Consider the following 248,882-nt stretch of genomic DNA (forward strand, 5'->3'; position numbering starts at 1 on the left):
TTTCTACATTATTACCTCAGATTGTAACATCAACTAGTTTCAGCTTGTTAACTATCAATATTCATTGCTCTGCATATTTAGTTTAGCTAACATGGATAAATTCCTAGTTCTGTCATGATGGGTATTTCAAAGCCATACATCATTATCAATTGTTGCTAAAAAACAAGCAAACAAACAAAAAGAAAACATTCCCAATCTTACAGTTGTCTATTAAACATGTTTCAATTGAAGTAGATTGTAGAGTGCCACAGTAAATGCTTTATGAATGAGGCCCGGGATATATTGTGAATGGGTGTCTAAAGTCATGGATGGAGACTGTACTCTGCACCTGTCCTTAAAGGGTTAAAGCCAAAGAGAAAGTGAGAGCAAATCTGTCACTGTACAGTAGCTCTATATCAAACAGACACACAGGGAAAGATAGGGCAAAAGAAAGCAAGACTACATGTAGCCAAGCACAGATATCTTTCCTCAGAAACCCACACAGTCTTCAATCCGATGGTGTGCTCTGAATATACAGTGCTGCCAGCAGATTTCTAAAAAGGAATTAATACATATTGTGCCAGATGTAGAAACAGAGATACAAGGCCAGCATTGCTGTATAAATATGACATGCCGATAATATAGAAAATGAGGAGCTCTTCACATAGGACCAGTGAGGTGAGGAGAAGCAGACAGCTTTAAGTAGTGAATAAACTATGATACCCATGACGAATGTTGATTCAATGTCCCCTATTCCATTAGAGGTCTTCAGAATGCCTCAAATGGCATGAATCCCCATTAGAAGTGACTGCTACCAAGATTATAAGAGAATTCAGGTTAAAGGAAGGTGTTTTGTAGGTTTGCTAAAACTTTGTTTTATGTTTTTGGCATGTTTGTGTGTGTGTGTGTGTGTGTGTGTGTGTGTGTGTGTGTGTGTGTGTGTGTGTGTGTGTGTGTGTGTGTGTGTGAGAGAGAGAGGGGGTTGTGCTGTCTCTCTAATTAGATTAACTCACATATCTCAACCTGCCCCTAATACCATTACAGCAAGTGAAGATTTAATATACTCAGGAAAGCCATTACTTGAGTTTAAGGATGTTGCAGAAAGCAGCCTGACACATTTAAGTTAATACCCAGTTAAGGAAAAATATATCCTGAAGTGTTATAGTTAATACTTAAGGTGTTTTATGCAACCAGCCCCTGGTACTTAACCTGTCCTCCTCCCACACATTTGTACATGAGTTGATACCTCGATATTTAGTCCAATTCACCTGTTTACACTTGTCGCAGTAATGATGATATTTTAGTGTAACTTATTTAAAGAATAGTTTTCTCAGCTGTTGTTAAAGAAGCCAGAAACAGTGTAGATTACTACCATGCATATCATAAAAACATGCATGAAAACTGTTTTTTTAATAATCAAAACAGATTAAAAAAAACAAAACAACAATAATAATACTCATAGCATTGAAGGCATTGAACAATCCTCCCAGTAGAAACGTTTATTAAGGTGGCATTATTGAGTTTGTAGGACTGGATGAAATATTTACATTCCACGGCAGAAATGAAGAAAAAGGTAATTTAGGGTATGAATATGAAAAATCATTAAAGTCCAGTTTTTTTTTGTTTTTTTTTAAATTTAGTACAAGTCAAAATAAATGCTGATATAACTTTTTTTTCTGTTGATCTTGAATTATAGTAGCAATACTATTGCATTGATTACAAGGGAGTCCATTAATACAATCATTTTTTTTAATTTTTATTGTAGAGTCTACTATAATAATGCACACATTGTAATAATAAAACCCATATCTAATGCAGTGTTCTGTATGCTATTTTGTTCCACTCTACTCTAAATATTTCAACACTGTTCAGAAACTACATCCCTATGTAACCCTTCCAATCTTATGTTTTTGTTTCCCAAAGTGATATAAAGTTGGGAGGGAATCCATTGTATGACTGATATGCGAATCGTAATAATCAGTGTGTGATTAAAAACAACACAGCGATATTATCAGGTGATTGTCGACCCCATTGAAAAAAAGTTATATTCTGTCCTGAAACAAAGAAATTGAATACCGGCATGGAAATAATATTTACATTGCCTATGATGTGCGCTTGCTACTGTATGCGTCACCACTTAGAAAAAGCCAGATTTTCGTATCTGTGTAGATCCACCAAACTCCATTATAATGGGCATTATAACCATTATCATAAAACAGAGAGTGCTCTCTAGACTGTAGCTACATAGGCGCTGGGGGAACATACCGCAGCCCACTGACTAACACAAGACAAGTGTTCAGAGTCTGCACACAGCAGAAACCGTGTGGCTGGCAGAGCGCGCTGGAGCAGCCGGGACTGTACGCAAGTGAAGCTAACGGCACCTGGCTTTATATTGCTACCAGTATTTTATAACACTATATAGTCATCGACAGATAGAAGGAGGGCTGGCTGGAGCAAACAGAAGGGACGATTAAAGTGAGACGCCAGCAAACAGAGGAGCTCTTAGGTCTGAACCGAAGGATGTACTGCTTGTGTCTGCTCGTCAGTTAGATACAGTGGACTCCCCCTGGATATAAGCAACTCTGCCATTCCGTGTCGTCCCACCAGGCTGGAAGGCTATTTGATCGCTGGATCATTAAAGCTCGCAAGACGAAACCAGGGCAGAAGTAAAAGCCCACAATTCTGAATACAGTAAGTATACCAACAGTTTTTTTTTGTTTGTTTTTTAAATCTCCATATTTTAATGTTGCTGTGTACCAGTAGCTTAAAGCCAGACACAACTACACCAGATCATGCAGAACCTATGGCATGTAAAATCTGTTTAGACTACATTTGAGATATATGTAGCCAATATAATTATTTGTAATTATTAATACCATTTTTGATCTACTGTACCGGTCGTGCTAATAAAGCTAAGTTTCAGACATTCACAGTGAGCCCTTATGATCTTGATGTTGCGTTTTAGTAAAGGTATAGGAGGAACTTGGAAAACACGTATGTGTTTAGTTAATTATGTTTAAAATAAGATAATATAAATATTAATAAAGATATGTTCAATTAATTTCCTACTGGTTAGTTAAATTATTATTATTATTATTATTATTATTATTATTATTATTATTATTATTATTATTATTATTATTATTATAAATAGACGGAGGTTATTATAGCAAATGTCCAGTGTTCATGGTAATTATTATATCAACAATTGGCGAAACTTACAGTATTAACTTTCTGAGTGGACCGGGTTTGCTAACAGGTTGCTTTAAAACCAGTTGATCATTGTCTTCCAAAACGTTTGTAAAACAATAGAATCATAGGACATTTTTTAAGGACACGGGTTCATTTTAGAAGTTCTGTGAAAATATGCACGTTAAGAACCGGAGCTGGTGCGTGGGAACGATACCTGTAACCTGGGGCGAGGAGATTAAATGGGTTAAAGCCAGGAGTATAGCAGTAGACCTGCATTTGGCGTCTGCATTTTGGAATCTCCTGGTCGTTCTGATCTCCAGCCTATTTAACAACATTACACGTTTGGTAATTTTAGTTTTTAGAAAGTGTTTTCGTTGTTATGGTATGTTTTGCTATAAAGTGCAGTTTCTTTATGGTTTCCACCAGCTCAGTACCAGTATGTTGGTTCATGTTATGTTATGTTAACGGTGATTATATACATTTATCATAAAGACACTTGTTCAAGCCCTATGCATAGATACTCTCTCTGTGTGGGAAAGACTCGTTATGTATTATTAATGACAATATCTATCAGACATATACAGTACTTGTTGCAGTTCTGTGAAACAATTCATTACAAAGTAATAGTTTTCTTATAACTGGGTGTTATGATTAGTCATAAACATTCAAAACAGTGTTTAATACATTTCAGAATGTAAATATTTAATGTGTATTCTTGTAAAAGAAACAGAATAGCCCTGCACTCAGTCTATATACTGTTGAACAGAGTTTGCCTTTACTGTAGTATAGGCATATATATGGGAAATATATACACAAACCTGAGGTTTAAATTGTAGTTATGGTGCCATGTTTTATATAGCAGGTTTTAAAAAGTAAAAAAATAACAAAAACACTGTGAGATAGATGCTTTTATACATTTTATCCAGTATTTGTATTTAATAATTTCACACACACACGCACACACACACGCACACGCACACGCACACGCACACACGCACACACACACATATATATGTCTGGCGAGTCTAGTTTTGCCTGGGCCAATCTGGTTTCGCCAAAGGCTTCTGGGCGAATCCCGAAGTTACCACTTTTTTTCGTCACTCGCCCGCAAATCTAGATTGGCCCAGAACTTGAAAAAGACGACTGGGTGAAACATTTTTTTTCAACAGTTTTGACTGAATTTCGGGGCTAGCCCTGGCGAGTCTAGTTTCAAAATCGATGCTGGGAGAATCTGGTTCACCCACGCCATTAATTTAGGCAAGTCTAGTTTTGTCCAAAGCTTCAACATCAATGCTGGCCAAATCTAGTTTTGCCGATGCCAATTATTTTGGCGACTCTAGTTTTGCATTTCTACACTCTCCCCTGCCAACTTCCAAGCGCGTTCCAGTGTACCTGCCTTGCCTCCACTTCAGACAACAATGTAGCGACTGTGTGCTGGGTTTCCAGCTGCGGTGCAGAAAAGGTAGGACACCAGGGCTGGTTTTAATAGCGGTTAATAACTCTTTTTATTAGCTCTTTCCCAAAAAGTAGAGAGAGAGAGAGAGAGAGAGAGAGAGAGAGAGAGAGAGAGAGAGAGAGAGAGAGAGAGAGAGAAAAATAATATGTTAATTGTTTGTGTTCAAATCTTCTTTTGTTTCATCTTCATTAAGATTGCAACAGGGTCAATAATGGCCCTGTTATATTTCACATATTTATTTGTCACTTGTATGTTTTATGTTTATAATTGTACACTTTGATTTGATTAGTGCATGTTTTTTTATATATTGTCGACAAGCACTTTGTAATTGATTCATCACTTTCTAGTAGCTTCTTCACTCAGTCCCTTTGTAATGCCTTATTGGGTACTGACTAATTGAGTTATTGATAGTTTTACCCACCTGTGTGTGGCGAGTTTGCCTGCGCGTAGGGAGGAGCGATACTTTTTTACTTTTAACTTTTTGAGAGAGAGAGCTAAAAAAAAAAACACGCTATTAAAACCAGGTGTTATGGTCCATCAAATTAACATTACGAAGGTCACTCTTGAAATCAGGACTTAAAGGATGTGTTGCAGTAAGAATACCTCTGTTAAGAAAGGGGAACAAGACTAAAAGGCTAAGTATGCACAAGAACACAGAAACTGGACTACGGAACAATGGTCAAAGGTGCTTTGGATTGTTGATGGATGGAGAGCAACATCTGTGCCTTCTGCCAGTTCTGTTGTCAATTCAATGCTTGTCTTCTTCCTATTCCTTAAGGATATTATCTTCAAGTATTGCTTATCCTTGTTAGACAGCTTTTTGGGTCTTCAAGTCCTGGATTTGTAGATTACAGATGACGTTTCTCTGTACTTGTTGATTATGCTTTGGATACCACACCTTGAAAATCAAGTGATGCGAGCTATTTAACTCAATGTTTTTCCTTCTTTATGCAAGTCAAGGTTGTTCTAATAGTAGAAAACACTAGTGGAGACTTTGAGTAAATTGTTGATGCTCATAATGCTTCAGAGTAGAAAAATGCAATATGTCTAAGACTTTTGCACAGCAGTGTATATATATATATATATATATATATATATATATATATATTGTGAGCGAGCTTGCCACTCACTCGGGTTCGTGCCCCTTTAAGAACTGCGACCCAGGACAGAGAAATGGAGGTTTAAAGCGCGGCTGCGCTATTTTTATTAAACAGAAACAAAATAAACACAAAACAAAAACCTAACTCCGTTTTTGGAACGCTTACTATACACACTGGAACCTGACTCACTCGCAGGACGGCTAAGCCGTTTACCTGCCCCAAACCTTCACAGGTTTAAACTGTACCTCTTTCTCCTGACTGCTCAGAAGCAGAGCACCTCTCCTGCTTCCTTCTACTCAGCAGCCCGGAGCATTCTGGCTTCACTCCTTAAATACCCTGCACCTGGTCCTAATTTAATAACAACCACCAGGTGCAGGGGATAATTAAACAATAAAACAATTAACCAATTTAAATTAACAATAAACAAATACAATTAAACTAAAACCAGTGTGCATTTTCACCTGTTTTCTGCGCAGGGAGGTTTTAACCCCCTCCCTGCTGTCTCACAATATATATATATATATATATATATATATATAGAGAGAGAGAGAGAGAGAGAGAGAGAGAGAGAGAGAGAGAGAGAGAGAGAGAGAGAGAGAGAGAGAGAGAGAGAGAGAGAGAGAGAGAGAGTCTGTATAAGGCTCCATTGTATCCAACTGAATCTATATAATACAGTATATACTATACACCTGCTTTTTTTTAGTGAATCTGTTAATCTGGACTTATAACACGGTTATTACATTTCTGAATCCAGGGCTGAGTGTAAATTAAATAAAATGGGGAAAAAAAACAACTTACCGTTAGCTGTGTTGACAGTGATTTATTTCTGCCCATTTCCATTTGGAAGCTGTACATCAACTGTTACAATGTATCAGGCTAATAGGAAACCAGGGGGTCACGTCTTTATCAAATAAGGAACAAGGAACAAGAAAAACTGTATGTAATTAACAACTGGCACATTGATGGAAGGTGCATTGTGTGGTGACGTGGACTCACATTCCCCCCCCCCCCCCCCCCAACTTGTATAATCTGCCAATAACTACCCATGCTTTAAACTATAAATAATCTTTATTAATTGAACTTAACATTTTTCCAGCTATTGACTGTGTTTTGGAATAATGGTCTACTTATTAAATGTGTACCTTATTGTGTCAATTGAAGATGCACACATGGGTAAATGCTGTCTGACTGTCCGTATGTGAAGTGGTTGATGGTGCCCTTTCGAAGTGTTCCCCTGGGACCTGGTCTTTCAGCAGATCTGAAACAGCTTCCTGTTGACAGCCTTCAAAAGAGCCCTTTAACTGGGTCCACTCAATTAGAATTGGCTTTACATTTAATACATTATCGGTGTATTGTCGTACCTTCAAAACATGACTTTTATAAACGCACTGCATTCATCTCAAACTGTGTGCTCTTTGTAGGGGCTGTCTACGTGGAAATGGTAAATATGCATTGTCTTTGCAATATCTTCTGGGTTAAATACCCTATTTTCTTAATGAATGAGTTTGTTTTATGAATAGTGAACACCGCAACAAAAATATGAAACAATAGCATGCAGAAAACATATGTGCCGTCTTTCAAAAAGCCTTGTTTATTATCTAACAAAGCTGAAGAATTAATTTGGTTTGAACATGGCCTCTTGGGTATTATAGAACAAATTACTTCTCGACACATAATCACTTCATATTGCTGATATTAACGTTTCACTTTAGTTGTATGACCTACGGTGATGATAATCTTATTGAAGGACATTTCATTTGAAGTGGAAATTTGATTGATTGAAAAAAGCTGACTTTAAGATGAATAAACTTTTATTGTGCCTTCAATAGCAACACATTGAATGCATTTTCAAAGTTAAACTAATCTCTTATTAAATAATGTTCCAAACATGTATGTACTTTTTAATTTATTTAGCCAATTGATAGATAATTATATACATAGATCTTTTTAAAAAACTTTTTTGATTTTTTTTAATGATTTACTTTTTGTTCTTAATTCTGTGTAAGGATAGACGTGACTTAATTTTCAAAGAATAATAGGTGGCAGGCAGTAACATATATTGTTTTTAATTCCTATAAGATCCCATATTGATTCCCATAAGATCCCCAAGATGGAACTGCAGCATTAAACACATCCTGTCATTTGTTGTTTATTATGACATCCTCTATACAGTTTTATGGAGTAGAGAACATATTAGTGTACACACACACACACACACACACACACTTATAATGACGCATGTCAGAGTATATTTACTTATGCTTTATCTTACATTTTTTTTGTAATTTATAATATGGATAAAAGATATAGAGATGTGTGAAAAGGCAACACTTCAACTGTTTGGTCATTACTTCACTGGTCTACATAAATATGTTAATTAAAAACATTATACAGCACATTACACTCTATACTGCAGTACCACAGCTACATGGAAAATGAGTTACAGAATAGCGTCTCAACCAACTGTATATATTGTTTTTAGTATGTGTGTGTTTAATAAAAGAAGAAATATGAGGGCCACAGAGGCTGTTTTGATTTGGAATTAAATAAATATGGCTGACACAGCACTGCTTAGGAAAGGTTTCTGTTTTTATATGCTGCAGTTCAATAATAATATTTATATTTTTTCATTTCAATCTAAAAAAAAAAAATAGATCCTTCTGCCATTTTCTGTTAAGTGTCACATTCAGTGGTAATAATTGCATTTAATAGAAGTCATTATTTCCCATTGTTCACATGTGCTTATTGTCAGAAAGCCCTACTTATTTCCTCACATTATGTACATGACTTAACTGCACAGAATTATTCTAAAATTAACTTGCTCTTCAAAAAAATGCAGTTGGCTTGCTTTTTTTAATTGAATTAAAGGAGTCTTGTTGATAATGCTGTATGAACTGTACTGTATATTTGAATGTGGAATGCTTTTGCACACAGCAGTGTCACATTGTTTTGCACAGCTCCCTCAGATTTCTGTTTGTTAAAGACTCTAAACCACTGTATACACCAGCTACGCTCTTGTCAAAACATTTGTTCTTATGTAGTGTAGCCCCCCAACCAATTTTCATCCAAAGTGTATTCAGACATATTTACAATATTGCAATTTTAGTAAACCTCATTCACACCCTCTTCAACTTTGATTAAATCCCATTCTTAGTCTGGGGGGCTCTGGATAGACCAGGAGAGCAACCACCAAGAAAAGGTGTTAAAACCAATCCTCGCCCAGGACAACTGGAAGCTGCTAGAGACTGGAATATGCTGGCAGATGTTGGTCAACGGCTTATTTTTCCACCTGAGATTGCCACCACTAACCTTCGACCAGATATTGTCTTGTGGTCTGGATCAGCACGCCTTGTTCACCTGATAGAGTTAACAGTGCCATGGGAGGACGCTGTAGATGAGGCGTATGAGAGGAAGAAACTGCGGTATGCTCAACTAGCCACTGAAGCGGAACAGCGAGGATGGAGAGTTCGGGTTTACCCAGTGGAAGTGGGTTGTCGAGGATTTGTGGCACACTCTACAACCCGGTTTCTCAGAGACGTCGGATTCAGTGGCCAAGAGTTGCGTCGCACAGTGAAGAACTTATCTGAAGCAGCAGAGAGGAGCAGCAACTGGCTGTGGTTGAGACGGAAAGATTCTGGCTGGGGACAGGTAAGTAAGCTGGGCTGAGTTGAGTGGGGGACGGAGGGGGGTGATGCTGGGACGCCAGAATCACCGTCGAGCCCTCTTGAGGTGTCGTGGGCTAGTCGACGAAACACTGAGGATGGAAGGTGCCCACTTGAAAACCCCAGAGATGTACCCTACTTAGCTCAATCCAGACGGTTGTCATGCTGATGCGCTGGGGAGGCCGCACTTTGGTTGATCCCCGGAGCCAGCATCGCAGCCGTTGTGTGTGCTGATGCACCAGGGAGGCAAAATAAGCTGATCCCTGGAGCCAGCATTACACTTCAGCCATTAACACCAGACAGAAGGATATCTACATCATCATATGGAAGGAAACGTAAATGGATGGAGACGCATATGGATCACATTAGTTTACTGTAAAGCTACGTCTTAGTTGGTGCTTATCTTGGCGAGAGCCGAGTTCAAATCAGCATGAAGTTTTAACATCTACTCTCGTGTAATGGAAATCATGAAGATCTGGATACGTCCAGTGACTGCTGTGAATAGTGCAGCTGGCAACAAGGGAAAGACCTTGTGACAGCCTGGAGAGACAGCTGACAGGAGGAAAGAGACCCCATTGGGGCTGGTAAGGGTTAGCTACCCTTGTCGGCAGTATCCAGCTCTGTGTTTACAGGATGCTGGAGACACCCGCCCAAGGCTTCTAAGAAATTAAAGAGAAAAATACCCCTAGAGTCTGCGAGAGCGGGGGCGGAAGATGACTCAACGTTGGACAACACGGTTAACGACTTAGGAACGGAAACGGATATGAGTATGGAGAGTACTTCACAAAAGACTAGTTCAAGATCTGCAGTTAACAAAGACATAGAACTCCAGGTTTGTGTCTGCGGCTGGAGCAAGGCGACAACGGTCAGGGGTTTGAAGATTCATCAAGGGAGAATGAAATGCTTGAGGGAGAAGGGACAAGGGCCTCGCATTGATCAGTACTTCTTACGAAGTCAGTCAAGTCAGTCGAATGAAATCCAGCGACAGGAAGCAAACCACAGTTCGCAGGATATCAGCACCCCTGTCATAGATGTGAGGAGGACTTGCATGGACACAGTTAGTGATGAACCTAATGATCCTTGTGAACCCGGTCAGACAAACCAGCATAAGAGAGAAAAGAACCTCAACGGGCACAAGCCTGGAGTTAAATGGCCAAGAGCTTGTGAGAAAACTGCATGGGACACAGTAAACACAGATCTCTGCGTTGCATTGGAAAGATTAAGTGGAACAGTTGAAAAGAAGCTGGATAAATTTGGGGACATCATCTACGCATATGGAAGTGAGAGGTTTGGAGTTGAAAAAAGGAAGGAAAAAGTACAAACTATTCCTGGAAAGTCTAGACGGCAGCAGGAGATTGAACGCTTAGTTAGAGAAAGGAGACAGCTGAGGAACCAATGGAGAAGAGCAGAACAAAGTCAGAAGGAGGGACTCAATCTCTTACAAAGGGTCATAAAAGATAAGCTTGCAACATTGCGCAGAGCTGAGCGCCTACGGAAACGTTACAAAAAGAAGGAGCGTGCGAGAACTAACTTTTATAAAGACCCATTCAAATTTGTAAAGAAGTTATTCACCAGTGAGAAGAATGGCACACTAAAAGCATCTAAGGTTGAGCTGGAGAGATATTTGGAGGAAACACATACAGATTCAAAAAGGCAGGAGCCTATGTCAATTCCGTCAGACATCCCACCTATCAATCCACCAGAATACCAAATGGAGGACTGTGCACCTAAGTGGAAAGAAATAGAGCAAGCTGTGAAAAAAGCAAGGGCTTCATCATCTCCAGGGCCTAATGGAGTTCCGTACAGAGTGTACAAGAGTGCTTCAGGAGTTCTACGAATTCTGTGGAAATTGATGAAAGTGGCATGGGAAAAACAGGTTGTACCAAGAGCATGGCGCCGAGCAGGTGGAGTCTTTATACCTAAAGAAAAAGATTCTACAAGCATCAGTCAGTTTCGTCCCATTTCCCTATTAAACGTAGAAGGCAAGATTTTCTTCAGCATTATTGCTCAGAGATTGTCAGCTTACCTATTAAAGAACTGCTTCATTGACACTTCAATACAAAAAGCGGGCATTCCAGGTTTCCCAGGTTGCTTAGAACACATCAATGTGATCTGGCAACAAATTCAATCAGCTAAAAAGGAGAGGAAGGAGCTCCATGTGACATTCCTGGATTTGGCTAATGCATATGGTTCAGTGCCACATGAACTACTTTGGGCAGCATTTGATTTTTTCAGTGTACCGATGACAATAACAAATTTAGTGAAAGCCTATTTTGGAGATTTGCAATTCAGTTTTTCAACTTCAGAATTCAGCACTACATGGCAATGCCTAGAGGTTGGAATAATGGCAGGATGCACCATTTCTCCACTGGCTTTTACCATGGCAATGGAAGTAATCATTAGGGCATCAAAATGGGTAGTAGGAGGAGAGCGCTTGGCTTCTGGAATGCGACTACCACCAATTCGAGCATACATGGATGACATGACAACCATGACTACAACAGTAGCCTGCACTAATCGATTATTGGGCAAATTAACCAATAACATTGAATGGGCACGAATGCAATTCAAGCCCACTAAATCAAGGAGCATCTCTGTAATTAAAGGCAAAGTAGTAGATAAAACATTCTTCATTAATGGTGAGGCAATACCAACAGTGTCTGAGAAGCCAGTGAAGAGTCTTGGGAGATGGTACGACGGGGATCTAAAGGACACAGTTCGTGTGGGAGAAGTTAGACAACAAGCAGTGGAAGGGTTGAAGAGCATAGACAGCTGCGCTCTACCAGGTAAACTAAAACTCTGGTGCTTTCAGTTTGGTCTACTGCCGAGGTTGCTGTGGCCACTGACTGTGTACGAGGTTTCTTTGACGACAGTAGAGAAGCTGGAAGCTTTAATCAGTTCATACATCAGGAAATGGTTGGGAGTTCCACGCTGCCTCAGCAGAGTGGGACTTTATGGTAAAGGAATACTGCAGCTACCAGTCTCTGCTCTAACCGAGGAGTTTAAGTGCGCCAAGGTCAGACTGGAAATGACATTAGTAGAGTCACGCGATAAATGCGTAAGGGAGGCAGCACCTGTGTTGAAAACTGGAAGAAAGTGGGCGGCAAAGAAAGCTGTGGAAGATGCAAAGGCTGCCCTTCGAATTGGTGATATCATGGGGCAAGTTCAGCATGGAAGAGGGGGTCTTGGTTTCAGTTCAACTCCTCCTACATGGCACAAGGCGGCCCCAGCTCAAAGAAGGAAGCTGGTAGTCAACGAGGTGCAAAAGCAGGAGGAGAGGATGAGGTGTATAAAGGCCATTTCCCAGGCCAAACAGGGAGAATGGATGAGATGGGAGAGTGTGGAACAACGCAAGATTGGCTGGCAAGACCTATGGTCAATGGAACAGAGCAGGATCAGTTTCCTCATCAGGTCAACATATGATGTTCTCCCATCACCACAGAACCTAAACCTCTGGGTAGGAGAGGATCCCTCATGTCCTTTGTGTTCATCACCTGCAACATTAAGGCACATTTTGACAGGATGTAAGGTGGCTCTTAGCCAAGGACGGTTTACTTGGCGCCATGACCAGGTGCTGCGATGTTTGGCCTTAGCATTGGAAGACAAGCGTAACATGACCAATAAGTTGCCACCTGTTCCATCAAAACATTACACACAAAAGACAACATTCCTCCGCCCAGGAGAGCAACCACCAAGAAAAGGTGTTAAAACCAATCCTCGCCCAGGACAACTGGAAGCTGCTAGAGACTGGAATATGCTGGCAGATGTTGGTCAACGGCTTATTTTTCCACCTGAGATTGCCACCACTAACCTTCGACCAGATATTGTCTTGTGGTCTGGATCAGCACGCCTTGTTCACCTGATAGAGTTAACAGTGCCATGGGAGGACGCTGTAGATGAGGCGTATGAGAGGAAGAAACTGCGGTATGCTCAACTAGCCACTGAAGCGGAACAGCGAGGATGGAGAGTTCGGGTTTACCCAGTGGAAGTGGGTTGTCGAGGATTTGTGGCACACTCTACAACCCGGTTTCTCAGAGACGTCGGATTCAGTGGCCAAGAGTTGCGTCGCACAGTGAAGAACTTATCTGAAGCAGCAGAGAGGAGCAGCAACTGGCTGTGGTTGAGACGGAAAGATTCTGGCTGGGGACAGGTAAGTAAGCTGGGCTGAGTTGAGTGGGGGACGGAGGGGGGTGATGCTGGGACGCCAGAATCACCGTCGAGCCCTCTTGAGGTGTCGTGGGCTAGTCGACGAAACACTGAGGATGGAAGGTGCCCACTTGAAAACCCCAGAGATGTACCCTACTTAGCTCAATCCAGACGGTTGTCATGCTGATGCGCTGGGGAGGCCGCACTTTGGTTGATCCCCGGAGCCAGCATCGCAGCCGTTGTGTGTGCTGATGCACCAGGGAGGCAAAATAAGCTGATCCCTGGAGCCAGCATTACACTTCAGCCATTAACACCAGACAGAAGGATATCTACATCATCATATGGAAGGAAACGTAAATGGATGGAGACGCATATGGATCACATTAGTTTACTGTAAAGCTACGTCTTAGTTGGTGCTTATCTTGGCGAGAGCCGAGTTCAAATCAGCATGAAGTTTTAACATCTACTCTCGTGTAATGGAAATCATTATGATGTAATTACACATTGCTGATTTGTCCAGAGCCAATGCTCCAAAAACAACGAGCTTCCTGGAACATCTTCACATATGTCTAATAAAAATGTCAGTGTAATCCTCCAGCGTGATGATTGACATATTATTCTCTATATAACAGATTCAATGTTCCCAGGGCATTTAATACCTGACAAATCAACGACCTGCTCCTTGAAATAAAAACAGTAGACACATTTTAAAAAACATCTTGTTGGGTTATGATATTGCATTTTTGTTTTACAAATGACAAATTACTAATTACTTGTGTTAATGGAGTAATACACCAACATTAACGTTGTATACTTTTTGCAGGGATTTATACAGCAAACATATTTAGACCTTCTTAAGTACAGTAGAACTGAACCAGAGATATGTACATTTCCCAATTCAACTAGTACTTCTTATAAAAACGTGATGGCTATTACAGGAAACATAGCAAAAAGGGTCAAAAGCCAAGTACAGTACTGTAGTCAGAGGGAATGGCTTACAATTACCACTGCCACACATGTTCTTTGTCTTTAAATGACTTTTCTTCTGATGGCAGTGAATGGGGTGGGAACCTAAACAGTCATACTTCTATAGACACGTTCTCTTTTCTCTATTTGTGTGTCAGTGAATTGGGGAGTTGGGGTGTTATTGTTTGCTGTGGTACTCTTAAGAGTCATGTCCAATGTTCCCCCGACCCACTTGAGAGTGAAATTATACATTATACCTTTCCACCAGGTATATCGGCTCAGCCATCTCAGGGCAGTTATAATGGTTGGAGTGGCCCGTTCCCTGGTTACCGTGAAGACCAATCTAGGTTACAATACATGGGTAGTAAACCGATATGTTTACAGGCACAACACAGTATTCTACTGTAGTATCACTCGATTCCTCCACTGCATCAGGTACTGTATCTGTCTCATTGAGTCTACGTTGTGGTGTACATTTATAATACAAAGGAATGGACGTGTCACATCCCATATGTACAGATGTGTGTATTATCTTCTGTACCTAAGCACAGCGTGTTGATTTAGATACAAGTAGAATTAACAGTTAATACCACTGGCTCGTGAAGTTCAAATAATCTATTTTTAACTTATAGTATTTTTGTTCTATATTTCCTGCACTGAGACTAGTCACTAAATTTGAAAAGCAGCTCTGTGTTCTGAAAGCTTTTACAACAAAGATGGAAAGCTTTGTTGTGTGTCAAACTCGCAGAACCGTGAATGTGTTCTGATTTAGGAAGCTGTGCTCTTAACTCTACCTTCTGTTTCAGTTACCCTATTAGTAGTATTCTTTGAATTGAAACGAGGGATTTGAAGCCTAAAGTAGAAAACTGGCCTTATTTCCTTTGAAGTGACTGGGACATTTGGACACCATGGAATAATCACTGAGAATTCAATTCACAAACCATTGTCCTGTTTTAAGTGTCAAAGTCCCACAAACATAAGACTTTTAAAAACTGTTTTATTTCAAAGCTGCCTTTAAAAATCAAAGTAAGGATTTCTCCCACAAGAATGTGACCCAAAGTAGTTGACTCTCGCTAATCTGGACCAGTTGGAACTGGACCCTGTTCAGATTAGTGATCAGAAATCAACCTGTGACAGAAGATAAGCCCTGCTGCTGTAAATAGTGTGGGGGGGAATGTAAGGTTGGCAGGGATGGGGTTAAATCTGTCCTTGCCAGCAATCACAGGTATGGCCATTCCTCAGTTAGGTAATTGATGCTAATTGGGGAGTGGCCACATGTATATAGGGAAGGAGAAATCCTTTGCCTTGGAGTCTCATTCCTGACGACTCAGTGTCTTGTGAAGCTGCAGGTCAAGCACATATGCACACTTTTATTAACAAAAACAACAAAATACTAGAACAAATAAAGACAAGAAGGCACAGGAACCCAAACAGGTTTAAACAAAGCAATAAGGAATACTAACACTGAGGTCAGGCTGGGCAGTCGCTTTCACGAACTAACACAGTTTTTACACGCAGGTTTTCTCCTTCCCTATATACATGTGACCATTTTCCAATTTGCATAAATGACCTAATTGGGAATGGCCACACCTGTGATTTTTTGGCCGAGGCAGATTTAACCCCATCCCTGCCAACCTTACACTCCCCCACACACACTATTTACAGCAGCATGTCGATTTTGGTGTGAACTATATCATGACCGATATTCCTGAGTATAATCTTAATTTGTGTGATTTATTATAAATTAATACATCACGTGTAGGGTGCAGGGTGCCTCTTTTATTGCCATTTCGCACAATTTTGTATCGCCAAAGTAGCTCATCTGCGCTTTACAGCCCTCTCACCCAAACCTTACATACAATACAATTGTATCAACTGTGTTTTACTAAAGAGTACCTTCTCCAATCTTTGTTTTATGTTTTTTAAACTTCATTAATAAGTAATAGCCCTATAAGGTAAAGCACCCAAGACAGCTGTAAATGTTTTGCACACTCATCACACAATTATGATGTTAAAGTTTGGTTTCTACACCTGCTACCAGCATGTAACTCGTTATGATAGCACGGTTCGGATTATACTTATAGGTCAGACTACAGGAGGATTGATGTTTAAGGTGTTCCCTGTGTCTTTGTGGAGATGCCCGATGTCTTAAAATATCTTTAAGTCTTTTGTCAAAGTACAGTAGCTACCATTGCTCTTCAGAAATAGTTATTTAGAAACACTGCCTTTAATAATCTGGTCATGACACCACTAGCATGGCATCTGAAGTCATGACACAGCCTATTAACTAGTAACTTGTTTATCGATTTTTTTCTTTGTAGTTTTTTGAAAAAACAAAATTGTGATGAAAGGTGTTTAAATAAAAATGAATACCCCTACTTGGCATTTAAGGGTTAAATAGATAATGCAGGGGTTTTAAAAAGTTTTTGGATGCTTTAGCAAAGCTGAATTGTCTGAAATACGTCAAAAAACGTCAAATCTTAATACATAGTAAACAGGCCTTTTCTCATGGGTGGTGTTTGCAAGGATCCCTTTTTAATCCTCAACATTGTCTACAGCCAAACCTTAACCACTAACTTCAATAGAGCGTAAATGATACATTAATGCAATATAGCCACATTGGGGAAATGGTACGTTTTAACGATCTCCCTTGCATATATAACTAATCTGATTAGCGCTCCTTTTTAAAAGTATAAAACCTGTTGGGACTAATATCATCTTGTATTTTGTGTGCTACTACTATTAATTACAGTGCAATTACATACATAGTAATTGACAATCTTCCCCATACTATTTTTTAAATGAATTCTTATTCTAATTGTTTTTGTTTGTTTCCATTATTTATTACAGATAACTCTTACCTCTTGTAGAGCAGGTGGGGCTGGCAGAGTTGAAAGGTCATATTGTTGCATGATTTGAATAGAAGGAGGAAGGCTATTCAGTTTGTAACGTAGCCTCTCTGTTCTGGCTCGTTTGACCAATTCAACCTGTGGCTGTGCAAAAGAGCCACAAAACCCACATTTTCACATTTATTTGGCAGGGATATAAATTAACCCCATCCTTGCCAACCACCACCAACACATAAACCCAACACTTTATTTACAGACAGGGCTCTGCCCTGCCATAAGTTCTAATACTTAGGGTTCTCCAGACATGCTCAAAGCCAGATACCCAGAATGACTGCAACACCCTAACATATTAAGGGTATACATAAAGTAATTCAAAAGTAAGCTACTTACCCTGTAACTAAGATGTTGTCAACAGTGCATACATACGAAGGGTCTTTGCTGGCGAAGAAGTAGGTCAGAGAGGGGTTCCTTTGTGAAGTGTTTTTCAGTTATGGCACGCTGAAGCACTTTCTCACCATTTAAGAGTTTTTGACATGGGCCAATTGGCATGGGAGTAAACCTAATTGAAAATGACAAATGCTGTGAGGCTCGCCCTTCGGGATCTGCTTGAAATCTGCTTGAAATAGAGAAAAGAAGAAAAAAATGCATCAAACTTGGATAAAACAGGAACCCTGGGAATTCAACAAGACAAATTACAACTCAAATTCTAAAAAAATAATAATAACAATAATCAAAACAGGGTGAGAGTAAGAAGATTCCTGTATTGTGAATGGCTAATAACATAAACTATAAATGCCACACATGGTTGAACAAAAAAGGACCCTGCTGCATACAGTAGCAGTTAGAGCCATTCTGTGCATCTAAATGAGCTCACACTGTTTTTAAATGTGTGTCTCATTTCAGTCTTTGCCAAATACAAAAGGGATGCTGGAGAACATATGCAAGAATTGACATGCCTAAATGTAAATGTCCCTTTAGTCCTCTTTCAGAAAAAAAGATTAGAAAGTAAAAAATCATCTGCCAAATAGAAAATTATAATTAAGAATAAATGGAGCCTTGATTGATGACACGCTTTTCACAGCAGACTACAGGGACAGCAGCACATTTTCAGACAGATAATAATTCTGCAGCATGCTAGCCAAGACTAGCTGTACTAAAACATGGAGACATATGCTAAGAGGGTCTCAGCTAAGCTTGAGAGTTTAATACATTTCTGCAAAAAAAGACAGCATTAAAATCCTTTGAAATAATTAATGCTGCCTTACAATGAAGGAGCACAAGAGGATTTAGAGATCTGCTCCACACTGTGTGCACTGGAGACAGAATAGAAACCGCTGTGTTGTAAATGCACAATTCCCATTACGCGATCTGAACTTTTTTAATCAGACCATCAGATCTGCACTGCTCCGACAACTTTTATTTAGAAAGGCACCAGGGACTGTACAGCCAGGCTATGTTGATATCTTTAGCCTCAGCATGCTCACAATTTAATTGCTCATGTTGTACAGTACATTATTAAGCAACTTTTCTTGTCAAAAAAGTTTACTGGAGCGTAGAATGATTTGGAAACTCTGTGGTGTGTTTTGCACTTAAAATAATTTATTAGAATTGCATAAATGTTAAGCATGCCAGTAACATACAGGTACTGGACAAAAAAATGGAAACACCAATGTAAAATAACTTAATAGGGCATTGGGCCAATATGGTATCCCACTCTGTGGAGTTCTCAGCGGACCGTTTTTGATGAAACTGGCTGCGCGCGCCCCAGATTGAAATTTGCAGTTAATTGATCTGCAGTTGCTCGCCTGTTTTATCTTGCACTTTGAATTAATGCACGGATATCACGGTCCTGGAGAATGCGCTTCCGCCCACTGTTGCCCTTTGCTGATGATATCTTTCCCTTTGAGTTCCATGCTGACATCACTTAAGACACCGTTGCTCGTGAAACATCAGCATGTTGAGCTGTCTTGGTCACTGAAGCTCCTGCCAAACGCGCCCCAACAATCACCCCTTTTTCAAAGTCACTGAAAGAGCAGCCATGCTAGCCATAATTATAGGGAACCAGGCCTGTCCAGCATTTTTATACATGACCCTAAGCATACTGGGATGTTATTTGCTTAATTAACGCATGAGCCACACCTATGTGGACTCCTTTGCTTTCAATATACTTGGTGTCCCTCATTTACCCAGGTGTTTCCATTTTTTTTGTCCACTACCTGTACATCCTCAGCATGGCGATGCAAAATCAGAGCTATCCGTAGCATGTAGAAATAAACCACTATGACCTACATCTACAGTATGCATATGCAAAAATGTAAGTGCTGTATGACATACATTCTGGCAGACATACATACAGATAGGTTTCTCCATATATCCCCAGACTCGGATTCTCTCAATGACGTGCTAAAGAATGTCTTAATCAAGTTCCATCCTAATTGGATAAGTGGTTATCTATATGTAAAGCTAAAACGCAGGAACATTAATCTACGTACAGGTGTATGAATAAATACATCTGTGTCACTGGGTGTATAAATTCTATTTAAAACTCAGTGTAGATAGAATAATGATATAGTCTACTTTTATACATCCTCTTCAGACCTCCACGTCCAATGGAATGCATGGCACATTGTATTTTGCTGAAGGTGTTTAATTTTCTTGTCAGACATTGGAACATTTTCTAAATTCAGTATATCTAGAGTGTCATTTTTCCGTTTGTCCCTTCAAGGAAACTTTGGACACGTTAAATAATTAAAGTGCAGCACTGTATTACATTGTATTTCTATAAATCTTAGAATCCTCTTCACTGTTAATACAGTTTCAATGCTATCATTGATCTACAGGCTGTATAATTAAAGGTTTTCAAACTGAGACATTGTATTGATGTCAACTGCTTTTATTAAATTAAACAAATCCCAAATGTGTAGAATGTCAGTAATTCCCTGTCAATAATGCGTGTGTGTCGTTCCTGTGGATATGTGGCTAGAGATACACTGTACCAGTGTGAAATATTCACAGAAATTAAACATTGGACTGTTGGATGTGATTTTTGGTTGTGCACTGTTTAATCAAGTGGTTAGCTTGGTGAGGTTCTGATAGTTGATGATGGTTGCTCAGCTAGACTAGACCATGGTTAATCACGGTCATTTATTTTTCATATTTCCCCTCAATTATGTACAAGTGACCATGGTTATTCTTATTAACTTATAGTAACAGCAAGGACCACATTGCAGCATTTACTGTATAACATGCAGTACAAACAATTTGAATCCCAAATGTTATACTAATAATTAAACACCACCAGCTGTTAGACATTGAACACCTTACAGCTCATTCAGTTAATAATACTGTTGACTGCCGTGCAAAAAAAGGGGTTGGTTCTCCTGCTGTGATATTTTTTACTTTGCTCTCTTTAAATCCTTTTTAAAGCATTTTACAAGCACAAAACATCAAATTATTTATGTACTGTAACAGAAAACACAATGATAAAATGTACATTGGCACTGGAGGTAAGAAACCTGTTATAATTGGATAGTTTATGGCTGTGTGTGTTGTCATGGCAGATCTGTCAGTTTACAATTGTGTGTGTCTATATATATATATATATATATATATATATATATATATATATATATATATATATATATATATATATATAAGAAAGATGATTTCTAATGTGTGCTTTATACATTTGTGTATGTTTACTGTATAGGCGTTTTACTTACCGTCACTTATTTTTGGTAGGTTGCACATTTTATATTGCACACAATATTTATGCTCTGCAATATCTTTTTGACAAAATCTCTTGTTATTGGTGCATTAAGAGAGAACAGGTTAAAGCAACGTTTCTCAAATGCATCCATCAGAGTGTTTTTTTTTTGCAGCCACAGCATACCCCCAGTAACCCCTCAGTCTCTCTTAATCAGTCTTTCAATCATGTTTTTGCTGTTGTCAAGTTTCAGCCTTGCATTCTGATTCCTCTTACCTTCTGCTGGCAAACCCTAATGCTTGTAAAAGCCATACTGATTCTGATTGTGCGATTACTTGAGCCGTCTTTCAGTTCAGCACTGCACCTTTGGCTTACATCCCCATCTTCTGCAAGCTTTGCACAGTGCCTGCTCGTGCCTGGCTGTGCTGATTGGATAATCATTGCAAACATCTTGCTGTTGATACAAGGCATGGATAAGATGTTTTAGTCTATTTAATTGATCTTACAATGGGAGAATCTTAATACCACTATCATCTAAAGCATCAAAATATGAACCTTCCTGTTTAATAAAAAAAAAAAAAGATATTGTTACAGACAGAAATCAACCAAGGACATTTACATGCACGGTGGGATTTGATTTTCATAACCTCTGGCCCTTTAAAAGTGATGGTATTTAGATCCGCTGCCATTAGATCAGCTGAATAAACCCCATTGAGTTTGCAAAGTTAAGTTTTTGCTCAAAAGAGCCAGCATCCCACGTTTCAGTCAAACATACCTTCGTCAAGGCTTTTGATGCCACTTATTCCTATTTGATATTTAAATCTATTAATGTGTTTGTGATGTAATTTACTACATATTTAATGTTGTAACAATCTACTATTCTATTTAAACCTTCAGGCATCATGGTGTTGAGTCTTTATCCATTTATTTTCTTTTATTCTTCTGTATTGTAAATTATCTAATTTGATTGTAAAACTACAAATTGTAGGTCATTCATGTTATGTTCATTTTTTGTAATGTGTTGAACTATTGGTTCATTTACTTTTTTATTTCTTGTGTTTGATAGGTCATTATGTATTATTTTATAAAATGCAGAACCTGTCTCTTCTACATATTTTATTTTGTTACATTTTGTGCAAAATATACCATAAATAAGGTTGCTCGATTTTGCATGGCGCGTTTCGTATGACTGAATTGCGATTTCTCTTTTATCTTTACAAATATATCTGCATACTTTACTTGTGCCCTTACAGCTGATTTGAAGTTTGTTATTACAAGTTATTACTTAACTGCTGATATCATTGAAAAGGTCGACCTCAGTTTTTGGTAATCAGCGTTGACGGACAAGAATCTAAAGCAGCTGTTGATTATTGTCACCTCCGGTAGTAAAATGATCCTTCGAATGCAGCTGATGGGGAAGCTGTTTCTGTACATCGAACCCATCCGTCATCACTCAGGGCTAACAACACTAACTAGAAAAAAATGGGAAAATTGCAGAAGAGTGGGTGATGATGCATGCACATATAAATCTGTACATAAATGTAGCAGAGATTTGTTTTCAAAAGTAATGGGTCTATATTACTATAAAACCAGCCTGGTAGGAAAGCGATGTCAGAGTCTCAATTAATGTATAAGCTTGTATCTGCCTGTTGCAAGATGTGAGGAAGTATCTGGTCTAATTTATTCTGTCCTTTGTGACATTGCACAGCTGAAGAGGGATGCAATTTAATCTGGAGTATCCAATGAATATTTTTTCATATTTTCTTACATTGCATTGTTATCCTGTAATATGCACACATTAAATGAGGCGAGATGGTGCCTGTGGCTATCTTAAAATGCATGAGAGCTTTGTTTTAAAGAGTCCGCAGGGCTGTGATTTGATTGGTAAAATCAAACCAGCGTCACAGTTTCCATTGTGTACTGTATAGTTGTTTACCGAGCATTATCACTAATAGATGCCCTTTAAAAAGTTCTGTTCGGTCAGGGAAACTGTAGGCTAAAAAACGATTTGATGGAACACAGTTTGGTTTTTTAATCAAGTTTCCACGGTGCATATGCAGCCTGACAAGATTCCACAAATACAACCTTAAAGTCAGCTGTGTTTGAGCTGATTTATCTGAAGCTGTAGCGGACCCCTGTGAACTTGCAGCCACAGTTAACATTCAGGTGGCAACACTTCTACTCTAGTCGTGAATCAAAGGATTGCATTCTACCAGAACGTGTATTATTGTTTTCCAACACCAAGTAACATTCAACATGTTGTGGTAGACCTGCCTGTTAACAAACTGAGTAATCCAGCTTTGCTCTGTAGCTGTGAGGATTTATGCACAGCACAGGGGAGAGAGAGAGATGGCAAAACACGGAATGAATTATCTATAGGTGTAGAGGTGCAAAGTTTCTCTACTAAATTTAAACTTATAAGAAATTATAGGAAGTCATGATAGGACCTGCGTTGTGCCCTGTGTATGCCGGGTTAGGATCCGGCTCACCGCGACCCTGTAAAGGAGTAAGCGGTTAATGATAATGGATGGATGGATGGATGATAGGACCTGTATAAAACCCTGCAAATGCATTAACATTTTAAATGAGAATTGTAATTGTCCTGTGGGCATCCAGGTTGTTTCTCACACATTTTAGCAGCACCTACATTATATTTTCAGAAACAATAGCTAATCTGAACAATAGTTCAGATTAGCTGGGTGAGGTTTGGAAAGCAGCTTGAAGAATTGATTTTTTGTACTGACAGTTGCTGAGGGATGATAAGATAGAACATGCATTTTGACCCTGAACAGGCCAGCACGTTCTGATGCTTTACTGTCATTTTAAATACTGTTTTATTCAAAGAATGTTTTAACATTCCAGTAAAAGTCCCTCGTTTAGGGGTGTACAAAATGTGTTACTCGCTCCTACACTCGTTACTGACAGTTTGCGACCTTTGTATACTGGTAAAAATGAGAGGAAACTAGTCTGCCAATTGGCTTTTAAAACACGCAAGGAGGAAGTCAGTTGCCATTGATTGGTACTCAATTGTAAACATGGGAGGACAACTTTTCTTTTTTTGAAATCAACACATTAATAAATGGATTTATTGAATACTGTACCTAAATACTCCTTAAAGACAATTCCGAGTACAAGTAACGCGTTTTTGTACACCCCTACTCTGCATACACAACTGCAATGCAATTTACTTTAGTATTGCAAATCTTTTATACATTTACATTTTTTAGTGGATTTCTTAATACTGAAGAGAGAATGATTTTTTTTTTTTTTTGTTTTCCTAATTCAATTGAGCTCTGTTTGGTTTAGCTTGGTATTGTTGAAAGCACATTTTCACCTATCTGTGTCTTGTATTATTAACTATTTTGACTGTTAACTGTTAAATTAAACATTTCTGCCCCTAACCCCTAGAAGATGAAAATATCACTTTCTCTTCTGGTGACCGTTCTCTTGGGTAAATAAATTATTAAGTGGCACCACAGAAAATGTTCCCTTTGTGACAGAATGCCGCATGACACCAATACCGTAGTAAATAATTCTGTTCTGTGAAAAAATGATTGAAACATTCTAAACATTCCAGTAACATCCGGTAATTTGCATCAAATATACAATTCTATCTATATTTGCACAGGCAAAGTAGGCTAACACAACATGAAGCTTGTGGAATGACCTGTGCTTACGCAGGAAGAAGCTGGGTTAAGGATCTCACTGACAGTTGTTTAAAATAGAAACTTCTGCAGATGTAACATGGTTAACTATTGTCTACTGTTTTTAGGTTAGGCTACTGCTGTGTACTTCTCTTAGGTCTGGAGACTGCTCTGTTTTTTAAATGTGTTAAAGGTCCCACTGACCCGTATTTGACAAAATAATCACTCAGAATACGAGGCTGCAGTATCTTAGAACTGTCAAGATGGCAAATCTTTATTCCCTCTCTCTCTCTCTCTCTCTCTCTCTCTCTCTCTCTCTCTCTCTCTAACTCTCTCTCACACACACACACACCTCTAGCACACACACCTGTCAACATCGATAAATAGACTCTTTGGCAAAATGAACTGCAGGCGTACCTCAAAAGTAAGCAGTAAAATAATGGTTAATATCTAAGCGTACCAGTTGCCGTCAATAACTTTTTCAGTATTCTTACTTTTGGGTGAGTTTGTCTCGTTGATTATACTTTCCTTTAGAATTTTCCTATTTTGGAGTTTAGTTTTTTGACATTTCATATAGAAGTACATCTGTAATATTTGTGATGCACAATATACTCTATGTGTATAGGGTTAATTTTGCAGATTACTCAAAGAAGGTCACACAGGTGAATAGATCCCATTGTAAGCGTGCTCTTTATAGTACTACAGAGTAATGCGTTGAGTAAAAGCTTGTGTTTACTGGAGCTCCTCACACAGGCAGACTCTTTAAACATGTCAGTAAATACAAGTGAGATTACATGCGCCCAGCACATTGATTGGCAGCTGCTGTGACATATCGAATCCGGTTCTTCTATTGCTGTGATGGAAAGGCCACTGTCAGTCACTGTTCCACTGATGCGGTTAGATGGAAACTGTAGGGTGTGTTTTCTTTTCATTGGGTTTCTTTATCATAATGAAAGCATGCTTCCCTCTTAAACTTCACTGCAGTATAACATGCTCAAAGTGTCTAATTTGTCTACAAGTACACTAGATGCATCCTATTATACTTGTAGCTGTTATATGAAAAGTGATTTATTAGGTCCTGGTTTAAAAGAAGAAAAGAAAATATGAGCTGCTTACGCCTCAGATCAGTCATTCATCGACAGAGTGTTGCGTTATGCAGGATGTCTTTGTGTTGTCCCTGTATAACAACAGTGGGCTCTGTATATAACCTGAGATACAGATTTGGAGACCTAATGCAATCAATGGCAGAGATTCCACTAATAAAAGATCTCTAATACTGTAGTATAGGCCAGTTTATAAGTATGGCAACACATGGGGAAAAATAAAGAAGGTATACGCTTGATATTTGCATGGGAAAATATTACTGTGCAAGTTTACCAGGATATACTTGTATGCGTGTTATGTAAAGGAAGCTGAGTTCAAAACTCAGCCACTCACAGAATAATGCTGCAGAATAATCACATCAACAGTATTGACCAATTGATTAAAAACAAAAACATGGATATCTATTACGGATACATTTTTAACATGAAGATAAAATGCCCCTATCTTCAAACATTTTAAACAGCCGTGATTAAAGGGAAGGATACTAAGCAAGCACAGTACAAACAGCAGTTACTCTAATCCATATGCTGCACATAATGAGAAGCTCTTTATTTAACAGGTTGCTGCAGTCTCATTTCTTCCATACACACCTTAGCTTAGAACACTCCAAACTCAACAGTTCAGTTTGGGCACGAACAAATGAAACGTGGGTATCGTAATGGAAAGTGGGTATTGATCTTGTAAAAATCTAATTGTAAAGTATGAGGGAGTTCTCCTTTAAATAGAAACAGAAAGGTTAGCATATCAATGAGTGATGTCAATAACAGATTTGTTTTTAAAATGACCGTGTACGCTATCCCAGCGCTGCAGTTGCTGACTTGAAATCAAGAGAGAATCTTTTCTAATGTTCACTTAAAAAAAAGATATTGACTTTCTGGTACCCAATTTCAGCAATTCCCCAGCCCCTGTGATTTATAATCGCATTGTGTTATACAAGCACAGAGTGCATTGTCCTCTGTGTGGTATTGTCAGGAAGAGCTTGTCTACTGGGCCATATGGAATAATTACACTGGCAGCAGTCAAGGGAAGGGGGCACTCGTGGTAACTGCAATACACAGACAGCAGAAAGCGAAAGAGAGAGAGAGAGGAACACTACATTGATACCCAGAGGATTTACTCACAGGAGCCCTGAGTGGCATATCAACTGGATCACTACCAGACAGATCCACCCCCTTTTCCCAGCCAGGGTTTTGTCAGCGTGTGCAGCCACCTAATGCACAGGAAGAAGATAACGTCTCTTATTGCTACCAGTTATAAAGGCTGCTATGTTGCAGCAGCTTTCTATCAACATTTGGGATAATTGCAATTGCATGCAAGCCCTGAAATACAGGCAGGTGAGTCTTTTCTACCATTATACAGTATACAGTATATAGCACTATACTGGCACCTACAGGTGTTAGGGTTATAACATGAGCATCTTCTCAGTAACATGATTATAGTTGAATTTAAGCAAGAGTAATACACTGTCATTTTTACTATTCAGTTAATTGTTTAATCCAGACATCTACTTAGATAGATAGCAACTGGGTGAATGCTGTTTGTGAATTAATACTTTATATAATACTATATTTAGAGTTGACATAGAGAGTCAACTCTAAATATAAGAATAAACAGGTGGAAAGCAATCTAAACATATCCATATCTTAGTGCTACAATGGCTGTCTTCCCAGCACTTTTCAGTATGCTTGAACTTTTTAAAAGCTTATGGTGAATTATTTAGTTTGCTGCAAGCTTGCTGCAAATTTACTGCAGATTTGCGGAAATGTTTCATTTGTGTAAGGATTAGTATTATACTTTTGTTGTATTTGAAAGCTTCCTGCTTAAACATTCTTAACCTACTGTACATTTTTGGTGAACATGTAAAATAACTACATGTGTTGTTTTTTGATTTCTGAAGCTAGATTTATTGTTTTATGATTTCTGAAGGTACTTTATGTTGAACTCTCACAGATTGAACAAAAAAATAATTTTTGCTGGTTTTGTTTTGGAGTTACATTTTTGACACTAATTAACATTTTATTAGAAGTACCTCTGTCATGTGTGTTATTCACAATATTAGACTTAACAGTATGTACTTATGGTGGGCAATTTGGTTGTACCACATGAGAGAACTGTATAATGTATTATTATGTTAACAATTTTACCAGTCAGGGTTTTACTATCTCATTGGAAGAAAATGATATGGAGCCTCTTATAGGTTTTTTATGAGTTGGTGTGACAAGGATGGTGACGTCAGACCAGAAACAGAAACCAAAACAAGGAATGGCGGGGCAAAACTGAGACGCTATGGCGCTCAGTGCGTTTATTAAATAAAAATAAAAGATTTTAAACAAAACAAAACACTATTACAAAGCAAAAGGCACGAGGGCCAAAACAAACAAACAGACAGAACAAACAAGTACATATCGTGCAGGTTGCAGAGCCAGCATGTTTAGCAATTGTTTTCTATTCACTTTAGTTTAACTTTCCTTCACCAACCGACTCGTTCCGCCTCTCGAACACACTCAGTCTTTTATATTGGTGACCGAGGGACTAACTAGCTATCAATTATTACATTATCCCTCAGTCACATTCTGCACAGGTTTACAAAGTCTGTGTGACTGTCAGCCAGTTAAACAATCAGTAGCTGACAGTCACGCTTTCTCACGAGGTATTTAAAATAAATAATACATAATACAAATAACACACTTTTTTGCCGTCATATATCGTCATGACGATATAATAATAATAATAATAATAATAATAATAATAATAATAATAATAATAATAATAATAATAACAGCACATATAGGGGCTGGACAGTTGGCAATTCTTTTTTTTCTTTCATTTTTTTCTTTCTTTTAATATTTACATTAAGGGGGAACCTTATGGAAAAATAAGATGTATTTGGGTGTTGAGTGGTTTTTAATAATGCACGATATAAACAACAGCAACAAAAATGCCCCAATTATAAAAAATGTAAAGTTGGCCTATTCATTAACCAAATTATTGATTCATTGATTTCAACCTGGAAATGATCAATCATAGAGAATGAAAGAGCCCGGCATTAGCATTTCTTCTTGTACAGCAGCTCTTATCATTCGCATTGAGCCTCCCTTAAGGAGTTGTAGCTCCCACCAATCTGGCCTGAGATCACCAACAGCACTGCAAGTTAGTACTATAGGAACGTGAAAAGCTTTCCACTAAAATGTTCTTCATTTACTGTACATCTTTTCAATGTGCAATTAAGTGACACACAGTAATTGATCTTAATGTCCGATTTTTTTTTTTTTTTTTTTGGCAATGGCAATGGCAATCAAAAGCAATTTACACTTTTGGATATAAAACAAATATGTAACGTGTGTATTGTAAAAAAATAAATAAAATAAAAATAATAATAATACATGTTACATAACATTAAGCCAACTCCTGAGGCTATGATAATTGCATGAAATAATTACACCCCTAAAGAGTTAAAAAAACCTCTCAGCTGTGTGTCAAGCTTCGCAGTGTCCCTACTGCAAGTGTGTGATTTGCTCATGACAAAATACCTAGAGGCTTAATTAAAGAAGCCAGTGTGACAAAAACAAATAGAAATTAATTTTAAAAGTGATCTTTAAATTCATTTTCAATCCCAAAAAACTCCAGATATTATCTTATGTTGAGAAGCTGTGTTTGTAATCATTGCATTTCAATACAGCAGAAAGGTGCCTGATTTGCAGGGTAGCAATTTCCCACCATCTGTGGTCGACTGGAAAGTAAACGTTCACTCTTCCATCTCTGTTCCCAAAGCTGACTTTGCTTACTTCTTTATTTGCAAGGTTGATTCCCAGTATTTGGAAGCATTCAAGGTTTGTATGTGTACCAGATATTGTAGCTGCGTTGTTACCAGAACCAATGTGCAATGGTGAGAAGATGCTTTTGGACCGGAAGTATGTGGTTTACCGGATCTAACCTGTCAAGGCTGCCTCGGGTCCCATGGAGCCTGGTGAAAAGGAGATCAACTGCCTTTCCAATGTCGTGGGCTGTTCTCAGCAATTAATAATACATATTAGAAATGTAGCTGTAACCATCTATTCAGGCAATCAATAGCATGCCGTAATGCTGGATGTTTTGCAGTTACTTTCTGTTAGAGGTGATTTCTTTTCGTCTGTCTCTCCACTATATAAACATCTTCACGTGTGCTGTCATGTTTTCAAGGGACTAGGACTTCTTCCTTACATAGCTATGACCTGGGTTATTAAATCCCTCCCAGCCCAGCCCAGCCCAGCCCAGCCCAGCCTGATTCAGTGCCTCTGATTAACTGTATTTGAGTCTGCAGCTGGAGGGAGCAAAAGGAACTGAAATCCTCTGAGGATTAACCTTGAAGTCATCAGGGTTGCTGTAATAAAATTCACCAGCGCTGCATCTTCTCTGCTGATTATATACTACGGTGATCCTTTACTTTTGGACAGTTTATCTGACCTTCTCCTGACGCCTGGGGTATATGTGTATGTTTCTGTCATTAAACACAGAAGAAATGGGCAAGCACAGACAGGCAGTGGTGCTGTGGTAATTCTATTAAATAGAGTCTGTATGAAGTAAAGGCGATGTGTTGGAAAAGTGTGCTGCAGAATTTCTCTGGATGTGTTCTTGAAAGGATCGACCTGCCAAAGACTGAAAGTTTTCTGTTAGGTAATGTCTTTAGGTTCTCTGAAATTAAAATGGTATTGTATTGAATTGTAACTCTTGATTAAGACGGTATTGCAATTCTTGATACCAGTACATGCGGGAAGTCTTTTATTAACAGGAAGTATACATTGAATATGTAAAACCATTTCCTTGAACTTTAACGTGTAACAAGAATAAAAAAAAAGTTGTTTAAAAATTAGGGAAGATGTTATTCTATTGGCTGGCCATGTTCAGTTTTTCATCATAATAGACAGGATTGTAACAATCTGGCACATTGACCACTCACTCCAGCTGCTGCCAGGCAAGATGCGCTGATTGTGTCTATATATCTGTCACGCTCGATAAATGCCTTTATCATACGTATACATCATATGCATTTCATATTTATTTTTTATGAAATACATATGATTATTACAACACTTGTTTGACTTGAGTTTCTAAAGATGGTAACCCAGAGAAAGTTCACAAATACACTTAAACTTAACACGGCCTGTATTTTCATTGTCTACTACAGTGTCTGTTTTTTTTTATCATTTGTTTGGGCACCCTCATGAACCCAGCATGGGAGGTGAACACTGTGGGAAAGTGCACTCATAATGTTTATATGCAGTAAATGCATCTACAATCTAGAATTTGAAGAATCAGGCAGCAGTGAAGAATATTTAATTGAGCAGTGTAATGTTGTTGTGCATAACCAAAAAAAAAAAAATGAGATATTGCAAGATTTCTCATTTTTCACACAATATGCATCTTCAACTTGTAGAGGACCATACAATACACATTTTAAAAGCTTCAAGCCATTTCTGACTCCAGAAAGTCTGCAACTAAATAGAGTCTCAGACACATATCAGACACCACTGAACAGCAGCAGAGCCCTTTTGAGGAAGCGCCATGGCTAGCTGCTGGGGTTTTTTCATCCTTTTATAAGAGGTTCATGGAGTTGCAGGTATAATACTGTATTGTACAGCGTGTTAGAAAGTGTCATGTTGACTTGGGAAGGATTTGGCCTGTTCTTTGTCTGCTGGTACAGTGCGTTTGGTTTATTGTTTATTTACAAAGAGCAAAGCTGCAAAGTCACCTCAACAGCCGTCCCAGGAGATACCCAGTCCTATGTGGAGGGGATCCCGGCACGCTTATGTAACCGAGGGCTGCCAGCTTACATATGCTCAGCCATAATTTTGCTCCCCCTGGGCCTGGGAGGAAGAAGGGCAAGCAGTCCCTCAGGTGGTAATGGCAACAAAACAACCGCCCTCAGCCCCTCCCCGAGGATTATTGAGATCAGGCAAAGAGATGCGACAGTAAGCACGAGACACTATTCACTGTACTCTGATGTCACAATCCTTTCTTATTTGTTTGTTTTTTCTGCTTATCAAAAAGGAGTATTATAGGACAAGGTACTTGCAGGACAGTGATTTTACATCAAGACACACGCCCCCCAAAATGTTTAGGCCACGAGTTGGGTAGATAGGAATGTAACTTTTCTTATTTCTTATATATATATATATATATATATATATATATATATATATATATATATATATATATATATATATGACAGAGTGCACTGTTTTGACTGACTCCGACTTGCACCCTGTGTATCATTGACATTGAAATTAGAGAACTTCCCATCAACCCTTGGGATAGAGATAGCAAAATAGCACACGTTTTCTATTTGGCATGCTTTTATTTTATAACCCAGCGTGTTGCCCTTATTACCTCCTCCTCCCAAAAAGTAAACTAACAAACAAACATATCAGTAAAGCCATCATGATTTTACAACATGCAAAGCAAATTCCAATGTGGCCCTTGGTAAAACTGAGTTTGACATTCCTTCTGTAGGACCATCACATCCTGGCGAGAGCAAACAGCAGTCAAGGTATCAGAAGGCACCTTAACCCAAGAGCTGTTCTATGCCATTGAAAGGAATACCCTTCGACAGCTGTGTGATTTATCTCGGCTTAATGAGGACACTGCCTGCAGGCATCCCTGGGGCCACACTTTCAGTCCCAGGCCCTTTAGATCTGAAGCTTAGTTCTTAGACTTGGTCGTTTAGTGCTATGTGTTTGTGCTTACATGGGGCTTGACCTTCTGTGGATCACACACATCAACTGCCTTTTTTGTCACATCAAGCAATTTGAATTTTTGGTTTAATAAAGTTCCCACCAATGCGTACAGAGAAAAACGGTCAGATATATTGATATACACACACACATATAATGTATGTACTGTAGATAATGTATAATTACACTATTCACAAAAAAAATAAATGCCTGTAGTATCGGTATATCATTTTATTACCTTATAACTGCACCTGATAATGTCTACATTCTGTCAAAATATTGATATTTAAGTGTATCTTCATGGAAAGCAGAACTGGAAAAACAGTTTACACATTGTATAAAGTATTTGAGGAATGAGAGCGCTTGTTGGTAATCTTTATTAATTGATTTATTATGGCAACAGGAAATCTAGCTGCACTGATAACATTGACTACCTGTCAGGGTCAGGATTTGATATGTTCTTAATTACAATAGGCCTTTTTTTCCCCTTACTTGTTACACAGGCTTCTTTACAGACCCAAGTCACATCTCGCCTGCAGTATATTATATTTCTCTTCCAGGTACAGAATAGCTTGTAAAGTGCCAGGTTAGGAGCCTGGTAACCATCCAAATTAGCTCTGACTTCTGATTGGCAAGCCCTGATGAAACCCAATATGTAATGTTCACAAAGCTATTTTGGCAAACTATTAATACCATACAAGATTTAATGCCAGAATGTGTATGATGGCTTATCGCTATTCACAGGAATCCCTCTTTTGCTGCTTGGGGGTGTCCTGTAGGATTCTGAACATTTTTTTGTAACACTTGTACAGCTATGTACAGTTTTCTAGCATTTCTATAACATTTCATTGCACAAACATTAATTCAAAAGTGATTTGTAATTCTGTGTTATTATCTATAACTGTAAATAGCATAATTAATAACATATTTATAGATTTATATGACCACTTTTAACAAATCCCTAAACTAAAGTTTTATAAAAAATAAAAAAATTCCAAACATACAATCCCGTACCACACTGGTAGCATAGATCCCAATGGGAAATGAAAACAGTAAACTGTGTTAATTGACTTAAATCAGGAACAGCTTCCTGTCATAGATGAACTTTGGTTGAGATTTGAAGGTTTTCTTTAAATACAGCTTTCTTTTATAGCTTTTGCACAGAACCAGCCGCCTTGTTTTTCACAGGCCTTCAATAAAAACATTGACTTGTATAATGATACACAGCCTATAGTATACAGTAAATCATTTAGGAGGTGATCCCGCCGTTGCCCCCCAAAATTGCTAGGTATATCAATAGGTATTAAATGTCATCTTTTTTTCAGACCTCCAGTAAACCAGGAATGAATGTGTTTAATTATGGGCTCTGCCTTCTTACGCATGGTTTTGCAGTATCCACTTATATAAAAACGATTCGAATAGCAGCGGAAAAATAAAAAGAATGCAGAACTTTAATTAGAATTAATGGTGTGGAAAATATAGATGAAGAGGGCTGTGTTTAAAAGGGGGGCCACCCGATTTATAAAACAGTAATTTAAATTGTGAATGAAAAATTAATTTTAATATAAGATAATGTAGTTTGAACTTGCCTCTCAAGGTAGGAAAAAAAAAAAGTCACCCACAAAAAAAGATCTCCAAAAGAGATGTGGTCAGCTGCACATAATTCCTGGATATTAATGACATTTTAAACTGAACAGATGCTTTTTGTTTATGAAGATTATTTTTTTTTGTTCAGTCAGGAAACTCATGTGATTGATTATTTATTAAAACACAGACAAGACAACACTACTATGTTACATATTTTACACTACATTCTTTGGTCTTTGGCCTACCTTTTTGTGGTACCCCTGCCCATAAATTAGCTCACAGAGAAGTGGAGACAAAGCCAGGAAGCAGGTAGAGGCTGGGGAGAAGGAGGTGAACTCTGACACACAGCGGGGACGCAATGGATTGAGGGAAGATAAAAATCCTTTCGAAGGACAAAAAGATACTAGCTATTCAATTGACGATTTGATCTGGTAGCGCCTACAATATGCTTGCTGTTTACATGATTTGGTGATCTAAGGCTAAAGTGAGTTCCCTGCCAGAACCATCGCTTATCATTTTCATGTGAGTATTTATATAATTCAACCTATGTAACACAATAAAAAATGTATTTTGAGATAAGGCAGGGAGGGGGTTAAAATCCTCCCTGCCAGAAACGTATTTGTTTAATTGTGTGTTTATTGTTTAATTACATTTGTTAATTGTTTTATTAGTATCTATATATATTTATTGAAAAGCATGAGGTTTTACTTGCCTCACTGTTTACAGAAGTATCCAAACATAATACAAACAGTGGTATGTATGATGCATGTGATGTTGTTTTGATTATTGAAATCACGACCACATTCATTTAGAGTCTGAAGCTTGAGTGCCACAGCGCCTACACTACTGTCCATCTCCAATGTATCTGCTGCGTGAAGAGCTAGTGCAGTGTGGAGCCAGTCTACTGAATTTCCCATTGACACCTGGTTCCATGGAGAACATACAGTATCTCAAATACAGAAAGAGTCTGATTATATGACAGGCAAGTAAAAGTGCATGAAGTGCTGTGTGACGTCTGCCATGGCCCTCTGCTGACCTTTCTAGAACGTCTGACAGTGGAAATAGGTCCATCATACAGCACAACACAATTGTTTCCATTTCATTTTTTTCTATTTCTTTTTTTTTTGTTAATAATATTTTACTTTTTCCCCCTCACCTCTAATGAATTCCGCTCCCCCCCGTAATAAAAAAGGACAAAAATCTTTTGCTCTGTAATTTACAGAAATAAATATATTAATGGTGATGCCTTCATACAGTTACAGATTGTTCGTGTTGGAAGTCTGGATTTAACACCAGAAAATCTTTTCTAAGTAGTTACAGCAGTGTTACTCCTTACTGATCTTTTTAAATTATCCTTAAAGAATGCAATAGAAATAATAATTGAGGTCATGTAAGTTACTGAAGTGGAGCAATGAAGACAGCCAGTCTGCTTTCATTTCCCTGTTTGCGAGCTTGTGTTCTGTTACCAGCTTTAACTGAAACAAAGACACACACAAATAAAGATGCTTTCAATAACAGTCAAATATTTATATAAAACTATTTATAGGAGTGAAAAAGTAAATGCGGAAATGCAAATGCAGAGGGCATCAATTATGAGCTTAAAAATGTCCAAAACACAGGCGTGAACAGGTGTGTCATTTTATGGGGGTATTTTTTCATTGTTGTCATGATGGCTTTTGGCATTGGGTTAAAAAAAAAAAGCAGCACAAGTTTCAATGTAATGTAATTCAATACAGAATTTATATTTCTGTGAATTAGTCTCTTAATGTATGTTAAAAGGAAGTCACTAAGGAAGGTCATTCTCAGCTACTGTATATCTACTGGTCAAAATCCCATCTGAGATATCTAAACTGGACGCCGCAGGCCTATGTTCCGGTGCCTATCATATTCGTCATAGAGCGGTTGATTTTAATTAAAGCTTGTGTTGAGGTCAAATACAGAAGCACCACCACTTTAACTGATACCCCAGTCAAAGCAGATATTGATCGGATAAAAGCTAATCCGCTTCATTGGGCACCAGCCGCTTTCAACAAGAGGATGTGAAACCAGCAGTGGCTGCTCTGGCGGTCGTTTGTAATCGTTATTAAGTGAGTTCCTGTCCATTTTCATTGATACTTGGCCTTGTTTCCTGCTAATATTGTATATTACAGTGAGTGGTTAGAGCAGAGGTTACTGACTCCCAGCCCTTAAAATGTAAGTCCTGTGTGGTGTGGTGTTACATGCATCATGTGGACTTCCATCTTTCCAATACATCGTACCTGCCACACACTTCTGTAATCAATATAGGTCTCACCTCTTAAGACACTTTTCCTGTGCAGTGTCTTCGTGAGTCAAAGCACATTACTGACTGCAAACAAAGTTAGTCAATAGGCAAAGCAACTGGTTGAAAGACTTTTTTACTGTTTTATGTCCAGGTGAAACGAGCAATGAAGTAGCAGACCTGCTGAAAGCAGGGCTAACCTAGTGTACAGTAGTGCCAAGAATCATGTTTAAAATGAGTTATCAAGCAGAATGAACCTCAGGTCAAAATATTATTATTATTATTATTATTATTATTATTATTATTATTATTATTATTATTAGTATTATTATTATTATTATTTAATAATAATAATAACAACACTTAAAAGTTGCTATTTAAAATAGATATGACTATACATTTATTGTTCTTTGTATAAAAGACAGAGATCATGAATAAGATGCTATGTTTTAATTACATGGAGGCCTTTTTTAAATACAGACAATATCAGAGTGCAGTTTAAGGACATCTGGTAATGTTTTGCTGGGTTAGGCATACAATACTAATGGCTTCATTTCTGGTAATGTATTTTTCTTAGCATGTGTAGTTATATAATTTAATAGCTTTTGAATAGTAGCTTTGAGCTGTTGATGGTTTGCATTAGATGAATCATTTGGGGCTTTGACCTATAATAAGATAGATCTCACATATTGTGGCACCAAAATCATTCAGACATTTACTGCAAGTTCAATATCCAGAAGTTTGTATATTATAAAAAGGTTCAAGTGTTTTTTTTTTTTTTTTGGATGCAATCAAACCTACCTATAACATACTGTCTATAAACACGAATATTAAAATTGAAAGCGGTATTGTGTATGCTTCATTCTGAATATGCAAGGTCTTTGCAGAACCGTTTTCTGGGCATTCCATCCCAGTGGATTCTTGGGTCTGTGGGGGCTTGTCTGGCAGTCTGCCTGGGAACATGTTCTAGGATCTCACTTTGCTCTTTCAAGATTGTGCATGTGGAGTTCACGATGGTGCAATGTTAAGTCCATGTTTTACTTGACGTGGTAGTTTTTGATTCTCTCACAACGTGGTTTCATTCCTTCTTCTTTTAAGTTTAGCCAGCTTTGGAATAATAGAAGAAGAAGCTGTGCTGCCAATCTCCCAGCACCCCTAAATCTAAAGCTGCGAGTTTGTTTATGTGTATTGACTTTGCTACAATGCACCACACCAGAATCATGTATCTTCTAAATTATTCTATTACCAATCCAAACCCCAGTCGTTGCTGTCTATTTATTTTGTGCAATAAAATTGGCTTAAGAGTGCTGTCAAGATGAAATCTGGATAAGAGGAGTAAGTATTGGTTTGTACAGTAGCTTTGGGAATTGAGCTACACAGGTATGGGCTATATCCTTTTTGGATAGCCAGCACAGGTTTAGCGACTGCTGGATTCATTTATCTGTACATTTTACTGTACAGCTATGGACAAAAGTGCTGCATCACCCTATAGAATTAACAAATTCTGCTTCATAAAGTCGAACGAAACCTGCTGAATAATGTTGTGTTAACATATTGAATTACATACTGCTTTTTTCCAAATACTTAACAAAAAACTGACCAAAATTTAAAAAATTGGACATTTTGACATCGAACATGAAATACTGTACTACTGTCATGGCTTCCAGTAGACTTTTGCGATACCATTTTGTAATTTCTTTGATTACAAGATGTTAAATAAAAGACCTAAATTATGTTCATATGGTTTATATCTTATTTTTATTATGTCTCAATTGTAAAATTCTAGGTGATGCAAAACTTTTGGGCATAGCTGTAGATAATCATCTTAAAAACAGTGCTGGCTTTAGTTTTTTTTTTTTATTATTTATTTTTTTAAAAATTTAGTTGTGGCCAATTATTTTTACCCCGGTTTTCACCCCAATTTAGCATGCCCAATTATTATCTGTATCACCGGCTCACCGCTCGCAACCCCCCCGCCGACTCAGGAAACGAAGGCTGAAACACGCGTCCTCCGAAACGTGCTCCTTCCAAGCCGTCATTTTTCGCACTGCAGATCCACAGCAATGCTACCAGACCTATAGTGCCAGAGGACAACACAGATCTGGCGGCTCCGCTGCAGAGCCACAGGCGCCCTATCGGCCACAGGGGTCGCTGATGCGCGGTGAGCCGTGGATTCCCCTGCCGACCTAAGCCCTCCCTACCTGGGCAGCGCTCAGCCAATTGTGCGCCGCCCCCTAGGAACTCTCGGTCACGGTCAGCTGTGACATAGCCTGGATTCGAACCAGCGATCTCCAGGCTATAGGGCACATCCTGCGAGGAGCGCCTTTACTGGATGCGCCACTCGGGAGCCCCCTGGCTTTAGTTTTAATTAACATCAGTTGCTATATACATTTGTGTTCCTGAAAATGTGTAGTAGTCAGGCAAAGAGACAAATGACTAACCATTGACGTAATCTAGCAACAATTCAAAGAGAACCAAAGTTAATTAAGGAAATGTAATTTTCATTTTTTACATTTATCTTACTATATCAGGATGTTAGCAGTTATTCTGAGCGGTTTTCTGTTCTGTTGCTCCATAATTAGTTATTATAATTTTTCTCTAAATCTGCCTTCACCTGGCTTTGAACTGCTTTGAGCGTGTCTAGAAAATTCATGTACCAGGACTAAACAGCGTTCCTCATTACATTTAAATCATGAATCCTCAGCTCTACAGAGAGGATGTTTTGGCAGAGTGGAAAGGTCACATTGACAATGTTAAAAACGACTTTTGACACCCAGCGTGGAATGTTCTTTTTTCTAGATTTTTAATGCTATCATACCGTCATTGTACTGTACTTTTTTAGATTTTGGAGATACATGTCCACTTGTCAAAGTGAGTTAAATTTCAGGGACAAATTGTTATAATCCAATAATTTGGATTATAACAACTTTAACACAGCACATTAACATATCCTTCACAAATAATTGTATTTTACCATCCTTGGAGATAGACAAAAAGCAAGGCTGATAAGTAAGTAGAACACTCCAGTTACATCTGTTGTAAACCGAGATGGCCACAATTAGGCAAATAAAATCTGGATGGTTTCTGTAAAACCATTCAAAAACCTTACAAAGTGTGTAAACCCCTTTTTAAAGCAATGCACATTCAATTATTAGTACAGTTCTTGTCACACGGAGTAGCATAGCCCCTCCTTAAATTCCCATAGAATGACACCCATTGGAGAAGCACTTTGAACCTTTGTTGTAAACCCATGTCATGGTAAAAAAGACAAGATTCAGGGTTAAATGGGTCTCCTTCAGGAATAATAGCTCTACAATCATACTATACTATCTCTAACTTTGTTGTAAACATGGGAAAGGCTATAAAAGCAGCAGAAAAAAAATTAATTCAGAGAGAAAAAAATAATGTTATTACCTTTCAATTTTAAGTCTGTATACAATATTTTAGTTGTTGCTTCCTAATTCTTTCAGTCTATGTAAATACATGCTTTTGTGCCAGATCATACCAAGCTTGAAAAATCCGATTATTGCTGAGCTAAGGTGTAAGCCTGTTGGTCTAGCCTGGAGAGGTGAATAAAACGAGCTGGCATTATACCCAGGAGTCCGACTCACCATCTCAGCCCAAGATTGCTGGCGTCTCTTTTATTTAGATTCACATGTCGCCTGTATGTCGTTATAGTTTGGAAACGGCTGGGACTCAATAGAGGACAGGAGAGAGCTCAGGGCTACAGTTTGTGTGTGGCTAAGCTGAAACTATTGTCAGTAAATCATTTGAAAGTATTTCTGAAACTGAAAAGTTCTCAGTGCTGGGAGTTCATGTAAACGGTTGGTTGTTGTCAAAAAACTAGGGGTGTGCATGAACCCGAGATCTAAACCCCAAATGATCATGTCTTACCTGTGCAGAGGATACAGATTAGAACCTCTCTATGTTTTGTCTGAGGTTTAGGTTGGTTGTCTGGCAGGAAGAGAGCATATGGTTTAGTTTTTAGTTCTTCATTATTTAATTCATCAATCATTTTAAACACTCATTCAGAATTCTAAGGGAAAACTATAAGAAATTAAGGCAAATGTTTCGGCAAGTAACTGTACACTGAATACACTACTTGACTACCTGACATTTATAGTTTAACCTTCATTATTTAACTAACTTGTGCATAGGTTTCTATCACATTATATACCGAGCATCAAAAGAAACGTATCACTATTCGTATCACTAGGGCAGCAGTGTGGAGTAGTGGTTAGGGCTCTGGACTCTTGACCGGAGGGTCGTGGGTTCAATCCCCGGTGGGGACACTGCTGCTGTACCCTTGAGCAAGGTACTTTACCTAGATTGCTCCAGTAAAAACCCAACTGTATAAATGGGTAATTGTATGTAAAAATAATGTGATCTCTTGTAACAATTGTAAGTCGCCCTGGATAAGGGCGTCTGCTAAGAAATAAATAATAATAATAATAATTCTAACATTTTTTTTTTTTTAAATAATGTTTATAAATGTTGGACATTGACGAAATGTTTTTGGTTTCTTTTTAATCACTTGATCATTCATCCTTGACCATGACATGCTTGAGTGACTATGACTGAAGCATATGTACTTAATCACCTAATTAGTGAGACAGTTGATTGGGCACTTGATATGGATTGATTTCAGCTGTTGAATTGCAAGCTTGAATAAAAGCAATAAAGAAAATCACAGAAAAAAACCCAATATGCCACGTCTGTCAAGAGAGCAGCGCCTTCGTGCAATCGGCATGTTGGAGGCTGGACTACGCCATCTTCGGTGCTCACAGCCAGCAATTTCAAACCTGGCGAGACGGTATAACCAGACACATCTGTCAATGACAGGCCATGAACTGGGAGACCAAGAGTCACGACACCTGTTCAAGATCGACAGATCATTTTGCAGCATCTTCGTGATGTCATTTGTTAATCAGCACAATAAAAAGTCACTGCACCTGCTCTAAAATAGAGTTTGTCATTTTTCGATCACATCTAGTGAATTTTATCCAAATATAAGTCATACATTTCTCTTGATGCTCAAATATAAGTGATAAGTTTATTTTGCTGCTCAGTATATATTCTCTATTTTAACTTTAATATCACACAGGACTCTTCTACCACTAGCTCTATTAATGTAGAAATATACAGACAACAATGTTAGAAGTGATTACTCTCAACTGTAAAATAATATACTATAAATCGCTGGTCTTTGACTAAAATGCACGTCCCCAAGCGTGATATTTGGAAATTACTCAGTGTATAAAAGAGATACAGGGTACTTTAGCTAATTGCCCAGATTGCCCTGGCAACTGAAGGCAGTCCTTTCTGATTAATGTATTTTACATTCATCAACATATAATCATGAATAAGGACTTCAAATCAGAAGCTGCTTGTGGTCTATCTGGACAATGCTGATTAACTGTGGTATTACTGTTAATCTCTCGTTCTAAATGTCACAGTATGCCTGCACTTCTAGTCTAGTCAATCAAACATTAAAAAAAAAAACAAGACAAAAACAAAACAAAGACCCTACCTAGAAGCACTGATATCGGGAGCTGAATCATAAGTATAGTATCTTATTTGCTTTCTTTGGTGAATGTGGTAAGGAATGTCTACCTGACTTTAACAGCCCATTCTGTCAGTATTTCTCCTCAGCAAGTACTGTTTTCTGTGCCGCCATGTGATGAGAAGCTCATCATGCATAAATACCAGCATGAAAACCACCATCAAAGACTTTATAAAGACTGCTTTTGTTTTAAAAGAAAAACAGAACTCTGAAACGCTTTAAAGAGCTGTTTAAATCTCAATATTCATGTAAAACTACATACTTGCTATCAAAGAAAGTATGTTTAACCTTACAACAAAACGTAAAAAATACATTTAAAAAAAACCCCAAGGTACTTACCTGTTTGTGGAACCATAGCTGTTGGAGCTGGGAGACATCCTAGTGTACAGCTTATAAAGATGTGATGTGCACCGTAGAAACTCAATGGGGAGGTTTCAACCCTAGAAAATAAAAAGGAAAAAATACCGTTTTAACTTTGGTACAAGAGTAAACGAGAAATTGTCAGTAATGTGTGTCATACAAAGTCATTGCAATACAAACTATCGTTTGATTATTCTAAAGATGCATTTATTATTTTAGAATATTCCAGAGGAAGGAGCTTAGCTAGGTAGCCTGCTATATTTACCTAGTAGTTAGTTTGAGAGAGACTCTTGGACACGATAGTCCAAGAGTAGGATGTCCAGCTCAATTACCACAATTTAAGATTTATATTGTCTTGTTGCTGTTTAGCCTATTGAAAGTAATTTGTTTCGGTAAATAGTTTTTTTGTATTCATCTAGCGCCTTACCAATAAACTACTGTTCTTCACTGTAACATACTGTCTGCTGCTCATGCTTGCCTTGGCTGCCTCGGAGGCATGACAGTAGGCAAGTGGCTAAAATTACAATAAGTAAAACCGTTGGGGGTGGGGGGGGGGGAGCAAGAGACACAAAGATTTAACAGGTCAGCGGTAGTAATGCCTGGATAGTGAACTTTGTCTTTGCCTCCTTTTCTGTATCTCTTCGTTATCAACAAAAATACATGATTGGCTTCGCTTCATGCCTCCAACCCAACTACAGCTGTATGTTAATGCAACACAAGATACGCCCTGTCGTGTGTTATCCCTTACTTTGCGGTGTTGCTGTGCATGTGAGCGCAATACATGAAAACTCCCCAGTAAAGAATACATTTTAGACACTCCAAAACTATATATGACGGAGAGTTTAGACAATTTTTTTAACTTGGAGATATTCTCCATGCATGCATTTTCTTCCTGCATCTGCAGCTGAGTTTTTTTGGGGTTTATAATGGGATCTATAAACTATAAACTATGCTGCTGCTTCCATTCCGTAATTATGTAACCTTTCCACGAACCACCTGAAGGGAGCCGGCAGACCACAGATTGAGAACCACTGGTCTAACTCATTGTCTTTATCCTCGGTAGTCATTATCCCGCTCTCTGTCAGAGCTCTTTCATGGGTATAGATAGCTTTTTGTATCTTGGTTGAAATCCTATTCAATTCCAGAAGCATTTTCAATTTTACACCACATTCTTTGCGACATTGTTCAGAGAGTTAAGCCTTCCACTTGACTTGTGCAATCAAGGTGCAGTGTATACAATTAGCCTCTGAAACTGCAGCAGAGAAAGTCATGGAAGACATTTAAGCAACCCGATACCTTTTGCAATGACTCAACAATATTTTACTGTTAAGGTGAATGAGGTGAGTTGTGAGCTGTGTTGTTCCCAGCCTGCAAAGCTGGTAGTTAGGAAGCTTAATAAATGTGCCAATAAATTAAGCACATCATACAATTTATTGGCCAGTCTTACAGCAGCCCGTGAGGAGACAGTCCGGTGTGTGCTATCGACTGTAGAGTGCACCATTCAGTATTTCTGGTTAAAATGGCTTGTCACTGTGCCTGGTAGTAAATAAAAGAACGTGCCTCTTGATGGGTTTGAGCAGACTGTCCTGTTATATTTCTGCACTCCCTATTCCATATTTGACTGAGTGCCTGCAAGCTTTTTCTGGATGCTGTTTGTGCTTCTGTCCTCAGTCTAGAACAAACAGTGACACTTTCCCAAATAGTATGTGGCTCTTAGAATATACTGTATAAGATTTTATTAGAATATATAAGATGTGGTTTATCTGACACTACTCGTCAATTACTGTAGTAGATTGAACTGCTTACAGTATTACGGTATAAAATAGTAGATATAACTGTATATAGTACTTGTTCTTTGTTTAGTGTGTGGCTCAGCAAATTATGAAATACATATTGTAAATCCCCATATAAATTAATAGAAAAATAATAATTGAAAATTTGACTTAAAAAAGCATGGTTTTTGATTTTCATACATTTAAACAAAGCAATGGTTCTGGCAGGGAACTCACTTTAACCTTGATCACGTAAATATCAAGCATATGTTAGACGCTTCCAATACCAGACTAAATCGTCAATTGAATAGCTGGTTTGTTATTCGTCCCTTGGTAAACGATATGTCCAGTGATCGGCAAGGAAAAGATTTCTATTTTACCTCAATCCACCAGGTCCCTGCTGCGCGCCAGAGTTTACCTCCTCCTCCCCAGCTACCACCTGATTTTTTGGCTTCGTCTAACCAGGGAGAGTGGCTGTCCTACCCCTCTGCCCATGACTTCCCTACGATCAGCCTCTCCACTTATCTGCAAGCTAATTTATAGGCAGGGGTACCTCGAAAGGCCAAAGAATCTACTGTAAAAGCATGTACATTGTAATAGTGTTGTCTAGCCTGTTTTAATAAATAATCTATCCAATGAGTTTTCTGACTGAAGTAATTAACTGCATCTCCTGCTTGGAAATGTATTGACCCACCAGTATTTAAACTAGAAGACTGTCGAAGGCAGGAGAGGCCAATCAGCAACATTTGAAATAAAGTACAGTTTTTATACCTCTGCTGCATCACAAAACAGTTTACTCAATGTATTTGTAATGTGCACTTGTCCCCATTGACATACTGTTAGGGACTAAAAGACATGTTTCTCTTGTAGACAGCCGAGGTACCCAGATGTCTTAATTTGATATCCCTGATCTGGCTGCTATTAGGGATGGGTTATTATAAAACGGTTCAGTACCAACAGCCAATCAGCTTCCAGCTCTCGCTTGACTTCTATCAGAAGGTAGATGTCTGCTGCTAGATCACAGCATCGGCTGTGAATCAGACTTAAAATCTATCTGTGCAAGGGTCATCTTTTTCATTTTGACTTGCCGTAATGAAAGCTCTGTTGCTTTTAGACTGCAAATACTAAACAAAGACACAATTGGGATGCATAACTCCAGTCGCGGTCAACTACCGCACGGTGGAGCCTTCCTCGACGGGCACAACCGCTTAAATGTAATCCCAGGTGACTCCTCCCAGTCCAGACTTTTTAAATGCAAGCATCTGTTGGCATGTATTATGTGTGGCTTCTGGAGAAGAAACAACTGGAGATTCAAAAATGGTTATACAGCAACATGATTGAAAAACATCCCCTTTCAAGGGAATCTTAGCTGGCACTTCAAAAACAGAAACAGGTATGTTTCTTGGGGATGAGTTAGAGTACTCAAATACTCAATATCCAAGTAGTTAATATACTCAATTACTTGAAAAGCAATTGTGCTGATGACAACAAGGACATACTACATTTCTTTTGGGTGGGATGCAATTCCACACGGTTCAGAATGTCAGTCGTTTTCCCATGCTGCCCCTCTGAATGCATCAAGGAGAACCCACAAAAAAATTCACAACACTAAAGTGTATAGGTGTGTGTTTGGAACGGTGTATTTCAGTATAGCCTTACAAGATTTGGGCAAAAAGTGAAATCACTAGATATATTTTTCAACAGATAAACACATACATCAGAAGATGTTTTCTTTAACTTCCCCGTGGGCCTGACTTGCTTCTCAGTGGGGGTTCAGTGGTATTTTCTCTGCAACATTTTTTTTCAGGCAATGAAAGCTATTGATCTCCTTCCCCTCGCTCTTCTCTGGTGTTGCTTTCTGAAACGGGTGCGTATTGCTAACACACAGTGACCTTTCAGAGGAGACATGCAGCTTTTATTTAGCCCACAGAATAAATGCCATAAAAGACGACGCTGCTAAATTAATCAAAACCAGTTGCATGTCACAGCAGCATTTAATGGAACAAGAATTAATGTTCCTTTTTTTATAAACACTGACACTGATAAAAGTCTGATCACTGCATCAGCATTGATCCGCACCCCATGGCTTTATTATACTTATTGCTTACATAATTAAGCCCTTATTTTTAGATCGATACTCCTAAACACAATTATATATTCTGAGATAAAACTAAGGGCCGGACCCAATCAAACCCTGATCGCTCTTGTGAAAGAGTGTTTATGCGATAATATCGCTAGTTTCCACATCGCATTTTCTTTATCCCGAAACCAAAACCAGCCATTTCCAATCCGCGAAAGGGGCGGAGACAGATATCGCTTGTTTGGGAAGCAAAAGTAGGAAGGCGCAAAACAGCAGCTGTCGACCAATCACTGCTTACTTTTCCGGACCTTCCAAAAGAGGAAACAGGAAGAACGCTACCGAAAACAAACGAAGGTAAGAGTCTGATTGTGAAATAATTAACACACGCGCAAAACAAAAAAATACTACTACTAACATCATTATGTTAGTAGTATTATTTTTCTTACAGGCATTTAACAGTGTGTGTGTTTTATTTGTGTGTGTTTTTCTACACAGTTGTTTTCGCTGTGTGTTATTTTTGTGTGTATTTCCTATGCAGTTGTTTTCGCTGTGTGTTATTTTTGTGTGTATTTCCTATGCAGTTGTTTTCGCTGTGTGTTATTTTTGTGTGTATTCCCTATGCAGTTGTTTTCGCTGTGTGTTTTGTTTGTGTGTATTTCCTATGCAGTTGTTTTCGCTGTGTGTTATTTTTGTGTGTATTTCCTATGCAGTTGTTTTCTGGAGTTTTGTTTGTTAATGAGTTTGTATTCAAAAGTTGTTTACAAGATTGTTTATGTTTTGTGCAGTTGAACAGGTTTTTTTGTAGATGTTTATTATTGTATAGGTTATACCTACGTGTACAAGACGCTAATGAGAACAAAACCAACACATGAATACATATTGTTCTACAATCAGAATCAAGTGCCGATATTGTAAAGCTAGCATAACCTACAATATGACCTTGGTTCATATGTTGTGGATGTTATTAGTAGTCGCAGTAGTGTGGCTAAAGCATTTATCCAGCAAGGCACCTCACATACAACACTTGAGAATGAATCTGTAGTACACCAGGCTGTAACAATACAAGCAACCAGGTCTGGGGTCCATTCCTATGTTCCATTTCCAATTCGGTTCTATAAGCAAATCCAAATCTAATACAACCTGTTCCACACAGTTACAATTCCAGTACAGCACAGGGTTAGTTTACTTATAAGTAAGAATTTGAATAAAAAAATAAAACTGGAATTGACCCCAACCCTGCAAGCAGCTGTGTTTTACTGTAAATGGCTGCATTTCCAGAAAGTCACTGAAACTATTTAATTATACAAACATATAGCATATAGGATGGTACACACCCTATATGCAAAGTGCTGTTTTTGTACCTTATTCAGCTGATGCTAATGTAGAATACACCTCTTTTTTCCCCAAGTGCAAAAGAAAACTCGGGTCTGGTTCAGCAGAGAGGATGAAGACATCATCATGGGAGAGGTAGTGGAGAGATGGGACAAGCTCTTCAGTGTTCTGAGCCTTCCTCTCGCTCGAGGTGCCAAGGCCTGTATATGGCAAGACAGCAACACGGGTCTCGGCATCCTCGAGTGGTGTAGAGATGGCGAGGACATCCTCAAAAAATTGACTTACATCAAACAGAGCTTAAGAACCAAAGTGGCTGCCCAGCGGACGTCCACCGCACACTGGCGGGGGAGTTAACACCACACCAGAACTCATCCCCCTGGAACAACATTTGCTGTCCCTGATGGGCCACGAAAGTGTGGGGGGGTGTCGATGCTCCTGATGTTGGCTTTGGTAAGTATATAGAAGTGATTAGCAAATGTACTCATCACAGCATGAGGATTTGATTTCAGTCTACACATGCATAAATACAACCTATATTCTGAGGAGTAACTATTAATGAGTATGCTGATTGAAACGCGCATGCGCATCAAAGCTGTGAATTACAACATTAATAAATACTAGCCTGCCCTCTTACCTGTCTTTTAAAGGAGAAATGAAACTAACATGTTTGAAAAATATATATATTTTCAACACAAATGTAGTTGCACTCACAACATTAAACTGTCTGTTCTGTCACATAGGGCCAGAGCCACCTCTGGAGGAAAGTTCTGGCACCCTGCCACAGACAGAGGAGCGTGACACTGTGGACTCAGACACCGTCAGCAACGAGGGCAGCCACGCACACCAGCAAGCGACCACAGTGCCGTCCACAGCCAGGGTCCACCTCCAGAAGATGACCTGGCCCCCATCCTGGCAAGCATCCTGGACAGACAGGAGCATCCCTCCTTCAAATAAATTAAAAAAAAAATGTTATTATAGCAGAAAATTATATTGCAGTTTAATAAACGTTCTTTTGGTTCACATTAGCGTTTTTTTTTAATGCATTATCATATTTAAAACACACCTAATTTTTTTTTTGATAGCGAATTTCAATGCAAGGCTTAGAACATCTTGGAATGTGGGAATATACAGTATCATGTAATAATTATTCTGGCACAGATGGTGCATAACAGCAGTGTGGAGTAGTGGTTAGGGCTCTGGACTCCTGACTGGAGGGTCGTGGGTTCAATCCCAGGTGGAGGACACTGCTGCTGTACCCTTGAACAAGGTACTTTACCTAGATTGCTCCAGTAAAAACCCAACTGTATAAATGGGTAATTGTATGTAAAAATAATGTGATATCTTGTAACAATTGTAAGTTGCCCTGGATAAGGGCGTCTGCTCAGAAATTAATAATAATAATAATAATAATAATAATAATAATAATAATAATAATAAATTATATGCCTACCTACATAAAATGTTGCTGGATGATTTGCTGGCGTTTTCTTTGTCCCTGGGAATAGGTTCTCACATCCTCCTCACCCTCAGACCCATTACCACCTGCTCCCTCATCACCGGGATCATGCCGTTCCTCAGCAACTGGCTGTTCTGGTTGCTGGGGAATGTTGGCCTCTTGTGGCAGCATTACATCATGGGATAGTGCAATATTGTGAAGTACACAACATGCAATGATGATGCGAGCACACTTTGAAGGCTTGTATTGTATGGCTCCACCTGATCTATTCAGGCAACGGAAATGCATTTTAAGGAGCCTGAATGTCCTCTCTACAACACTGCAGCTTCAGCACAGGGTCTCATTGTAGCACCCCTCCTCCTCAGTCTGTGGATTTTTCACATGTGTTAAAAGCCAGGGGTGGAGAGGATAGCCACTGTTACCTGAAGAAAGAACTGAGAAAATATATATAAATCAGCTATAAACACACATGCACTTACCAATGAGATGACCTGTGCTGAGGCGTCCCTCACTGCCAAATGCTTCGAACGGACTTTGCTGCAGAATGTAGGAGTCATGGCACGATCCCGGGAAACGTGACACGACGCTGGTGATTTTGCAATCTGATGTTGTTGTCATTTGCACGTCGAGGGAGTGGAAACGCTTTCGGTTCAGATACGCATATGCATGTTCCCCAGGGGACTTGATTGCTATATGAGTGCAATCAAGTGCCCCTATTATACTAGGGAATCCTTCTACACTATAGAATTGTTGTTTTACTTGGTGATGGCTTTCAACAGGTGGAAACTGAATCGGTCAGAAGCAGCCACCAGCGCATCTGTCACAGATGTTATGACGTTGCTGATGGTGCTCTGGAACGCTCCCATTATATCCCCTATTGTGGTTTGAAAGGAGCCGGTGGCATAGAATGCCAAAGCGGCACAGACCTTTGTCTCCACAGATAGGGGGGTGGTTGCGTGCATACCGAGACATTAGATGAGGCTGAAGCACATCACACAAGTATTCTATAGTGTTACGATCGAACCGAAAAACGATCAACCAGGAGGTGATGAGGAAGTTGTGTTCGGTCCTGATGGGGTCTGAAGGTGTAGGGAGTGGGACGCTGGTGCTGATGGCGTCGTCTTCTTTTTCTTCTTTCTAAAAGTATCAAAATTGCCTCGATGTCAGCCATTGTTAGGGAAGAAGGTTGGTGTGTAGCCTTTATATAATTCTGCTGATTATCACAATTGAATTGGTGTAGGTGTTTAACCGCTACATTAATTCATTACCAGTAAATGTGTTAATGACATACATCTTTCAATCTGCAGCAGAGATAGAGCGAGTTGAGCCATGGCTTGAATGGCTTTTTCTGATTAAAATATTCATACATTCTTGTGGCAAAGTGCCCCGCCCCTGTGTGCATTTGTGTGTTCTGTGTATGTATGTTGCGTGCGTATGTTAATGTTGGTGTATAGATTGGTACACGGGATATAAACGGGTCTGTGTTTCACGTGTGTTTAAAGTGTATAATTATATTTAGGCACGAGGATGGCACATCACTTCACGTGCAGATAAAATGTGTATAATGTGTGGCACGGGGTTGCACGTAATGAATTCACGTGCTGGGATTCAAGTGAGTAATTAATTAGTAATTGAATCCCAGCACAACAGTATATATAGATGCACAGTTTCACTCAGTCGGGGTTGGTGTTCGGTGAGTGGAGAACGGGATTGGAGACGGAGGTAATAATAATAAGAAGAAGAAGAATAATAGTTAAAGTGTTTTCACTCACCGTGTTTGTTCGTCTGTGTGTTGTGCACTGTCTAGTCCGTTTTGTTTGTCCTTTTATTTTGGCATATAGTGCCGTGTCCAGTGTTTTTGTCTGTTCCAACCTTTTATTTTCTGTGCTGTTTTATTAAATGCTGAGCGAAACCATTCGCTCAGCTCCACCAAACTCCAAGTCTCTGTCTGTTTGTGTTCCTGTTTCTGGTCTGACGCCACCCACTCTGGCCGTCTTTGTGACACGTGGTGTCCTGCGTGGGATCGACAGCGCCTCCAGGACTCAGGCCAGAGCAGGAACCGCAGTTTGGATTAAAAAAAAAAAAAAAATGGCAGAAGACGCCATCAAAATGCGGGACTGGATGCTGGAAAATGCTGGGCTGGAGGCCCAGTCTATCCCAGTAGTCGTCCAGTTCCTGGAGTTTATGGACAGAGAGCGATGGGAGGCATATGCGAGGGAACAGACCGTAAGCACCTGGGAGGAAGGTGTGGGGTTGGTCCTCAGCTACCTGGAGGCAGTTATAAGTGGAACAGCAGCCCAGGTAGCAGGTCCACCAGCAGAGGAAGAATGCCTGCTGTCCCCGTCTCCACCAGCAGAGGAAGAATGCCTGCTGGTTTTGCCTCCACAGCCCAAGCGGGAGGAGCCTGAGCGTCCACAGCCCAAGCGGGAGGAGCCCGAACGTCCTACGCCTGAGTGGGAGGAGCCCGAACGTCCTACGCCTGAGTGGGAGGAGCCCGAACGTCCTACGCCTGAGTGGGAGGAGCCCGAACGTCCTACGCCTGAGTGGGAGGAGCCCGAACGTCCTACGCCTGAGTGGGAGGAGCCCGAACGTCCTACGCCTGAGTGGGAGGAGCCCGAACGTCCACAGCCCAACAGGGAGGAGTCGGTGCGTCCACAGCCCAACAGGGAGGAGTCGGTGCGTCCACAGCCCAACAGGGAGGAGTCGGTGCGTCCACAGCCCAACAGGGAGGAGTCGGTGCGTCCACAGCCCAACAGGGAGGAGTCGGGGCGTCCACAGCCCAAAAGGGAGGAGTCGGTGCGTCCACAGCCCGAAGAGAGGGAAGTCGGGGCTTCCACAGCCCTAGGACCCAAGCTGCCAGCAGAGGGTGAATACCTGCTGGTCCCACCTCCACCAGCAGAGGGTGAATGCCTGCTGGTTCCACCTCCACCGCAGTGGGAGGACTGCTGGCCCCTCCCACCTCCACCAGCAGAGGGTGAATACCTGCTGGTTCCACCACCGCCAGGAGCAGAGGAGCTGGAGCTGCCTCTGCCTCCACCACCGCCAGGAGCAGAGGAGCTGGAGCTACCTCTGCCTCCACCACCGCCAGGAGCAGAGGAGCTGGAGCTGCCTCTGCCTCCGCCACCGCCCGGAGCAGAGGAGCAGGAGCTGCCTCTGCTGCCCGTACCTCCGCAGGGAGTACGGTGGCCGGAGCCCCAGAAAGGGGAGCTGCCGGCCACGAAGAAGGGGGAGGAGGTCTGGAGACCACCAACCCCAGCAGCAGTTTCGCTGCCGGAGATCGTGGGGGAGGTCAGGAGACCTGCTCCCACTGCAGCTTCTTCGCTGCCGGCAGTACTGTGGTCGGAGCCCCACCAAAGGGAGCTACCGGCTACAAAGAAGGGGGACGAGGTCTGGAGACCACTTACCCCAGCAGCAGTTTCGCTGCAGGAGTTCTTGTGGCCGGAGCCCCACAGGAGGGAGCTGCCGGCTACGAAGAAGGGGGAGGTCGGGGGACCACCTGCCCCCGCAGCTTTTTCGCTGCAGGACGGGACCAACAGGCTGTCAGCCGTGCCACTACCGGCAGGGGTGCTGACAGCATTGCCAGCCAAGGGCCCACTGAAGCCTCCCTTCCCAGCCCGAGACTTTGTCCTGGACTGCTGGATTTTTAAGGGGGGAGGTGGCCGTTGAGGCCATGTGTGCTGCGCACAAGGGGGGGTATATGTGGCAAAGTGCCCCGCCCCTGTGTGCATTTGTGTGTTCTGTGTATGTATGTTGCGTGCGTATGTTAATGTTGGTGTATAGATTGGTACACGGGATATAAACGGGTCTGTGTTTCACGTGTGTTTAAAGTGTATAATTATATTTAGGCACGAGGATGGCACATCACTTCACGTGCAGATAAAATGTGTATAATGTGTGGCACGGGGTTGCACGTAATGAATTCACGTGCTGGGATTCAAGTGAGTAATTAATTAGTAATTGAATCCCAGCACAACAGTATATATAGATGCACAGTTTCACTCAGTCGGGGTTGGTGTTCGGTGAGTGGAGAACGGGATTGGAGACGGAGGTAATAATAATAATAAGAAGAAGAATAATAGTTAAAGTGTTTTCACTCACCGTGTTTGTTCGTCTGTGTGTTGTGCACTGTCTAGTCCGTTTTGTTTGTCCTTTTATTTTGGCATATAGTGCCGTGTCCAGTGTTTTTGTCTGTTCCAACCTTTTATTTTCTGTTCTGTTTATTAAATGCCGAACGCGATCACGCGTTCAGCCTCACCAAAACCCCATCTCTCTGTCGTTTGTGTTCCTGTTTCTGGTCTGACGCCACCCACTCCGGCCGTCTTTGTGACAATTCTTTATTAGTATTCCAGTTTGTTTTCATTTGCTTTACTCGAGTTTGATGAGGTTTATTGTAATGGAGCACTGTGCCTTTAAGAAATGAAAAATTGTAATGAAAGTAGGTGATGTCACAGCCTGTGAGGGAGCAGTACTACTAGCCTACATGCCCGTGGACTTAAATACAGTTTATTGTGGACACCACAAAGACAAGAAATAAAAGAAAATATATCTGAAATGCTTTACCATAACTGAAAGAGACATTGCTCCACGCAAAGCTATCCGTGAGAAGAAAAGAGTTTATTGTTTGTACGTATTAAAGAAATAATACGTATTGCTTTATTAAACATTTAACTCGAACTGTGATAAAAAAAATAAATAGTAAAGAACAAAACGGTCTTGTGCGTGTTTTGTTTAAGTGTGCAACAAACACAACATATATTATGATAATAAGCATAATACATATAATACTATTTCATACTGTAAATTATTCATTTTATACTATTCAGTGTTGTGTGCAAGTGTTCGATATGAGGTCAGTGCAGCGTCTTGAGGCATGTACTGGGTTTTCTTTGCAAATATTAGGATGTTTAGGGTTATTCTTTTTTTACTATTTGCTTAATACGCGATAGCTTTCGACATTTTCGAAGTTGACTATAAAATCCGCTCCTGCGAAAGTCTTGCAATGTGATTTATAGCTGGAATGGAGTAGGTTTGATCGGGCGATAGCAAACCACTCCCCCTTCTCAACCCACTTGTAGTCAACAAGCGACAGCTGCTTTTAGAAGGGCGAAAAGGGCTTGTTTTGGTCCCGCGAGATTTCGCTTGGAATTTTTCTTGTGTTTTATTACCGCGAAAGCTTTCCCGTCCTCGTTCGCCAAGTGCTAACTTTGAGTTGGTCCAGTCCTAAGTCAAAGAGATGCATTTTGGCGGATGTCTTCAGTGTTACTGTCCTAACTGCTAAGAATAAAGCAGCATTGTCAGCACAATATGAACAGCACCTTCGGAATTGAGTATAGAGAAAGTCCATTTGTAATTCAAAGGAAGGCCATTTAGAGTAAGGCTATGGGATTCTTTCTACATTTAAGGTTGTATTTAGAAACCAAACCAAACCAAATAGAAAGTGAGGTTAATCTGTACTTTTACCCGTGTTGTTTCAATTTAAAATGTGTATTGTGCCTCCTTAGCAGCATGAACCAGAAATGTCCTTTTCAGTGACATTGGCATGTCTTTGTTTTAGGAGGATAAAGTTGCAAGGGCATGTCATTTTATTTCTGCTCACTGGGCAGCAGTGTGGAGTAGTGGTTAGGGCTCTGGACTCTTGACCGGAGGGTTGTGGGTTCAATGCTGTACCCTTGAGCAAGGTACTTTACCTAGATTGCTCCAGAAAAAAAACAACTGTATAAATGGGTAAATTTATGTAAATATAATGTGATATCTTGTAACAATTGTAAGTCACCCTGGATTAGGGTGTCTGCTAATAAATAAATAATAATAATTCCAGTTTGAGGCACTGGATTCGTTTAAATAAATCTTTATTGGATAGACCAGTTATTTTAAATGTATTACTTTAGTAAGAATGATCAAATTTGGAGCATAACCTGAAAGTGGTCAATAGTGGAGCCTCTGGAGACTTAATTTAGTAAACTTGAAATATCTGCGATAAGTCCCTGTAAGTAATAGTTTTTTATATATTTTTGCTATTGGTTGTTGAGGTTAGGGTTAAGGTCAGGGTCAGGGTTGGGGTTAGAGTTAGTTTAGGTTAAGTTAGGTTAGGGTTAGATTGAGGGCTAAGCTGAGGGTGAGGGTGAGGGTTAAGAGCAACCCTGGTTTCAGATCTTGTTATGTGTGGCTTTCTAGATACTATATAGATTGGGATATTGAGATAAAGAAAATGTATCATTTTAATGTTGTACAATTTTATATAATTGTCCTGAAGTCCATAGGCAGAGACAATTGATGGCAAGAATGGGAGGTAAGATTCCCCATTGAAATAGGACAACATTTTTTTTTTTTTTTTTTTTAAGTGTCGTTATTTATACTGACATAAAACGGGTGTTTGAGAATAAGTCTTTTTATTTGTGAAAACCTAATTCATTAGAAACAGTTTGCGAATCAAGCCCATTACACTGAAACTATTACACTGAGTGAATACAAAACCCAGAGCCTGACAAAGTGATTGGAAGTGTTGAGGATTTAAATCTACCAGAATATGATACTGCAGCATTATACAACTCAGGGACTGCAAAAGCAGTGGATGATATCAAGTGGATTATTTTACAACAGGAATTATTGTGATTTGAAGTTCCTACTCTGTGGATTGGGAAATATAATCCACTCATGAATAATGGCAACCTACTAGCCATCTTGAGGTTCTAAATTGATTATTTTTCTTAATCCACTCAGTATGATCATCTAGCTCATCCGAGAAACAGAAGAGAAAAATTCTCGGCATGATATCCAACAAGTGAATAGGAAAATAAGATCTATTGAGACCTTATTTACCCAGCAAATAGGAAAAACACATGTCCAGTCTGATTTGCTAGAGCACAGTGATAACCTTAATGAGAAGATTGCATTATACTGTAGAAAGCACAGGGGGAATGTCAAAGTCAGTAATTTGTCATAATACAAACTTGTGACACTCACATCATGCGACATAAGATGCCTTAATCTGTGGATGTCTAGTTGGCTGTACCCCAGGAGTTTATGTTTTCAATCTTGGAGCCAGAAATGTTAATACTCTTGGCTCTATCTTGTCTATTTGGTTTGTTTTCAAAGCTAAGAAATATATAGACTGTGAGCTGAGATTGTATATTACACGATGTTTGCCTCTGATTGGTAAACTAAAGGTTATCATTAATAACAGCGCTGGCTTTCCAAATATGCATTCAGTGATCCAAAGTATTAATCAAAATGAATGGGGCTATTGAGACAAGATAATACAGAGGAAAGTCATTCTGTTTTATTGCTGATCAAAAAAGTGTGCTGCTCTCTCAAAGCCACATCACTGCTTGTGATTCATGTCTCTTGACATATGCTCCTGTCACTCAGTACGGTTACATGAGACCAAGTTTTCAGAAAACGAATGTATTTGGGAAAACTGAAAATGATACTTCTGTGTTTACATGACTTGGAAAAGATAATCCAATGACACTTCCAATAAATTCAACTGTGTACATGGATTACATTTTTTGGAAAACGCAGAGCATTTGCACTTACACAGTAGTTAGATTTAGCAAAGTTGCAAATTCTCATAATAACCCTCCTTGATTTATAAAGAAATTTAAAAGGACGACCCAGCACTATAATATCTTATCACTTACCCAAGCTTGGCTTGTTCCTCTGTTGAATGGAAAAGTATTAGCCTAAAAAAAGAACAGGATTGGTTTAGTTCCAATATGAAATAAAAGCTGAGCTAGCTTGACCTGTATCGACTTGTTATTTAATCAATGATGGTTGATTTAATCATTGATTTAGAGGTGACCCTTCTGAGTGTAGTTGTATTATATGATCACTGCTGCATTTATTAACTATAGCAGCTTTTTTTGCAAAAGTTATGCTTCAGCCTTGTGAAGGAATCACTTTGAAATACAGTACATTTTAATACTACCCTTCCATTGTACATAAAAGTATTGTATTTCCAAGAAGAAAGTTTGCACTGGCATTCCTAGAGAACAGTAATTTAACTAAATGATAAAGAGAACAGTAATTTAACTAAATGATAAAAAAAGAGTTTGACCTTTCTAAACATTTGAACCCCTCAGACACATAATTAAGAACCAGAAAATATCAATAAAAATGTCCTCAACAAGAATTACAGAAGACTAAATTAAATTGCTACACCTTGGTAAATGTGGTAGGCATTAATTTAGCATATAACAAGGAGATGACAGAGTGATTATACAATTAGCATAATACAACGCAGAATGGATTTGCATCATGAATTATCAAGTATTAAGTATATAATAAATAAATAGAAATGCCTGGGTTAGGGTCAGGGGAATGCTTTTTAAAATGTGTTTCATGCAAGGGTGGTACAGTATGTTCATGTCTTGGTGAATTTCTTTTGGAAAAGAAAGGAACGCTGGTAAACTCCTCTGATAGATACTTAAGAAAAGCCTGCTTTGCGTTATGTCATGTGTGTCAATAATAATCGTGTAGCCTTTTTAAAGTGTTACCGGACAGGCTGTAGGGTTTAAAACACAACACATTACTTCTCTTAGCTTCCCTCTTTGTTGTACGTATTCCTGCAATATCTTTTTCAACATAATTGCGGTTATTTTGGTATTTTCATTAACAAAGCCGCATTGGTTTTGCTTTGGGTCTTCCTGTCAAAATGTCTTCCGAATTCACAAAAATGGAGCGCTGAATCCAACCCGTTCAATCAGAGTCATTTCATTGGTTCCTGACTCCTTTCCCAAAGTTCATCATTTTGATTGGTTCATCTGTCCTACCTGCTCTCTCCGGCACAGGTTCAGAGGGGAGGGAACAGGTTTGTGGATATTTTTCCCCAACAGTAAACAAAATAATATTATTCCTCACCACTGTTTTCTTGCAGCACTACTAAAGCTGGGCAGGGCTGTGCTAAATAGAAGCTGTAGAGCAGCACTGATTGATGTAAAGGTTGATTAAGACAGGAGATGCTGGAGGGGGCTGCTGTGGCCGCACAAAATCATGCTGGTGGCCGCATTTGAGAAATGCTGCTCTACAGTATTGTGAAGCCAGATTTTCTGAGAGTGAATTATATAATATGTAATAATTATATATATATATATATATATATATATATATATATATACACACACATATATATATATATATATATATATATATATATATATATATATATATATATAATCAGGAGGATCATATAAACACATTACACACTTCCGTAATGCGTGCAAAGCTTTATATTAAAAAAATAAATCAAACACATGCACATAATTATGTAGGGATCAGGTGAGGAGTAACAAACCAAATGGTAGAATGGAAATGCCTTTGAGTACATCTTTAATAACTTCTGAAGCTATAGCAGTAAAATAAAACAGTAATACTATAGCAGTAGAGAAGCCCTTTGCCTCTGATGGAACTGAATGAGAAGATATCACGGCTGAGAGGAGGACTTTCTGATCCCTGGTTAACAGCACTAACTATTTATCCCCTGCTCTCCCACCACCTTCTCTACTCATTTATCTGTTGGTTGCAATTTAATAAATGCAAATAAATAAAAAAATAAAAAGAAATAAGCGTCTGCCTGGAATCTGCAATTTTTCATTTTAATTGGGTCCAGATCATTACATGCGGTTGCTTCCCTCACTGCCGTTAACCTTCTGGCTATCATTCACCAGTGTATTAACCAGAGGAGCTTTCCTTTCATGGGAGCTCATTCTGTTAATGGATACCATAGATGGCAAGCTGTTAAACCTATTTTACTAATGAGGAGTAGGAGGCTGTGTGGTCCAGTGGTTAAAGCCAAGGACGTAACCAGGAGGTCCCCGGTTCAAATCCCACCTCAGCCACTGACTCATTGTGTGACCCTGAGCAAGTCACTTAACCTCCTTGTGCTCCGTCTTTTGGGTGAGATGTAATTGTAAGTGACTCTGCAGTTGATGCGTAGTTCACACACCCTAGTCTCTGTAAGTCGCCTTGGATAAAGGCGTCTGCTAAATAAACAAATAATAATAATGAATTAAGTATTTTTTGTACTTTTGTTCAATCAAGGCAAGTGTTTGTAGTTCCTCTGATTATTTTAGAAAATGTTTCCGTTTATTGTTATGCTTTTCTAACTCTTCATTTACCTTGTATGTAAAAGCATCAACCACCTTCATTTGTTTACTATTGAGTTTTGGTCAAATTGGAAGATCGTTTTAATTCCCAAATGCAGTCGTTCAGCATTACTGCACACATCCAGACAAAGGCATCCTTAAAAAAAAACCACATGGCCCGAGTCCAATGTGCTTGTCTCACTGGGATCCTGTCAAAGATTTCTTTTTTTTGTTCTAACTTATTACACAGCATGAAGTCCAATTAGCAGTATCCTGTTGAGATGGCACATATTAACACAGCAGTGAGTTAATTATCCGAACCTCAATTATACAAGCTGTTTGGTTATCTGAACTCACCATTCTCAAAATCACACAGCTTCTATCGATATTGTGCCCACTGGTGCCCAAAACAAGACCATCATACTACAGACACCAACAGTATACACTATCTGGCACATTGTGTAAAGTATGACTCACATAAGTGTGAGGTTTTGATATTTTTCCAAATGATTTCCTTCAACTTATTTTACATGCAAGTTGGCAGGTATAAATTAAATCAATAAGGAACCTGTTAATAATCTGTAAATTGCACAGCAAAACATGATGTCTTACCTTCATTTGCAATCTAAACAATATTCAGTGCCAATCAATGGCTATGAAACAGCGTCTCCTGACAATGTGATTTAATATCTATCTAAAAGGCTGTCATGACCCAGCTTATTAAAGCCAATCCTATTTCTTACCTTTCTTTCATCAGTTTGATATTAAATCAATTTTTCAAAGTACATATGATTAACCAGACAGTTTGATTTTATGAATGATTTGGTTCAAATATGTGCACATTATATAAACAGTTTTCTCTGATTACAGTGCGCCTGGATTCACATTGGAGCAGTAATAATACTCTTATTGTTAGAGTGCAAGATTGCAATTTGCTGTCCCTTAAGCTTATCTGTGATCCGCAAATATGTTTTAATTATTACCCCATTCTAAACTGAACCTTTGTCATCTGTAGGGGAAATTAATTATGTTATGTGTGTTTGTGGAGGGGTAAAGGAAAAAAAAGAATTAATGATAACTCAATACATGCAGACTGTCATAGAGAATTCGAGAGCCCTAGTGTTCTTCATCATTTTCTGGCAGCCTGAACTGAAATCAATATGAGAGACCAATGCCATAATATCACTGTTCAATTTGCTGGCTGTCCTCAGTTTGATCAATATAGAGCCAAGGGGTCTTGGCGAGCTATATCTATATATATATATATATATATATATATTTTTTTTAAATATTGATCCCAATGACCATGCAGACAAGCTCCAGTCTAATCATTTTTTTAGAGACCGGGCTGTCAAGTTAGGCCAGTCCTGTGCTATTAAACACATTAGTCAGTATATAAGGAAATGTCAGCTTGCCTTATCTTACAAGAGCCACAATGAGATGCTCATTGCAAAACATATTTCATGTTAAGTGGATCGTTGTTTGTTGATCGTTGACTGCAGTTGAGGCTTATAAAGCAGTGGAATGGTGCTTCCTGGAGAGTTGAAAAAGTAACAGACAGGGGACAGAAATTCTCAGTGGAGGTCACAGTTTTTGTCCACTACAATATGAACAACCCAACTAAACTGAAAAAAATATGACCTTGAACAAAACCAATACAGTATAACACCCTTAAATCTTCACAAGTCCTTGGGTGTGCTTTGGTTTGCAATCAGGTATAAAAACCTGTTGTTGACTATTGTGCACAGTTGAAAAGTGTAAGTTACAGAGAAACGATGTAACCTGGAGAATAAAACACATTTGACCGCAGTATTTGGAAAAGTGTTATCAACCTCACTATTTGCACTATAATGTGAAATAAATAATAAGTTATGAAATTCCTGTGCAGAGAAAATAGAACAGGTCTAAAAGCAAGGGATAACAGGCCATTCTTCATCGACGCAGGTTCATCTCAGTCATATTGTTCTATCTAGCTTTATCACCCAGCAAGCTAAATTGATAGCCAGTGCATTACAATCTGTCACCCCCATCAGAAGGGGAGCCAATTCAAAGCCTTAATATACACCTTTAGTATACCATTCTTGTGCTTGATAACTCATGACTTGTTCCTCTGTGCTGGAGACAGCCTTTCTGAATGCAAGACGAGCAGTAGAACTAACAATTCACCTGCCACCGAAAGGTCAGACCCTGCTTTTCATTGTGTTGCTGCAACTCTTAAACTCCAGCAGCAATCAGCAGGGTTTGACCCTGGTGTGTTTTGCATGTCATGTTACCTACTCCTATTTTCTCTGATTGGCATCTGCATTGTTGAACCATAACAGCTAGGCCAAGAGACTTTTTTTGTGTTTTTTTTTAAAAAATAATTTTAGTCATTACTTTCAGGAGCATAGTGATTGTAGTGAGGAGAAAAAATAAACTACAGTAGCTTGTGTTGTGGTACATCACAGCCCTCTTCCTCTTGTCTTGTTGGTATATTTAATAGAAATTGGTTGACAATATGTTGCTGGAAATATACCTTACCTGCAAGAGGCATATGTTACTGGTAGGGGAGTGGTGGACCAATGAAACACAGAGACCGGAGTGTAGAGGTGTTAAACAGGGTTTGTATTGAGGGTGAAAACACACACACACGCACACTACTTACAATATAAACAAATGGTCTTCAGCCTGTACGACTGCAGGCTTGGTGAGAGTGCACCCCTGCGCTAGTGTCTCAACCTGTCGGGAGGCCAGATTTTACTCCTTATATCACCCTTCACCCGGCCACAGTATACATGTAAACTTTCACAAACATAACAATATTGTAGTTGGTATGTGCTAGAGTGGACAGAAACAATGATTTGAAGAGATTTTTATTATTTTTTGGGGGAACATAATTTGTCTAAATTGGGGATAAAATGGGGGTAAAATAATTTGACTAAATAAAAAAAAATTAAAAAAAAACATTAATTAATTTTCTATTTCAATGCCATTTTGATGTTTGTTTTTTTAAGATGATTTTGGAACATTGCCAATTGTATTTTTCAATGACATGGTGAAAATGTCACACTAGAGTTATAGATTGGTTGTAATGTCTATGCAATGGCCACTGGAAAGGCTATTTTACTCTCGACAAAAAATGCAAGAACAACTGTTGCTGGAAGCACAGCCTTTGAAAATGATGATATAATCACAACTGAGGCTATTAGAAAAAAAAAAGATAAAATGCTTACAAATGTCATGGACTATTAAATTTTAACAAACCAATCAGCTGTCTGGAAGCTACCCCTTTATACTGATCTGACAATCCCTGGTTTTTGCACATTTCTGTTCATTTGGGAGGTTCAGGTTAAAGGTTAAAAAGGGCAGGAGTCACAAGGGTCAATTTTCAGGTGAATACATATTTTTTAAACAACTGAATTGAGGCGGGAGCTCGATACTCAAGTGAGAAATATAGAGCGTACACTGGTCTGCCAGAACGGCGTTCCCACTGCGCTCTGCACTCCATGACCCCTCTGGGTCAATGGATAGGGCCATTGTCTTCTTGCTGATGCTCATCCCTGTGAATAAGGAAATGATGCATGTCCAGGGTTAACTGCCACATAACCTTGCTTTCTGGATCTCAATCGACGTCACGCTTTTTCAGTGTCGTGATACACACTTTGTTAAAGCTTTATACAACTACATACTGTACATACATGCACTTAATTATGACCTATTTTTAATAATGTTATGTTCTTTATTTTCTGTATTTCTGCACTATTTTTAAACTGTTTTCTTTAGGCCTGCCTTTGTTATGCTTTTATCAAAACATGCAATAAGAGTTAACTTACTGTAGACATGCCACCATTTGATAATATGGCCATAATTCTTTCTGAACTCTTCCTGCTGAGTTAATAATGTTAGATTGATGCATTATCTTTTATTTTCTAACAGTGGAGTTGTGGTGAAACATTACTAAGGGATGCATTTAAAGATTTGCTAGTATGAGGGCACTGAAGGTTGTTATGGTCTGAATGACGAATTTTGCTGACTTCCATTGGGCTTGTAGTATGTTAATATTTGTATATACAATACAAAATGACAGTTGATGGTAAAGCCTATTATTGTTGTTGTCACTGTGTCCCAAAAATATAAAAAAAATGTAGGCTGTGCCACGATTCTTTTTATCTTGCCATAATATATTACTTGCTGCTGCTTAATGATTAGTTCTTTGCTGCACATAGGTCTAGGTAGAAACAGAAATTCCCCAGCAACTTGCCACCATGTAGAGAAGCTTTCATGCCAACAAAATGTCTGTCTTCAGGGCATGACAATAAAGACATTATATCCCCCAGCACATATCATATTGAATGTACTTCCTTTCTTATATCAAACGCTGCTTGGCTAAAACAAATCTGTCTCCAAAACAAAGGGATTTATAATGTCCCAGAGCGTGTATTAAATTACATTTATTTCTATGTCTTCGAAAAAGTTAAGGCTCATTTGCTGTCTATAACAGGGAAAATATGTAAAAAGATAGCAAACTGAAACACTAAACCTTCAAGATGTAACTATATATACTCTGGCCTGTCAAAAAGTTTAAAAACCTGTGCTGGTTTGAGGGTTTTGGAGGGGTGGGGAGTGTGTTGCCTGTTTCCAGAATCTAGATTACTTGGTTAAATATCTTTACATCCCAGAACAGATTTGGAAAAGTGCACTCTTCAATTACATGAAATTATCAAACAAGTGTTGAGAGATCAAAAAAACATGTTCATATTCAATCTTGCTGCTGTTGCATTCATTCAAAGTGAATCGCATTGTTCCAAATTACACAACGTTGCTAAGCAGTTGCAGAGCTACCTCTGGAAAGTAATTACCTGAATTCAGCTGCTAAATATAGGTTTAAACATACAGCTATGGCCAACGGTTTTGCATCACCCTATAGAGTAAGAACATAAGAACATAAGAAAGTTTACAAACAAGAGGAGGCCATTCAGCCCATCTTGCTTGTTTGGTTGTTAGCAGTTTATTGATCCCAGAATCTCATCAGGCAGCTTCTTGAAGGATCCCAGGGTGTCGGCTTCAACAACATTACTGGGGAGTTGGTTCCAGACCCTCACAATTCTCTGTGTAAAAAAGTGCCTCCTATTTTCTTTTCTGAATGCCCCTTTATCTAATCTCCATTTGTGATCCCTGGTCCTTGTTTCTTTTTTCAGGTCGAAAAAGTCCCCTGGGTCAACATTGTCAATATCTTTTAAAATTTTGAATGCTTGAATCAGATCACCATGTAGTCTTCTTTGTTCAAGACTGAACATTCTTTCTAGAGCAGCCATAATCTTTTTTGTAATGAGGTGACCAGAACTGAACACAATATTTTAGATGAAGTCTTGCATTGTAAAGTTTTAACATTATTTCCCTTTAAATTCAACACTTTTCACAATATATCCGAGCATAAATCCGAATGAACTAATTTTGCTTCATAAAGCCAAATGAAAACTGCTGAATAATGTTTTGTTAACATATTGAATTACATACCACTTTGTAGTTTTCCATATACTTAATGAAAATCTTTTTTTTTTTTTTAAATGTGACATTTCAAAATCTAACATGAAATACTTTCTTTAATAACATGATGTTAAATAAAATATTAAAATTATGTTCATAGTTTTTTTTTAATTATATCTCAATCCTAAAATTCTAGGTGATGCAAAACTTTTGCTCACAGCTGTATTCTCTGTTCCTTACATACTTGTTATAAAAACAGAATACTCTGACAATTCACAAAGGGCTGTGGTTATTTTACACACAAGGAGTAGCCAGGGGTTATTTGTCTATTCTCATTCAAGTATCATCTCTTCCTTCATGGTGTATCATCTATATATCTGTTTACTGCCAATGCAGTACGACTGGGTACTCGGGTAGGATATTTTATATGAATACAAGTAGCTTTCAAGTTAAGGTGGGAGAAAGCAGTAACTATAGAATTAGTGGTGGCTCGTGGCCAAAAAAAGGTGCTAGGGGTCCCCTTAAGCCCCCAGCAGCAGTATAATCTTATTCTTGTATTCTGACTGACAACACTTTTCATATTATTATTATTATTATTATTATTATTATTAGTTTATTTGGCAGACATCTTCATCCAAGGCTTACGGGTGTTACAGGGTAGTACAGGGTTATAATGCAAGCTTAATATTTAAATACAGTGTATTTTACAGTAAATGCAAATACAATATGAAATAGGATGCATCAAGTTAGGATTATGACAGGTTATAACTATAATGATATATTAGTAGTGCAATAGTGCAAGAATAGTGCATAGTAGGAGGGGTGGTTCAAGAGATCTACATGTGCAGTCTAAACAGGTGTAACCCCAATTTGGCTGTTAAATGCATTTTCTCCACTAGCCAACAGAGAAAAGAAAACAGTAGCTCATCATAGTTTATTCAAATAAACGTAACTGTTTCACACTGCCAGAGTATGTTTAAAAATGCACAGTATATATAGCATTTAGACTTCAAGATTCAAAAAAAAGAAAATAAAAAAAACATTTGCTAAGCTAAATTACCAGCAAAATAATTCTATATCATACAGGCAAAAAGAAAGTGAAAGAGTTTACCTGCGCTGGGGAAAATAAACACATACTGCTGGGGAAAGGCTAACATAATATAAATATGACTTCCAACAAACACTAACAGAAAAGAAAAACAACACCAACAACTAGATTTCTTCCCAGAGAAAGATAGTGGTATAATAATATGACATTTTGAAAATATATCTCACTTTACTGATGCTACCTGTGTCACAATGCAATGGGCATGTGGGTGTGCAGTGGCTTCTGGGAATAGTAGTTTATCTGGTACACGCTGAAAGGTGTTTCCAATCAACTGAAATGCAGAAGAAAACTCCTGTCATCCACTCATGTCAACAACTTGATGGCTTCATATTTAACTTTCTGTCAATTTTTTTTTTAACTGTTCCTACCATTGTAATGGATTTCTTTTTTTTTCTGGTCACTTTTTAAAATCTCCTTCAGAAAATTGAATGGGAAACCGAATGATGCAATTTTCATTATTCAACAATTCACTCATAATTGAGCACACTCAGTAGCAGTGCTTCAACAATGGGTGGGAGAGTTTGAGTTGCTCCTCCAATTAAAACCAGGGATCAGACCACGTTATCTGCCATTGCTAGTACTGTACTGTGCAGATAGGAGTTTATAATGGTGTCTTGTCTCTGCTGAGGCAAAAAAACTCTCTGGGTTCCTCCAATTAAAACCCGTGCTCAGATCACGTGGTCTGCTACTGCTAGTACTGTGGTTAAAAGCAGATAGGAGTTTATAACGGAGACTTGCCTCCTCTGAGAAAAAAAATAAACCTCTCTGGGCTCCAGTGCTTTCTACCACCTTAGCTTGAAAGCTACTTGTGTATATATCTATCTATCTATCTATCTATCTATCTATCTATCTATCTATCTATATATATATATGTGTGTATATATATATATATATATATATATATATATATATATAGATAGATAGATAGATAGATAGATAGATAGATAGATAGATAGATAGATAGATAGATAGATGAAATTTCCTACCCAAGTAACCAGTCGTACTGCATTGGCAGTAAACAGATATACAGATGATACACCATGAAGGTGTGAGTACTCTAGGTATTCCACGAATGAGAACAGATGAATAAGGGTTTAGGTTAAAATGTTATTTTTTCTTAAATTCTTTTTATTTGGTTTTAAACTACCCTTTAACAACTGGTGGGACACCATATCCCTGTACATATATGACACAAAAATTGTATTTCGTTAAAATGCAGCAGGCTGTTTTGGTTTGTTTATTTACCATTTTCACATTTTATGAACTCCAACACATCCCTTTCAAATCTGGAGTGAAAATTGTTTCCTCTTAATCATAATACTCACTAGGAAAGCTTGGCACATCGCCATTGATATTATTGGGCATGTACTGCATATACTCCTGCCTATTCAAGGGAAGTGAATCAAGCTTAGGTTGTAAAGGATTGAGCATTATTTGAAAAGATCTAATTCAGTTCCAATTTCATGCTGCTGTTTTAGAGTAGTTTAAAGCATGTATGTATAAAGGATTTTTCTACTTCATCTGTTGGCCTTGACAGTAACTGGGCTGTCAGTTGTTGTTGAAAGCTATTATTTTTCTCTGTGCTGGTTGCACACCTTTGTGAATAAAACCCTTTTCTGTTACGATATGATTGCCTCCCTCTGTGTCGTTCAAGCCCTGCGCCTCAGCATTTATTTTTTTGGTTCAGTTTTAAAAATGTAAAATACAGCTGTTATATACAGTATACGCTGGAAACACAATTTAATTAATCTTTAAGTATATATTCATGCATATATTAACAGCCTTTTCTGATATTTGACAGATGCTGTTTTTAAACTGCCATCCAATCAGGCACGTTTTTGAGACATTTTCCTCCAGATGTTATCCATGTCTGTTTCATTGTTATAGCTTAGATAGTAGCTTTGGGTGCAACTTAGATGTTGAATTCCATCACTCAACACACAAACTTAGTTCTCCTTGCAGCCTTTGAAGATTCCTTGCTCATTCTTGCCATAATGCATTCTCTTACGTTGGCTGGCTTTCAGTAAAGCATAATCACCATGTGACAACATTGTGACGCATGTCAGCTTTCACAGACGAATGTTGACAAAAATGCGTTCAGTTTTCAAATGGCATGTTGTGAGTTTCAAGGACAGTAAATGTATTCAGAGCAGCTCACCAGAAAACGCCACTTTCTTCAGCTGACACGTCAAATCTTTGAACATCAGAGTTTGAAAGGATCTCTGCGCTTTCTCTAATTAAAACACTGTTTTCCATTAGACTCCTGTTTCCAAGTGATGGGATCTGACACCCTATCAACTTTTGTCATTTCACTGACATTTACATTCCTACATATGTAGTAAAGTTGACGTGAGGTTGGGAGTTGTAATTGTACAACTGAAGACTAGCCAATATTAAAATAAAGTTACTATGAATGTCTGTCTATCCATTATAATTGTATCATGTGAAATTATCACATGATACAATGCAAATGTCTGGTGTTATTCTGGTGCCATACTTTATTAATTATTTCAGATTACTAAAGTCATGATATTAACTATTTTTTTACCATTTAAAATGTTACTGGTTGTGACAATAAAAATAAAAAAATAATAATAAATTACATATATATATATATATATATATATATATATATATATATATATATATATATATATATATATATATATATATTGGACTGAAATATTAAATCAGCTCTGCCATGAACCTTGCTGCCCTGGAGAATAGCCTACCTCTGAAGTCCTTTATTATAAAATCCCTTTGTATTTTCCCACCTGTATTTAAACCCAACATCAATAGAGCACGGCAGCTCCTGAACCTTTGTTCTCGTGCAGTCTTTTGAATGCAAGGAATAATTGTAGGGCTGGTTTTACCTGTAGGAAAGGGACAGACTGAGAAAGGGTGTAATTTATGGAGGCTGTATAAACTGACAAGTATGAATGGCTTTTGATTCCAGCTGCTTGCACCTGCCAGCACTCAGTTGAAGTACCTCGTCATACATATAAATGAGGTAGAAAGGGGCCCTGATTTGCATGCAAAACAGCTTTCTTCATACTGCCGGAAAACGAAATCAGAACAACTAAAAAGTTTTGTATTAAAGGTTTTACATTAATTTAGTCGTGGCCCTTAGGTATTCCTGATCATGATTAACAATGTGCAGTAATCATCACTGAAGCATGAGAAAATGATATGCATTATATAATCAAAACCATGAACCATCATCTGCCAACTCATAAAATAATCATTTCTTAATCATGCATCTGCTGGGGAAAATATCTGGGGAGCACCATTTACAACTGTTTTAGACTTTCTTCCATTTTGGTGATACTTCTGGTCATTTTTTTGCCTCCAGTTTTTGCATTTCCAGCTGTGTTTTTTTAAATATTAGATTTTTACTTCTAGCACTCGAAATTAGTATGTTAACCTTCTGGCCTGGAGGTTGCAGTTAAGGAAAACACATATTCCTCCATACCCCAATTAGGACTAATGTAACATTAGGTAAGGCAGTCCAAGTTTAGTGTTAATTGGGGTCTGTGAAACGCCCCCATTGCATTAAATATCTGATTAGAGAGTATTGATGCATAATATAACTGCTCTGAAAACCATTCTAATGAATCTTGATCTCTTTCAAAGCAAGCATAAAGAATACAGAAACAGAGCAGATGAAGGCTAATGGTTGGATATCTTTATGGCTCAAAATATAATGCCAGCATATTCCTGTCCTTTAAAAAAGGATTTTCCACATCCAGCTACAAAAACAAAAACACAGAAACTCTCCATCATGTCTGATGAATTTGTCCAACAGGCTTTGTGTTATTTATATCATTTGTATTGGCTGCCCTGGGATAACACGTGGATGATTCCACAGATCTGAGTGATTACCTTAAGCACTCAGTACACTGAGAAGAATGTCTTGTTTTCCTCAATCATCAGGCAAGCTAGTGAGTGGTGCAGGCCTTGAAAGACAATACAGACCCAAATCGAGAATAATTCTTTTTCATTTCTATTTTGTTTTCAATTTTTTTACTATGTGCTACCGAATAGTCTGGTTCCTACTAAATTGGCCATCCTACAAAATATATCTGGGGTGTGCTAATTCTATTTGACATTTTACTGACTTTTTAAGGGTGTACAACCAACAACCACTGGTGCAAAGCTGTGTATAGTACAGTACAGTAAGCCAAGGGACCACGTTTTCTACAGCCTTTCCTTGGTGGCTCAATGCATACATAACTGAGCTCAATTGGAGTAACAACCTTTAAGCCAAAAAACTGTGCCATCATCATGCATCATTAAAGCCAGTAGAAACACTGGTAACATTGTTAAACAAGATTATACCGTAGGCACCGGAGACGGGTGGGCCAATGGGCAGCTGCAAAGTACTTTTAACAACGAGGGCGAGAATAATAATAATAATAATAATAATAATAATAATAATAATAATAATAATAATAATTGTGACACAGATATAAGTCAAATAAATCCACAAATTAAGATGACACCGGAACTGTGTTGATAGACAATAATCCTAACGTTTCGCTAGCTGTGTTGTTGCAAACTTGAAATAAACAGTAGACTATAAATATATAATCTGCTTCAATATAGACCTTGGCCCGCCCACTTTTAGAAAGGCTCAGGCACTGCTGGATTATGCACCTAGGACAGACCTAGCATTTTAGGATTGAGACATAAAAAAAAATGTGGCGATATCAAAGGTAAGCCATCTCTGTGCACTTGTATTAACACATTGCCAGAGCAGAAACAAAAAAAATACCTCTATTCTGTTGTGCTTAGTAACTACCATTAATTATTGAACTAATGAAAAAGCATGTGTAAACCAATTCCTAAAACAACATCAGGTGAATTAAAAACTGTGACACAATGATGATTATATTCATTGTAAATTATCACATTATATGCAGAAAAATGTATTTAACAATTAAGCCTAGCTGATTTCCAGAAATTACTATCAAAATTATTCCCCATCTAGCAACTGATGCAGAGACTGCAATGAATACTAAATATGTAAGTTCTGCTCAATCAAGCAAGACTGATTTATTTGGTCCTTTAGACAGAGCATCTGCCTTAGGATCACAAGGTCTACAGTTTGAATCCATTTACTGCCACTTTATATAGAACACCAGGAGCTGATACACAATTTCATCTCTCTTGGCTCTTAGTTAGGAACTCTAATCATTAGACTGCTTTCTGTTTTCTATGCGCTTTTGTGAATGCACAATATTAGAGGACGTTTCACCTTGAAGAATCTCTCTAAAGTATCCAATAAAAAAGATGTCTCTTTATATTTGGCATGTTAAATTATTGTGCACATTGTAATGAAATGTGAAATGATGTACATGAAACAAAGACACTAGATAATAGTATGAGATATGAGTTTAGCTAAATACATGAACACAAGTGCTCTTTTATTCTATTACAGCAGTACTTCTAACCTCAAAATCCATACTAAATAGCAAACCGTGCTGCTATTAGAGTGATAAGAGTCCATAGGTGAGAATTGGACACGACAGTAAATCCATTGCCCACGCTCTTTTAGGCACTGGATAGTTTTTCTTTTCTTCTTGAGGGTGTGGGGTAATTAGCCCCACCTCTTTACACACGTGGCTCACTGCATACAGTTCTGTGATCTGTCTCTGCCACGGATCTCTTAGGTAAATGACGTGCAGACCCATTTTTCAAATGTCAAATTATAAGTAAGTAACATTCCCTTAGGAATGATAGAAAAGGACATTTACTGTTTAAGATGCTGTGCTGGGGATTTCAAAAAAATAATTGAGCAGGGAGTAACACTATGATTTACAGTCGGGGTGAATGAACTTGGAAATGTTTTGGATCCCTGAGTCAGGTTTAAAAAATGTTAAAGTTGGGATTCAATTTACCCCGTTGGAAGCTTTCTCTTTCGCCAGTGGCAAGGGGAACTGATCTTGTTTATTTTACAGAACTGTTGCCTATATAAAGTGACTTGTAAGCCCCATTAGCAGTACGGTTGATAGTCCTGTTTGAGTTACAGAAAGAAATAAAAAAAGGTCAGATAATGGCAGTTGATTCTGCTTTGGGCGCTCGACTTGTGACTTTCATTTTAAAACTTAACCAAACAGAGGATTTTAACTTTCTTTTACTGTATGTGCTGTAGAAAATGGGGGAAAAAAACACACTGCTGTACTGCAGAATGGTCTCCTTCAAACCTACAGTAGCCCAGCCTGTCTCTGTTGTGCACATGTTGATGCCTAAAGCCATTCTGCTCAAGCACTAATCTAAAGTTTACAATTGAGTATCTAAAGAATAATAGTGTCTTTGAGGAGAAAACAATAAGCCAGAACTAAAAAGTTTATAAGACACTTGCTGTACGGCCCTGCACTCTTAAACCATAAATAACATTAACTTCAGCATATTTTCTGCTGCTCATAACAGCATGGTGACACATACTGATTAATGGAGCAGCGTGCTGAGTATTTTATGAAGGCTTAAACATTTGTTTTAAAATTTTAGCATAGGTTAGGGGAGTTGAATATATATATATCATTTTTTTATGATTATTATTTCCTGTACCTTTCTTCATCCTGACAGCACTCTCTCTAGCTCTCTCAACTTACAATTGTATCCCTGTGATTGCTGCCGCAGTCCATTCAGGTGTGTTCAATCTCGGCATGATGGGGATAATTACCTCCTCTCGCCTGGGTAATTGCCTTTTGATTGAGGTCATCAGGACAATCAAGGCAGTGAGGGGTGAAAATCACCAGCAGAGCACAGAGATGAACAAGGAAGAAGAAGAAAAAAAAATCTGAGAGTACATGAGGCAGTTGAGGCTTGTGTATTATGATGTGATGCAATGCTTACAACAGTGAGGACTGGAAACTTTGTTTTCACAGTTTATTTAACCCTGTTGATAAGGGCAAACTAAAGCTGATTCACGATATAAAGCCGCTGGAAGAATTAAGGTTTGTCTACACCAGTGGTCAGCCCCAGTCCTGGAGGCCAATCAGGTTTAACTGGAATAATTCAATTATTAAAGGCTATGGATGTTTAGTTGGTTCATTTACACAATTTGGAACATGGTTGGAACTAATACCTGGTCTGGAAGGTTAACATGATTGCCCATCACTGGTTTATACATAAGCAACGTTGATGAGATACGTGCAAGTTGTACAGACAGGTTGCTGTAGCCACACAGTCCTCATATTCCACCACTTGTTGCAATCAGGAACGGGGAACATGTTGCTTGAGCTCATCGCTAGTCAGTAAAACCTTGGTGTACTTTCAAATCCACCACAACTTTCACAGCTACACAAGCTGGTTGTTAGCAACAAGTTTCCCATACAAATCACATACAGTAGGTGTGAATCTAGCTTTAATAATCAGCCTGTGGCCATTGCTTGCACCACGAGTTGGGAAAGGAGTTAAAAGCGACATAAGGTATCAATGATCTGGTATTGGGGTCGGCCATGGTTACATGGGAACCTAATTTCTTTGTTTGGGAATCCAGTCTGAGATAGCAAAGCAGAGGTTTGTTTCAAGATCAGAAGTGTGACTTCACAGTCAATTTAATTCAAGCACCAAATCTAATCAATTGTCCCATATTGGAAAATTAGTATCATTCTCCAAATGGAACTGAGTAATGAAAGGAATGATAATACACTTCCTTTCAGATCTAAACATACTAAAATCAATCAGAGGCACAGAATGACACAACCCTTTTCATCATGTCTCTAATCAGAGGGTGAGGAGTAGGCAGAATTAAAAATGGCAGCACTCATTTCATATTTTGACACCAGCCATCTACAGTTAAGTGCTGGCAATTTCCATTTTACTGAGAGATGCTGTTCTGGCAGAAAGCTAATCGAAAAGATGCAGCCAGAGGGATTGAATAAGACATATCAGTGAGATTGTAAAAAAAGGGGGATTTCTAAATGATTTGAAAGTAGAGACAGCCAGGACCTCACAATTTTCTTATGTACTGACATATTGGGCCCTATTCATAAAACTATTTGCCGACTGCTGTAATAAAACTAATTTTGTTTAAAACTAATGAAAGTCGTCCATATTGCTATTCATAAAATGATCTGACAATATGGGTGACTGTCGCAAAGCACTTTATGAATGAGTATACAGTCATTCAAGAACGAAAATCTGCCTCTTTTTGATGACATCATCAATATTATTAATGTTCCCTGGGTGGTGTCGGTAGCTGTTGCAAAAAGAAAAACGGATCCACCGACAGTACTACCAAAACCCGAGTCTGCAGCTGCCAGTCACGGGCAGTTTGCAAAACCTGATTCCGATGCTCCCATCATGACTGTCAAAAATTCAGGACATTTTTGAAATAAATGCTTTGTATTTTCGTTTTTGTCTGGCAGCGCTGGTAAATACATTTCCATACGCACACATAAGATTTCCATTCTTAACTGCAGGACCAAAATAAATAAAATAAACAAAATGCACTATAGGAGGACGTTGGAATAATACTGTAATTCTAGTAAATAACAATAATAATAATAATAATAATAATAATAATAATAATAATAATAATAATAATAATACTTCATCCTGCCACGGAGACTTCAGCCATCGGTCAGGGTATTGTGCACAATATTTATTAAGTGTTTTCCTCTTGCGCCCATTTTCAAATCAAACTAGTAACTGTCACTGTATACCTATAGCAAAAGCCTACGTACACCTTAACCTGCCAATTTCAAAGTAGGTACTTTGAATGACAGGCGCTGTAGCTGGCAAATGAAAGTGCACAGTTGGTGTAGGTCTTGATGATTGACAGTCATTTATGCAAATGAGAGCATTGTAGTGCTGCTTCAGTCAATGATATCTGTCAGAACAGGGAAATGACAGTGGCAGTGAAACTACAGTACTAACGGACCACTGAGATGATTGACAGTGACCCCTAGCCATTCAGAGCGGAAAGGAGATGGGACAGACAGTAAGTATAAAAACTACACAAACTAGAGATGATTTCTAAATTATTCTTTTTGGTAAGAAAATAAAAAATAGCGAGTGGTTTTACCAGCGTTTATCCTATATAAATTTATTTCAGTCGAAATAAAAGTAAGCCTAGTTATATTGTATATCTACTTCACACCCCAGTTGTCAGTTTTGCACTGTCTATGTTTGAATGTACCTATGAATGTATATGCGTGCATTGATACTGTCTTGTAATCCATCCTTAAATACAAAAATAATAAATAGTTACAATTATTGTATTCTATACCAGTGTACAGCAGGGGTTGCACTGCTTACCCCCCCCCCTCCCCCCACTATCTGGTGAAATGACTGTAAAGATCAAATGAAGCTGAAAATGTCCAGCTGAGGTCCAATATATCCCATTGCTTGAGGCTTCTTCATTGCTACTTTCATGAGCAATATATCGGTCAACGCGAGTGAATGATTGAACCCAAGTGTGCTGTCAGCGTGCTTGAGTAGAAAGAACTCTAAGAAAATCTAATGGTGATGATCCCTAAAGCTGTGCTCCTTGACCTTGTGCATGGCTCTACAGTAAAGTATGACTTTTGGAAAAGCTTGGCAAAAGTACCACTCAGAATGGTAATTTATTTGCTACTTATTACACTAAAGCTGTTACACAGTAAAATTTGTTCTCTCTTCTTGCAGAAATAAATGGGGTCACAATGTCCACTTGTAGGAACAAAGTGGAAATCGGACCCACTGTATAGCAGACGCATTCTTATAGACATTCCTAATAGAGAGGGCTTCCCTTTGAAGTTGCTACTTTTTTAAAAATGGTGACTCATCTTGACAGAGGTGAACTGAACTGCACTGTTATGTTTGACAGAACAAAGACTTTGCACTTGAGCTTTTATGGTAATTCAGGAGTTAACACTGTGTTTCCTCTTTGAAGGTTGACTTTAATATATAGATGAAGGATCAATGGTTTCATGCTAGCAATGAATGCAAGACATTCCCAAAGGCCCCAATTACACCAGGCCCAGTTTAAGACGTGTTCCTACGTTTCTTATCCCTTGAGTGATCAATGTTTTATACATTCGCTGACTAAATCTGGCACAGTACTGATGTGTTTTATGCACGATCAGGCTTTCTGGCTGTAAACTTAAGAATAATCCTGGTGTTAACTAGCATTACTTGATGTCTGTGTGGTACAGTGGTTAAAGGAAAGGGCTTGTTACCAGGAGGTCCCCAGTTCAAATCCCACCTCAGCCACTGACTCATTGTGTAACCCTGAGCAAGTCACTTAACCTCCTTGTGCTCCGTCTTTTGGGTGAGACGTTGTTGTGACTCTGTAGCTGATGCATAGTTCACACACCCTAGACTCTGTAAGCCACCTTGGATAAAGGCATCTGCTAAATAAACAAATAATAATGTCCTATTAATATCAAACTAGGATTAATCATAAAAGCGAATACTCAAAGTTTAAACATGAGGAAGCTGTGTCTTCAGTCAAACAGATTAGCTATGGCCAAAGGTTTTGCATCACCTAGAATTTTAAGATTGAGACATCATTTAAAAAAAAACAAAAAAACTATATGAACCTAATTTAGATCTTTTTTTTAACATCATGTATGGTAATCAAAAAAACTACAAAATGATACCGCAAAAGTCTACCGGAAGTCATAATAATAGTACAATATTTCATGTTAGATTTCAAAATGTCACATTTTTCAGTTTATCATTAAGTAAATGGAAAACTACAAATCGGTATATAATTCAATATGTTAACGTAACATTGTTCAGCAGGTTTCATTCTGACTATGAAGCAACATTATTTAATTCTATAGGGTGATGCAAAACCTTTGGCCGTAGCTGTAGAATACAGTTCATGGAGCAGGAATATAGTTATTTAATGACTTTCTCTGATCACTGGGATACATTGTTTCAATGTTCATATTTAAAAACCTAAATCTTAGAGTGGTATCGTACCTACAATTTCCAACCAAATGTACAAATTCTACCCATTAACGTGGTGAGCTATGGATAGTCAATTTGCTTATTAACAGCTCTGACATTGAATGCAGCTGAACACCATCAATAATAGCAGAACATTCTTATAATCAACAACTCCCTCTGCATAATAATTCGAATAACCCCAAACAGAGACCTCAGCATCAACCACAGTGCAACTACAGCCCTGCCTCCTGTTAAAACAGCTGGCTGGGGGCAAACAGCATCCAAGTGTCTCATTATTTAAATTAATAAATTACAATAAACCAGGATGCATGGGCTACTGTGTGTCCTGCCATCTCATATTAATATTGTTGTTACAGTGAGGTTCCACTAGAATCCTAAAATGGGACTGTTTCTTTTCATGTTGCAGTATGGCGTATTCTGTCCCACGGTTTGTTTCAATTCACTATTTGATATTACTGTTCATTTTAAAAGTTTATTTTGTGTGTAATGCACATCAACCCTGTGTTTCAACACAGAAATCAAGCTTGAAAAGAGGGACCTGTGTAAGCATAGTATTGGTTTTCTGCTGTTAAGGTCGAACGAGTGATAAGCGGAATTGAGTGTAATCCTAGATTTGTCACATTTTTCAATGTATCCCTTTGAGCACTTGGATTAATACATTCAGAGTGTGCAACAGAGAATTGTCGTTAACAGCTTGGGAAGACTTGGTTAGGCAAATTGAACTGCTAAAATGAAGTATTGCAAAGGGGAATATCACATCTCAAATATACAAGTATGCCACATGTAAGTGCAAATTCCTGAAGAATTTGAGTTAGTCTAGCAGATCTTGTACGATAATCTATGTTTTGCTGTGGTTGGTATGGTGATTAAAACTGTTAATGTTAGGAACTTTTTAAAATTACAGTTGATGTGAGGTGTGGAAATAGCACAGGTTACTGATGATATTAGAATCTAGCTGTCCATCTGTATGTATGCGTGTCCCCTTATAACAGTTTCCATAGTAAAAACACAGTGAAAGAATAGGTAAAGCACAGGTAAGCATTGGAAAGCACAGAGCGTTATGGTAAAGCATTAAAAAACATGGAAAACTAGGGTCAACTATGGTAAATGCATAGTGTAACAATGGGAAACGCAAGGTAAATAGCGTGCAAAACTAGCATGGTAAACATTTAGAAGGGATCTAGCTCTATCTAGATAGAGCTAGATCTCTATGTAGAAACTTGCAAGGGACATTCTTTAGTAGATGTCCTGCCAGTCTCTCTATCCATTTGTCACACATTTTCAATTGTGATGAAATTTGATTAGGACATTGTTGACCACAAGCTATTCAGAATATCAGAAGTTGGGACAATGAAGTCATCTGCATGTCTGCATGTCAAACTTATCTGTGGAATCTGCAGCTTACAGCTTTAACCTGCTTGCCACTAACCCAAGGGTTTCAATTTAATTATGGCACTGCTATCCTTGTAGTGGCTTTAGGACAGTACCATGTGCACGATGCATACAGCAACTCTGATAAAGAGAACGGGTGGTTTTAGGAATGGTATGCAGCATTATCATGACATAAATGCAATAAGGACAGAGGTGCCGTAACTAAAATGTAATCCTTGGGTAAATCACGCTGTGTGCCAAATTCCCTTCTGCTACTACAGCGCTTGCACCTGTAAAGGGTTCAAAATGACATATTCAGGTTTTATGAAAGCTGAGGAAGAAAAGCTGCAATGAAATAAAAGGATTGCCAGCTGGTGCTTTTGTTATACTGATAACAGTTTACGTCTACAGAGAGTATATCTTCAACACAGGTTTGCACAGCCTTCTTGAATATAGTATGAAACATACTGTACTGAATGAGACACTAATCCTTGGAGACTGCAGTGTTTTCATTTTCCCAAAGCAGATAGTACTAGACAGCAAGGAGATTAATGGGTATGGATTTTATTAATCAGAATGTTTAAGAGAAACTTTAACACAGAAACCTATACTTGAGGATAAAAATACACTTTTTGTTTTATCAGAATAACTTTATGAAGCTTGGATATTGTTATAAAAATATAAGTTTGGTGCTGGAGGCTGGGGGCGATTTGGTTATCTTTCTTACTAAGGCAAGACATTTCAAATGGATTTTCACTGGCTTTTAGACCCGTGTCGAGGGTGCAATTGATCCATTTTAATAGCGGGGAAGGGTTTTAATTTGAAGCTACAGAGCTTGGGAATTTGACTGTATAATACATATTGTCCACGTAGAGGATTAAAGCAGGCTTTAGATTGCTTTGGATTTAGTAACATGTGCTGACCTTTTTGTAATTTAAAGATGTCCAGCTGTGTACAGCAGTGAGTTTAAATGCCTTATGACTTTTAAATGATGCATTTAAAAACAGGAGAGAATAGAAAAGCCCATTTTGCTGTTTTTAAATGTTTTTTTTTTTTTAATGTTGAGTTCTAACTGTTATGTCACGTTATATTTCTATTATTGCTGTGTTAGTTAAAAAGGTATTTCCTCATAAAGTAATAGCTTTATAAAACACCTTCGAGTGGCATTTAATTTGACATTACCATTTTATGTTGGTTGCAATCAATTGAAATGTTCCTGGGTTCTGTTAATCAAATATTTAGTTATGATTTATGATTTTTGTTTTTCTCAAAACCTGCTTTTATACGGCTTTGAGCTTTTTTGAGCTTGTCTATAAAAAATCCAGCCTTTCTCCTTCCATTCAAATCATGTGACAATGTGACCTTTCAACTCTGCCAGCTTGCCTAATGTACAGCTATGGCCAAAAGTTTTGCATCACCTACAATTTTAGGACTGAGACATAATTGTAAAAAAAAAAAATATATAAACATAATTTTGATATTTTAATTAACATCATGTAATCAAAGAAACTACAAAATAAAATTGCAAAAGTCTACCGGCAGCCACAATAGTAGTACGGTATTTAATGTTAGATTTTGAAATGTTCACTATTTCAATTTTTCATTAAGCGTATGGAAAAATACAAAGTGGTATGTAATTCAATATGTTAACGTAACATTATTCAGTAGGTTTCCGTTGCGTTAGTTAATTCTATAGGGTGATCCAAGAGAGTAGGAGGGCTTGGAAAAGTTGAAGATCACATGATCTAAATGGGATGAAGAAGGCTGGTCACTCCAGGCACTTGGGATTCTCCAGACAAGCTCCAAGCAGCTAAAGGCCAGATAAGCCTTTAGGTTTAGAGAAAAAAAACGATAATGACTCAATATGGGAGCAACAAAATGACTGATAACAATGAAGCTACTAACTCCTTAATACATTTTAAGCTCTTACCTTTAAAGGGAGCCTGTGTGTACTTTGTGCTACCAAATTGGAAACTAGCACGTTCTGCTTTTCTCATGAAGAAGCATTCACAGAAGGGTTCACTGTAGAAAGCAGATGTTTTAAACAGCCATATTGGAATCATATTGCACCACTGAAACTGAACAGGATTGCAGGGCACTGTAGTGTCAAGTTGTTTAATTCAGGACTGGCAGGTTGGTGTAAAAAGTCTTGGCAAATATACTTTAGTGGCAGATGGTGAGGTGTAAATGCCAAAGCAGGGTAGTCAAGCTTTTTTTTTTTTAAACCTGGTTGCTTGTGATCACTAAAAACACTGTAGTGGAACAGAGTAAATCCTTGTAAAAATGTCTGATAAAACCTCCAGTTACCTAGTAAGCTAACCGAGGTTCAGAAAAGCTAAAAAAAAAAAAAAAAAAAAGGCTTGCACACAGTGAATCCTAATCTGGCCTGAGTCAAGTGTGGTGATGAATGATGAATGATTTTTTTTTTTTTTAAATGATGTAATAGGTCCTTGTGTGAAGAAATGCCAAGGTCAAGAACATAAGAAGCAAGGTCATTAATTGAGTTCAAAAAGAACAACAACAATAACAACTGTAGCGACCAATTTTAGTGCAGGACTTACACAGCTCAATTCACTGAAATGTAATATTCAGTTGATACAAGTATTGCTGAACCTATTTTGTTCCCTGCTGGAGCCTGTCTAAGGCCTGTATATGTACTGGCTGTTTGTAAGTTACAGTTTGGAAACAGTTAAAAGGAAAAGTAATAGGACAACTTGGATATCAGTATTTCCACAGCTTACTTCAGTGGATTTGGAATTGTGTTCCACACGGCTTAGAAATACTTTATTTTTCTAGAATTAGTAATTAAAAGAGTGTCCCGTAATGCATGGAAATAAATTGTGATTAAATAAATTATGCAGTGTGTATTACTAACAAGATAACACTGAACACTGCTCAGTAACTCTAACCATGCAAGAGAATTGGATTCTTCAACAGCACCTCTGGCGATTCAATAATTAAAATTGGACCTAACCAGGCATTTTCAGGACCATTTTAGGGACAACATACATTACAAAGATGCATGTTCTTTTAGAGATATGGTTTTTCATACCCTTGGCTAAGTACCAAATTTAATGATCTAAATAACAGCTGTGCTGGGAAATTCTGCTGTTTAGACCAGGAACATCTGAACCAACATATAAGATGAAGCTTTGTGTTTATATAAGGAAGCTTCTTTTCACACTCACTTCCAGTGTGTACTTATCACTGGGAAATGTTAAAGCAGATTATGAAATTTTCTATAAAAATTCACTGGTTTATTCATTCAGATGAAAAAGTACATTACACAACTTTCTATTAAAATGCACTAGTATATTCATTCAAATGAAAACTTGGAGAAGAACGCTGTGTTGTTTTTTTTTTTGTACAAGGTACAAACAGTAAGAAAAATCCATAGATGATTAGAATTTTGTATATTTCTAGAGGACATTTTATTCAGTTGTGATGAAACTCACTCAGTGTCTTCTATAGTAAAAGGTATTGATAGTATCAAGAGTAAATAGAGGCTGTTTAAATGACCATCTGACTGTCTGTGCTTCTACAGAGTAGCATGTAGCTTGGTACAGACCCGATACTTTCCATAAGATTCTACATCTGCTCATGAGCAAAATGTAATCCATTCAAACCGTCTCTATACTGTTTTCCAATGGTAGCAGATGTTAACGTGTGGCCATGGTGTCACACTAATGCAGTGTGGCTCCCAATAGCTCCCAATAGCTCCCAATAGCCGGCTTCCAGTATCTATCCAAACAGTTGGCAAATATGCATCGTCTAATCATAAGGTTGTTTTTTTTTGCATGCTTTATTGCAGAGCTGTTGAGATAAACTTAAAATCAAAGCACAGAATCCTGATCTTAAAAGGTGTTCCTTTGCGGGGCGTGCGATGAGTAAGTGTTCTGCTCTATTCAGTAATATTCTTATTTCATTTTTTTCTAGGGGGTACAATGTGCTCCCAATGTGTCTTAGTGTCTTCAGTATTACTAAGACAACTTATTAACTTTAATCTAGAAAGTAAAGCAAATGTCTTTGTTTGGGGTCCCATTTGACTTGTAACATTACCAAATGTAATACTGCTAAGGCAAATGCGGCAGTCATACTGTACTGTACATGGTGTACATTTCATATTTAAAATGCATTGCTGTACATAATATCCAATGAAGATTTAAAGTGTGTCAACACCTTTGCTCTTGAACTATATATGAAATTAGAGGTAGTTTCTAACAAATTGTGATCCTCAAGTGTAATGTATAAAATCTAAATTGACATAAACTTTTGAGTGTAATAGATAAAAGTTTGGCTTCCTTCATCAGTGAATTATTTGCCTGTCATGGACTAAAAAAGTTTCAACAACACGTTGAAGTAATGGATCCAAATTCATATTAATTTCAATATGCCGTAATACGTTATGTTTTCTAGTTATTTTCTAATTGATTTTCTAGTTATAGAGATCTTTAAAAAAGTCGTAGTGAGATTTTATGATTGTGTGTTCCATGACATACTGTGCACCTGTCCGTTCATCTGTGTAGGCACTAGCTGAAAGAGCACAGTCTTCTTTTAGACAGCCTGGGAATCTGCAGCACCAAATCTGAATTCAATTTTGGATAAACCTGACTGAAATCGCCAGGCATGTACGTTAGCATATAATACACATATGTAGTGTAGTGTTAAATTGTTGTTCATTTTTAAAACAATTACTCCTGAGGAAATTAGACCTCCCACTGCTCTGTGCCTACCCTACCTGTTTCCATTTATGAAATCAATTATTAAGCCGTGTTGAAAATAGGTTATAGCAAACTGAGGAAATAGTCCCTGTAGGCCTCTTTAATTATGCAACAGTAATACCCGTAATTAGAAGTATTACATTACAGCTATTCACTTTTAACAGTTATAAGGACTTGTAGTGCAGTAGCTTACCACAGAGTACATTTGCAGTACATTGTGTCCTGTTACCCCCTTTTCTGTGGCTACTGGTGAAGGTGAAGTTGAACATTTGCTAGACGACGTGAGTCTGTGTCGAAGAAATCAGTGGTACTGTACTGTTTCATTAAGAAATATATGATATTAACGTTGGGGGTTTGCTGTATGTACAGTATAGTGGTTACTTTATGCCAGAAGTCCCAAATGGTGTTGATTTCTATTAGGCTGGGGGGCATGTGACAAACACAGGTTTTTGCAGGGCATAGTTTAGTGTTTGACTTTTTTTCGTCTTTCAGGCTACAATTCTCAGGTTTTTTTTTCATGAATTATGTATTTTTTCACTCTCATTCTCCCTTGATACTTACTTCCCAGTGTTTCTGCAGATTTGCACAAAGTTGAAGGATGCAGACAGTAATACTAGTATTCCTCATGTGTACTTGCTTTTGCTCTAGTGGACACAGCAAAACAAAACAAAACAAAAAGTTTTTTTTGTTTGTTTTTAGAAGGATTCATTTCAGTATTGGTTGGTATATAGTATTATTATATCATTTCCTGCATCATAGTTCTGTATTCAAATGAAATGACAAAGAAATAAAAGAACAGAAGCCAACACAGTGAGAACCTTGTTTGTTCTGGTCCTTAGTGAATACAGCCACTACTGAACAGTTTTACCAGCTCATATGCTTTTACTGAAGGCCATTAAGACTGAAAATGCTGAATATGAACAGAAATAATTTACCGCCACAGGAGAACTTTGTACCTGTGTATTGTAATCCAAGCAACTGCCCATGCAATGACAAATTATTGAGGTGTTTTTAGTTTTGTTTTGTTACTATTAATAATATTCTGAGCACTGCTGAACACTAAAGCTTCAGAATGCTGGTTCTCTTGTCACATGAAACAATTATTTTCAAATGATTTTGAATTGCTTCCAAAATTAGACTGGAGGTAACCCACTGACTTCACCTCACTGTTTCCTTTCACTTACTGGTGGCTAGTGAAGTAGCCAGGAAAAAAAAGAAAATCCATTATGATGACAACTTATGAACCAACCTGCAATTATGATAGTTAACTTCTCTGCTCAGGGGCCTGCATAGATGTCTCTTTCTTCCACCTGCACTTAATCATCAATAACATGAAATTGCCCCTCCGCCCTTTGAAACCCATTCTATAAGCAATTTAGGATACAACCTATTCAGCTCACCTCTGTTGCAGTGCATTCATACTGTAGCATTCACTTAAAACCTGCAAGTGCCACTCCTTGCCTCATTTCATGTGTGTATGTGCTCATTGTCAACCTCTGATCATGCTGAGAGTGACTGTATTTAAAGGTACTGTATGTCTGTCACACAAACACACACACACACACACACACACACACACACACACACACACACACACACACACACACACACACACACACACACACACATAGACACACATTTTCTTATGGGGAACCAGACTAATAATGATGTGGTGTCATGGTGTTTTTAAACTCTGTGAGAAAGAACACCACCTGAACCACTACCCCATACTAAAATATATATATATATATATATATATATATATATATATATATATATATATATATATATATATATATATATATATATTACATATATTTTTGTAAACATATTATTCATATACAACTCATAGTCTTTGGGAATGATAAAATGTATGGAAAAATATATGTATTATGTATGTAACATTATATAAAATATATTTAACATATTACAAAATTGGCCCGTTTTCATCATGTGGAAAATATATTTACAATGTATTTGCTTAAACATATTTTAAATATATTTAAAATATAATTTCAGGTAACAATATATCAATTATATTGTCCATGTATTTTTTAGAAATGTATTATTCAATATATTTACTAAACATTTATTATATAATGTATTCACAATATATTACATAATGTAAAGTGCCTGGACACACACCATATTTTGCATGTGTTCCACCAAACAGATATGAAGCAAATAAATAAGAAAGGAATGGAATTCCGCAATTTCACTTAAAAATAACTACTATCTTTAAACATAATGGAATATATCAACATTCTGTAAAAATTCAGTGTATATAAAACACTCAAGTACAAAAATGAAAAGCTTTCAACATATGCTAAAAGGCTGTTTGCATTACAACAGGTGTTTGGGCTGCTTCTCCTTAGACCTGCTAAAATTGTTCTTCTGAAACTATGAGACGTTACAAAAAACTGCTGCTTCCAATTAAAAATTCATTAATAGCTATGGAATTGTTGCTGAAAATAGAGCTATGAAAGTAAAAAAAAATAACCACTAATAAACTGGAAATACATTTTTACAATTTCATTCTTTTTTTCATATTGGTGGGCATACGGTTTAAATATAAGGTGACTTAAAATATGAACAGCCTATTGTGTCCTTGATTGTTATTGACCTCTCTTTTTTTCTTCTAAATACTAGGCTTAGCCAAGTTATTTTTTATGAGGTATCTGCAGAAAGATTGATTAACCACCATATTTGTTCCGTCGAGAATAAACTTATTTACCAAATTAAAATCACAGTGTCTGTGTTTTTATCTGCTGTACATGGATAAACTTATGAAGCCTTCTTGTTTTGAATTTAATGCTGCCTGACCGTCGCAGTCTCCCATTATATGCAATATATAAATATATTGTTTGAAAACACTGCATACACTTTTAAATATATTAATGTGAATATATTTATTTACAACATATTTTACAATGTATTTTGAGTATAATTTAGAAAAATAAAATGTATAAATGTGAATATGTTGATTTACAAAATACATTTATAGTATAGTATAAATATAGTTAAGCAACATGTCATGTTTAAGAAAATATATTATAAATACATTTCAGGTTTAAAAAATCTATAATTCCATATTTTAAATATATATTTATTTTACGTATGGGACATTACTCTCAGCCAATTAAAACGTTAACTGTAAAGGTTGCTTACCTGCCAATGAAGAACTGGGGTAGGGTCTCAATGGCGTTGCTCAGAGTTCAGGTGAAGAGGTTTTGAGGTCCACTTAATGCATTAAACATGAAAATTGGATTCAATGAGTTCGAATTCAGACAAGTTGTACTCCGTATCCTGAGAACCATACTTGCTGTATATTATTGCAGCATGCCTACACAGTTATGGTAAAAGCACAGCAAAGTTAATCAAAGCACAGGCAAGATATTACACTATTATAACTACGACTGTAAATGCATATTATTATGCATACAGTGTCAGACTTATCAAGTAGTTGCTGGGACATATCAGACCAGAAACAATATCTTCCAAATCTACAAACTATGAGTCATTTTGTGTAGTTTTTTTTTTTCTCTGTTTTTGATCAGAACACAGAACAGCACAACACAGAACTGAGTTAGAAAAGCCTGAGGCTTGTAGTTTCCATCGGTGGTCTTTAGATAGCTAAACAACATAACATTACCCACATTGTTCATTTGAAATTGCCTACACTTTCCGAATACTGACCGTTCAATATTTTGGGGTCCCAAATATTGGTCTCATATTTTGTATGTTTTTGTGGTTTTGTGTAAAGCAATTTAATGCATTTCACAGCCGAATTTCGTTTTTATCAAACCTGGTCTCAGGACCGAGGATGTTAAACCGCTGCAGCTCAGGGTATATTTTAATGATCTAAACAGGTGCAGATCTAAATACTGCTGCCCTTTTCCCACAGGGGTGATTTATTCATCCACAAATGAATGTCGATTGAACTGTATACTTTTACTGTGATGATATTTCATTCCCCTTAAAAAAAAACATTACTGGGGACACTAATAAACCCTTATAAAAGTTTACCACGATAAATCTGCATAGTCATTTTGCATTTTTCATATGATTTCTCCATGTTTATACTATACATTTTCCATAGTTTTAGAAAACGACAGTGGTTGGTATGATGAGAGTAGCATTGGAAATCTGAAGCCTGATTTATGGATCCCCCCTTGGAGTCCTAACTTGGCTTAAGCTCTTTTTCTGTCCCCCAGAGGCTTGCCTCTGATCCGAACCAACTATTAATCTCTTTCCTTCTGGGAGAGATTACACTTGAGCTGATTTTTATTTTAATTAAGCAAGCAATCTAACGGTGCTAATCAGTTTTTATGAACTCGGTTATGCACATTTGAATTATTACTGTTCCTGTTGCTTGCAACAATGCTACAAGTTGTTCATGCTGTTTATTGAGAATGATGACTGAAATCTGCATGATGTGTAGCAAACACTCCACTGAAAAATACCACAAGCACTTCTTCTTGTTCAACTTCAGGAATGCCCACTTCTTAGCATCTCAAATTAAAAGGTTTTCAAGGTTATCAGAGCATGTAAGTGAACCAAAGTGGCTGTCACCTCTCCATTCATTTCAATTTGGGTGCTTCAGAGGCACTGAAACTAGAATGTCAAAGCCATCTCCAGCTCTGCGTTCATAATGATCGATGGCCATCGGCTGGGCACCCAGACAGTATTCACCATTACATAGGCTTGCATTATCCTTTTATGCATATAATTTTGGAAGTGTGTATGAGGGCACCTGAAACACATATAATAATGCTCCATTCATGTACAGTCAGAGTCATGCTATTACTGGTAGTTCTGGAATTGATCTATGTAGTGCCAGTGAACATTAGAATCTCTGAATCTAGCTTCCATTGTTTGTCTCTCAAACAAGACTGTCAATGTAAAGATTCAAGTTGAACCTCTATAGTTCAAGTTGATTATTTGCTGGTGTTGTTTGGCTCAGTCTCGGAAAAACAAAATCTGTCGATTACCTTTATAAAATATAATAAAACTGTGGCTGTGATAAATCAGTCCTCCTTGCATTTCATTTTCACCCGTTTCCCTTTTATAACATCAATTAACAGCTTTAAAAATAGAGGTCACATTACTTGGAGGTTTTATTCAGTACTAAAATTACTGGTAGTAGTACTTTGTGATATTTATGGGCCATGGATAAAGGACAAGTGGTAAAAAAATGCAGTACACATAGTAGAAAATCAATAAGACATCGGTGGAATTAATGAACTTGTGGCTGCTAATTAACTTTATTCTAAAGCTGAGATTCCCTCTTTCTAGCCATTAAAGTTTAATGTAAAGGGCAGCTATAAAAGTTTGCAGAGTGGAACAGTGCTGTATTGTAAAGCTCATTGCTCACATCCATCTCATTTCCTTGCATGTATTCGTTTTGTATGAAGATATTCGTTTGGTGTAGCTCTTGGAGCATGAACTGTTGTCACAGTGTCGTGCCACTTGATTAGAACCCACCTCTCTTGAAGTAATGGTGTTTTCCTCCCACACCTCCATTGTGAAATGGAGTGGACCAACACATCTTATTGGAGATATGCAGTATATGCAGTATAGGCAAAGGTGTTTAATAAAACAAGAGAAAAAACAACAACAAACAGAAAACCACAGGCCTAGTTATTAATGATGTGATTAGTTAAAACAAGACTGGTGAAACTCAATTGGTTAATGGTTTACATTAAGTCTTACTGAAACTGCATGTTATCAAATATGTTTGCAACAAATCTGATTCTGAGAAAACCTCCTGGTCCTTCTGAAGTCTGATTGTTTGTTTGTTTGTTTGTTTGTTTTACAACGGATGATAGGTCTAGCATTGCTCTTTCCTACAGCAATTCCCCATGATGTTGAGTGTGTGTTAATTTCAAACTGCTCCATTAACTCCATCAATTAGACTGACACTGATTGCAAAACAGTTTACCAGTGGGTTAACTTAATATTATTTCAAACTTATAAGAACAACACACCTTATAGAAAAGAATAATGTGGTTAATGACATCAGTCACACACATTTGTTTGGCAATGCTACAAAATAATATGCTTAACCATCAATTATTATTTATTTCTTAGCAGATGCCCTTATCCAGGATGACTTACAGTTGTTACAAATGATCACAGTACAAAGTATCACAATACAAAATATCACATCATAGAATATCACATTACAGAATATCGCATTACAGATAACAGCAGTTATAAAGTAAAGTAAAAATCAGCAGAAAATAAGATCAAATTCAAATAAGAGCAAAATGAAGAACAGGATAATAATTAGATTTAAGAGTGAGTTCGACTAAGAGCAGTTAAACTTATAGTAAAAATATTTGCTTATACGAGTAAAGTCCTTTAAGAGCAGTATAGTCAAGAGTTGTGAGGTTTGCAGATGCTGTCTGAACAAGTGTGTCTTGAGTAAGCACCGGAAGGTGGTCAGGAAGTGAGCAGTCCTGATATCCGTGGGTAGGTCGTTCCACCACTGAGGGGCAAGGGTGGAGAAGGAGCAGGCACTGGAAGCGGGCCAGCCAGTGCAGGGAGCGGAGCAGTGGTGTAGCGTGGGAGAAGCTAGGAAGGGAAAAGACTGGCAGCAGAGTTTTGGATGAGCTGGAGTGGACAGATAGCAGAGGCAGGGAGGCCGGCCAAGAGGGAGTTGCAGTAATCAAGGCAGGACAATACCAGAGCCTGAACTAGGAACTGTGTGGAGTAGTCGGTGAGGAAGAGACAAATTCTACGTATGTTGCTGAGGGAGAAACAACAGGAGCGTGCCAGAGTAGCGATGTGCTGAGAGTAGGAGAGGGAGGGGTCGAGGGTGACACAGAGGTTCTTGGTGGATGAGGAGGGAGAGGGTGGTGGATTCAAGAGGAATAGAGATAGAAAGATCAGCGGTGGGGGAGGAAGAGGTGGTGAAGAAAAGGTCTGATTTGGAGAGGTTGAGTTTAAGATGATGCGAGTGAATCCAGGATCCAAGAGGAAATGGCCGAGAGGCAGGTAGAGATACGGGAGGAAATGTCAGAGTTAGAGGGGGGAAAGGAGAGGAAGCTCTGGGCATCTTCAGCATAGAAATGATACGAGAAGCCATGGGAGGAGATGAGGGAAACCAGGGAGCGCTTGTAGATAGAAAACAGGAGGGGTCCCAGGACTGAGCCTTGGGGGACACCTGTTGAAAGAGGGCAACAGGCAGAGGGTGAGCAACGCCAGGACACCTGGTACGTGCGATCGGAGAGGTAGGAGGAGAACCAGGCAAGAGCAGTGAGTAGAGAGTTAGTGATGGAGAGAAGAGCAGTTTCAGTGGAGTGTGCCGGGCGAAAACAAAATTGGAGGGGGTCGAGCAGAGAATGTATTGACAGGAAAGCAGACAGCTGGCGATGTACTGCTCGGTCAAGGGTTTTAGAGAGGAAAAGGAGAAGGGAAACAGGACGGTAGTTCTGGAGGGATGAGGGCTCAATGGAGGATTTTTTTATTTTGGGGTGATGCAGGCCTGTTTGAAAGCAGAAGGGAAAGCCAGAGAGGTGTTGGGAAGAGAGGAAATGAAAGGGAGTAGAGCAGGGGCAGCAGCCTGGAAGAGGTGAGTGGGGAGGGGGTCCACATCACACGTGGTGGGTTTATGGCTCTGGAGCAGGACAGGGCAGGGGCGAACAGGAGGAGAAGGATGGTAGATTTGGGGTAGGTGGGGAATACTGTAAATGGATAATATAAGTATATAATGACGTTTTTGTAAAACATAGACCCTTACAAATTCAGTTACAACTATGAAATATGATTGGGAAATCAAGCTGTCATTCATAGGAAATTTCAGAAAGACAAAAGGGAGCTGCTGAGTGATGTTCAGGTTAAGATAAAGTTGGGCAATTTCAAAACTAATATGACAATCAATAGACACTGATTTAATGTCATGTGTTATTTCATCTCATCTCTAGTGTCTTTTTGTAGAGGCCAGTTTTAAAGCATAAGGAAACTCAAGCAGACCCAAGGGATGCATTTATTTAAGAGTCCAAGAGTATGTATCATGTTAAAATGTAATTGTGTCCTTCAAAATGATATGGAAGGTCACTATTTTTTTAAGCTTTGGTGAACTGATTTGCTTGTATTATTTCATTGTACAATTTGTTCAGAGAAATAATAAGACCAGGCTAATAATAGAGTGGATGTAGACCATTCATGATTTGGATTTAATTAACCCATAACCAACCAGGTGTGTATTGTATCCAAATAATAATAATACATTTACTCAGATAATTGCAAGAATTCAATAGTTCTAGCTAACTTAAATGAAGTTGACTGATGAGGGGAGATGCAGACTGGGGGATGCTTAAAGAAATCCAGTGAACTCAGAGCAACCCTCCTCCATGAATAAAGTTTTAGTTTGAAGATGTCTGAGGGAAGGGCAGTCTTTGTTGTCGCAGGCAAGGGACTCTGAAAAGCAAGCTGAAAAGCAAATAAAACAGTTTTCAGGATTGAGAAAACATCATTTATTACGTCCCTTGTGTGAAAATGGAATAAAAATTGTCTTGTTTTATACTGTAACTTTAATGGGGGAATTCCTTTAAAACAATCTATTGAATTCATACAACTTTGGTGTTGATCTAAATACTGTGACTGTTAAAATCGTTGAGTACAGCAGGGCCCTCTTTGGTGGTATACATGCACAAATACATTGAAGAGACTTGCAGACACTGTTTTTAGTTAGGTATGACACATCAGTTGAATAAACCCTCTGTTTATTAATCCACTTTTTATTTACAGTATAGCTTTTTTTTTACCCCCCAAAAAACCCTGTAGATCAGAAGTGAACCTAATTGCTTCTAGAGTTCCTTGCAGAATACAATTAGCAATGTAAAATTACACTGCTCCATCTGCCGTGCATCTAAGAGCTAATGAATGCAAGTGAGGTGTCGCTTTTTTCTTCACACAACATAAATTATGCTTAGTGAGGGCCTCTTTATTTCTTCATGCCGGTATCAGGAGAATCCTTCCTAAAGGTCTTGCGGATTTGGGGTTCAGATGCTGCTCTAATTCTCTAAAATATCCCTCTCATATACTGTGTACTCTCTTACTCTCAGTTATGTATTGAATGTTCAGTATTCAAAATGATAATACATCATTGTTAAAAAGTGCTGTTTTCCAGTTTTAGCATCACCTAGAATTTTAGGATATGAACATAATTTAGATATTTTATTTAACGTTAATCAAAGAAACTACAAAATGACATCACCAAAGTCTACCGGAAGCCATAATAGTAGTACAGTATTTCATGTTAGATTTCGAAATGTCACATTTTTCAATTTGTCAGTTTTTCGTTAAGTATATGGAAAACTACAAAGCGGTATGTAATTCAATATGTTAACTCAACATTATTCAGCAGGTTTAATTCGACTTTATGAAGCAAAATGTGTGTGATGCAACACTTTTGGCCATAGCTGTAAAAAAGAAGCTTTCTACTGGTAAAGGGATGATTCTAACAAGGGGCTGCCTACATTATTATTAATAATTATTATTATATTATTATTATTTGTTTATTTAGCAGAAGCCTTTATCTAAGGCGACTTACAGAGACTAAGGTGTGTGAACTATGCATCAGCTGCAGAGTTACTTACAATTACGTCTCACCCGAAAGACGGCGCACAAGGAGGTTAAGTGACTTGCTCAGGGTCACACAATGAGTGAGTGGCTGAAGTGGGATTTGAACTGGGGATCTCTTAGGTACAAGCCCTTTTCTTTAACCACTGGACCACACAGCCTCCTGAACAGAGAGAGAGAGAGAGTGGTGCTGTAGGTTTTCTTGAAATTGCACTCAACTGTCAACAGCTTACAGCACTTCCAAACAGTGTCCCGTTATACCTGTCATTTATTCCTGTAACACATTAAACATTCACTCAGAACATGTGAAAAGTGTGACGGAGGCCGTCCAAATTGTATATCTGTCCAAGATGAGCAGGGTAATCCTGAGTAGCTGTCACCTGTTACACTTCTTTAGGTAACAGGCTTTCATCAAACACTATTGTGTGCCCGTCATTGATTTTTTGTAATCTGATTTTATTATTTTTAATAATGTGTGACAAGCATTGAGGTTGTTTGTCTTTGTTTAATTCTTTTTTTTAATTTGATTCAGTGGTTCTGTTTTACTTGTGGTTTGGCTGTTTGTATTTTTTTTTAATGTTTTCAAAAGAACTAGAGTATTAAAACTTATGATAAAAATATTATGGTTATAATAATAAATGGCAAGATATATAAAATGAAATAACTGTTATGCCCCCTGTTTCTTTCAAAACGACAAACAGTAAATTGAAGTGCATGACAGGTAATGTTCATGGATTTTATTGTATCATTATTTGTAATATATATATATATATTTTGTTAGCTACAAACACTTTTAAAATAAATACCTAATAAGCAATTTCTAATTAAGGTTAATTGAGAGAATTCTACAGTTGTTGTCCATATAACTCAGTAGATAAACGTTTCGTTTCAGTGTATTTTGTATTTTTGTCAGTGAAGCAACAGTATCATGCTGTGCTGCTACACTATGTAGTTGTCTTCCGGGGGGATTTTGGTGTCATGCAGGTATGGCATCCCCTGGTTTTGCTGCTTCACTGTCTTCTATGGCCCCTGGTAATGGCATAATTTACTATTTAACTATAAAACCACTTCTCAGCATTCTTATCTCTTTTGGTGTATTGCATTAGCAGATTCAGACAGTTTGACCTTTTTAAACATTTTATTATTAATCAGTTTCCAGGGGTTATGTGACAGGGTACACCCCGCCCCTGTGCATATTATATTTTGTATTATTTTGTATTTGTATTATTATTTAAATGCAGGACGAGCGAAGTGCCATCCGCCATTGTGTGTTATTGTTTTCTGTTTTAGTACCTCTCGTGAGAATGCGTGACTGTCGGCTAGTAATTATCGAATTAGCTGACAGTCACGCAGATTTATTAAACTCGTGCAAACTATGGCCGAGGGGTAATAAAATAATTTATAGGCAGTTAATCCCTCGACCATAATATGAAAGAGCTGCTGCTTTGGCTGCATGGAGAGTGTTCAGGAGTGGAGTACGGGAGTAAGAGAGAGAGGAGGTCAAATAAGAATCAGAATAAAACAATTGCTACTCGTCCTGGAACTACCATCATGATACTGGTTGTAGTTATTATTTGTTTGTTTTGGCCCTCGTGCCTTTTGCTTTGTGTGGTTTTGTTTTGTTTAAATCTTTTATTTAATGAAAGAAAACAAGCGCATTTGCGTCTCCCCCGTAATACTTGCCTGTGTTGTGGTTTCGTTTCCTGGCCTAACGTCACAACCCAAGCTATCCCGTCACAGGCTATTAGTCCAAATAAAGCTAACAAATAGCTTGTGTTTTTTTTTTCTTAAAATGTACAGTGGTACCATTTGTTTTTTTGTGTTTTTTTTTGTAAATCCAAGCTTCAATATCCAGTTTCAGGTAGCATGAATATGATGAATATACATCTGGAACATATTGTTTTGGGGATTGGTTGCCATTACTTATTTTCGCTGTTGTAAACTCCAATAGCGAATCTCATAAAGTACCAGAAACATTTGAATTTCTATTTCAGAACGAAATTCACAAACATGTAGACATGGTTCATATTTGATTTATATTAGGCTCATTCATGTACTGTAGTTAACTTGCTAAAGGCCAGCATGTGGGTAGTGCAAATTATTTTCTATTGCACGTGACTATATAAAAACACTGAAAAGTTCATATTACATATAAAATAAGCAGTGACTGACAAAAACTTTCCAATTTATGCATATGCCAATTGCTAATGTGTCGCTTTTATTTGCAACCCCACCTCCTTTCCAAACAAACAAATGGATAGGCATAAGTCAAATGCACTTGTTAACTTTATTTGGCTAAAGCACTTCATATTAGCATTCAGCCTCCGCAAGAAGGTGTGTCATTCTCTCCCCTAAGTAAAGCACTTTGAGATATTCGATGGATGAAAAAGCATTTTTAAAAATGAAAACTAGTGAAACATAACCTTCTGTGTTATCATTATACGATTCTGGAACAAAAGAGTTCAATATTCATGGCAGGGAATGTTGTGCAGAGATATCCGCAGCAACAAGGGACAGCAGAATATCACTGAGGTGAGGAAAAGGCAGCTTTCATTAATAATTAATAGAGGGTGATTCCCCACGGAGCCCTGGACATGCTGCAGACAGTTCCCAACCACCAAGGTCATTAGTTATGTTCTAATTCAGGGAAGGCTATTCTTCCAGTTTGATTAATTGTAAATTAGCTTGGGCCCATAATTATTTCTAATTATATAATGTTGTGGTTGTAGATTGTATAATCTACAACCACAACATCCACCGCCACCACACAGCTGAATTATTAAACAGCTTATTGTTGAAACAGAGATTTAAAATTCCAACATGTTAAATTCAATACAGAGAAAAGCAACTCTGAGGGATGAACAATGCGGACTGGGCCTGAGGGTGGTGCGGGACACCTACACATACTGTACATTATTCACTTATACGTTCTGAAAAATCCATTCAGCTGCAGGCTTTTAGGATTGTTTTACTTTTTTTTAAAAAAAAATCGTATACATCTTTATTAACTTTAGTTAATATTGGGGTAAAAACAGACCCCTATTGAGAGTATACTATTCAATTAAAAAAAAAAGAAAATTACAATTTGAAAAACAAGCTGCAATGATTCTCTCTCTCTCTCTCTCTCTCTCTCTCTCTCTCTCTCTCTCTCTCTATCTATCTCTCTCTCTCTCTCTCTTCATATTGTCTTTATATTAAATGTTAAAACAATATTTTGCACATCCTTACATCCCTTGCAATATATTGTCCATTCGCACACAGTGTGTCACGGAGGGTTAAGCCTTGATTTGAAGGCTGGAACAGGTTTGGGAAGAGATTTTCAGAGCCTGGGGGCAAAGCTGCAGTCACCTTGAGTCACATTCTGGCAAAAGCCAGTCTCTTAGAATTGATCATGTTTTATATTGCTAAAAGTAAGAGTTTGTGGAGGGCAGAATCAATTTGCTATGTAAACATTACTGGAAGCTTCTCCCATTTTGCATTAGCACCTCTGCAGCATTCGTCTTGTTTTAATTTCCTCAGGACCACTAGGCAGTCCTCTGAAATGCCTGTCAGATTATTGCCAGATGCTTTTGCTGACTGGGGCTTGTGCTGTGTGTCTCAATAGGCTCAGCTTTAATGAAGAAGCATCAAATCTGCTAACCATCTCACTAAAGGGGACACAAGACCCTGAAAACTAAGCATGGGGTCGCCATGGAAACCGCTTCTCCTCTTGTCAGTCATTGGAGGCCTTTCAGGTAAGACATTTTTTCTTTTTCTTTTTTTTCTTAAGTTTAGATGTTTTTAACTTGAGTTTTATACTTCATTGTGAAGCTAACAAAATTACATTACCTGCTTTTTGAGAAGCCACCAAGGGCCAGATTTTTTTTAGAAATTCAGCATGGTCAAATGGTCATTAAATCTCTGCATGAGGCATTCTGACCAGTGGTGTAGTCCTAAATCTTAAGGCACAAAAAAAATTGATTTTCTTTAACAAGAATTATTATACAAATTCACATTTGTATACTGAACTTCTGGTAACACATATTATAGGTCATGCATTTATCTAATTTCTACAAGCGTTTCCACATTGTCTTTCTCCATCTTTTCAGAGTGCTTTACTTTACGTGTCTGTGTGTCAGTGTGTCAGTGTGTCAAAGATGCTGTCTAAGCTGTCGATGGAAAATAGTTCTGGAACTGTGTTCCAGCGGTTCCGGCTTGACTGTGCCACTGATTCTGACCCTGCTGACTGTGGGGTTTGAGAACTTCTGTCAAGCACTGTTGAATAAAAAGTAATACGTACATAATACGTGAAGAAAGCATGGCACGATAAGTTAATATCAATTAAAATACCCATAATAACCAGTCTGAAAATACTGAAACCAAAACTACACACCAATTCCATTAATTAACATTGCTGTTGATGTCCCACCCTAAATAGTTAATGTATGAATGCCTTCATTTTTGGTTAATGATTTTGGTTTTAAAATGGTTGCTGTTGCTCACAGTATTTATTACTGACTGTACCTCTTTAGCACACTTACTGTATAATAACTTACTGTTACAGGTCATGCACTTAAATTAAATACCAGTTACTGCTGAATGCAAAACTGCATTTCAACTTGTATTTAAATGAAGCAATAATTCTAGTAAAGGTAAGTGTGTATTTAATATAATATATAGCAACGATATAATAACTAATTATGTAGGCCTTATCACTATCTTGCCCCTGGAGGACAGCAACTTTGAATTGTGATACACTAACTACTAGGATTTAGTAGAATGCTGCACATTAAAGATGTTTTGGTCTCCTTCCTGGGTTTTCAAAATATATGTCTGTCCTGAACGTGATTGCTTACGGCTATTTGAGTTGGTCATGTAAGTTTTATAAGTTTAGAGAAAAAGTATGATTCAATATGCGCTGCTTCTTACCTGTTTACAAATTGCAGTTCATATAGTCTGAAGCATTACATTGCATCATATAAAATTAGGTTACAGAATAATACAATATTAGTCTTGTGCTGTATTAAAGTGATAGTGTACAGCTATGGCCAAAAGTTTTGCATCATCCTATAAAATTAACAAATTTTGCTTCATAAGTCGAATGAAAGCTGCTGAATAATGTTACGTTAACATCTTGAATTACATACTGCTTTGTAGTTCTCCATATACTTAACGACATGTGCCATTTCAATATCTAATATGAAATACTTTACTACTATTGTGGCTGCCGGTAGACTTTTGTGGTATCATTTTGTCGTTTCTTTGATTCCATGATGCTAAATAAATTATGTTCATATAGTTTTTAATTATGTCTCAATCCTAAAATTCTAGGTGATGCAGAACTTTTGGCCATTGCTGTATAGTCACTAAACATACACTAGCCATGACTGGAAGCAAGTTGGATCGTGAACACCTGAAACACATGAGTGGGCCATCCCATTTACATGGGATGTGACAGCGTAATTAGTCATCACATAGCTATCCATCATTATGCAAAGGACCTGACATTTCATGTGTTTGACTGCAGAGTATACAGTATATGGCCTAAAGTTATCTAATAGTTTTTTGGCCACAAAACAGGCAAAAGCAAAGATATATCAGTGTTTAAAAGGAGCATGGGACTGGGGTGCCCAACTTGTCAGAATGCATTGGCCATTGTGCCATCTAAGAAATGACAGATACCATAAATGGTATGGTGATACATTCCTTCAATTTAAAATAAAATGGCAAGCATTTAATTCAGTAACTGCACGCTGTGTAAAACAAGGAAGATAGGTCAACCTTTCACTTGACCTATCTGCAGCGAGGATGGGAAGATGTGGCATCTACTTCAGAAAGCATTATTATCAGTGTAATATTCCATCAGCTTTTTATTAGCGCAGTGAGACTTTCCAAGTCACCTGTGATTTGCTGGTGTTGCACACATTTCTATTTCAGTCTGCCTGTATGAGTTGAGGTCACTGTGCATCGAAGATTGAGGTGAGGGTTCAAGGAGAGAACAAAAAGGTTTAAATTGATTTGACTGACTTATCTAAATGTAGTATACCTGAAACGTATGGCTTGATATTTATTTTTTGGTCACTGGTCACAGTTGGATTGACCATAACATACAGAGAGGTAATTTGTGGGTCAAAGGGGGAAACCAAGGCAGGGTTTGAAAGGGAGGTATGAATGTATCGGAATGTTTGGGAGTGGTTTAAAAAAAGGGTTAAAAGAGATAATCATTTAAAAAGGGTGGGATGGTGGGTGCATAACTAGGCTGAGTTTCTGTACCCTATACTGGAAATCAAGGCACACACATACGTGTCTTAAAGGAAATGGCAAATGCCTTGGATGACATACTGTGTGGAATGTGTCATTCCATACTGTGCGTGGAATAACATTGATTGCAGGAAGTGAGCAAGCTGTATTATTATTATTATTATTATTTATTTCTTAGCAGACGCCCTTATCCAGGGCGACTTACAATTATTACAAGATTTCACATTATACATTATTTCACATTATTTTTACATACAATTACCCATTTAAACAGTTGAGTTTTTACTGGAGCAATCTAGGTAAAGTACCTTGCTCAAGGGTACAACAGCAGTGTCCCTCACTGGGGATTGAACCCACGACCCTCTGGTCAGGAGTCCAGAGCCTTAACCACTACTCCACACTGCTGCTCCGCACTATTCACCAGAACTCACTGGGAGTGACAAAGTGTTTGGGGAACACCAATCTTTCCTATGATTAGGGTTTAGAATGCTGTTATGTAACATTTTATGTTCCGCTATTTGTATAATTTTCCTCTTAGGGCAAGTGTTTAGATGTCCTGATGGGACTGTCGAACACTGAGGCAGAGTTAATGGATTTGTGCCCTATAGCATTATTTTTTATTGCCTGGTCCTCTTATACAACACTGTCTGTCTGTAAAGCGGATTACTATGACACCGTTGTGAATGGCACCATTAAAAAAGTAATGTTGGATGGTGGTGTGTTATAGCAACACTATGTCTGATATTGCTATCTTTATTGAGCTCTTCATTTGATTTGTTAGTAAGCAACTAAATGAGGAGTTGCCTTCTCTCGGATACCCACAGACACAATGCAGGAGGTCATAAGGATGGCTCTCCTGTGGGTTGTTATCAGGCACTCATTTTCAACTCCATGCTCCATGTGCAATTAATTAGAGGGAGATTTCATTTCCATCTCCCTGCAGGGGGGGGGGGGGGCGGGGGGGGGTCACAACTTTATTTTTGTCTTCTTCTTTTGTCATCGTCTGAATAAATAACAGAAGAAGAGGCTGAAAATTGGCTGTTACCATGTGAGACTCCTGCCGTGTTTTAAAATTAAACTGTCAAACGGGCTGGGAGAGATAGTTCACTGCCCTGAGAGGATTCTACCAAGCAGCGGGTTTGCAATATGTTCAAAGTTAGATTGTGTGCCAAAAACATCTCTCTATCTACAAAAAAAAGGGGAGGTTACAAAAGGTAGCAATTTCCACTTTTTAATGGGAGTTCAGATTTTTTTAAAAAATTTTATGGAACTGCAACTTGGATAATGATCCCCTTTGGGAAGACTGAACCAAAATGAGTGTTATCACATCTATACGGGTTGCTAAGGATACATTTTAGGTCAGCTGTAACTGAGACAATGGCCAGTGATCAACAGACAGAGACGAAGAAAGAAAGAAAAAACTAAACAAAACATATGATCCCTGAAAATACTTCAATATGTGTAACTTTTAACTTATTAAAACTATTGTCCTATACATGCAGAATCTGTTGTAGTATGTAGGGTATGCAGTTACTTGAATATATCATCCTAAACTTTATCTAATTTGTGTTACCTTTTTTTTTAATCAATTCACCAACATTAACCAAATATTCACTTCCTTGCATCCTTACCAAACGCGTGCAGACTCTGGCCGAGGGGTTAACTAGTTGTTAATTATCTTATTACCCCTCGGCTACCCCTCAGCCATGCATCCTCACAGGCTTTTTAAATATAATAATAAAAGACGCGACGCTTTTATCCGCGCCGCAAACAAAAATACAAATAATAATAAATAGGGGCGGGACACTCCGCCACACTACCCTATTAAATCACCATTGAGCCCAGGAACATGTAAATATATGAATTCTACGGCTGAGACAATTAATTCAATTCTCATGACACTTCACAGTAAATTCTGCTGTTAAAAAGAAAGAATTACAAATATGCATACTTCCACTGGCTTAAAACGACACACTTCAAAAGCTCTGCTCTCTGACTGACTCAACCTTGCCCACAATGGGAATCAGTCCCGAAGGCCAGTGCCATGCCATTCTTTACATTGCAAATGCCTTGTATTCATAATTTATTCATTTTACAAATGTAAAAAAAAAAATGATTCTAGATTTATTATTTTAATCTAATGTCTAAATGGTATAGAGCATAGCTTACGGCAAGATCTTTGCATACACATGTCAAATGACTCACCTATGTGAAAAAGCTCTGGCTATTATGAATTCATAATATAGCCAAGATAACTGTACTGAGTTCTTCTTGTAAAGAAGATCAACAGACAAAATGCTTCCGAAGGTATCACGGACTGATGGATGACTGCTATCCTTGTCTGCACGCAGAGATGTGCTGTATATGAATATATAAATATAAAAGCTATCTTCTCCTCAATAAGGAACTTGCCACGTTTCAAATGAATGACTGTAGTAAAAGGCGTTGGCTTTATTTTTGTTGTTAAGATCTACTGTCACTCTTTATTTTGGACTAGTGAATCTCATTATTGCAGAGAAAATTCATTAGAACCTTTCCCAGCCCAGAAAATGAAGACAATGTATGGATCTGTCTTTATCCTGTATGCTGTTGTAGTGCCTTGGATGCCCTTGATACCCAATGTCAAGGCAACAGTATCTCAAAGTCTTATACTGTGGACTGCGCTTCAATTTAAACAAAAAGGCAAACAATAGAAAGAATAATATTTATTGAAGCTTAGACAACAGATACTACGTTATACATATTTTCATTACATCTTTGGGTTTTGGCCTTGCCCTTTGATGTAACCCTGCCCATAATAAGGACAGCAGCGTGGCGTAGTGGTTAGGGCTCTGGACTCTTGACTGGAGGGTTGTGGGTTCAATCCCTGGTGGGGGACACTGCTGCTGTACCCTTGAGCAAGGCACTTTACTTAAATTGCTCCAGGAAAAACCCAGCTGTATAAATGGGTAATTGTATGTAAAAATAATGTGATATCTTGTAACAATTGTAAGTCGCCCTGGATAAGGGCATCTGCTAAGAAATAAATAATAATAATAATAATAATAATTTAGTTTGCTGATAGTGGAGAGGCTGACTGTAGGGAAACCATGGGCAGGGGGGCAGGATAGCTGCCCCCCCTCCCCTTAGACGAAGCCAAAAACAGCTGGAGGCTGGGGAGGAGGAGGTGAACTCTGATACACAGCAGGGACGAATGGATTGAGGTAAGATATGAAGCCCTTTCTAGCAGATCATTGGACATGTTGCTAATTGAATGACGAATGAGATACTAGCTATTATTATTTATTTATTTATTTATTTATTTATTTATTTATTTATTAGCAGACGCCCTTATCCAGGGCGACTTACAGTCATAAACAAAAAATACATTTCAAGAATCACAGTACAAGTATTAATACAATTAAGAGCAAGAAAAAATACAATTACTAGCTGACCAACGAATGTCTGGTCATGGAGGCGCCTAATATGCTTGATGTTTATGATTGTAATCTAGTTTAAAAGTGAGTTCACTGCCTAAACCACTGCTTTGCTGAATTGTCATCATTACATAGATGATGTTATGAGGCTGTCACTCATTTGTAAATAAATAAATCTATGAATAAATACATAATCTAAGGGAAATGACAGGGATATTTAAAAAACCATCATCCCTGATTGTTGGACTTTTAAAGATCGATTCCTCCTTAGGCAGATGTTTCTAAAGGTTAGCTTATTGGATTCTGGGCATGTCATAACAGGCATGCTTAGAAGTCATTTACTGATACAATCACAGTGTGACAAGGAAAAACCAGTGCAATCAGATTTATAATTACATTTTTGTTTTAGCAAAATAACATTTTAGTCCTGGGAATATTTGTATGACTAGCAGTCTTCATAATAATAATACATTTGTTAAGTATTTTACCGGGATGTGCTTTATATTTGTATTTATTGTCAACATAATGCTGTTGTGGCTGTATTAGAATTGTTTCTGGGTACTGTAGAGCGGAACAACAGGTACCACAGTACTAATATGTTCCTATTTTTACATTCCAATAGAATCACAGTGTAATGAACCATTGGCAATTCATAGCATTACCATGGTACCATTTTGTTACCAATGAGCTACTGTGTCAGAACCACGGTGGAATAGTCCTTTCAGATTCATTGTGCTGTGAATGTTAGTAATGCTGCTAATGGTTTTTGCTTGGGTTCCTTCAGGGCAGTGCACTGGTATTATAATTAAATCCCAATGGCATTTTTCAAACTGTCTGTTGGGGCATACATGTAAGTCCAGTAAGTGCTTCTAGCTACTCTGCTAATGTAGCCCTAGCAATGCTGGTGCTTGTGAGCTAAGACGTTGCCACTTTGTGTTTCAGACACAGTCATCAACAGTCATGTGCCTTCGATGTCGCCATTTCTCTTCTTTTGTAAAGATTTTCTCTGAAAATGTTTGTTACTGTACCGAGTAGGTCTGTCTTACAGAACAGCAGTAACACTGCAAAACACTCGTATTCACAGCTGTCAGCTGACAGGATCCAATACTGCAAATACACAAATAGGACCTCGTTAAAAAGCCCCCACGTCTCCTTTTCCGATTGGTTCCACGCAAGCAGGGCTGTCTCCTCCAGTGCCTGAGTCAAAAGATTTAAAGGGCCGGGTCGCCGGCAGGATTTTTAACATGGGGCGGAACTTAAAGAGTTAATAAACTGTCAAACTAAGTTAACACAGCACTCCTACACACGTTAAAAATGCAGCAGCAGCTCTAGATTAATTATGAATACATGTACAGGAGCAATGCACTAAATCATTAAACAGAATGGTGAAGCAACTCACCAGAATGGGAAACACCAAAATGCTTGGCAACTTGTGCTGATTCAGGTTTTTTTTCAAGAGCTCAAACAATTTCCAACTTTTTGAAGTAAGAGAAACAGGGGCACATTTTGCCATTTGTTTACATGCCATTTTGTAGTGATGAGGTGCACTCGTGGAAATCAGAATGTAAAATGAGGTCATGGTAAACGACAGCAGTTCTGGAAAGATTGAATAAACCAATCAGTGTGCCTCAAGAGACTCTCGTGATGACAAGTTACATTTGAAAAGATTGAATAAACCATTTGAATTTAAGTTTGATGATGATGAGTTATCAGGTTACAAAACACATATCTAAGGGTTATTTTCCTGAGGAAAGAAATACATGAATAAACCCTCTAGTTATCTTTTTGGTTAAGCCAGTGATTCTCAACATGTGATTAACTATGTAGTAAATGACATCATAAACACATTAATAGATTTGAATAGAAATAAATTAGTGTAGTTACCATGGCATAAAAAGCCTATAAGTACCTCCACTTTTTGTTTGCAAACACACTGTCTGTAGGTGATGTTATCGTGATCAATGAAGTCAACAAGATCTTGTAGGTCGAAGAGGGCTATAGTGGAAAATTATTGACCCGAGGGTAGACTATTGTTACCGACAGGGGGGCATTGCACCCTGGAGGTAACAATAGCCTTCCGGAGGGGCATTTAATTTTCCACTATTAGCTGAGTCTGCGGTACATATTTAATATGAGTCAGTCAAAATAGTAAGAGAACCAAGATTGAATTGGTTTATTATGCGTTTGCCACGTATGAAAAAAAAACTTAAATATTTTTGGCACAAATATCTTAGTGCTGTACATATAATGAAGTAATATACTACTACTAGTGCAACAGGTCGCCGACATTTCTGATTCACCAAATATACTAAGTAAATAACTAAATAACATAAATAAATAAGAGAATATGTTTTTGAGGTTCATACCGTAAGTTTTTTCTTTCTTTTGTAGAATGTTTCGTAATTCAATTTCTGAAACAGAATCGTCGTTCAGCAGTTTTTTCATTTAGCCATTTTTTATCTTGTTGTTTAGGAGAGGAGGTGGAGGGCGTGGACTGACAGTGATGTGAACCAATCACATGACATGGTGGTATAAGGATGTGAGGGCAAAAGTTAAATCTATTTTTCCTCCTATGATGAGGTTTTAACCATGTATGACCATTGTGTCCTACACATTCTTATTTTTAGACATGCTCATGCTGTGCCTATGGAACCAAAACACACTCTAGTGTGCAGTTTTTTCCCTTAGCTTATGTGTCACTAAAAGACCTAATCTAGTACTTAAACCTAGTTTGCCCACTGCTGAGATTAAAGCCATAACTCTGTAATGAGGTGACTGAATGAAGGAACAAGAAACTGCAAGCCCTCTGCTCTACAGACAGCTACTCTAGCGACTGCCCTGTAATAGCTGGTGTGCAGTCATTTTGTAGTAGACCACTCAGTGGAATCAGTTTTTTTTTCAGTTATTGTATGCCCTTTATTTAACTAGAAACTCGCTTGAGAAGGTGTAAATAAACACAGATCTTGTACCCATCATCCAGATAAAATCCCATACCCAAACTCTGTACTCTCCAAACTATTGACATTTTACATATCATATATTGAATTAGTACATGGATGAGTGGAGAATATTTTGCTAACATATCAACCTGTTTGAGTCTTGGTAAAATATCTTGTAAAATAGTCTTGGTAAAAGTTCCATCCATCATAATCACATAATTGTGTGCTAGTAGATTAGTAAATGGTACCTGTAATGTAACTACATGCGGGTAATATGTCTTTCGAAGTGTATTCAAAGATATGTACCTTTTTTCTACTGGTACTAAACAAAGAAAACAAAACAGAAAAGAGAAGAAGGATGGAATCTCAGAACGACAATAAGAACATTTGAAATGAGGCTGATAAAACAAAACTAGATCATAATCCACTGCTAATATCTTCAGTCTAACTTGGGACTTGAATTGATAGTAGGCCAATGTTCCTAATTTCGAAATTCTCTTGTATGTACAGATGGGATCAGTTAAAAAAAAGTGACATTTTCGAGCTCATACCTAAGGAATAGAAAAGGAAAAATGGGTATTGAAGTAAGTCTTGCTGATTTCTTATCAGATAATAAAAGTAAAAAAAAAATAACAGAGGTAGAACAAATCACACTAGATGCAATATGATGTTGTTATTGTAAAACAGATATGTCAATATTATGCATTCTTCAACCTAGCTTTATTATTTTCAGACACAATATGAAAAGATTTAAAGTTTTCATTTCCAAAACACAATGTCTGTACGTCTGAATGGCTATTCCCTGTCTGTATCAAACTGTAATGCATTGTGAAAGTAGATGTGGTTTATATACAGTACTCTAGATAAAGTGCCATTATCAAACAGGGATAGACATTTGGACAGGTCTATTTTACGCATCTAGACAGTGGCCGATGTAAATTTCACAATTTCATACCATGATATTACAGACTACAATACAAATACAGAAGAAAGATTTCTGCGATAAAACTTGTTTTGAGCAGAAGCTGTAACTGTATGTGCCTGCAGCAATTGGTCTATAGTTTATAAATGCCTTCAAGAACACAAAAAGCACACTGCTTTATTTTAATTTTATTTACGACAACACACTGGATTTACAAAGGTCAGTGCTATGCATATAAACGTACTGGATTTGCAATAACACTCTTGGAGCCCCAAAACACAAAGCAAGAAGTTCCCACTCACCCTATATTGCATGCTGGCCCAGGTTCTGCCAACCAGCGCCACTGGCGTGAATGGGGTTGCATGGACCGGCACACATTACTGTATATAAATAGAAGATAAATAGAAGTGCTTAGCAGATAAACAAGTCACAAAAAGATTTGTTTTACTGCTGAATGGCTTCAATTACAAATGATTGAATCTCTCATGGAATAAATAGGTTATTTCTCCCCTCTTTTATAAGTGTTTTTTTTTTTTTTTTTTTTTCCTTCATGAACACTAATTCGGTTTAATTGAAATGAATTTAAGCTCCTGCCGTGCTAATGTTCGGCACCACATGACATTCGCTTTCCATTGTCTTGTTGCCAGACTTTTAAAGGTTATCAGTAGATTGTTAGAGCATAGCATTCACGGTATTTGGCACAAAAAAAAACAAAAAAAAAACATAAATACATTTGATTTGCATAGTTTTCAGTACATAAAAATGCAAGGCATGTGGCATATGTATTCTTCAAGTCTTTAAGATGCCAAAGCTAGAGGTAGTACTTTCAAGGTAACTTAAATAGTATAATATATATAAAGTAATTGATGGTTGCTCTTTAAAGATTTTCAGATTCAGACTATTGTCTGGATTATTAAACAAATTCTAATGGACTACATTCATTTGAGGTTTTCACAGATTTTAGACATAGACCTTGATTTTTAAACCTGCATTAAACAGCTGAATGAATGAACTTGAGCTCTGTGTCTGTTTAGCGATGCTGTGTAATTTGGATCAGTGTGATTCGCCCAGTCATTCTGCAGTCGGATTTGAATGAATACAAGAGAGAGTAGGTTCCAAATTGAGATCCGGTCAAAAAAAAATAAAAAATAAAAAACCCTCATCAGTGTTGAATACGAAGACGTTTTACAGCGCTAGATCTCTGAAGTGTTTCATTGTGTAACCCATTTTCTTTCCTAGCAGTTTCTTCTTTTCTAACTGTTCAAGTCCTGTTTAAGTCGAGGCCTGACAAATCCAGATAGCTGCAGGCTCATCAAGTCAGTTTGACAATTGAGCCTCCTGTTCAAGGAACTCTGCATTACCCAAATACCCTGGTCGTTTTTCAATCAGCTGTGTAAAATTGAAAGTAATCCAATTCTGTCAAGGAGTCAAGACCAGTATGTCAAAGCTCTAGCTTTACTCTTTGAAAAGAAAGATCTTTCTCTGTTAGACTTAAAAATACAATATTACTTGTGTCTGTGGTAAGAGTCCTAAATCCTACACGGCATTAACAAGCAAGAATACATTTGTTAGGGAGATTTTGTGTTTGAAACGTGCAAGGGGATGTCTCAAGCCATTGTGGTATAGTTTGGAGTCCGGTAGGTAAAAAGAGTGTTTAGTTAGAACAAGTTCTGGAACAAAATATCTTGAAATTATATATAAAAGGTAAACTAAATGGTGAGTCCTCCATAAAAAGAGTATGAAGATAGTTCTGTACTGCAGGGTGATATATAGAGCAGGAAATGTAAACAACAAAATATGAAAGTAATTAACTGACAAGATGAATCTAAAAATAAAGTTTAGTACACAGTTTACCTAATGGTTTGGCTGAGAGAACATGCTCAATTTGGTGACATTAAATTGGCATTGTCAAACTTAAACTGTATTATTCAATCTGCAATAATTTAAATTAAATGTATAAATGATTTCAGGCCATTTGCGGACTTGATATATTGCAATAACAAAGTCTCATTATTTTTTTTTTTTTTTTGTAAAGTAACATTTTCCACAATGTAATATTCTGAAGTTCCATGTACATGTTTCATTAACATACTAAAGAATACAATCTACTTGTGTAAAAATGTTCTCTAAACATTTATAGTACTTGCTGGTATTGTAGCTGAGTGCTGGTATCACGGATGGCTACTGCTGCTTTCTTCCCCTCCACTTGTGCAGCTGTGTTCTCAATCTGGGTGAAGTGACTCTCGCCATCCTAACTCTCGATGCGTGGCTTCCATTGGTACGGATGGGGAATATTAAATATATATTTGTAAACCTTACCATTTTGTGTTTTGCTTTTGGGAGGCTGTTACATATTCTGGCATAGTTCAATACATTATGGGTTATTGGTACTTACATTCACAAACCTGTAACTAACAAGTTCATTAAAGAATTCATGAAATACATTGTGATGTTCATGAAACCATTCTAGGCTGTCAAAGGCTTATTTAACAACAGGTTTTTTTTTTTTTTTAAATAATAAAACTTTATGTCTTTAAGTAATTTGTAAGTTAATGTTTCATGAAAAGGACATTACAATTACCTTTATTATTACGTTTTGGATCAGTACAGACTGTTAGAGAGCAAGTGGTATCTGTCTTGTCCAGAGTCCTGTTACGATGTGCACCAAATGGAAAAGTGGCATCATTAGCTCTCCCCATAGCTCCTGTTGGACTGACAACCTGAGCATGCAGGACTAATATGATGCCATTCTTCCATTATCTCAAAAACGTTGTTGTTCTATAATACTGAAGGCATCCTTCACAAGAAAGCATTTATTTTCTCTGTAAATCTGTCTGATCTGAGAGCGGCACTAAAGTCAGTTTAACTTCTGTCTCAGTCAGGCAAAGTAAATGCTGGCATTTAACCTTCCAGTTTAGTAGTTTAAAGTGGTAAATGTGCAGTGAGTTTGTATTTGTATCTGCTTTACGTTCCATTTTGTGTGTGCTCTGGCCAATGAGTTACCATGGCAATATGCTTTACTGTCCAGTAAACTTAATATCGTTGTGGTCATTAAAGACACTGTACATCCCTTCTTGTCCCTCAAGTCCCTCCCCTGTTTTAGAAAATGTACACCTTCATATACTTGATGATAAATGAGTAATAATGTAAAAATATGATACAAAGGATTTGAGAATGTCAAGTAATGAAAAGATAATCATTCTTATTTAAAAGCAAGTCATTTATAAGGGAGTTCCGCTTTAGTCTAAATTTAGAAATATAAAATCTTGAACCAATCATTAATAAGACACAGCGGTGTCGCTGATTCTTTTACAAGCAACATTAAAAGAGGTAAAACTGAGAAACGAACCTGTTTTAGTTTATTGCAACCCTTTTATTTTATTTTCGTTCTTTAGAAAAGTCATACCCGGTATCTGTAAAAAATAATAAACATAGTTCTTTGTGAATTGGAAATCTTATAATTAGCATCAGGTTCTCTGATGTAAGCGCTGCCATGCATAAGAAACTTGGGAATTAGCCGTGTGAATACAAAATACGTACGGAATCAAATTAAATAAATGTTGACGTTTCTAAATCAACATTATCTGTATACAGATCATAGATAATTGAAAAAACTAAATAGATCTTTGTTTACTCAATTGCAGGCTGTCCTGCATTCTTTCTTTGTTAATGCCTCTTACTAAAACATTGTGACAATGAATAAATAACCCCTTTAATCCACATTTTGCACTACCAGAAGTGTAGATTGGAGAGGATATACAATTGACAATTCTTTAATTAATTATCATTTTAAAAAAAAAATTTTAGGATGAATCTGTTATGATAATGGTCCTCTCTAATTATAATGCTCTAGTAGGGACCCATAGTTTAGAATTTTGTGACAGGTGTTTCTAATGCAAGTAAAATGGCAATCCAGTGGTTAAAGAAAAGGGCTTGTAACCAGGAGGTCCTCGGTTCAAATCCCACCTCAGCCACTGACTCATTGTGCGACCCTGAGCAAGACACTTAATCTTCTTGTGCTCTGTCTTTCGGGTGAGACATAATTGTAAGTGACTCTGCAGCTGGTGCATTGTTCACAAACCCTAGTCTCTGTAAGTCGCCTTGGATAAAGGCATCTGCTAAATAAACAAATAATAATAGTGTACATAAACATGTTGATTATCATGCAGGTATAGGTATTTTTCTCTGCAATAGTGATCATGCTAATAATTTACACACATAAAAGAATGCCAACCCTTTGTGGCTGTTGATGCCATTTAGTTGTTTCCTTTTAGGCTTATTCCTAATATGTTTAGTATGTTTGGAGGAATACTGTGGCAGCACATGTAAAGTAATCCGAGCATTTAGAATTTCAATTGGAAGTAGTCCCTCTCTTTCAGACACATATTCTGGATATACTACTTGTATACGACTCTGGATGGCGTCTATCTGTAATTAAGGAACTGAAATGGATACGTTTCAGACAGGATCCATCTCAAATCACCTAACCTCAAAACATCTACAAAATAGCAATGAAAAACAGAACACAAGCCATATCCTGTTTATTGCAAAACAGTAGATGTAATACGGATATAAATAGGCAAACAGAATCTTGTTATGGAGGCATTACTCCATTAGAAAATGATTACATCACAGTGCTGTGTGTTCCAGTGTTCTTCAGAGACACAGTAAGGCACTTTCAGGAGTGACACGTTTGGATAATTAACAATTGTATATCACTTTTTTTTGTTGGCCAAAGGTTAATATTGGCATCTAGGAGCTGCACCCATTTTATCTACTGGTTGCTAAGCAACATGGCTCATCAGTAGCTAGATTGGCCATTTTGGGAGGCACTAGGGAGCAAGGAAACACTGGCAAAGCAATAACTTTTGTTTGTGAGAGTGCATAAAGGACAATTGAGAAGAGTTAATGACCCATTTAAAAATGTGCAGAAGTAGCATGAGTTAGAAAATCACCAACAGACAGTTAAATAGATCATAGAAGCTGCGTAATTGAGCATCAAGTGACACTGAACATCTGTAATATTGACTCCTGACCATTAGGGTCTACTTAATGCGCAATTTATTACACATCTAAAATTTGTTTCAAACTGTCACAGGATTTGTTCGATGCATGTTGTTAAATATGTCCGTACATGTTTGATCTGTGCCTTCTAGGCTGGTTCACTCAAGGGAGGAGAGGCAGCTTTGATCTTACTTTATGTAAAAAACTGATCAATAAATCCCAATAAAAGCCATTGATGAAACATTTTGTTGAAATTAATTTTGTAGTAGTTTGATGTTGGTATCGTCTTGCGTTCAGCCCAAAGTATGCACCCAGAATCATATACTATTAATCATTTACCATTCTTTTTTAGATGAGATGAGAGAGTGTGCTTGTATGAGAAATAAGTGCACATTTATACTTCAGTGCAGTGTGTGTATTTACAGACTTTTTTTATAATTTATGTGTTTAACAACTGACCAGTTTGAATATTTGAACACCAGCAGTGCTTGAATACCAACAGGCTTACAGTGCAATCAAGTTAATGAGCTACTGCTTACATTTCCCCATGAAACATGACTCATTTGGTTTAGGCAGTTTTTTAAGACCTCCAAGACGAGAATAATATATTTTGATGATTTGAATTTGCAAGTTCATTATCAAATATGGAGCAATTCTCTTATTCATATTTAAAAGGGAGTAATTTTATTCAAGCTGTGCAACAACGTTGGCTTGCAGTGCCATGTTTTGCTGATATGTTTCCTGTGGTACACCATATTGAAAGCAAAACACAGTTTGTAAAGCATAGTGAAAACAAGGCTAGTCATTGTAAATCCATAGTGTTTGCAAATGTACAGTAATATTGAAAACTCTTTTAAGGGAATGCATAAGTCAACATGCATTGATCGGGAAACATGTGTTTGTGCTTGTTTTGTTGGATTCAAAATAGACTCACATGGGAACTAAAAGTACTGTGGCAGCATAAGCCGCATGGTAAAGAAGTCGACACATTGGCGAACCATAAGGTGTTCCTCTGACAAGCAAAGACTGTCAATTTCCCAGAGCTATCAGAAGTACTGTTGTGAATTGTTCCAAAACCTACAAAACTTCTTTAGAAATGACCAGACACACTGTTAGTGGCTATATTCTTTAAAATACAATAGCTGCCTCTACTTCCCTTAAAGACGTTCAGAAGCTGGTGTGGCACGTGTCTGGTCATGCTGAAGTATTTGACAACTGCTGACTTCCTTAAGCTTCACTGCACACATTTTAACAGAGAGTAAAAATGACAGGTTGTCACTCAGAATTCAGTGGGAGCCAAGCTGAATACAGACACACTGATCCAGCTGCTATGCAAGCCTTTTCCCAATCGACCTGATGTACACCCACCTAGTTAATCTGCTGATTTCCAGACAGCAGAGCAGAAGTCAGATTATTGTAGTGTGTTAATTAGTCTGTGATAAACTAAGAAAGAAAAAGGATGAATTTGCAACCACCCTGAGGGTTTTGACTGCTGCTACTGTGTGCACCTAATAAATTATATGTACAGCTGTGGCCAAAAGTTTTGCATCACCTAGAATGTTAGGATTGAGACACAATTTTAAAAAATAACAATATATGAACATAATTGTGATCTTTTATTTAACATCCTGTAATCAAAGAAACTACAAAATGATATTGCAAAAGTCTAACGGAAGCCATCATAGTAGTATAGTATTTAATGTTAGATTTTTGTTCAGTATATGGGAAAATGCAAAGCTGTATGTAATTCATTCAACTTTATGAAGCAAAATGTGTTAATTCTATAGGGTGATGCAAAACTTTTGGCCACAGCGATTCCAGTGAACATTTCTAAAAAAAAAAAAAAAAAAAGAAAGATCAATTATACTCCATATAAACAGAGACAAACAAATGTTTCGTAATAGCTTTAATACACTTGCCTTCTTGGTAACCTCATTTCTTGATACTTTTCATTTTATAAAGAAAAACTGTGAATATTCGTATTTTATTCATTATCGTGTGAAATAGTGGGCATATTATGGCACAAACTGATTTTATTGTGCCACACAATAGTGATCAGAATGAATATGTGATTTGTATGGTAGTGCATGATAGTGTATTTAAATGAGGCACCCTGCTCTGAATAATGAGATGAGCTTCATTCACACCGGGCGATAATCATAGTGTGCACCTTAAAGTCAGCGATAATTAGTTTGCTTGGAAACCAGGACTTAACCACTGATAGGTGCACTATTTAAACCTTTTCACTGGGCTGAAATCTATCTGGCAACATGGAGGCATTACTTGCATTAAAGTTTTCATATAGAGCAGTGAAAATTACCTGAAAATAATATAAGGTTATATTAATTGTGAATAAACGTGAATTAATGTTATAATTTCATAGATTTTATTTTATAGTTCATTACATTGGTGCAAACAATAGATTGGTTTAATAAAACACTGGACCAGACAAGGTATTATAATTTAAAACAACATCCTCCACTAGAATTAATAGCTCCTCTACCCTTTCACAATAAGCCACTGACCAAAAGACTGTTGGGGCTTTTTATATCACGGTAAGTCTTGGATATTATCCACACATGAAATTATCGTCACAATACATGTAGTGTGCACACTATGGTATTAGCCAAATAGAGTGCACATAAATGAATGCGTTCTCTGTGAGTAAACGGGACAGTAAATTTAGATTTATGGTGCACGTTAGGCTCACTACGTTACAGATACTTTTAGTGCCCTTTCCTAAATGAGGCCCTTTGTTGTTCACACTGTTCATTGTAGCAGATTCCTTGTAACCAGCAGGGTGTTTTTTGTGGAAGAAGTTCTTGCATCTTTTTATTTTTTTAAGTAGATACAGCACTGTCTAATAATTAATATAATACTAATGCATAGTCTAGGTGATGACAAGAGTTCTTTGCTGGCACTTCTATACAACACTGAATAGCAAAAAAAGACATATTTCATCAAATAAAGGGAGACGTTATTGAAACTCATCCTCAATCTCCAGAGAGGAGAAATAGGGAGTAGATGACAACTTCAGAGTAAATAGCTTGTTTCTCTGTGCCTGACCTGGGATCAGTGTTGTTCAACCGCATGCACTCATCAAACAAGCAACTGCACATTGAAGAAATGATATTCCCTCTGTCCCCTGGGGGACCTGCAGTTTGGGTCTGCCCATGAAGGAGCTGCTAGATTGAGAGGACAGAACAGAATTAAACTTTAAAGTGTTACTGAACAGGCTGTAGAGTTGACATTTGAACACATTACTTATCATTGCTGCCTGCAACAGCAGTAGACTCTTAGTACAGAACCATTGCGTTTTCATTGAAAAACACTTGAGAAGGGTGAATTGGAAAGACATTTGAGGAAAGGCACATACTAATGGGATTCTCAATTTTAACACATTTTGAACTTTAACAGGATGGGTTGTATTCAGCTGCAGCCAAAGGTTTTGCATCACCCTATAAAATTAACTAATTTTGCTTCAATCAAATCAGTCAATCAAACTTAGATTTATATTGCATCCTCTGTACATTTGCATGTCTCAGTACGCTTTACATCATCATGAAACAAAAGCCCTATCAAATAACAAGGTTTTAATCTTCGATTTGAACATGGATCTAAAGTTGAATCAAACCCGCTGAATAATGTTAAAATTACATACGGCTTTGTAGTTTTCCATATACTTAATGACAAACTGACAAATAAAAAAATGTGTCATTTCTAATATGAAATACTGTACTACTATTATGGCTTCTGGTGGACTTTTGCGATACCATTTTGTAGTTTCTTTGATTAGAAGATGTTATATAAAAGATCTAAACAATGTTCATATATATATATATATATATATATATATATATATATATATAGTGCTACCCTGTTATAACGTGACCTGTTATAGTGTGGACTTGGTTATAACACGGTGAGGTCGTGGCTGCCATTTCCCCCAAAATGCAATTTGACTCGCAAACGTTGGGTGAACGTTCCAGATACTTTATCCTGGTGATGTCATCGTGAATTATGCTAGGATAAAATGTAATAGAAACTCAAAAAAAAAAAAGAAAGAAAGAAAACCTACAACACTGTGATTTTGTTTTATTGTTGTTTTTACATTACCGGATTTAAATGCATTTAAGTTGAAACTGGGGCATATAGTACTAATAAAGCTCATATAAATGGTCTCCTCAAAAGGCAACCTCAGGTCTTGACAGTGGTTTCAATAGCTGGAGTATCAGGCGAAGCAGTATTGTATGAGTTACAGCTGAACATTAATATGTTTTTTAAATCTCTCCTTGTGTAATGTTTGACCTTCTAATGGTGGAAAACCTACCCCTGATACACTCTTTATCTGTGGGAATTAAAAACTCATAAGTTATCTGAAAGCTGATAAGACCCCATGCCACGCTTCTGCTCACCTCATTAATAAAGAAAGCCCTTTGAATTCCCTTATTAGTTGTGAAAACGATTCTGGCCACAGGCAAACACAAGATAACATATTTTCTTTAGGGACCCCAAGCCCTGCCTGCATGTGAATTTCCTTTACTGCAGAACTTAAATACCTGTATTATGCTGAGGGGCTTTAAAAAAAAATACTTTTAATATAACTGTATTTGTTTATCCATTGTATTTAACAATTCAATTGAAACTGCAATATCACACAACTTCAAAGCTGGATAATCTTTCTTTAATATCTTTTCCTGAATATTTTTTTCTAGAAGTATAAAAAACAGCTTTCAAAGAGGAATAAAATCTGAAAGAAACTACACCCTCGCTACATTGCGCTGAAGTCACTAGCCAAAGCATTGTCCACATGACTTTCTTAAACGTTGTACTAAAAATGTTTTTTTTCAAACTTATTTACTCCAAATCTCCCTTTGCACAATATTTAGTGTGTAAGGGAAGGACAAAAACACCAAAGACGGGTCTAAAGAAAATAAGAGACTACTTAAGACTACTTACAATTTCCTAAATGAAACATCTATGGATTTTGTTGTATTTTGTAGGAAAAAAGAGCAGCCCTGTGGCAAAGTGGTTAGTAGATACACAACTATGTGTAACATGCAGCCTAAAACAAGGGTTTCAATCCCAAAATAATATTGCATTAAAACAGAGTAGGAAACAGTACAACACAATACAAAGAAAAATAACACAGTCCAAGTCCAGTGAGTGAAAACGCTGTTTTCGTTCTCTCTCTGTCACAAGCCCTCAGCATATACTGTAGCATACTTATATTGGACTGACACCTGTATACTGTGCACAACAATTTAACTACTCACTCATGCAACTGCATCTTCTCCTTCAAATCTCACTCTTCGTATATCTCACAAATGTTTAACAAACAAAAAAAAGTATAGCTGAACCACAATAAAAAATAACATAATAAAATACCAGCCCTGAACAATCCCACAGGGACAGCTTGCACTCAGAGGAAAATTAAAGAAAATACAACACTTTAGATTGAACCCAAACTAAACCTGTTTTTAATATTATTTTTTTCCTCTTTCAAAACCAGATTCTTTTAAAGGGTTAAGCTCATCTTAACCGAGTTTAGAAAGCAGGGCTGAGTTACCAGTGCAGTTAATTTGTTTTTGCTGAGTCAATTTCTTTGTATTGATTTTGGATCTGGGCAATCTATTGCCAGAAGCTGCAGTTATTTGCAGTTGACAGCATTTGCTTTGTTTGTTTATTCCAGTGGGCAGGTCGTGTCTTGTTTTCTTCTTTTTCTGCCTTCAAACTCAGAACCTGGATAAGACTGGTAGTTCAAGGGTTGTTGTTGTTTTCTTTCCTGAGATGATATGGTCTGATTTTCTTTTTCTTTGACCTAAGGGGCTGTCAAGCCCTTTGGCTTGATATAAACATCATCAGCTCCATGACCCTAATGGTCAGACTGTCTTTTCTAACCTACATCCCTGTGGAACAGGGCCCTCAAGCCCTGAGGATATCGGGCACTGATAAGTCTTCTAATGAAAGAAGATACATTGACTGGAATTGTTCCCTCCGAGGAGCAGTGGCTCCACATCAGCAGTTTCCCTGCTTTAATCGGCATTTTTATCCAACATCAACCAGTGGACTTACTTACTGCCCAAGTTGGAAAACTGTGCGTGTGAAGTAATCAAAGAAGCCGTGCACCTGTACTGTATACATGTTGTTTCTGTTGTTGCCAACTATGCAAAATCTTACCAGGATACAGAAACGGCGTGGAAAAAGGTCATTCCTGTGTATTTGTTTTGCTTTGTTTTAGGAAGTTGCAGTGGTCTGATTGTAGTAGGTCACAGAGTGAGATTTTGGCTAGCAGGATTTGGGATGTGAGTTAGTCGTTTTCCATAAGAAATTATTAATTTTAGGCTTGAAGAATGTATGTTTTATAATTATTATTACTATACTTGTTAGTAGTCGTTGTCTTAGTGAATCTATTAACAAAACACACACAAAACATTATATAACAAAAAATCACAACTCTACATACCATCTCAAGGTGTGGTGACATTTATAACCCACTCAAGCTTCACTCTTGAGGGTTCATCTGGTCACCCCTCCTTGGAAATGATAGCCTTATTATATTGACTTGGGTCTAAATTATTCATTAATAATTATGTTTTGTGTGTGTATGTGTGTGCGTGTGTGTTGTCTGACCCTTTGTTGGCCCAGTGTATTGCCGTAAGGTTGAGAAAGATCACTGTGAAACAGTCTTTGTTACAAGCCAATTATTTGACAGTAATTTACTTCACATCTGTGCATGTCCTGACGCTAAATCCGCCAATTATTTCAAGGAACACATTTCCATTAATGTCAGGCTAATTTAAGGAGGGTGTTTAGAAAATAAAATATTGATTGTCCCAATACTAAGATAATATAAATTCCAGAGACAAATGTTCTTTTAAAGGTACAGTAGTTTATTACTTTACCCTTATGCCATTGTGTAGTTTATTTAAACCACACAATGCTCTACAGATTTGCCCCTTTATTTATGTCTAGGGGTATATTAGCATGAAAAGCCCAGGTTTATCTTTCAGGCCATTATCATATTCAGAAGAGAAGTACACCATAGGCCTGCAATGCATTCACTCGACTTCAGTAGCATAAGTGTCTGGTACTGGGGGGTTAAAACATAAAAAGATTAATGCAAATTGAGCAGGGAACCTGGTCTCTAAGGGTGCTTATGTCTATTACACCTCAGTGTCACACACAGTGTGATTTCTACATTTCTATTATAGTAAGATGTAGGGTTATATAAACATATATTTCTAAATATTTTTTTTATCATTGTGCTTGCAGCCAGTCATTAGCTAAGACAGTTAAGATAAATATCATCGTGGGTAGAGGGTAAAAGATTATCATTAGACCTTATGTTTGATATCAATTCATTTAAACAGGGGCATGTCGGTCATGCCCTTGAGTATTATTCTAATGGCCAGAAATGAGAAATTCACCCAAAATGATAAACTGGTCAGATAATAACTGCAGAAGCTGCTCTATCACACAAGATCATATACTGTATGCTAGCTCAAAATTGTACCACAGAAATCCAATAACTTTTCAGATAATTTTGATTTAATTTTCTTGATTTTGTGGCAAAAAAAGGCTTTTTTATTCATGGATCCTGTTATTCGTGTATAAGTGAAATTTTCATAATAAAACAAAAATGTCGGATATCATTTAAAAGTCACCAGGCAAGTTTCCCAAATCCACAGTAACATTGTCCTGTCTATGTCTTGTTCAACCTACAATGGGAGTTTATCTCCAAACCTTTTACAATCAAGTGTCTTTGACAAGAAATGAACAAGAACCTAAAAACTGGGACATTAGCCGGCCAGTGTGTCACATTCTGACTTACAGCTCATACTTTTTTTTATGTATTCCTAGATTGAGTTTTGTGTAACTTTGTCACCATCGTCTTTTATGATTCAAGAGACTTTAAGGACGAAGCGGAAGCTGTTTCAGATTAAAATCCTAATAGTGTTCAAGATGTTCCTGACTGTACATTTCTCACTTATTGGATTTTAATTGTACAGCTTTCACGGCAGGGGTTCACAATGCTGGTCCCCAATGTCCAGAGCCCTGCTGCTAATGTTTCCACCTGTACCCTAAATTACTTAATTGAACCAGTTTAGCAGCCTCCTAGGTCTTAATCAGTTAATCATTTAATTATGCCTTTAAAACCTGGAGGACCTTGAGAAACACATTTTTGCACTGGTATTCTCTGGTATATGATCTATGTTATCAGAAGACAGAGAAAACCCCAATAGTTGTCATATTTGACACCTTGGGCTCTGTTCAGCAGAGAATGCAAGGACAAAGTCACATTTTCTGAAACATTTTAGGGGTATGAAATTGGCAATAAAAAAGTAGCTGCCAGCTAGGAGCTGGTAAATTCATGTTCTGAGCCATTCCTTTCTAGTTTTATACTGTTATAAAAAATATCTATGCCTGTCAGAAAATGTAGATTGCACTGGTTGCTAAATAATAAAATAACTTACAAAACACCCAACTGTGATAAAGACAACTGGTGTTTTCTGGTATTTTATGCAGTGTTCACAATGAACAAACGCTCATGGTTATCATACTGGTATGTGGAGAGAATGATAGTGTCAGAGCTCTAATTAAAATTGAATGTGAGGTTAAGTTTAAAAATAAAACTGCTTAACATTTTACAAATGTGCATTTTTTGCAGTACACATGTTAGTCACCCGTGTTAAACGTCTATTTGTGCAAGTGCTGGTTAAGTAGAAAATAATACGACTTACCAAAAGCAATTTAATTTAAAATATTATGAATGCAAATTTAAAACTTAGTTTTCTTGCTTATTTTCGTGCTTATCATTGAAATATTTAAAATGTATTGGTTTACTAGACAAAATGCCGAGAGCCCTTTTGCAGTGAATAAGATTATTTAAAAAAAAAACTACAGGGGAAGGGATATTAGAATTACATGTGTTCTCAGGAAAGTGTTTTCATTCTCCAGGACTAAAGTGGCTTGGAATCTATATCTGAGTTGCAGCTCATTATATTTTACTCTGTGCTCCATATAGAAGGTTCTCTAAAGCTTTATGCTGCAGTCAGATCCATAATTCAAAATCCTTGTCAGCTGTATCAGCTAATGAACACCATCTCCAGTGGCACTCAAGAAGTGAATTGTAATTGTGGCACCATTAGTTTTCTTTGGTGGCTTGGACACATCTAAACCCAATAAGTGTTGAAAGTATTGGGGATAAGCTTTAACTTCAGAAGTCTCCAGCAGAGTGTTAGGAAATCAATTGTGGACTCTTCTGTGCATTACTGTAAATCCACAGTTGTTTCTGTAGCCTTCTACATATATTTCCACATATACCGCAAAGCACTGTTCCTTTAACAAATTTTCCATATGAAGGCAACAAAGACATTGACCCATCCACTGATCCAAAGGACTCAGAGATCTGCTTGAAGAGTACATCTGGGACTTCACACACTTTTTGTTGGCCTGCTTAGTCAGATCTCAATCCAAACAAGGCCCTGCAGTAAGCAGTACAAACATGACCTACGCTTCGAGGAAGCTGAACTACATGACTCGGGTCTGCAATATTTATGTGTTAGGGCATTAGAATTAAGATCTACTGCTATTGAAATTGACGCTATAGACTTGATATTTATTCCTGGCCTGAACTGCAAGGAAACATGATTTCAGTTCAGTTTGATTCAGCTGCCCTTTACTGAACCCACCTGGAGGTTTGATTAACCAGTTTTCAAAATGTTGCTGCACCTTATTGACATTTTTGTTATGTGATCATAAAGCTGTTAGTGACAGTTTCTTTTTGTGCCAATTATACTCAAGCCTTTTTTATAGTGGAAAGGAGTTTCACTTGACATATATTCTTTCCAAAGCTCTTCCAGCTAATTTTAGAAGGGTACATTTCAAAATGTTTTCACGGTTGGCTAAATGCAGTTGGATGTTCTGTTTCAAAAGTTTGGGGTTGTGTCTCAGGTAAATGATTATTTTTCTATACTTACTGGAAATTTTGAGGTTGGCTGTAATGGATACCCTTTTAGTTAGAAGCATTACTTTTCCTTTTATTTTATTATACTAGAACAGCTTGCGAATGTCTGAATGAAAACACATATGCAGAATTTGCTGGTCTGATCCAAAACAAGAGTTATGCAGTTTTATATTGCAAGCTGCTAGATCATGCTGTGTTTCTTTAGGTTCTGTAAATGAGTCATAGTTTAGAATGAAAGTTTAAGTTCTACATTCCACCCACTAACATGAACACACGTCCACATGCATACTGTACTGTTCGAGAATCTTTTGAATCTAGTATCTGTAGTGGGTCTGTAAAGAAGAACACGAAGCCTTGGCCTATTTCTTTGTGGACTTGTGTCCGCATTGCAAAGAGCATCACTGGGCATTGGATTGCAATGGAAACTGTTCCAGTGACACTAACATGGGACGTTTGGAGCATATCCTGTTCCTCTATGCTCTGTAGATAAGTGGAGGTCTGCAGTTCAAGAGATAGTATCATCAAGAGAAATTGGCTGTTCAAATGAAGATATTTTGAGGGCATGTCTGGGCTGTGATTGGGAAGCACATTGCATGGACATTTTAAATAAGTAAAAAAACTGTAGCCGCTTCTTTAAAATGCAAAAAACTTTCAAATTGTGCCCTGAAGGGCATATAAAACACTAGAATAAAAACCAAGTAGAATTTTAAATTAACCTGCCTTCTTAAATAGGAATTTTCTGAAATGATTTTGCTATTTCGGCTATATTTTATTTTATTTTATTATATTATAATAAGTGCATCTTTTTTGTGATCCCAAAAGGAACATGTACTGCTTATCATTATTATTATTTGTTTATTTAGCAGACGCCTTTATCCAAGGCGACTTACAGAGACTAGGGTGTGTGAACTATGCATCAGCTGCAAAGTCACTTACAATTACATCTCACCCAAAAGACAGAGCACAGGGTGGTTAAGTGACTTGCTCAGGGTCACACAATGAGTAAGTGGCTGAGGTGAGATTTGAACCAGGGACCTCCTGGTTACAAGCCCTTTTCCTTAACCACTGGACCACACAGCCATTATTGTTTTAGGAGACATTTGAGACATATCCGATTCTCTGAGAAGTAAAACAGACAAATGAGCAGCACATTATCTTGCTTTTTTATAGCATACAGTATAGAACTTGCTTTTTTTATAGTTATTTTTATAACTACAGCATGACCCTTTTTTACTTTGCCGCAATAGCACAGAAAGTTATTGAATTAGTCCAGCAAAGAATTGGGTGAACTGAGTAAACCTACAGTACAACATTTGATTCATTGCGAGCAACTAGACGTGACACTTATGAAGACATACTGTTTTGCACTGCTCACTTGGCAGGGTTATACGACTTTCCAGACATTTAGGTCACACACTGCCTTGTGCTTTTAATCCCGCACGCAATGTCCTTAAAACGTTGTATGCATTGAGGAGCAGTGCAAAATAAATGTGGTTGTTTCACCATTTTGCTAGGTTTTTGCTTTATTTTAATAGCATAATTTGTTATACCTTAAGCAATTGCAATATTTTATTGTTGAAACTGGCATACATGCTTTCTTTTCATGCTACTACAAATACAAGTGTTGCTGACAAAAAGGTCAACTTATTTGTACACATGCTAGCCCCAAAGTAGAAAAAAATGAACTGCAGTAGCTAGGACATGTTCTTTCAGAAGCCAGACAAAATAAGTGCATGAGCAGGAAATATATTCTAAATTGATTTTGCTCAAGTTTCAACAAAATGCCACCAAATGAATCCTAAAAAAAATATGGAACGCTCATCACACGTTTGGAGTAAAGCCAGTAAGATCCATTAGTCTTAGAAAACCATTATTTCACAAAAATGAATACAATCAGTTAGGAAAATCAGTTTTGTGCAAGCCATACTTCAAAGTGATTAAAGTACTCCACTGTAATGTGTATTGCAGTTAACACTAGAATAGTAAACGTTACAGCATAATATAATGGACTTGCAGTAATTCCGGTTGCCATTGCTAATAAAAAACAGTTTTCAATTGGCGTATGTGGTTAAATAAAGTAGTGATGATACAGGTCTTTCAACAGCATTCAAGCGTACTGTAGTTAAACACAGTGGACTAAATACGTCCGAATACTTTAACCACTTGGACATATTTACAGCGCTGCAGTTTTCTACAGTACATTTCAATATCTATTCTATAATACTGCAGTAAACTCTATTAACTACTGGATGGTAAGAAGTAAAGAATACTGTGACCGCATTTCAGCACTTACAGGACAGAACTACAGGTTATTTCATATCAATTTACTTTAGAAACTGCAGTATTTTGTACAGGCTGAAAAACTAAGTAACCACTTTCTGCTCAAAAACAAACTGAAATGAATTACTGTGTCACTTACATTTTTTCTGAGCTTGGCCGAATAAATGTTCGGGCCACATTTTTTAGAGGCATCCTAATAGTATTTGTAATCTTATTTGCAATCTGATTTTTGTTTAAACAGCTGACTTGTGGATCAATTGTGTTTATTTTAATAAAAACAAACCAACCCAAAATCCTCAAGAAGAAAAGCCAGAAGCAACTCAATTTGCATACGAATTGAAACAAAAAAAAATTGAGCTAATGTAATAGCCTGCAAGACATTTTAATAAATTTCATTTATCAGTTGACTTACTTCAATGAGCATTGTAAACACAAGATTAGTAACAAGAAAAAATTCAGATTAGAATTCACATCAGAAAAATAGGGCAGAGGGTTCCTAATTACTATAGGGTACCATAGTGTATCTTCTGTATGTAAATGGAGCATTCCTCTGCTTCAAAATACTTTGTAGAGGTTACAGTGTACATACAATATACACATTGTACTGTAAAAGGGAGAGAAAAAAATATCAATGTTATCATATGAGATTACTGTACATACTACATAGGAACCCTAAATGAAGCATGGACATGCAATGAAGTCAACGGTGCTGGAAGCTTTCTGAAAGTGGGTGTGGGGTGTGGGGTGTGGGGTGTGGGGTGTGGGGTGTGGGGTGTGGGGCAAGATCCACAGGTGAGGGGGCTGAGGGGTAGCAACGCTTTTCAGGAATATTTTTATTTTTATTTTTAGCAAATATAAAATGCACTTTTATTTCGCCCAAACATCTCAACTGTAAAATAAATAACCAGGTTACAAAATTTAATGGGAAAGCGTGAAGTCCATGTGAATTGAGTAACCATTTCCAATGTTTGCATTTTTGTATCAGTGTTTTATCGGTTAAAATCGAAATGTATGTATGTATTTTTGTGATCACACGACCCCCCTCTAATAGCCTTGCAACCCTCTTTTGGGTCGGGACCCCCAGTTTGAGAAACGCTGGTCTAGGACATTGACATGGAAACATCATAACTTTATAAATGTATCTTCATAATTGTGACTGCCACTGTATTGGGTTGACCTTCTGAGGATCAGATCACTCCTGTTTATATACTTTCCCTGTGACGTTTAAGTTAAAGTTAAAAGTACAACACAAATAGAAATAAGCAGTGTTGGGGAAGTTACCAAATATAAAACAGATATTTGTTTATGTTAATTAGACAGATATTAATCAAATTCAAAGACCAAACTTAAACTGTAAGCTGATATGTATAGATAGATTTGTGATTTTCAGTTCAGTGATTTATGGGACTTAAATGACAGTGTTTTTTTCGGGATGTTGACTTTGTATTCTCCAAGAGTATCTGTGGGTGTGTTATGTTTCTGAAGGCCATGTAACACCCTTTACACATTACTGGTTCCAAAACCAATACACAGAAAAAAAACAGAACTGGGTCCCAGCTACTATACATGAAAACGTCGCTAAGAATTATTCATTTGGCATGCCCTGTGCTACAGTAAATAGAATTTTGTGAGATGCATACAGTAACCTTACACTTCACCTCAAGGTCAATAGCCTTTCTATAGAAGTTCAGCAATCTTGTTTTATGTGCCCTGTGTTTTGTGTATACAGGAAGATGGAATGTGATGCATAAAATCATTGTTTTTAAGGTCAATGATGTTGTGAACAAGGAGTTGAACATGCATGTTTTAAAAAAACAAACACAGATAAGCTCATTTACATCTGTGTATGAATGATGCCAATTATATAGGGTGCATTTAATGAACAGAATCTCAGCCATTTAAAAAATATCACGTAGAAATGTCAACACTCAAAAGGTCCTTCTTTTATACTACAGTTTTTTATACCAAGGTTTTGACATCACAATTAACCCTAGTTCACTGTTATGATTTAAATAGTACTTCTGCTATTATTGACTCTACTGTGCCTGGTAGCTGGGTTAAGAAAAATGTAAACCTGTCTGATTAGACAATGGCCAACCAGTATCTATCCTCTAAGTATCGACGGATACCCTTTACTGTATATGGTGAGCATGAAGTGACACTGTAAAATGCACCAGTTTTCAGTCGGCAAGTATAGGTGATCTTGTTATTAAGTCAGGGCTTGGTGATTTATAACTTTGTGTATCTATAAAGATATAATATTTAATAAACAGTCTCTTGCATAATCAGACTCACTCAGTAATCTGCTCCTGTAGAGCCTCATTAATCTTACACTGTGGCTAATCACATCCTATACTAGTATTTGCGAGTGTATTTCACCAGGCCAACATTATTCAAATCCATTTTTCACATTAACAACCATCTGTGTGAGCTTAGATTCAATCCAGCTGCCATATATTCTATGAGCCTGTCATTTTCCAGCACAGGTATCCAAATCAGGCAGTGTCAGCCAACCAAACATAAAGTGCTGTTCATACAGTGACCTTTAAGTATTTTGAAGGGAGACAGTAAAGTTTTTTGTGTGTGTTTTTTGTGTTTTTCTTGGTCCAACATGTCTTGAATTCTAATATAAACGTAAAGCTCATAACTTGAAACGAACTGCTGTAGCATGTCTCCTAAAGGTTTAGATGCGATACGCTAATCTGAAAACAAGAGAAACAAATGAGAGCAATCTCGGATGATTTTTTATTTCAGTGAGATGTACCTTTTGAAGTCTCAGTGGCCATCTGTCCCCTTTGCAATGTGGCAAATTAACAGCAAGTTTACAAGGAATGTTGCTTTGATGGATTGTTATGAATTTAGTGGCAAGATGAAAAGCATAGAAAAACATAGAATAGCATGATATTTATGTTTTTACAATAAAGGCTGGTAAAGCACCACAAGAGGGCAGAGTGGCTTCTAAGTTTCTTATGGTATGTTTTAGATACAAGATATATATATATATATATATATATATATATATATATATATATATATATATATATATATATAATGTACCATCTGCATAAGGTTTGTGATGTCATTACATGGCGATACATGGTCTAGAATTTAAGGTGGGGTTCTGATTTTCAATTTTAACCATTAAACACAGATAAAACACCCAGAAGCCAGAATACACCCTGACCAAACAAACAACTCTTACAAACTTATCCGCACTGGTACTGTATACCCCTAACCGAGCATCTGTGGTCACTAAGGTGACATGACCATATCAGGTTACCCACAATCCTGAACATAGTTTAGTTCCACAACTTCTCAGTCCTCTGGCACCAATGCCACCCTAAGTGTTGAGTTAATTCCCAGAAGTCCCTGTTTATACCACCGTAAATTGCTATCTCTGACTGTATAGACTTGTCTGCCATGCTTAATCTGAGTTGCTGTAAAATGCAGATGAAAGAAATGCTACTTGGCAGGTAATTGTCCCAATAAACCCAAATCCGTAACCAACTGCTGTCGTGAATGAATAAAGTAAGTCTTTAAAGCACTTACTGATCTTAAAATATTCTAAAGAATGCTAGTCTGTCATATGAAATATATATTGTATATACACAGGCCCATAACAATACAAACAAGCACCTACTTTGCACTGTAGAGTTGTTGTTAGGTTTTTTTTTTGTTTTTTTTTTACTATGAGCAGTAAGTAGTACCCTGCAAGTTTAGAATATCTCCCTGAATGTAGTTATTCTTTATGTTATTTAGCTCTGCTGTTCACTTACAAACAAACTCAAAGACGTCCAGTGGGTTTTGTGATTCACAAACCTTTTAGTTTTTACCCTCCCCAGTGGCACTAATTGCTGAGTTTGTTATTTCCCCAATGTGATACTTGCTAATCCAAACAATGCCATGTACTGATGGATTATGCTTCTCTGTTGGTTTACTTCCAACTAAAGGTTGTTGAAAGTGGAGAAAATAAAATGATTTCCCCTACCCTTTGTATTATACCACCAGTAGGTATTAAGGTTAATATACTGGATTCAGCCAGTGTACTCTGAGTAGTTAGAAGTTATTTTGATGACGTCACTCATATGCAGTCTATCAAGCCCCATACACATTCTGAGATACTTATAAGACTATATTTAAAAAAGGGAGGTAAGGAGATCTGATATTATTCCCTGAAGTATCTTATACACACTGTACAACTTTAAAATGACGATACCTCCCACTAAAACACTGAAAAAGTTAAAGCAGACATTCAAACCTTCTTTTTGATCACGCCATTTTGCTGCATAAAAAAATGAGGCTTGAATGCTGTTATTGTCTAGGAATCTCCAAACCTGGTACTGAAGAGCCCCAACCCTGCAGGTTTTCTAGGTGTCTTTACATCATCAATGGCTAAAGATCTGGAACATCTGCTAATCTTGACTAATTAAGCCATTAATTGGTGCAATTAAGTAACAGAGCTCGGTTGAAATGAAAACCAGAACACCCAGTAGCTCTTCAGGACCAGGGCTGGAGACCCCAGGTCTATGGAATGTGCATTGTGGCTCAGTGCTTCAGAACAGGCAAATGTAGTTATTCTTGATTTAATTACATTTGAAATGCTGTATTTCTGGATCACAGCGAGCAACCCCTAGAAATTAATAGGTGCAGCTTATACTTCCAGACATTAGTACATATTTAAAAGGAAGAGAAAGATGTGTTTGTGCAGTTTAGGAATTTGATACTGTTTGTGACTGCGGCAGGGCAAATGCAAGGTTGACAGGGATGGGGTTAATTTTGTCCCTGCCAGCAATCTCAGGTGTGGCCATTCCCCAATTAGGTAATTGAGTGCTGATTGCGGAGTGGTATAAAGGAAGAGCAAAATCCTTAGGTGAGTTAGGTGTGCATGTGCGTGTGCGTGTGCGTGTGCGTGTGCGTGTGCGTGTGCGTGCGCGTGCGCGTGTGCGTGTGCGTGTGCGTGTGCGTGTGCGTACCTACCTGTAGCAGATATTTACTTCATTTAGTTATCTAGGGAATTAATCCCAACTACAAAATTTGTTTTAACTTGTATTCCAATTATTGCCCCCAAATAGAAATAATTGCAATAGGAATGTACACAATGGACTCTATAGAGTAATATCCATTGGGTTCAGATCCGTCAATCCTGGTGAAAATGTAACATCGATAGAATATTAGACTAGATTATTAATTAGTACAGTGCGTAGTAACAGATCAAAAACAAACGCAGACACTGGTTTAAAAGTATAACTACATCAATTTATTTATAGCACAGACAACACAACATAGAGAATTGCTAAATACCAGTGGTCAAGCTAGCTTAATGTGAGAAGAATGGAGATTTAACAGTCAGTATTGTATATCAGACCTGAATTCTTACCACACTTTTACATAACATTTAATTCAGAATATGAAATAACTTGGATTAATATATATTTCAACAAATGTTATTTAGATAAGGAATCATATGCTTAATCTATGTGCCAATTGAAGTAATATGAAAAGTAGAGTTATATTTAAGTCACGCTACAAGGTTCCCAGTGTTGCAGGCAGCAGGGTTGCAGCTGGGTGTCTTGTGGTGACGTCAGCAGCGGGAAGTCCAAACAGAATCGTAATCTTGCAAGCAGGAACATGATACTTTAGCTGATGCACAGTCATTGGGAGATACAAGACCACGAGTACCCAATTCTTATGGCATTTGGAAGGTGCACTCAATTAATTGAGTGGAGAAACTGCAGTTTCTAGAACAAAGTACTTGATCTCGCTCACATTTCTTTCAAGTAGGCAGACAGGCATGTTGCTTGGAAGATTGTATCAGATGGTTTCCATAACAACGGGTACTTCACTCAGGCTATGATGTAGACTAATTCTTCATAGGATGCTGGCAGTGAGTATCTTTGATGAAGGGAGAGCACGTTCCTTGAAGTGATCGCGTCTTGGATGGATGGGAGAGAAAGTCCTGGATGAGTGAGAGAGCACCTCTTGGATGGGAGTGAACATGGAATAGAGCACGTAGAAAATAGGACAAACACAAGCTTAAACGCATTTAGGATAACCAATCAGAGAAGCTCTTGGCAACCTCTTAGGATTGGTTAATTCGATAAAGAGGATGAACATACCTCCATCGGACTCTGTGTTAGGAATATTTCAAATACCGTGCCATAAAACTACAACTCAATTAGCATTCTTACAAGCATTGAGGATAGCATGGTTTAAACCAATAATCTCATAGTAAGGTAACTCTTTCTGAGTAATCTTGGAATTAACTACGGGTTTTAGTTTCATCTTCACCATGAAATATGCGTTTGGTACATACTAAACATTTGAGTGTTTGTAGTAAAATAACTTGTATGACTTGTAATACTCCCAGTGTTATGGTTTTACATACAAGAACATTTCATACCTATGTACATTTATATCGTATTAGATTTAATACAAAATAACAACAAATATATTTTTTAGACATATCTTATCTCTGTCCATTGACTATTACCAAAGTGTGCTGTCTGTTTTATCCATTAGATGTTGCTGTTGCCCATTAACCCTTGAAATGCCAGTCCTTTCAAATTCCTGGTTCAAGGAAGTCTCTTTCCAGTGTAATAAATTAATCAAGTCCCTTTGAAGCTTGGATAGGGTGACATTTTCTTGTGTTCTGGCAGATAAGAGGTTAGATCTGTTTCTTTCTTTACATAAACAAATGCAAGTTAAGTGTTTTAATGGGGAGGGAAGATAAAACACAGAATGGCTTTCTCTTCTTTGATAAATAAACATGCGCAACATCGCTCCACTGCAGATTTCTGTCTCTGGGTCTCTTTCCTGCCGGTAACATCTTGGACCGTGACGCTATCCTGTCACAGTGACATTGATGTATTGTAGTGGATCTCGTACAGAGAGCACAGTGAAAAATTATATATTGGTGCTGGAACGAAATTGTGTCTGTGATGCACCAGCAGTGGTATGTACTGTCCCAGAAAACCTGGTTTTAGACGCCATCATAGGCATCAGTAATCATCTCCATACTCCATGTCTTTGGTCGATGCTGATATCCTTCCCTGTTTTTAACCACTCACTAACATCTTTGTGCTTTGCAATTATTTTGGTGGGGGGGGGGGGGGGGGCAGTTATATTTAATTATCTCAATATTAATCCCCTACACAGCAGGCATTACTAGAAAGATAATTGACTGTGGCAACAGGGGAGGGTTCATAATCAAAAACAGCATCAATTATCTAATGCCTGTTCAGAGTGCATTGTTGCTGATATGATATTAATTGATTGCTGTGCTTGGTTGCCTTGGTTTAAAAAATGAAGGGTTACATTGAGAGTTTTGCATTGCTAAGCGTAGTCAGGATAGTGGTTAATATCTACATAATCTGATGTAGTTGACTAGTTTAGGATTTAGAATGTTCATGCTTGTTAGGGACCTGTTCACCTCTTCTAAAAACTCCTGACTGAAAATGTTGTGGGTTCTACTCAGAATCTAGCTTGCCTACTTCAGGCAAGATTTCAGGCTTGTGACTGCTTACGCTGGTGAAGGCTGTCTTCTTTGGAACGCAGCTCGATTGAATTGAATCAAACTTTGCTTGGGCACTTGCTACAATAAGCTACTGAACACACACAACAAGAGTATTCAGGGTCACTTGTTTTTGTACTGTTTCATTCAATTGAATTAAATCAAACTTTGCATCAGTGAGTTATTGAACATACAGTACTATTCATGTAGATCACACAACAGGAGAACAACATTCAGAGAAACTTCTTTTTGGAATGTCTTACTGTACTTCCCTGAAATTCACATTTTCATGCACACATGCTACAATGAGTTATTGAAAATATGATTCTTGAACACAGCACAACAGGAGAAGTGTGCAGGGTTGTTTTTCTATCACTTGTTTATATAATGGTGTATGGTTCATTGATTGCACAATCCATATGCATTGTGTTTAATCTGCTACATGGAAAACCAAGAAAGGGAGATCTTGCATCCATTCACATACTGTAAACTGAATGTAATTAATTTAATAAAAAGAGGAATTGATGTCCCTTTGAAAAGGATGAATTAAGCTTTTCTGTTGATGGTTTTATTCTTCTTTCAATGGTGCGTGTCCCTCTGTTGCTATACTGATTGATTAGCACCAGCGGATTAGTTTAAATGATTGATTGGTTGCAGATGGAAATCTATGGGGCTTTAACCTGACACATCAGAACATTGTCCTCATTAAATGCTTCTACTGACAACTTGAGAGTCGGGTTTGCCAAAAGCAACTGGCTCCTGTTGTGAGCTCACAGGAGAGTGAAGTTGTTTGTGGGGCTGATAAAAAGAAAACTAGTTGAAAATAAAACCTGTACCTTTCTCTCTCACTCTGTTTTACTCTCTTTCTCTCCTCCACGTTATCCTATACCGCCCACGCCAATTAAACTATTACATTCACCTGCGGCTGTGCATAGGCAGCCACAAAACACACATTTCTTAGTGTGCCCTGCCCACCTCCTCTCCCTACTCTGCCAATACATGTAACATTTTTTATTCAAATAGTTAAGAAACCCTTTGCTATGTTGAGAAGAGGGAATGTCATCTTATTATTATGAGTTTCTATTGTGAAAAACAAATGTTATTTAATAATCAGTCAATACATTGTGTGCCGAAAAAGGCTCTAATGACTTTTAGTTTGGGGGTTTAAAGGCAAAAAAATCATCGAAATGGTATTTGATTGCGATGTAAAAGGAACAATTGAAAGCATAAGGCGTTGTAATGTTCGAAGAAGTATGTGTGGCTTGCAGGGTTTGACGTGGTAGATGATGATTTACAGCAAATAAAGTCCTGGCAAAATCTGAAACCAGAGCAGTCCTTGGGGTGACCTTTACCAGGATTAGTGCAGGATTGGAGTCGTCCTAAAGTACAAACACAGGCAAAATTATTCCTTTGCCCTCCGAGACTCATGGAACATTTACTCAGTGACTTGAGCAAATTTCACAGCTGCTGCAAACAAGGACCATGCCTCTCCTAGTGGAAGAGCCTAATGAGTCCTCCTCTTGTGTAAGTGTTAACCCTTCCATGGGCAAAGCAGAAATCTTCATTGCAGACAATACACAGCTAATATAGTCTCTTTGAAGGTTTAACAGATGTTATTTGACTTTTTTACATTTTCCTTTAACAAAAAAAACCCTTCAATATCTAGTGTCATTAGAAGTGGAGAGTTATTATTATTTGTTTATTTAGCAGACGCCTTTATCCAAGGCAACTTACAGAGACTAGGGTGTGTGAACTCTGCATCAGCTGCAGAGTCACTTACAATTACGTCTCACCCGAAAGACGGAGCACAAGGAGGTTAAGTGACTTGCTCAGGGTCACACAATAAGTCAGTTGCTGAGGTGGGATTTGAACCGGGGACCTCCTGGTTACAAGCCCTTTTCTTTAACCACTGGACCACACAGTCTCCTATATGTTCAATCCATTTTTATATCTACACCATTTTTTAATGGGTTCTACTCTGTGTGTAAAGTATGCATTGAATGCAACAACAACATGGTTATTCTTGAACTGCTTCACCAAAACAAGAAGCCCATTCTACAGCACTGCTATGTTAATCTGATATGTGCAAACCAGCTTGGCTCTTGTTGTTCAGCGGTTAATGTGCTCGCTCAGAGAGTTTATGAGAATAATGGTGATTAGTAATCGGAATATGTCAATATGTAAGACATATGTAAGATAGTCCTTGAAGGCTTGGATAGTTTTGTAAAGCACAATTCTAGCAGATTGTAACATACAGGACACCAGTAATTATTATGATAATTATTATTATTTTACTTTTTTAGCTGGTTTTCCTCTCCTGATATTTGTTGAATTAGCTGTATTGAAAAATAATGTAAAATGTGCAGCTGATGCATGCTGTATCCCTAAGAGTTTTATGGTTATTCAAATTAATAGGTTGATTTGCATATTTTTCTAGGAACAGGAAAACTACAAAGTGTAAGAAAAGGGTTTAGAATCCTAAACTAAGTGGTACATATTTAATGTGTTGCAGTGCTACCAAAACACTTGGAAATAAATGACACTTCTTTTGTGACATTTTCCTTAACATGCAAGGGCTAGCAACAAATACACACGTGAAGGTCACATTTGCAAGTATTATCAGGCAGCTTTTAATTAGGGATCTTGTAAATGTCAATGAACCTTATCAACTGACCCACTGCTAGATTGTAAAATGATAAATAAATAAATAAATAAATACATGCAATGCAACCTAAAGACTGGTCCAAATTTAATAGAGGTTAGTCTATGTTTTCTAAGCCAGCCTATAAATAATGATGTTTAGAAAACCAAGGCATATAATATGGATGCCATATTCACAACTTTTTCTTGGGGTTCATTGTTAAAAATTGTAACAGGCAAAGTAAGGTACCACTCATAATTGCAAATACCATAATATATCAAGGGACATTTGAAGCTGTGTTGGTGTTCAAGTACATAAATACAAAGCTGCACCAGTTCTTCATGGTCATGACTGGTTTCTGATAATAGAGCTACCTGTACCACTGTAGAGCAATGAAAAGGTAATATAGCCTCGGTGTATATACGTACATTATGAGTAGTGTTCTGCATTTCCAGTTTATTTTCCGAATTTTACCGAAAAAATTCATGGTTTATCTATTTTCTAGGAAATACACAATATTTTGATTAAAATGCTGTTTTATTTTGACTCTGACATTGTAATAAGCAGCCCTACACCGTATCCTTGGGTACAGCAGGTACGTTTAGACGTCAGAGGAACAAATAACTTTCAAAGGTGGTTCTCTGTCACTTCACAAACACATTATCACCTAATTATGTTGGCCAATCAAAGTCTGATTGTTGTGGCAATTGCAGAGCATAGTGACTACTAGTTTGTTCAAAAACTAAATTCGAAATACACGAAAATATTATATTTTTAGTGGATGAGGAAAGGGGAGAAAACGTAAATCAGTTTATGAATATTCAAAAGAAATGGAATGTTTCAAAGTATACAAAAAACAAACATAACAGAAGTGGATCAAGGCAGAGGATGCATAGCGCTGCAAATACTGCTGCATTGAGGTACATGTTCGCGCTGACAATGAAAGAACATACTGAAAAATACGCGACACATTAAACTAAAACAAGGACATGAACTGAGAGACAAGCAATCCATTTATGCGGCTTTTACACACACTTTAATAAAAGAGAGCGCAGAATGACTGTGTTAATGAGTTTGTCAGAGCGCTGTGCTTTGCTGGACAGCCACTGTTTATTGCAGGTATGTATTGGTGACGTCGTGCAACAGTACTGTCTGTCCATCAGCTAAAACACTGCCTAACGCTGACAATCTTAATCATAAATATTTGACAGAAAATAGCGATGCTTTACTTGGTAAACTTAAGGAATGCATTGATGGAAATGTCCAGTGTGATTTTTGACGCATCTCCCAATGGCTTGCACCGAAATATACATATATACTGTGTGTATATATATATATATATATATATATATATATATATATATATATATATATTAAAGATAAAAACTGAAAACGCGAAACACTACTTATGAGTCATGCGCAGTACATGACAGCTTTGAGTGTAATTTAAATTCTGACACAGCTATCATTATAGCAGTGTAGCCAACACTGTTGTTGCTAATATGCCCCTTGCTTATAACGAATATGATGGTAATAATTGATCATTCATGTTCTGCAATCTTAGTCCTTTTTATTATTATTTACTGGACCAATTTAGTGTGATGTTGGTCTATTTGTCCTTCCGCAGACCATTGTTCCTGTGACTGTGATGGTTTAAAGAAATGGCTTTAAATTGAACTCAACAATCTTTCTTTTTTCTTTCTTGATTCATCCCTGTACAGAATTTTGTGAAGCCGTTGCTGGGCGGCCTGTCTCGTATGCTGCTTTTTTAAGAATTAAGCCGGACAGTTCATCTGCTTTTCTCAATTCAAAGAGCAGACCTCGCTACTCCAGTCACCGGTCTTCAGCATCGAATGGGTGGCAGGCACTCTCCAATCAACATTTGTCTTCAAAGAATGCATTCTATCTTTCTGATGCTTTGCGACAGGATGGTAAGATATTTTCTTTTAAGTTGTTTTTTTAAAGTTTGCAAAGTCTTCTTTCTGTTTACTCTGTGAAGCAAATAAACACAGAAACAGATTTTTTTTTTTATTCCAACGCTGCCGATGGAATATACTGTAACGCAGGCAATCCACACACAGGCATAGGGCAGGCGCGAACCCGGGACCGCTCGCGTTAAAGCACAGCGCCAATACCGCTGTACAAAAGAGCCGGTGTTAAGACGACTTCAGTGTCCCTAGGATTCATGTGTCCCCGGTGGATGTGCGCATGCGCTTGCAACAAACCTTGCGATCTGCCAACGGGAGCGTGTGATTCCTCGCTCACAATGCAAAGCGCGTAACCATTGTAATCCACTACGTAACACCGGCTTCTTTGTAAGGAGCGTATATAGGGCTTATGTCTTTGTGTGTGGTTACGTCACCCACCAGCCCCGCTGCTGCCTTTCCCCGTGCATGCTACACTCTCCTCTACCAACCTCAAGTCCGCCCCGGACTTGTTCACCAAGCTACAGTCCGATGAGTGCATGCCGGGGTACCTGCGCCCACTCTAACACCAATGCAGCAATCTCGGTCAACGCAGGCAGGTGCATCACACAGGGGTAAGCCATACGCTCCATACAAAGGAGCCGGCTCTTTTGTACAGCAGTATCGACGCTATGTTTTAATGCGAGAGGTCCCATGTTCACGCCTGCCCTCCGCCTGTGTGTGGATTGCCTCGCCTTGTGTGATGCGCTTGCTTGCGTTCACCGAGATCGCTATAAACTTAACAAAAGGCCTGCATGCGCATACTGTATATTTCTAAAGAAACGATAATTCTGTATTCCTGATTGATTGCCTTGCTATAGCAATATAATAAACAATCCAAACTCTCTCCAAACACAAAATATGTATTAATTATATCAATTTAGAAGCTTGTTAACATGCGAAATCAAGCTGTGCAGCAGAATTGCTATGTGTATTCGTTACGCATTGAATATAAATATAATGCGTAATTCAATATGTTTTCAATGCGTAAAACACCCAGTATGCAACTTATCTAGAGCGCTGGCATCTAGTATTATAGCCTTATAACTTTTCCTGTAAATGTCTGTCAATCTCATTTCACAGGGAGTTTTATTAAAATCTAGATTACATTCCATTACACATTTTTTAAATAGACACACTAGTGCAATATTCTCAGCAGCAGTGTGGAATAGTGGTTAGGGCTCTGGGCTCCGGAGGGTCGTGGGTTCAATCCCCAATGGGGGACACTGCTGCTGTACCCTTGAGCAAGGTAATTTACCTAAATTGCTCCAGTAAAAACCCAACTGTATAAATGGGTAATTGTATGTAAAAAATAATGTGATATCTGTATAATGTGATATCTTGTAACAATTGTAAGTCGCCCTGGATAAGGGCGTCTGCTAAGAAATAAATAATAACAATAATAATTCTCACTGGTGCTAATTCTTCTGCAAACTAATTGAAATGTGTCTCCCAGTATCAAGCTGCCATGTTTTCTTATGAAGGATTGGGATGTGTCATCTGCCTGTGAGTTGAGAAGACCCATGTTAAAACACAGCTCCTGTTCACCTGGGTTTAAAAACACAAGGGCATTAATGCACCCTTCCAAACAAACAGGGTTCCCTTTATACTGTAAATACGTTAGCTTACGATGGAAATACACCAGTGCTTGCCAAAGCTTATCCAATGCCAGTTCCTGTGAAAGGAGCTGAAATGTGAAACCTTTTTAAGTCATTTTTCAATTTAACGTGGATTACATTGCCCCACAACTATAAACTATGATAACACCCTGGGGATACCAGTCAGAGCTCTAACAGAGCTACTTTCCTCCCTCCATTATCCACAGTTGTATTCCCTAGTTGCTATTGTTTGGCAGATGACCACAGGAAATAAAATGCTCTGAAGCATACTTAAGTTTCTTAGATCACACACTGCAAGTCATCTTTAGTCTTGCCTTTCTAATAAAATCCACAGTACTGAATGCAGCATAAAGTAGTTATTAATCTCATAAATCGTTGCATTATGGGTTGCATAACTTGTCTTTTTACTTGAGATTAATTAAATGCAAAAGTTTCTGCCTGCATAAGCTTTGGATAAAGAGGATTACCTCTAGCTCATTGGTGTCCTTGTCATTCTGCTTGACTGATACTTATTTGGTCTGTTTAGTTTTTCTTAAAGATTGTCATGTGCCTTATCTTGATATCTAGAGTGTTTATAGTTAACAAACACACTGTATGTATTCATGGTGGCTATAGCATGTTTCCTGACCACAGAAAATGCCTACATGTGCCCTAGAGCAAACCTTAGTAGAGTTGAGTAGGATTTCTGAACCAGTCTGAGTTGTTTGAATAGGCAGTCTACTGATATACCAATTAGAGGTCTTCACAGGTCCAAATTAATCAACCCGACCCGACCACGAACCGACAATTATTTACCCGACCCAATGTAAATTTCTTATTATTAGACCCGGATCTGACCCGGACCGAAAATACTGTGAAACGCTTTTCCTTTCCCCAGCTTAGTATATGCCCTGACTAGATGCAGTATTATAGCAGTGTTTTTTTCCAGTCAACCTGGAATTCTGGCTGAACTACAGACAGTGTTTATTCCATCATGAACCTACACAGAGGACTGTAAAATTAAATATCATATGTTTGTGTAAAAGATACAAAGATAAATACATTATCTGAAAATTAAATGAACTGAAGTACAATCTCGTAAATGCGAGATTACAAACTCAACACACGAGCAAATGGAATTCAGATGTAAAATTGGTGTTTTGCAAAACCTGTTTTCCTTCTTTGTCCGCAATAACAACATATGATTCCCACGCCACTTTTCTGTGCGCTTTTGTCCATGGAATTGGCTTTTTCTTAATTTTTTCTTTCACGTCCTTCATAAAAAAATCCGACTTTTAAGAATGAACTAAAAGAAACATGTCACGTGTCAGCTGCTGCGCTCTGCAAGCCATGTCATGTGCTACTGGGGGAAGCCAATCCACGCAACAGGAATTATAAACAATTATTTTTAGTAGCAAAGAGTGCTTCTTTAATAGTAATCGTTGTTTGTGTATTACTGAGTAAATGAAATCGGGCAGACCCGTGGAGACCTTTAATACTGAGGCCAGTAGGGCTGCAGGGTCATCTCTCATAAATTCATAAATTGAAGCTGTAAATGCTAATCTTTAGTCTTGGAGCAACAGGCAGTACATTTTTAACACTGACATCTTGACCAATATAAGTTCAGATGTTCTGCCTATTGCAACTACTGCAGCATGTTAATATTTTAATACCCTAGAAACCAGGGGGGATCCAAGTACAAGAAAACCTTCTAGTCTGAATTCATGTAAAGTGATCTGATCTGAGTTCCAGAGGAGGTTGAGAGCCCCAGAGAAGGAATAAATCAGAAAGTCTCTTGAAGAAAAATCTTGATTCTATCGAGCCAAGTCAGCTTCTTAATCCTTCATTATCCTTCATGCTGAATGTACCGGTGCGGGAGTGATCCACTCTGAGAGAATGGCTATTCAAGACCGCTCCAACGATTTTATGCTGAGTTATACCACTTTCACAGCCATTCACTTAGGCCAGGGGTGTCCAATCACAGTCCTGAAGGACTATTCCACTCCAGGTATAACAGGTAAAATAATGTAACTACAGTACTTCAGGGTCTGGTTGGAGGTTTAATAGGTTCAATTTTAAAACAGGGCTGCAACAAAGACCAGGAGTGGAAGGGCATTATTTATAAGAGAATAAATAATGCTAACAATTTTTTTTGTTTGTTTTATCATGACGTTTTCCCATCTGAATACAGAAGCATGTTGTAAGTGTGCTGTTTGCCAATACAATTCCCAATATGTTTAGTTGATTTTTTTCTTGCAGCACTTTATACCCACAGCAACAATGCTGCTGTAAAGTTGAGCTTCTTGAAAGCTGTGCAACCTTTATATTCTGCCAAGTACAAAGTCAGCAGCTGTAAGTTTTGAAACTGCTTCTTTTGTAACGAGTAAGAAGCAGGTGAGATGCATTGCTAAGCAGCTCATTGCTCCAGATAGTAACTTTATCTAAGAATGCATTATTTACTCAGTATTGTAATTGCCAGCTGTAATAGTTGCAGTTTATACAAAAAAATGACAGGGATTCAAGTAAGGATCAGTATCCACTGGCTTTTGTTAAACTTTATTACAAATCACTGCCCTGGTTTAGCTTAAGCATGGATCAAGTCCTCACTCTGTAGCTCTAGTTAGACATTACCTACGGTTAACCCCCCACAGAGTATACTGTTTATCCAAACCAATTTGCCCTCAAGCCAAGTGAAGGATATTTTTCAGCCTTACAACAATGCACCACTGCAGGTATTACCTTTTTACATCATCTGCCTCATTGGTAACATAATCCTCCCAACCCCATAGCCTTAGCCTGCAGAATATATATGGTAGCAAACGTGTTCATGGAAGTCGGTTGAACTGTAATTCACATAGTCTTCATGTGTTACGTAACTAGATATGAAATGATGTTAACTCCCAGTGTTATCAAAAATATTCAACATTATAACATTTCCAGTTTTTGCTTTTTAGGTAAAAAAAAGAGGGTTGAGTAGTGCAGTCAGTGCACTATAAACTCTGTTAATAGCATTTCAAACAGTATAAAAAGAAGCAATGGCCTCTCCGCACAGTGCAGAGCAGCATTTCACAATCTGTAATAAAGACATACATCACAAATTAGAGATTAACTTGCAGTTGCCACAGGGAGGCAAGTGCTGATTCTGTGCATTCAGTGGATCTAGTGAATAGCAGTATTGTCACTTGATAAATGATTAAAATTACATTATTAAGCTATAACTTCATAAACTATAAACCAGCACTGCATACTCTTAATGTGAGCCGAGCTGCTGAATTTACTGAAATAATGTAATGCTGACAGCCGTAAAGAATATTTTCCCAATTTTAAAAACATCTTTTACTCTTCAAAAGCTACGGGCTTAAGTTTAAAGACACAAATAGCACGGTCTTGTAACTTTTGCTCCCCACTATAGCGTTATAAAGGGTGAGCACTATATATATATATATATAGCTTCTACTGGTGCTGCCCTCTGGAGGACAGTTTGAAATCTGCAGTACATGTTAAAATGGGGTTGTTTGGGTATGATGGTTATGTTGATTTACTGTTGCTTACCCCCTTACATTTATTTTATACTTTACTCTAAGATAGACCTTTGTGTCTATTAGGCTAAAATGGCACGGAGCTTTCTTTTAAAAGGGTGCTTTAAAATTGTTCTTACTTGTGGGGGGGAAAGTGACGATGTTACCAGTGCTAATATCAAATAAGAAAATGGTTTTGAAAGCTATTGGTAGATAATAAATGGACAGGTTTACTTTCTTGCCCCATCCCTATGGAGTACTCTAGCGAGGATGTAAATAGTGTATCTACACTCAGCTGACAGTTTGGACCCGAGGCTGCACTCGGTACTGTAAGTTACAAGAAAGCACCATACATTTAAAATAAAATGACCGGTACATTAAAGCGATGTTAACATGCTGAGTGCTAAAGAGTCAGTGATAATAACTATCGTATTCGATTATTTTTTTCTTCCTGGGTTGGAAAATAATGTTAACAATTTAACAAAGGTAACAACAACATCACAAAATGTGAATCTTGGCGAGCAGAGTATAGTAGCTTACCCTTCGTTTCACAGGAGCAGACAGAGTCATGTGACATATACCAGTGCGCTGACTGGATAGGATTGCTTGAGTTGTCAGGGGTGTTACACGGGGCAATCCTCGCGGGATTTGGTCGCAAGCAATATAGTTGCTATGCTACTAGTAAATTGCCTTGACAGTTGGCGTTAGAGTTGCTGACCCGCTTTTGAGATCAATTATTATTAATAATAAAGAATAATCGCGGAATTATTTTCATTCTCCCGTGATACTAGTAAAATTCCAGACTTTGTCAAGACTTTCATAACAGAGACATGGAAATCAGTTTGGCATTTTTCAATACTTTTTCCAGACTTCCAGACTAGCGCACGAGTTTTAAGAGGAAAAAAAAAATACTTCATAGCTAGGAAATGCCACAAACTACAAAAATGTTACCGTGGTTTGTCATCAAATGAAACCGCTCAATTAGACTTTTATTGATGCTCTGGTTCCTTTTCAAGCTTGGAAAACTTAACATGTCATGACATCTTGGAATCAATTGCTTTTTCCATTAGTGTTTATAAACAACAATGCTCTATCCATTTAAATGGAAAAGCTAAGCTGGAAACGCAGAGACTGATTACAACGTGGTAAACTGTTTCACAATCAAAAGAATACGTGTTGTACCTTTTAAATCTTAAAAAAAAAGATTAATTAAATATACCACACTGCAGTGCATTATTCACGGGGCAATGCCAGAGGTGAATGAAGTGCAGGTTTTATGAAGGAGTCATTTGGCCTAAGGGGCTCGTGCTGCCCCGATGGAGGTGAGGTGAGGCTTGGGCTGGAGCCTCCAGTGTTGAAGGAGGATGGAACACAACCCCCCCACCCCCAAGATGGGAGGCGGGGGCTTACACAGGGAAACTGATTAGTAGTTGGAAAGGGTAGTTTATGAACTTCACTAAGGCTATAACAAAACGTTTGACTGCAAAACATGAACTATAAAGTGATTAGAGGAACAGGGAAAGTAGTACCACAACTAATAAAGGATAGTAAAAACGCAGTGCTACTGCACCTTTAATTGCATTGCCCCTACTCCACATGACATATGAATTCTGACTGCCTGCTTTATGTCCCCAAGGACAGACAGACTGTGCTTTAGCTAAACCTCCCTGACTCAGGCTGGAAAGCACGCTGGCTTTTGCATCCCGGTCCTGTGATTTCAATTATCAGATTGCAGGGTGGGTGAATGCATGCTGGCCTCTGCCTAACACATAGATATTGCCAGCTGAGCCTGTGCCTGGCAAGCAGCCACCGTAACAAAAAGCCTGTCTCCAAACCCTTTGTACCTAGATAAGTTACAGCCTCCTGTGTATCTCAGCATTCCCAACAGACACTTGATGCATGTGACAGCAGCTTGCACAGACTCGTGACAGTCTTCATATGTATTAAAGTCACATGGGCACACTGGACAGGAGTATTGCAGTTAGGGTAGAACTGAAAGGCTGTTGTCTGAATCTCAGTTCTATTTTTTTTTTTTTTTAAATTCCTGTTGCTACATAGGTACGGACAGTTGAACTGCTGACGGGAAAGGATTTGGGAACTAGAAAGAGAAACCGTATTATTCATATTCTGTTTTGCTCCAAACTTCTGATGTATGTGTGATACTAGAAAGGATTTTATTTCCATGTGGACCAGTATTTTGCTAACAAGAAACTGCTGAGATTAAAAGAGTTACCACAGCTCGAGGTAGTGAGGCCTGTATGTGCCATTTCACTTGCCCTTTCTTATTGACAATGTACATATATGTTAAATTGCATTGTTGCCTTGGAGGGATTTTTAAATTCAAAGGATTGTTATTGCAACATTTTCAGTCCGATGACATTTAATGAAAAATAAGAAAGCTTATCAAGACAATGCTGAGATCCACTAATGTGTCTGCACAGTTTCTTCAAGGTAAAACACTGCTATTATATTGTTATCTCAATGGTATTTTTCAAACTTCTCAGTGTGGGACATCGTAGTCATACTTCACACCTGAAAATAAATAACATTAACAGATAGAAATGAGTCTTTGCGGGGGTTAAGGGAGAAATCTACCATAACTCTAGAAAGACATTAAGAAATAATCATCAGTATTATTCTATGCTTGCATTTAATATTGATGTCTAAGGTCAAAGTATAAATGCCCAACTCTCCGTACATTTGGGTCTGCATTAGCTCCCTTCCACTGAACTCAACAGGGAAAAAAGGCAGCGAGAAAAAAGTGCTTCAGGTGCAATACATATTTGATCAAATGATACAGTGTAAAGACCTCTGAGCCTTGTTAAATTTTAATGCTGTCATAATAGGTATATATTCCATTCAAACTTCACGGAAGGCTTTTTGTGAGTGCATGAGGAAAGTCAAATATGACTACTGAGCAAAGATGATTTTTCAGGTAGAATAGAGTTCTTTAGATACATTGCTTTCTGGCACTCCATGAATTGTGTGCTCCAATGACATGATTCCTGTGCTAATGTAATAACTGGCAGTGAACGACCTGTCCTTTCCCTACAGCAGAAAGTGATGCCTGTGCCAGGATTGCACATGTCCCAGTGCAGTCTTAATGGTACATTAGCTGTGCATGCATCAACACATCAATTAGGGCAATACATTTTGCACAGCCAGGAAACAGCACATTTTTGTAGACGATACAGAATATGCTACAGAATATACACAACCTGGCATAGCTACGTGTGCATTGCAGGTTGTGGCATATGGTCTGCAACCTCTCCGTTTTAAAAGTTAGGGATGCAAAACTAACCAATGAGAAAGAAAAACTAAGAAATTGAACTTTTCTATTCATCCTACTTGGAAATCAGTACTTGTTTCTCAAAACTCAGCCTTACTACTTGAGCTGCTTAGTGAATGCACAAAAGACATTAGGTAGTGCGCTGATATGATTGAACTTTTTCCCTTTGAGACAGGAAGAAATCCACACCATAACTTCAAAATAAACTGACTGAGACTATGGGACACCCACACACGGATACAAAATAAAAATGCAGCCCTACGATTAACTCAGAAATACCCAAACAGCATTGGATGAGACTGAACTCTCATCTCTGGAAGTTAGGAAAAAGCAGCAAATTAACTGTAGTAATAATGACCCTGGCTGAGGAGGGCCTTCTGTATTTTAAATGCAAAAATCAATCTAAGAAATTACAGACGTGATCACAATAAACAAAGGTCCTTTATCTGCTCTATTTCAATCCTGTTTATCTGAACTGGTATCTTCCAGTCGTGTTCTCTGTAAGTTTACATTTCCTAACATTGAATCTCATTTGCCATGAATGCTTTTGAACTACCTAGAACTATCACTGGAGCTAGTTTTACATTAACTAGCCTTAAAAATATGACTGGTGTATGTGATACAGGAATTGGCATACAGTACTGTACATTTAGGCATACTGGTACTCAATAACTTTATATATTTTTTCCCTCTGGAGCGATGCAGTTTACTTTCTTCCATCTACAGAAAACAGGGAGTCATTCATTACAATGCTAATTGGGTTGATGCACAGCTGATTTTGCAGTGAAATCGGCCAACATGCCTTCCGGGCTCGAACGTGTGTGGAGTGGAACAAATAATATTGTTGTTGTGAAGAGTGATGGATGAATTTGAAATACAGATACGCTTGTGCTGAATGACAGGCAGATGGGGGTGTGTGAACTGCATCTCGCAATTTCATCATTTTTATTAGAAGAATTAAACAGAACGAAAAAGCAGAATATTGTATTTAATAGAATAAACAACAGATGTTGTGATCAGGGACTGTTAGCCTAGCTTATGAAAGTCGATGACTAATTTGACCTTTTACAATATTCAAATGATGGATAGGAAATGGAGCGAGGAGTTCCTATTGGCTGATTGGTCAGCAACCTATGAATGATTAGAGGGAGAGAGAGAGAGATTTTGACGCCAAACCATGCATTAAGCCTGAGGTTATTTTGGTATGTGAATTCTTAATGCTTAAAATGTTGTTGTTGTTTTGTTTTTTTTGTCTAGAAACTCAGGAGTTTGGGCCTGCATTTCTTCAGGAACCTGACAACACCATCTTTGCTCTTGGTTCTGAAGAGAAGAAGGTTACTTTAAACTGTGAAGCCCGAGGAAACCCACCCCCGATGTACAGGTAAGAGGTGCACACAGTAAGAAAGACAGCAGGCCTTCACCTTCATTATCCCTCTGGAATATTAACAAAAAATAGCTGCACATTGTGTTTCTCCACTTAGATGAAGTCTGTTGTGTGAATCTGCCCTCAAAACATGTATCAAAGCAAAAAAGTATAGCTGTGATTTTGTGACCAAAGGTTTGTTTATGTATGTATGTATGTAAGTATATTGTGGCGGTTCTATTTGTCAGTAGTCTAACATGGTTATTTACCAACTTCATCTACTGTTTATTATTATGAATTTTTAAATTGTTTTTTTTGAGTTTCCACATATTATTATTAACTGTTAAATGAGTGGGATCAATGTTATGGAAAGGTGTCACAGTGATATAAAAAAAAAATAATAATAACAGAAAGCGCTTACGGCGATCAGTAATATTGAAATGACTATTTTTATATTTTAATATACTCTGGATTGAAAACTTTAGCTGATCATATTACATTATTGAAATAATTTGGTCCTTGACCTGAAGAAAACAGAAGATTTTGGTCAGGTTAAGCAGTGTATTTTATTTTATTTTTTTTACACTCTATTTTACACTCCCAGTACCTAGAAAGAAGCTAGCATAGTAAATCAGGTCTCTCTTAAAACTCTTAATTAAAAAATATGCATACATTTTTTTTTTTAATGAAATGTACATTATCTTTTTCTTTTAATATATAGATGGCTTTTCAATGGAACGGAAATAGACATCACCATTGATTACCGATACAGTCTCATCGACGGCAACTTGATTATCATGAATCCCAATGAAGTGAGGGATTCTGGGAAATACCAGTGCTTGGTCACGAACAGCTTTGGTACCATCATCAGCAGGGATGCCATGCTGCAGTTTGCTTGTGAGTATCTTAGTGCCGCCTTCAATTTCTGTACTTCCTTGAGGAATTGGACACACTTTACAATTTTAACAACAAGGAATTTCTTAAATACTGTCTTTAACTTAGGAGTACAATTATTAAATGTATTGGTTCAGCTTTGAGAATGAAATGATAGTGTGCATTCATATAGTTTGTAACACAGTTTATGCAAGGACATCTGCTATCGTTATGTTTGCCTATGTTATTATTTTCTCAAAATGGCTTGATATGTGAGTGATAAGTGGGTTATAGTAACAATAGCAGACAATATTTCAAAGTCGGTGTATGCTGTTATAGCAGTTAAGCACAACAACGACTAAACATTTTGGGCTGGATTCTCAGAGCTATTTATTCCAAATGATCATTAGCACCATTTTTTGTCTGAAAGAAAAAAAAAAAAACACTGTTTACATTTCTAAATAATAAACAGCATTAGGCTACTCACATGTACCTTAAATGAAATGGCTGAGTTTTTTATGGATGCATTTTTGCTATCTGAAAAAACAAACAAAAAAAAAACACGCTAACGCCGATTTGAAGTAATTAGCTCTGAGAATCTGGCCGTTTGTGTTTATGGAATAGGAATGCATTTTTGGTTTTATCGTTTGACTGCACAAATCCTTGTTTTTTGTCAAAGTGATTTTTATTCAAGGTTTTTAAATACCACCGTCTGTTCACGTTTTTATGACATTCCAATTAGTGTGAGGTAAAATTCCCAGAAAGACACAGAGGCTTTATCTGAATAGAATTTATCCTGATTCAGGGAGCACAAACTTTGCTGCACAAACAGTATCAGAAAATAGAAAGGGATGTAGAAGATGCTTAATACAGAAGTGAGACTATTTAAAATCACCTTTACCTTAGGCTCGGGATTGGGGCTCATAACTCCAGCCACGGTCAGCTAAAGCCTTCATCGAGACCTAGATTTACCCTGAACTGGTTCTGAAAATGTTCATAAAGGATCACAAACAGAATGAGAGAGATAAACAAATACATTGTGACCCTTAATTTATCTGGATTGTGCCAGATATCTGAATGGAGCAATATTATTACTGAACTGTCTTTTGGTTTGTTGTTGTTGAAAGATGCTAAGCTCCAGTCGAACTGGCAAGCTGTGATTGGCTGATTTGGCAGTTGCAGGTACAGGACTTGTTTCTTTCGTCGGTGCCAAGTATTGATTGGCTGGTTTTGGTGGATAATAACATGCATTTGGACCAGTTGTAACTTTGTTTAGTATTTGCTGTACAATAGATGTGAACTGAGCTTGCATTGTGGAAAGTCAAAATGAAAAAGACTTGCACAGATTGATTTTAAATTTGATTCACAGTTGATGCTGTGATGTAGCAGCAGGCATCTACAGTCTGATAGAAGACCACTAGAGCTGAAAACTGATTGGCTTATGGTGCAGAAGCATTTTCTAATGACTGAATATGCCGCCTGCTCCTAAACCCCAAAGCTGAGAAAATCTCAGAGATGACTCATTCTTCTTTCATTTTGTTTCTGACTTGGTTCAGAAACATCATCAGAAGCTAAAGTACCGTGTACAGTACTGTAGAAAGGCCAGGGGCAGAAGACTAGTGGCAACGGCAGTGTTAGTTTTACTTACTGTTTCCTTCGGAGCAATATCTGTAGAAGTCTTATTACCAGCCCTAGAGGGAGTATGAGCAGTACTAAGTCCAGGTTCAATTCAGGATTTAGGCTGTTTCCAGTCTTTATTTTATTTTTGTTGTATTTGAGGTAACAAGGGTTTTGTCAATATACAATACTAAAATGCAGTTTTAGTTTTTAGTTTTGAGCGTCACTGTACTAAGCCATAATATTGTGACTTTTTGTATGCTTGGCTTTTTCTTACTACAATTGTTACAAAATTCTAGTTAGGCTAGATTTTGTGGCATCCATCCAACCTGAACCCAATCAACACCTCACTCCCCTTTTATTAATCCCTGGCATTTGGGCAGTTGCGATATAGTGTTGGTGGATGTCTGTATGTCCGAATGTTTGTACGCGTGTTACACTTTAAAGTTTGACATCAGTATCTAGCTTGTGATGAAACTTGGTAAGGACAAGCTACTAAAAATGATACAGTCATCTACAGTTGAAAACTAGCTATTTGACTGACCTAGTGTTCTCCATTTCTCAATTCAACCAGTTCTTCTGTTCTGTCCTCAGTAAAACAGGTTGGATATTGCTTATGAATTTAAAAGTTTCACTACAAAAGACTACTGAAGTGCCTGGCTTTAAAAGGCATCCTGATAACATTGCCTATGGAAGTCTGCCTAGGATGTCAGTCACTTGGCTAGACTTTGATGGCTTACGGTTTATCACTCAACATGATGTGTGAGCTTTGGAGCACAAAATCACTGCCGGCTATCCTGCCTATCTGTGTGGAAATTGTGCATGGGTTTAAATAAATATTCAGCAATAGAAACAACAGGAGAGCAATGTGAAAATGTTTTTTTATGAGCCTAGAGACTTCCCTGTAGCTCCAGCTACTCCTGCTGACTGGTATAGTGTTTTGTTGGCACCATGCCATATATCTGGTGTGCATATTACAAACGAGTATTGATTCTGTATTCAGTATTAGAATTCGTTGAAAAAGCTGCAGAGAAAGTCAAAAGCTGTAGAGATAACAGTAATACTGACCTGTTCTTATCACATTGCATTGATGCATTAAAACCTAATAGTGTTGTTCCACAAGGAATTAGTGTTACAGTACATACACTGTAGACGCCAACAACCTAGATTCAGACCAGTGACTTATAGGTGAAAGGCTTTATAACCTATTGCCTTTACAAAAAGAAAATACTATTGGGATTACATTAGAATACCAGTGTATTGTAACGTGCATGGGGGAAGGCAGCAGCAGGGCTGGTAGGTGACGTAATCACACTCTGGGATATAAGCCCGATATACGCTCCTTGCAAGGGAGCCGGCTCTTTTGTACAGCGGTATCGGCACTATGCTTTAGTGCAAGAGGTCCCGGGTTCGCGCTCGCCCTCCGCCTGTGTGTGGATTGCCTCGCCCTGTGTGATGCGCCTGCCTGCGTTAACCGAGATTGCTACAGTATTAAACTAAAAACATAGCAGACCACAGCATTAACTCTGGCAGTCAATTGTAAACAAAACTATTCTGTTTGATTATAGAACCGTTGCCTCTGTAGAGCCACTTCACAGGTGTTGAAGGACATTGTGTAAAAAGAAGCCAGTTTTTCATATAGTAACTCAACCGAATTCAGAGGATAGGCGTGACAGCTCAGTCACTTATACAGTATTAGTCACTGCAAAGACAAGTATTCCATAGAGAATTAAAATGCTGGTGGTATACTGTGTGCAATAAATCTTAAATTAAAAGGTGTTATAAATCTAGCCTAGAAAAAAAAGAGCTTAAACATGTAATCATTGAAGAGATTTGGCTTTATTCATCAATAAGGTTCATCAGTAAACAGCACTGACTCTTCAGATTCCAAATGATGAACGGACCTCTTGGCCAGGCTCATCACAGAGGGTCTCTAACCTGGACTGAATTCTGATGATTATGCAGGACAATGGAGCTTTCCTCTTCACAACAATCCCTGCCTCCTCTGGATTAATGGTTAAGAGCATTGCCATCTCTGTACACATCATTGGTGTCATGAAAGCATGATGCATTGCAGGCAGGACTGTGCTACATAACCTTGGCCATTCTCTGGATCTCAACCCAATTGAATATGAAGGGTGTGAGTGCAAAATGTGAGGAATATTAGTTAATACAAACTTTTTTTTTTAAATACAGTAAAAGCAGCAGGCTACCGCACAGCTTATCTCTGCTAAATGTGCTAAATTAATTTCTAGTATGACAGACAAGTGTCTTGGACTACTTTATACCACTGAGAGCGTCTAAAAGAGTTGAATAAAATGGGTTGAATACAATTTTTGGCAGAACAGCTTGTGTAAGTGTCCCCATGATTCCCTTTGGTAACCCAGAGCAGCTGTGCAACCAGTAAAACATCCTAATGCAAAAAAGTGACTGATATTCCTAACTTCAATATGGAACGTGTTGTACAATTGCTACTTGCTAATTGCTATAAGTTATAAGTCTTATAGCAATATCACCATAGAGAGAGGCAAGAAAAGGTAATACAACATATTTGGTAGGCATTGAAAATAGCTGCTAGGTTGGCAGGGGCTTTTGTATCCAAGAATCCAAGTTACTCTTATTTCTCAAAGAACATTCTCTGGAGAAGGGGGCTTTACTGGACATTTCCACCACCAACTTCCATGAAGGCATTAAAAGCGATAATCATTAAAGAATGGCAATTAAAATACTTGTGGGCCAACACCCCAGCTTTTTAGTTATTTGTCTACTTTGAATTATTACTATTATTTATTTGCTATGCTGTACATACAACTTAATGGATAACTGACTTTTTTTTTTAACTTCAGGCTATAAACATGACTTGTCTCCTGGCAGTTGCTTGATAATGTAGCAGCAGATGTTCAAAGAATAAAAAAGGATACTTTGGAGAAGTACGTTAATTGGAATCTGTGTTCATTTATTTATAAGGCCCCAATGATGAGCAAACAGCTCAAAGGCAGCCCCAATGGAAACAGCTTTCTATTTCCCAAAGCTCCTTAAAAACAGCCTTGTTGTCTTTATATCCTGTATAGTAAAACTCCACACAAAAGTTAACTTCTTCTCCGTTATTGACACATCAATAAATTGCCTGCCTTTTACAAGCACAGCCTGTCTCCGCTATTTACAACTCCATTCCAAAAAACTCCTCACCCACCTTCTTAAAGCAATTTTGGGATTGGGATTGTCACACATATTGTGTTTTTTTTTCTTTTCCTGCCACAACAAAAAAAAAGAAAAGAAAATCTATTTTCTCATTTAGACTACAGGAGAAAGTATTGATTAGCTATAATTCATACGTCTCCTTTGAATTGACGAGTGGCTGGGCTAGGATGCTGACATAGGGAACAAAAAGGCGACGATGACAGAGCCTGATAAATCAATATGTGCCTCGGTGACAGCGTGTTTACCGGACATTCCATCACAGCACACATCTGACAGCTCGTTAAGGGGATATCACCTTCCCTGGGACGAGTTTAATGAGGCGGGTTTTCATTCTGATGACAGGCATGTCTGACGAAAATGTGACCTGGCCTGGTCTATATTTCCTAATAAAAATGTTAAAGATAAAAATGGTTATCCTGGGGCCTGCGCCAGATGGGTCCATCCTATGAGAAGCACATTCATTTCTTCCCATTATACAGTCTGTTTAAAGACTAGCTGACCTCTTTAAAGGAGTTGGAACTGCTGGAGTGAAATTCAGCAGGTTGGAGTTCACCCTGGTCAAAGCACTTGCTGAAGTGGAGAATTATGCTGTATTATAAACCCAGGGACACACACACACACACATACATACAGATAAGCAGCCTGAGTCTGTCTATCTATTATCTATCTCTCTATCCTATCTATCTATCTATCTATCTATCTATCTATCTATCTATCTATCTATCTATCTATCTATCTGTCTGTCTATATCCACAGTTCACAATTTGTCTATGCTGACATCAGTTTGTATATCTAATGTATCAACTTCCTATCCACATTGCAAAATACTAATCATTGTCATTCTCATGTGCTTATTTTATAGATGACAAAAGGCACCTTTTAAAGACTGTGTTGAAAGATTACTTGGCGTATGCAATAAACATTTCTAGAGTGTTGTTATAGAAACCAGCAACACTCAAGTTTCATGAATGTCAAACTTGATCAAGCTCATCAGAATAGACTTCCAACAAGGAATGCAAATTTACCATTGCTTCAGCTTCAACCAGACTCCTTTGAACATTTCTTAAATTAAGAGAAAAGTTATTCAGAGCTAAAAAGAATTTTTGTAAGGCTATATGTATTCTGATTCCTGTGGTGTAAGTGAATGCAGTGCTGTCAGATTGATCAAATGAGTCTGGGCAACACACAAAAAACTGCTGTGGTTTGACGTTTACTCATTTCAGTGCAATTGCACTTTGAGGATTCAGTTAAAAATGAAACAACCCCTATTAACTTGAAAAGTGGCAATCAGTGGCATTTGGATTTCTTCTGAAAATAACTCTGCAGTGCAGATCTTCAGTCTGTCTAGAGCAGCTAGCGTTACTCCTGTTTGGTTTTTTTAATGACATTGAAAGGAATACAGTACCCACTGAATTTGCAGAATCACCTTCTTTATGTCTTTATTAACTCACAATATGTGTTGTTATTTATAATTTATAATTTATCCCAGATTTGTACCTTTGGGGCCGTCTATGAGCAAGCCTGAGCATGCATAGAAATGATCACTAGGGGTGTGCCCAGTAATTTCTTCCCCCCCCCCCCCCCCCTGAAACGGTGAGTTTGTCAGATTTTTCCTTTGCGAATATCACAATTTGGACAAACATGGTAGAAAAAAAGCACAGTGAATGTGTAGTATAAGCTACACAACTGCAAAATAACCATTGTAAATTTGTATTCAGGACTAGTAAGAAGCTCTTATATAGTATGTTATTCAGTAATCTTAAATGCACCTCTGTAGACTCTACATAGCTCTTACAAGCAGGTATTATCTCAACACTGCCCCCTGGTGATGTAAGAAATGGTATCCATTAGTGGCAGAATGGTGCATGTGGACATGCTACGGTTAAGCTCGTTAGCGAAAAAATAAAATGACATCAGAGTTTTATCTTGTCACTAGGATGTGATGACAAAAACAGAAAATGATCTGCAAAGTGAATCCTAAAAAGACTAGCATGTTATTATTTTTTAGTATGTTATTTATAACCTGTTACAGCTTCAGTTAGTTGCAAGCACATATCTGTTGACTGAGATAGCGGGAAGATGAATGTGAGTCTTTGTTAACTGTGTCATCGTGTTTTTGTGACCTTTGTTATTTGTCTGGTTGGTTTTGTTGCCTTTTTTATTGTTTTTTTCTTTCCAAAACAACATGTCTCAGGAAAAGGAAAGTCTATCGATGAAAGGACAGATAAACATACATGTGTTACTCGAGTTTTTTTTTCTTATAATTATTAAAATGAGAAACAAAGATCCTTGCAGAGTTTACTTCACTTTTCATAACTTAAAAAAATGTTCAACAGAGTAGTGCTTACAACAATACCACCCAGTACATTCCGTTTTCGAGTTCTTTAGCATTAAAAACATTTTATAGTTTTCATTTTATATTTGAATTAGGTGGTACAGTGTGTTGCTGTGCCAAACACAGACAGCAAGGCGGGTCTTGGGTAAAAAAAAAACCTTTACAATATAATGCAAGTTAATCACAAGTGTTCAAGAAAGTAAGCTGAAATGCATGTGTAAATGAATGTGTTTTCTGTAATGCTGAGTAAAGGTCTATTTAATCAGACATAACTACAAATAGGTTTTTCATTTACACTGACTTATGTCTTAAAAAAAAACACTGATCAGGAAAACATTAACTTGTCCGTTGCACCTACAATTAATGATGTATGGCAATGATTAACTGTACATGGTCATAAAAACAAATCTGTTTGAAGCCAAAGAAAAAGCCCTGTTATCAGCAGTTAATGCTGTCCGTAGCATCCAGTTGTCCTCCTCGTTGTTCTTGTTGTTCTCCACAAAGCACTTCATTTACAATAAACCGTAAATCACATCTGATTACCCAGCAGGCTGTTCACTAGGGCGTTCTCCCAGGCTTCAGTTTTAGGAGCTCATTAAAGAGTGGTGAGCTTCTCACAGCAGAATTTAATGAGAAGTTGCTCAGATGTGCTGTATATCAGTTTTATTAATACATATGGAGTGTTTGTGAATGCAGTGCTCAGGAAAGACGAGGGACTCATACACTTGCTATAGTCAGGGATGGTGCAGGATGAACATTATTCCCTACTGAAGGACTCCCTCGCTACTTTTTCATTATCCTGGGCCATTTCGCATGTTATTTTCTGCTATCAAAGTTATGTTAGTAAGCTACTTAAATAGTTTAGTGTGTCAAGGAATCAAACCACTCCGACTTGTGGTTATGGTACACAGTCAGAGCAAGAAGCTGAGTTCATCACAAATTTGACTTATCATGTACTTGCATGGGGGGAGGGTCTTTAAATACCCATTGAAATGTACAATTCCTTTGTGAACCTTGTGGAATAAGGTTAATAATCCCGTTCCATGAGCACAACATTTCACAGATATCGAAAGGTAGAAATAGTGTAGACTTTTATACTGTGCAAAGGGTGCTTTTAACATTCATAATCTTAACCTCCGTTACTAAAGTGTGCTTATATGTGAAAAAAAAAACATTCAACAAATAGTCCTGAAATGCATCATTTGAGCAAACATACATGCAATTGTACATGCAATTTTTAGTACTGTAGATACAACATTTATACAGCCGATATTAAATTGTATAGTGATATTAAAAATGTTTGATGATATAAGTTACTTACAACTCCTCACTGTAGGGCAAATTGGAACATACTTACTGTTAAATAATTCAGCCGTTAAATGAGGACAATCCGAAAATATTACTGTGTCTAGCTAAGTATTAGCTTGCCTTCTGAAGTCACCAGTGCATTCTTAAAACGCTCTATAAACATTTTACAAGAGTCTAGGTCAAGGGTGGTCAAAGTTGGCTGTTCCACTCCTGGTCTTTGTTCGAAAACCCTTTCTAAATTTTTTAATTGAACCAATGAAACCTCCATCCAGACCCTGCAGTAGTTAATTATATCATTTTACCTGTTAAACCTGGAGTGGAATGGCCCTCCAGGACCGTGATTGGACCCCCGTGGTCTAATAATATAATTCTTTGTAAAAACATTCCAGTACAGTGTGGTATTACTCCTGTCTGTTGTTGCAGATCTCGGGAACTTCAGTGGGCGGACGAGAGGAGCGGTGTCAGTGCGTGAGGGACAGGGGGTGGTCCTGATGTGCTCTCCGCCACCTCATGCTCCAGGTACAGCTTTTTATTTTTCAAATGACATCCATGTCAGCACGATCAGGCTGTACCACCTACACAGCCACGAAACCTCACTTTACCAAGAATAGGAGAAAAAAGAATCATCAAATGTCATTCAGCTTTATAGACCCAAACATCTGTCTTTTGCTCTGCGCCAGCAGATTTCCCCAGTGGTTTCCAGAGCCATTGAGCACCCACTGAGTCGCCTCCCATGATGTCGATCATGCTTGTGTTTATTAGCATATGACATGTAACAGTGCACCTAATAGTGTCATTGCAATTACTTTTTGTCTGTTGAAGTCGTATGCAATTTAAAGCCACAGATTTTAAAATACTAAAAGAATCCACGTTTGAAATATAACTGCATGGCAATAACTGGCTTGATGTATCTGCATGTAGAGTCAATAAAACTTCACTTAGCAATATCAATAAAGTTAGCTGTTTTATGACTATGTTACACTCTGTGGATAACAGCAATTGTTTTGCATATTTTTCATTATCTTTTGGATCAGGGTTTTAATATTGCATTGTTTGGACTCTAAATTAGCCTTTTGAAATATTAAAAATTAAACATGTATCGCCTTTCATATTCTAAAATTAAGAAGAAGAATGGAAAGATTGTTTTATGCTTACCATTACCTTGCAGGATTATTATTATTATTTTTTTTATTATTTTTTCTATCGCTCAAAGGTGCCGTGGGCTTTTCAGTTTTATTATATTTAATTTGGAACTTGTCACAGCCTAAATTAATTAAGGATTTATTTTAAAGAACTTTTCAGGTAGAAGAATTGTTATGCAATTTAAAAGATTTAAGCTTGTCCTCTGAAAAGTATATCTTACTAAAAAGATTTTTAAAAGATTATTGCTATTTTTATTCTCCCCTGTCCTGAATGGCAAACCACACACTCCTGCCATCTAAACTGTAGGTCTCTTCCCTTTAAATGCATATAAGGTTCAGTGGATTTATCCTTTTTTTAATAAAAACATTTAGCTTGATCTGCTTTTCAGTTGTAGTTTCCTGCTGTAAACGCATGTTACGCAGGCTAGATCAGTCAGATAATTATAGAAGTACGAGCCAGCGACATCTAGTGAACAGGTACTGGGATCACATTTCTTTCTGTATTACAACACACCGCTGTGCACTATTACTGTTATATTGAAACTTATACGGGATAGGAGCAAGGGCTGCGTGGAGGAAGAACCTCAGGAGAGAGAGAGAGAGAAGTGCTTTTGTGACTCAGGGATGAGTACAGGGATTCACCTTACCTCGCAGAGATCCGCCCTCGCGGAGGTAATACCGAACCTATCGGCATCCAAGGCTGGGAAGCAGCCGATACCTAGAGGTGAGAAAATGGAAAAATGAAAGAGAGTTAGGGTAGATTTGGCCTGGTCTCCCATCTGGCTCACGGAGAACCTTCCTGACGGAGGATGAGGCCAGCCTGGCTGGGCTTCTAAGGTTGGGAAGTGAGCTTCACCTACCCCCAGAGGGAGACCATTGCAGTGGTGGAGCAGCATAGTGGAGGTGGAGAGTGGTGGAAAGCAAACAATGCAAGGCACAGAACAAGGGCATGACTTGGGATTTAAATAGGGAGATTGACCGATATTATTGGCAGGACAGAATGCCAATACTATGGGGGGGGGGGGGCTAACTCCTGCCACCCGAACCACACGCATGGTTACAAATGTCTAATACATGCACTAGAACTAAAGAGCAGCAACTCAGCACCTTAACACAGACTTAACATAAAGAAGCAAAAAGAACATTATTTAACATCATAATATTTATTCACATTGTGAACCAGGATATTTCTCACAGGGCTGAGTTGCAACACAGCTTCACAGAAAACAGCAAGTGGAAGCATAGGACAGTTAAAGCCTCAGCTGTTATTGTATATTGTAGTGACTCCGGCTGCTTCAAAAGGCCTTTTCAAATGGCCTCGGCTGGGCAATGCCTTCAAGAGCACCGTCTTGGAGTGGAAGGGTTTTGTGTAGTAGTTCTCTCCATGGAGGGGACACTTTCCTCCTTGATGTCAACACACCGGTCTGTATGGTCATGGTCGTGCAGTAGCCTTAAGCTGTGGTGCAGACTCCTTTTGAGCTCCACGCAGCCTCCCCGGGCACGGCCTCAAGACAATCAGAACCTCCCGATCAACTCAGCGCCGGGCGAGCCTACCTGCTTAATTAGTTGCTTAGCAACATATCGCATGTTTACGAGTCCCTGCTGCTGCCATAAAGGCACACATGTACTCAAGAAGCAGGAACAGGCTACTCTCTGTCACATATCCTCCCCCTCAGAATGGCACCACTGGTCCATTTGATACCTCCGGGTCGTTCCTGTTCAGTTTGGGGTTGGGTCCGCGGTTGTCTTCGGTGCCATCTCAAAGGGCCTGAGAAACAGAGACGGTTCTTCTGACTGCGCATCCTGGCAGCCAACTGCTCTGTGGCTATCCTGCCTTGACTCAGCAGGACCAGTGACATCCCACTTCAACCACGTGTCAGGATGTGAGTGATGCTGGTAATAATCCAATGTCCGCAACAACAGGTGTATTTACAAAAGTCCTGGATTTTTAATTAAACAAAACAATCCCCTCTACCAGCAATGGTATTGGGGAATTAACAGTGGGCTTGAGGTCTTAAAAACAATAAACAATAAATCCAGTTCCAGTGCAGTGCCTGTGCTCCGTGGTGCTGTATCAGGTTGAGGTGGGGTGGTAGTGCAGGTGCTCCGGGTGGTAGTGCTGGCTCTGTAGCTTCAGCTCCTGTGGTGTCTGTCTGCACAAAATACAAAAAACAACAACAACACTCCAGCGTCTTTACTGCTTCAGTGTAAGGGGCCATAGTCACGTAGCTGTGTCCCCTTTCTAGTGCTAACTCCTCCCTGTGATCAGTACGGTGCTACACTCTATCCAATCGCCACGTGCAACACAGCTGATCACAATAGAGCTGTTCAGCAGTCTTACAGCTAAGCCCTTTTACCAAGATGGCTGACTTCCAGTTCCACCCTACCATCAAGTCGGCCCATCCCTGTGACGGCGTACCACCAACCTTATTTTGTGCCCTTCCTGATCGGGATGTAGATTTACAGTTCAGATTCATTGTCTCCCGTTCACACAGTGTGTTGTCAGTTCAAGGGGACAGAAATGGCTCATAAACTGAAGGAGACCACCAATGGAATGAAATGAATGATTTAGAGCCACCAATGGAATGAAATGAATGATTTATTGAATTGACAGATAAACATGCCTGTAAATGATCACATTGTTATTTGAATTTGGCCCATGGCCTTGCCCACTGGAGCTCAGCAGCTGCCCCTATACTGGCAAAACTATGATAAATGAAATATATGAATTAGATTAAAATGGGCAGGACAAGTGGCACTTGAGGCCATCTTCCCTCTTTACAAGGCATGCTGCAAGGTGGAGGCAGGGGAGGAGGGGGAGCAAACAAATGCACGAACGACAAGGGCCATAGATGAAGTTGGTATATATATGATGACGTAGTTGATTAAGGGGCGGACCTTCTTTTCAGAAATACAACCAAGTTTCCAATTACACGGTTGGCTTAATACAATTATAACTACTATTGCTGTATTGAGTGTGGCAATTCATTTGTTTTAATTGTGTGACTAGAGAAGTCTTCAGTTTGTCATACCATTCGAAGTTGACGGCTCAGTGACTGGTCATAAATTTGAATGTATGCACTGTAATATTAAGAACTTCATTATTAATACATTTTTGGAAACATAGTAATGAATATTCCTATAATCTAATACCTACCTCTATTACTTTACGGTGAGCATGGAACTACCTCTGTAAATGCTCTGAGAGCTTTCTACAACTAAAGGACCACCTACTGTCAGCCATATTGCCTTGTCACTTCCAAGCATAGAAACAAGCTACTGCACAGCTGTTAGCCAAATAGTTCATATGTTTCTAATACATTTTTACACTTGCAATGAATCACTTTCTGAGTGAAACAGATGGATAGATATTTACTGCATCGTACATGGCAACACCCTGGTGTATGCGTATATACTGGATCTGATCATGGAGCCATGCACTGGATTTTTTTCAAAGCTGGGGAAAGGTCCTTTAACAAGAACAAGGGTTTATACTATTGTACAGTGCGCCCCCTTTATAGCACTGTAGATGGGAGCCATTGTGATGAGGCTGTGCTATTTGCATTATGTCTTCTAATAAGAGTAACGGTGGAATGGCATATGGGGCAAATGGGAGCCACGACCATGCTGCATTGTAACCGGTTCAGCAGTATAAAGGGCCACCTTAAAAAGGGGGAGGACTGTAATAAGTACAGAATGCCTGAATTGATGCTGTGTCAATATGGGTGGGGTTATAACAAGAAGGGAGACTGACTGAATAGTACTATGTATGTACAGTGTATATATATATATATATATATATATATATATATATATATATATATATGCAGCATTTATTGTATAGAGTTGCAGTGGCTATAATTCACTACTCACTTTTTATCTTCAGTTCATGCTTTATTCATGAGCCTCTTTTAAAGACCTAAAGGGATATACCAATATTTCATTTCTTAGCTGTTTAATATCCTATTATGTGTGTTCTCCATCATTATCCAGTGTTGTTTCTGCTTAGATCATAATTTAACATAACTAGCTTAGGCACTGTGTCTTTTTTCAATGACTGGATCTGCCTCTGAAAAGACTGCTAAAAGCTTAGTTGATGAAGTGAGGTGGAGGTGCAGTTGTGAACTCTGTAAACTGATATTTTATTTTACAATGGAATAACCAACCAGCGTGGTAATAACTGGGAAGCTACCATTGTTTCCTACTTATAAATAGAAACTGCTGCTGGACTAAGTGTGTAATTACAATAAGGAAATGGCTGGTGCATAGCAATTACCACATAAGAACAAGAGCCATGGATTTACCTACTTAAACATTGTGAACACAATTTGCAATTTATTATTTCATTTGTTTGATGGACTTCCTGCCTTTTTCATTCAAAAAAGGCATCATATCTGAAAGAATATCTTTGATTGTAAAACATAAACTGCAGCCACCATCTATATGACACTTCCACAAACAATGCAGAGTACATGCACGTGTCAATTCTCAGTTGGCAATTCCAGTAAAGCCGCTGGTTCTTTTTATATATAAAGGTACTGACAGAATGTGCTGTATCGAATGGTAAGCTGTATTTCATTGTGCTGGAAGAGTCAGGCACAGGAGACGGTTCAGCAGTTCATTGCTGAAAACTGCAATTAACACCAAGATCACACTTCTTCTGAGACACCAGCTATAAATTAAAACTTACACCAATTTAATTATCACATGTACATACTTGAACAGTTAACTTTTATAAACTCACATTTAATCTAATATAGTTGGAAACTTGAAATGCACTAAAATATTCGTGTTTTGTTTTTGTCCTATTATATGGCTTTAGATTTCACTGCAACCCTGTAAAGGAGTAAGCGGTTAATGATAATGGATGGATGGATATATGGCTTTAGATTATTATGAAAGGTTTTTAATTTAGAAGTATGCAAAACAAAACAAAAATGAGAGGAATCTTCAGCAGCCATGTGCAATGTGTAAGTTGTTTTTAGATTAAAATGGAACATTTCAATAAGAAGAAATACGTCCTATGATAGACTCAGAAATTGCTTTTTAATTTAAGAAGAAATGGAACCATCCACAAGGATGAAGGTCATAGGACATAAATAGATGACTGTGACAGGGTCTTCCTCGTGTCACGCGTGTGGGTAGCCGCTGTTCAAGCATACAGAGAGACAGAGGTGGTGGTGTTGAAAACGCCGGCACAGGCGCGCAGGTTTTATTCACAAACAAACAAACACAAAACGAAAGTAAAATAAAGATGGTCATGTGACGTTACCAGCGATGGTAACGCACAGAGGACCAGTACATCAAGCTGTACAAAAAGTGCAAAATAAAACACAATACCACAAACTATAAATCAAAAGGTGCCGTGAAAACGGCAGGCCTTGCAGCAGCCCTGAACCATCTCCCGCGGATGTTTTTAACCTGACGGACACTCGATCAAGACCCGCCCACCTGCTGATTGAGGTCCAGCCCAGCCAATCACCTGCTGCCCTTCCCCTCAACCAAGCCTAGCAGGCAGCAAGTCTTAATCGAGCGTCCGTCTGTAAACAATAATTCAATTAAACAAATCAGCTCCCAAAATGACACAAAATAAACCCATTCCACATACAAATTATATAACCAACACTAAATACACACGTGCAGGGCACTCGCCCTGCTACAATGACTTATAATAAAATAGGAGGGAAAGCACATGTTGTTGCCTTACTGTTTGACGTGTCTGTCAACAGGAGTGAAAATAATAGATCAAGGACAAACACAAAGTGGCCATTATGACATCGCTGAAGATGACACTTAGGCAGAAGCCCACCAGCACTCACATTCCCAACAACAGTGGAGTAGCATTCCACTATTGCTACAAGCTATTCAGTGACTGATGTATTGGTATTGTCTCCTATAGCTATATGGGCCACATAAGGGATTTCACTACCTCTCACGTTGCCCTTACTCCTTGCTGCTAATTAAATATATTAAGGAGAATTCCTTCAGAAAATGTCGTTCAGAGTGTTAGGAATAAACAGATGCAACTTTGTGGTTAACTAACAAGGATAATAATAGAATCAATGTATTAAGGCACTTCTCAGGGGACAATAAAGGGACAACACACAGAAAAAAAACCCTCTACGGTAATAAATATATTCTGACAGTTAATTACATACATTCACAAACAACCACAACAAAGGCATTTTTTTTCTTTATAAGATAAATATTCGTAATTTACCCGAGACGCAAAAAGCGCTCAGCATTGACAAAGATGGCTAGAAGCTCTCAGAAATGGTAGCCCCTGTAATGTATCTTCACCTGACAGTTCAATATGGAAATACTCAGAACTGTAATTATACTGTTTCATCCACTAACCTCATTTTAATGTGTTTGCAAAATAAAATAATTCTTTACTGTTTTAAACATTGTTTCATATGGTTGTGCCAAGTCTTATTTCTGCTTGAAACTGTCCAGTTAGCCCAGTTTATCACAGTCTTACTGCACATCATCTCCCAGGTCCTGTTTTCATAACCTCATTGTGTTTGCATGGTGACCACATGAACTCATTTCTTTATCACACTATATAGGGTTAGTTTTGCTTGAACAAGCAAAAAATGTCAACTTTTTTGTTCATACCACTGTAAGCCCTTGTTTTGTGATCTTGTCACTACTAATGCCAGTACCTAGTTAACAGACACGTAGAAGCTCATGTATCTTTGTTTTTTCTTGTGTAGGGTTTGGTGGGATTAGGTTATGTGAAATTGTTAGATATTCTACATTCTAAAGCTTTATGTAGGTAGTGGCCAATCAATATGAATATTTTACTGTTAAAAAGAAATGGTAAAGATCTATTAATCCATGTCTTCTTTGAAATCAGTTGCATGAGATGTTGCATGAGATGCAGTCACAGAGGGAGAAGCAATACATTTTTACATTGCAGATAACTTGCACCATAGACACTTCCTTTAGTTTGTTTAGGGTGGACACATTATGTTCACAGTTTTTAGAATGCTATTCAGTGTACCAATATATAGACAACTCAAGAAATGTAATTTTGTTATGTGGCAAGTGTACATGGGCATAAGCTACCCAGGATTTGTGTCTGAACTGTGTATGAATTGTCCAGACGAAATGCACCAAATGTGGTTATGGGAGTAACATACCTGCCAACATTTGGAAACTAGGGGGATCATACGCATAAAAACACACATACACTTGTATCATATAAGTAATAGACTCCACCCCCCATTTTCATTTGCTTATTTAATATATATCTCAGAACCTGCAACACTACGCTAACTACACTTGCATAGTTATTATTATTATTATTATTATTATTATTATTATTATTATTATTATTATTATTATTATTATTTCTTAGCAGTTAATAGACAATCAAGCTAAATTAAAACATGACAACGAAGGCATGCGTGAATGAGTAACAAATTATAATTAGCATTCAATAAAGTTACGTTCTATACAGTAACATAGTGGTTCTCAATCCTGGTCCTTGGGGACCCCTGTGTCTTCTGGTTTTTATTCCAACTGAGCTCTCAGTTACTTAACTAAACCCTTAACTGAACTAATAATTAGCTTAATTAGGCCTTTTTAATTGTTTTCTGCTATTAAACAGTTGGAGATTTCAGCTCAACTATAAAATGTTATAAGTAACTTGAAATCTGCAACTTTTTAGGAGAGCAAACGGACAGAATAGCTGTGAAGAATTTCAAAGGATAAATATCAGGATTTTCTTCCTATGCATCGGGACTTGGGACATTGCTAGGAAATCGGCACTGTCCCGGCCATATAGGGACTGTTGGCATGTATGGAGTAACCTGATACGTCCACTGTCTAACATTGATGGTTCTAATCATGGGTTGTCAATGGTGAATGGCCATAGTCACTCTAACCCGGTTTACTGTGTATGGACTTTACTGTCCATTCCATAAAGTGCAGCTTGGTATGGGCATCACATATCATAGTTATCTTAACTACTCTATTAATCTGTTTGGATTCACTTTGTGTATCATTTTTGTTTCAGTCATCACATCCAGGTGACTTTGTAAAATGTAGACATCTGCCACGAGCGGATGTACCACAGTCGTTCGGTGAGTTATGTCTTACTCATATATCTTAAATGCATATGGCAGAGTGCTAACTGAAACTGAAATACAAAAATAATAGTGAATCTAAACAGAGCAATACATTAGTTAACATAACTCTGATATGTCACACCCATAAGGTTGCCAGCCATGTAAAATGAGACCAGTTCAGAGAACAAATGGTGACTGATATTGTCCCAGCAGTTTTGAGAAATTATTTCCTTTCATTTTTAATTTCAACCCTTTGACATTTATCTTCACCCCACATCTTTTAATTAAGTGCTAATGGGAAGTGCCTGCCTCCGTCCAATCCCTGAAGAACAGGGCTGTTGTCCACAGTGATGTTTTCCACTGTACTCTTTCCAGGATTCATTAAGCATTCAGTCTTTGAAGAGTATCTGATGTATCATATTGCTGCCAGCTTTCTTAATTTCCTACCTAATGAAAAGCTGGCGCACCACCAGACTGATGACTATCCGATGCTGTACGGAGTCATTATCTTCACCTGAGATTCTATAGTCATACATTCTGATATGTATAATACTGTCATCTGGCTCCAAGCACGTTGACAACTGCTAAACAGACAAAATGAATGGTAGTCATTTATTTTTTATTTTTTTTGGTTTGAATCAACCAGGCTTGATATTACACTCCAGTTCTAGTTTAGGTCATAAAAGGACAAGCAATTGTCTAATTTGCCATGGGGGGAGGTAAGCTACAGTAAGTTCAAGCAGCTTTTGTAATACGATATGGGCAATTCCCAACACATTTTGATGAATATTTTTATTTTTGGATGAGATGGCTGGAAAACAATTGTCATTCAGCATTACTGAGATTAATCTACTGTACCAAGTTTACAGACTATTCAATATTGCCAGTATTGTCAAAGTCCAAAATACAGTTTTTAATAAAGCTTAAAAAAAGTTTTCTGTTTGATAACAACGTAATACAGTATTTGTGCATAATACTAAGGTTTGTGGACCTTGACTGAAAACTGTGATTCTCCTAATGGACTAACTCTTATAAAATGATGCAAAACATGCAGTAATTTACTAAAACTACACTCACAGCTGTATAACTGTTAACAGTTTGAAATTCATAATGGCTATCGAGAGTTAAAATATGAAACTTTGTCAGTGCTGCTCAATATTTTCAAAGTTTAAAATGTTCTGTTAAAGCAACAGCACCATATGTGAAACTTTAAGACTTAATGGACTTCTCTATCCTCTGAGAAACTCCTTCAGAGCTCATTACTGCTGGTGCACAAAGTCCAGCATGCGATATAAAACTTGATTTTCTTTTTTTTTTTTTATTCTTTGTGTTCACGTGATAATATCTTTTTGTCTTTGTTGTGTGTGTGTGTGTGTGTGTGTGTGTGTGTGTGCTTTACCTCCAGAGATCACACACAGCTGGGTTTTTAACGAATTCCCCTTATTTGTGGCCGAGGACAGCCGTCGATTCATCTCCCAGGTAACAGGGAACCTATACATCTCCAAAGTGCAGCCCTCAGATGTCGGCAGCTACATCTGTCTGGTGAAGAACACTGTGACCAGCGCCAGGGTGCTGAGCCCTCCGACACCACTGACATTGAAAACAGACGGTAAGCCAACATCAGCTACTGGCAGTTCCTGCTCTTATATAATAAGTACTGGTGGAATACATGTATAGAAATGGCCTGTACCATGCTGCTGCCACGTAAATACATCATTGCAAAGTACTTCAATTACGTTACATGACCTTTATTCTAAAGTGCTACCAAAAAATAAATGCGAATCTGATAGTAAGTGTTCCTTCTTAACCACTGCACACCTGGAAGGCTAAAAATGATACATTTCTTGGTGTTATCCTACCCACAGTGATGATAAAGCTACATTTTCTGTGTTGAGCGTCATAGCCGGCATGAAACTTCACTGGTCTGATTATGAGTAAGGCCCTGTGTAAATCGCGATTTCACGGGCTGCACGAAAATCGTGAAATTAGCCCAATACCGCGATTTTTACAATATTCTTAAGAAATAAAAATACATTATTTCATAATTATTATTTGTATTTCATACAAAAAAAAACACATTAACGAAACTGTACAGCTCTGCAGTGTGCCTGTGTGTACTATTCGCCATGCACATAGTGCTGTGCAGTGATTATGTCATGTGACTATATGCAATCTATATGAAATTAAAATACTACACATTGTAAACAAGAAAATGGATGACTCTAAAAAGGCAAAAAATGTGTCTGCAGATCACATAAAGCAGTTTCCAGTAGGAGTTTTACGCAGCGATGACGGTAAGGTCTTCTGTAGATCACTACCGAGAATCAGCTGTTGACAGGCATTTAGATTCAAGTATTCACTGAACGAGAAAGACAGATATCCAGAGCAGTAGTGCGACTGCTTTACTGGCAAAGAAACGGTGACTTCCATGTTCCAAAAGTCCACTGAAAACGATGAAGGAAGAAACAGATTACATTTTGACCTGACAGAGGCGTTTGTTTGCGTAAATATCCCTCTTGAAAAATTGGACAACCAAAAGTTACATACATTTTCAGACAGACTGGCTCTTAACCATGCCACTCTGAACAAAACAGGCATTATCCTGCTACAACATTAATCTCACCCCTTGTTCTACAAATTTGATATACTGAAATCTCAAGTTATACTCAATACTATTCTTCAAAATCAGTTTAATTCAACAGACATGATGGTAATTATTCCCTAATTTAAACAAATCTGATTTACTACAGTTCCCATTGATATGTCAGGCAACTTGCTTTGAGTCACTGAGTGCGTCAAGTAGCTGAGACACAGCGAACAAAAAAAAAAAAAAGCCAACATTGTGCTCAGTTCCACTCCCTCTGAGCAGCTCAGAATGCTACAGAGCAATTTCTACAGAGCAGGGACCCAAGTTAGCGGACAACCATATGTGCTTTCTGAAAATAGCTACTTAATGGACCCACTGTGAAGCATTGACAGATTATACATCTGTGGCAGTCTGGCTCGCAGTGGTGATGTGGATGACGTCACGGACCAGGAAGTAACTCAAACCAAAACAGTGGATGGGCGGTTGAAACTGAGTGCTGGTGCACTCAGCGTATTTAATAAACAAAACAAAAACAAAAGATTTAACAAAACACCAAACAAAAGGGCACGAGGGCCGAACGAATAAACAAACAAGTAAGTTTCGTGCTGGATACTCCAGCACGTTTTAGCAATTGTTTTCTTCCTCTCTCTCTCTCCCGTTCTCCACTCTCGAACACTCCACACCCCGAGTGCATAGTGCTGCTGGTTTATATACTCTGGCCGAGGGATTTAACTAGTTGGTAATTATCTTATTATCCCCCGGCCAGAGTCTGCACGCGTTTGGTAAGGATGCATGACTGTCAGCTAGTTAAATAATCAGTAGCTGATCAGCCATGCATCCTCACGAGGTTTTTAAATATAACAATAAAAGACGCGGCGCTTTTACCCGCGCCGCAAACAAAAATACAAATAATAATAAATAGGGGCGGGACACTCCGCCACAACATCATATTTAATTAACGCATCAGAGTACTATCATTATTTCTACTGGCGTACATAATGATGCAAGGAATACATGATGACGTGGCAGTGAAGTACATTTTAGCTGAACAGTGTATTTCCACCTCTTTTGGGGATAACACCTTGTCCGGCTTTGAATTTCAGACTGTGCTTCCCCCCTCCCCCCCAACAAATTTGCCATTTGACTGACCTATGAGATCAATCACATAATTCTAGTGGGCCAGCTTACTCCACTGGGCATTAACATGCAATGTCTTTCTAGATGGTTGGGAGCTATATACCAGCAATAAAATGCTGCCAAGCCTTATTGCACCTCTTCCCTAAGGCCATGACAAAGCATGCTGCAAATACATTATCACATTACTATTGCACCAACAGCAAGGGGGAACCAAATGGGTATAAAGTTCCACTCAAAGCAGGATTTTCAAAGGGTTAAGGAAAGGCAAGCACATTGAGTTTGGAAATCAAGCATAAAATGCAAAGCTATGAATAGCGAGAAGATAGCGGTTCGATATAGGTATCATGTCCATTATGCACCAAAAAAAACATGGGTTAAGTAATCATCTTTATAGATAATGGGGGGCGGGGAGGGTTTAGGTCGGCCAATGTGTCCTCGGCTCACCGCGCACCAGCGACCCCTGTAGTCTGACCGGGGGCCTGCGGGCTTGATAAGCTGCCCATCGCTGCGTTGTTCTCCGATGTTTTAGCTCCGAGGTGTGTGCATGGCGAGTCTGCAGTGTGAAAAGAAGCGGTCAGCTGACGGCACACGCTTCGGAGAAACAGCGTGTGTTCGTCTTCACCACTCCCGAGTCAGCGCAGGGGTGGTAGCGGTGAGCCGAGCTTAAAAATGATAATTGGATATTCTAAATTGGTAGAAAAACAATACAAAAAAATTGCAGACTACTAAATTAAATATATATATATATACAGTATATATATATGGTCTGTACAGTAAAAAAAAAGAGGATGTTAAAATAAGTTTTTTTTTCTTTTAAAAATAGTGTTTTTGGTGACAATAGTTGATAGGAAACACCTATACAGATGACATTTAATTCTTCTTCCATGGTCAAAGACACCTACATTATGTAAAATAGCTTAGGGGCTCACTTTATCCCATCTTTACTGAGACTCTAAACTGGTTCAATGTACTAATGCATTTTGGGTTGTTTATAAAACGTGCAAGATAAGGCTTAAAATATATTAATGTATTTCCATACTGTAATAGCTATATAAGGCAGTTTTCTCACAGTATGACCACCCGCTTGTTCAATGCGCCATGGAGAATCCAATTGTAACAATTTGTGTCAAAAGTAAATAGTAAATACAAGTTGCAGTGTTGGAGTGCAATTTCAATATGGTTTAACACTGTCCTGGTGAAACTTATTGGCTAGCTGCTTACACAGCAGTTAACTGCACCCCAGGGCAGCTGTGTTTAATGTATGTATTGCTTGAGTTGCTGAACACAGCACCACTTTGAAAGCAGTGTGTTTGGATCAGGCATATTATTTCTGACAGACACAAAGGAAAAGGCAATTATTTTAAAACTGTGAACAAGCTGAAACTAGTAAGGGCTACTTTGTTGTTGCTTTCTTCACTTACACGACAGCAGATACTGTTATAAAAAATGTTGTGTAAATGAATACAACAGAGTCCTTTTTGTAGATTAATGAATAATTTAAGTGTTGTTTGCTGGTCAAGTTCACCTCATAAGGACTCAGTTAGATCTAAATCTCTTTATTTTAGATCGTCCATTCGAATACATCTCACCTGATTTGATACATGCTTACATCCTCGAGTTAAGTTTGATACATTTGCTTTCCTGCTTTCCACAAAGAATAACACTTTGTATCAAATATAAAGCAATGTATCAAATATAAACCAATGAACATAAACTGCTAAATAAGCACCACATTCCTGTGATTGTCAAAAGTAGAAATATGTAGCAAAGTTTTAAATAATATGTTTACACAGATACTCATGAATAAACTAAAATAAAACGGGTTGGCGTCTCCCTTTCATCTTGGCAAATTTATCAACACCAGCCTGTATTTGTAAGTCTAATGTTTTTGCTTGTAAGGTTAGCTCACAATAACCAACAGATCGCTCAATCTCTGTGTATTTAGAGTGTATCTAATACTGTAGTCTGCCACCTTAATTTGAATATAACTTTCCACCGATCCACTGTGAAAAAGACATTATAGAGCATCTATGTATTCTGGTACCAAACCCGAAAACGGACAGCACAGCCATGAGCCTAAATCTATTTTAAAAATCTATGGTACTTTTTCTTTAGAGCATGTATAAATAATTCTACCTGGGCATCAGCAATATTAATAGTTTCTTCCGCAAGTGAATCCCTCCTTGTTGTCTCGCTGTGTTTCATTTCATCCATTTTCCACCTGCTGTGGCAAACTTATCCAACATTTCCCTTTGACTCATCATGATATCAATACTATTATTGAGGGCAGCAGTGTGGCGTAGTGGTTAGGGCTCTGGACTCTTGACCGGAGGGTTGTGGGTTCAATCCCTGGTATGGGACACTGCTGCTGTACCCTTGAGCAAGGTACTTTACCTAAAATTGCTCCAGTAAAAACCCAACTGTATAAATGGGTAATTGTATGTAAAAATAATGTGATATCTTGTAACAATTGTAAGTCGCCCTGGATAAGGGCGTCTGCTAAGAAATAAATAATAATAATAATAATTATATTATAGAAACAATAACATGCATTGCCATTATGTGTTGTCAATATAATCACTGGACAACGATGAACTATCAATCAAAATTAATGAATGCACCCGATGCCTTGAGACTCTGAGCGCACACAAGCCGACTTTATTCTGGATCCGGGTTAGATTAGAAAAGAATGATGTTTGAAAAATGTATGTTATTCGTTTGGGAAGAAATCTTCGACCATCTTATATGTGATTATGTTATGTGTCTGGGGAGGGGTCAAAAAGTGAAGACATAATGTCATGTAGATCGTCTGGGGGGGCAAACCAAGGTCTGTGGGGGGGCAACTGCCCCCCCTGCCCTATAGTAAATGACGATCCTGCTGTGGGGAATGGTACTATCAAGGTGTCAATGCCTAATTCCATCAACTCAGATGACCAAGGACTGGACCAAGTACAACAAGGACTTTACATACCTGAAGAGTATCATTACAGGACCGTAGCCAGCCATGAAAAATCACAGAGGCACTTGCCCATGCACTGTGCAGTTTTTATAACAGAAGAAAAAAATACGAGGAGATTTATTTGATGTTGTTTATTTAAATACAAAGATTTAATTAACAGTTTTTCTTTCTGAATAAGATACTATTATAGAATGTTGAGTACCTAGGGTTCTAAATTTGCAGGACCTGTGTAGTTTTGTACACAACAACTATATGCAGAAATATAAGCCCTCTCATACATGAAATACAGTGTTCTGCTTGGCTTTTTTACACAAAATCATGTGCATCTGATTTGAAATGTAGTTTGCCAAACTTCCTATGACCACTGGCATCACATTTCTGCAACATGTCTGTTGTGGAGAGATCAATCTCATCTCCGTGACAGAGCAGCAGGGCAACACCACACAGCCAAACTTCAGACTTGGAAGATCTTGTCCAGTCCTTCAAACAATGAATAATAATTGCAATGATTAATTATTTGTTTGCATTATTTAAAGGCCGGTGCATTCGTCAGAAATAAAGCCCAAAAAACCAGCAACTCTAGATATAATTTAAATATTAAATTGAAATACCGACACTCACGAGAGAAGTGGGGGTTATACAGAGACTCAACAAAAGTAAATGCAGTTTAAGCATACAGTATGTCACTCTGCTTGGCTCAACATGAAATGACCATTTATACACCCAAGTTCAACTGGGTATCGGCTTATTCCTCAGGGAGTCCAGTGTTTGGGGTTTAGGGACTCAGCTGTGGCGACACCGCAGAAACCCTGGCCAATCACGGTCCTGGAGAGCTATTCCACTCCTGGTCTTTGTTCCAACCCTGTTCTAAATTGTTTAATTGAACCAGTTAAACCTCCATCAAGACCCTGCCCTATGCTGTATGTATAAGGCATATTTATGAATAGTGAGTTTCAGTGTCTATCGGGGACAAGCCCCCATACCCTACCTCCATTGTAAGAAATGCCCCTGAACATTTACGATATATAAAGCCCATATGCTTTAGGGATATTTAACGCACTTGTTAAAGAAATTAAATGGCTACAGGAATGTCTTCAGAAGCTCTGTGTGGAATTGAATATGAACTATCTGGTTCATTAGCTTAACAAGATTTGAACCTTGTGGATATTTGGCTGTTTCCCATTTTTACACAATTTATTCTCATGCACAGATTACTAAGCACCTTTTAGAAAATAAAAATAGGAAATAAACCATATAGGGAAAGTGTTTGGCAGTGGTATTTAATCAGATTTGAAATGCAACCAGATAAGAATCTCCCCTGGTACTTGTCTGTTCCTGTATGGACTGCAATTACCATTTTAATTCAAGCTAAGCTTTAAAATCTATGCAATGAAAAAAAAAATCACTGCCTTAATGAAATTGAGATCAATCTCCTTGGACCTGATTTAAGAATCCATTAAAAAAATGGATATTTACTAGCTTTCAGGTTCAAAAGCCTGTTCTGTGTGTTTCTCCTACATTCACAGGCATCTATTGAAGACAAAGTTAGAATGCTAATCAAAAAATGGAGCACAGTAGAGTAGAAAGTGTCCTTGAAGAAAAGAGAGTCAAAGAAATGATTTATTTTAAGAAGACTGTCCTGTCAGTCAATCAAAAAGCTGGGCTAATTTAGATATAAGCAGGCTTGGGATACTGAAATGATCACCCAAAACCTTCAGATGTTTTGTTTCCTGTCCCCTTGACTCTTTATGGTGTTTGTGATCATGCTGCGTGGTTTGTATTGCAATTACAATACATCCTCACTCATTATAATGAAGGGTGTTATAGCAAGGGTGTACTGTACCACTTTAGCTGATCCAGCCTGTGTTACATGTGTCTGTAGAACAGAAGACCAGCTCCTGGACTGGTCAAAGTACCTTAACACACCTTTTCAAAAGGTATTCTTAAAAAATCCACACTATTTGAGTAATTGCAATGAGAATCAAGGGAAGGGGACTGTGACAGGGTAGCATCACTGGCAAGGCTTCTTTCCGTCAGGAGAGAGACTCAGACACAAGAAGCTACAGGTTTAAGCACTATTGCGCACTTTATTTACAAACGAACAAAAACAAACAACAAACAAAAAAGAGCAGTGGCCAAAATAAAAGGGTTACATAAAAATGACTGTACATATACCCTTCAATACCCCAAAGCACAGCACAACAACACAAACACTAACCTTCACCAACATTAACCTAACCTTAACACCTGTGATTTTTCCCTTTTTATAATGCTGTGGCTGGAGCCTAATTAATCATCAATTATTCCATTATTGCCCCAGCCACATTCCCACATGTGTTCTGACAGGGAGGAATTTAACATCCTCCCTGCCAAACCAATATTCCCTACACACAGCTATACATTACACCGAGCAGGCACCCTGCCACAGGGACAGAAAAAAAAACTGCAAGTGTAATTTGAAGCTGTTTACTCTTTAAACATGAATTGGATAAGTAGTTATGCTTCCTGAAGCAAGATTGAGGCCAAGGGGTCAATTGTTGTGAATCACCACACTTTAGTAATTATTGGTACTGTTGTCTTAAGTTGCTATGTTACTTTCATATTATAAGGTTTGAATAGATTTTTTTTATATTATTCTTATCAACGTATGAAATGTATGAACAGCCTTGGCAGTGAGTCTTATTATAATAATGAGTTCCATTAAAACCTTGAGCACATGAAGGGACATGCCATGTGTGTGTGTGTGACAGGGTGTGTGCAGTCAGAAGTGTGAACACCATTCAAAGGAATAACACCATTCAAAGGAATGTGGAATGAAGTGGAATGAAGTTGGCCCCATCTTACAGAGCATGACATTGATTGTTGTACGTTTGATACAAGCAACTGGAATAAATAGGCATTGGATTGGACTGTTGGGTGTCTTGTGATGTACATGTGAATGATTTAAAACAGACCACACTTTTAATTTGCAGTATAGTGAAGAGTCTTGGGAGATGGTACGACGGGGATCTAAGGGACACAGTTTGTGTGGGAGAAGTTGGACAACAAGCAGTGGAAGGGTTGAAGTGCATAGACAGCAGCGCTTTACCAGGCAAACTGAAACTCTGGTGCTATCAGTTTGGTCTACTTCCGAGGCTGCTGTGGCCACTGGTTGTGTACAAGATTTCTTTGACAACAGTAGAGAAGCTGGAAACTTTAATCAGTTCATACATCAGGAAATGGTTGGCCTCAGCAGAGTGGGACTTTATGGTAAAGGAATACTGCAGCTACCAGTCTCCGATCTAACCGAGGAGTTTAAGGAAGTCTCAGTTCAGCGTCTCAGTTCAGCTCCTCAGTTCAGCTCCTCCTACATGGCACAAGGCAGCCCCAGCTCAACAGAGGAAGCTGATAGTCACATGTTTATATGCATGTGTTGATAGAAGCTAGTCACACTGCCTAAATAATGCATGATCATCAAATTTAACTGAAACTCATTCAAATAATGTATCGCTTTACTGAACAAGTAATGGACTGTCTTTCAGTTAAAAGACTTGCAGTTAGGCAGGTTTGTCTGTGGATTTGCGGTTTCTTTAAGAAATCCACACTATTCAGCAGACCTGTGGAAGAAATTTGGTAGATCAAAGAACTAAGTAATATAAATGTTTTACAGATTTATATGCATTATCTTTACACTAAAGTGTAACCACTTTAAAAAATAAAAATCAGACAGTTGCTTCATATGCAACAACCTATTACCAATTACAGTCCTCATCCAAATAGAAATGTCCCTGTGGACACTACTGAAAAATCTATTGTTCTGCATTTTGGGGTTAATTAGCAGCTGTCAAAGAACATGTTTCCAGTCCTACTAATTACTGTATCTGTATTCTAATTACAGAATTATATTCACTAATTACTTACACTACCAAATAGACTTGGATGACATCCTGGGAATGTGAGGTTGTTTTCTGTAAGCCTCATTAAAATAAATAGCCCATACCTCAGCACCATGCCACCAATGCATGCACTTTATTCTGAGTTTTGAATTAAGGTCAGTGTCCAGCAGATTATCCCACCAGGAGGAGAGAGTGTTGCCTTTGGGCCAGCTGTGTTAACTGTCAGCTTCCCGAGATGATGTTTTTAGAAGCTCAGTCATAATGAGCCTTCAAAGAGAACCTGTTGGGATCACATAACATGTCTAATTAACTACATACATTTCTGTAGGTTAGCACTCTGTAGCTCAACTTTTAGAAAGTATTTTTAACAGCATTTATATATTTTTTAAAAACGGCGTTTTGTTAATAGTGCAGAAGCAGTAGGTAATGTATAAGAGCAATTTTTTTCTGGTCACGTCTAGCTTCTCATCTGTAAGCATTGACATTACCAATGCAGAGGAGAACGTGGCATTACACTTCATAGTTTACAGAAAAGCAGCAGTGTCTCAAAGAAGCTTGTTACTTTACCGTTTCTGTATCACGTGCTGTCTGTATCACAGAGATATATCATCCTGATTGTTTTAATAATTTTATTCACACATCATGGGTCACAATTCATCCAAGTAATAAAACAAGAGTACCTTTCCTATCTCTCGCTCTGGAGAAAGAGGGTTTGTATTGTTAGCATCGTTCTGTATCCGGCTGGAGCTACATAATAGGAACAGAAACTTTTATAGAACTAAAAGACATACTGAACATTTAAGGTCAGGCTATAGATCCACAAAAAATAGATTTTCTTGAAATAATTAATTTTCTCTAGTGTCGTACGGTTTTTGAGACAATTCCCATGTCCAAACCACCAGCCCCAGCACACAATATACACGAGTCGATGTTCCACTCAGCCATGTGAGGAAGCAGGGTGGAATTCCCATAAGTAGCAGAATGTGAATCTAAGCCAGAGTCATTAACATAATGAGTGAGATGTACCAATCAGGACAGTCCTCTGTGCTGCAGAGACAGCATTCCCCTTTTACATCCCAGTGGGGTTTACATTTTACGACATATGCTGTCTGTGGTGTTGCAAAATGAAGTGCGGACTGGATATTACTGAAAGCCAGTATGCCATTTTGTAATCCTGCTATGGAAAAAAAATATTCACAGCAGAGCAATAAAATATGGAAAGAATGTAATGTACCCGACCTGGATGCAGTGAAAAGTATGTGTCATTCCGTGAACTGTCATTCCGTGTCTCCTTTAAAAATGGTCTACAGCTCTGGCCAAACGTTTTGCAGCACCCTATAGAATGAAATAATTAATTTTCTCTAGTGAAACCTGCTGAATAATGTTACGTTAACATATTGAATTACATGCTGCTTTGTAGTTTTCCATATACCTGTACTTAAAGAAAAAACTGACACAAATTGAAAAATGTGACATTTTGAAAGTTCACATGAAATACTACTGTTATGTCTTCCGGTAGACTTCCGGTAGTTTTTTTTTTTTTTCTTTTAAATGATCCTAAAAATCTAAGTGATTATACAACTGCTGTTACAATAATAATTATGAATACAGTTCATTGTATAATACCTACAACTATGGGTATAACATCTTCTCTTTATTTTCCTTCAGGTATAATGGGAGAATATGAGCCTAAAATTGAGGTTCATTTTCCGTTGACAGTTACTGCTGCCAAGGGGGTCACTGTAAAGCTGGAGTGCTTTGCTTTAGGGAAGTAAGTACACACTAAAAAAATGTCTTGAGAACAGGGAGCTACTACCTTTCTTATGTTCTAATTGTGTTATTTGCCATTGTAAGAAGTATGTTCAAAGTCAACTTCAGACTTCAGTGGTTTCATCTGAAACATGTATGGATCTTTTTTCATTGTTCCCAAATTTATATACTGTAGTACTTGGGTATTAAAACAAGCACCATGATGATAAAGATATTCTTTATGCAATATTTCTAAAATGACATGATCACGACAGTGGTTCACATATCTTGCTCAGTACATTTTAGCCAGAACAATGGGATAGTTACATTGTGCATCAATAAACTGTGACGGCAATGTATTGCCTATATTGGAAACATATAGTACAGTACCTCAGGCTACTGACATTATCTCAAGTGTACAGCACAATGAATAATAACAATAACACACCATTGGTTTCTTTGGTAACCTCTGAGTCTTAATCTATCAATATTAGCCCTCAAGTGAAGCCACACTTTGTACAAAGGGAGCCTACAGACTGCTTTACATAATCCACATTATTTATGGATGAATGCATATATATATATATATATATATATATATATATATATATATATATATATATATATATGTATATATATAAAATTACACTGACAACACAGTCCACTTGGTCCCTGACAGCTACTTGCAGTTACAACATGGCTTTTTTTTATTAATATATGTTTCTTGTATTAAAATATTTCAACTAGGCAATTCCCTTTGCAATGTCTCATTTCCAAAGGAGCCCCCATTTCAAATATTTGGGGTACATGAATATTAAAACAAACAACGTCCACATTATGAATAGTTTGTTATAAACACAGTAAACATTTGCCAACAAGTTTGTTCCTGTTGGTAATTACTAATTAACCCCAGAAGATATCATGTTGAATGCCATATGCAGTCTTGGCTGTCTGTATTTCTAGAAACACATTTCTTTGGGGTAAAATGAACCCGCTTGGTAGTAAACAGATAATATTTGCCGTACTAATATTGTTGCTTGTTAATATCTTTTGCATGTTTTTTGAAGATATATGACCATTATCTATTTAGGTAAACCTAAATATTTAGTGAGCAAACATCCTGAGTGATGTAAAGTGGTCAATACATGTCCACAGTGATGCTGAATGTTATTGCATTTTTGTATTCTTTCTAAGATTTATAATTCCAGTATTCCAAACCAGTTCTAGCGTAAAGTAAATCATTCATCTCCAGATCAGGCCCATTATAGTGTAAATGATTGGATCTTCAATGTCAATGGTATATAAACCAAGCAATGGATTTAGTCTTTTAACTGTAACCTGCCAAATATTTGTTCCCATAGGGTTCATGGTTACAGGACTAAATTTAAATTACCAGCCCTCATTATTGGAAGGAGTCAAGTTATTTAAACAACCGATTTGAGACATTAGATCTCATCCATTGCTTTTAATGAGAGAAGCCAGGAAAGTGTTTGATGCAAACTAAGATTGAACCTGGATCGCTTCTTTTAAGCGCAGGATCAGATTTCATACACCTTGAGACTGGCAGTGTTCCTATGTTATTGGCAAGTATTCCTGACTGAGTTCCCTCTTTACTTGCAAATTAATGATTTGATTAACAGATCTTATTAGGAAATGTCAATCTCTATGAAAGTGAAAATGGAGATTGAATTGGGGTCATTCTCCACCTGTCTGTCAAGCTGCACAGCACGCTGCTGAGCAGAGGCAAGATTGACAGCTCTTTGTTAAACTAAAAAGGCAGGAGCACTTATTCTGCATCTAGAGAACTTACCGCAATAGCACAAAATGTTCAGTACTGCAAACCATACGTTTGCAGCCTGCCCTTGGCATATAAGCCATATATGATTATCAAACCCCTGTCTGATGCTCAGTAGGGGAATGTAAATACACTTTTTTTAAGCTCCATCAAGAACAGTTTTACTGTGCAGATTTTTTCAATTTCTTTTTTCAGAAGGGTATAGGCTTACATTGTTTTTCTCCCAAAAGTCTATGAATTTCTCAAATATGGCACATAGTAGTCCAGAAATAAAGTAGGACCCTATTTTGTGGCTAATCAATCGTGGCGAAGATCATGCCAGCTCCAGTGGACCAAATCTTGATTGATGGTACATGTAATAGAGAAAATGGTTCAAGGGTAGAAGAGCTTTGTAACAATAATTAATTGCTATAAACCATTGACATAAGGGGTCAAGCAACCCATTTGAACTCGAATGACCCTTAAATAAGACTACATAAGGAACCTAAGGTTCATGTAATATGTTTTGTCATGTCTTTCCTTTATGAAAAAAAGGATTAAGCAATATAGGCAATAAAATGCATAGTTTAAAGCAAGAACTATGAAAGTATGGTACAAGGATAAGGAAGGATTTAATATCATACCTGGCACAAATCTTGCAAATTTCTCGTGTCATCCATACATCCCTTGATGTATGTGCAAATCTTGCATGGAATCCTTCCTTATCCTTGTATCATCCTTGCACAGTTCTTGCTTTAAACTTGGTTTTGCGCATCTTCCTTGCTGGAACCATTTGTTTTTTATGGTATGGGTTTTAAAGATAACTTTTAATTTCAAATTACCATTTTTGTATGTTCCAGCCCTGTTCCCACGATCTCGTGGAGGAAGGTGAACGGGAACATACCCAACAAGGCGAGGTTGCGTAAGTCCCAGGCCGTCCTGGAGATCCCAAACGTGCAGTTGGACGACTCTGGGACGTACGAGTGCAAAGCAGAGAACTCTCGAGGAAAGAACATCTTCCGAGGGCAGCTCCAGGTGTACAGTAAGTGTGCGGGAAGCTGTGTATAATGATCATCTTCATAATCATGCAAAAATAGACAATTACATCTCCTTAAGACACTTTGGGTAATGCCAGACTATTTCTTCAGGGATTCAGGTGTAGCTTTTTACTATAACTCAAATGTTTTTTTGTTTATTTTTTTATAACAGATGGCATATGATAAATGGTTCTTTATTTTACCTAAAGAGTGCTTGCTCAGCTAGCAAAGTGTGGCTGGGATTTCCGTGATCTTTAGAGCTGTATTTCCTAATCTGTGGGCCTTGAAGTTTGGTTTGGAATGGGTGATAGATGGGTTCTCTGAATTATTTTTCTTCTGTAGATCACTGTTTTACTTCTCACTACACTAGTAAAAGCCCACAGAAAAACTAATAGTAACATTTCAAGTCCCCTAGTTTGATAGAATACCCAGAGGTACTTGTGTTTGTTGTAGCCTCAGGGCTGTTAAAGTTTAGCTGTGGAGAGGTTTTGATTTCTGTGCTGTGTTTACTCTTCTGGGCATTGTTTGAAACTGGCGTCTGTGCCCAGTTTTGTTGAGGAGAGCCTTTGAACCCACATGAGCCTTTTCTGAGAGTTAGCTTGATTTCATATGAACACAAGTTACATGATTGCATCACCCAGAACTGAACGACTGAAGGAATTTCAGAAACCATGTCATACCTACAACCAGAACTGTAATCCAGATATAGTACCAATTACCACTGCCCAAGATAAAATTGGTTAAACCAGAGTTAGGAATTATTGGCAGAACCAATTAAAAAGAGTTGCCGGAGCTCTATTATTTCTGAATACTTTAATAATAATGTCTGAATTGCTTCTACATGCACATGTGTATGTGTTAATTATCAACTGGTTTCTGGGTTTTAAGTGTTGACTGTAATAGTCCTAGAAAATGATTAAACAAAAGTTGAAGTGCTGTGCCTTGTAATTTCTTTATAACACTGTATATACTTAATAGAAATTGATTTCTTTTTTTTAAATATAATTTGGTGGATGCTAGTTGCTGAAAGGTTATGCAGATGTATCTTGTTTTTTGTTGATATCTGGAGGGGCAATAATTTGTTCATCGATTTTTCTTCTTTGTTAAAGTTCAGATAGACTGATTGCATTGCTTCTCCATCCCCAAGGTGTGATCTTGCCTTCTTCCAGATTAATTTAATAGTTATATTATTTCTAAGCTAAATTGTACAGTAACTCAAAGCTCTAAATATATGAATTGTGGCTAGTTTTGGTAATGCTTGTAAGGAAGTGCATAGTATTTGTTAACTGTGCATTCCACCAAAGAAAAATAAAAGCATTGCCTCAACATTAGTAATGGGTTTTTCGTGTGGCCATCTCACATGATATTATTTTATTAAAACTCTCAGTATTAAAATATTAACAGACATCTCTGTAAGATAAGCAACAGTCACACACACTGTTACCTGTAAATCCTGCTCTTCTGAATGGAAAGGCAAAATTCACAAGAGAGGGGGGAATCATCACGAGAAAGGCTGTAGTGCAGTATACTGTACATTGTATTCATACTGGATAACGCTTTATGCTTGACATAAATATTTAATTGGTATGCAATTATCCATTTATTGAAGTTGAGTTACATTTTAATAAACATTCAATAGATTAAGTACTTTATGACACACAATTGTTACATAATATTGTATTGTATATGGTATTTCTTCTGTGCTTGTGATCAAAACTGTATTTATTGTATCACTCATCACAAAAGCTGTGTGCAATAAAATGATTTGTACACCTTTCTTCCGATGTGATTAAATGAACAGGGATTTGTGAGATCCCCGTTATGATGAAGGTTCATGCACCGGCTGCCCTAAATAAAAGAAAAGGAGGTGTAGCAATAAACATGTCTTCACATTTTTTATTTTTGGTATAGATGGGATAAAACTTGTTTTTCCCAAGGCCACTGGTGCTCATCATGACACATGTGACCTGGGAGATGACTAGATTTGTGTGAAAGCCACATTGTGTGCTTCATCACAGAAAGGGCTGATAACAGCCAGCACGCAGCCTTTGGCAAAGGTCAGATCAGTCTCTCTTCTCTCTGTAAAGCATGTTAAATGAACTTTGAGGCCAAGGCACATTTCTCTCAATCCATCCACACTGCTGCAAATAGGTGCTATAGTTTTCAATGAGAATGCATTTTTTAAATTATTAGTCCAAAATACAAATGAACAATAAGTACAGCTACCCTTTCAGTTCAATTTAAACTTTGGCGTGGTCTCCTTCATCACGGCTTTTGCTTTTATAGCACTACAAGCTTTTTTGCGTGTAATCAATATTTATTGCATGCTACTAGGGGGAATAACATTGGAATCAACTGAGAGGGATGATATTTAAAGGCACAAGAGTATGTGTTTAGTCCAGATTGTTGTTCCAGTGAGGATTCCTGGACGCACTTTTAGCTGACTATAGAAAACAACTTCGGCAAAAGACACTTTGGAAACATGCCTTGTCTATATAAAGAGATCGTACTGATTATTCTGAAATAAAAAATGCAGCAGTAATCTCAATGCCATTTAGGATTTCAGAAGACATATTTTAAGTTTCACAGCCAACTGCCAAGCTTGCAGTCAAATACAGCAGGGATAACTGTCTTTATGTGCACAGACAACAATTTGTTATTTCACTTTCTGTTTCTATGAGCCTAATTTATGATGAGCTGAGTAATAAAATAAAAAATAATACTGGTTAGCCTGCTGGCTTTGTGAAATAAACAATGTAATGTGTTTTATTAAACAGCAGGGCACTACACTTACATGATGTGCGCTTGTAAGAAAGAAGTCAGGTATGCATAAAGCTGATAAAAAGACTCATTGTTTTTGTTTTTTTTCTTTCCCAGCTTATCCTCAGTGGATTCGGATGATTAATGATACCCAGCTAGACAGCGGAGAGCAGCTCCATTGGGACTGCAAGGCTACAGGGAAGCCACGACCCAGCTACCGCTGGCTCTGGAACGGTGCACCGCTGCTGTCACGGGTACAGGTCACTTTGTTAACATCGGCTCGGCAAAATTGTACACCATCAATAACACCACCAAGATTTAACCGGGGGGGGGGGGCCTTAAAAAATGCAACCTAGATTCAGTGGTAGTCAAGGGAAATCAAAAGTGCATCAAAAAATTTGATGATAATCTAGATAATAAATAGAATAATACATGTATTATCGGTATCTCTTTTTAAAGAAAGCAGATTTAATTTTAACCAGCGCTGCAGCAGAAATTTAAAGGATGAAAGATGAAATCCCTGAACAAAAAATGAAATAATTCGCAGTTAAAGAGTATCTACTGCATGTGTGTGTGTGTGTGTGTGTGTGTGTGTGTGTGTGTGTATGTGTGTGTGTGTGTGTGTGTGTATGTGTGTATGTGTGTGTGTGTGTGTGTGTGTGTGTGTGTGTGTGTGTGTGTGTGTGTGTGTGTGTGTGTGTGTGTGTGTGTGTGTGTGTGTGTATATATATATATTCGGGTGCTTTTGTCCCCGCCTACAGAACAGTGCCTCTTATTTAAATCCTACTCCCCCCACTCATAATCGTAAAATGTTATGTCTCTTGTTTAAAAAAAACAAGAAAATATTTACTCTCTGGAAGAACTGATTAGGAAAGTTAATTAAAAAACATGTAAAGTTGGTATTGTCTTACAGAACAGAACGGAGATGGTCAATGGTGAGCTGCTGATAAAGAGTCTACATCAGTCGGATGCTGGGATGTACCAGTGTGTGGCAGAGAATAAACACGGAGCCATTTATTCCAGTGCAGAGTTGAAGATTTTAGGTAATAATTTGTAAATAAATAAATAAATAAATAAATAAACATATTTATTTGATTTCCATGTTGGCTTATTATTTATTGAAAATTATTGAAAAATCCATCTCGTTTTGTAATAACCACATTCACATTTAAAAGCAACATTTCCATCAACGTTAATCACAGCAGACCATTTAACGCGCTGGATGAATAAATTACTGTATTGTCAAGGTTCATGTTGAAAGACCCATTATACTTTTAACATTAGTTTGTGAAATTATTAGAATCAATATGAAAAGGTGAGGGGAAAATGGCACTGTAATGCACTGTGTTAATGTCGTGAAAGTTTTCTTTTGCAGCCCTGACCTGAGCAGCCTCTACCTTTCTCCAGTCCTGGGTGCTGTATAAAGCAGTCATAGTGATGTGAAAAAGTGTCCACTGAGTGCTTGGTCTGGACAAAATTAATTTAACTTACAACCTCCAAAGGCAACAGGCATGTTAGTGGACTATCCTGCTGAGCCACTCAGATCCCTTCTTTTAAGATCCTTCTGGACAAAAGGTCGGCGCTGTCACCCAGAGGGGGATAGTTTTTGCCACTGAGCAGCTAAACTATTTCTTGTACAATCTGTGGCCCTAGCAGTAGTCAAGTGAAAGGACTCCATTGTAATTTGATCTGCAGCAGATTAATGTGCAGTTTACTGTAGCTAAAGAAAGTTTCCTACTGCAGCTTAGCACGGTGGGTAGGGACCAACAGTATGGGAACCTGCGAACACACCATGCAACAAACTAACTGTGCAGAAAAAACACAGAATCGCACTGGAAAGAAGTCATTCAAGCAAGCTGTTCTGTGTAGCAGGGGAAACAGATTTACTCTCAATCTGCCATCGCCTGTACAGCAGGGGGTTAGCTGGTTCAGAGCTGGTCTTGGCCCTGTGTGTATTTAAAAATGAAGAGATTTAAAATACATATTGATATGTAATGAAAGCACTGCTTCATAACATTGCCAGAAAGAAAGAACGTTGCAACCAGCAGCCTGCATGTCATTGGTCAGGGGGATGCCTGCAGCCATTCTAGGCCATCTGGAGATAAGCAGGTTAAAAGGTGAAGGCCGACATATGTAGGGTGAAGCATGTAAACAAGAAATAATATATGTTTTGCAAAGCAGCTAATAAAAGCAATTGTTCATTTAACAGTTGAATAGCCTTTGGCTAAAGTAAAGGACAAAGAGTAAACAGCTTCAGATAAAATGTTGCAAACTAAGAAATGTGAAGCATGATTTTGCATTTTCAATTTGGTGAACACTGCAGGCAAAATGTTAATTACTAATGAACCAATAGGTAGATTTATAAATGCATAGATACCTACACACACATAAATGCAGATATTGCATAGCTTACATTCATACAGTGTTGTTATGATGTTACTTGTCTCAAGCCAGTTGTGCATCGTTATTGTACAGCAACACTCTGCAACCCTTTTGAATGTTAGCCCTGAATATGCTTTACAGGCACCAGCAAACCGACTCCAGGAAAAATTGGGATCCTAGAACTTGTGAATTGTATTTCGTTTAAAGTTGTCAACTGTTTCTCAACTTTGGGATAGTTTATCGTCCATATTTTCTGAATATTTGTTGTCTTACCTGTTTTATAGTATGTGTGTTCTGTGTGATTCTCTGTTGTTGTTGCTAATAAGAACATTATTTGAAACGCTGAATATTTCAGCAAAACCTGTTTTAAAAAGATTTCAAAAGATTTGTGAGGCACTGAGGTCAGGGCATATAAGCACAATCCACCCTGAGGAGTCTTTTCAGAAGCAAAATGTATATGGGAATATATATGGGAAGTTTTTTAAAATGCCATGAGACATTTCTATGAGGTCCAATCAAAAGGGAGCACGCATGTCAAGCAAGGCTGCAAGGCTTTATGCAGTTTGAGGTTTTACCACCTGAAGGATTGTAACCAGCCAGCCTGGCTGCCAGGCACTGCTGTGATCAGCATGTCAGAATGTCAGGTGGCATCGACAGACCATCACGCAACTTTCATTAACTTATCCTGATGAGGCCTTGCAGCAAAACTGTGGCTTGACATCCTGCTTAATGTGTGCGGCACAAACTGCTTTGACTACCTTTTCATAGGACCTTAAAGAAGACTGTTAATGATGTATTTATTTATTTATTTTATATGAGTTATTCTATAACATTGTGAGTTTGTTTTAGCAATGCCTTGTCCTTCACAGAAATGCTCATGCAAGAGACAAGGTAAAATATAAACTATAAAATATATAAGTCTCAAGAGTAATAAATAAAAATGCCCTTGAAAGTTAGATCACAGGATATTTAACCGTTTCATATTTAAAAATAGAAATTATTAAAAAATTATTGAATGAACACCTTTTAAAAAAAATCATTTAACAAAGCATGATTTCAAATAAATGAAAGTAGGAGGTTGCTTGATCTTTGTTAGATGGCAATGAACTATTGGATTTGATTTAGTCGCCTGTATTTTTCAATACAGAAAAGAAATTATACTCCTCTCCAGAACTATTTGCTGCATGCTCTCCAGGGAATTCCACCCTGCTTTGATGCTGGACTCAGCCCATCTTCAAGGACGGAGGAATCAGTTTCTGGGAATGTAAATGAAGTTCATGAAGTTTAAAACTGCCTAATGAAAAAAGCTGTTTCCTAAATAAGTATACCTCATTGTATTCCTTAACTTCTTGAAGGAATTGATAATAAATTAATTACAGTGTCCCAACTAAGAATTATAACTTGAAGACACTGACTAGGGATTTTAATTTAAATCAAATTAAAATGCCAGATTTCCATTATTTCCAGAAGGATTTTTAAATGTGTCCATTAACTAATAAAAAGTTCCCCATTCTTTAATGTCATCCCTCTTTCTGGCCTTTTGCAACTGTGGCATTTCATTGAAATTAAAAGATTGTAATATAAATGTAACTAATAAATGATATATCAACTGGAATGATCTGTAACTCCTCCAATACTAGTACTAAGAATAAGAATACGATGAATACACTAATCTTCTGTAGCCACGTAATTCCACATAGTACAGCATTAATAACATTAGAAATGTGTTAGTATGTTCGATATTCTTATTACAGTACATTATGGTTATATAAACACCCTTGGAGATTTTTTAATAGAGTATAGTTATATAAACACCTTTGGAAACTATTAGTACATGATAGTTATACAAACATCTTTTGAGATAATCTAGATGAATAGCTGTGGGGCGTATGAAGGTTGTCTAACTTACTAAGAAATTTCTTTGGAAAATTCTTTAGTTGTGGATTGTGTCCCACCCTGGGGGTCATATGGAGGCTGCCTGTGTGTTTGTCACACTTACATTTATATAAAATGTATCTGAAGAATCACTTTTCTAATTACGGTAAAAGTTGAAAGGGACGTTCTTTAGTTATTAATACTATGAACACCTGGGTGTATATTAAGGCATCCTGTTTGTCTGTCTGTCTCTATGTCTGTATGTCACACTAAGCTTTCAAGTTTATCTAGAGAAGCGCATATTTATTTGAGATTAAATTTGGCCTTGAAAGCTATTGAGAGTAACAGAATCTGTGGTTGTATGAAGGCATCAGTCCAAAGTGTCCTCCTTACTGAGCCTCCACTCTGAACATCCCTTTGCTTTCCTATGGAAGTACTGACCACTTCTCATCCATTTTGAGCTTATCTGACAGGATCAGAAACAAGGTTACGGCTTCCAGCTAAAATCAGAGCTAATACACATTTTTCCCCCTTTTCTCCAAATAGCTTCAGCTCCCAGTTTCCAGCCAATCCCAGAAAGGAAAATTGTCACAGCGATTGTTGGTAAAGATATCATTCTTGAGTGTAAACCTCAAGCATCTCCAAAACCAGACATCACCTGGAAAAAAGGAGACCGGAGAATTCCTCCAAACAAGAGGTAAGAAGATGCTGGGCCTTGCATATTAGGCAAAGCAAATGGAGAGGCAAGGCTGGGATAAGCAACAGCCATTTATTGGAATTCAAACTGACTTATGACTTAATTTGCTATGTACAGCCAGTGTTGGAATGCACTTGCTTATCTCAGCTCCATAAAAGTGGACCATCTTCAGCTTAATAAAGGCAGTCAGTTTATGATCGCTTCAGTTGCATGTTCAGTTATTCAACAACAAGTAAAGCTCCTCAAAAGTCTATGCTTGGGATTTATATGAACTGCGATGCCACGCGGTATAATAACGGTATAATAATTTAGCAAATATGTAAAGATTGATTTTCTGTGTATTTTCATGTGTTCCCAGTGTTATTTTTTTCAAGAATCATTTATAATAACAAATATATATCATCCAGTGTTCAGTAATGGGTGCTTTGCACAGCTTAGTTCCTTGTTAGAAATCAAGAGCAAAGGGGTGCACCCTACAGCTTGGAGACTGCCGGTTCGAATCCAAGCTATGCCACTGCCTACCGTGGATGGAAGTTCCAACCAAATACCCCTGTGGCTGGCCAGACGCCTGCAGGCTGTCCTGTACACAATTCAGAACTGCATGGTCCTCTGATGCTGTAAGTTCTGATATGGCTGCACGGCGGGCTGGCAGAGCGAAAATAAGCGGATGGCTGACGGCACTCGTTTCGGAGGACACAAGTGCTCGTCCAAGGACTCCCCAGCTGACCTAGCCCCTACCCTGCCGTGGCAGTGCTTAATTGGGAGAAAAATTTAAAATGAAAAGAAATCAAGAGCAAAGGAAAAAATAAATCCCCCAAATAAATCCCTCTTTCTGTGAAGAGAAAGTCTGTTCTTCATATCTCTGAATGTGTCTGTATCATTTCCCAGCCCTAGAAAAGGCCAGTAATAAACATTCCCATGTTCGTGTCAACACCTCAGCGCTTGTAAATGAGCCTTTGCCAGCATTTATTCTCATCTCTGTGTTTTGTCTAATTCTGATTTCACACTCCGCTGAGTTCTGAACAATCCGTGCCTCAACGCTGATCATGTTCCAATTTAGCTCTGACAAGCCTGGAATGAAAATTTGAATGCTTATTACATTTTTCTTGTAAAGAAAAAGAAAAAAAAAACTGTCAAAGTATTATTTACATGGTCCCTAACCCTATCCTAAAGATGTGCTCATTTAACCAATGTTTCAATGTCTGCCTGAAACGGGTAATTTTCTAAGCAATGCATTCTTATATCAGGCATAGGCTTTCTTTACAGTGGATAAGCAAACCAACTGTGAAGAAGAACTCCATGAAGACTGTGATTTGGAGACAAATGGAGCAAGAAAAGTTTCAATTTGAAGAGCTCCAAAACAGTACAAGTTTTTTTTGGTTTTTCTTCTTCTTATAGTTATTATGATAAAGTACTTGGGAGCAGTGTTATATCAGAGTGGCACATGTAGATATGTTGTACAGCAGGATTTTTGATCAAATCTCATTATTTAAACAGTTTAAAAAAGATACTAATGTAAGAAAACACACAGCAGTGTAAAGGTCGTTAAAAAACAAAGTATAGTTTATTGTGGTAATAGAATACAAACAGAGCAACTCCATTCTCAGTAGGATGTACCTGAGCCCCAGACGCTGGGTTGCGTCATCATTTATACATAAGAGAGTTTTATCTGCTCAAGCATAAGACAGGCACAGGATTTGAAATACAAACAATTTCCATATATGGTTATTAATAGGTAGTTTAATTTCTACATACGTGGCTCTCAGAAAGATGTTTTTATTAAACAGATAATATACGGAGAGAATGGAAGACAGGACGGCATGGCTCCAGTCATTCTTGCACGATAAGTTTTCGCTGGTGTTATGTCGGATTCTGTTAAATTCTCTCTCTGCTTATCTTGTGCTTTTGACAGTAAACCCAGAATTCGCCCAATTAGTCAAAACACTACTGCACAGCAGAATTAGAACCCAGGAGTTGCTGTGTATAAGAAGGTGGTGGTAAAAGGTGATTGTTGCTTAGTTACAAAAGAAACAAAACAGCAGTTATTAGAAGCAAATACATTGCCCCAGTGATTTAACAATGCTAGCCTACACATAATAATTATTTAACAGACAGTTTCTATTCTGTTCATTACACTTTCTTGCTGAGCAAAATTCAGTTTGTTCAAAGGGGCTCTAAATCCAATCCGTTCTATCATTTCAGTGTGTACAGTAGCTTAAAGTCAAATATAAATACAGTTGAGGCAAACCGTCCCAATTGTTCACACCTCTAGAAAGGCGTGGAATCAAAAATAGGATTAAATCATATACAGTGCAATTCTGGTTGAATATTATTAATATATTGGTAATCTCAGAGTGGCTAACATGGTACCAAAGTCACAACCCTGTGGTGTGCATGGTGAGTCATACAGTCAGGGTCACGCAGGATCGTGTTGCTGATCTGGGCTAGGGATCCGACAGTGAATATGGTCTTGGCATTCCCGCGGATTTAGGAGGTAAAGCAGACAGGGACTGCTTCATCTTACTGCTCTACAGCGGCACCTACTGGCCAGGCACTCAATGACACATTTATCCTCCAAGGGTCTGTAGCTCACCACTTCAGGTTCCTTGAGCTGTTGTGTGGAGTTGCTTAAATACAGGGATGCATATATAATGGAATTACAAATTGGGAAGTAAATGTGGGATGAAATAATTGTACATTTAAAAAAAAAAGTTTAAGGTTAAGCTTTTGGGAAGCTAGAACAATGGAAAGTTGTTGTTGTTGTTTTGTTTTGTTTTTTAAATCCCTTTACTAGTTCAGTCAAACATACTGAATGACATGCCCTGGTTCTGTGGCAATCAGGTTGCAGAAATCCTGCTCTGAATGTTTGTTTATTTCACAGTCAGAGTATTCTAAACCGGCTTCTCCTCAGGATCAGAAATCCTCTTCTGTGTACTACAGTGTGTGATTTATGTTTGTTTATAAATAGTCGCTTAAAGCACTACATACTTAATTAAATGTCAGATGTCTAATTCATACCCTTTAGTGGATCTTTTGAGTCTGATTTATGGAGAAAAGGAAATTATCTGGAGAACCATTCCACATGAGAAAATGGTGATGAATGAACAGAGTGTCATTTTAATCTGAGACTTTTCATTAGGGATGTTCATGATCCTCATTCCTGAAGCTTTTCAGTTGGAGCAACTGAAGCCTTCACAACTTTGATTTTATTTGCTTGAAGATATTTATACAGCACAGCACCTTGCTATCAGGGGCACCCTGTCAACGGTAGCAAGAGTTACTGTAGAATATAGCACTATAATATAATAGATACCATTTAACTTCCAAAGCTGGGAAAAGAAAGTTATAATTTGGGTTTACGTATTGCCTTGCCACGGATATCAGTCAAGTTCATCCCAAAGGACCTCAGTTGGATCAAGATCTAGCGCTTGAGGTAATGTGGTAGCAGTCATAGCAGTATCATGGCAGATGACAGTGACAGTGCCTACTATCTGTCACTACAGATGGGCCAAGGATTGGCTTGGGGAGCACAGACGACACACAGACTTCTCACTTGGCCTGCCCATTTGTCATAACTCTATTGAAATTAGGCAAGAGAATTCCAACATAATATTAATGCTGGATAGTTGTGTGCTTTGGTTCGACAATTCTATTAGAAGAGTTTGGAGAAATAGGTACACTGAGCCTGTATAAAAGGGGCTCTATATACAGCTAAACCTATATAAAAGACCACCTGTCTAAATAACAATAGCATTATTCAATTTGTAGTACGTTCAATGCATATAATGTATTACTATTGAAATTCACAAGCAGTTGAAAAGTAAGTTGTATTAAGAACATGACTGCACTGAGTATGACTCCCCGAGGAATAGGAGAGAATATCAGTATTTTTACAAGCCAGTAATATTAATGACATACACCTTACTTGTGGCCTGTCTGCCCTTTAAGGTGTAAAGATTTGCAATCATTAGCAGTTGCCGGAAAAGTCATTACTGAATTAGAAGAAGCTCAATAGCTGGGAGAGCTTGGATTGAATCGAAACAGTGCAGCACATAGCCTTTTATCTGACATTGACAGCTGGGCTGAGTTGGTGAAGGTTTGTAATTAACATGGATTTCAGCTAATGTTCATGCCTTTTGTTTTCTAAATGGAAAGTATTAATCCCATTAGTGAAAGACATCACTGCAGCCAGCATTGTAATCTGAAGAAGACTGGGTTGAAGATGTCCAGTGCAAACTGCAAGAAGCTCCACAAATAGAAAATTAGATTTGAGACTCTATTTTTTGACAATGCCTGACGCAAATAATAGAAAAACGTGCAAACTGCTGGTGCTAATGAGAAGTTATAGGTTGGCAGCACTCGCGATTAGAGTCTTCATTATTTATGCATCATGAGGAGAAATGCAGTATGAACTTTCTCAAACCTGGAAGGAGTGAGAATGGCTGCAAAGTTGCTAAGTGCCAATTGTGCACAACTGTGTTAAATCCTGTGATTGTTTTGTGATGCTGACTGATATCTTCTGAGGTCCAAATCAAGACTCTCCACCACTCACTACAAGTGCATGGTACACTGAAGCAACTTCCTTTGCTTTAGGTGCTAAATATTAATAAGAAAGTTGAAATAATAATATACAGAAACATAATACTTTGTGACTGCACCCTAGTGTGAATTATCAGCTAACGTAACACTTACAATCATGTCTAAGCTCATTCTTATTTATAAGATTCATTGTTGACTGACCCAACCTATCATTGTGATTTCAATGGAAAGTTAAACTGGTTACTGATTCATTTAATACTGACCTTTGTCAGCGACCAGTGGCAACTACCTCCCACCCATCCTTAATATCTTGTTGCACTTTTAAGATAAAACCAAGCAACCAAATGCACAAGGTCAAAGGATACAGTTACTTTGATGGTGCCAGAAGTGAAAACATCAATGGGCCATCTTTTCTGGTCTCAGAGGTTACTGTGTGGAAATTCAAATTGAAGACATCACATGATTTTTGTTATATACTGTAGTTTATGTTTTTGATTTTTTACCTTTTCATTGTTTTGGTTAGTTGCTTAAATCTGCAACTCTGGTGAAAGTGTTTGTTTAAACAAATAATATTTATTTGAATAGGTCAAAAATACAGTAACATAACTACTTTGTATAACAGCAGTGTATTTTTTGTGCCAGCTAAGTGACAGAGAAATGTTTTTCGTATTATTCTGATATTTGTTTCCTAGGAGCGGTCTTGAAAATATGAATTAATGACTTGAAAACCAATTAAAGATTTTGAAGAGCAGGCCTTGACCTTGTTTTTGACACCAGGAGAGCCATCACTCTGGTTTATAAATACTTGACCATGAAACAGCCAAATGGTTGAAAAATAAACAGTTGTACAAACACAAACATTTTTTACACATCGTCAGAAAAGAGAAAGACAGAGAAAGCCTGACTGACGAATCTGTTCTTAAGATTCGATAGCTCAATTATCATCCATAACACTAAATGATCCCTCTCGCACCTCAAGACCTTCAGTGTGATGTAATGAGATTCTATTACTACAGTATACTGACATAATCCCATCATTTTTAAGAGCACTGAAGTAGTCCGTCTGTGCTAGGCTGGAAAATGAAATAAATAGGGATTTTCCAAATAAATGACAGAGTATCATTCATTCTAAAGGGTCTACTGAAGCACATTAGTGCTAGGAGTTATGGCAGAGAAGAACGATCATTCCACCTCATTGGAGAATGGTCTTCAGGGCAAAAGCACATTTTCAGAAGACATTCTGTTTCCTTATGCAGCTGAGTCATGTACATATTAATATATGTGTACCTTGTCTGCAACATATTGGAAACTGGTTTGGATCTATTGCAATGTCAAGTTTTTGGGGAACAAACATTTAAAAAGTTAGGTAAAGAGAACTTAACTGGTTCCAGGTTTCAGACGGGTTACTTTGGAATTGGGTAGTGAGATTCAACTCCAAAACGGATCTTTGTGACCTTTCTGTAGAGACTAATGTTTGGCTCAACACGCAGACTCTGAAATGGTGCTAATTAGCAGCACAGTTATTGTGTCTGATAATTCTTCATTGCTCATTAATAGGATTTCAGTTGTGGAGGATAACAGTCTCAGGATTGTGAATTCTACCAAATCCGACGAGGGCAGCTATGTATGCCGAGGGGAGAATCAGTTTGGCTCAGCTGAGATGACAACTACAGTGCGGGTGAAAGGTAATTGTTTTTGAGTAGTTTAAACCCAGAGTATAGAAAACTAGACTCCCCTTTGTTTGCTTGCTACCTTGATTTACTTCCATGTTTAAAAAAGGGTTTCATTTTTGTATTTAAAGAGCCCACACGGATGCAGCTTGCACCGGCCCGAATGGAGGTTACAGTGGGTGAAAGTGTGGTCCTCAACTGCAAGGCCTTTCACGACCCCTCCCTGGATGTGTCGTTTCTATGGTTACAGAACAGAGAGCCTATCAACTTTCACAAAGAGGGAGGACATTTTGAAAACATTGGTGCAGTAAGAACACTATTTAACCTCAAAGGGCATGCTTTTATTTAATCGTGCTATTTTTTTGTAGACTAATGTAGCATTGAGTTTAGAGACATTAATAATTGGAAAATCAGTTACAAGATCAGATGGTCAAATTCAGGAGTATGGGGATTTAGTAGGAAGAAATGACAGCTGAGGGCTTTTACACAAGATGCATTACTGTAGCTTGTGGGTTGACAAAAGGATCTGTGTGAATGTGATGGCAGATACAGTTTCGCCTGCAACATGTACATTTCTTACCTGAAGATGGGAACACTAGCAAGTAGACAATGGCACCTCTGAATCAGAGGAGTCAGGGACTGGTTTGAAGAGCAAAGCATTGCCTTCTGTTCTTTCCAGATGTTGAGACCCTTTGGGATAACCTTGACGAACATCTCCAGAATATCAGTCCCTAGTCTATAACGCTGACACAACCTTCTGACATCTTGTGGAGTCGATGTCCTATCTCTGTCAAGTAGATATCGGCGATATAGGTGACCCAGCTTGCTTTTTTGTGATATGCCACTATTTTTAAGTCAAGATAGTGTATGTAAAACTGATACAAAAAGATATTTCTGTTTAAGCAGACTCCCTTTATTCTGATAATGTCCTGGCAATACATTACAAACCTATGGAGAAACCTGACCCATTGCCGGCTATAAACTGCTTATGTTAATTTGAACAATTTTGCAAACCTTTGATGGCATTCCAATTGCCATAGTTGTTAAGTGAGCTGCTGTCAAAAAGTGAAACGCTCAGCATCCCCACATAATAATATGAAAATGATTTGCTAAAAGCCATTTTACTAGCCATGAGCCTTCCTTGCAATCTGCTTGGACTGTAATAAGATCCTGGGGTGGTAATGGTAACAGTAGAGAATTTATGCAGCTGCAATCAGCTATTACTTTTGAAAATGCCCTTCCATCAAGCTTGAGTGAATATTGCTCCAGTGTTTATGAGCTAAAGAGGTTCAGTATTCAGATATATAAAAGTCAAATGAACTTTGGTTACCAGGTGTAGCTCAAAAAACATTTAAATAAGAAAAGCCAGGGATTAATTGATTTTTTTTTTTAAATAATAGGCAACAGTGGACATCACTAAATTTAGATTAATAATAATCAAATAAGTGTCAAAGAGGCAAATTGAAGTTGTGAGATTGCATTAACCCTGGTACAAGTGCAGTTAATTATTGGCTAAAGACAGTTCTGTAACTAATGTCCAGACTGTGCAAAAACTGCGCATGCACAGTTGTTTATAAATGCAACTTCTATTGATTGTGTGGAGAATAATACTATTAGGAAATAAGTCCGACCTGCATTTGATGATGCACTATTGATCTAACCATGCACATGATCAAATTGCCTCAATAAGCTGCTGGAGATCCTTTCAGAATAAATCAAAGAATTACTGGAAATGTCCCCAAGGCAGCCTCCCCAGTGAGGACTAATATTAAAAATGCGAATTATATTAATACTGCTAATGATAATCAAGCAATAGCACATGCCATAATTATCAGAATTTATCAGGCAGCTTTTTACTTCTAAAATAATTTCAACATATATATATATATATATATATATATATATATATATATATATAGACAGGTATGAGCTGCACAGTATACTCTGAAAATGGTATTTGTAATGTATACTATGGTGCATTTGATGGGGTCGTTTATTCAGTAGTCTATGCCCAGTAATACATGCGCCATGCACATTGTATTCTAAATATTACATTCATCTTCTTGCACTTCCACATGTCTTAGTGTGCTCCTTGGGCTGTAACATATCTGCATTTCTGGGTTTCTGTGTACCATATTGAACTGTCAGCTATTTTACAAAGAATGAATACACCGTTTCAGCTACTATTAGATTTACACACATAAAAAACAACCATAAACAATGGGGCCTTATTGTTCCAAGACAAAATTGAAAGCCATGCACCTCAGTTGTTTCCTGCTACTTTAGTTAAGTAACATCAACATGTTTTAGCTTTTTTATTTTAGAATTGCTTCAGGACCATTAAAGTAAATCAATTCTACAATGATGAGTATGCTTGTCAGTGCAGCATTTGTACAGTACAATGTGTCAGTAGAGGTAACAATTTCCAAGTGGCAAAATAATAAGCACACTTACACTGGTAGAGAAAATGCATTGTCCTTGATAGAATATCACATGGCAAGAAAACACAATTAATGACCACTGGACTCTGAATAGCATTGGCTGTCTTGATGTCTACTATAGGTTTGAAAAAGTTTTCTTCAGGATTTCAAAAGGTAACAGAATATCCAAACTGCTGATCCTACAAGAAGCAGCTAAAGGTGCAAATGAAACTACTGGTTATAAACCCATTGGTTGTTTGAGGTTGATAGTCTGCTAGATTTGCAGCAGTTTACCCTCAGGAGAAGATCTGTTAATAAAAATAGATAAATGAAAAAATGCATCTGATATTATCAGTCTACTGTTGCTCTATGTAAGAGAAGCTCCCAAGTGTAAAAGTGAAAATTAAATTAGTTTAATCGCTTAGGAAAATGTACTTAAATTCTGCATCAGATGCAGCTATTGAAATTATGATTAGATATGAACGGCTTTCTGGTGACATTTGAATGAGGTTTAGTGCTGGTATTATGCTATCTTCCAAATTATAATTAGGAAGTCTAATCTACAAGGCAGTCATGTGGATATCTAAATACCATTACTGCCTGCATTATTCCTTTCCTAAGGGCAACGCCCCTCTACATAGATCCAGTGGTCAGGGAGCAATTTTGAAAGCTCTCACACTTTCCAAATGAACCCTGTTCAGTTTATTTTCCTTTCACTTTGCACTGCAACAAACACACCATGTGTAAATAAAAGCGTAAATAAACATGCAGTCATATCTGTGCTGAGGATCACCTGAACTAAGTGGTAACCTGGTCTTACCAATATCAAGTTGCTATAAAAATCCCATACTTTTACCATGAAATAATTCTGATACAATATGGACCCCAAGGTTTGCTAAAGTAGTTCTGAGTACAAGTTAGGACAGTACAGACATAATGCAGCAGACCGGTAGATTTAGACAGACTCATGTATTTAAATTTTAATCAACAACTGTGCTAAACATCTGCCTGTACTTGGATTTTTTCTGAATATCGCCTGGGGCATTTTTCCGTGAAAACGACAAAAAAAAGGGTTCCAGATCTGCAGGAGACTGCTGTTGAGCTTTGGGGTGGTTCAAAGTGATGTGTTCCTAAATATTGCAATACTCAGAAGACAGCTTCACAGCGGTGATCTTGGTTTTGCGATTTATTTATTTATTTATTTATTTGTTGCTGTATCTCTCTTCGCAGCAGGCCTCCTCTGCTGATCTAATGATCAGAAACATCCTTCTAAAGCACGCTGGGTGGTATGGCTGCCGGGTTCAAACCAGTGCCGACTCACTGATGTCGGAAGCTGAGCTGCTTGTAAGAGGTGAGGTTGTTATTTAATTGTTCTCTGTGGTGGACAAGAAGAAACAATATGGTGTTCATAAAATCTCTTATGCATACACAAAACCAGTCAAAACTAGCTCTCTTTTTTTGACATTCTTGAGCTGTTTTAAAGTATTACAGAATCCCCTGCAAAGTTTACAATAAGCACATTACTTTAACTGTGTTGTGTGCCGTGTTGTACATATCACAGTGTTATATTCATATATATAATGCCACATTTTTTTATCACACATCAATCAAGTGGGTGATACATTTCTCAGCAATTTACTCAACAGCATTCACCAGGAGAAAAAATAAATCTTCTAAGGATTGCATTGTTTCCAGATACGCCACTCATTTCAATCAAAGCGCTTGCATAGTTGCAGGAGGGAGCATGGACTGGATACACGTTCCTGAAAATGAATGCTGAAAAACGCAATTCCCTAGTTTATTTACCTATGATGTGTGGATAATTTAAAAAAAAAAAACTCGGTATGTTGAAAAAAAATAGCTGCGTTAGAACAATACAGGTGTTTTTTTGTAAAAACTGCAGGGGGTTCTGTAGCACTTAATGATTCATTACAAAAAATGTATATTTTACAACCTTGAGAGTTCCATCTCATTTTCAAGGATTATCGACAGATTTTATTGACAACTTGCTTTTAATCAAAGCTTTCTATTTCAGTTTAGTCATCTTTATTGACAAACATGGGCCTGTGAGAAGAAAAATATTGCCACCAGTATTCCCAAAGTGCCTGACCCTGTCTGCATAATGAACTTGCCATTTTCAGTGAGAAGAGGTAGCACTAGTACACTAGCACTGGGTTAAAATGTCAATGAGGCAACAAGTGTAGTTAGCTAAAGCTTAATTCTTCTTAATAATTATATACCAGCTGTAGGTCTTGGTCTCTCTATAGATGTGATTGGGCCAGCTATTACATCCTTGATGAAATCTCAGTGCACTGAAGTAATAAAAATGTGCTTGACTTTCTGTTGAGCTTGAAAATAAAGCACCTTTAGCTTTCACCCTGTGTAGCTTCACCCAGCTGAAGAAAAAATGTGCAGCACCTTCCCAGAAGTCACACTGCATTGATTTCACTAGGTGTACCAGCTGTCTGCTTCTCACTTACAGCTGTTTTTTTTTTCAAAAATCATTATACGGTTTCAGTGGTAACAGATTTCTTTCGGATGGCTACAATAAACATATGTTAGATTGTTTTAAATAGAGTGAGGTCTGCCACAGTGTTTTGAATTATGCTCAATAAATATGGCTGCAGGCCAGTTCATAACATTACAAATGTGCCCAAAAACGAGCTGTGTTCTTCAGCTTGTGTGCATATTTAAGAGCTAACTTAAGAGTTAAGTGTACAAGGGACTATCTTGGCTCCTGATTGGATAAACACCAGAGACCTTGGTCAGTACCTCTTTATACAAGTAAGGGAGATGCTACACTCAACCACCCTATAAGTTTTATCAATTATTCTCCAATTATGTGACAACTGTCATTTTGTGCACGAGTGTAATATGCAGTGAATCTGTGACTAAACTTGTTATAAAACAACACTGGTTACTTCTATTTAGTGAGTTTTGAATTTTAAAAAAGAGGGCAGAGACCAGTGAAAATATAAGCAAAGTGTATTAACTGATTTATTATGTAAAAGAAAGTTAGAATTTTTTTTTTTTTTAGAACAAGTAGAGATGAATATCAAATCAATGCACAGTAGTAAGACTTTCAAAGGACCTGTCTATGATATAGACACATCTTTACAAAGTACAGGTTGGTGTCGTGTCAGTGGACTCTGAAGGCAGGTCTGTGTGTGGTTTTTGTACTGCCATGAAGTCTTAGATTAGTCCAGTGGCTTAAATAGACATACTGTTCAGATACTACTGTATTATTTCAGAAAATCTTGACAACAAGTAAGACACAAATGGGACAATGTTTATGTTTAAATGAACACGTGTGTTTTTAAATATACAGCTGGGGCCAAAAGTCTTGCATCACCTAGAATTTTAGGACTGAGACATCATTTTAAATAATAAACTATAAGAACATCATTTAGATCTTTTGTTTAACATTATGTAATCAAAGAAACTGTAAAATGATACTGCGAGTAATTTGAAAAATTTGAGAATGATAGTAAAATGTGATAGTAATTTAGTCAGCAATGTATGCAAATGTGTGTGGACATGTGACATGTCAACTATACCTTTATTATCTGAATGAAAATGGTGTGCAATTATGGGAAAGCTAAATGATATTTATGATTTTGCAAGGGGCATGACAGCGGGTGACCATACAACTGGCTCACCCGTCAATGCAGTGGCTGGTCAGAAGCAGGTCATGCAGCATATTGTGACAGGCAAAAGACATGCTACATTGGCCCAAATAAAAAAAAAAATACAAAACCTTCATCACTGGACAAGACACGCCTGTTTCATTACAGTAAGGCCATTCTCTCTTTTTTCTGGCCGGTCAGTTGATCTTATAGAACTCTTGGACTTGGACTGAACTGCACCTAAAATTTTTAGAGACATCGTTTGTTTAATGAGCGTCATTAAAAATGAACAAGGAAAAGATACCAGAAAGGGAAGGAAAGAGAAATTGCAACAGAGCAAAGGACTTCTAGTTAATTAAATTAACTAACTAACTAATTAGGTTTAAATAATTTACAGTGTATGAATACTTACGCAGTCAGACACATCAATTACAGAGATTGACTATCACCACCACTTGATCAACTGGGCTTCACAGAAGGTATTAGTTATTTCGTCCCCCTTTGTCCAACACAGAAGACAGTAAAATATATCTATATATAATCTGCTGAATGGAGGTTTACGTTATTAAAATGAGGGGGTCTGTCAGCTTTATAAAAAGTAATTAGTGGTCCCAAATTAGCATCACATAATTGATCATAATTTTAGCACAATTTGCAGTCTCTGCATTACAGGATTGAAATAGCAGATGTGTTTGTGGAGCTGTGAGAAATAGCTTTAACTGTAGACACTAAAATTCATACTGAAATAATGAGTATGATTCCTTCAAACATTATGTTAAAAAACAGTTGGTGACATGAGGGATGAAGATGTGTTTAACATCCCCCCTGCCTAAAGGACATGTTGATGGATTATTAAACTGCACTAAAAAAAATGAATAGTTCAGCAATCTGTAAGAGAAAACAGAATTATTTTGCAGGCTGCTATGGAAGAATTAAGTTAATTCGTTCATAGAGGGTAAACTGTTTATAACCCCTGTGTGCAATGAAAGATCTAATGTTTTACTATCACAGCGGTTGTTTTATGTAGCTGCTAAACACGACACTTGAATTAAATATTCCAGCATTGCAAAAGTTACCATGCAGTTTCATGCTTGGATACAAGCAAAGGAAGGCCATACAATAGCAGCGATTGCCATTTTATTCATGTTGTTTATTTTGTCTATGCATTTGTTTATTGTATTCATTTCTAGGTCCTCCGGGCCCTCCAGGGATTGTGATTGTGGAAGAAATCACAGATACCACTGCAACACTCTCCTGGAGTCGTGGGGTAGATAATCACAGTCCAATCAGCACCTATAATTTACAGGCTAGGAGCCCTTTTTCATTAGGATGGCAGACTGTGAAAACAGGTAATCAATAATAGCCTGGAGATACAGGTTAAGACAGAGCCGGTGCAAATGTTCCTGGATACAGTAGATACCCGTTCAAATGCGGTCCAATGAGAGTGAGTTGAGTTCTGGGGTCAAACACAGGTCAGCACAAAGTTAGTAAAATAAAAATTGGAACAAACATTGCACAGTTACACACATTGACCGGTCATTCATGTGCCTTGTAAAGCATTTTGAGATCCTTCAGTGAAGGCAAAATAAACCTCTACAGAATACATGTAAAAAATGATGCAGTGCATTCTTTATTAAATAAAACTACATGGCAGGTTTACACTTGTACAGTGAGGCAATGAACTGAATATAGATTCCTTGCAGTATTCTCATCCGAGGAGAGTTATTTTATTAGAGTACCACAAACTTCTAACTTTCTAAACTTACTTCAGAAAGTAATCTATTAAGACTTGACAGGTTTTCCATGGAAGCTAGTTTATGGTGATGGTAGAGAAACTTTGTTTACTTTCATGAGCTGCAAAACTATGGGGTGCCTTGCATAACATTTATATTTCATTAGAAAATGTATATATTTTTTCACAAAATGAGGTGGGTGATTTACAAAACACAATTGTTTCATCACAGGGTTCTGTCTTATCTCTGCAATTTAGAGCTTTCGGCTTTGAGGGGACCTTTATTAACAGATATTTGATATAAACCTGGATTAATTTAATGACTTTGCAATTTTAAAGTGCCAATCCAGCTATATTTTCTTTTTTTTTTTTTTTAGCATGAAGCAGATTATTTAATCAAGCCATAATACATAAATACATCAATAAAAAAAAAAAAAAAAACATATTAGACTGCATGTTAAAGATTTATTCCAAGTTAGGATAAGTGGCACAAAACTATACTGTGTGTCAGTGGTACATAATTGTGAGAATAGATCTGATAGCATTAATCAGAAATAACATTCCACTTGAATCCCTTGAAACATTGTGTATGTGTCTTGCAGAGCCTGATCCTGTCACTGGAGATATGGAATCGGCTATGGCAGTGGATCTGAACCCCTGGGTAGAATATGAATTCCGGGTGGTAGCGAGCAATGGTATTGGGACAGGAGACCCAAGTGCCCCCTCTAGGGTTGTCAGAACCAATGAAGCAGGTATATATGGGTCATTCTCTTAAACCATCCTGTAGTGTGGAGAACTCACCTGCGGGAACTCAAGGTTGCAGAGCTGAATAAATAAATAAAGGTGAACTCTCAGATTTTGGCAGTCAAAATGCATTTATTCACTGGCTGGCGTCCCATGCTTTTCTAGTCTTTGAAGCATTTATTGCAAGTGTGCATACTGTACTGAACACACAATGCACCAAACTGACTCATATTCATAGAGCAATTGGTAGTGGTATGAAATATCACAGTTATCTTAACTAATGTATTCTTTGTGTTGTTTAGATTTGCTTTTTGTATCGTTTTCTGTTTCAGTCATCACATCCTGATGAATTTCTTAAAAGTTTAAAGCCTCAGGTGGCCTCTGTTGAGCTCTCAGAAACATGTCTAATTTCTAGTACATCTGGTAAACCAGAGTTTAACCCTTTACCTGCTCCACCTGTAACATTGCCCATCCTGCTTTGCACCAAGATCATAGAAGACACAATATCACCCTGTTATAGTATGCAGATTGATACAGTAGATTTTTCTTTCAGTCATGGACCATTTCAGTGGTTCAGCCTTTGTCTGAAAATTATTCCAGCTACTTCACAACTACACTCCTATTCTAGCACTGTCATATGAGTTCCAGATAGGCATGACTTTTTCGTTGCATTTTTATAAGGCAACACTGCATGATACGATCGCGGTGTTTATTCATGCCGTAAGAAAGGTCTTTAAAAAGGAATTTCTCAAATATGTTTTTGCAGCCTGACAAATGGAAAAGCAAGGCATGTGTACTGGATTGGAGGGTCTGGCCTTAATACAACTAAGCATTAACTGTGTTTCAAGTTGTAAATGTGCATTTCTTTATCAGGAAAACGTAATACATGCTGTTTTGGTTTGTACTTGACTGTTCATTATGGTGGGAAGGTTAGTAGTACAGGGAAAGATATGTGATGTTTTTGGGACACACAACAAATTAGACTTACAGCAATTATGTAGGTCAGCATCCCATGGTGGACTGTGTGTGTTTAAAAGTGGCAGGTTTGTTTCTATTTTTCATATTTAAAAGGTGGTGGTGTTTAGATTAATTGAATAAACCAAACTGTGTGAAACTTTTAACAACTATATTGTAAACTTCGTGTGATTCGGGGGGCATGAGCGAGGGCTCCTCTCTCTATTTCCTTCCTACCAGTAACATCTGCTATAACCCCTATTTAAATCCCAAGTCATGCGCTTGCTCTCTGTCTTGCGTTTTTGTTTTCCACCATCCTCCCCCACTACGCTTTCCTCCTCTATTCTGCCACTCCACCTCAGCAACAGCAACTGCCACCTTCCCAACCTTAGAAGCCCAGCTGCTGCTGGCTTTGTCCTCCGCGAGGAAGGTTCTCAGCATGACAAGGGGGACCCCCGGCCAAATCTATTTCTCTGTCATCTTCCCATTTTCTCACCTCTAGGTTCCCCTTGGGGGAAGTATTGGTTGCTTCCCAGCCTTGTAGACCGATCCGTTCAGTCTCACCATCGCGAGGGCGGCACTCCGCGAGCCAAGGGGAATCTCCTTCCTCTTCTCTAAGTCATAAAGCACATCTCTCCTATTATCAATTCCCAAGGTCTCTTCCCCCTCGCAGCCCTCGATCATGTCCAGTGAATCCATAATAATACTGTGTAAAACATAAAAAACAACAACATTATCCTGTGCATTTACTCTATATTAATCTCATTTTGGTAGCTTCACTTTCATTGTCTGTAATGTCATCAGAACCAACCTCAATGTGACTAAAAACTAATAATTTACAATCTGGTGTTATTTATTCTATATGTAAATATAGGATGTCAATCGCTCATCTGGCAGACAATTTAAACTGTACACTCTCTATTGCACAAAGTCCCCTCCATTTGTCACTCAGTGAGTCAGTGCCATCTAGTCTGTCCATTGACCAAGTTACAGCAGGCGTTTTTAAATTCTTGAAATATCTCAAAACTATTCAATGAGGGTCCCAAAAGTAACCTGCTAAGTAACAAAGTTATTTGGATGGATTTTTCCTGAGAGAAATTAATAAATACAAAAAAAGGAAACACTGTAGTAAATTTCAAAATGGTAAGTTTCTTTCTTTTCACAATGGGCCAGGTGATAAAAACTTGTTTTCTAGCTGGCTGTGTTCACGTTATACCCCAGAGGTCAGACCCTATTACATTTTTAATTGGTTGAGAAGATGAAAATGAGCTGGTAACATGAATTTAAACATTTTGGGTGTTTGAGTTAAAACAGTTAGGCAGTTTGTGCCTGGAGGCTTAGCACCAGATACATTATCTATTCATGAAAAGCACATTCCCAGCCTTGCACTGTACTGAATCAGATACAGGCACAAGAATATGAATAGCTCATTTACCAGGCTTCAGCCGAAAGGTCCTACCACTTAGAAAATGACAAAATTGTCAAAAGACATTTTCTTAGATTGTTAAAAGTATTTTTTTTTCTCCAATTGTATTCCTTTTTATTGTGAAAAATGACACGCATTCCAAAATTGATGTTGATAAATGTAGGCTTTTATATATTGTTTAGACATGTCTCTGATAAATAAGAATCTCTCCATTTAAATTTCTCAACAAGACAAAAGAATTTACACACCAAAGAAGAAATAAATAGGCCTAAACAATAGAATTGAATCCGATCGATGATGTTGCTGCATTTAAAGTTATTTTCCTCTGCAGTATCAATTTAACTCCATGACATTTCCAGTAAATGGTTCTTTACAAATTAAGATACAAAACCATCTTTGGTTGAGGACCTTTGAGGTTATCCTGTACTCTTTATTTCTTCATCATTGGTCCTTACGAGGCTCTGCAGTCGACCTCCATTATTGTATAAAGCTGGCATGTGAGGTCATATCATTTTTTTTTTCTTTGCAGTTCCATCAGTGGCCCCAGCAAATGTGAGTGGGGGAAGTGGCCGGAGACATGAACTGGTTATAACTTGGGAGGTAGGACATGTCTAATGTTGATTTTGCCCTTCAATCCTAACATTTCCTTGGATGTTTTGTTGAGAGCGGTAATGTTAGAATTGCCTGACACTTGTTATCTAATTAAAACCTTGACTGCCACCCGTTATATTATGTTTCCCCTTTAAGGTCTTAAAGATAATTGATTACTTTTACTCTGACATTTATTTTTGATTAACACCTTGTAACGATCACTCTGCACAACTGAGAAGCAGTTGCACTGTCCTCCCTAAGGAGATACTACTGGCCCTATTCCTATAGCTAAATAAGTCAGCAAGAGTGACAGACAGCAAAAGCAGGGACGTCAGAGGTGTCAATTTCAAGAACAATCGGTTTATTATTGTGAACAATAATGTCAACAAATGAAAAAATGAACAAATGAAATGAAATGAATAATGATAAGTAAGGAATTCAAATAATTGCAGGTAACAGGTAAGAATAAAGCTGGTACAGATGTAGGGACAAACAGAAGGCTAAACAGATTCGCAAAGTAGAAATGAATATAGTGTCCGGAGGGTCTCCAATAAACCCACACTCACAAACACAACACACACAGATAAAGACCAAGGATAAATAAATAGATACAGACGAAAAACAGTGACTTGTGGAAACAATTACATTTAACAGTCTCTATGGCAATGGTGGGAAAATGACAGGTAGGCCCAACAAGTCCAGAAATAGCAGGGTAATTGAAATCCATACAAAGTAACAAAATAACAAAAATACAGGAAACAAAGTATCAAATTAAAGTAGAAAAAATCCAAACAAAAAAGAAATGATCTCACCCACAAATAAGGCAGTCCAGCAAAGTGTCCCGAAATGATGGTGATTGTAGAAGGTTGAAAACATTGAGTACGTTGAAATTGTTGAGCCTGTCCAGTAGTGTTGAGTTGAATGGTGAACAGTTGTTTGAAAAAAATCAGGAGGATCAGGAAAAAATGGAGGCTGTCACACATAAAACAACAAACACTAAACAGACCTAGAAAAACAGCTAAACTTAAACAAGTAACAGTGAAAACAAAAAGAGCAGTTTAGATAAAGCGCAGTGACAAAAGAAAATGAACGGATGCACTGGAATTATCTAAGGATGGTAATAGATTCACTGAAATTTAAGTAGAGAAAATGCTGTAGTTAAATGGATTCCTCTGAGAAAGGGAGTCTCCCTCAGGCCTGATTAGCCAGCTTTAATACAGGTGCTGGCTACTAAGGAGCTCTGAGATTGGAGGGGTGGAAATCTGAATGAGCCAATGGGGAGAGAGGATGAACAGAGGGTGGTTGCAAGGAACTATGGGAAATGAAGTTTTGACCTGGCCAGGCTACTGACCCTAATTAAAGGGACAGGTGGGTGAGACTTACACCCACATTATGTAGCATGGGAATTGCTACATAATCCCCCCCCCCCACACTGGAGGTGCAAGGGACGAACGCCATAGTAGCGTTTTAAATTAACAATATTGACAGTATCCTCTTTGAAATAATCTGGCTCCCCCCACTTGACTTTGTAGTTGTTGGGTCCAAGTCTCTTGGTTACAAGAGCTGGCCCAAACCATTTAGGGGCAAGTTTTGCGGAAAACTTTCCAGAGGCATCAGATAAGGGGTGAGATCTTATCCAGACTAACTCACCTTCTTCATACTGACAGTGTGCTCTCCGGGCATTGTAATTCCGAGCTTGCCGTTTCTGAGCTTTGGCAACGTGATCCCTCACCTCTTCGGCAATCTGCTGCTGGCGATCTAGCAGTTGGTAGGGATCGGTGGATGGAGCAGGAGCAACAGCGATTAATCGGTCCAATGGGCCTCTGATGGTCCTTCCGAGCGCTAGTACTGCAGGAGAGAAGCCAGTGGTTTCATGTTTGGCTGTGTTGAGGGCGAAACGAAACTCGGGTAGCCACTGATCCCACAGCTGATGGTTTTTCCCGACGAAAGATGCAACCATGGTCTTTAAGGTGCGGTTCACGCGTTCTGTCAGGTTGGTCTGTGGGTGGTAGCTGGTGGTGAGTTTTTGTACTACTCCCCAGGTCTTGCACACCTCTGCGAGTAGCTGGCTCGTGAACTGAGGTCCACGGTCTGAAAGAATGTGTTGCGGTGTTCCCCATCGAGTGAATATTTCCTGCGTCAAAATGTTCACAATTTTGGTGGTCTTACTGTCCCGCAATGGAAACAGCTCAACCCACTTTGTGAAGTAATCAACAATGACCAGGATGTAAGTGTTACCTTTTTTACTTCTTGGGAATGGTCCCATTAGGTCCAGACCCAGCATCTCTCCGGGCTCCTTCACAGTAGTGGACTGGAGTTGACCTGTAGGTTTGGTGTTGGATGGTTTGTACTTCTGGCAGGTTTGACACTCCTTTATGTGGTGCCATGTATCTTTACGGATGGAGGGCCACCATGCAACCTCCAACATGCGCAACAAGGTCTTCATCCTGCCCAGGTGACCTCCCAAAGGGTTGTCATGGTAGTGGTGGAGGAAGGAATCCGTCAGCTGTTCCGGAATAACCAGCTGGTATCGGAATCCTTGTTTAGGAATGGGCACCCGGCGATACACAAGTCCCTGCTGTTGGATGAAGGAGATGCGGTTATCATTGGCAGTATTGGAAGCAATGTCATTGATGATGTCAGAGATAGCTGGGTCTTTGGACTGAGCGGCCGCAATCTGGTCCATGGTGGTGGGAAGATCCATGCTACTGGCAGGGGCATTGCTAGCACACACTGATGCAGAAGGAGTTGAAGGTGGTACAAGTGGAGCTCTGGAGAGTGCATCAGGTACAAGATTCAGACTACCTTTCCTGTAAATAACGGTAAAAGTGAATTGTTGTAGGCGAAGAGTCCAGCGGGTCAGTCTGGAAGAGGTTTTTGGGTTGTTGAATGCCCAGGAGAGTGCAGCGTGGTCAGTGACAACCTCAAACTCCATCCCCTCCAGATAATGCCGCCATTTTTCTACTGCCCACACGACAGCGAGACACTCCTTTTCAGATGTGGAGTAGTTTTTTTCGGCAGAGTTCAGTAATTTGGAGGCGTAGGCTATTACCTTCTCATCATCTCCTTCTAGCTGAGTCAGAACCGCTCCTAGTCCTACATCGCTGGCATCAGTAAAGACTCGGAACGTCTTGTTGATGTCCGGGTGAGCGAGGACTGGAGGACTGATCAAAGCTTCTTGGAGGAGTTTGAAACTCTTCTGGCACTCTCCTGTCCATTTCCAGGGGACATCTTTCTTTTTCAAGTTGTTAAGTGGGGCAGCAATATCCGCAAACCTGGGGATGTACTTGTGGTACCACCCTGCCAAACCTAGGAACCGTTGAACCTCCTTCAAGTTGGTAGGAATGGGATATTCCTGGATGGCTTGGAGCTTGTGGGGATCAGCAGCTACACCCTCACCTGAAACCACATGACCAAGGAAATGGAGAGTGTGTTTAAAGAAGTGGCATTTTTTGAGATTGAGAGTAAGACGGGCCAGATGAAGTTTGTGGAAGACAGCTTCGAGGTCTTGAAGATGCTGTGCGGAGTTTGGTGAATAGACAATGATGTCATCTATGTAGACGAAACAGATCTTCCCTCGGAGGTCTCCTAACACTCTCTCCATCAGCCGTTGAAAAGTGGCTGCAGCATTTTTTAACCCAAATGGCATTACATTAAATTGATAAAATCCAAAGGGTGTAGTAAACGCAGTCTTCGCTCTACTTGCTGAATCCATCGCCACTTGCCAGTAACCTGAGCGTAGATCAAGGGAACTGAATACCGCAGCACCACTCAGGGACTCCAGGATGTCATGAATGAGGGGCATGGGGTATGCATCAAAGATGGTCTTGGCATTCAGCTTTCGGTAGTCCACACAGAACCTGTAACCACCATCTTTCTTCTCTGTGAGCACCACTGGAGAGGACCATGGTGAGTTAGATGGTTCTATAACTCCGTCCAGAAGCATGTCTTGGACGTGTTCCTTGATTAAAGCCTTCTTCAGTGGAGACACTCTATACAGTCGACCCCGAACAGGGACTTCGTCCTCAGTGGAGATGGAGTGACGGGTGACGGTGGTCATTCCCAACTTATCAGTACAGACTGAAGACCACTTTTGCTGGAGGTTCTGGAGTTGTTGCTCGACAGGAGATGGTTCAGCTGAAGTGATGGTCATGGTCACCTTCGCCGGTTGGCATGGCTTTGGATCAGAGGTGGTAGGTGGCTGGCAAGATGTATGGAAGTAGAGGCTGACACTCGATAAGGACCTGTCCCAGGAAGCTTCCCCCTCATACCGTGGCAAAAAAGGATGGTAGGAGAAATCCTTCTGATGTTTGACACCATACTGCCTATTGACAATGTCAATCTGGGTATGAGTTTTCTCCAAGAAATCCAAGCCTAGAACAAGGGGAAACGTCAGGTGATGATCCTGTAGGACATATGTGCCTAGAAACCAGATCTCTCCGTGGAGAAGGTAAGTGAGGCGAACTTGACCTTTGGCCTGGTGTGACTGTCCATCCGCCAGCATGAAATACTGGTCCTGTGCAGACTCCAGCTCTTCCCCTGGATGAGCAATCATCCTCCAGAGACTCTCTCTCATTAGAGTGAAGGTGCTCCCAGTGTCCAGGACTGCAGGCCCTTGGAGCCCTCGAACGCCTACATCCACGATCAGCAGAGTCAGGCTTGCAGCAGGAACTATATTTTTCTTCTGGCTTCTCACCATGCTGACCTCTGCCGGCTTCTTCGTAGCTCCTTTATGGCTCTTCTTGTCCTGAAAGGCTTTGCTGGAGTTTGACTTGACCCAGTATTCCCGCTGGGCAGCGTTGTCTCTCTCCACCTGGGTCCCGATGCGCACCAGTTCTGCCACTGTCTTCACCGTTCCCCTCAGACAGCTTGCCATTTTGGGATTACAGCTGTTGAGAATCCGTCGAACCACTTCAGACTCCTACAAGTCTGGCTTCCAGCGCAGACATAGGGCACGATAGTCATAGGCGAAGTCAAGGATTCGCTCGTCAGGCAGCTGGACTCTGGAGCGGAGTCGGTCTTCCACTTCGGTCTGGAAGTCAGACGGCAGAAAGGCTTGACGGAAGACAGTCTTGAACTGTTCCCAGGAGTGGATTCCCTTGCGCTCTGCAAACCACCAGCTCTTTGCTGATCCTTTCAGCACACTGGACATGGTTGCCATGATCTCATTTGGTGTCATGGGTCGTAGCGCTAGGAATTCATCACATTTGTCCAGGAAGTCAATGGCATCGCTGCTGGCCTCCCCGCCAAACTCTGGGAAGTTGATTTTAATGGGCAGCTTTGCTTGGGAAAGACTTCCTTCAGTTCTGGAGCCATGGTAATCAGCAGACCCACCATCAAAGGAGAATTGTTGTGGTGCAGACCGCTTTCTAGAGGAGAGAGACGGCAAAGAAAGTGGTAGACGAGGGGTGCTGGTCTTTTTGAAGAGTTTCTTAATCTCTTCTCCCCACAGCACATCGCGGCGTTTCAGGCACTTCACCACTTCCTTATCCATTTCGTCAAGGGCCTCTTGCCTTCGATTCTCCATATCTGTGAAGCGTCCTTCGATGTAACCTCGCAGGACCTGTTCACGATGAATGCTGCTCTCCTGTAACTCAGACAGCTGTGTTTCCAGTTGCTCAACACGGTCAGTGAGATGGGAACAGTGCTCAGTCAATTGCCCTATCGCAACACTGTCAGTAAGGTTCCCTTCATCATCATCGCCTCCAGAAAGATCTGCCCCTTCCTGGGTAATGTACAGGTCACTAATGCGGGTGGTTCTCTCTGTGATAGGCTCTCTGATAGTCACATGGGGTCTATCTCCAATCTCAGAGAAGTTTAGCGAAGTCAAGGTCTGATTTTCCATTTCTGACATTAAGTTCCCAACAATTTAAACTGATGAATTTAGAAATGAATTTAATGACACAAAGGGTCCCCGTACGGGCCACCAATTCTGTAACGATCACTCTGCACAACTGAGAAGCAGTTGCACTGTCCTCCCTAAGGAGATACTACTGGCCCTATTCCTATAGCTAAATAAGTCAGCAAGAGTGACAGACAGCAAAAGCAGGGACGTCAGAGGTGTCAATTTCAAGAACAATCGGTTTATTATTGTGAACAATAATGTCAACAAATGAAAAAATGAACAAATGAAATGAAATGAATAATGATAAGTAAGGAATTCAAATAATTGCAGGTAACAGGTAAGAATAAAGCTGGTACAGATGTAGGGACAAACAGAAGGCTAAACAGATTCGCAAAGTAGAAATGAATATAGTGTCCGGAGGGTCTCCAATAAACCCACACTCACAAACACAACACACACAGATAAAGACCAAGGATAAATAAATAGATACAGACGAAAAACAGTGACTTGTGGAAACAATTACATTTAACAGTCTCTATGGCAATGGTGGGAAAATGACAGGTAGGCCCAACAAGTCCAGAAATAGCAGGGTAATTGAAATCCATACAAAGTAACAAAATAACAAAAATACAGGAAACAAAGTATCAAATTAAAGTAGAAAAAATCCAAACAAAAAAGAAATGATCTCACCCACAAATAAGGCAGTCCAGCAAAGTGTCCCGAAATGATGGTGATTGTAGAAGGTTGAAAACATTGAGTACGTTGAAATTGTTGAGCCTGTCCAGTAGTGTTGAGTTGAATGGTGAACAGTTGTTTGAAAAAAATCAGGAGGATCAGGAAAAAATGGAGGCTGTCACACATAAAACAACAAACACTAAACAGACCTAGAAAAACAGCTAAACTTAAACAAGTAACAGTGAAAACAAAAAGAGCAGTTTAGATAAAGCGCAGTGACAAAAGAAAATGAACGGATGCACTGGAATTATCTAAGGATGGTAATAGATTCACTGAAATTTAAGTAGAGAAAATGCTGTAGTTAAATGGATTCCTCTGAGAAAGGGAGTCTCCCTCAGGCCTGATTAGCCAGCTTTAATACAGGTGCTGGCTACTAAGGAGCTCTGAGATTGGAGGGGTGGAAATCTGAATGAGCCAATGGGGAGAGAGGATGAACAGAGGGTGGTTGCAAGGAACTATGGGAAATGAAGTTTTGACCTGGCCAGGCTACTGACCCTAATTAAAGGGACAGGTGGGTGAGACTTACACCCACATTATGTAGCATGGGAATTGCTACAACCTCAAGTGACTATAACTGCCAAGGTGATTCCCTTGTGTCATTATCTCCTGTCAGTCCAAGTTTCCTTTCCGTATGGGTAAGAGTTTTCCAATGTAAACAAAGCAAGGCCGTATGTACATATATGAGCCACTATGGATAATAATCACTTCAGAATGCCACGACCAAACGCATTGAATAAAAGCACATATACGTCATCTAAACTTTAAAAAATGTGGAGGTTCAGCTTTGCACTTGCTTCAAAATGAGGTCCTGTTCTACCATAGGTATTATAACACACTTTGTATCTTCAGTAACCCTCTCTAAATAGCTACTTAGCCTACAGTAGAAAGCTATATTGGAGAAACATAAGCCTTGATATACAAGTCTGCATTTTCAATCCCCTCTAACATTCTCAGCCAGATTTAAGTTCAGTAGTCATTGTCCTGCTTATAGATGGTCACTAAGCTTGGAATTTTAGAACTCTCACTTTAAATATTATTTAGGTTCAACTATTATTTCAGTTTGGTGTTGTTATGTTCTGCTCTGGGCCTTTCATAGTGGACCACCATCACAAAGCGCTTTACAGAGGTAGGCTGTGAACTGTGCATTATATGCAGAGTCATTTACAACATCTCATCCGCAGGATGGAGCACAAGGGGGTTAAGTAACTTGCTCAGGGTCACACAGTGAGTCAGTCAGTGGCAGAGGTGATATTTGAACCAGTGACCTTCTGGTTACAAGCCCTGGACTTTAACCACTGGACCACACCTCCTCCTTGCTGGGTATTACTGCTGAAACAGTTCCATTTAATCAGCTCTTCAGTGCATTTCATATAATAGATATGAATAGAATCTTATGTTATTTCAAAAAAAGAAAAAACAGTCTACAATGTCTACATCTGAAATGTGCTTAGTATACTCTTTGTAAGTAACATTTTCAGTTAGAATGTAGTGCTTGTAATGAGAAGGAAAGAAGGTTTGTGATTGAATCTGTGTCATCTGATCTGTGCTAAATAACACGAGCAGTGAAGCAGTTTTCCTGACTAAATCAAATGTTGCCATCCATCACTGTGACTTCAAGAAGTGTGTATCGAAATCACCAAAACATTCTTTCCCTTTGTTTTGCTTTTGTTTTGTAACAAATGTATGTAGGCATCTGTCCACAGGAAGCCCTTATTACCTTGAGGGATTTATCTCGGTGTGAGTGAAATCGTATTAAATAAATACATTAATAAATAATTGAGGGATGGAGATGAATATTAAAAGCGACTGTACAATAATTCATCTTTGTTGCTAGTCAGAACACGTAGGTAGGTGGCTGCAGCCTGTGCAATGCAAGGGTGGTAATCAAAGTGCTCTATATTACTGGAGTCTCAGTGTTAACCAGGAGGATTGACTGCACAGTCTGTGCTCTTTAATGCCATTGATGAGTGACAGTTTTCAGTCTAAACCAATGAGCTCATTGTTAAACTGGCAAATCTACTGGGTCACTTGGAGATTCCATAAGATAAAACTCTGCCACTACTTTTCATCCTTTAATTTCAGTAAAATGTCACTACATCATGAAGCTCTAATCTATATCAGGAGCAAAATATAGACAGCAACAAAAAAAGAAGCAGCTAACTTGAATAATTGGAATATGACAGAATGTAATTACGTCCATGGCACTGTCACAGCAGGTAATTAAAAGGCTTTGGTCATTTGTACAATGATTTTGATGATGTTGCTTCCGTTCTTGGTCAGATTAATAGGCTAATTGAGGTGCCATCCCCGGGGGACTTGCTGTTGCTCTGAGTACCAAGTGACTTGAATTCTGTTCTGAAGTTACTTCTGAAAGAAGTGCATGTGTTTATAATTTAGACAAGGATCGGCACCGTATTGCCATAAAAAAGCAGGCTGCTTTTTCCAAGTTTATCCCAACAACTCCACAGCCATTGAGGTATATAAAATATAGTACAGAAGCTCATGACAACCAGCCCCTATATTTGCAATAACACCATTTAGATGTAATGTGCACAATTACAGATTTCTAGTGTTTATAAGTCTCATAGGTCTCATTAGATTGGCATGCATTAATGTAGAATGTGAAATAATGTGATATCTTCTAACAGTTTTAAGTCGCCCTGGATAAGGGCGTCTGCTAAGAAATAAATAATAATAATAAATGCAATGTTTTATATATCTGCTGATAAAAATGCTTCTTAACACAATTTAGTGAGATCAGCCTACACTTCAGTTTCTTTGTGGAACACTTAAATATTGGAAAATGATGTGGTGCTTATATTTCAGTATGAAATATGAAGAAACAAAATCACAGCTACAGAGTTATACATTAATTGTAACTTGTCAATATCAATTTTAACAGCCAACCTGAGCGCAAACACAGCCTATTGTATGTATAGAAGGCTAACGTTTGAATAACGCTGTTAAAAAAATAATTTAATAATAATTGTAGGCATTCATTTGTAGCTTTTAATTTAAAACCATGCGATATGAAATTGCCTTCATTTGTGCAGCAGATTAGTCTGTTTTTCTTCTTGAGGTGACGGGGGCATAGAGTTTGTGCGGCACATAAAAGCATGACAGCTTAAAGAATGTTGCTTTCAGGAAATACATCAAATATCATACAGTAGATTACTGGTTATATTCAGGATCACTGGTCACAGCACAGAAAGTGTTCTACAGCAGCACTGCTACAGTAAATATAACCTCAAATAATGCCTTGATACCTTTCTTTTATACTGTATCCAAATGCTTGCTGGAACCGTCATAATGTGGTCTAGATATGACACAAAACCATTTCTGTAAATGCTTTTTCTGGCTTAGTTTCAGCTCACTTTGATTTTGTTTTATTATAAACGTCTGTATACAGCTGGAAAAGCTTTTAGAAAATGCTTTGAATAGCCACCAGTGTGATTAGAATAACAAGACAACGACTACACAGAGGAATGAATAAAGTGGTAGAGATGGTAGTAATATCAATCTATGCTTTGCCATGGAAGCAATTTTACAGAGCTTTCACATACCTATCTGTAAATTACTGTGCTTGCCTGCATTTAGTTTACTAGACTATGTTTTTACCCTTGTATGTGGGCCCCCAGTAGAGATTTTGAAACGCACGTCAGGCTTCATTCCAAGCAGTGGTGCTTTTACTAAGTGATCCATTAATGCTTTTTTTCCCCCTCCACAGCCAGTGTCAGAAGAATTTCAGAACGGTGAAGGCTTTGGGTACATTGTGGCTTTCAGAGCCAATGGCACGCGAGGATGGAAAGAGAAAATGGTGACATCAGCAGACGCCTCAAAGTTCATCTACCGGGATGAGACTGTCCCCCCTCTGACTCCCTTTGAGGTGAAGGTCGGAGTTTATAACAACAAAGGGGACGGGCCCTTCAGCAACATTGTCACAGTCTACTCAGCCGAGGGAGGTAAGTCCTCACAGATACCAGCTCTGAGGATCATCCAGTTTGTCTCCCTATTTGTTCAAGCTTGGCCTGAGATATATAAACATTACAGTAGTTTACTTGCCAGCAGGTTACTACTGATGTAATGTAAAGTATTCATTATGTTCACCTACTGTACAAATGAAGCAATTAAATTCCACCCACAGTATTGAAATTTGACAGAACTATAAAATACTATATTATTATTATTTCAAAGGCCAAATTGATTTAGAAACTGATTGAGATATCAGCCACATTTTCTCATTTAAAGTTCAGCACAGAAGGTTGACTTGCAGCAAAGCAATGACACTATTAACACTGCATTAGTCATACAAACTATATCATTGTATTACTTTATTTTTTTTTAAATGCAGAACCCAGGGAAGCCCCTTCGGATGTTAAAGCTGCCAGTGTGTCTTCCTCTGAGATCATGGTAGTATGGAGGCCTCCAAATCTAGCCCCAGGAAGACCAAAGAATTATGAGGTACGGAATGGGCGTGCACAAGTGAGGTCTGCCCAAACAACTAAAGAATATAATTAAACAAGCTCATTAAAGACTGGAGTTCAATTATTGAACATATACCACCCCCCATGCCTTGCTGGGATGTGGGAGATATTTTCAACAGACCTGTTAAAGAGGTCTTGGGGAAGAAAATACCCCATTCAACACAGCGGACCAGTTAATTGGTCCCATCTTGGGTGTTATTTGTTTTTTGTGTCGCGTGTAGTAGTTCCAGATAAGATTACTGACATTTTGCAAAGTTCCTTTGAGCTAATCATAATGTTGATCAGTGTCATTTAAGAAAGTCGTGTGATCTCCTGCTGTATTAATAACGGCACACCGTTTCTGACAGGTGAACTATTGGAAGGACATGGAGCAGGAAGAATCTGGGCAGAGAATAAAAACCCCTGGAAATGAAACATCCATCTTACTGACAGGGTTAGAGGGAAACACCTTGTATCACATCACCGTGAAGGGCTACAACAGTGCCGGCCAGGGGCCAGCAAGCACAGCTGTGCGTGCAAAAACCAAGAAATCACGTAAGTCATTCACCCAGCAGCTTGGAAATGGCCTTTTTGTTTTAGCTATATATGAAACTCCTAGATATCAGCTGAAATGGTTGGCTAATGCTCTTGCCTTTACCTTTTGGGACTGTATTTTTTTAAAATAAACAGCAACACAACAACTTTAAAGAAACGTCTAAAACGAAGCGATCCAAGTACAGGGCAGCTGTACCGTTTCTTGAAATCCTGCCCAGTTTGCAAATTTAAAACTGTGGTAAGATTTGGCTGAATGAAACTGAAGTAAAGGGAAACATGAATATATCAAGTACACAAATGAAGAACAACTGCATAGTGATTTTAAGCATTAAACGCCCTGGCAGTAGTTGGTTATCTCGCAAGTTATCATTCTTAACCATACAAAACCAATAATAGGGTGATTTATGTATTTGTCCATTTAAATGTCCCTGTCTTAGCTCCCAGTCAAGCACCTGGCAATCTCATGGGGATACAAGATGGAGATCGCGTGTCACTTGGATGGGAGGCAGTCAAGCCTCTTGACAACGAATCGGATGTGATGGGGTACAAGGTCAGGGACTCTCAATCCCTCTTTTCCTCTTTGTTGCCCGTGTTCATTGCAATATGTCTCAATTGAATAGTTGACTGGGAAATTGGACCAGATTAATTTGGGATATACAGGTCAGCCTACCATAGTTTCCCACCTTGTGGAACTGGGTACCGTACTGTAGAGATCAGTGGCCACTGCCAATTCACTGTCAATTGAGAAAAGAGTTTGACCAATGTTTTTGGGCCTCCTAATGTAAAAACAGATATATCTTGTTTACCGCCCTGCACCCTGAGGGGAAATTACAGCCAGTACCTCAACTTGAGGATTAAAAATATACTCTATCCAATATGCTTGTATTAAAATATGTCCTAATTGTATTATACCTGATGTTTATAATAATACTTAAACCAGGATATTCAAGGCACTTTCCCTTCCGTGTAGGTCTTGTTTAGACAAGAGGGCCAGAGCAGCAGTGAGGTGATTGAGACGAACATCTCCTCTGCCGTGGTTCCACTGTCAGATGGAGGGATTTATATCATTGAGGTGCGAGCATTCAGCGAGGGAGGAGAGGGAACAGCCAGCTCACAAATCAGAGTACCTGTATCGTCAGGTGAGATATTCCAGTATTGCGATAGCGCTGTATTGTCTACTAATGTATTTATTTTTAAACCGCAAAATACTGCATGAATTGTTTTTACAGACAATATTACATTAAAGAGACTCACTTGCAATGTTACATATTAATATTAATCGACCACTGCTAATATCTCATAAATCTCCTTGTGTAAAATCTGGTGTTAGCCTTCACTTGACCTAAAAGGGCTGCAATAGTGTGGTCATGGGACAATATAGTCTCCAGATTATAAAGACTTAATGCTTTGACATATTGGATATAGATCTTTTCAACAGATCCGTTTTAATTCATGTTTACAAACCATTGAATTAGATAAGCCGTTCCGCACAGAGGAACACTGTCAATTTTACAGCTTTTACAAAATGTGTTATTGTAGCTGGTTTAAAAAAATGACAACATTATTCCTGCTGCAGAACTGAGACATAAGTTACAAATGACCTGGCTCCCTGTTGTCGAGCTAATGGAATGTTTACCAGCACTCTTTATCCATAGACACTAATTAGGTTACCACAGCTGTTATGCATGCCGTTAAGTTTGCCATAGTTTCTTAATGCTCATGTAATTACCAGATCAACACACACACACAGACACACACACACTTTTGCACAGCCAATTAAGTTCCCTTGGATGACAAGATTAATTAAAAGTTTAAAAGCTCTTACAGCAGAATTAAGGGCCAACAAAGTTGTTGTCAAAGTCAGTTGACTTTTCCATTGCAATAACTTACAATCTTGTAAGCCAGTAACCACAGCCTAGTACCAAAAATTGAATTCTTTCTTTTCTGATTCTAAGCATGCTACAGTACCATATTTGAAGCACGTCAGCTGGTTGTCACTCCTATTTAAAATGGGTCATTCAAATGATATCTCCATTTGAGTGTCCCTGAGTGGCTCACCTGGTAAAGACACAACCACATAGCGTGCATAGCGAGCCATACTGGCTGTGCAAAGTGGGCGATCTTCTCTGGGATTCCCTCTGGTTGGAGAGGCAAAATCATCAGGGACCAGACGAAGGTCATGGCGATTTACTATTCATGATACTGATAGCTCTGATTTTCTATTCACAGCTTTGACTTGGGATGTATGTTCATTTTACTATGTGTGTCTTTTCTCTCCTAGGTGTCAGAGTTCCAAACCACCAAAGTTCTGTGCACAGTATATCCACTTGTTCAGCAACAGTGACCATTCTCTTAGTTTTTGTCATTCCTTCAGCATCATGGTGAGAGAGGTTGACCAGCTCTAAAGACAGTACTGGGGTGGACCTCTTTATACCCGAAGAAGAAGCTGGCTTGCTTGGCCTTATCCACTGCAGACCCGGAAGCATAGCATTGGGGACAGCCTGCTAAAAAGGAGGTGTCAGAAAAGTCATTTCTTCCCTGTTTTTTCCCCTGGTCTTTCCAATATCGTTTTAGCATTGTACTGCACATTGTGTGGAAACAGTTATTGGTTCCGGTAAACTAGCTTTTGCATTTCCCTCTCATCAGATGAACTACAAATCCTGTGCTTAGATTTGAAGCCCAGTCAAATGGTCTGTTAAAACTACTGTACTTTTAAAATGATTGTCTTGAGGCTTTTTAAAATGGCTCTCTTTGTCCGTGAGTTGTATTGTTTCCCCTTAGCTCTGAGAAACAGAAGGAGGAGGAACTCTTTAGAAACAAGTGCATTGTTTTCTTATTTAAAAAAAAGAGTAAGATTTTGTATCGTATAAGAGGTCTAACTATTTAAAAATTCACTTTTTGTACTTTGTGTTACCTTTAGTAAGTGATGTGCGTACTGGCTACTTTAACATTGTGTTTCTCTAATAGCCAATGACACTAGGTAAGCCTGGTGAAACCAATGACTAAGGACTGCTGGTTAAAGAACTGTTACCTATAGTGCCCCAATTAGAAGACAGTGACATGACTCTGTGGCAAAGCTTATGATGTCTCAAAATACCAATAAATGTGCTGTTTATTTTTAATTGGATGACAATGCCTTTTCTTTAAAAAAAAAAAAGAAAACAACAACAAAAAGGGATGTGCAGTCTCTGAAGGCCACATCTTCACCATCTCTTTGACTTAAAGGTACATTTTCCGAATTAAAAAAAAGGTATTTGCTGATATAACACGGAATTAGCAAGACACGGTTGTAGTTACTGTTCTGTGAAGTTACTTGCTACTGTGGTATAATGCTGGTAACTTTTATTTGTATTCCCAGTAAAGAAAATCTGCTTTTGTACATGTTTCAAAATATGGCCTACTCAGTTTAAGTAGGTCACTAAGTGTGAGCTATCAATTTGTAAACAAGTAATGTTTCTTAGAATTACTACATTATTACAAAAATATATTTTTCTGTACTGTAATTTTTGTTGTTATTTCAATGCTTACCCTTGTACAAATTTAGGAGGATTTCTGTGTGTTAACAGGTTGCTTGTATACTTCTTAGTAGTCTCTATTGTATACTGTGGTGTACTATACAAAAGATATGTGTTATAGAAGAGATTTGCAATATACAGTAAGTCATGCACGTCAAATATAAACACAGGCTACACAAAATATTATATTTTAAAAAATATATGGTACTGGTACTGCATTTAAAAAAAAAAAAGTTGCATTGTTCATGTTTCCTTTTTCTATCATGTTTAACTAATTGCAATGTTTTAATTAACTTTCCTATGGACCTTATTTCCATAGCAACCATTTTGTGAAATGTGGTTGTCTGTCTTCAGTGAAGTGACTGACTAGCTTAAGCTAACTTGCACCAGTGTTCTTAGGTATGTGAGACATGTCAAGTATTGTACGTTAGGATATACATTATGTGATTAGTGCTTAAAATTGGGTAGGGCAGGTAAGTGTAGCATCCAGAAATAAGCCCAATTATTTAAAATAGATAACATTAATTGGCATAAATAATTATTTGTAATTTGTGGTTGTAGCTAAGTTTTGGAGCTGATTATGATGGTTCTTTGAATATGGTTTACATCCTAATGGAGTAATACCAAAGATATTGCTAAGTTGGATTGGGTTGTTTTTAATCTTTTCATTGCCTCTGGCCCAAAACCCTTTTTATTTTCCACTGGGAAAGGGGAGTTTAAATTATCTCACTGCTTGCTTATTTAATTAATGTCAGAAAAAATGTCCTGCATCATCCCACAGTAACAGCTGTGTGGACTAGCTTCAACAGAACTGAATACAATTATTTGTCCCACATTTTTAACTGCAACAGCCAGTGTCTACAGTATGCAATCTCATTACTAATGCAGTTTTAGTTGGCCTTGCCTTTTCAACCAGTAGACAGTGGTACTTGCACAGCATAGCCACTTGTTCAAACTAGCCGATGCACACAGTGTTTTGTAAATATTTAGCGATTGTAAATATTTATCAGGTTTATATTTCAGCTTGGTACTGTTTCTACCAAGTTGAAATACAATGAATTACAAGCTGAGACTTCTCAAGCAATATTTTAAAAAAGGTCTGTTTTATACGGGCTGTGTAATTGTCCAGGACATGGGTATAACAAACTAGAACAACTAGACTGAATTTAGCATCCTTCAGCATTCAGACATGTCCTTGTACCATGAGCTCAAATGAGCAATATTTTTGAAATTGCAGATATGCTAATTAGCATGTCAGTTGGGCTTGCTAGACTCAAAAACCCTGTAACTCTTCTGACTGTACTTCAAACAGAACAGTCTGCTCTAGTTAAAACTTGGTGGGAAAAGCTGCACGTCGTTTATCTTTTGGTAAAATGAAAAGCCTGTCTACAATAAAGTATGGATGAAGCCTCAAGGGATCAGACCAAACCACGGAGACTACCCCTAAACAGGCTTTGATTTAAATAAGATGTGATACCTTTGAAGTGCTGAGAGGTGGGGGGGGGGAGGGTATGCTAAAAACAAAGTCTGAAATGAACACAATACTATATTTCTACCAAAAATGATATAGTACTCAAATATTATCAAAAAGCATAGCTCGCTGTGGTATTATTTTTCATTCAGTTGTCAGGGTTTCATGTTTTTTTTTTTTTTTTATATATACTGCGAAATCTATTAGAACACCCAGATCTACAGTATATTTCTGTCAGATGTGGTCCATGGTTTTCTAAGTATCGTAAAACAGAAAGCTGGTCTTGACTGTACAGTACACCTCTGACTGTATTCTGATTTGTATAAAGACAACAAAACAGACATCTTGAACCCCGCATTCAACAAATGTCGTCAACAATGGCCTATATAGTTACAAAAGGTACCACAGAACAGAAAACATATGCACAGTGGTCTAAACCTTTAATCAGTTTTTCCAAGATTATAAGTACAACCAGAAAATCTAAATGCTCTATAAATGACTTTAGTATCAATTCAAAATACACCCTCTGAGTAAAACTGCCACATTGTATTGGATCCCAAAGTCTGCACTTGTATATGTATAGCTATGGATATGGGAGTGCTTTGAGGGTGTGATAGGAATAAGGAATGAGAAAAGAAAATTGACAGGAATGTTTGGAATAAATCGTGAACTGAATAGTACGTTAGTTTATGTGGAATTACAGTACAGCTTATATTGTAAATATTTACATGATGTCAATTGGTCACAGCTTTATACAGTATGTCATTATAGATTGAATTTTGTTTAAAAAGTATGATTTCTTTGTGGAGTCACATTTGACCTGTGGGTTTTGAAGTGTTACTGTGGACCCCGCAATGTTAAACTATCCTCCTCCTACAATTGTGTCAGCCCATGTGAAGGGTAAGTAGGAATGAAGACGTGTGGGGAAGCCCGGAATAGTGCTTGCTGATCTGTGAACAGATGGCAATCCCTGGAAGCTGGAGCAGTAAATCCCTGCTGGAGTGAAAAAAGCAGGAATAACCCTATTCTTTCTCATCAAGCCAAATAACAAGCTGCTTAAAGTGCAGTGAAGACACCGAAGAAACTCTTCATGCCAGCTCTCTCAAAGCTGCTGCCTGTCTGGCAAAACTGTTATTGTGGATTAAATGGGAGGTTTCCCTGCAGAACGTTTTAAAAACATGAAACTGGGAGGATTCCATTTTTATTGCGCATGTACAATAAAATGATGCAAGCTTTCCTATTGTTGCAATGAGGTGCCCGAAACAGGGTTTAAAATGCACTGAAACCCGTCATCCAAATGGTCACTTTCCTTGTGATGCCTGAGTTATTCTCAACTGTATTTTAAGAAGAAACCATTTTGCACAACCACTCTAAAATCTAAAACAAAAATGTGCCCTGCTACTTAGAAATTAAAACCACGGGGGCCTATGTTATTGATCAAAACAGTGGATCTAAACACCCCAGTGTTTTAAATCTAATTAGGTGGCAGGTTTGTTCTCCTTTTTGACCCCATTTGTAACATCACTTGAATACAAATGCGAAGTCAGTGTAAGAGAGGGATAAGAGTTTGAAGGACAGTGTTTAGATTATTAAAATGACCCTCATTGTTTGTCATATTTCTTCCTGACTTGCTCAATGAATGAATGAAATCCTCCAATTTAAAATGGCCAATTCAAAGCTTGGGGCTGAGGGTCCACAACCCATATGTTATATATTGTGTATACTCTCTCTCTCTCTCTCTCTCTCTCTCTCTCTCTCTCTCTCTCTCTCTCTCTCTCTCTCTCTCTCTCTCTCTACTATGTGGACAGCAGAGTTATTTACTAGTCCCTGTGTAATGTTTCTACCCGTGCCGATATATATATTTCACACCAGAAACCTCCTACACCTCCCTTAGCTTGACTGCTGGTGTTATGTAGATCTCAAACAAAGCCCTTGAATTTGGATGAACATTACAGACTCCAGGCTAGATGACCTCATCCTAATTTGTTGGCAAGGCTGTGTATTTGAACAGACTGTAGCTTTGGTCCTGAATATAGGGCAATCAAAGGCATACAAAAAGACCTGCATTGGAAGGCTGCCTACTCCTTATTGGTAATGGAACGTTAATTACGGATGGTTCCTGCTTTTATACACTAACTACTGTGTAGTGATATGGAAGTGGCACTGTGAACAACAGGTTGTTACCTGATGTAGTTACATAGTATCAGCATGGCACAGGCATGTAATTCCACACTTATTCCACAAGTAGTTGCCATGTAGGATCATTACCCAGTTATTGGCAACACTTTAGATTACGGGGCATATGTAATGTGTAGTGTAGTGTGATACACTGCCATTAGAGGTTGTGATGAGATGAGGTTCCATGTGACTCACTTTGCCCCAATTACATTGAGTTGTTTTAGATGACAAATGGAGCTCATATTCCTTCATTTGTAATATTGAAACATGTTTATTTAAATAATGATTCACAGTTTTTCAGTGGACACCATCAATTTATTGAAAATTTAAAATCAAATGGTATTTGTTACATGAATTCTGCTAAAGTACTGTCAAGCATGGTTGATTCCTTGCGAACGTGTGTATATACAAGTACGATTTGTGCACAGGAACAAAGGCCCTCCTTCAAGGAGGTGCGCGCATACTGTAATCGCTAAATCAATTATACGATTAATATCATCATTTTAATGAAATTGTATTCACTGATTAATTGCATCTGTCACAGTTCAATTTAATCTAATAAAGTAGACACTACATACAAAAAAAAAGATTTAGAAGTAGCTTATATGGGACTTCAAAAGATGACTCATCGATTAAGTGATGGTTTGTTCACATTCTCTGCTTAATTGGTTTTCCGTTTTCTTTACATTGCAATGTCCTTCAGAAGACCATGTTTCCACAGTGATGAAGTACAACACTTTACTCTCACTGTGCACCGAGACGAATGCTGTTTCAGCAAACCTTTTGTTTCAGGCACTTCTTTTAAAAACATGAAGCCATTTAAGTAAAACAGATCTGTTTTATTCTGTGGCATCAAGCAAGCACAGCATTTCAGACAATGGAAACTACTAATTAAAATGACAACTGGTCTATTCTCTGAAACCAAAAAACATAACAGAATAAAAATAAGAATAAATATTATAATGTTTATCTATGATATTGAATATCTGTGTTGTTGTGCTATTCATCTCAGCATTATCTATAAATTCACAATTTCATGCTACTGAATTCAGCTCAACTCTGGAGAACACAGTTTTGTGTCAGCCTCCAGTTAAGAAAAGTCTGCAGTTGGACCATTAAACCCATTGGACCCGATTTAAAAAGCATTTGGATCAGAGTACAAGCTTAGTAGCGCTTGTAAAACTATCTAAACTATCTGGAAAGAGACTTTGCTTTATATATATATAAACATAACTTAGCCTTTCCTTCAACATTCAGCTGGAGAGACATTGATGGAGACATTTTGTTCTTTTTGAAAGTGTTACGATGCGTTTTAAGTTTCAGAATGTTTCCGCTAGTTCTTTTTTCCGTTCTAGAAGGCTGTTATTGGGAATCTCCTTACATTAGTCTCCAGCTCCAGGTAATTTGAAGCTGCAGACAGTCAATATTCCTTCATTAAGCAACAGAAAGGTTTCAACTCATTTAAATGGGGTTATTATGCTTTGTAATAGATTGTACTGCATGATCATTGTGCTAATGCCACCTAATTTATGTTGCCACCAGACATCTGAATAATACATACGTTTTTAGAAAATCATGCTCTTACGCCCCTTGACATTCTTATAATATTTGGCATACTTGTATCCCAATATATTTTTTTTCATGCATAACTTAATCCATAACCTAGAAACTGCAGAAATTACTTAAATTCCCAACATGAGTGGATTTTTAAATTTGAAGTGCTGAAAAAAAATGCAATTGTGGACTTATGTACATTTATAACAGTTATGGAAATATATTATTAAAGTAAATATTGTTAAAGTTATGTTATGGAAGCTATGGTGCAACAATTTCAATCAAACCCCCGTATAAGGTAAGTTATCGAGATCGACAGCTCTGGCCAAAGGTTTTGTATCCCCCAGAATTCTAGGTTTGAGACATAATTTAAAAAAAAAAAAAAGTATAGGAACAGAATTTAGATCTTTTATTTAACATCATGTAATCAAAGAAAGAAACTACTAAATTATATCACAAAAGTCTACCGGAAGCCATAATAGTAGTACAGTATTTCATGTTAGATTTTGAAATTATAAATTTTTTTCAATTTTTTCATTCAGTATGGAAAACTACAAAGCGATATGTAATTCAATATGTTAACGTAATTCAGCGGGATTCATTCGACTTTATGAACCAAAATGTCTATAGGGTGATGCAAAACTTTTGGCCACAGCTGTACACTGCATGTGGTGTATCCAACCCGCAGAGACAAAGACAATGAAGAAAACAATGTTTGATCCAGTTGTGCAGGCATCACCTAAATGTAGCTTTTTGCTGCAGGCACACTGCACCACCTTCAGTCAATAGCCCTGCTCTGAATACCTGTATAGTCCATTTAAAGTTAAGCCCAAAATGGCACATTTCCTGGATGTGGCTGCAGCCGCTGCCTTTGAGAATAGGAAAAGCCCTTAAAACCATCTTGTTCCTTTTCAGGCTGGTCATAGAATTGCAGCACACTAATTCTGTCAAACAAGTATCAGCCCTATTTTGTACAAAGATGCAGGATTGCATGTAGCACAGACAAAAAGGATTTTGGGTGGTAAGCTTGCTTGGTGCATTAAATAGGCAATATGCTCTGCTGAATCTGTTCACAATGGAATCCACATGTTTCTGCTAAATATTTAGCCTAGTGAGATAAAGCAGTAAATCAGCTGTGGAATCTGATCACTGTGCTTGATCCCATAAAACAATACACACAGAACTTTGGATTTTCACACCCTGATGCAACTGATGAATTCTTACCTTCTCAAACGAAGTAACAAATCTGTCTGATAAAGACACTCATCTATATTACAAGGCACAATTTAAGGGAGTTATATATTGACTATACAGTAAGAGACAAGCTGATGAGAGACTGCACAGAATCCTGTATTTCCGCCTGACACAAGCCATCTGATAATTATCTGGCACAAAAATATTCAGAGGACTGTTTTACATCAATATCAGCGTCAAATGCATAGTGTAAAATATGACAGTGTAAAATATGACAGTGTAAAATATGACTTTGTAAAATATTACTTTGATGGACTTTTAAAATAATGCCACTGTAACGGTGCTCTTGCAGTGTTGTGTGATACACTTCTGTTACACATTCTGTCCTGTTGGTGAGATGAGGTTAAAAGCTCTAATACCATGAATGCAGACGAGCCTGGCTCTTGTGCATAGTGGTTAAAACGCTTGCTTGCGATGGTCGTTGGTTCGAGCCCAGCCATCCGCCCTCTAACAAAACTGATAGAAAATACTGTAATAATGTGATGTTTTTTTTTTTTGTGGAAACCCTTGCTTTTGAGGTTGCAGGTATACACACTGTACAGTACATTTCCTTCTTAGATAAAAGCACTTGAGGTATCATTGATATGAAAGCATGAGCCTGCTGTCCCAAAACTATTAAATATCTCCAACAATGACTTGCTGCCACTTATTACTGCTTAGCTTTTGCACTACAGTGAAAGTGACACTTTGTATGAAGTGTTGGAACTGACTGGACTTTTCACTCCATTTTCCATGTATCTTCTAAAACTCATACATTGGGGTTTATCTGTATCACGATAACCCCCTTATGGATACATCCCAGTGCCATTGTCATTAAAACTGTGGTCTGTCTCCTACCCTTACCCTGTCCACTCCCTTCCATATTGCTCTGGTCACCACTGTGAATGATAACCGGTTTCCCCTTGATCATAACTGGTTACAGTGTAGCTTAAAATTGCATTTTTATAATGTGTCTTTATAGTAGTTAGAGCCAACGCTATCTAGTGAACACCTAAAAAATGGTGCATTTGATCCCTAGTAGATGTTCATTAGATGGTAATGGCATTACATAAAGAACTGAACAGCAGCTTCAGAACTCAGCTTATGGCTCCTGTGATTTGTCTTCCTCAATTTCCTTGTGGAAAACAAATCTAAGGGAAGTACTAGCAACAAACTTCTCTTATTGAAGTTTGAGGGCTGCTAGTCAATGAAACCTGAAACAACATTTTTAGCGTATTTACGTTTAAGAACTTAGATTAGGAGCACATTGTTTGAGAATCAGGACCTATTAAAGTTTCATCTTAGCTTTATATTGATATGTTACAAAATCTGTGAAAAACCCTAATGCAGTAAAATACTGATACGTTTTAAAGATACCGGTAGATGTTGTGGTAAAATTAAACAAGGAAGCATTAGGATTGATTGCAATGTGGACAGTATCTGTGTTTTTTTTGTTTTTACTGCCTTGAACATATTTACCTTCATTGAATAACAAATCAATAAGTAAAGTATCTAACAGCAACAAGTACCAGTAAAGGCTGTTTTAGCAAAGCCCTAATTATACACATTCACGACAAAGACGTGTAGTTATGTGCTAACTGTGGTTAGTTGAGTTAATTGATCAAGAAGAAGTATTGCAAAGCTTTTATGTTTAATTTAGCAATGTAATATATTTCTCGCTTTCTCAAATTTAAATAAATTGAGTGAAGTCTAAATGGTTGATGAATGTTTATGTGGTTGTAATTGTAATAGGTGGGATATGGTTAAGTGCAAACTTTAAATATGTTCTTAGACTTAGGAATTGATACAAAACATTAAAATGTCTACAATTACTGTTGTAAAAATCTGTTATTGGAGACATTCATTTTAGTCTTGTATCAATTACATTTTTTTGTTATAAGAAAATGAGTACTCCTGTGTATTATAAAGAGAATAGACAATTCATAGCTCTACAATTTTTTAATATTTTGTTAGCAAATGAGGCTCACCACGTGTGCAGCAAAGTTGTTTTCCCATAGTAGCCCATGGCGATGTCAACAAATAACACAATACTTTATGTTAGTTGTTGAATTGCACCTTCTGGGCAGTAGCCAGCATCACAAGACCATGTATGGCCATGGTTATACAAAAAGAATGCATAGTACAGTAAGCTAACCTGTTAGCATGTACAGTTTCTGGCTCAGCAATGAGTCACAGTCCATTTGTGTTTCCCAGTTCTTTGGGGGTGCCCATAGAATATGGCATTGCTGTTGTATGTCTATGTCTCTACTACAGGAATAGATCAGACCAATAAGAATCAAGAACCATCTGTCACTGATGATAGATGTAGTCGTTAAGGTTCCAAATCCATTTCACTACCCGGTATTAGCAATTGTACTATTTTCATTGGCACTCTTAACTTTTCTTTTGAATTTGGACTACTTGTTTCTAATACATCGCTTTTACTATGAAAAGACGGTTCCCAGTAGCGAGCACTTTTTCCTGGAGCGTTCTAGTTTTTCAAGCCTGGATGTGTGTGTGTGGTTATCCATCCGAACAGACCACTAATCCCCTACTGCATATGCAGTGCAGAAATAGCAATCTGCATGTGTAGTAAAAGAAAAGGAACCTGATGTGTATATTAATGAATGACCAGAGAGACCAAACACTAAATCAGAAAAGATTCAACAAATGGCTTTGACAGAGCCTAGTTGCCCTAAATGACATGACGACAGAGCTTTACACAACCTTATTGGATCATTCTAGATCTCAGTAACACTATTTGACATATCTAATGCAAGGGCAACACTTACTGTCTCACTGACAATACCCTGGTCAGAACTGAAGAAACATCTATTTGGACAGTACTGTACAGTTGTTGAATGCCTCACCTGGTGACAGGCTAAACCCTCTTTTGTTCAGCACTTTTTAATCAGAATTGACAAAAAGACATTCAAAGCTTCTCTCCTGTAGAAATGAGAGTGGCTGTGAAGATTGTTTTCCTCAAATGAGCAATGTGCATATAGCACAAGAATTAGTTACTCTAATTGGATGGCCCTGAAGTTGTATTAACCCATGTGCACACCAAGCCTCTTTATAGAAATCCAATTGGGGTGTAATGAGGCATGGGTTACAGCCAGCCAAGCTCTCACATATTGTCTGATTAATGCGCCCCACCTTATTTTTTTAGGAGATGGTTGAGATACTATACGCTTCACCAGAAGAATGTCAATGGACTCAAAAAAAAGTTTCTTTGTTATGCATGGCACACTGTTAATGAAGTAATGCATAACCATGGCAGAGCAGAGAATGAATACTATGCCATGTGTGCTGGAGCATTTCATCAGTCTAATCTCTAATATTCTGTTACAGTATATTTCAGGAGTGCTAACTTTTCAAAGTCATATTCAGGGACAGGATTTCAAAGGAGAAACAACCGAAGATCACAGCAGTACATGGAGGGAAGTTTCATTTATTTTGTTTATTTATTTTTTTAATGAAAGCTAGGATGTGGTTCTAAGCATCTTAAAGACAAGCCCAGTCTTCAATTAAAGGTACACACCCTCTAGTCCAGGGCTGTCCAATCACGGTCTTGGGGGGCCATTCCACTCCAGGTTTAACAGGTAAAATTAACTACTTTAGGGTCTGAATGGAGGTTTCACTGGCTAAGTTAAACTATTTAGAACAGGGTTGGAACAAAGATCAGGACTAGAAGGGCCAACTTTGGCCACCCCTGCTCTAGTCAGTTAAGCTGTAACTCACAGACTTCTTGGCAATTAAGAGGATTAGCAGTCTCCCAGGGAAAGAGAATCAAGGCCAAGAAAGTATACTTTTTTGTCTGGTAATTCAATAATATTGCTTCAAATGGTCTAGTAATTATAAAATCTGAGCCCATTTCTTGTCTCTGTGTCTCTTTGAAATGATGTTTTAGAAGCTAATTTTCAAGGAGGCAACAACAATAACTACAAATACAAAAAAATAAAATACAGGTTTACTTTATTCTTTTCAAGTTTGAAATCAAGCAAGGCACAGAAAAGGTCCAGCATAAACAAAAGGCATCATTTGATGATACATGCAATACAGTAATATTCAGATAGTAAGTAATAGTCCATATACAGGAATTTGTAGAAACATTTATAGGACATGCTGCAGTTAAAGTCAGACATTGTGACGTAAAGTAAAGCACATACTGAAAATACACTGTGATTTAGTGTGAAGCATATTGAACAATGCACCAGCTATCCTGGACCATTCCCCATTATTACCAGATCCCCAAATCCTTATCAATAGTCTTGAACATTTTAAAAGTTAAAGCATTGGGGTAGTTCATGTCATGAGGGAGTTCACATTTCAATTCTTATCTTTTAATTGTCTTTGCCGAGCAATGTTTGTATTTTGCAGAACTTGTCAAAAAGAAACCTTTTTTTAACGTTTCTCTGTTAATTATGTTAGCTTGTTATGTTTCGGAACTGCTTTGACTGATAAGAAGGGAATGGCTTAAAGATTTCTAGGAAATAGATGCTCGGAAGTCTTTCTTCAGTCGCAAGATAACAAGCTCCCTGTAGTCAATGTGCCTTGTCATTTCAGGTGCGGCTATAAAGTGCGGATCCAGGCGAGTTAAGATAGTGTCATAGTCTCACTACAAAGTATTTCACTAATAGGAAAGCTCTTCCCATCCTTTAAGACAATTTATCCACAAAAAAACATTGTAGGTTTTCTGATCTTCTTTCTAATGCTGCCTTCAGACAAAACTCATTCAAGTTATTACACATTCAAGGAGTACAGTGTGTCTCCAGATCCTAAATGCCATACCCCGATGTACTAAATGAACATTAATGATAGGCACTCAATGTGTTACACCATTAATTACACTTCAGTGCTTGCTTATTAGGGAGCTACCATTGGATCAAAAGTCTTTCATATATATATTATATTGAATGTATGGTGATGACCTACAGAATGTTTAATCAGAATGTTTAGAATGACCAAGGTTTTTCCACCTATGTCTAATACCATCAGTTTTCAGGCTAGCAGTTTCAGACATTGTTCCAAGCAAGGCACAGGCTGTGTGAGCTCATCCAATTAAGAAGCACTGTTGCTGCAAGGTAACATCATATAATGAAAGCCTGTGTAATGTGTCCCAGTTTGAGACTTGCACTCTTGTCAGTTCTTTCAATGGAAGAAGAATACTGTCTCCTTGGGGTATATTCCAGACACAGAGCAAGACTACCAAATTTAGATTTGTATATTCAGTTGCTCTACACAGCTGTGATCATTTAAATTCGTGTACCAAGGTAATGAAAATCAAACATTTAACAGTGCATGAGTGTCTCTGGTGCAACAGTGCATTTCTGGTTGCAAAAATATGTAAATGTCACCATTTAGATCAACTGAATAAACTCACTGTGTACTGAACATAGCATAGTTTCACAAGCAAGAGAAGTTGGCGATGATGTATTCAGTACAGTGTACTCTTTTCTGTCTCTCTGCAAACTTATAGATAACATGCCTCTTTTGCCCCATCCTCTTCGTAACCACAAAAATAAAGTAACCAGATTAGTCATTAACATGGGTTAACCTGTTAGCAGAACTCTTTACCGTAAATTAGTGACAAAAATTACTGCAAAACAGTTAAGGAATTGAAGCAAAAAACAACAGTGTTAATTCAGCAGCTTTATGCTACATTTCTCTTCACTATGCAGGTGGCAAATGCAAATGTGGCCACCATGCAAACCATTATGTAAACCATATTACTGTGCAGTTATACATTTAGGGGCATTTTCCGACTGTATATTAGCAGCTTCTAAATGGGCAAATAGTTAAACAGAGAACAAGATCACTTTGATTGAAGAAGACATCACAATGTGGATTGAATAATTGGCAGAAAATAATGTAACTGGAGACAGTGGAGTGAATGAAAATGTGAGCATGATCCTATTTCAATTACACAAAACCATCATCAAATGCAACAACATATTGTACAAAAGACTAAAGCAGATAGAAAAGCATGATGATCATTTATAGTTAAAAGCAGAATTCCATGTATGTATGGAAACTGAATCTGTGAAAGCCTCTATGCTTAAGTGAATGGGTTCTGTGTATAGAACATAGATGCTGCTTCATTAATATTCTCACTTCTTTGCCATGATGAGTCATTGATTTTTTTTTCATTGTTAACATCATGAAAACTTTTTACACTTACAACTTTAAAGTCTGTTTCAAAGCTTTTTTTTCAAAATGGCCGCTCTAGTGCACTGATAGTGTGAGATTATTGACCACATTGTCTAACAGGTAACACAGCAGTAACGATCCATGATGTGGTACGGAAAGGAAAAGCCAGAGCACTGATGTTATTTATTTTTTTAATTTTTTTTATCTCTCTTCCTACAGGACAGATCTCAAACCCCAGTGCACTAGAGAGGCCATTTTGAAAAAAAAAGCTTTGAAATAGACTTTAAAGTTATAAGTGTAAAAAGTTGTCAGGATGTTACCAATGAAAAGAAAAATTACAAGTATATTATTTAAACAGTTGTAGCAACACATGGGGATGTGTAACGCTATGTTTTTCAGAACCTTGCTACTTACTCTTTATGTTCAAAGCCGCCTCTCAGTGTATTTTATAACTTAAAAGGTCAAGGTGTATAGTTTAAATTCAAATAGAGGACATCCAATTTCACAAAACTAATTTTCTATAACATTTTATTGTGATTACCGATGCTGTAAATTGGGAAGTATGAGTTCTGCATCTTTATCTGACTCTTTTTTTTCCTAATGCATTATAGTGAACTTGCAATTTGTGAACCACTGTGGTGGTATTCATGTGTGTAATACAAGTGTAACCAGCAGAACATAACTAAATGTTGAACTGAGAATAATATATTTTTTTAGATCTGTAAAGAAAATCCGTTCACGTACTGGACTACATCACACAGCAACACTTCATTTAGCTGTTTGTTTTTCAAAAATGAAATCTCTGTAAATAGAAAAACCTCTTGTCTGGAGGTCAAAGATTAGCACAGCATCTGCTGTGTGCTCTTGCAGCATAAATATAGATATAACTAAATATGGCTCATATAGGGCAGAAACAATTGGCTGAGTGGCTTACAGCCGTCCTGGTGTAATTACTGCATGACATGCTTTATATTTACACTTTCTTGCTCACTCACCTCCTAGTTTCTCATATGCTCTGTTGCTTTGGTTGTTATAATTCAGCCACCACAAAGCACAACCCCACTAAATTGATATTTCTTGTTTCTGTTTTTCTTATGGCCCTATACTTTAAAAGTAGGTTCATTACCTAGACATATACATATTATAATTTAAGTGCTGTTAAATTATGTGATTAAATACATTTTTTTCTTTACTTTTTTCTATAGTTTTCTATAGAAAAAAATAGGATAGGTTTTCAATATTCTCTAATTATATATATAGCAGTAATATGAAGGCAGTGATGTTTCATTTTTATTTCATAAATCAGAATTTTTTTTTTTAGCAGTTTAGCAGAAAGGCATTTTTAAATCAAGTGTTGATAAACAAGTTGAAAAGAGTTTAGTATACAGAAGATGACAACTCTCTGACTTGGAGTCACTTAGAATATTAATGTGAAAAACTCTTTCTCCTAAAATATATTTTAGAATGAACTAAGATGGATCACAGCACAATACACGCTCATAAATGATATAAAAGATGACCTCTTTGCTCGTTGTTATTTATCAGAGTGGAATTGAATTTGGGATTGATTCGGAAGGATATAAGCAGAGGAAATGAAAGGTTATTTATTACCCTCTTTTATTCCATGACTTCAAACTTTGTGTCTCAATTCCAGAGGATCTTTTTAAACCTTTTAAGAATCCAATAGCATTCAGACCACATCCATCCTGTTGACCTGCCTTTGAAGATTCTGTCCAGGTGCCTAATTCATTAAAAATCAAGCAGTTACCAATATGATAACTAAGATAACTTACCCAATGTGATAGCTCTGTGCAAGGAATACAATGGGTGTGCATTATAATAAAATCCATTTCAGATTGAGATCGCGTCAGTGATGCTCAGTCAAAAGTAGAGAAGCAGAAAAATGTCATTTAACTTTGCATATATTAAAGGTTGATAACCAATAATGACTTGCTGTTCTCTCGGATAAATGCAGAAGACGCAGGAACAGCTTTTTCCTGAATTTGCACCACTCTGATAATCAGTGGTGACCAGGGATGCCACCCTGTTTTCCCTGGATCGTCCTGGGTTTTGAGGAAGGTGTCCTGGGAATTCAATATGCTTTCCCAGGACACTAAATGTCTATACCATAAATTGGGCACAGGTTAGTTGACCCGATATATAATATCACTGCAATAGACCCACAATATGAACTGGTTGTCAGTCCTATAGTAGTAATATTATCAGTGGCTCCTAATGGATGAATAGAGGATTTCTAATGAGAGTTTACACTTTTAACAGCCCCTCTTCTGTTCGGAGGTCCTGTTTCTTGGTACCTCAGAGGTGGCAGCCCTAATGGTGACTGGCATTCCCTGGTATACCTGGAAGGGTGATGTTGTGTTTCCTGCAGCGCGGCTCTACCTAGCAATGCTAATAGTCAGTACAGTAAAACAAAACTGAATGGTTTCCAGATCAAAAGCTTCCACGAGAAATTTTAAAAAAAGAAATATAAAAGTTAAAGAACAAAAAAGTATGCTTTAATCTTAATTGTATTGATAGGCTTGCTATTTTACATGGCTAGTTAATTAAAGCATATGCTTTAATCCAAGTAAAGGGCAAGTGCCAAGAAAACTGAGTCGGTGTTTGCAGTCAGATAAAGAGATAAGGGCTGAAACAGTATAAAAGACCTTCAATATATGTCGGCTCCAGTCTAATGACAATTCATAAGGATATTGGCAATGAGGTGCGTGCCAAAATTCTAATCCATGTGAAAATGTTAGCAGTTGAATAATGATGCACTCCTTTCAGCTTTAATATGCACACACTCAATTTCATTTTGATCAGGATGGAATACCTAAGAAGTCTAAACAGATAGTAATAATTACACAGTTTGGGACAGATCAGGTTCTCGGTACCTGAGACAGGTAAAACATACCAGAATGAATTGTATGTTGAAAAGCTTTGACTGTCCCAAACTCTCCCAGTGAACATGGAGTCATATGGTAACCCTAATGAGGATACTTGCAATACCGTAGTGCACATATCTAATGATACCTTAAAATCCCTTACTCATACTGTAGTAAAGCCAACATCTTAATTTGTCATGATTTAACCCATAATTTTGAAACAATCAATGGTAATGTGTTTCGTACAGGGATCTAGTGGAGGCACCTGGGTCTAATAGCCGCTTGGCCTGCCATCTGGAGTAAACCAAGCAATTGAGCCCCTGATGCCTAAATAAGGAAACCCCAATATGTAAGCAGGAGATGGGCATCCCTTACCTGGGATTTCTCAAAGTCATAGGCTCCATTTAGTAAGCCTAATTACTTAATACTAAAACACAATAATAAAATAATTTGACTCACAATTTGACAAGTCTTTATAATTTATCATGAACAGAATAGTGCTACTATGAACAAAAACATGGTTGCTCTTATTAAGTGATGAATCAATGCAGCGCTATTAATGTCAACAGTAAAGCATGTTGTAGTTAATATGCAATTGTTATTTATGAACTCTAAACTATACTTAAAACACATATATTTACAGATATGTTTTCATGTCATAAAATGACCAATTTAAGAAGGATTTGTGAAGGACTGTTTATTAAAGTGATTTTTTCATTAACTAAATCAAGTTTATAGTTCCTGAAACCTTTTTTTATTTTTTTTTAAAGAGGGTTATAAGTTTATTCTGCACTGTTTAACCCAAGAGAATGTTTATAAAAAACAATCCTTAAAAAAAAAAAAGATTCCTTAAAACCTTGTGAACAGAGTCCCTTATCCTAGAAGAAATACAGATCCGCATCTATGGAGTATGCTGGAATTGATTGGATGATTATTTGTGTCAGGTATAGAAAGCAGGGATGACACAATGAAAAAGATCTTACAGCAGTAATACTGTTGTTCCTTGTGTATTTCCATTCATCAGATAAGCCCTGTCGTTTGGAAGACCATCAGATAACACATCTCAGTATGTTCCAGTTAATTTGCTACATAACCACTGAAAGAGAGGTTGCAGGGGCTTGCAAACACATTGATTGGTTCCTTTATTCACTGAGGGTACCTTTTAGAGAGGTACCATATTTATGCATGGTGATACTACAGCTATGACCAAAGGTTTTGCATCAAAACATTAAAGAGGGTTAGAAATGTATTCTGCATTCTTTAATCCAAGAGAATGTTTATGACTTGGGATACTAACATATACATTTGCTTAAAGGTGTAAAAAGTAACTGTTGGGGAAATTCATTCAGTAAAAGTTTGTATAAGGCAAATTGATGGACCATTACATTTATACATGGGATTATCTGACTAAGCATGATTTTATGAAATAGCACATTGTGCTAATTATATCACAAAATAGATTCATATTATTGTCTCTATTTAAAAAGAAATGCCACTGAGGTATTTTCATTTGGAATTGATCAAATATATCATGGAGCTGGCTCCAACTTTTGTAAATACACTTTGGCTAAGATACATAACATACCTGTCTGTAGCAGTCAAATACAGTAGTGCTTAAGAGCAGTTCCTGGACTCAATGAAAGCACCATGACACAGGCTTCTTAAAACAGTGGAATAGTAATAAGAAGTATTCAAAATGATTTCAAATATCATGAAAAAAGTGCAGAGAGTTTTAAAAAGAAATAAGATGTAATTCAAAGCTCCATGCTCTTTATTAATGCTTCTTCTGTATACAGTATTGCTGTGCTATGCTATTGCTATTCTAGTATCTCAATAGTGTTTACTTCAGGGATCCCCACAGAACACATTCTCCAAACACAGAACGAACGCAAATATCACATACAAATACATGATTATACAATTGCCTTTATGTACACTTCAAGAACTGATCTCCATGACAACAAATTTGAATAAATGTATACTACTTGTTGTGTGAAGGACAGCAGTAACATTTATATCCCTCTTTTTCAATCATCATATTTTTTTTTCTCATAAATTAGATATTCATCAGCCATCTGCACAGCAGTCATGCGTTGAGCCTATTTAGCCCAGCATTTAAAGTGTGGTGTCCTTGAAAATAATGAGCTTTCTGAACTGACACTTTGCAAACATCTGGTAATTGCAGGTAAATGAAACAAATGTTAAGGTTTTATGTGTGGCTGGCTACGCTAGGATGCATGTATGTATTTACAGCTGCATATTATTTTTGGTTGCTTGTGTCATTTATATATTACATTAGTGAAAAAAAATATTAATGGACTGGATCTACACTTAATTAGATTATATGTATGCTGTGCTAAATATTAATCATACTGGCATTTTGTATCAGGTTATTAATTACATGATTTAACCATTTGGTCTTAAGGGTTTTGAGGCTGTGGAAAATAAATGATCCCTCATGATCCCTCTAGTGTCCTTCCAGAACATTGTCCATGCCCAGACATGGTTGTGGTGTTGAAGATTCAGCCCCAAACATACTGTTAATGAGGACCACTGGTGTATTTTCATTTGAAAAGTTCAATTCAAGCCTAGGGCCTGTAGATGACTGATATCAGTTGTAAATCTTTCAGATTTATGATTATTAAACCAGGGGATTTAATAAAGGTGAGCTCTTGGGGACACAGAGAAAGCACAGAGGCATTGGCATATGAAGAATACTGAACACGTTTATATGGTGATCGAAAAAAATGACATTGTGATTTAATAAAGAATATTGAAGGTGTGTATAATACTTCACTTCATATACGTCAATGTATGATTCCTGAATAAGTAAAATGGTTTCAAAATAATATAAACCTTTTACTTTTTTTGAAATGTTTATACATTTTAACAAAGTATACAGTAGTGTACAAACCAATCTCTCTCTCTCTCTCTCTCTCTCTCTCTCTCTCTCTCTCTCTCTCTCTCTCTCTCTCTCTCTCTCTCGGGAATCTGTCATGGCGCAACTGGAAATATTGGAGTTTTTTTTTTTTTTACAAGATAGCCATGACCCTGTGACTTCAACCACTTATGGTTTAACCGAAAGAGTAAATAAATCCAATATTATCAGAGAGGCCATGGCATGTGAGATGTATACAGTGTTACTATTATTTAAGAGAGAGGGAGAGACTAGACCTTAGGCGGAAATGTAGTTTACCTGATCCCTCACGTTTTTGCTTGTTTCTTTGTTTATTTAATGTTTTTCTCATTTTCATTTACCTACCTCCTCCCCTTTTCCACCCTAATGTCTGAAAGCAACACCCCTCTTTTGCCAGTGGTTATCTCCCTCATTAATCAGTCTCACTCGTGATTATTCTGCTCATCAACAAATAGAAAACACTTTCCAGTTTAAATTACTCGCCTTATTTAAGAGACAGTGATTGAACATTTTTAATTAATAAAAACAAGATTCTCCAATTGCCTGCTTAACATTCCAGAAACTCCCGGTGAGCTGGTGACCATAAAGAATTGGGAATTAAAACAAATATTCACTTAAACCCAGCTGGTATATAAAAATCTGCACAGGTTGGAATAATTTAGTATTGTAGGCCACAATTAATGAGTGTAGACAACAAACTCTTTAAAGCAAAGACATTGTTTGTTTTTTTATTCTTGAATCATGTTATCAAGCATTCATTTTGAACCGGCCTGACCATTTGAAAACCAAAAACTTATCAGCTCTGAACAGCATAGACCAAGGTTTATGGAAAAGGGAGGGTGCAAGTTTTTGCCACCATTTTGGCTCAACTGACAGCCTGTGCAACGGCCACTTGCACAATTCAAGCACATATATAAACATTGTTATCTAAAATGGCACCCTAGGAAAAGAAATTAAGAATGCTCATGGTTTCTTACCTGGGGAAATAATTACTTTTTTTTATTATTCCACAATTTAAATTGTAAATCAATTACACATGCCTCTAACTGCAATATAATCACACTGTGTACATGTGTGGTATTACATTGCAAATACACAACCACATGTGTAAAAACACTAGCAATTGCCAGGTTTTCAGTGTAGGCATAATAGTTGCCTTGCAATCTCACAACCAGAAGTATAATGTCACTTAATGGGATGCATTACCTAGACAACACATGTTAAAAAAAAGTTTGCCCACATTTTTCAAAAAGGTACAAAAAACCAAACCATTTTAGCAGTATGAAACAAGCAACAATTGTATAATCATGTTTGCACTTGCTTCAGGACTGACTTTAACTTCCCTCTGTTGAATATGCTGCTCAGAGGTCACAGCTCCACCTTGTGGTAATCACATTTATTACAGAACAGATCAAACCAGTTTAAATTGACATACTGAACTGTTCTTTGTTTGTTTGTTTGTTTGTTTGTTTGTTTGTTTGTTTTAAATGTGTTGGTATAATATTGAAATGCAAAATTGCAGTTTTGTGAAGTCCTCTGTGCACATTGTAAGTGAAGGTACATTATGGTGCCTTGTCTAGTACAAGACAAAGGGATATTTCTGTGTTCACTTTACCTTTGTGTATTCCAAGCTTTTCTGGCTTCTTGATTCATTATTTAATTACTTTTATCTTAAAAAAAACACCTTAACAGTGTTTTCTTTAAAATGCTCTGGTTCGCTAGTTACGGTACCAGTGAGAGGATATGAGCTGTTGTCAAATGCTTTACAAATTTATAGAGCCACACTTGGATGGGCGCCCCTTGGGTTTACTCCAGTCAAAATTAAAATTAAAACCCAACAGCAGACAAAAAGGTCGCTTATCAAACTAGGCAAACCGGTTTGTATTGTGTTATAATTCACCATATAAAACAATGTTTCCACAGAAGGTTTCAACAAGACAATGACAGCGGAAAAGCATTATCTGCCACCTTCTGGATAGATTAACTTTCTTCCACTGGGCAATTACAAAGAAGCTGCTTCCATAATCCAAACCATTTGAATTATCTGGTATGTAAAACATTAAAGTAAGCGTTGGGAGGGGGTCAAAGGGGGATAAACCAGAGTTCAGTACTGGGCCCTGTGACAGAGCAAAGGTTCTGTCCATGGGTGCACGTGTGTGTGTGTGGGGAGGGTGTGCATCGAACGAGCGGCTGGAAGTGCTGTATGTGGAGAAGAAGGCGGCAGGGGGAAAGCAATCACATCTGGGGTCTTTATTTAAAAGTCCAGTAGAAAAATGGTGCAACAGAATAGTTTTTTCAATCCAGTGAAGACACAGAAAATGCCCGTTTTGTTTTGTTAGTGTTTAATTTTCAGAATTCACTCAACACAGCTATCTTTGCTATTAAAACAATGAAGGTACTTGTTTGTCTCCTTGACTTCGTTTCTAGAGTGTTTCAGGTTATGGAGGAATGTTTTTATACGTACCCTTTAAAAACGGACACACTTTTACAACTTAGCTGGTTAAATTATGAACAGAGCATCGAATGTTTTCTAAAGCTAAACAAAGGCTCATTAATCAACATGTGTTGAAATGGATATGACAGCAAGCAATCTATTTCTTACTAGCCTCATGTTAGCCCCCTGTTTATCTAATATCGCATGCTGTCAAAACGAAGGATAAAAGGACCATATCTATCAACCTGTCAGTAAATTTAAATGTTAATTAAAGCAATAACCAAATTCATTATTTGCTGCCACGTCCATGGAAATTAGTTTTTTTTTTCTGACAAGTGAAGGTGAAGTGATTCACTATGTAGAGTCCAATGAGTTTCTGAGGTTTTGATTTCCTTTAAAAAAAAAAAAAAGGAACTGCTATCTGGGATGTGTTCTACCAAACCCATGTTCAAATTAACAACAGTTAAGATGTGTTGGGTGCTAAGTTAAAATGCATTTGAAATGAAAAGGCACGTATGTTAAAGGGGAGACATTTTGTAGCTACAGTTAAGCCACTCTGACACGATAAGGAAATACAGAAGACACAAATAGAATTCGATAACAGAAAACTCTGGTGAAAACATAAAGTAAACCAAGAGTGGTAGAATAACGCCTGGCATGTAACGACAGAGATCTAGTGAAAGCAAGCTTGTCCTGTATCAAGGCACCCTCAAAACTCTTCCATTTCACGTCCATCTTTCTTTTCAGATAGATGCTTTTTTTGTCTCCCTCCATCAGTTATCAGAGGCACGATCTCTAATCTCTAATTCTTTCAAGCCTCAGCTCACTTTCTGTACCAAATTTACCACTTCCCATCATTCAAGTCACTTCACAATGTCAATTAAGTGGAGTATTTAGCGAGGGGGTTGAGGAGAGCAAATGCCCCACAAAATGTTTTTTTTTTTTTTTAATTTCAAACTGTCGCTTAAAAATAGAAACAGATCAGGTTCTTCCAATCTGTCCTGTGTATTGGACTGCCTTGTAAAATTACATAGTTGGATATAATCAATTGCTCATCTGTTGAAAATCAAGAATATTTTAGAAGCCATACAGAGATATGAAAAGCCTACATAGCCTTACAACAGTATAAGGTTTCTGAACAAATTTGAATTGTCCTTGAATCTGAGGTATTTTAAGTGGAATCAAGAACATTGCTGTTTTGGTAACACTTTACATTACTGTTTACTGTGTCTCTAATTACTGTGTATTTACATAGTAGTTACATAGTAAATGCATATGTAATTACAATGGTAAGTACACAATTGTATCAGAAAAGGGTTAGGGTTAGGGCTATATCGTGCAAAAAGATAACTACGTGACTATGCATAATAACATTGTAATTATGTGTAAGTGCACATGTACTATATTTACTAAGTAATTACTACGTAAATACACAGTAATTAGAGACTCTTAATGCAGTGTTACCGTTGTTTCTTTCTCTGTGGGTTTAATTCTATCTGAAAGCGGACACACATGGATTTCTTTTGGATTATCACATCCAGAAAGAGTTACAATTCACTGTGCGTGGCTATTTAAGTAGCACAGGTGTGCATTCCCTTTGATATATCATGTTGCACTGCTCCTTATATTGAGGAGACAAAATGTACCCTGAGGACCTATCTTAAAAAACAACACAAAAGGATCTAATCTATACTGGCACATTGAAGAGCAAACGAACACATAACTTAAAAAGTCAGCATGCTTCAATATATAGGCACGACAACCCCATGTGGGTGAGATATAAAAATGAAGGGGCTTCCTGTCACTTTAGTTATGGGTTCCACCTTTCCTTTCTCTTGGTATGGGTTTGCAATCATTGCGTCTGGTTATGGGTGCCGCTCCTCCGATATTGAATCATTATCATGTTACTCTTTATTTACATGGTTAAAGGTTGTAAAACAAGAAGGTAATTAATGTTTGTAATTGTAGACATACTGTATTGATTTAATAATCATGATAAAGAGAACTTTGAAATATTAAGAAAATGGATCTTCCTCCTGTTCATTAGGAGTCAGCCATCAAGGATGGGGGGGGGGGGGGGGCTTTTTAATTAAAGAGAAAAAACAACAGGGAGACATTGGGTTTTAGCTTTAAAAATATTGATAGATGAAATGGTAGCCGTATTAGTCCAGAGATGATAGACAAAGAGAAGGAGATGTGATACCTTTTATTGGACTAACTAAACAGTAATTAATGACAAGCTTTCAAGACCTCACAGGTCTCTTCTTCAGGTGAAAATAGGAAAGAGAGATCTTTCCTACTTTCACCTGAAGAAGTGACCCTTGAGCTTCTTGAAAGCTTGTCATTAATTATTGTTTAGTTAGTTCAATAAAAGGTATCACATCTCCTTCTCTTAGTTTAAAAACACAAAATCAGTTTATTATTTGTTTATTTAGCAGACGCCTTTATCCAAGGCGACTTGCAGAGACTAGGGTGTGTGAACTATGCATCAGCTGCAGAGTCACTTACAATTACGTCTCACCTGAAAGACGGAGCACAAGGAGGTTAAGTGACTTGCTCAGGGTCGCACAATGAGTCAGTGGCTGAGGTGGGATTTGAACCGGGGACCTCCTGGTTACAAGCCCTTTTCTTTAACCTCCTTTAAAAATGTACTGATTATTATTATTTATTTCTTAGCAGAAGCCCTTATCCAGGGCGACTTACAATTTTTACAAGATATCACATTATTTTTACATACAATTACCCATTTATACAGTTGGGTTTTTACTGAAGCAATCTAGGTAAAGTACCTTGCTCAAGGGTACAGCAGCAGTGTCCCCCACCTGGGATTGAACCCACGACCCTCCGGTCAAGAGTCCAGAGCCCTAACCACTACTCTATTATTATTATTTGTTTATTTAGCAGACGCCTTTATCCAAGGCAACTTACAGAGACTAGGGTGTGTGAGCTATGCATCAGCTGCAGAGTCACTTACAACTACGTCTCACCCGAAAGACGGAATGTTTGATGTTAAAATATAGTGATACCACACTTTTCAACTCGGGGTTTGCAGAAAATCGGATTTACGATTCAGACAAAACATTCACATGAATTGCCTGGTGGTACAACATGCATTAGAATGTAAGATAAAGAAAAACACCTTAAAGGTGACGTCATTTTAGCTTAAAGGTCTTCTTGGCTTCCTTAGTTTTTAATTTTTACATTACAACAGATTGTGAGAAGTTCATATTATTTACAAGATAAGTTGGCACTTCCTTTGGGTAACCATTAAGTACTAATTTAAGGTTCAATATCATTAACATATTTGCATAACAGCTAATTGAAACCAATTCCGCTGAACTACAGATTTAATTGACTTAATTACAGATTCAATTACCTTCATTTAACCAGGTACTATTCGTTTTAGTGTCACGTTTAATCCCTCATTAATGCCGTGTTCTAAAACAATCTGCTACATAAAAAAACAGCTACCATGAGTGAAAATAAAATAAAATAAAATAAAAATGATCACCTAGGCACGACAACGCTTCTTCTTGAGCAAGTTGTAAATAATAATGGTATCCTCTGCTTCTACAGTAGATTAACTTGCAATGATAACCAAGAAGGTAACCCAGCTATCACACAGCTTGTTCTAACAAGACTGGAGAAATGTCATTATACTGTCTATCTGACAAGGTATCCATTCAGTTAAAAGTGGAAACATGCATGATCAGGAAATGTTCTCTATTGAATATTTACCTAGCGTGGGCAAGCATCCTCATCAAACCCTCTAACAGCCTGCCGCTTACATCTTGTGAAATATTTACAACCGATTTCAAGAATGTTTATAAGACTGATGTCTTCTGTCATCCATACAACCACAGTAGCTGATGTATCAAAAAGAGAGTTTGCAGGGGTAACACTGACATTTGTTCAATTCTAAGTGAAGTAGATAAGAACAAGTTACTGCTTTAAGCTCAGCACAGTGAATAGGACCAGAGGGTCTAAATGGAAATTGAAGGGGAAATAATTTGCAGAAATTCAAATAGTGTACATGCTGTTTGACCTGAAATACCTACTGTATGTTTTTTATTATTATTATTATTATTATTATTATTATTATTATTATTATTATTATTATTATTAGGTCATAAATACATTATTAAAATTAACTAAGCATTTTTAATAGTTAAAAAAAGTTATACTATACTTAGGTAATTTCACCTTAGCAGTGTTTTCTAGGTCAAAGGATATCACTGGCTGCAAAAGCTCTCCACCCATTCAAACATTTTGAATGATGTGCCTTTTTTATCAGAAATTATTGTTAGATATTTCTGATTACACTGAAAAAAAAACAGGTAGAATTTTGTCCAGCGCTTGTTTTAGAGAAACAGAAGGACTCTGTGTTCTGTCGTTATCCTTCTCTGTTGTCACTGCTGTTCATCAAAGGGCATGGAAAAACTGCACAGAAGCGTGGTCAGCCACTGAGAACCAATTCACTGGCCCAGACAACTCTCTTTTTTTGTTCCAGAAGCCCAAACGAAATGCAGATTATGACAGTCCCTGAAAAAAAAAAAGTATTTAAAAATATGTTTTCAATCGTTTGGAGTGCTTCTCATTGCAGTTACAAATAATTATCTTTTTAGAAGTTAAAGCATGCATCATCTAGTGATCTTCAGCTTCGGATCACTGTGGCATACTACTGTAATATAAAGATATTTAGCTTATCTAACCTCCTGTGCGTAGTGTCGGTTTATGGCAGTCAACTGGAACTTCAGAGCATCACAAAGGGTTACCTTTTTATGCTCTTAATAATATCAGAAAGGCTTCTGAAAGACTTCTAGTTTTATGTTGGCCAGACTTTCTTTTACTCTTTGCTGGTGGTATTGTATTTAAAAACTTGCTGACTTGTGACTCTGAAACATATCCCTAAGCTTTTTTTTTTTTTTTTTTTATGAAACACAATACAGGCAATACAGGGACTGAGTGAACAGAGCAATGAAGAAAAAAATCGCAGCTGTCAATATGGATTGAAAATGATACCAATCTCCTTCGACAAACCAATTAAAAAGGATACACTGCAATTTGATATATTGTAGAAGCCTATTAGAGATAAGACTTCACAAAATCCGGAATTTGAAAGCAGGTTTGAAACACAGGTTAAACATAGATTATCCCTGTCTATTTTCACCATTTTTTTCTTGTTTGTTTGTTTTTTCCGTCTCAGTTCAGCAGCTTATATTGCACCAATTATGCGTTTGAAAAGCAGTTATGGTCAATGTATATGTTTCCCCAGTTTCAATTTCTTACTTATTGTTACTGAGTTAAATGTGTTAAATCAATTTAGCTTATCTGAGAGCCATTGCCCTTCAGTGGATCTAACCTTACAAAAATCCCCAGTCTAGGCTGCTTATTTCCCCGTACATTCAAAATAAGAAGTCAAAAGGGTATCGTAGGAAGTTTGGCAAATATAAAATGGCCTGAGGTGGTTTAAGATTGCAATTCTGTATATCAAATATGTGTCACTAGAACTGAAAAGCTCTAAATGGTCTGTAAACTTTGCAGGGCACACAATACTGGAAAATAAAAAACACAATTCTTGACTTATTTAATTTAAATCAAAATAGCTAATTACAATAAAAGTAAACGTACCAAACGCCTGTTGTCTGGTTACTGCAGCCTTCTTTGAAAAGCAATGCATTGAGCACAACTGGCAACACACGAGAAAAAAAGCAGACTGGGAAATGCCAGCAACAGCTGCCACAGTCCCCTGAAAGGACCCAGAGGCAAGATAACACAGGATGAACAATAGTTTGACCACTGCAGGGATAGCATGGCTTATCTGGGTGACAGGTCTAGGTCATCTTTTAAATCAGACAGCAGCTCAAGAATTAGGAGGCTGCCGTACCTGTGCTTAATTTGGTCTTCATTTAAATCAAAGAGGATAATGTGGGTACGAAATACCCTTTCTCTTCTCATCCTACAAATCACTCGTTCTTGCTGAAGACAATCTATCCTTCTTGCTGCAGTCACAGCGGCCATGGTTAGGGGGTAGTGTTTTTCAGACTGCGTTTTAAAGGTTTGCTGATTGCAACTGTTTCAAACGTGCTTTCAAAAGATCTTAACAAACAGATGCAATTGTAAGTGTATCAGTTGCCAGCAGCTTTAGTACATCTCATTATAATATTTGAGAACCCACCACATTTTTGCGAATGAATGCAGGAATGTCCATAATTACATATTCATCTAAGGCTGAACCGCAAAGAAAAAGAGGTGCCGCAAAGCACCCTAAAAAGCTGCTAACAGCATTGCGCTTGTTTAGTACATTTCACCCGAGACTTCTGACTTGCTTGCATCTGGTTTGCGACTATTGCGACAGCCTCAACACTTTAGTGCATCTACCCCTGTATCTATAAGAACGTGGCAAAACTGTTACTATCGGTATACAGGTAGAAAGGTTTTCTTCTCTGTTTTGTTTCTCTGGTACCAAGTCTGGTTATGTTAAAGCACCTAATTATTCTAATTAAAGCATCCTGAATTCCAAAGCTAATTAAGTAGAAATTATTTGCAAACTATTGACACAAATATATTGCTTGTGCCTCAAGCAACCACCTCACAGCTCGTATGTAGTCTCTGCCAAATTGTCTGTTTAAATATTAACATGTAGCTTTAAAATTTGCAGTGTGAAACAGGTATTATGTGAAGTTGTCGTTTTTTTTTTTGGTTTTTTTTTTATGACTGGGATAACAAGGACCTCTATGGGCATTGTCTTTTTTTTACTTTCTTCACTGTCCCCTTATCTTTGTATGATGCTTGCAATCATTAAACTGGGTTTATTTTTAGGTTTTTTTTGTTTTTGTTTTTGTTTTTTGTGTGTCTTAGTTGATAAGTTGTTTTTAGTTCAAGTTACCATCCATTGACATGCACTGCACGTGAGAAAGGGACACCAGCTGTTGATAAAGTTTCTTTTAGTATTGCTGGCAATACATATCAGTTGTTCACTAGATGACGTTGGTGTTTACTAACATAAGGACATGTTTGCTGATCTGGGCTATGTTACATATGTCTATAGCTGGCCAATGTGTTATTAATCTTGAAAGCAGTTTTGTATTATATGTATTAAATTGTATTGTAATAAACTGTGGCTTCCCCACTATTGGGACACATGTGTTATATACATGTAAATATATAAACAATTAACAAATTAGGTTCTGCATTTAGAATGTCTTGTTTTAAACAGAAAAAATGTATTCAGCTTAGAAGAAAAAACAAAGAAGTAAACTTGCACGAGGCATAAAGCTTACTAAAATTGTCTCAGTGTCTCTATAATGTGTTAGAAAAGCAATGTCTATAGTATAAATGCACTTTGAATTTGAGCTACAGGAACATGAGGTTAAACTAGTTTCATATCACTATCTGAGTGCAACAAGGAGCTTCATAAAACAGAAATCAATCAAATTGTGGGCCGGGACGTGTCCAGGTTAATGCAGCAATGCTTGGGAACAACATTGCCATCGGCTGTCATATCAATATAAAAAGAACAGCAATTCCAACTATTTGTTTCCCCCGCAAACCTGGAGAGCTGTTTAGGAATAATATTGTGTATCCTGTCACATGAAGTCATAAGGCATTGTTTTGTATTATCCACATGTTTACTTGTGCAGTGAACCTCGGCATTATAAACATTTAATAAACCACAATAGTCATTTTGGATGCAGAATCCAAAATGAATCCAAAATTACTCAAGAAGTAATGTAAGCAGCAGGTTTGAGTGCAAACCCATGCCAGGGCATGACTAGGCGATTAACGAATTGACGTTAATGTATATTCGTGCTTTTGACAGGATTGGCAAGTGAGCAGAGAGATATATCCTCACCACATGGAGTGTACAATACAATGCTGCACCTGATGTGTTCCTAAATATTTACTACACAGCTTCATTCTTGCTTTGAATTTCCATACAATTGTATTTCTTCAGTTGTTAACGTACTGTAGCAGTCAGACAGATTCAGTTTACAACATTTACAAACAGGAAACTAATTGTTTGGGCTGTAAATAAGTCAGTTTCAGAAAAAAAAGTAACAGTTGTTTTCACTAGACCTGTAATCCACAAGGGATAATGAAGTCAGTATGGTATTTGCAGTGACATCCAAGAGGCAGTTTGCCATGAAAACACCTCCTGCCAGGCAATTGATCAGACTCAGGCTGAAAGTGATGGGTTCGTGAACTGGTTTACTCATAACATTGCCCAGAAAATGTTGAACTAAGAAGGAAATATATAATAGGCATGCCCAAGGGCACTGACAAATTGCAGATGAGGAACAAAAATAATTACTTGTTTGCTATGACTGCTTTCTAAATCTATACAATATGGAACTGAATGTGCTCCTCAAGTAAAATACAAAGAAGGTTGTGTGCCACATCAACACATACTGTATATACTGCACAATATTCAAAACACCGGGCAGATTCCAATCTTTGGTGATGTTATATATTTTCAGAATAGTGTTTTAGTTGAAATAGTCAAAAAGGATGCATAAAACTGACCAGTTCCTCACTTCAACCAAGCTCCCTGAGCAAGACCCAGGTCCAGCATCACAGTTCAAACCTATCATTTTATTTTTATTTTTTCAGAAAGGAGGGGCATATTAGATGACTAATTGAACAGGTTTGGCAGCTGTTACTATATCATTTTTTAAAACCTGACTGTTGTAATTTACAGATCTAGACAATGGTCTCTGTTAACTGCTAGTTCCTGTTTGAGTCACAGAAACTGTGCTTACATAGGTGTAGAGTCCCTCATGGTTTTAAAAATAGCATTTGGATAAGAAGGTGATTGTTTTATACACCCACTTTGAAAATGTGAGCTCTAGTTGTTTCGTTTGAATTGCTATCATTGTGATAAAAAAAAAGTCCAAATGTTGAGTTATAAAGAAAAACGTTATTCATAGCCTTCTACTGACATACAAGAAATAGAATTGTGGTAAATTGGGCTCAAATTAACCATTTATAACTCTCAATTAGTCGCCCGCAATATGATTAATATTAGTTCACATATATT

At 37.9% G+C, this 248,882-nt stretch overlaps 1 protein-coding gene across 5 annotated transcripts; it reads left to right on the plus strand.

Moving 5' to 3' along the window:
• The first annotated feature begins 2,252 nt into the window (after window positions 1–2,252).
• LOC117962480 (contactin-5-like) lies at window positions 2,253–218,632 on the plus strand. Of its 5 annotated transcripts, none has more exons than XM_059030945.1 (24): window positions 2,253–2,670; window positions 95,773–95,902; window positions 134,812–135,021; window positions 144,717–144,840; window positions 145,544–145,719; window positions 154,580–154,669; window positions 164,773–164,982; window positions 175,600–175,702; window positions 178,315–178,496; window positions 181,369–181,505; window positions 182,165–182,294; window positions 186,055–186,205; window positions 192,302–192,429; window positions 192,546–192,721; window positions 196,068–196,185; window positions 199,651–199,809; window positions 200,795–200,944; window positions 203,846–203,916; window positions 214,215–214,449; window positions 214,839–214,948; window positions 215,319–215,505; window positions 215,943–216,055; window positions 216,476–216,644; window positions 217,787–218,632. In XM_059030945.1, the coding sequence occupies exons 2-24, from the start codon at window positions 95,848–95,850 to the stop codon at window positions 217,888–217,890; spliced, it is 3,288 nt and encodes a 1,095-aa protein (XP_058886928.1). In that variant the 5' UTR covers window positions 2,253–2,670; window positions 95,773–95,847; the 3' UTR covers window positions 217,891–218,632. The 5 variants fall into 5 exon arrangements, with proteins under 5 accessions (XP_058886928.1, XP_058886929.1, XP_058886926.1 ...); XM_059030946.1 differs by having other exon boundaries at window positions 2,254–2,670; window positions 154,580–154,675; window positions 164,779–164,982; window positions 196,065–196,185; XM_059030943.1 differs by having other exon boundaries at window positions 2,254–2,670; window positions 196,065–196,185.
• The last annotated feature ends 30,250 nt before the right edge of the window (window positions 218,633–248,882 follow it).

This window comes from Acipenser ruthenus, chromosome 9 (genome assembly GCF_902713425.1).
Source record: "Acipenser ruthenus chromosome 9, fAciRut3.2 maternal haplotype, whole genome shotgun sequence".
In the NCBI taxonomy this organism is placed as follows: Eukaryota; Metazoa; Chordata; class Actinopteri; order Acipenseriformes; family Acipenseridae; genus Acipenser; species Acipenser ruthenus.

What these genes read in the sequence shown, in the direction of transcription:
- LOC117962480 (XM_059030946.1), top strand. Translation starts at nt 95,848, where the DNA reads ATGGGGTCGCCATGGAAACCGCTTCTCCTCTTGTCAGTCATTGGAGGC. An exon ending in GAGTGCTTTGCTTTAGGGAA is followed by an intron (nt 175,703 to 178,314) that starts GTAAGTACACAC and finishes TGTATGTTCCAG; the next exon opens with CCCTGTTCCCACGATCTCGT. An exon ending in TGTCAGAACCAATGAAGCAG is followed by an intron (nt 200,945 to 203,845) that starts GTATATATGGGT and finishes TTTTCTTTGCAG; the next exon opens with TTCCATCAGTGGCCCCAGCA.